This window comes from Bufo bufo, chromosome 2, assembly GCF_905171765.1.
Source record: "Bufo bufo chromosome 2, aBufBuf1.1, whole genome shotgun sequence".
NCBI lineage: Eukaryota > Metazoa > Chordata > Amphibia > Anura > Bufonidae > Bufo > Bufo bufo.
In genome coordinates this window covers 642989338-643277695 of record NC_053390.1, presented here as the reverse complement: position 1 = coordinate 643277695, position 288358 = coordinate 642989338, and the positions used below count along the sequence as shown (strand labels likewise).

General features: G+C 41.6%; 1 protein-coding gene and 1 pseudogene across 2 annotated transcripts; both read right to left on the bottom strand.

Annotated features, from left to right (window-relative positions):
- Window positions 1-57016: 57016 nt before the first annotated feature.
- Window positions 57017-178397, bottom strand: LOC120990009 (hedgehog interacting protein). Of its 2 annotated transcripts, XM_040418506.1 has the most exons (14): window positions 177987-178397; window positions 170242-170437; window positions 149597-149753; window positions 137810-138011; window positions 115731-115793; window positions 83879-84030; window positions 82075-82248; window positions 81612-81755; window positions 80650-80771; window positions 79287-79410; window positions 77514-77644; window positions 76256-76337; window positions 59062-59210; window positions 57017-57701 (listed from the first exon to the last, which is right to left on the bottom strand). In XM_040418506.1, the coding sequence occupies exons 1-14, from the start codon at window positions 178242-178244 to the stop codon at window positions 57508-57510; spliced, it is 2148 nt and encodes a 715-aa protein (XP_040274440.1). In that variant the 5' UTR covers window positions 178245-178397; the 3' UTR covers window positions 57017-57507. The 2 variants fall into 2 exon arrangements, with proteins under 2 accessions (XP_040274440.1, XP_040274441.1); XM_040418507.1 differs by lacking the exon at window positions 115731-115793.
- A 108623-nt stretch (window positions 178398-287020) lies between these two features.
- The window catches only part of LOC120990991, a 13568-nt pseudogene continuing 12230 nt past the window's right edge, over window positions 287021-288358 (bottom strand).

The following is a 288358-nucleotide window of genomic DNA, read 5'->3' as shown; positions in this document are numbered from 1 at the left end:
TTGGTAGGGATTCCCATTTTTTTTTTTCAAATTAGAATTTGCAGTGAATTCATACAGATTAGGGCGGGGTTCACATCACCGTTATCAATTCCGTTATTTTCCGTTATAACCACGTTATAACGGAAAATAATAACAGAATTCATAACGGTGATGTGAACCTGCCCATAGCTGGTGACCTGCAGTTTATCAGATGAGGGAGGACACAGAAGCCATTTGCATGTTCTTTGATGTCTTCGCTCCAACGTCCTCTGGCCAAGTAACTAATACACAAGTTCTGCCTCTCTTCGCTCCAACGTCCTCTGGCCAAGTAACTAATACACAAGTTCTGCCTCTCTCTTAGCAGGCCAATCTGTAGCGCTGCATTTAGCAGATACCTCAGTTCTGGTGCTTGTTAAAACCATTCAAAAATACTGAATGCTGTCTTTTCTACATCAGGAAACTCCTGTGAAGAGGGACTCAAAATCGCCAAGAAGGTCCATTGCAATTTCAGAGAGCATAGTCCAGATAAATAGTTTATATAAAATGTATATAGAATATTTTGACAGCCCGGAGTGGTAGGTCAGTTTTCTTTGTCCTTAAGCAAATAGTTCATGTACTCCTTCACAGTAATAATACTGTTATAATTTAACTGTCAATGACCTAAGACTCTTTCCCTAGGGGTGGGTCATATTTTGAGCTTTCCCCAGTTTTTTTACTGGTTTATTTTCCATCAGCTAATTCCAGATGTGCTCCACCTCACTCCCACCCACAGTCAACTTGACAGGTCCAGCAGGGAAATGTAGTGCTACACTGGATGCATGTCAGTTGGCTTTGTGCTCGCCATGCTGTTCATTTTTCACAGCACTGATGGGAGAGCAGGATTTGGATGACTCATGCATCTTGTTTCATACAGCTCTCTGGAATTCCTAAACTCTAAAAATCATACAAATTACACACACACACAGTCAGGGTCATAGCGGCAAATTTGTTTGCATTCATTAAGAGACTGACAATGATTATTATGACTAAAAGGTGAAGTACACACTACAGTTTGCAGCACTTGCCAAGTCTTGCTTGTCTGTAAAGTCTTCTACCAAAGCATATGTGACTAATGTTCCTGACACATGCAGTAATAATAAATGATACATCATTTTAATTGCTGTTTAATACATTTTACTCTTTAGGGATAATTCAACAGAACACTGACTATACTATTTTGATACAAGTAATTCCAACTTCTGACTCCGGTGGCATTGACAACAGGCCAGGGTCAGGTATCTGTGCTTTGGATCCCTTGCTAGGTGTCCCAAACCTCACTAGGCTCATGCAATGTTATAAAGCTGATCTATGCCTTCTTGGCTGCCGTTCCATTACACTGGCGTTGACCACATATTAGGATACTTTCGTGCTATCTTCACTTTGTTACTCTAGGAACAGCACTTATGTTATGTAAGGCCAGCATTTCATACAACGAGTTTCTTAATTCCCCTTTGTATGTATTCGCCTAATAGGGAACAGCACCACCAGGGGCGTAACTATAATGCATATGGCTCTATAGCAAAATAAGATGGGGCCCCCACCACCTAGTGTAAGAGAAATAAAACAGTGGCATAAGTAGTAATAATAAAGGGGTTGTCCAGGCTTTTTCTATTGATGACCTATCCTCAGGATAGGTCATCAATATCAGATCGGCGGGGGTCCGACACCCGGCACCCCCGCTGATCAGCTGTATGAGGAGACGGCACACGGAGTGCGTACTGCGTGCACTGTCTCCTCATACAGCTGATCAGCGGGGGTGCTTTTTTTAAAAATAAATGTACATACAGTAGGTATAGCACCTCTTTTTTTATATCAGTTTGAGAAAATAAGAGTGCCACTGCCGTATGGCACAGGCATCAGTGCTATACAATTAAGGTACAGGGATATGTACATGTAAGATGTAATATGAAATTGGGTTGTTCAACTTTTATTAAAGGGGTTTCCAGGCTTTTAATATTGATGATCTATACTAAGAATAGGTCATGAATATCAGGTCGGAGGGGGTCCGACACCTGGCACCTCCACCAATCTGCTGTATGAAGAGAAAGCACGTGCCATGCGCGCATACCGTTTTCTGTCTCTCTTCCTGCTCACTGTCAATATAGCAGAGGTGAGCAGGAAGAGAGCTATGGAGCTACACAGCTGATCGATGGAGCTACACACAAACAGATGATCAGCATGGACGCAGGGTGTCGGACCCCTGCCAAGCAGCTAGATCCCTCCACTACACCGTACTGACTTCCAGCGACGGAGGTACACGCGAACAGCTGATCAGTGGGGATGTGGGGTGTTGGAACCCCACCATTCAGCAAGTGATGGACTGTCCTGACTATAGGCCATCATTTAGTAAAAGCTGGACAACCCTTTTGATCATGGGACAACCCCTCTAGGGTCTTAAAAGCTATGGACACCTTCAGGGCAATATTGTTTTACGACTGACCTCATAAATACTAATTTAAGCTATATTCTTATAGGTTTGATAAGAGTTCAGCTTCAAGGGTTTCTGTCACCCCATTAAACCGTTTTTTTTTTTTCCTTTACTAATAATCCCTATAGTGCGATCTCATGATACATAAGCAAATTAATCATTTTGGTTCAGTAGAATTTGCTAAAAATCGATTTTTAAAATATGCTAATTACCTTGCTACCAGCAAGTAGGGCGGCTACTTGCTGGTAGCAGCCGCATCCTCCGATGGTAATGACGCCCCCTCGGCATGCTGATTGACAGGGCCAGGGAAGGGAATCGTTCTCTGCTGGCGCTGTTAGAATTTGAAATCTCGCGCCTGCGCCGTACCTGTCTTCAATCGGCGCAGGCGCACTGAGAGGCGGCCGCTCTCTCGACCGCTCCATCCTCAATGCGCCTGCGTCGATGACGTCATCAAGTACACCCGGAAGAGAAGACGCCGGCATCGCTGGAAGGAGGCGGAGAGTCTGGTGACGTCGCTGGAGGCTCGAATCAGGTAAGTATGTACATAATAAGCATGCTGCCACAAAAACCACCAACGAAATGGGAATAAATAATTTTATAAAAATGACAGTTATTAACACTATACCACCAACGATTATTAATAATAAATCTCTTCCGGGTGTACTTGATGACGTCATCGACGCAGGCGCATTGAGGATGGAGCGATCGAGAGAGCGGCCGCCTCTCAGTGCGCCTGCGCCGATTGAAGACAGGTACGGCGCAGGCGCGAGATTTCAAATTCTAACAGCGCCAGCAGAGAACGATTCCCTTCCCTGGCCCTGTCAATCAGCATGCCGAGGGGGCGTCATTACCATCGGAGGATGCGGCTGCTACCAGCAAGTAGCCGCCCTACTTGCTGGTAGCAAGGTAATTAGCATATTTTAAAAATCGATTTTTAGCAAATTCTACTGAACCAAAATGATTAATTTGCTTATGTATCATGAGATCGCACTATAGGGATTATTAGTAAAGAAAAAAAAAAAAAACGGTTTAATGGGGTGACAGAAACCCTTTAAGTAAGTGTGTATGAGGTCAGGAGATCAGAGATAAGGCTTCACATGAGCTGTCAGCTGAGGGACCTCAGGAGGGACAGCCTGCAAAAAGACTGATTTTTAACCGCAGGTATCACAAAAACTGCATAAGATTTTTAATTAAGGCCAATTGAAAAAAAGAATTTTAGCCTAAAATACAATCATAACAAAATTGCCCTGAAGGTGTCCATAGCCTTTGGCCTCTTTCACATGGGCGTCGCGGGTGAGGGTTGGATAGGATGCGGGTGCGTTCAGGGAAAATCGTTGCGTTGTTCAGTTTTTTACACGAGAGTGCAATGCGTTTTGCACGCTCGTGATAAAAAAATGCGTGTTTGGTACCAAGACCCGAACCCAAACTTCTTCACTGAAGATTTTATTATTTTCCATTATAACATGGTTAAAATGGAAAATAATAGCATTCATGAGGTGAGTAATGTTTTTATAATTTTTTAACCCTCAATTGACATTTGACTTTGCATTCTGTATTAAAGAATGCTATTATTTTCCATTATAACCATGTTAAAATGGAAAATAATAAAGTGAATGGGGTCCCGAGTCGCTCATCCCTCGTCTCCTTAGCAACCATCCGTGAAAATCGCATGGCATTTGCACTTGCTTGCGGGATGCTATACGATTTTCACGCAGCCCCATTCATTTCTATGGGGTGTGCGTTGCGTCAAAAACGCTGACTATAGAACATGCTGCGATTTTCACGCAACGCAGAAGCGATGCGTGAAAAATCCCAGTTATATTAGAAAATAGTTACATACCACTGGGGCTTTCTATCAGAACCAGCAGAACCTTGGGGGCCAGGACAGTGTAAAAAGGAGAATAACACTTTAACCAGTGAAACCAACCAATACAACAGTGGCCTATGTCACGTTACTCTATCCTATCTAACCCATATCAGAGTAATCTCATAAGCACAAGACAACTTTGCAGTCCTAAGTGGTCTCAGGGCTCCCATTATCTGGCAGTGCAAGATTGATTCATGAACCCCCACTTTAGGGTACTTTCACACTTGCGGCATTCCGGACGCAAACAGATGCATTTGTGAGACGGATCCGGATACGTCTCACAAATGCATTGCAATACTGGATCCGTCTTTACGGTTGACATCCGGAAAAACGGATCCAGTATTTATTTTTTTCTCATCTTTAAAGGTCTGCGCATGCGTTAGACTGCAAAACCGGATCCGTTTTGCCGGAACACTTGGGGCCGGAAATGGCATTAATGCATTGCAATGGAAATTAATGCCGGATCCGGCACTCCGGCAAATGTTCAGGACTTTTGGCCGGAGAGAAAACTGCATCATGCTGCGGTATTTTCTCCGGCCAAAAAACGTAAGAGGGACTGAACTGATGCATCCTGATGCATACTGAACGGAATGCTCTCTATTCAGAATGCTTTAGGATAAAACTGATTCGTTTTTCTCCGGTATTAATCCCTCAACTCAATACTGGAAAACTTTAATGCAAGTGTGAAAGTACCCTTAATTTGGCGAAAGAACGATACAAAAAGATAAGGAATATCAGGACATCAAGATGTAAAGTCACGAGACAGGGACTGGAAGATCATTTCTTAGTAAGTATTCTACCACCAAATACTTGAAAGTAGTCTCTGAGTGTAAGTGGCAATCTGATGAGTGTAAGTGACACCAGCTGCATGTAGAATTCCAATGAGGTAGATGCAATGGATACGACTTTAGGCAATTTATTGAATGTACTTTGAGAAATTATGATAGAAGTCAAAGGAAAATCCTCACTCCAGCTCTGTGATGCTTGTATGACAAAGCTGCAGGAAACGTGAGTTACAAGATGATTGACATAATAAATTATAACCATAGATAACTTAGAAAAAACAAATATAACATTGACCAATAGATGGCAGCAAAGTACACTAAGTATAGTTGATAACAAATATAACACAATACAATCATGTATTTTATATGAGAGCCATTAGCGAGTACAGCACCGTAGGCGTTCCTGGTGCCAAGGAAAAACTTGAATGCAGTTTAGAACCAGTCTTTCGAGGAAATCAGGCAATGTTTTTACCCTGCTTCTATCCAGTCCATTTTCATGATAAAAAATAACTTTTTAGAAAAACAGTTAAATGGGAAGAGGTTGTTGAAACAGGATACTCAATAATAAGAGTACGCCACAAAATAGCTGCATAATTATTAGCCCCTTAGTGACCACCAATACACCCTTTCATGGCGGTCATAGTGCAGTGGAGAACAAGGGCTTGGCTCTCACATGAAAGACGCCCTCCTACTGTAACAGCACGGACCGGCAGGAGTGCTGACCCAGGCTTGTTAACTCCTTACATACTGCGGGCAGTGGTGCCTGCCACATGTAAGAGGTGACAGAGGGAGCAGACTTTTGCACTGCAATCTGCTTCATAAATTGCCTATTATAGGAGTGTTTCTGGTTAGTAAATAACCCCCTATGTTTGCATGGGGGACTTCTTTTTGTGAATAATTCATTTTTCCCCTTTTTTCTGTTTTACTATATACTATAAATAGACATTTCAAGAAATTTGTTTAAGGTCCAATTTTAACGAATCAGTTGTCAGTTTCAATTCAGGTACCGATAAATTTTACCTGAATAGAAAAATGCTCAGATTGCCCTGAAATGTCATGTATGAAACTCTTAGGCCCCTTTCACACGGGCATTGCACCCGCACTGAATCCGGACCCATTCATTTCTATGGGGCTGTGCACATGAGCGGTGATTTTAACACATTACTTGTACGTTGCGTGAAAATCGCAGCATGCTCCTCTTTGTGCGTTTTTTACGTAACGCAGGCCCCATAGAAATGAATGGGGTTGCGTGAAAATCGCAAGCATCCGCAAGCAAGTGCAGTGCAATTTTCACGCACAGTTGATAGGTGACGATCGGGATGGGGACCCGATTATTATTATTTTCCCTTATAACATGGTTATAAGGGAAAATAATAGCATTCTGAATACAGAATGCATAGTAAAATAGGGCTGGAGGGGTTAAATATTTTAACTCACCTTAATCCACTTGTTCGCGCAGCCGGCATCTCTTCTGTCTTCTTTCTTCAGGACCTGGGTAAAGGACCTGTGGTGACATCACTGATGGATCATGTGAATGACCATGTGATGAGCATAGTGACGTCATCAAAGGTCCTTTTCCTCACAGATGAAGACAGAAGAGATGTCGGCTGCGCGAACAAGTGGATTAAGGTGAGTTAAAATATATATATATTTTTTTTAACCCCTCCAGCCCTATTTTACTATGCATTCTGTATTAAGGGAAAATAATACAATCTACACAACCTTGAACCCAAACCTGAACTTCTGTGAAGAAGTTCGGGTCTGGGTACCACAGTTGGTTATTTATCACGCGTGTGCAAAACACATTGCACCCGTGCGAAAAAAACTGAACAACGGAACGCAATCGCAGTCAAAACTGACTGCAATTGGGTACCTACTCGCGCGGGTTTGCCGCAATGCACCGGGACGCATCCGGACCTAATCCGGACACGCTCGTCTGCAAGGGACCTTAGATCTCCTAGGACTGTATCCAACCCCTTTCAATCTCTTTAAAGGGGTTATCCAGGATTTATGTATTGATGACCTCAGGATAGGTCAGCAATATCAGATTGAAAGAGGCTATGGCGCCCCATGAGCATTAAAGCCTCTTCCTAGGCCATGTGACGTCACATTCATTGGTCATATGGCTTAGGGGCAGCGCACCCCATTTAAGTGAATTTCACTGAGCTGCAATACCAAGCACAGTCACTATACTTTGTATGACACTGTGCTTGGTAAGCTGTGAGAAGGCCACAGCGCTAACGAGAGCACCGCAGACTCTTCAAACAGTTGATCGGCAGGGCTTCCAGGAGTCGGACCCCCACTGATCTCATATTGATGACCTATCCTGAAGATAGGTCAACACTATGTAAATCCCAGAGAACCCCTTTAACACCAAGACAGCACTAGTACTGTTAAAGTGACATATATTTTTAAAAAGATGCCTTCTTCTCTGCCTTCTGGCTGGTAAAATGGTGGCTGCCATTTTGAGTGTTTCATCTAAATTGAATCACAAAAGATTCAGATTTGTCTGGAATCCATATTTTTTAGAAATTCAAGATGAATTTGATATGTTTAGAACCAATTTGTTCATCTCTAGCTATAACAACATATGGGGTCATTTATCAAACTGGTGTAAAGTAGAACTGGCTTAGTTGCCCCTAGCAACCACTCAGATTCCACCTTTCATTTTCCAAAGGAGCTGCCCAAAATGAAAGGTGGAATCTGATTGGTTGCTATAGGCAACTAAGCCAGTTCTACTTTACACCAGTTTGATAAATGACCCCAATAGTGTGTATCGTAATGGCTTGTAATGGTATGTGGAGGCAATCTGAGCTCTTATGTATTGTTAGATAGCGTTATGTTGTTTACTATGCCATGTATACCATTGTTGTATATCATTTTTATATAAGCTTTCTTCTATACACCCCACAACTCTAAATGTGCAAAGGTTGATGGAACAGTATTGTAGAATGAAAATGGTGAGGGTCACATAGGTTAGCCATACTGCTGTGATGCATTGTGATGAGAGCTATAGATATCCAAATGAGAGGCCCCTTAATATTAGGAATCCAGGAGCCAGTGTCACTAAATATTCTTTCCTATCCTAATACAATGTGAACGCTTTTACTCATTTGTCAAAAAAAAAAAAAGTGGTAACTTTAGAAAAAATATGTATTTCCGATGAAAACAAGGTGTTACTTCATTTGTACATACAAGTGAAGGACAGAGGAAACCTGATAACAGGATATTCAGTTTACATCCTCTTCATTTAAGTGCTGTCCGGAGGATTTTAAAAGAAGAAGATACCCAGGGATTTGCAGTAAAACTGAAATGAACTGTAGCCATAAACGCACAAGAGGTTATTCAGTTTTGCAGATGGAAAACCACAAACCAGAAGAGCTGAATTAGATCGTGTTGAAATCTGGCATTGTCACATTCTGCTGATATCAACAAACTACTGCTCTGTTGTTGAGCAAAGACTGGATAATGAGAAGTGATGGCAAGTATGAGTGCTGCATTTAACTATTTCACTGCACCCACCGCATGAGCATCTATCAGGAAGTGCGTTGGTATAAAATGTTAAAGTTAGAATATTGCCCCACCATAATATATAGTATTTAGTTTTTTTTTAACCTATAATAAATAGGGCCAAATATTCTGTATGCCTTTTGCCCACGAACGTAAGGGCTCCGTGCCCGTGCTGCGGACTGCAAATTGCAGTCCGTAATGCACGGGCACCGACCGTGGGGAAGCCGCATGCGGATCGCAGACCCATTCACATGAATTGAGTCCACGTTACGTCCGTTCCGCAAAAACATAGAACAAGTTCTATTTTTTTGCGGAACAGAAGCACGGAACGGAAGCACTCCGTAGTGTTTCTGTGGGGTTCCGTTCCGTGCTTCCGTTCCACTCCGGATTTGCGGACCCATTCAAGTGAATGGGTCTGCATCCGTGATGCGGAATGCACACGGCCGGTGCCCCGTGTATTGCGGACCGCAATTTGCGGTCCGCAGCACGGGCACGGAGCACTTACGTTTGTGTGCAAGAGGCCTAATTCTGTGGAATAGGTTCCCAGTGCATAGACTGGAGGGAGCAGAAGACCCTACCACATGATGTATTATTATTAGGTTCACTGTGTAAACAGTATGCAGTAGGTTCCTAGGCTCCCTCTAGTGGTGGCTTCATATAGCCTGCCTGGTATTTTTTTTATTTATTTGCAGGGGTTTTGGAGCTCTGTATCAGAAATATGAAGATGCCCGCAACCCTGAATTGCACCCTCTTGCAAAGAAGTGTCTGAACTGAACTCTGTTGGAGTGTGCTCAGTGAGGTCATGGGGACCATGCTGTGCTTTACGTTCTCACCTGGTGAGGTGGATCAGCTATGCATCTTGTCTGATAGAGCAAGTCTTATGCATCATGGTACTGGTGGTACTGGTGCAGGGGGCAGAAGAATAAGTGCAGCGGAGTTGGGGAGCTGATGCCAAAAAGTGACGTAGCAGAGAAGAACTGGAGACATAGTAAAGTTGGTGGTATAACAGAACTGCGGATGTTGCAGCGTCGAGGATGTAGCAGTTGGTGTAGCAGAGCTGGTGATGGTGCAGAGCAGATGGAGTAACTGTACTGTAGATGAAGAAGATTCAGTGTTGTAACAGAGCTGATGATCTCGCAGAGCCTATGCAGTACATAACTGTATATGTTGCAGAGATGGTGCTGGAGAAGAGCTGGTAATCTAGTTGATCACAGTGGTGTAAGTAGATGTAGCAAAGATGATGGTGTAGCAGGGCTGATAATGTTGCTGAGCTGGTAGTATAGCTTTGTGATGATATTGCAGAAACAGTGTTGTTCGAGATGTAGCAGAGCTGTTGATGTTACTGAGCTGATGGAAAGGATATACGGGAGGTTGCATCAACTGTTTCATTCTCTGCAGTTTTGCCTGTGCATAACCTTCAGCATGACAGGAAGATGCGCATTAAGGAATTCAATGTATGGCTTGGTGAATGGTGTCTGAACCAAGGGTTTGGCTTTGTGTCTCATGATAGCTCTTGTTGGAATGGAAAAGAACTGTACAAGAAAGATGGTTTGCATCTTTCTCTCAAGGGAACGAATGTCCTCGGTGAACAGTTCCAAGTATTTGCTAAGAAGCATTTAAACTAGGAAAGGGGGGCAAAATAGTGATAATCCAGCAGTCCGACTGCCCCCCCGGAACAATGCCAGAAGAGGCCAGTAGCACAAAGGTTAAGAAATGACAAGCTCAGAGTCTTGTCTACAAATGCTCGCAGTCTAGGGAATAAGATAAATGAGCTTGAGGCTATAATGGCATCTGAGAATATAGATGTAGTGGCTGTTACTGAGACGTGGTTCAAGGGGAGTAATGACTGGGATATATCAATACCAGGGTTCTCTCTATACAGGAAAGACAGAGAAGGCAAGAAGGGGGGAGGGGTGGCCCTGTATGTGAAAGATAGCATAAAATCTAATTTGATACAAGTTAGCGAGAACAATTTAGAGTCAGTTTGGGTTACCTTGCAGCTTGATAATCATAAGGTAACTCGTGTAGGTGTGATATATAGACCACCTAGCCAAGTCAAAGAATTAGATGATCTACTAGTTGAGGAAATAGCTAAAATGACATTGAGGGGGGAAGTTATCATTATGGGAGACTTCAATCTTCCAGATGTAAACTGCAAAACCAAAATAGCTAGTTCTGCCAAGAGTACAGATATTCTAAATTCCCTACTGGGATTATCTCTACAGCAAGTAGTGGAGGAGCCAACCCGGAAGGAGGCCATTTTAGATTTAGTATTCACAAATGGGAATTTGGTATATGATATTACTGTAGGGGAAAGCTTGGGATCTAGTGATCACCAGTCAGTGTGGTTTACTATAAGTACAGTGACTGAGTCACACCACACAAAAACAAAAGTTTTAGATTTTAGAAAAACAGACTTTTCTAAAATTAGATAAGTGGTATACGAGTCCCTATCAGACTGGAACAGTTTAATTGGAGTCCATGAGAAATGGGACTACTTAAAAGTGGCACTATTGAAGGCAACAGAAGATTGCATTAGGCTTGTCAATAAAAGCAGAAAAAGGAAGAGACCACTGTGGTACTCAGCAGAAGTGGCCAAAATCATTAAAAACAAAAAGATAGCATTTAGGAATTATAAAAAAAAAAAACAAGGATGACAGACAAATTTATAAGATTAGGCAGAGAGAGGCCAAACAAGTTATAAGAGCTTCTAAAGCACAGGCAGAAGAGAAATTAGCTCAGTCAGGGAAAAAAGGCGATAAGGCATTCTTCAGATACATAAATGAAAAAAGGAAACTGAAACAAGGAATTACCAAATTAAAAACTAAAGAAGGAAGGTATATGGAAGAAGATAAAGAACTAGCTGACTGCCTCAATGAATACTTCTGTTCAGTTTTTACAAAGGAAAATGAAGGAGAAGGACCTCAGTTGGGAAAGAAGACTAAAGAATCTTTTGACGCATGTGTCTTTACAGAGGAAGAGGTTCTAAGTCAACTGTCTAAAATTAATACAAATAAGTCACAGGGGCCTGATGGGATACACCCAAAGATATTAAAAGAGCTCAGCGGTGAACTAGCAAAACCATTAACAGATTTATTTAACCAATCACTGGCAACAGGAGTCGTCCCAGAAGATTGGAAATTAGCAAATGTTGTGCCCATTCACAAGAAAGGTAGTAGGGAGGAATCGGGCAACTATAGGCCAGTAAGCCTGACATCAATAGTGGGGAAATTAATGGAAACCATACTTAAGGAGAGGATTGTGGACCATCTAAAATCCCATATATTGAAAGATGAAAAACAGCATGGGTTTACTTCAGGGAGATCATGTCAAACTAATCTTATTGATTTTTTTGATTGGGTGACTAAAATAATAGATGGAGGAGGTGCAGTAGACATCGCTTATCTAGACTTTAGTAAGGCTTTTGATACTGTCCCACATAAAAGGCTTATCAATAAAGTGCAGTCATTGGGTTTGGACTCCCATATTGTTGAATTGATTAGGCAGTGGCTGAGGGACAGGCAACAGAGGGTTGTAGTCAATGGAGTATATTCAGACCAAGGTCTTGTTACCAGTGGGGTACCTCAGGGATCTGTTCTGGGACCCATATTGTTTAATATCTTTATCAGCGAAATTGCAGAAGGCCTCAATGGTAAGGTGTGTCTTTTTGCTGATGACACAAAGATTTGTAACAGGGTTGATGTTCCTGGAGGAATACACCAAATGGAAAAGGACTTAGGAAAACTAGAGGAATGGTCAAAAATCTGGCAACTAAAATTTAATGTTGATAGGTGCAAGATAATGCACCTGGGACGTAAAAACCCAAGAGCAGAATATAAAATCAGTGATACAGTCCTAACCTCAGTATCTGAGGAAAGGGATTTAGGGGTCATTATTTCAGAAGACTTAAAGGTAGGCAGACAATGTCACAGAGCAGCAGGAAATGCTAGCAGAATGCTTGGGTGTATAGCAAGAGGAATTATCAGTAGAAAGAGGGAGGTGCTCATGCCGCTCTACAGAGCACTAGTGAGACCTCATTTGGAGTATTGTGCTCAGTACTGGAGACCATATCTCCAGAAGGATATTGATACTTTGGAGAGAGTTCAGAGAAGAGCTACTAAACTGGTACATGGATTGCAGGATAAAACTTACCAGGAAAGATTAAAGGACCTTAACATGTATAGCTTGGAAGAAAGACGAGACAGAGGGGATATGATAGAAACTTTTAAATACATAAAGGGAATCAACAAGGTAAAAGAGGAAAGAATATTTAAAAGAAGAAAAACTGCTACAATAGGACATAGTTTTAAATTAGAGGGGCAAAGGTTTAAAAGTAATATCAGGAAGTATTACTTTACTGAGAGAGTAGTGGATGCATGGAATAGCCTTCCTGCAGAAGTGGTAGCTGCAAATGCAGTGAAGGAGTTTAAGCATGCATGGGATAGGCATAAGGCCATCCTTCATATAAGATAGGGCCAGGGGCTATCCATAGTATTTAGTATATTGGGCAGACTAGATGGGCCAAATGGTTCTTATCTGCTGACACATTCTATGTTTCTATGTTTCTATGATGAAAGATTTGTAGCAGAGCCAATGGTGTAGCAGAGCTGGATAGGAAACTAGACTGATACAGCAGAGCTGGATATGCAACAGGACTTATACTACTGTGTAGAGTAATTGGCTGGAATGCAGGGACACCAGCAACAACCTAAATATTCAGGAGGCGTCCTGCTGCCTGAGCCAGGTCTTAATGATCCTGCAGGAAGGCATTATCACTACATGCTGGGTTGTTGTGGCAACCTGATGTGCAGAAGAAGAGCGAGAGCAAGACTGAGGATGGGAGCCCGGCAGTGAATTGTGCTGGATCTGGGACAGGTGAGTAGCATTATGTTTCCTGTGCTGTGTAGCAATGATGCTTGCTGTGCTGTGTAGGCCTTGCTCACATTTCCTTGTCCGTTTGATGTCCATGAAAAAAATCAGTCCATATTTCATCCGTGAAGATGTCTGTGATCCATGTTTGGGCTGTGTGTCAGTTTCTTGTCCTCTGGGTGTCATCCGTATTCCACAGACACTGCTCAGCTGAAAATTAATTTCAAAAGCATCTCCTATCAGTGGTCAGAAAAACTGACTAAAGACGGACGAAACAAGGATGCCATGCATGTTGTGTCTGTGTTTTTTCATGGACCCATGGACTATAATGTGCAGGCATGTTTGGTCCTCATCACTGATCAAAGTAGTGATTTTTCCACTGACCCACAGTCAGTACAAAAAATACTGATATGTGAACAGACACATTAAAACCAATGGGTATGCGTGCTGATATTGGAAAATGTGGACAGCACGTCAGTGAAAAATGGAAATGTGAACAAGGCTTTATGCAGGGACCTGCAGCTCAGTCTTATTCAAGTGTTTAGAGAATGTCAGGATCCCGAATATACTTTATTGAAAGGAGGGGTAAAGTCGCTCGCCGTATAGTGGCGAGTGGATGAGTTGATTATGGTATTTAGGCCGGTCTTATGGCTGGTCTAATCTGTGGTTTTAAAGTTATTTGGTTATTATCCATTGTATAAGCTATTCTTTAATAAAGATGGCCGTGGCCTAATTTTATCCATGCACTGATGTGTCCACGTGTCTTATTATTAGTTTATAGTTATTAGTTTAAGTTATTTAATTGGGAGGTTGTGTGATCTATAATCCCATGCACCTAGCCCAACGAGGGGGTGCTGCTTATTGGAAAAGGGATGCTGAGACTCTATCCAACAGTTCTCATCAATGCCTATCAATAGTTGTATCTAAGACTCTGAGATATAAGTGTTGTCACTTATATCTGGATTACGAGGAATTTCGTAAAAAAATCTGCAGACCCACAGGACAAGAAACTAGACTCTTACATTTTTAGTACTCAAATGTTAAATAATTAGCCCTATTATAGGAGGAAGGAAATATAATAATTACACAAATTGCAGAGCATAAATTACAAACTATTTGTTATGGAATATTTGTTTGGCATGAAATGCAATATAAAACATTGAGAAAAGCAGACATTCCGGTGACAGATGCTCTTGGAAACTGCTCTACAATTAAATTCATACTCCTTTGCTCTAAACATCAGTAGATATAATGTATTCTATTATAACCTACAGTATGCATGATAATAGTTTTATCAAATATGTTAAAGTTGAATTTCTGGGGTAATAGATTTTTTTTAATTCGCCCACAAGCCACAAGGGATTAAAAAGAAAAATAACCCATGGTCATACTCACGGATCCCCCACTGCTCCTGTTCTGATGTGGTTTCAGTCCCTGTTGCTCCTCACTTCCTGGCCCTGGCTGGTCCTGACCTGACAAATATGACCTGTGGTGCATTTTTATTTTTATTTTTATCGGAAGCATTTCAATTTATGTTGTGGAACAGTCAGGTGTTTTCCTACTGAATTCAATGGGGAAGTCAAAAAAACAAACCCCAATTACCTGTGGATCCTCAGCAAAATTCACAAGTCCTAAATACAAAAAGAACTTTACTCAAAGTTTGTACAGAAAAAACTATACTCATCTACTCTGGCAGATATAAGAACTGCAGCCAATCACAGGCTGCAGCAGGCACATGGGATATGACATCATTGCAGGAGCCCATGTGAATAGATGCTGGGGAACTCGAGGAGAGTGAAGAGGAGCATTATGGGCAGGACAGCTATACCGAGCGGATGGAGATACATAAAGTGGTCATTCATCTAAAGCTGTTGTGCTGAGCACACAACAGCTAGGAAGACATGTTAATAGTTTTATCAAATATGTTAAAGGAATTTCTGGGGTAATAGAGCACACAACAGCTAGTAGGAAGAGATGCCACAGGTATGCCTTACCTGACGAAAGGATCAGTATGATCCCAAAAAGCGTTGATTTCCACCAATAAAGTCTTCTAACTCTCCATTGGATCCTTTTTCTTTGTAGTGTCACCAGCAGTTCCCGTATTTTCTCCTGAATACAGCTATCTAGAGGCTGGAGAAGGCAGAGTTGAGTTGACATGGAAGCCCCAGGGAGGTGAATATAGTTTTTTCTGTTTTTTGGTGCTCAACTATTTTCCACAGTTGAAATCCACAAGTAAATTTGCACCAAAATCCATACTATTTGGTGCATAGTTTCCACTGTGGATTTTCTTACGAAAATATTCAGCAGCAATACTGCCACGTGTAATCATACCCTTAGTATATGGCAATATGAGCCAAAATTCATAGCAAATCCACAGAAAAATCTGCAAGTAGTCTGAAGTACCCTAGGATTGTCAGCCATTGGCTGCTAAAGATTAGAGTGTGCACACAATGGCCTTCTAAAGCGATACTGCGCGTGCGCGTGATTTCGGAGGCTAAGAGAGGAGGACGCAAGGATGGTGGGGTGAAAAAATTACATGACGTAGTGGAGGGGGCGGCGCCGTTCGGCAAGGATGTGGGAGTACATTGATTTCTTAGGAGGCGTGCTAGGCTTGGAAGAAAGGCGGGCTGGGCACTGCAGGGAGGCGTTATTGGGCACTAGAGGAGAGGAATAACGCCCCTCTGGGCACTTAGGAGCTTAATTAGCATATCAGAAAAATCGCTTTTTCATCTAAATGAAAAGTTGAATAAAAGAAAGAGGACACATGCAGGAATGAAGGTACTTAAGGCTCCATTCACACGTCCGCAAATGGGTCAGCATCCATTCCGCAATTTTGCGGAACGGGTGCCGACCCATTCATTTTCTATGGGGACGGAATAGATGCGGACAGCACACAGTGTGCTGTCAGCATCCGCATTTGCGGAGCGCGGCCCCGATCTTCAGGTCCGCAGCTCCACAAAAGATAGAACATGTCCTATTCTTGTCCGCAGCTTGCGGACAAGAATAGGCATTTCTATGGGGGTGCCGGGCGGGTGTGTTGCGGATCCGCAATATGTGGGTCCGCAACACACCACGGACGTGTGAATGGAGCCTAAGAGTCAGAGGGAGCGAACATGTCCTACAAGCAGAGGAGGGGGAGGCTGCAGTTTGCATGGAGGGACAGAGCATGCCCGGCAGCTGAACCCATCAGGAAGCTGACAGCTGGAGGCGGGTCTGGACCGCCAGGTAAGTGAAGCAGAACAGTGGCAGCTTGACTTCCCCGCTGGGGCAGTAATATTGTTAAAAGGCAGTCTTTGATTTTTAAAAATGGTAAAGATAAGGTGAAGATGATATCTTGGTTACAATAATTATCCATTGAGAAAGTCTATTAAAATATGTCTGAGTAAAAATGGCATCACTGAAGGTGAGAATAATAATAACAATTAGGAAGTTTTTGACTACAGAATAATTGTAACTCATATTCGCCTGTGGAATAAAGAAGTGACTGTTCAGTATAAGTTAGGGTGCTTGTTTAGGATATTACTCTTGGTAGTTTGTACTGCATGTGGTTTAAGCCATAAAAATTGTCTTGAATGTCCTCTGCACTCAACAATTGGCCTCTTTATAGAAAGGAAGAAGCACTTTCCAGAGGAAATGTTACTTCTCTTGGCTTCCTACAGTGAAGGATCTCATTAATTACCTTATGAATCCTTCAACTGTTGTTCAGTATTGGCTTTCGATACCAACGTCAGTCTCTTTAGAAAAGCAATGTTTGACGTTCATACTTCTTCACGACTGCTTTACGTTACATTGCGCTGGTTCTTTTAATATTAGTAAGGGTTAATGGAGTGATAGTGATTAGTGAATTTGCTCCTGCTCAGTATATTGGCAAACCCTGGGTATGAGTGGATTTTGAGATGTTGCCCATGGCTTCATGATCGTCAATGTAATACCTACTTACAAAATCCTGCTTCTACTTTTCTAGATCTGTAGACCTTTTCCGTAACCATTGACCTCTAATAGGTTATTAAAAAAGCTAAACATCTTCAAAAAAATCGATGAGATTAACCACATTTCCAAGGACTGGAAAGCTTATTTCCCTTTTCTTATTCTTCTTGCAGAAGCCTTGAAGGGTTCTCTGGGAATATAGATTTTTTAGCAAGCGCCCGCAGCCTACCTTTCTAAACAGAAGATCCATACTTAACTGCTCCCGGCCACTCCAGTCCTCCCCACTGCCTTGGCTGTGTCCATATTCTGGTCCCTGCAGTCTTGAAATCCGGTGCTGCATGGGCAAGGTCACATGCTTTGTTTCAGCCATTGACTGGCTTCAGCGATGATATGTTGCAAGTGGCCACGTCAACGCTGAAATCAGTTATTACCTGCAGTGGAGCATGTAACCATGCCCATGTTGTGCCGGATATCAACACTGCATGGACCAGAGGCGGCATGGAGGACCGAAGGTAAGTATCAATCTTCTGTCTAGGAAGGCAGGCTGTGGGCACTTGCTAAAAATTAATTATTTCTGGATGACAACTTTCAGAGAAGTCCAATTTTTCGTCATCTTTTTTTGCTACAAACCCACATACAGTAGTCAGATTTTTTTCCCTAAATGCAAAATGTAAGAATCTAGTAAACATACGGTATGCCTTTTTTTAGCACCATTTTTTTTTGCTGATTGTACTTATAGGTGCAAACACAAATAATTAGTAGATATATCATTTATTAAGGACTTTTTGGTCTTTGTTTTCCTCTACCTACATATTACAGACATTCTCATTGCTTATTGTCCCCAATGGGGCTCACAATCTAAGTTCTCTTATCAGTATTTCTTAGCAATTTGGGAGGAAACCCATGCAAACATACAAACTCCTTATCCTTGGTCAGATTCAAACCTAGGACCCCAGCACGGCAAGGCAGCGGTGCTAACCACTGAACCACCATGCTGCCCTTTCCATATCTGCTAATGCTAGCGCTATGCTCATCAGTCTGATCAGATGTCTCCCCACTTCTGCTCCTCCTCCCCTCTCACAACACTCCCGCTAAAATGGAAAACTGCAGCTGCATCTCCACATTGTCTTCTATCTAGTGTATGACTTTAGATGGATTTTTTAAGGACTTTCTGAACATTTACAGATGTGGAAAGCGGGGAAAGGTGAACTAAATACTTTTGGAAGGTGAAGAAGATGCCCTTCTCTCTATGATTACAAAAATTCACATCTTCACACGTGCTACTGAAAATTGGGACAATAACTATGCCTTAAAGTTTGTAATGAGACACCACCAATCTACACGCTGGTGGTATCTATCCCTTCTATAGCACATTCATGTTATGGCAAATGTGAGAATGTAATAGCCATTTATATATTTCCACACAATACTGGTTTTTGCTTCCTTTACGCAATTTATCATCTTTAAAAGTTCAGTTGTGTAATGTTTTTGTGGAGGGGATAAAATTACAGTTCCTATAATCTACTAGCAAATATCAGTAAATTCGTTTCCAGCTTAAATAAATGATGCTTTGGGAAATTAGTGGGTATTAAGTATGTGCTGCTGATTATGCTCTGGGGTGCTGCTCTTAAATCACTTTGGTACTTAACCCCTTTTGTATTGTAATATAGAATTGAGATTCTGGCTACATGGTGTATAACTCACACATCAATTTTAATCAGGAAACTACAATTTATCAGAGTAAGGATACAGCTTATATCATCCACTGAGTGGAAAGAGCAAAGAAAACCATCATAGAAAATATTTCCTATAATTTGCTCAAATTGCTTTTTTAAATTGCTTCCTTATCATGATGCTGATATATCTACTGGGTAATAGGTGCACCGAACATAAGGGAGGTCATTACCAATAAAGGGAAGTGTGCAATGAATAGCTGCCTATACTGTAGATCGCCTCTAAAGAAACATTTAAAGAAACATTTAAAGAAAAAAAGAAACATTTTAAAGGCGTTGTCTCATGAAGACCCTAACCTTTAATGGAAGTCGTCCCTATGATCAGCTGTGTGTGACTTCTCTAAACCCCCATTATCAGTGGTGGAACTTGCATCTGGCTGTACATTTCTCCTGGCTGTGGTTCCTGTGAAGAAAATGTGATATTACATGCCAGTCATCTAGGTAGTGCATGGGCACATGGACAAGGGTTGCCTTCATTAAGTTTGCTCAAGCAGTTTTTTATCTAGTGCCACCAAGCAAAAACATTTTCTTTTATTGAACTTGTTCCTAGTAAACATTTCGATCAAACTACTGTATATAGGCAGGGGCGTAGCTAAAGACTATGGGCCCCGGTTTAGCAAGCGTTTAGCTTGGGCCCCCCTTCCCTCAGTGCTTTGTTGCCAGGGGCAGGGAAGCACGTAGCCTTCGTTCTGCTTGAGTCAAAAATTTAAACGGCACCCCCCCATGCCAAATTCTTGACCTAACCCCTTTCCTCCAGCCAGAGGTGTAGCTTGACTAGCATGCACTTTCTATAATACTGGTGTCTTCTTATGTGGCCTCTCAGGCTCCTGGGCCCGGTAGCGACTGCTACCTCTGCACTCACTATAGCTACGCCCCTGTATATAGACCTACTAGCAACGGGAACTTCCTTCACATTCTTCCCTACTCATTAGGCTGCATGGTGAATGTATTAGAATGTATTGGCTCTTATGAGCCAAAGTTATTACTTCGCGAAGTTCAGAAATTAATTTCTACTGCTAAAAACCTTTTACTGAAGTCGGTTTCGGTTCCAAGTGGTACTGAGTTGCAATGTACTGTAGTGAAAGTGCAATCTTTGGTCACGCGACTGGGGTTGCAGCCAGGACCTCCATATCTCTAATGACAGGCAACCTGTAAACTCTCTTGACATGTCTATTTTTAGCAAATAATTGTATTCCCCATGAGAGGCAGCCCGATGTTGTAGGTGGCTCCAAACTGACAGAAGACAGGGCAACATAACTAGGCATAGACAACAGAAGTAGGCAGGGGACAGCTTCAGTACAGCACAAAATACCTCCCCAGCAGAACCAAATACCAAAGTGTAGCCTAAAATACCTCACTGGCAGAACCAAATACCAAAGTGTAGCCTAAAATACCTCACTGGCAGAACCGAATACCACAGTGCAGCACAAAATACCTCCCCGGCAGAACCAAATACCACAGTGCAGCACAAAATACCTCACTGGCAGAACCAAATACCAAAGTTCAGCACAAAATACCTCCCCAGCAGAACCAAATACCAAAGTGTAGCCTAAAATATCTCACTGGCAGAACCGAATACCACAGTGCAGCACAAAATACCTCCCCGGCAGAACCAAATACCACAGTGCAGCACAAAATACCTCACTGGCAGAACCAAATACCAAAGTGCAGCACAGAATACCTCCCCAGCAGAACCAAATACCAAAGTGTAGCCTAAAATACCTCACTGGCAGAACCGAATACCACAGTGCAGCACAAAATACCTCCCCGGCAGAACCAAATACCACAGTGCAGCATAAAATACCTCATTGGCAGAACCAAATACCACAGTGCAGCACAAAATACCTCCCCAGCAGAATAAAATACCAAAGTGTAGCATAAAATACCTCACTGGCAGAACCAAATACCACAGTGCAGCACAAAATACTGCCACCTGTGCAACAGTATGAAACTGTATCATCATCCTTAGAACAGCAATACAGTTGAATTCAGGTGGGCACCTGCGGCCGTTGGTTAGGTACATAAATATCTGATGCTCCTACATTAATTCATGCTGAGAGTCATGAGGAATCCTTCATTGGGCCCCTGCGCAGCGGCACAGTAGGAAATTTCCCTGTAGATTCTATGGCCAGTTCCCCTCTGCGGACAAATAAATTAACAACTGGGCATTATCAGCGATTTTTCAGTCGCTGTAGGATCACTCCCAGAAGGTTATCCAAAGTTGTCAATTTATTCATACATTTCTAGGAGAAATAACAGATGCATAACAGATAAGTAAAATGCACAGTGCAAAGGTCTTACAAAAAATGTCCCAGAATTGTTACAGTATGGGAAATATGAAATATTTTCTAAAATAGACATGGCCCTCTTTAATTCTAACCTGGCTCTGTTAATATACAGTATGCGCTACATCCTTCATTCATAACCCATAGTGGTGCGCCACATCTCTCATTCAATGTATCCAAACGGCACTCACTGAATTTTGCTATGTTCCATTGAGGATTTTGTTGTGTAGACAGCAATAAAAGTGATGGAAACCCTGATAAACTGCCCCCTTCACCATGGAACCCTGAACGCAGGTGTGAACATAGCCTTACAGATCACATTTGCATTGTGATGTTGACAATAATGTACAGCATTTTACTGCTAGGGGGATATTCATATTTACGTACGCTACTATGATTGCAGTTCTGCTGTTCTTTCCGAGCAACACCCAAGTTCAGCAGATGAATCAAAATTCCATAAAAGTGAGGTAAATTGTGTAAGATTGTGATGCTGAATCACACAAAAAAATACCATAATATTTTATTATGAGAATCCACACTACTTTACATTAATAAATGCACTATGAAGTCTATATGAGGCAGTCAGAAAAGCGTATATACAAAACAAGGAGTACAAAAAGAAATTTGTGTTTAGTATTCTACACATATATCTTAACTAGTGATGAGCGAAGTATTGAAAAATTTGATTCGGCTGCTTCGGAGAATTTTACAAAAAATGTCACACAGTGCTTTTCTTTGCAAGTATTGGGTGCAATGACAGGGAGAGGCACAATTGTCACTGCACCCCTCAGATGCTGCGTTCATAGCTGATTGCAGGATCTAACAGTGATTATTCAGGGACAGTTCATAAAAGTACCTTTTTTACATCTAAGGAGTCTATGGACGTAGATGGTCTGGAAGCTTAAACTCCACCCATCAAGTAGGCCATACCTTATAGGGGTTCTCTAGAAATTATTTAAAATGTACACACTGCCAACCTGTCCTACAATGTGAGTGTCACCACAGGCAGAGCTGCCTAGGTTGGTGAGGGGATCGGGCACTTACAGTGGGGGAAATAATTATTTGACCCCTCACTGATTTTGTAAGTTTGTCCAATGACAAAGAAATGAAAAGTCTCAGAACAGTATCATTTCAATGGTAGGTTTATTGTAACAGTGGCAGATAGCACATCAAAAGGAAAATCGAAAAAATAACTTTAAATAAAAGATAGCAACTGATTTGCATTTCATTGAGTGAAATAAGTATTTGAACCCTCTAACAAAAAAAGACTTAATACTTGGTGGAAAAACCCTTGTTTGCAAGCACAGAGGTCAAACGTTTCTTGTAATTGATGACCAAGTTTGCGCACATTTTAGGAGGAATGTTGGTCCACTCCTCTTTGCAGATCATCTCTAAATCCCTAAGGTTTCGAGGCTGTCTCTGTGCAACTCTGAGCTTGAGCTCCCTCCATAGGTTTTCGATTGGATTAAGGTCCGGAGACTGACTAGGCCACTCCATGACCTTAATGTGCTTCTTCTTGAGCCACTCCTTTGTTGCCTTTGCTGTATGTTTTGGGTCATTGTCGTGCTGGAACACCCATCCACGACCCATTTTCAGTTTCCTGGCAGAGGGAAGGAGGTTGTCGCTCAGGATTTCACGATACATGGCTCCGTCCATTTTCCCGTTTATGCGAATAAGTTGTCCTGTGCCCTTAGCAGAAAAACACCCCCAAAGCAAAATGTTTCCACCCCCATGCTTGACGGTGGGGACGGTGTTTTGGGGGTCATAGGCAGCATTTTTCTTCCTCCAAACACAGCGAGTTGAGTTAATGCCAAAGAGCTCTATTTTGGTCTCATCAGACCACAGCACCTTCTCCCAGTCACTCTCTGAATCATTCAGGTGTTCATTGGCAAACTTCAGACGGGCCTGCACATGTGCCTTCCTGAGCAGGGGGACCTTGCGAGCCCTGCAGGATTTTAATCCATTGCGGTGTAATGTGTTTCCAATGGTTTTCTTGGTGACTGTGGTCCCTGCTAATTTGAGGTCATTAACTAACTCCTCCCGTGTAGTTCTAGGATGCTTTTTCACCTATCTCAGAACCATTGACACCCCACGAGGTGAGATCTTGCGTGGAGCCCCAGAGCGAGGTCGATTGATGGTCATTTTGTGCTCCTTCCATTTTCGAACAATCGCACCAACAGTTGTCACCTTCTCTCCCAGCTTCTTGCTAATGGTTTTGTAGCCCATTCCAGCCTTGTGCAGGTCTACAATTTTGTCTCTGACATCCTTGGACAGCTCTTTGGTCTTTCCCATGTTGGAGAGTTTGGAGTCTGCTTGATTGATTGATTCTGTGGACAGGTGTCTTTTATACAGGTGACTAGTTAAGACAGGTGTCCTTAATGAGGGTGACTAATTGAGTAGAAGTGTCTAACCACTCTGTGGGAGCCAGAACTCTTAATGGTTGGTAGGGGTTCAAATACTTATTTCACTCAATGAAATGCAAATCAGTTGCTATCTTTTATTTAAAGTTATTTTTTCGATTTTCCTTTTGATGTGCTATCTGCCACTGTTACAATAAACCTACCATTGAAATGATACTGTTCTGAGACTTTTCATTTCTTTGTCATTGGACAAACTTACAAAATCAGTGAGGGGTCAAATAATTATTTCCCCCACTGTATATATACTACATAATGATGAGTTTTCCTGTGACAGGCTTCTCAGTCATGATGGAGAACCCTTTTAAGTTATGTAGGGCTTTATTTTATATGCTGATTGTGGTCCTCTTCTCAGATCTCATGCTCTCCACAGTTTTCCCCTTGTCCTTTCATGGGCATCCTTCTGGTTGGCAGGTATAATTATAGTCCAGAGCTGCACTCGAATTCGGCAGGCTGCAGTTCCAACCAGTTAGTGAGACTGAACTTGCAGGCAATGGGAGGGAATTTATCAAAACCGGTGTGAAGAAAACTGCCATAGCAACCAATCAGATTCCACCTTTCATCACCTCAAGGAGCACTGAAAAATTAAAGGTGGAATCTGATTGGTTGCTATGGGCAACTAAACCAGTTTTCCTTTGCACCAAATTTGATAAATCTCCCCCAATAGTTACAAAGGCCAGAGAATAAAACTACCATGTTCTTATGCAAAATCTTTAACAAGCCTCCATTGGCTCCAGGGCCCAGGTGCAACAGCAACCTCTATACCCCACCATGGTTACACTTATGTACAAAAAAGTAACAAATGAGTACCAACAAGTGTATCAACAGGACAAAAAAAAAGACATTTAGAGCATCCTTTAAATAAAAAATTGTTGACGCTGCATAACGGAAGGAAACATCTAGTAGCTTTGCGTCTATTCTTGATAAGTTTGGCGATCACAATATTATATATGCCTGCAATCTGTGCTGTGTTACACCACTGTTGTATGACCCATACTTTCATGGACAGGCTAGCCCACCAGAGTAGAAAAGAATCCTCTAATGGGCCTGGCTCTGAAACAATGATGGACCCCAAAAGTCCAGCAGAAGACTACATTTGGACTTGACTTTGGGGTCAGTCACTTTCACTGGAGCCGATTTCTTTTTGGTTGATGCACAAATACTCAATGATGAGTTATGGTGCCATTAAAAGTGGACGTGCACATGGTCTACAGATGAAGGGTGGGTCCTATACTTTTCTCTGGAGGTCCCAGGGAACACTAATCTAACATCGCATACTGCCTCCTCCCTAATTGATAACGGAAAAAATACTTCGCTTTGTACATTTTGCAATGATTTACAGCGCACTATAGACTTATTATTTCAGAAGTACATTTCTTCAGTTTACCTCAATAAAAATGTAGACAGACACAAATTGTTTAATATTCTGTGTGGTCAAAGACAAACCCTCCAGAGTGTCTGGTCCTTTCAGAGTCTCAGTGTGGTAAATGGACTTCATAATGAAAAGATCTGTCTTAGGGATGATGTCATAGAATCTGTGAATGTACGGCAATGTATTGTGTCTGTAAAATGTAAGGTTAATCTTGACAACCCATATATCCATTTCCAAAGATAAATTGCTACATTATGTGTGTCCGCTCCAAATTGATCGTAATGAAAGCTCTATATTTTGACAACATTGACGTGAGCATTCATTGCAGTACACTTTTTTTCAGCGTCAGTTACTCTATACTGTTCCTTATCATCTTCGTGCACCAATGCACACATTCTTTTTCTTTTGCAATGTATTTTAGCCTTTAACTCTATTTCCCGTCTTGTAATTTATTTCAAGCAGACTTCTGGGTTAAACCCTCAACGTGCCAGGTAAAGGCACACAGTTCCGAATGATGGTTTAGTACAAGCATGCTCAACTTGCGGCCCTCCAGCAGTTGTAAAACTACAACTCCCAGCTTGCCTTATAGCTGTAGGCTGTCCAGGCATGCTGGGAGTTGTAGTTTGCCAACAGCTGGAGGGCTGCAGGTTGGGCATCCCTGGTTTAGTATATTAAAATACTTGGGTGCAAATGGGTAAATGTAGATCGATGTGGAAAACAATATGTGGATGGCACTGCCCAAATACAGGATGCAAAATGTTAGTAAGAGAGACTATATTCTTCATAAAATAACACATTTTGGGCCAGAGTTTTTCAAGCAACTGGTACAGTGCCAAGCAACTGGCACAAGGCAAATGTGGTGTCTATTTGCCAAAAGGGCTCTAGGTCTTCCCCAGATAATTATAGACCAATAGCTTTAAAGGGAGCCTGTCACCACTAAGGCTACTTTCGCACTAGCGTTCAGAGCGGGTCCGTCTGATGTCTGCTCAGACGGATCCGCTCCTATAATGCAGACGTTTGTATCCGTTCAGAACGGATCCGTCTGCATAATAACTTAGAAAAAATTCTAAGTGTGAAAGTAGCCTGAACGGATCCGTCCAGACTTTACATTGAAAGTCAATGGGGGCGGATCCGTTTGAAGATTGAGCCATATTGTGTCATCTTCAAACGGATCCGTCCCCATTGACTTACATTGTAAGTCTGGACGGATCCGCTTGCCTGCAAGCAGCGTTCAGGTGTCCGCTTGCTGAGCGGAGGCTGAACGCTGCCAGACTGATGCATTCTGAGCGGATCCGCGTCCACTGAGAATGCATTAGAGCTGGACGGATGCGTTCGGGGCCGCTTGTGAGCCCCTTCAAACGGAGCTCACGAGCGGACACCCGAACGCAGGTGTGAAAGTAGCCTAATACACATTTTAAACTGTTCCTGGTGCCCTCTAGCTCACATACACCATATTAGACATACTTTTGTGTTCCTTTTTAGCTCTTTATTGCCCCTGGAAAATATCTTTATATTGGCAAATAAGCATAAATGAGCCCAAGGGGAAGTCCCTATTTTCAAGTGAGCCCATCCACTCCCATCTGAATTGGAGCTCCACTCCTCCTCTCTTGGCCTCCTCTCCGAATGTGATCAAGCACCTGTTGGAAAGCTCACACAGATGCACCTCACCACTGTGTTTGCACCTGCACAGTCTGGGCCCTTCTGAGGCCAGTTGTCCATGTGCCAAGAGGCATGGACTTGAGGGACAGGGATGTAATATTACCACTTTACAAAGCTTTGGTGCGGCCTCATCTGGAATATGCAGTTCAGTTCTGGGCACCAGTTTGTAGAAAGGATGCCTTGAGCAGGAAAAAGGCTGGAGAAGAAACAGTTCAGTCTCTGGAGGCGACAAAGCTTCTTTACCATAAGAACTGTAAGGCTTATTGCACACGACCGTATGGCTTTTCCAGTGTTTTGCGGTCCGTTTTTCACAGATCCGTTGTTCCGTTTTTTGTTTCCGTTGTGTTTCCGTTTCTGTTCCGTTTTTGTTCCGTTTTTCTGTTCCGTTTTTCCGTATGGCATATACAGTATACAGTAATTACATAGATAAAATTGGGCTGGGCATAACATTTTCAATAGATGGTTCAGCAAAAAACGGAACGGAAACGGAAGACATACGGATGCATTTCCGTATGTGATCCGTTTTTTTGCGGACCCATTGACTTGAATGGAGCCACGGACTGTGATTTGCGGGCAATAATAGGACATGTTCTATGTTAAAACGGAACGGAAAAACGGAAATACGGAAACGGAATGCATACGGAGTACATTCCGTTTTTTTTGCGGAACCATTGAAATGAATGGTTCCGTATACGGACCGTATACGGTACGCAAAAAACGGCCAGTAAACGGGGAAAAAAAACGTCCGTGTGCAGGAGGCCTAAATCTGTGGAACAGTCTACCTCAAGTGTAGAAATCTGGTTCTTACTCCCCTTTCCTAAAAATGATATCCCCACCCATCCAAGGTTAAAGCTGGTGGACACACTTGATCAATGGTATGTTTTGTTGTAGTCTCCATTAAGTCCAATGGGCATCTTGGCAGATATTCATGTAGGCTTATATCTAATATCTATCTATCTATCTATCTATCTATCTATCTATCTATCTATCTATCTATCTATCTATCTATCTATCTCTGTCGGAAACATGTACTTTATTACATAACTAAAAGTTATCAGTTAAGGGTATGGCTGCACATTCAGGTTTCTTGATGCAGATTTGGAAGCCAAAGCCAGAACTGAATTCAAAACAGAGAAGTTATATCTGTCCTTTATATTTTCTCTCCAAAACTGCATCAAGAAACCTATCCATGTGGCCGTACCCTAAGTTTGATAATTTGGCATTGACTAACAATGGATATTTGTACCAATGTGCTTTAGATGTTTTACTTTGTACATTAATAAGTTACATTATTCCTGCACTTGTAACTGTGTATGCAATGGGTTCAACAGTTCGAGGTCAAAGCTTAGGGGATACATTTTAGTACTTAATACTTTGTGCTAAAACTTTGGAACCCCATTAATGGTTCTCTAAAGTTTATCTGGGACGCAAATTAGAATTCACCATCTGTAAACATACTGTAGAAGGTTCACAAAATCACTGAAAAAAATGCATACAAATCATGCATTAATTTTGAAATAAATATGAAGATAAAATGGGGATCACCATTCAAAACATCTCTGAGTGACCACACTGGGCACAAAAGGTTGCTGTTAACTGTCAAATGCAGACTGGATCATTGGAAATTGGTCACACTGCTTATCCAGTGAATTGCTCCTGTGGTTAAATGGGAACACATTTTCTGAGCATGGAGGGAAGATTGGCCTTCATGCTCTTTTATTTTGTGTTCCATTTTTAAATAGGCTGTCAATGGGGTCCACATTGTGAAGCATTATGAATGCACTCTTTTATGGCAAGCATTGTTCATCAAGAGCTCAATACAGATGTCAGTGCTAATCTCCATTTTCACGTGACATATTAAGTAACTGGAGATGAATTCATCTTTAGTTGTGTGAAATATAAAAAAAACACAAATATTCCATTATAAAAGATTAAATTAACCTAGGGATGGGCAACAACCAGTGTCATACACCCTGATTATGCTCAATCTCTCGATTTTATAACCAGCTGATAAAAGTCACCATATAACATACAGAAGCATGAACGTTATTTGAAACACTTTTTATGTTTTAATGTGAACTGCACAAAACTAATTAATCTCATGTCTTCTAAGTAGATACTTGTACTAGTGCAGGTTCAACCTAAACCCATATATTATGGAAATTATTCCTATATCATTTTCAATATACTGCTTTCATCATTAGTAATACAATGAGGTCTTATGATTACTAATTCAAACTCCCTCACGGCCTCTCAGAGTGAACAGAGGATCCTCAATCTTGGTCAGCACGAGTGGACGAAAGAATAGGAGCCATAGCTTGTCTGTAAGAGCTGTTGCACACAGAAGAGCCATGTGCACAGAGCCTGTATGGTGGCACACGGAGTTTATTTGGCTTTGTAGAGCATGGTGCCTGCAAGTGGCAGAGCAACCCTTCCAGAGGAGAATATCTATGTACAAGGTGGCCCATGAAAACACAACAGATGTTGAAGTGGTCCCCGTTCAGGTCTCTGCATCTTTGGGCACGTTGGCTTATGTTGACTGATGCTGCTTGCAGCTCTTCAACAGTGATGCTGCGGATAGTATTTAAAATTTCCCCATAGATAAAAAACACATGTGAACAAGTCTGGGGAACGTGGTGGCCATAACCCCTTGCTCACAGATCGCTCCTCCGTAAAACCTGTGCCAGTGAGCTTCATGAGGTGCGGCATGTTGCTCCATCTTGTTGGAAAAAGCAGGACATTTTTTCTTCTGCAGCATCACTGTTAGGGCTCATTCACACGACCGTGTGAAGCCTGTACCCGTATCCCGGACTGCATTTACGGATCCGCAATACACGGGTCCCGTTCCGTGGCCATTCCGCACCACGGATGCGGACCTATTCATTTCAATGGGTCTGCAAATCCAGAGATGCGAAACAGTGCGGAACGAAACCACGGAACGGAACACTACGGAAGCATGACGGAGTGCTTTCTGAGGTTCCGTTCCGTGCTTCCGCACTGCAAAAAGATAGAGCTTGCTTTATCTTTTTGCGGAATGGAGAGATCGCGGACCCATTCAAGTGGCAGGTGCCCGTGCAATTTGCGGTCCACAGCACGGGCACGGGCTTCACACGGTCACGTGAACAAGCTCTTAGGCCTCATGCACACGACCGTTGTTGTGGTCCGCATCCGAGCCGCATTTTTTGCGGCTCGTGTGCGGACCCATTCACATCAATGGGGCGGCAAAAGATGCTGACAGCACTTTGTGTGCTGTCTGCATCCGTGGCTCTGTTCCGTGGCCCTGCAAAAAAAATATAGCATGAAAAATATAGCAAATTGCGGTCCGCTAAGCACGGGCACCTGCCGTGTGGCAGCCGCATAGTGATCGCGGCCCCATTCACTTGAATGGGCCCGCGATCCCTCCGTTGCGCAAAAAGATAGAGCAAGCTCTATCTTTTTGCGGTGCGGAAGCACGGAACGGAACCTCAGAAAGCACTCCGTAGTGCTTCCGTAGTGTTCCGTTTCGTGGTTACGTACCGCATCTCCGGATTTGCGGAACCATTGAAATTAATGGGTCCGCATCCGTGATGCGGAATGGCCACGGCACGGGAACCGTGTATTGCGGATCCGCAAATGCGGTTCGCAATATGGGCACGGGCTTCACACGGTCATGTGAACGAGCCCTTAAAGAGCTGCAAGCAGTGTCAGCCAACATAATCCGACGTGCCCAAAGGCGCATAGATGTGAACAGGGAACACTTTCAGCATCTTCTGTGACTTGTGGGTAATTAAAAAGAATACGGTGGAGGATGTTGGCGTGGTCCACATGCACCACAAAGGCATCCTACACAAAACGGAGCATTGTGCGGATGGAAATATAATCATATAAATCACAGAAAAAATGCACCAAACGGATATACCACTGACTATACTGGCTAGTCATAAATGCAGATATTAAAAGCTGAGACTTTCGCCAATATATTCCTGTCAGGAAAATATCGGAGCCCATCATGCACCAATATCGGAGCCCATCATGTTTGCTGCGGTCCACATGCGGTGGGGCTGCTCCCCCAATGAAAAACACGCTACAGTGTTAGGGGTTGAGCAGCTCCTCCAGATTTGCCACTATATTTCTGTGTTTTTGTCTTGTTTTATATGTAGTGTATGTGCCTTTACCTGGCATTTAAACACTCCTTTGCACCTGGTAACCTCCATCACACGGTCTGATATGGGTGTGGCTTACAGTCTGGCTTTGTTCACATTGCATTAGTTGTCCTGCTATGCGGTTGTGTGGAAGCCTGGCTGTGAGCTGGATTACATCACCTTCAGACCCTGTTCACACCATAGTTAGCGTAGTGGTAGGACCCTTTGCCATGCTGAGTGACCGTGACGTGGTGCATGATGGGCTCCGATATTTTCCTGAAAGGAATATATTGGCGAAAGTCTCAGCTTTTAATATCTGCATTTATGACTAGCCAGTATAGTCAGTGGTATATCCGTTTGGTGCATTTTTTCTGTGATTTATATAATTAAAAAGAAACAAGCCACTTGCTCTTTCCTCTTATCATACTATCGCTGGAGGCGGGCTACATTTTCGTGGGCCACTCTGTAGTACAGTTGGAACATGACACATTTATTTTCTGTTGGTTTATGCATGAATCAACCAAAAAAAGGTCTTCATAGGCAGCCAACAGAGGTACACCTCCGCTATAATCTGGCTCTGTACAAGTGAAAGGTTTAAAAGGACTGCAAAACAACCATATGCACAAAACCTAACATACAGGAGAAACGGGTTGTGTCCTAACTGTTAACAGAAATCAAATAAATAAACCAAAGTTAATGGGAACCTCACATTCGACATGTAGTCTGCTCTGCCAGCAGAATGTCACAGAGCAAGATGAGCTGACTGGGAAAAGATTCAATATCATTTGTGTTTAATCTTTTTGAAATCTCTGCTCATTATGGCCATTTTCACATGAGGGCTTATTTTTTGCAGGACAAGTTGTACTTTTTGATGGCACTTTTTACAATTTAATAAAATTTAATGGGAAGTGGGGAAAAAAAGGCCATTCTACCACAGTTTTACGTAGTTTTTTTAAGGCTTTCGGTATGCGGTAAAGTGGACCTGTTACTTTCATTCTCTAGGTCAGTACGATTACAGCGATACCACACTTGTAAAAATTTTCCTGCATTTTAATACTGAGAAAAATAAACATCTTGAAAAAAAAATATTTTTTCTTTTCACCACCATATTCTAACCCCTATAACTTTTTGTAGTTATGAGTACAGAGCTGTGTGAGGACTCATTTTTTGTACAGCGATCTGTACTTTTCAGTGATACCATTTTGAAGTGTGTGTGACATTTTGATAATTTTTTATAAAATAAAATTGGGGAGTTGAAGTGACCAAAAATGGCGAATTGGCCGCTATTATTATTTTTTTCCATTACACTATTCACTGTGTATCCCAATATTAATCCCTAATATTAATCCCAAACATTGTTATATTTTAATAGTATGGGCATATTCACAGACAGTGATGCCCATGATGTGTTTTCTTTTTTTTATTAGTTTATGTATTTTTTATTTTGGGGAAAGGGGGGTGATTTAAAGGTTTATAAATATACCGTATATTTTCTTTTATTATTTTTTTAAATATTTTTAAAACCTTTTATTTATTTTTTATTGGGTGACTATAACTGGCAATCATTAGGTTGCCCATTGTGTTCTGTGATAACTATAGCCCTCATTGAACACTTCATTTAAAATATAATAATACAGTGCTGCCACCTGCTGGCCTGTATTGGTATATTTTAGTAATAGGTATCGAAGCCTGCTTGAGGCTTCTGGCTATTACACTAATGTAACAGGTTCCCCAATCTCACCCGGGGAACTCTTTTGCGGTAGTGGGAGAGAGCAGCTTCCACTTCCGGACTGTTTGGATGCCGTGGTGACATTTGACTACAGCATCTGAAGGGTTAAATGTATGCAATGAGCCTCATGGCTGATCCCATACATCGGCCGCAGGTCTCTGCTGTTTGAAATAGCAGAAACCCAGCAGCTATGGTGCCTGCTCGCTTTAAAGTGTCGACAGCGGAGGTCGCAAAGGGGTTAAGGCAGGATTTCCAGGACTGTATTATTTATGGCGTATCCATAGGATGGCCCATTAATATTGGTTTGCTGGGGGTTGCTGGGGGTTGACTTCAGGCACTCCTGACAAGCAGCAGATTTATGGGCTGCACCACATCCCCCTCTTTGTTTACCAGGTACAGCTCCATACCTTTGCAGTGGCTGCACTGGGTGCACTGGGTGCTAACTGCAGCTTAGTTCCATTCAAGCAAATGGGATTGAGCTGTAATACCAGGCACAATCACTACAGACCTGTTCCTGGTAAACAATAAAAGGAATTTGATGCTTGTTGGGGATGCTGCAGTCCTTTAGTCAGCTGATTGGTGGGGATCCGGGAAGCCTCCCCACATGTGATATGAATGGATCATAGTGAAGATATGCCATCAATATTATGGTCTTTGAATACTCCATTAATGTGCAATTTATATTAAGGGATTCAATATCTTTATCCTAATCAATAAAACACATTCTGTATCAATTTTCAAATATTTGTAAATTGCCAAAATTAATCCAGGAGCAAAACTGGCAAAATTAAAGGGGTTACCCCATGATTGATGTAAGAAATGAAAATCCAATATCCTAAAGTACATGACAGTCTCTTTTTCACAAACTCAGAACCAGCTTTATACCTCACATGAATCCAGTGATATCCCCAGGCAGTTCAAGGGTGGAACTGAGCATGTGCTTCCATCTCAGTGAGCAAGACAGTGAAATTAGAAAAAGAACAAACAGCAGGTGGCGCCATAAATCTCAGTAAATAACTTAGTTGCTATACTACATTTATAATTACATGGCCGCTTTTATTTGTTTTTTACATGTTCTGTTTTTTTCCTTATAGTTTTTCAGTGCTTCCGTGCTACCCTCCTGTTTTAGGGTTTTATATGCTTTCTTTTTGTCATTTATTGCTTTCTTTACAGTTCTGTTTAAAAGAAACCAATGTGGATAAACAGAACTGTAAAGAAAGCAATAAATGACAAAAAGAAAGCATATAAAACCCTAAAACAGGAGGGTAGCACAGAAGCACTGAAAAACTATAAGGAAAAAAACAGAACATGTAAAAAACAAATAAAAGCGGCCAAACTAGAGACCGAGAGATTAATTGCCAAACAGAGTAAAACTAACCCTAAAATGTTCTTCAATTATATAAATGTTAAAAAGTATAAATCTGAAGGTGTCGGCCCTTTAAAGAGTAATGAGGGGGGAGTCGCAGAGAGCGACGAGGAGAAAGCAAAGCTGTTAAATATTTTTTTCTCCAGTGTATTCACTGAGGAAAATAAACTGTCAGATGAAATGCTGAATGCTGAAATAAATTCGCCATTAAAAGTGTCCTGTCTGACCCAGGAAGAAGTACAACAGCGACTTAAAAAAATCAAAATAGACAAATCGCCAGGACCGGATGGCATACACCCCCGTATCCTAAGGGAATTAAGTAATGTCATAGCCAGACCCTTATTTCTGATATTTGCGGACTCTGTACTGACAGGGAATGTCCCACAGGATTGGCGCATGGCAAATGTGGTGCCAATATTCAAAAAGGGTCCAAAAACAGAGCCTGGAAACTATAGGCCGGTAAGTTTAACATCTGTTGTGGGTAAACTGTTTGAAGGTTTTCTGAGAGATGCTATGTTAGAGCATCTTATGGGAAATAAGCAAATAACGCCATATCAGCATGGCTTCCTGAGGGATCGGTCATGTCAAACTAATTTAATCAGTTTCTATGAGGAGGTAAGTACTAGACTTGACAGCGGCGAATCAATGGATGTCGTGTATCTGGACTTCTCCAAAGCATTTGACACTGTACCTCATAAAAGGTTAGTATATAAAATGAGAATGCTCGGACTCGGAGAAAACGTCTGTAAGTGGGTAAGTAACTGGCTCAATGATAGAAAACAGAGGGTGGTTATTAACGGTACATACTCAGATTGGGTCACTGTCACTAGTGGAGTACCTCAGGGGTCAGTATTGGGCCCTATTCTCTTCAATATATTTATTAATGATCTTGTAGAAGGCTTGCATAGTAAAATATCAATTTTCGCAGATGACACTAAACTGTGTAAAGTAATTAACACTGAAGAGGACAGTATACTACTACAGAGGGATCTGGATAGATTGGAGGCTTGGGCAGATAAGTGGCAGATGAGGTTTAACACTGAGAAATGTAAAGTTATGCACATGGGAAGGAATAATGCAAGTCACCCGTACATACTAAATGGTAAAACACTCGGTAACACTGACATGGAAAAGGATCTAGGAATTTTAATAAACAGCAAACTAAGCTGCAAAAAACAGTGTCAGGCAGCGGCTGCCAAGGCCAATAAGATAATGGGTTGCATCAAAAGGGGCATAGATGCCCGTGATGAGAACATATTCCTACTACTTTACAAATCACTGGTCAGACCACACATGGAGTACTGTGTACAGTTCTGGGCTCCTGTAAACAAGGCAGACATAGCAGAGCTGGAGAGGGTCCAGAGGAGGGCAACTAAAGTAATAACTGGAATGGGGCAACTACAGTATCCTGAAAGATTATCAAAATTAGGGTTATTCACGTTAGAAAAAAGACGACTGAGGGGAGATCTAATTACTATGTATAAATATATCAGGGGGCAGTACAGAGATCTATCCCATCATCTATTTATCCCCAGGACTGTGACTGTGACGAGGGGACATCCTCTGCGTTTGGAGGAAAGAAGGTTTGTACACAAACATAGAAAAGGGTTCTTTACGGTAAGAGCAGTGAGACTATGGAACTCTCTGCCTGAGGAGGTGGTGATGGTGAGTACAATAAAGGAATTCAAGAGGGGCCTGGATGTATTTCTGGAGTGTAATAATATTACAGGCTATAGCTACTAGAGAGGGGTCGTTGATCCAGGGAGTTATTCTGATTGCCTGATTGGAGTCGGGAAGGAATTTTTTATTCCCCTAAAGTGAGGAAAATTGGCTTCTACCTCACAGGGTTTTTTTGCCTTCCTCTGGATCAACTTGTAGGATGACAGGCCGAACTGGATGGACAAATGTCTTTTTTCGGCCTTATGTACTATGTTACTATGTTACAAAAGTATTCAGATACTGGTACTGGTTTGAAAAATGTCAATTTTTTTTCATGGGACAACCCCTTTCTTTTTGTCATTAATATTATCATAACAAATATCAGTTTGCATAAATAAATGTAATTTATGTCTGCAGGATTTCAATAGTTTTATTATGTATCATACTATAGATTATTTAAGGGTTTGCTCTTTTACAGATGAAACTTTTTTTTTTAAACTCTGCAACTGGCTATGAAAGACCAGACTGGTTTAGACTTCATTTTGTATGTACAGGTTTTGGTGCTTCATTGAATAGTCTATAGCTTTCTGTGTATGATCTTGGGACTCCCATATGAACTTTATGGTGAGTTCTGCTTTTGAAATATATATGTATGCTAAAAATCACTATGCCTACTACCATGAAGTCAAAACCAATTATTGCTTTGACATGGCTGGTTAACCTATATATAACGTTCCACACTTGTACTAAGTTGCCTGCTTTTAATTATCATGTTAGATATGAATCTATAGCATTCAGCAGTATATGATCCCTGCTTCTAATTATCATGTTTGAAAGTTTTTGCGCTTAGCCATTGAGTGCCTGGGGATCTTTTTGGTAACATAATCTTTTGTAAGACCTGACCTGTAACAATATATGTATAATTAAAGGATAATTCCAATGAACACATTTCTTTAATGCTCAGTTTTCAAGTTCCCTTGACAATGGATCCATCAGAATAGAAGATCTAAGAGGAGGAAGTGCATAATATTCTATTCTAGTTATCTAACTATATCCATGTTGGGTGGGGATACCCTTGCGGCATGTGAAAGGTATCCGGTCGTATAATCTCTTCTTGCTCTATGTAATTCTATATTTCATATATTTACCAATATAGAACTGATCCAGCAGTGACAGCGGCAGTGTTTGTAAAGAAAGCTATAAATGTGGGTGCAGATGCTGCAGTTATTATACAGCTGAACTACTTATCCCAGCCCTAACCCATGTCTTTAACCAATCACCAACCACCAGTGTCTTCCTTTCTTCTTTTAAACATACCACTATCACACCCATAGTGAAGAAGCCTTCATTGGACCCCATCCTCTTTATCCAGCTTTTCCCCCATCTCGCTACTTCTATTTGCTTCACAACTCCTAGAACAAAACATCAATCTCAAACAGTCTTCCCACCTCTCATCCCACACAATTTACAATCTAGCTTCCGACCCTATCTGTCCACTGAAACCGCTCTAACCAAGTCACCCATGATCTGCTAGCTGCCAAAGATAAACATTATTACTCTGTACTCCTCCTTTTTGACCTCTCCTCTGCCTTTGACATAGTTGACCACTCTTTCCTATTGCAAACTCTCTCACCCCTCGGCAAAAGAGACCTGGCACTCTTCTGGATCTCCTCGTACCTCACCAACCGAACATTCAGTGTCTCCTTTTTACACACCACATCCTCATAATGCCCCCTCTGTTGGTGTCCCTCAAGGCTCTTTCCTGGGACCCCTACTTTTTTCCATTTCATATTTAGTCTGGGATAACACATGGAGTTCCATGGCTTTTAGTACCACCTCTTTGCTGATGACACTCAAATTTACTTCTCTGACCTAGATGTCACTTCTTTTTTATTCAGAATTGCAGTATGTCTGTCAGCTATATCTTCAATCTTCTCCTCTCGCTTCTTAAAACTCAACATGGAGAAAATAGAATTTGTCATCTTTCTCCCATGTCACTCAGCCCTCACCTATCCATAACAGTTAACAGCACCATGCTTTCTCCAGTTTCACAAGTTGTACTGCTTTGAGAAAACATTTGATTCTGACCTGCCCTTCAAGCCACACATCAAACCCTTACCACTTCCTGCCACCTACAACTGAATAACATCTGTATTCACTCCTTCCTCACCCCTGAGTCAACCAAAATGCTAGTGCATGCCCTCTTCATCTCCCGTCTGGACTACTGCAACATACTCTTCTGTGGCCTCCCATCCACACTTCTGCACACCTCCAGTCTATCCTTTATTCTACTGGCTGGTTCAGCTACCTCTCCCCTCTTTCTCCTCTGGCTCTCCCCTCTGCCAGTTCAAAATGTGTAGCATCCCAGACCTAGGGGTACTATAAATTGTTTATTGTTATGCAATGTATTTCGCTGTGTGAGTCCTGGCTATTTCTACCAGCAAGGAAGGTATGGCAAAGATTGGCAGGAACAGGATTAACAGGGTAGTTCCTCCCCTCTTGGTGGGAGTAGGATGGTCCTGCTTCCTGCCTAGAGACAGAGTGGAGAGGCCCCGACCTGCATTGCTCCTACTCCTGTTGCAGATTTCTCCGGAGAGAACCGTTACTAAATTGCCTCAAGTAAAGCCTTGGGAAGATAAGTGGAGTGAACTGCTATATTCAGCTTAGCTTCTACAGACACTGCTGTGAAGTGAGGGAATATAGCTAAGCCATCCTTCACCAAATAACCACTAGGTCAGTATCACCTAAGTGCCTCCATATCCTTGCTGGTGCCAGAGAAGAATTGCACTAGAGCCTGCTGCTGCTGTATGTATTTCATGCTCTACGTTGTACTTAGTAAAAAGGACTTTGGTACGTTGAACTTTGTCCACAAATTTGTTGATCGCGCTGCCTTCTGAGTGCAAAAGTTCCAATCCTAGACCTTCTTTTTTCTCCAATGCTCAGGTTGATTTCACTTTGTAGCCACACAAACGGCAGCGCGATCAACAAATTTGTGGACATTTCAACTGTGAAGCGACCTATACTCACGTCGCTTGGTGGATCTGCAGCGCAGATAAGTACACCAAAATTCGAGATTGTTTTTATAACGTTCAACTTTGGCCTCATTCTTCAGTGCTACAACTTTCACTGCAATGAACCCCAGGGAGCGACAGCCTGAGGCCTCATGCACACGAACGTATTTTCTTTCCGTGTCCGTTCCGTTTTTTTGTGTGGATCGTATACAGAACCATTCATTTCAATGGGTCCGCAAAAAAAACTGAAGTTACTCCGTGTGCATTCCGTTTCCGTATGTCCGTATTTTCATTCCACAAAACATGTCCTATTATTGTCCACATTGTGGACAAGGATAGGACTGTTCTATAAAGGGCCAGCTGTTCCGTTCCGCAAAATACAGAATGCACACGGACGTCATCCGTATGTTTTGTGGATCTGTTTTTTGCAGACCTCAAAATACATACGGTCCTGTGCATGAGGCCTGAGGTAGGACACCATGACATTACAACACTACATTAGGGCCACTACCAATCTTCCCATCCTCTACACCGGCTCACACGGGGGATTGCTGCAAATGATAACAACTACATTTAAGGCCATCCACAATCTGTCCCCCCCCCCCATTTCTGACCTACTTTCCCGATACATCTCCATTCTGATCTTCACATGAACTCCTCTTTTGATCTCCTCTTGTCTGTTCCTCGCTTGTGCATCTCCAATACTCTGGAACTTACTGCCCCAGCACATCTGACTATCCCTCAACATCCAAACCTTCAGAAGCAACCTGAAAACACACCTCTTCAGGTAAGCCTACCACCTACAATAAGCATGCTGCCACCACATAGCCAGATGAGCAGATTTTGCTCTCACATACTGTTTCCTTCCTTCTTCCTTGTAGATTGTCCTGCCACTGTCAATGCATTTGACTTTTATATATAGATATGGTTGAAGTACATTGCATTCATTGATTACTGATGTAATCTTATTGGTTTTAAACACAACTAGGCTTATAGACTTATTAAAAACATCATATTTTAATGCTGGTGATACATTGCTTTTCTTATTGTATTAACTTTCTCACTTAAGCTCACATGTCAACAGTCAGATATTTTTGATAAAATGGGCAATTAATTCTATTTAAGTCACTGGAAAACACATTGGCTCTGATTTATCATGCTTTCACTCCATTATTCTCCATTCAAAAAGTCACAGAATTTGTTTTTTGAGACTTTTTTGCCTCACTTGCGCAAACATTTTGCAACTTTTTGAATTTTTACACCACATTTTTGTAATATGGATGGAAAAGTGGGTATGGTTAGCTCTGTTAATGACTTTCACAAATACAATTGCAGTCGTACTCCAGGAGGAGGGTGAAGTAGGAAAACTGGAGGAGCTTTTCTAGACAGAAGTTAAGGATAAGACAAATTTATCAAACAACAAGTGACATTTGATACATGTGGCATAAAGTACTCCAACACAGACAAGCAAAACTGACTTCCAATATTCCTCTCATGATAAATTCCCCCCATATAGTATTGTTAGTTTTTATAGCAGTGTAAAGCACTAGCAAGTGCTGCAATTTCTGAAATTCAGGTATAGTACTGACATCAGAGCCCGTATGAAGCAATTCTGTGTGGTACCATCCAGCACTGAAACAATTCTTTTAGGGGAGAAAACTTTCCTACTATGGCATCTGATTGAGCTTAGTACATACAAGATACAATGGGGAGAGCACATAGACAGGACTGTAGAGACAGACTCAACGGCCAGAAAGATGCTCACCTTTGTGTGTTGCGCTGAGGACCCAGCAACCTTACAGGTGTTGTTGGTAGTAGGGAGTGCAGCTTGAGATCACCAGGTACTGTATATGCAAGGCCGTGAAATACAGGCGATAGAGGTGAGAAGGGGGACTTCAGTACGGCACAACCTCCAGACTCGGGTGGTGTGGAACTTCAATACTTTATTGGTGCAAGAGCTCTTCTGCAACAAAGTGGGGTGTCTAGGCCAATGGGATCTCGGAAGTAGATGCTGTAGGTCCCGCTGGCGCTATAAAACAGAGCGCATAAAGGGGATCACTCTGCTCAGGGTAGCTATTCTGCTCCCTAGGGAGGAATCCAATTTTTAGAGATATATTAGGGAAGGTCATGTTTTGATCCTTTTAATAGTATTAATAAAAGACCTGTTTTTGAAGGATGTTTTTCTTTTCTGTAATTTCTTTGGCTATATTCCCCTTAGCTATTATAAATTATTCCTGATAATAATGCTTCAGGTCCTATGATTAGCCTACATTGTCCCATACAATTTTATGGGTGACGTATCACAGCTCTATACAACTTGTGGGTTGTGTGGAGCTGTAATCCAGTCATATTTATGAGGTTTAACTAAAGACCATCAGAATCTGCTGTATTCTCTTATTTTTTTGTGCGTACTTCTCTTGTGCCTGCCGTAGCTGAGGGTTAAACACTGGGATCTTTTTTTTTATTTTTATTTTATTTAAAGTAATAAAACATAACAAAGTATAATAAGGTACATATAAATGCATCATATATATCAAGCATGACATATGTATAGCTGTACGTCAAGGCAGGATCCCTATGAATAGGATCATGTACATATATAGATAAACAGATGCAGGTACAATAATTCCTTTTATAGCATGTCTATCGTGTTATGGCAGTTTTCCTAATCCTTCTAATTACATAAGGTGTTTTGACCAGGTACATTCCTGTAATAGTGAAGGCTTGCATAGTTGTAGATTTAGCTATTTCGGTTGGGGAACCTATAATCCGACCACAACTTCCATTGTTTAGAGAATGTGTTATGAGTACGTGTTTCCCAAGAGGAAATCTCCTCAAAACTAAACAATTGGTCAACCTTCAATTTCCATTGTTCCAGAGATGGCGTAGAGGTTGATAACCAGAGTTTAGGCACTAATAGGCGTGCTGCTATCAATAATTGTCTGAATAGAAAGGAGGGATGGGGGGGTGTTGTATTGATATCTATATTGAGTAGAGCTAAAGACGGGGATATCTGTATATTTGAGTGACAAATCAAATTGCTTTTATCAAAAATGGATTGCCACCATTTGTTGATTATGGGACAGGACCACCATATGTGAAAGAATGATCCTCTAGGCATCTCCAACATTGGTCCGTCGCCGTGTCTGAATAACGAGAAGTCACGTCTGGTGTTCTATACCATCTGGTTAATAGTTTATACCCATTCTCCTGTATGCGCACACAGCGAGATGACCCATGTGGAGATAGCAGTATTTTTGGTAAGTTAGAAAATGTGAAATCAAGATTCAAATCTTTTTCCCAGTTTCTAATAAAAGCTGGTTTAACTAATGACGGGGAGTTATTGAGTTTTCTATATAACTGCGAGATTAACTTTTTTGGTGGATTAGGGTAGGCGAAGAGTGATTCTACCCAAACCAAGGGTCTAAGCCGATCTTTATTTGAGATGTGTAATGAAATATAAGAATGAAGATATAGGATAGCAGGTAAAAACTGTTTGCGGGGATTCAGTTTAGTTTGGATCTCTTTGACTGTGGGGAGGGTGTTTTCAGATTGATGAAAGGCAAAAATGGATATAGCAGATTCTTTAATGTCACGTGGGGTGCAGTCTCTTATTACTGGGAGGGAAGTGCCTATAACATCTCCCACCGATAGAGTTGGTGATGGAAAGGGTATTGAACAATGCGAGGATTGGAGATGTTTCCAAGCATTAATAGTAGCTTGTATTATTGGAAAGGAACAGGAGGGGATTTTATTCAGGCTGGAGTTTCCTAATAGAAGAGACCGAAAGGGTTGACCTACCAGTTCTTGTTCCATCGCAACCCAAGATTTAGGATTGGGTGTTCTAAGCCAATCTATAGCTCTGGAGAGCAAAACAGCCCTGCCATATGTTTCAGGATCTGGGAAAGCTATACCTCCTGAATGTTTAGGGTGTGTTAGTAGGGAATAGGAGAGTCTTGTTTTTTTTTGGGACCAAACGAATGAACTAAAAAGTTTTCTGAGGGAGACATAATAAGACTTGGGGACTGGGATGGGTAGAACCTGTTGGAGATAAGTAAGGCGAGGTAAAATTAGCGAGACCAAAAGGTTCTTACGACCAAACCAAGATATCGTAGGGATATTTAGTCTATTTATGTCAGTAGTGATAGATTGTAAGAGGGGCAAATAGTTAAGAGTAAATAGTTCAGACGGATTGGGGCTTATCTTGACCCCCAGAAACACTGGGATCTTGACTGACTCCCAATGCTGATGGCTGAAGTAAAGTATAGCTATGTTTAACCATTAGATTTTAGATCATGGTAAAACACAGGTAGATAAAATAGAGCTATTTGGATCACAGTATTATCTTTGCACATTGTTGGCATTGCTGTAAATGTTCCTGCACCAAATTTATAATATAATGCATACCATTTTGTTCTACATTTGTGAGCAGTAGGCATATGTAGCTCAGAAGAACCATTTCATATTTACAATGACATATAACTTATTGTTTGGTATGTCTTTCTCGTCATTTTTGGTGGCATTGCATCAGATGTGTGGTGTATATTCATACACATACTCGCCTGCCCCCCTATCTGTCCACAAGTTCTGAGCAGTATTTCAGCATTTCTTTAGTTTGTACAGTTGTGTTCAACATAATAGCAGTGTGTTTAAAAAAGTGAATAAAGCTCAAAATCCTTCTAATAGCTTTCATTTCCATACACACAAATGCATTGGGAACACTACACATTCTATTCCAAATCAATGAAGAAAAATATATCAGATTTGTGTTGTTCCTCTAAAACAATGTAAGAAAAGTGAATATTAAACTGTTCAAAAAAATAGCAGTGTTTGTATTCTTCTTTACAAACTCAGACATTCACTATATAAACTGAAAAATGTTTGAAGATTTTGCTTACCTTTGAATCACTTAACTAATATTTAGTTGTATAACCACTGTTTCTGAGAACTGCTGTACATCTGTGTTGCATGGAGTCAACCAACTTCTGGCCGCTGTGAACAGGTATTCATCCCAGGATGACTGGACTACATTCCACAGTTCTTCTCTATTTCTTGGTTTTGCCTCAGAAACAGCATTTTTAATGTCACCCCACAAGTTTTCTATTGGATTAAGATCCGGGGATTGGGCTGGCCACTCCATAACGTCAATCTTGTTGGTTTGGAACCAAGATGTTGCACAATTACTGGTGTTGTCTTGTTGGAAAACCCATTTCAAGGGCATTTCCTCTTCAGCACAAGGCAGCATGACCTCTTCAAGTATTCTGATGTATTCAAACTGATCCATGATCCCTGAACACAACTGTATATGTCTATGGAGCCAAACAGTTATGGCTGAGCCATCAAAACATATACCATTTAATTGCTCAGGTTTAGAGATCATTGCAATAAATAAAATAAAATAAATTAAAAATATATCTATAAGTATAAAAATATACATACATGAACGTGTCATCAATCCATGCATATAAAGGGCAACACAAAGAGATGGCCATGACTTTTAAACAGGAAGATACAAACCATTTTGAGCAGCAGCTTTTACTCCCTTAACTTCAATGGAGGAAAATGTAAAATACCCAGGTTGTAAATTCTTTTAGACTTTGATCAAATCACATTAAGAGCTTACTTGGATCCTTCTGAAGTATGCCACTGACAGAAGGCTGCAATATATCCTACTGTATAGTTATATAGTGACATACATCTTCAATAGGTTCTCCTACCTAAGGTTTCACAGCAACCGTTGGCACTCCAGCTGCTGTGAAACTACAACGCTCAGCTGTTCTTCAAACTCTCACAGAAGTGATTGAAGCATTCTGGGAGTTGTAGTTTATGAACAGCTGGAGTGCCGGAGGTTGCTGATCCCTTGAATAGTCTATGATGGTTTTCCATACTGCAAAAAGTATACTGACATATACTGGCCCAATGTAGGCCAAAAGGACACTCTGTTTAATGAATGGAGTCCTATGGATACACTGGAAGCTGGGAGGAAACTCTGAGTTAATAGAATGAGATCTTTGGTTCAGAATCCTCACATCTTAGAGTGGTTACAAAGAGTGTCCGTCATTCTGGAGAACCTGTCCTGAATTATACGGACAACCAACTGAGTGATTAGTACAGTGTAATGTTTAATATGCCCTGTGGTGGCACTGCCGGGAAATTGAGCAGTTACTGCCAGGATTCCCACAGATTAAGGGTCCATTCACACGTCCGTTTTTTCTTTCCTGATCTGTTCCGTTTTTTGCGGAACAGATCTGGACCAGATCTGGACCCATTCATTTTCATTGGGTCCTGGAAAAAATCGGACAGCACAATGTGTGCTGTCCGTTTCCGTTGTTCCGTTCCGTATGTCCGTTTAAATATAAAACATGTCCTATTCTTTTCCGCAAAATTCGGATCCTGGTACAATACAAAGTCAATGGATCCGCAAAAAACGGAAGACATTCGGATGTCATTACGTATGTCATCCGTTTTATGCGGATTCCGTTCCTGGAAATTACATTTTAATTTTAATTTTAATTTTTTTTAAAGAAATCCAAACAACTTTATTTGCTTATTGAAATTTATACATGTTTCCGTTTTTTGCGGATCCGCAAAAAACGGATGACATACGGAAACATTTTCAGGAACAACGGATCCGCAAAAAACGGACCGAAAATCGGGATATAGAAAAATACTGACGTGTGAATGTAGCCTAAAGCTGAACACTAGTCCCAGCAAGGGGGGACACTTTGTGGTGAATTTATTGCCATGGGGTATTTCTAACAAGTAGGGATTATCCAAAGCGGGCAACTCCTTTAATGCCAAATAAAATAACAAAATAGTTGCATTTTATAATGACCCCTTTTTGACACCACTAAATGTTCTCCAGCTAATGGCTAAAACTGTACCACAAGGATGGCCAACCTGCGGCTCTCCAGCATGCCCAGACTGCCTACAGCTATCAGCCTACAGCAGGCCTACAGGGAATTGTAGTTTTACAACAGCTTGAGAGCCGCAGGTTGGCCATCCCTGCTCTACCACTACCCCCGCATGTACTCTGCACATGAAACAGATAATAAGCTCTCTACTCAAGTCATTGTTGGCTCAAATATAAGAGAAAACACCTTAAATAGAAGATATAGTTCTCAGCATTAATGGGGTGGCATGGCAGAAGTCTGTGAGGTGAATCCAAAGCCAATAGCTGCAGAGCAGGAAGTGATATCACAGAAGGGGGCGTTGCTTTGTCAAATTCTCCCATACAGCTCAGTAATATGCAGCCATTTTGTTATTACCTGTGATACTAGTCTTAGAGTGTGCAGAGCACCTTGAAAAATTGCATTTGAGATAGAAGAGGGAAACATGAACATCCTTGGAATGCAGCAGGACTCTATCTGCTGCTTTAAGGTTTGCATAATATGTTTTTTTGCATCTGGTATACATAGATTAGAAACACAGTACTGTAATGTCGGTGATCTTCTGTAAGGACCATTAAAATGGTGAAGTTGTCACAATTAATCTCCTTTTTAGGCTTCATCTGAACCCTTCTCCATGATTGTTTCCTGTGTATTTTTTTAACTCTATCGTTGACTCATAAAATTAGCTTGCAGCTTGAAGTGGTTTTCCTAGCTTACTATACAGAAAAGTAAACCGAGACACATCTGCTTTTAATAGAAATTAATTAAGGCTTGTCAGCATACAATAGTTAATTTCATAATAGAGAAAGCTGATTCTTCCTCTTTAAGAAACACCTTAATACTGTACAAAGATTTGATAAGTTATAACATATTTTGGCCGTTAACATATAGTTCTGCTTGGTTTTGGAAGATATCTTAAAATCTGTATTTAGTAATTTCACTATGACTTTCTGTACTGCTTTGCTAAGTTTATTTTTTATTTAACGTTTTCCAAAAGCAGCGATTTTCAGTAGTTTTTTTTGCATTTTTGTTTTTTACTCCCTGCGTTCCCAGAGCCATAACTTTTTAATTTTTCCATTCACAAAGCCACTGAGGGCTTGTTTTTTACCAGACAACTTGTACCTTCTAATGGCACCATTTCATATCACATATGATGTAGTGGGAAGCTGGACTAAATGGGGTAGGACTGGAAAAAAAAAACATAATCTGCAACAGTTTTATGGGATTTGTTTTCATGGTGTTCCCTATGCAGTAAAACTGACCTGTTATCTTCATTCTCTGGGTCAGTATGATTACAGTGATAGGACAGTTGTATGGTTTTTCTTGTAGTGTAATATTTAACCCGTTCGCTACTAGCGCCGTACATGTACGGTGCAGGAGTGATAGGCAACCATGCCACCTGCTCGCACGTGCAGCGGGTGTCATAGCCGGCAGGTCTCTGCTGTTTCAAACAGCAGAGACCTGCCGCTAATTTGACTGGCAATAATGCTGATCGCAGTAATTAAAGCTTTTAGATGCAGTGATCAAGTGAGATCACAGCATCTAAATACGCAAAAACTTGCGGCCAATGGGGATGTAGGTAGTTGATTTTTAATGCTGTGAGCATATAGAGCATACCCCTACACCCACATATGTGCATGGCAAATAATACAGGCATTCACAGTGTAGAGACACTCATACACAGTACAAATGTAGAAAACAACAGGCAAAAAGGCAGTAAAACGATGGGGACAACGTTACCAACCTCCACAGTACAAATGTTTTCTACATTTTTACTGTGTATGAGTGTCTCTACACTGTGAATGCCTGTATTATTTGACACACAAATATGTGGGTGTAGGGGTATGCTCTATATGGTAGGGCAGTACAACAGGCAGTGTAACTAAATGGATGGACAGGTACATCAACCTTTGCGGACTTCCTGCCTATGTGCAGATTCACTGCCCTTTTTTAATTTTACAGATATTTTTCTGTCTGAGGGGCTGATAGTTACCTTGAGCTTTTGGGGTGGATTTTCGCCACGGTACTAGTCTGTACTGCATCTTGTATGTCATTTTATGAATTTATTGTATGTCTTTTCTATATTTAACAATAAAGTATGTATTTAGACTTTTTGTGTGGTTTTCTAATTCTGGCGAGGTGTACAGTGTACCCACACAGCATTATTTGTGGTATTTTGGGGTTATTTCCATCTACGTCTATAGTTTTTATTGATAAAAAATTAGAGTGTGCATGACTTTTTCATCACTTTTTATTCAATTTTTGTTGGGAGGTAAAATGACGAAAAAACTGCAAATCGGGCATTTTGATTTTTTCAGTTACAGCGTTCACCAAATGGGATAAATACATTTATATTTTAATAGTATGGGTTTTTGGGGATTCGGTGGTGCAAATGATCATTATTTTATATATATATATATATATATATATATATTTTTTTTTTTTTTTCAGATAATTTTTATTGAAATAAAAGCAAAAAGCAAAAACAAATGTTTTCATTAAATACAATAGCAAAACCCCCCATAACACAAACATTGAATGAGATGAGCAGCAAGTATAACATATCATCCAGATACATTAAAATATGTGCAATACAAAGATTACAATAGTGAACTCAACAACGGAGACAATAGAGACATTGGCAGACCCGTGATACCAATTCCGTGGGCCAACGAGCAAAGATGGTAAGTATGGTTTCAATAGCGAAGATAAGGAGTACAACAGCTTGTTTATTTTTATTACAGGGAAATTTTTATGTTTTTAAAAAGTTGTTTTAAACTTTTTAAAAACTTGTTTTATGTTTCAATGGGGTATTTATTGATGAAAGCATAAAAAAATATATCAATTCAGTACAGAATAATTCAGGCATTAAACTTGAATATACTTCAGATGAAATAACAGTACATGTTGACATTCCTATTGCATTACACAATTTAGCGTAGTTAGTGCAATATCTGTAGCTTACAAAGTAAAGTACAAACACAGAAGGTGAACAAACACAGAAGGGGAACTAGTGATATACATCTCGTCATGCCACTATCAATCATAAAGTAATACAGTAACGTATGTCTGAGGAGTGAGAGGAGGATAGCCAAGGTTCCCAGAATTTTTTGAAGGTGGAGAAAGTATCCATCCAGATGGCCGATAATCTTTCATATAATAAGATCCTGTTGATCCTGTCTAATACCGCTTGATAACTTAGTCCAGGTGATCTCCATTTATAAGCAATATGTATTCTAGCCGCTAATAGTATAAACTGTGATAGCTTAAAGTTGAGGTATCGAAGCCAAGTAGGTTTATCACCTAGTAGGCATAGCTGAAGGGATGTCGGATAGGTACATCCTAGAATGGAGGATAGAAGATTGCTAATCTGACTCCAAAATCCCCTGACTACTGGACAAGTCCACCAGATGTGGAGCATTGTACCAATATCTTCACATCCCCTAAAGCATCTGGGAGAGACTTCAGGGTAGATATGATGTAGTCTGGATGGGACTAGGTAGGTTCTGTGCAAAATTTTTATGGAGGTTTCTGCTAGTGTTGTTTGCCATGACCCTTTAGTGAGTGTCTGTGAACGATGGTGCCATCTGGATGTAGACTAACTCTCGTGCAGATCCTCCTCCCATGCCCTCATGTAAGGTAGCTTAACTCCTTCCTGGTGTGCGTTAAGTATTCCATAAATCTGAGATAATAAGCCCTGTTTACACATTGAGTAGGTAGCAAATCGCTCAAACTGGGTAAAATCGACAGACTGATTATTAGTACAAAGTGATTGCAAAAAGGAGAAAATCTGCCTGGCTAAAAACCGTTCCCGAACAGGGGGGGAGTATTTGCCTTCAAAGTCTGACATAGAAAGTAATTTACCCCTAGCCAGAAACCTGTAGAGGGAGCACAGCTTGTTAGAGACCCACCAATCCATGGAGAGTGTTTGGGTGCCCGGGAGGAAAGCAGGATTACCTACTAGATATGTTAGCGGTGAGATTTTGGACTGCAATGAGAACTTAAATCTAACTGACCTCCATAAAATAAGGGAATAGTGTGTTAGTATGGAATTAGTTAGAATGATACCCGGTAGTAGAAGGTTAGACCAGGTCAGAGCTCTCCAGGTGTATGGGGCTATCAAAGACTGTTCTAATGGAATCCAAAGCGGATGTGTTTTAGGGTCTAAATGAGTTAAGAACAATTGAGCCAGTCTGGCTGCCTTATAATATTTTATAAGATCTGGTACTGAAAGACCTCCGTGGGATTTGTGGCGGCACATCGTCGCCCTAGCAATTCGGGAGCGTTTGTTAGCCCAAATGAATTTCATAATGACAGCCTGGAGAGGTCTTAGGTCCCTGCTAATAACTGGAACTGGCAATGACCGAAATAGATAAAGGAGTCTAGGAAGGACCACCATTCTTATGATATTAATCCTACCGACCCAAGACACAGGTAATGTATTCCAAGACATAAGATCAGCTTTAAGCTTACGGTACAGTGGGACAAAGTTGGTTTTATAGACCAAATCAATTGAGGTGGGCAGTTGTATCCCTTAAAAACTTGTTTTAAACCCCCTTGGTGACTTAAACATGAGATCGTTAGATCACTTCTCCCATATACTGCAATTAATTACCATTGCAGCCTATGGGAGATTCCCTATGTTTCTATGGAGCCCACAGACAGAGCTCTATAGTAACATAGGTGTGGCAAGCCTCAGAGCCTTTAAAAGGGTCAAGGCTTCCACAAAGAATGAATAGTTCCCTCGCTCCAAGATCCGTCAGCACTCCCGGAGAAAAGCCTCTCGTCGCTATAGTCGCAATGTACCATGGCACCTGAGGGGTTAAATGTCCATGATCAGCATTTACCGCAAATCACAGACATTAGCTCTGGGTGTCTTCTGTGTAAAACAACAGGCCCCCAGTGGCTATGGCACCCACTAAGCTTCTGAGCGGGTGCCAGGTTCAAAAACCTTACTTCCGCTGTACATGTATGGTGCAGGTCCGTAGAGGTTAAGGCTTCACTCACACGAACGTGGTGTTTTGTGGATCCGCAAAACAAGGACACCGGCCTATGTGCGTTTCGCAATTTGTAGAACGCACATACCGCCGCTATCATATAAAATGCCTATTCTTGTCCGGAATTGCGGACAAGAATAGGACATGTTCTATTTTTTTGCTGGGCTTCGGCACAGAACTACAGATGCGGACAGCACACGGTGTGCTGTCCGCATCTTTTGCGGCCCCATAGAAATTAATAGGTCCGCACTCGTTCCGTAAAATTGCGGAACGGATGCGGACTCATTCATACAGTCGTGTGAATGTAGCCTTAAAAAGATATTTCAAGTTGCTGTCTTTTAATTACATATGCATCCTACGTTTGGAGTCAAAGTGTGGTACTTTACATTCAAAGAGTAAAGAAAAGCAAAAAAATTAAAGATTACTAGAATGCTTCACATTTATGTACTGTGAAATTAGTTCTCACTAATATTAGAGTGATTTAGGCTACTTTCACACTAGCGTTTGGGTGTCCGCTCGTGAGCTCCGTTTGAAGGCTCTCACAAGCGGCCCCGAACGCATCCGTCCAGCCCTAATGCATTCTGAGTGGATGCGGATCCGCTCAGAATGCATCAGTCTGGCGGCGTTCAGCCTCCGCTCCGCTCAGCAGGCGGACACCTGAACGCTGCTTGCAGCAGGGTGTCCGCCTGGCCGTGCGGAGGCAAGCGGATCCGTCCAGACTTACAATGTAAGTCAATAGGGACGGATCCGTTTGAAGGTGACACTATATGGCTCAATCTTCAAACGGATCCGCCCCCATTGACTTTCAATGTAAAGTCTGGACGGATCCGTTCAGGCTACTTTCACACTTAGAAATTTTTCTAAGTTATAATGCAGACGGATCCGTTCTGAACCGATACAAACGTCTGCATTATAGGAGCGGGTCCGTCTGATGAAACATCATACGGACCTGCTCTGAACGCTAGTGTGAACGTAGCCTTAATTGTATCATTTGATATATTTATTTCCAGTTAGTAACATACCGCCAATGTGTTTCACAGTGCTGTATAGAGATTACCATCAGTCCCTGTCCAAATGGGACTAACAATCTAATTTCCTTATCTCATACACATACACATTATTATGGCCAATGTCATAGGAAGCCAATTAAACAGTATGTCGTTGACTTGTGGAAGGAGATCGGATTACTTGGAGGAATCCCATGCAAACACTGGGAAAACTTGCAGGCTCAATGTAGATGTCATTGGTGGGATTCAAATCCAGGACCCCAGTGCTGAAGGGCAAGGATTCCATGCAGTTTAGAAGAGATCTTAGAAAAAAAAATACATAAAAGCAATTCTTCAAATCTTTCTTTGAGCCTTAAAGGAAATGTGTCACAGAATTTATTTTCTTCTGTTATTACTGTAAAATCAGATAGCAATACACATCCTTTTTTTTCAAATGTTTTTATTTTCTGATTACAGATTTTTTATTTCTTTATTTCTTGAACATGATTATGGGGGCTGCCATCTTGCCTGAGCTGTTCTTAACAACATTTAGAGATGTGTTACAGCAGCCACGTGGGCTATAGATACAATGATCTGCAGAGGACCTCATTGACTTCTATGGAAGGCATGCTCTGTCACCTGTGCAGAGGTCAGGAGGGAGCTGATAAGCTGTGATATCAACGATTGTGAATGGTGGATGCTGTGTTACATACAGTACATATAGGTGATATCTGCCATTCTAATCCTGCCTGTGATAAGCAGATAACTTCAGTAAAATGATCTGAACAGACAAGAAGTGGCGCCTATAAATAGGCTTAGTGGCCAGTGCAGAAACTGCAGGATATACCGGTAAAGGTTTTTGTTTAAATATAGATAGTGACATGGAAAATTTAAAATCAGATCACCCAAATTCTTTAGTAATATGTTTAACATAAAAATATTATTTAAACAATAGGCAATAGTCTGATGACACATTCCCATTAACACTATGTTCAGATGGCAGATTTTGTCTCTCAATGGCACTAAACCGCGAACGGACTCTCGCCGAGGCTTCCAGCGGCGTCCGTTCTTTGCACAGTTTTATCTTTGCATATACAAAAGAAGGAAAGGGAGCTGATGTAGGTGGTGCCAGGCCTGTAACTATGTTCAGTAATATACTAAATTGACTAACTGAAGATATACAGTCAGGTCCATAAATATTAGGACTTCGACACAATTGTAACATTTTTGCCTCTATACACCACCGCAATGGATTTGAAATGAAACGAACAAGATGTGCTTTAACTGCAGACTGCCAGCTTTAATTTGAAGGTTTTACATCCAAATCAGGTGAACGGTGTAGGAATTACAACAGTTTGCATATGTGCCTCCCACTTGTTAAGGAACCAAAAGTAATGGGACAATTGGCTTCTCAGCTGTTCCATGGCCATGGGTGTGTTATTCCCTCATTATCCCAATTACAATGAGCAGATAAAAGGTACAGAGTTCATTTCAAGTGTGCTATTTGCATTTGGAATCTGTTGCTGTCAACTCTCAAGATGAGATCCAAAGAGCTGTCACTATCAGTGAAGCAAGCCATCATTAGGCTGAAAAAACTAAACAAACCCATCAGAGAGATAGCAAAAACATTAGGCGTGGCCAAAACAACTGTTTGGAACATTCTTAGAAAGAAGAAATGCACCAGTGAGCTCAGCAACACCAAAAGACCCGGAAGACCATGGAAAACAACTGTGGTGGATGACCGAAGAATTCTTTCCCTGGTGAAGAAAACACCCTTCACAACAGTTGGCCAGATCAAGAACACTCTCCAGGAGGTAGGTGTATGTGTGTCAAAGTCAACAATCAAGAGAAGACTTCACCAGAGTGAATACAGAGGGTTCACCACAAGATGTAAACCATTGGTGAGCCTCAAAAACAGGAAGGCCAGATTAGAGTTTGCCAAAACGACATCTAAAAAAGCCTTCACAGTTATGGAACAACATCCTATGGACAGATGAGACCAAGATCAACTTGTACCAGAGTGATGGAAAGAGAAGAGTATTGAGAAGGAAAGGAACTGCTCATGATCCTAAGCATACCACCTCGTCAGTGAAGCATGGTGGTGGTAGTGTCATGGCGTGGGCATGTATGGCTGCAAATGGAACTGGTTCTCTTGTATTTATTAATGGTGTGACTACTGACAAAAGCAGCAGGATGAATTCTGAAGTGTTTCGGGCAATATTCATATTAGCCAAATGCTTCAGAACTCATTGGACGGCGCTTCACAGTGCAGATGGACAATGACCCAAAGCATACTGCAAAAGCAACCAAAGAGTTTTTTAAGGGACAGAAGTGGAATGTTATGCAATGGCCAAGTCAATCACCTGACCTGAATCTGATTGAGCATGCATTTCACTTGCTGAAGACAAAACTGAAGGGAAAATGCCCCAAGAACAAGTAGGAACTGAAGACAGTTGCAGTAGAGGCCTGGCAGAACATCACCAGGGATGAAACCCAGCGTCTGGTGATGTCTATGCATTCCAGACTTCAGGCTGTAATTGACTGCAAAGGATTTGCAACCAAGTATTAAAAGGTGAAAGTTTGATTTATGATTATTATTCTGTCCCATTACTTTTGGTCCCTTAACAAGTGGGAGGCACATATGCAAACTGTTTAATTCCTACACCGTTCACCTGATTTGGATGTAAATACCCTCAAATTAAAGCTGACAGTCTGCAGGTAAAGCACATCTTGTTGTTTCTTTTCACATCCATTGTGGTGGTGTATAGAGCCAAAAATGTTAGAATTGTGTCGATGTCCCAATATTTGTGGACCTGACTGTAATAAGTCCAAGCTAAGCTAAATAAAGTAAAAGCGAACAAGGGTCCCGGTACAGGTAGATTATACCCAATAGTTCATAAGGTCCTCAGTTCTGTTAGTGATGTGCCCCGTTTATAATTAAAATTTTATAATACACGAGTATGTCACCATAAATAATACCATAAGTGATAACCAGCATGGGTTTACCAAGAACAGAAGATGTCAGACTAACCTGATTAGTTTTCACGAAGAGGTGACTAGAAGCCTGGACAAAGGAGCAGCTGTAGATATAGTGTGGACTTGGACTATGCAAAGTCATTTGATACTGTCCCTCATAGGAGTGTAAAGGACATTTGTCCCCAGATTTGTACCTATGAAGCTGGCTGACCTGTTACATTGCGCTGTCTCAGCTGAAGGCATCCGTGTTGGTCCCATGTTCATATGTGCCAGCATTATTGAGAAAAATTATGTTTTTCATACATGCAAATAAGCCTCTAGGAGCAAAGGAGGCATTGTCTTTACACCTAGAGGTTCTGCTCTCTCTGCTACTACCGCACCCTCTCCACTTTGACTGACAGGGCCAGGTATGATGATTTTATCACTGCCTGGTCCTGTCAATCAAAGTGGAGAGGGAGTGGCAGTTGCAGAGAGAGCAGAGCCTCTAGGTGTAACAGCAACGCCCCCTTTGCTCCTAGAGGCTCATTTGCATGTATTAAACACATCATTTTTCTCAGAAATGCTGGCACATATGAACATGGGACCAACACAGATGTCTTCAGCTGACAAGCAGATATCACCTATATGTACTGTATGTAACACAGCATCCACCATTCACAATCGTTGATATCACAGCTTATCAGCTCCTTTCTGAACTCTGCACAGGTGACAGAGCATGCCTTCCATAGAAGTCAGCCAGTGTCATAGGTACAAATCTGCTGAAATATGCCCTTTAAGAGGTAAAATAAGGTCTATAGGCTAAGAAAATATAGTTTGTAGTGGCTGAAGAACCGTGTCCAGAGAGTTGTCGACAATGATTGCTGTTCTGAGTGGTCCCCGGTTGTAAGTGTCGTACCTTAAAGTTTAGTCCCCTATTATTTAACTTTTTTAAGGCCCCTTTAGAATGCCAAATAGATCTGCTGGTGTAAAGGTGCTGCTGTAATTCTCGTTAATCGGGTAATAGATTGTTGGTGCGGACACCTAAGTCATCATTTGCCGGTGTAAACAGCACTCTGACACCGGAAAACTATGATTCTGTATGAGAATGAGTGGTTGCTCCTCCCCATAGTTTGGAGGAGACTGCTGCATGTAAATGCACTCCTTTACTGACAAGCAGGTGGTTGTCTGGAAGTAATGCTTCCTTCCAACAATCGGCTGCTCAGTTGAGCAATGTAAAGGGGCTTTTATTAATGATACAGATGATGGGATTAATAGCACTGTTTCTTTTTTTGCAGATGACACCAAGCTATGTAGTACTGTGCAGTCTATGGAAGATGTCCATAAACTACAAACTGACTTAGGCACTCTAAGTGATTGGGCATCAACTTCGCAAATGAGGTTCAATGTGGATAAATGTAAAGTTCTGCATCTTGGTAGTAATAATCTCCGTGCTTCATATGTCCTAAGTAATGTATCACTGGGGGAGTCACTTGTAGAGAAGGATTTGGGTGTCCTTTTACATCATAGATTAAATAACAACATACAATGTCAATCAGCTGCTTCTAAGGCCACCAGGATATTGTCATGTATTAAACGAGGCATAGACTCGCGGGGCAGGGATGTAATATTAACACTTTACAAAGCTTTGGTGTGGCCTCATCTGGAATATGCAGTCCAGTTCTGGGCACTAGTCCATAGAAAGGATTCCCTGGAGCTTGAAAAAGTACAAAGGATATCAACTAAACTAATAAGAGCCTGGAGGGTCTTATTTATGAAGGCTTAATTAATATAATTTCATTTATTTAGTCTTGAGAAGAGGTGTCTAAGGGGAGACATGATTAACCTATACAAATATATAAATGGGCCATACAAAAAAGCATGGTGAAAAGCTGTGCCATGTAAAATGCCCTCAAAAGACAAGGGGGCACTGCCTCCGACTGTGAAAGAAAAAGTCTCCAGAGACGTCATGGCTTATTTACCGCAAGAACTGTGAATTTGTGGAATAGACTGCCTCAGGAAATGGTTTAAAAAAAGGCTTAGATGAATTATTTAAGTAACAATAATGCATATAAAAATGGGCAGAATTTTGGCGTCTCACTCTCCTTCCCTTATTTCACATCCTTTCTTATTCCTTAGTTCAACTTGATGGATTTATACCTTTTTTATTTAGAGCTCAGCTTTTAACATATACTGTATAGTGTAGTTAAAGGAGTATAGATGATCATGAATTGGTTGGTATAAGAAACAACACACATTTTTATATTTTATATTGTAGCCTTTGTAGTGATTTTCATATTTTTGCTATTCACCACCATGAACACACCCTATGTCCATTGGCATACAGTATGTACTACAATGACACTGTAGTAAATAAATCATATTTTCTGGCACTGAAAACAAAGAAACAATCAAAAAAGTAATAATAACAGGTTTATTGCAAATAATACTTTTTGCATTACTATTATAATATAGTAAAATGACCTGTGAAAGCTAAAAAAATGCAATTTACCTGAGATAATATAAAAAAAGCAAAAGTGATTCATGAAAAAGTGTCCCCTCCCATAGTAGATACAAATGAAATACTGTACACATGACAAATTTTAATCTAAATAACTATTTTAATGTTATTTTAGAGACAACCAAAAAGTATAAACTTGCTCACATGACCTTGTCGCAGCCAGTGTTTACAATACCAAAATGTTTAATAAATGAATATTGTCTATATCTTCACACATACATATACACTCAAGTATTCATAAATTACACACACAAACTCACTTTTATGGACAATATATTTAAATTAATAAAAATATTTTAAAACACAGGGATTTAGAGCAGAATTACAAAGTCCTTTTTGTTTGTTTAATTTACATGGTTTAAAAATAAATGCCCGTTCAGAAGGTATCCAAGCAGTCCGTGATAACTATACAATGTAGCTGGTGAGATCCAGCAAATATGACGTCACATCAATGATCTGGTCTAAAATACCTGCCCTGGCCACTCTTCGAATGTTTCTGTCCACTTGCTCACACTGTGGTCCCAGGTAACCTTTTTTACATAAACACTTGTTTGGCCTCACGCAGACGCCTCCATGTCGACACGCAGGATCGCATTTTGCTGTAAGGAAGACAAGAAATTCAATGTTACATTCCGGTATGCTACAAGAATATACAAATATTCAAATCTTCCAGAAAATAAAATGTTGCATTACATTGCATTAATGAAATCTCCGACAAAAAAAAGAGAAGCTCAAAATGTGCCATAATTTGAGCTTTCATTACAACACGAAGAATGAATCATGCAGCTTTTACTGGGGGCATGCAAGTCATAGAAGAAGCTGGTATTTCAAGGAAATATTTGACATGACTTAAATTCATCAGTTAATTGTCACTTGAACTGCCAAGATCCCATGCCAACTGCTGCATTATATGTATACTTGTCATAGTGCAAAGCAATAGTTAAGCACAGCTCTTTAAAAGGGTTGTCCGTCCTTGGAGCCAACAACGCCTAGGGTCCTAACTAGTAATGAGTGAATTTTTGAAAAATTCTATTCACTGCTTCGCAGATTTTCACAAAGAAGTTCGGCTCGTGGCAAATTACTTTGTCATAATGCACATTAAGGTTGGAAGATGCTGATCTTTGCACAGATATAGCTGGTGTAGGCAGTCTTAAAAGAACTGCTTAGGTGGCACTTAATCTTTTAAGCTAGCCACAGATGAGCTAAATGTTGGATGAAACTGACAGTTTCAGGTAATGGATTTGACTGTTGGCTATAAATGTGTTGACAAATTGGTTAAAAATCAGTTTGTATGTACAGCCAATTGATGGCAAAGTTGGGGGGGCCCTGGTACCCATGAGATCATTATCTGATCACCTCAAAGTCGATGGGTTCACCTGAATTTTATTTTATATGCATTGCCAGCTTAACATCTGGTAGCAGGTTTTTATCTGATGTCAATTGGCATCTTTATGTTTTGATGTGCTGATTTATAATACGAGGCAGTGTGTATTGTACAATCCCTAATTGCATACATTTTTTTAACATTTAGCGGCTTTCAGTATAAATAAAACCACTGTATTTCAGAATGAAATCTGACGTCAACTCTTTTCTTAAACAGGACACAATTATGGAAAATCCATTGGGACACCAACAGTGAATTCAAATCATGGTACAGACACAGTAATATGGCTTGTATGTCATTTAAGACTGAATCTGTCATTATATGGAGACACTGTGCCTTTCAGCATAGATCCACCACAATAAAATTACAAGGCCCTAAATTATATATTCTGAGGCGCCCAAGGAACATATAGAAGATTTACACTGGATTACTGGGTTATGTTACTAAATCCCACTAATCCTTCACTCTCCAGTTACTTCAATCTGGGTATAGTTATTGTTTTGTGGTAATGATGACAAATTAATGGAAAGCAAAAAAAAACAAAACATGGCATATGTAATAAAAAGATTACCCACCAATTCGACACAATTCTCCTTCCCATCCTTGATTACAACAGCATTTTCCTGTGGGTGTGCAATGGCCATTTTTACAGTGTCGGGAACACTCAGATGACAGGGGCTGAGGTGGTAACACTGTCCGCTTACATTCTTCAGGCATTGTTGGTCTGCATCAAATGACAAAACGGAAGATATTATAAAAGAGTACAAAATTGGCTTTAATAGGAATGTTAATATTTCATTTGTTCAGAATGCAATCAAACACATTAGCTCATAAGACATGCAATAGCCTTGTAGCTTTGTCTGTTTTCCTATGTCAGATATGTGTGTTGCCACCTAAAGTTGTCCATACACATTAGATTAAAGTGGTTGTGTAGTGTCTGGATATTGATGACCTATGACAACTTCGGGCACCCTAGCTGATCAACTGGTTCAAGAGGCCACTGTGCTCATGCGAATGCTGAGTCCTCTTCATTGTTTACCTGCAGGCTGTCTCCTTTGCAGTATAATTAGACCTTCCTCCTTCTTCTTCCGTTCAAGTTGAACAACCGTGATTACACTTCACTGCCACTACAAGCTAGACCGTGTGCAGGAACACACTAAAGAGGATGCTGCACTCGCACACAGCCTCATCCACCAGCTGGTCGGCTGGATAGGTCATCAATAGCCTGACATTGCATAACCCCTTTAATGTTAACCAAGCCTGCCAATTTTGGTGGGGGCAACCATCCATCTAATGTGAATGGGGGCCACACAACTCTTTCCTGGCGGTAGATGTCAGAAGAATGATTGGCCTTTTGGATATCAATATGCCCAACCGTTTTTTTACCTCAGATAAGCCACATGCAGAAATTATTGGCTAGCTATTGAGAACACAATTTATTGCTTATCTATGAGTTCATTAGAATTTTTTCCCAAAAATACCGCAATTAGAATATTTCAGAGGTAATGCATATTCTCTTCTACCGTCTTCTCCACTGAGGTGACCACTAAACACATATTTACTACATGTAAAAGTATTGAAAGTTATAACCTTAACTCTACTGTTAACATTCACGTAAAGCTGATCAGTAACATATTCCAATAACGTTGCATCTGTATGCACGGTATGTTTGTGGTTTATAAGGTCAGTACACATCATGCCAATGCATTTTTTCCACCCAGAATTATAGCATACTTCTTCAGCTAACAGTCATAACCACTTGCTTGTTACTACACGCTAACTAGTTGAAAAAAAAAATCTTTTTCGTCCCAGGTGCAAGCAGTTAAAACGCATAATAAATCCAGTGACAGCAATGCACTGAAAAGAGCCAATAAATGGGCACTGTAAATGCCAGTACACAGTTGTATTCTGTATTCTTAGGGAACGGAGAGAGGCATAGCACACACAGGTGTAAATCAAGTTAAGCTGTTTCTATTATTGAAAAGAACTGTGCATGCTATTTTTGAATGGCAAATATATGCTTATTAGTATAACACAATAATCTCGTATAATAGTATGACCTTTGCTGCACTGTACATATTAAGGTAATTGAACACCATTTTACACTTTACATAAACTACATAAATGTTAAGCAACTTTGTAAATACATTATTTACATAGTACTGATCTACGGTATGTATTATAGGTCAGAGTTATATTGAAAAGTCTGCAGGCTTGAGAACTGAAATATCCCAGGAAGTGAAATAAAATAAAAAATCATTATCCTGTAGAATGTCTTTATAGAGCTGAGAAGTGTCCTCGTTACACCAGGCATCGTACAGTAATCTGATGTAGGAAAACTGCACTGAAGAACTCAGGTAACTTGTTAAAGGAGTTCTGCAGGATTGTATCAAGATGGTCTCTGGCAATCCATCCAAAAATGTGACTGACAGGTTGCCTCAATTTCTACAGCTGCCTGAGGGGGCAGGGCTCTGCTATACGGCATCTGGCGCTGAAGTCACTGCACAGTAATGAGAAGTGCTGTCAGGCTGCTCAGCCTGACAGCGTATCTCATGAACTATGCTCCAGTACTAGCTATAGGAGAACAGGATTTCTGCTCTACAGTAGATAGTAATGATGCGACTCTTTGCCATAGCTGAGCTGCCTGACAGGAATGAAGAGCAGGATCGCATCCCCCCCTCCCCATTCCCCAGTCAGGCTGTTCAGCCAGTACTTCTCTTGTAGTGCAGAGTTCCTGCTCTACAAGAGGTAGTAATGGAGCAACATTACACAAGCTGCAGAAAACTTTACCTTGACTTCTGCAATGGCTTTTGGTAAGCGTCAATCTAAAGTCTGCAGTCAGAGTGTCCATTGTAAAACTAAAATAAATGCTGATGCATCTTTTCTTAGAACTATTAGAATACATTGTGGTGTTACCCTCTAATTCCTGCATATGTATCAATACCATTCCCCTTGTCAATAGGATGTGTCCTTAAAGGGAGCCTGTCAGCGACAAAAAACACTCCGAACCACAAGCAGTACCTTTAAGTAGCCAGCATAGTGTTTCTAATTATGATTTTCATCCTGCAGTCAGATGCGGTAAAAGCAGGAAAAACCGTTCTTTTATCCCCTGAGAGCGCTATTTTTGAGTCATGCTTGAAGTCAAGGGGGCAGCGGCCTCCTTGCTTCAAGTCAAGGTAATCGCTCCCCTTTCCCGACTGACAGACGGCTGTTTGGCAAAGCAAGCTGAACTCTCTGCATAAGCACGGTCAGTTAAAGACAAAGAGGCAGGGAAGGGGAGCGGTTACCTAGACTTGAAGAGGCTGCTGCCCCCTTGACTTCAAGCGTGACTGGAAAATAGCACGCTCAGGGGGATAAAAGAAAGTTTTTTTTACTGCTTTTACCGCATCTGACTGCAGGAAGAAAATCATCATTAGAAACACACTGTTGTCTACTTGAAGGTACCGCTGGCGGTTTGGGGTGGTTTTTGCCAGGTTCCCTTTAAGCCACTCTCTAATACCAGACTGTGCAGGGCACACTCGATTGACAACGACAATGATAACAACAAGTTGTCAATTTATTAATACATCTCCTGGAGGAATAAATGAGGAATGGTAGGAAGAAGTGATCCAGAATTTTTATTTCATGTGGAATGCAAGCATACTCTACAGTAGCCCTGTCAGTAGAGCTGACAGGTCCTCTATAAATGGGTTGTAGGAGATAATTAATTGAATGGGCTAAGCTGCAATACCAGACATCAGTGGCGTACATAGAGAAGTAAAGGCCCCATAGCAAGGATCAAACCAGGCCCCCCACACAGGATAGAAGGGTTTCTGCCTAAACCCTTTTCAATGACCCTTGGGCCATTTTTCCACTGCCTCATTTGCTAAAAGTTGTTCCTTTAGAGGGTAGAGTCCTTGACCAAGTTTTCACCTCCAGTAGAAAAGGAGATGATACCAACTAAGACTGGGCCCCCTCTTGCCCTGTGCCCCATAGCAGTTGCATGGTCTGCCGCTATGGTACTTACACCCCTTCCAGACTTAGCCCATGTGGACAGGAGTGGTGCTGTCTCGGGAAAAAGGCAGATCTTTTTTATGATCTCCTACAAGTTTTAATAACAAAGAAGCCTTGGATATAAATAATAGTGGCACCTACAGCCAGGTTCATAAATATTGGGACATCGACACAATTCTAACATTTTTGGCTCTATACACCACCACAATGGATTTGAAATTAAACCAACAAGATGTGCTTTAACTGCAGACTGTCAGCTTTAATTTGAGGGTATTTACATCCAAATCAGGTGAACGGTGTAGGAATGACAACAGTTTGCATATGTGCTTCCCACTTGTTAAGGAACCAAAAGTAACGGGACAGAATAATAATCATAAATCAAACTTTCACTTTTTAATACTTGGTTGCAAATCCTTTGCAGTCAATTACAGCCTGAAGTCTGGAACACATAGACATCACCAGACGCTGGTTTTCATCCCTGGTGATGCTCTGCCAGGCCTCTATGGCAACTGTCTTCAGTTCCTGCTTGTTCTTGGGGCATTTTCCCTCCAGTTTTGTCTTCAGCAAGTGAAATGCATGTTAAATCGGATTCAGGTCAGGTGATTGACTTAGCCATTGCATAACATTCCACTTCTTACCCTTCAAAAACTCTTTGGTTGCTTTTGCAGTATGCTTTGGGTCATTGTCCATCTGCATTGTGAAGCGCCGTCCAATGAGTTCTGAAGCATTTGGCTGAATATAAGCAGATAATATTGCCTGAAACATTTCAGAATTCATCCTGCTGCTTTTGTCAGCAGTTACATCATCAATAAATACAATAGAACCAGTTCCACTGGCAGCCATACATGCCCACGCCATGACACTACCACCACCATGCTTCACTGATGAGGTGGTATGCATAGGATCATGAGCAGTTCCTTTCCTTATCCATACTTTTCTCTTCCCATCACTCTGGTACAAGTTGATCTTGGTCTCATCTGTCCATAGGATGTTGTTCCAGAATTGTGAAGGCTTTTTTTAGATGTTGTTTGGCAAACTCTAATCTGGCCTTCCTGTTTTTGAGGCTCACCAATGGTTTACATCTTGTGGTGAACCCTCTGTATTCACTCTGGTGAAGTCTTCTCTTGATTGTTGACTTTGACACACATACACCTACCTCCTGGAGAGTGTTCTTGATCTGGCCAACTGTTGTGAAGGGTGTTTTCTTCACCAGGGAAAGAATTCTTCGGTCATCCACCACAGTTGTTTTCCATGGTCTTCCGGGTCTTTTGGTGTTGCTGAGCTCACCGGTGCATTTCTTCTTTTTAAGAATGTTCCAAACAGTTGTTTTGGCCATGCCTAATGTTTTTGCTATCTCTCTGTTGGGTATGTTGTGTTTTTTCAGCCTAACGATGGCTTGCTTCACTGATAGTGACAGCTCTTTGATTCTCATCTTGATAGTTGACAGCAACAGATTCCAAATGCAAATAGCACACTTGAAATGAACTCTGGACCTTTTATCTGCTCATTGTAGTTGGGAAAATAAGGGAATAACACACACCTGGCCATGGAACTGCTGAGAAGCCAATTGTCCCATTACTTTTGGTCCAGTAACAAGTGGGAGGCACATATGCAAACTGTTGTAATTCCTACACCGTTCACCTGATTTGGATGTAAATACCCTCAAATTAAAGCTGACAGTCTGCAGTTAAAGCATATATTGTTCGTTTCATTTCAAATCCATTGTGGTGGTGTATAGAGCCAAAAATTTTACAATTGTGTTGATGTCCCAATATTTATGGACCTGACTGTATACACAATCATATAGGCTACTCCTGACCCAGATTTTCATATTGGGGAAGGGGGGGATTAGTTGTCACTAGCACACAGTTCCTTGTTCCCGAGGAATAGGTAGCTCTCAATATGCTACTGAGGCCATACACTGTCAAGGGGGCGGTCCTTGGCACTGATTCTCAATGGAGAGTTAATAAGTTAAAGGATATTTAAAAGAGTTTTCTAGCTTTATGTAAATAAAGCTTAATTGTATGATGGAAATGTATGCAACCAATGAATAAGCAATTGTCTCATGTTTGTGTAGCTTAAACACAGGTAATTTAGATGCCCTGTAACAGTATATCTGCTCATTTAACCTTTTTACGGTATTTGAAAAGTTAGTAAAAACAGGAATTAACTTTCCAAAGTTATTGGACTGCAATCACAAATCATCTAAATATCTAATATAAGTTATTTATATATCTAGACAGTGAGTTATGTTTAGTGTTGGGCAGTATTAGATTCCGTCTCCCACAAATACATTACAATTCAACACATTTGTAAAAGGTATTAGCTTGTTTAATTACTAATCACACATCTCCATTCAATGTATAAAGCTGCACGTATATTTTATGTTTAACCAAATGTCTTCTAGAGAGAGCAAAGCGGTCTAAAGAAAACATTTCTAGAGCCTGAAACTAATTCAGCCAAAATAAACACTCTGTTATAGAAGGGGCATATTGAAGTTGAAGCTTACTTTATAAGCGTGCATGTTTTATAGCTATTTCAATATATATGTTGCATGCATTCACATATTTTAATAGGGCCTATAAATAATTGCACCTGTGATCCAGATCAGTTAGAAATTAAATATATAGCTATATAGCTATAGTTTTTTCCATAAACACGACTCCCCTAATGCCTTTACAATTACCAGATTTTGTGTACGTTGAGAAAAATTGTTTCACATCATAAAACTGCAAAGTAACCACCAATAATCCATCAAATAAAATGTTCTTATATCTAATATCAGCCACACCTCAATAGTATACATGTATGATCTTTAATATCAATGGCTGATATGTTTCATCATAACATACATGTCTAGAAAATATGTAGAACCTTAGAGACCTTCAAAGACATTTATGATCAGATCAGGAGAGCCTGGTTCAAGTCCAGTAAATAGATACTACATATTGACATGGGTATCAGTACCATATTGTACATTTATATACATCAAATGTGGTGTAGACGGAGAGTCGGTCTAGAACTCGAAAATCTAAATGACCCCTAACTTACTTCCTTACTGATGCCTCATTCACATAGTCAGTGTTCGGTCAGTGATATCCATCGGTAATTGTGATCCAAAACCAGGTGTGGTTCTAAGAACAGAACAGGAGCAAATCTTTTCCTTACACTTCATGTCTGTGGAGGCTGCAATCCTGGTTTTGGCTCACAATCACTGATGGAAATCACTGACCAAAACACTGATGTGTGAATGAGGCTTAATACTGTGGCATCTGTGGAAAGTACAGGTTCCCACCTCGCATGAAGAAGAAGACTCCATAGTAGCAACAGAGGCTGTTATGGTGCAGTATAAGAGATTATTCAGTTTTGAACATCTCATTCCATTTCAAGGATATTAGTATGATCTTGATCCATCCTTCAACAGCATTTAGAGTTGGCCAGGGCAGTGAAGATATTTGAAAAACTGACCTGTTGGCCAAATGTCATTCTAAAGCAGGCCATTCATTAGGAATTTAAGATGGTCATTTTCTGAATTGTTCATGGTTGGTTTGTGGTTGCCATCTTGGATGAAATCCCTGATCATTCTTTGTTTTGATCTATGGCCTGGTCTGGGCTTCTATTGATGTATTGGTTGGCATAAATGATCTTTCAACTACAGCCCCCATCAATGATGGAAAACTCCAATATGGCAGATCAAATTTTTGTCATCTGTCATGTTTGTTCTTGTTGTGAAAAAGTGCTGTCTGTACAGTAGTTAGAAAACAGTCTAAATCTGTCTTTTTGTTAATCCAAAATCTCTAGTTCATGGTCAGCTAATGGCGGTGCTGCAACAAAACTAAAAACCCTGCAAATGCGATCGAGGGGTGCCGATGTGTGTAAAGGCTGGCTGAGACCTGGTGTAGGCTCCAAGCCTGCCTTGAGTGTTTTCCAGCAGCCTGCACTGACATAAAAATGCCATGCACAATGAACTACAACATGTCCCACAAAATACAAGCCCTCATACAGCTATGTAGACAGAAAAATAAAAAAGTTATAGCTCTTTGAAGGCGTCGATGAAAAAAGGAAGAAAGACGCTTGGTCAGTAAGGCCCAAAACAGGCTGGTCACTAAGGGGTTAAGAAAAGTCAGTACATATATAAAGATATGCCACAAGCAAAGGCTATTCAACTGGATGAAATATTTGAAACACTTACGTCATATGTAATAAAGTAATTTTAATTACTATCATTTAGAGGCCTAGTAGCTGAACAACCCAATCCCCTCAAACTGTGCCCAATTAAAAAAAAGTTCCCTGCTGCAGCCCCATGAGACCATAGTACATGTGACTGCTGAGACCAGTGACTGACTGCAGCCATCACAGGATAAGGATACATTTACAATGTTCGCAAAACACAGATCTGCAAAAAAAAAAAAATGGATGATGTCCTTTTGGTGTCCGTATTGCATCCGTTTTTTTTTCAGATCCATTGTAACTATGCCTATCCTTGTCCACAAAACGGACAAGAATAGGACATGCTCTATATTTTTTGCGGGGCTATGGAACAGACATACGGATGTGGACAGCACACGGTGTGCTGTCCGCATTTTTTGCGGATCCATTGAAATAAATGGGTCCTCATCCAATCCGCAAAAAAAAATGGAACAGACACTGAAAGAAAAAAAATATGTTCGTGTGAATGTAGCCTAAAGCCACTTCTGGGCCAGTGGGGACCTGACGCAGCCAGGAACGGAGCTGCTTCCCGGGTACGGCCAGACTACAGACATGTGAGTTTTTTTTAAATTGGACACAGGCTCAAGGATTAGGTTGGTTGGCTTCTGGGCGGGACAACCCCTTTATTACCACAGATGGTTCAATTAATCAAATAAGGGAAGGTCACTTTCTAGCTATTCTGGCTCATTTTGTTCCTATGCTTTTGCATGTTGTGGCTGGTTGTGTTTTTGTTACAGTTTAGTGTGCATTTAGTGTAACTGACAAAACCGACTTATTTTGAGTACGATGATTATTATTTTTATTACTCCCCTTGTTTCTTCTGAAGAACAAGCATTCTAATTTGCAGTTTTTGATTAAACTTGCCCTTGATCTGTGTTCCTACAAAGTTATATGTGGCTTGAATGCCTTTGTATAGGCACAATGAACATTAACATGTACACTGCCACCTTGCCCAGAAAAGGGATTAAAAGCTCAGGAGTTTAGTGCAACTGCTAAACAGTTTGCACTACTATCAGGGTGGTCGCAAAAACAACACCTGCTGCCTAAGCACTTAGCAGCTGGGTCAACAGGCCCTGTAGGAGTTTATCAACTGAAGGGGCCACTTGTATTAAACTTTTCCTGTAGGACTTTAGAGAGCACATATGAAAGGAAGAAAACGAGATGAATAACATTTCATAAATGATCATTTTAGGAAAGTATCTGAATTTCTAAAGAAAGAATAGAAACATCTGGATGTAGTCTGAGAGTATTAAAAAATATAGAAAAAGGTAAAGGTTCTGGAATATTTTTGTCACCTGTTAAAAAGCGGCAGATTTCTTATTTGAATTCTCCATTGATGGGGGGAGTTGGAGAGCTGTATATAAAGTATTTTCAAACAACTCAATCTTCATACACTTCTGGAACATATACATAACCACTTAATAAAACCTTTACATTGTGAAAGGCTGAAATGTGTTTTCCAGTCAGCATGGGTGTTCTCATACTACACATCCCTCACTGACTATTTAGAAGACATTATGTAGAAAACCTCTGAAAAATTAAAAGCACAACAGATCCATTACACCTTTTAATGGCACTTTCCAACCTCCTGGGCATCTATGCGTTAGACAGGTGTTCTACTGAAAGCTGGATTGTAAAGATGACGGAACATTTAAGAAATGTTCACCAAATCCAAAAATCATTGGTGGCCAATCAACAGAGTAAGTAGACTGACTGAGAATTATGAGGTGATAATCCTCATGTTTATATGAGGTTTACTGCCATGCTGTTGCTGAGTATACATTTTATCTACTGTATCTTCCTAATCGTACCTCTGTGTTACATCGGTGGTCTGGGTCCATCGCTTCTCTGCTACTGTACTTCTATTAGGAACATTACTCAGTGAATACTCCCATTTTACCTTTATTACCACCCTCCTACTCCCCTTGCTGTGCTGCTGCATGTTTGCTTCTAATTACTCTTCAGCTTTGTGCCACAGAAATGAGTTTCCTTGTTTGCTAAGTCTCTGCTAAGGTGTTTGTTTTCTGTTGTGTATCAACCTGTGCCTGTTTACTGGATTCTGACCCTGTCCTGATCTGTGCCTGTTTACCATTGTAACCCTCTGCTGCCAGTCCTGACCTCAGACATGCATAAGGGTCCATATACACAACCGCAAATGGGTCTGCATCCGTTCCGCAATATCGGGAACAAGTGCGGACCCATTCATTCTCTAAGGGGCCGGAAGAGATGCAGAGAGCACACTATGTGCTCTCCGCATCCGCATTTCCGGAGCGCAACCCAGAACTACAAGGCTGCGGCTCCGCAAAAAAATAGAACATGTTCTATTCTTGTCCTCAATTTCGGACAAGAATAGGCAGTTCTATGGGGGGTGCCGGCCAGGTGTATTGTGGATCCGCAATTTGTGGATCCGCAATACACTATGGACGTGTGAATGGACCCTAAGAAATTTGCATGAACTTAGCCTGCCCTGCTTGCCACTGACTATGTGTTTTCCTGTTCCTCCAGTGCCTTGCACTGGTGTCTCTGGCCCCCATGAGGGGCTCTGACAACACTGAGAACACTCTAGGAGGTACCGGACTGATGGCTTCCAGCAGCGAAGTACAGATCCCTGTATAAGGGATAGAGGGTGAATACCAGGGAGCCACCAGGATAACGCCTTTAGGTTTAGCTCAAAGTCAAACTGGCACTCAAATTTGTTTGTGATTCATTATGAGTAGACAGCGAGGGAGAGGAGAGATAGAGAGATGAGAGAGAGAGAGAGTTTTCAAGGCTATTGTGGCATTTGCGATTCAGGTTGAATTTTTTCTGACCTGAATAAAATCAGACAACCAATTTGGCCCAGAGGCAGAGGAGCGCGTCACAGCTAGGGAAAACAAAAAAAACAGCTCACCTTCTACATGGCTGTGATGTGCTCCAATGAGAGACGCACATTAAGAAACGCTGGCGTGTCCTCCTCCATGTACCAATGGTGGAAATTAACATATGAGGCACCAAAAATATTGGGGGGAGCACAGCATCTTCACACAGTGGCATTTAAAAAAAAAAAAAAAAAAGCATTTACATGTGGAGGCGCACCTATCCAGTCGGAATACCAGTTTACGATACTCAAACCAATGAAAGGTCCTCTTTAACTTCCTTATCATGAGCACAGTGTAGGATTGGGGTACCTAGGGCCCACCAGTAAAATTCATTCTAGAGGCCCAATGTGAAGCTACATGCAAACACTACTTGCTCACACAGTGGCAGGCAGCAAGATGCCCAAGATGATTGATTATGGGGGTCCCTGGAGTGACTTCGAAAGAGTATACTGGCTGATCTCCCTCTGTGCCTAGAAGTCTCGAAGTCCACCACCTGACATATCTATGATTATTATGATTATAAACTCTCTTAAATAATTAACACAATTTTTTATATGGACACATAGGTTGGTTGAGATTCTGTAAGCTGCATCTTTGTAGTGCAGTCAGTCTATTGTGCCATGTATCACTTGTGCAGGGGATGTGGAACAGGGGGCCCACTTTTGTTCAGGGGCCCACCTGTTCCCGTGTGGGCCAGTCTGAACCTGCATGAGTATATCCTTCCTTATGCTCTTATTAAGAGGGGCTTTATTACAAGAATAGCTGGTAGACTGGAAAGATGATGCTGGAATCCTAAGCAACGTCATTCGTTTTTCAGGATCTAGCTATTATAAAAGTATCCATGTTTAGAAAATACTTATGTTCATTTGAGACTGAGAAGTAATCAGGACAATATTATTTTACGCAAAACCCCCCTTTGATTAGCATTATTATTTAACCCGTAGGATACCAGCACCGTATATGTATGGCGCTGGAAAATGGGACAGAAATCCCTGCGTGGTACAGCTGCAGTGGTCCGGCAGTCACTAATAGCTGGACCCCTGCTGTGTGCTGTTTTCACCGATGCCGGCGCATTAACCCTTGCACTGCTGCGATCAGTGCTGACAGCAGCACGTGCTGTATCCTGCCGTTGTGCAGGGTGGCCATCGGGTCCCCGCGCTGCTGTGACGGGGATCCGGTCGGCAGGGAAGCAGCCCAATGCCTTCCCTAGGCATCGTGGCTGCCTTCTGTGAGAGCCTGTGAGATCCAGCCCCCTGGATCTCACAGGCAGGAAGCTGCAAGTGTATTACACTGTGTAATACACTTACAGCCAATGCATTACAATATAGAAGTACAGAAGTATTGTAATGCATTGTAAAGAGGATTATATCCCCAAAAGTTGAAGTCCCAGAGTGGGACAATATAATAAAGTGAAAAAAGAAGTTAAAAAATAAAGTTTTACAAAAAACTTAAAAGTTTCATGTAAAAAAAAAGCGTCCTTTCCTCAAAATAAAGTAAAAAACGAATTGTAAAAAATAGGAAAAAAAAGAAAAGTAGACATATTAGGTATCGCCACGTCCGTATCGACCCCATCAGGTGAATGCCATAAAAAATAAAATAAAAACTGTGTCAAAAAAGCCATTTTCTGGTCACCTTGCCTCACAAAAAGTGTAATACCAAGTGATCAACAAGTCTTATGCACCCCAAAATAGTACTAATCAAACCGTCATCTCATACAGCAAAAAATTATTCCCTACATAAGACAATCGCCCCCAAAAATATAAAAATAGGGCTCTCAGAAAATGGCAACACAAAAACAAGATTTTATTCTGTTCAGAAATGATTTCACTGTGTAAAACTTAACAAAAATAAAAATTATAGATATATTAGGTATCACCGTGTCCGTACCAACCTGCTGTATAAAAATATCACATTATATGCCCCCTCAGGTGAATGCTGCAAATTATTATTTTTTGCCTCACAAAAAGTTTAATACCAAGCGATCAAAAAGTCTTATGCACCACAAAATCAAACCGTCAGTTCATCCCACAAAAAATGAGCCCCCAGATAAGACAATCACTTAAAAAAAAAAAACAATGGCACCAATAAAACTATCCATCAAAATCTGCGCTGCAATAGCCATATGGCGCTCCTTCCGTTCTGAGTCCTGCCATATGTCCCCACAGCAGTTTACCACCACATATTTAGAAGAAAATGGGTAACAAATTATGGGGTGCTTTTTCTCCTGTTGCCCCTTGTGAAAATTTTGGGTTGAAGCAACATTTTATTGGAAAAAACTAAACTTAATTTTTACAGCCAATGGGGTCAAAGCAGAAAATGCTTAGGGGGTAAAAGTACTCAGTACCCCCCTTAATATATTCCTAATCGGTGTAGTTTCCAAAATAGGGGCACTTTTTGAAGGGTTTCCACTGTAGGGGTACGTCAGGGTCTCTTCAAATACAAACTGGTGCCTAAAAACCATTCTAGCAAAATCTGCCTCCAAAATCCATATGGTGCTCCTTTCCTTCTGACCACTGCCACGTGCCCATAGAGCAGTTTACCGCCACATATGGGGTATTTCTGTAAACTGCAGAATCAGAGTAATATATATTGAGGTTTATTTTGCTGTTAACCCTTGCTGTGTTGCAAGAAAAAATTTATTAACATAAAAAATCTACCAAAAAAGTGAAATTAAAAAATTTAGACTCCATTTTCCTTTAATTCTTGTGGAACACTTCAAGGGTTGACAAAGTTTGTAACATCAGTTTTGAATAATTTGAGGGGTATAGTTTCTAAAATGAGGTCATTTATGGGTGGTTTCCATTACGTAAGCCCCTCAAAATCACTTTATAACTGAATTGGTATTTGGTTTTGGAAATTTTGTTGAAAATTAGAAAAATAGCTTCTAAACTTCTAAGACTTCTAACGTCCTAAAAAAAAAAAAATTACATTTACAAAATTATGCCAACATAAAGTTATGCCAAAATAAAGCAGACATATGGGTAATGTTCCATTTTATGAGGTATCACTATCTGTATTAAAAGTAGAGAAATTCAAATTTAGAAAATTGTGAATTTTTCAAGATTTTTGGTAAATTCTGGATTATTTTATAAATAAAGGTGAAATATATCGACTCAAATTTACCACTGTCATGAAGTACAATGTGTCACGAGAAAACGATCTCAGAATGATTTGGATAAGTAAAAGCGTTCCAAAGTTATTACCACATAAAGTGACACATGAAAAGTAGCCCGGTACTGAAAGGGTTAAGACATCTCCGTTTTTGTTATTTGAATTTTGACTTTAAACATAAATACAATAATGGTGAATAATAGAAAAAAAGATATCAGGTTTTCTTTTTACCTGGCATAATCATTATGTAAAACATGCTTCTCATGACAAGTGAAACAACACTCAGCATCTATTTCCCAAGTCGTGTATGAAAATCACATTACTGTGACAGACTGTGTATCACTTCCAATGTCTCCATCAACCCTATGGGGGTCAATGGTTTTAACATACTTGTAGTCTGCCTCCTACATATCCACTCTGATACTCAATACAAAGCATCCTTTTCACCCACACACAGAACTGCACTGTGAGGTCTGGCTTTTCAGGTATGACATTCTGGGACCACCCTACAAGTCAAGTCAAGGACAATTAAAGTGCTTTTTTGCAATCAGATGAAAACAGTTGACAGAATTTGCTTAAAGCGACAGTAACTTTCTAAGAGGAGTATTAGCAGTTACATGCAAGCAACGACTTGAACAAGCTCGACATTTACATAATTTTGTCGTAAAGGGTCATCTCCATGTCATGGGGGCTTAGTATCCACTGTGTGGGGTAAATGTCATTTATTTTCAATCATTTCACAGGTTAACAAAACTGTGTGCGTCTGGCCCTGCTTTCTAAATGAATTTGAAGCCGTTTCTTTCTGTTTACGTTCTTTTGGAAAAGAATGCTGCGCTGTCCATCCATTTCTAAACGTTTACTCCGTCTGTAAACACAGCCATTTTGGGATCTGCTTGTCTTTTGGCCATTATAATTAGCGAGAGCTCAGCTTCACTTATATATACACACAAGGTGTTTAACTGTTCTATGTAAATTGCAACAGTGCCAGAATTAGATAAGGGGAATATGTATCCATTTTAAGAAATATGGAATTGTGAACAGATTTAATTTCAATTTCCTAAATAAAGCATATTTACAACAATTTTTATAGACTTGTATTTTAAGCTGGCTAAATATGCAGTATTCTGATGCGATACAATGCGTGGGCTGACGAAAACGGCATAAAATCAGTTCTAATATCTCATTTTGTTTTTCAGATCCATTCAATTTCCCTAGGTGTCAGTGAGACGTTCGATCAAATTTCTAGTAATAAAGCCTTTGAACAACACTGTTTTGCTTGCCTTTGAGCTATACCTCTAAAAACTAGGGAGCTGAAAAGTCAGATCATACAAGTCGTGAAATATATGAAAAATGTTGTTGTAGGGTTTGTGTTCTTGTAAAATGGCATCATTACCAATAGTAATTCTGACATAAGAAATGCTGTTGCCTTGGTAAAAATCCTCTTTTACAAAAATAATAATAATACAATGTGGTGGAAAGCACGAAAACAATTCCAAATAGGGTAGAATTATAAAAAAAAAACACCATTCTGCCAGAGTTTTTATTTATTTTTTACACCATTTCCTATGCGATAAAACTGACCTGTTACTTTTGTTCTCTGAGTCAGTATGATTTTAATGATACCCCATATGTATAGTTTATCCTGCGTTTAATACTGAAAAACATAAAAAAATTTGGGGAAAAACTAACTTTTTTCTTTGCATTGCCATATTCTGATCCCTCTAACTTTTTTATTTTTATGTGTACGGAGCTGTGTGAGGGCTCATTTTTTTCTGGGGTGATCTTTACTCTTCATTCATACAATTTTGGGGTGGGTATAACTTTTTGATCAGCAGGCACCCGGAGGCTATGGCGCCCACTTGCGATTTTTAAATGCCCGACGAAAATTTATGTGGGGCTGTCAGGGAGGGGCTAAAGGGGTTGTCCAGGATCTAGATATTGATGGCCTATCCTCAGGATAGGCCATCTATTTCAGATCAACAGGTGTCTGACACACTGCACCACCGCCAATCAGCTGTTATGGTGCCAGAAGTAGGTGCCGAAACTACACAGCTCTGCCCATTCTGTAGAGGATGGAGCTGGTAACTGCAGCATCATCTCTGTCCACTACATAATGGATGGGGCTGTGCAGTTCTGGATCCTACTTCCGGTGCTAGATCAACCTAAAAGAAGCTGATTGGACACCTGCCAATCAGATATTGCATTCAATGTCAAAATCCTGACACCATTTTTAAGGCGTAGGGGGAATAAGAGACTCTGTTTTTTAAATGGAGCATTATTAATAGGGAAAGTATATACAGTAAACAAAATAATCTAAAGGACAACTAAACCTACTTAAACTAAATATACACAGTAGGGCTTGACCGATATTGATTTTTTAGAGCCGATACCGATAACCTGTGAACTTTCAGGCCGATAGCCGATAAACTTATACCGATATTCTGTGCATTTTCATTTTTTTAAAAAAATTAAAAATTTCTGTTACGCCGTTCACTACATAGGAGATTTTTTTTTTTACATTTTAATAGTTTGGACTTATCTGACGTGGCAATATGTGATATGTTTATTTATTTATTGTTTATATATTTTATATGTAAAATTGGGAAAAGGGGTGATTTATACTTACTATTTTGGTGGGGTTTTTTTTACTTTTTTTTTTTTTTACTTTTTATTTAACAGCTATTTCCCCCCTAGGGTCTAGAACCTGGGATCTTTTAATCCATTGTCCTATCACCCTAATATAGCTTTATTAGGGTGAATAGGACTTCACACTCTCCCTGCTGCCCTGTGCATAGTACACACAGCAGCAGGGAGATTACCATGGCAGCCAGGGCTTTAGTAGTGTCCTGGCTACCATGGTAACCGATCGGAGCCCTGGGATCAGAAGCTGCCACTGCCACCAATGAAGAGGAGGGGAGGGGACCCTGTGGCCACTGCCACCAATCATTTTAATTCTAGGTCGGGGTTGGGGGAGTGCACTGCGCCACCAATGATTTTAATACTGGGGGGGGAGGACGCACTGCGCCACCAATGTTTTAATACTGGGGGGGTGGGCGCGCTGGACTCATTATCGGCAAGATTAGATGCTGATACCGATAACTTAGAAAATCATGAATATCGGCTGATAATATCGGTAACTCCGATAATCGGTTGATCCCTACTACACAGCTTAACAAATGTTAAGAAAATATGAAACATCTCAAGCGTCTTTAAGGAATGACCAGATATATTTTGGGAATGATAATGTTAGCTTCTTTATTTTAGTGAGTCATGAATCACCGAACTTGGTTTAAACAATTACACCATACTAATACATTTTATAGAACGGTAATTAATACTATTGAGTTACTGCTGGGACCCTTACTAATGTCAAAAATTAAAGGGTCCTGGATTTCCCTGCCACATCAATCATAATTTGGAGGCACTTCTCCACTGTAAAAGTAGGCCCCTATTTTATTCAGTGGGGTTCTTAAGATAATATTCTAAAAATCATTTTCTGCATATAATATTTGTTTTGCCAAACATTTTTATTTGTGCATGGAGCAAAATGCGTGTAAAGGATCTTACTTCTGGACTCAAGGTAAAAAAAAAACCTTACCTTTTAGGGTCAATGATCTTGTAAAGTTTTCCACTGTGTGTCTGAGTCATACTTTTACTGCTTGACAGTATGTAGACTTCACCTGTTAAAAATGCCAATATTACATGGAGGTTACACATATTATTTCCTGGCATTACCATAGTCATCATAGCATAATATGCTCACTGTTTCCTAGTATTGCTTAAAGGGGTTATCACACAAAAAATATTCTTCATTTTTAAAACCAACAGCTGGATCGGAATACTTTTGTAACTGCATGTAATTAAAATATTCTACAGCTATTCAATAAAATTTGTTTTGCGCCACCTGCTGTTTGATCTTTTCCTTGTTTCTCTGTCCCCCTTGTTGAGGTGGACACACATGCTCAGTTCCATATTTTAACTGCCAAAAGCTATATCTACAGTTTGAAGGAGGAGACGGCGTTTTGGTATGGTAACGAATTTGTATATTAATTGCTTGGGCTGCCTTAGTATGTACATGTGAGTTGAGTTCATGCACTTGCACTTTATTTAGGTCTTTATATCATGTAGTGTGTTGTATACCTTGACCTATTAATCGTTCAGCTATATGTTGTATTTTACCATTAGTCTATACCTCCTGCTAGGGCATTGTTAGCCTTGTTTATGCTTGTACCACCAACCATTTTAATACTGTGATTCTTTTGTTATGTATCAATAAAGACTGATTTTATTGCTTTCTACTCGGATTTGTCTTTTTTGGTGTGACTACTGTTTGAGGCTGTAACAGTTACAAGGGCTGAGATTCAGTAGAACGGGCACACCTCCTGAAAAATGACCCCCCCCTTCCCCAGAAAGGACACATGCTCGCCCCATGAGCTGCCATCCTGAAATAAATTTAGTAGAGGAATTAGAGCAATAGATGGGGAGAGCTCTGTATCCATGTGAAGTACAGGTCTGGTTCTAGCTTTGATACAAAGAGATTATTAGGCACTATATGATGTCTACATTAAGTACAGTATTTAGTACTCTTTTACACTGCACAGGATACTGGGAGTATTTATCTATTAATATTCATACACACATGGTTACTGACAGCACAAACCTTTACACATTAAAAGTCAATATCAACCCAAAATGGATATTTACAAGGGGATTTACCACAGCTTCAGCTGTCACCGGACTGATTTGACTACTGACGAATTTACAGACTCAACAAATTAGATATATGGCTGCCTTAATGTAAATTTTACAATTTCTAACAACCCTACAAACATATTTACACATTCTATGTGTTGTACCTAGTTCATCTTCTCCAAAACCCAGAATGTGTCCTGTGAAGGGTCCCCTGCAGGAAGAGCCGCTGCCAAGACAGAATGGCTTCTCTTGCCACTGTTTAGTGATGGAGTTCTGCTGGAGCGTTACAAAGTTTCTGAAATTACACAGTCATTACTCGCTCATGCTTTCAAACAATCGTGAAAGAAAATTTGTTAATGGCAGATTAAATTTTAACAAAAATGTATTTTTTTCTTTAATGTAATTCATTTGACTTTCCTTCAGGATGCGCAACATACTACTCACATTCGACTTTGATATTTTCTCAACATGGTTTATGAATTTTAAAAAAATTATCAGTTTTACCATCCATTGCTAAAGAGTTAAAGGGGTTGTGCCACTAATATGAATGTATACCGCCCAATGGATATCGCTGTTATCTCACTTTCCCCAAATAAAAACTGCCGTATTCTAAAGTTTTTAGCCTACCATTGCACCCTGTGGCAAATCAGTTTTGATAATCAGTTGTAGGTTACATCCTGCATTGCAGTCTTGTAATGTAGGACACAAAAGTAAAAGTGTCATTGGTAAGAACTAGGGGCATGGTTAGTGTCACATCCTGCTGATGTCAGGACACATCTTATTGCCCTAAGATGGGACAGCAGACAAACCAAGAAGTTGGAATCAATTAAGGGGAATAAAAGAAAACTGAAGAATGGGAGCTACTGTAATCCATGAAAATTTACTTTAAACTGAAAAGTAGTTGCCCCTTTAAGCCAAGGCTGACAAGCAGTATGGGTGCACACCCTGTTGTCACTTTTGTAAAAATGGCAACCTCAAATGAATAAAGGAAAACTAATACCTCTGCAAGAAACATATACATAATAACCAAACTTTGGCTACTAGTCACAGAGCGAGAGAAAGAGAATATGCTTCTCTGGGTTTGAGGGAAATATATATGATTTGTCAGGTGGGTATTCTTTCTCATTATGAAGAGTGAGGAGCATTGTAGGCCAGGCAATGCTGCTGCTGGTTTCTGGGGAAGCTATATGCAAACTACCATCTTACTTTTGTCGGAAAGGTAATTTGCATATTTTGGGGTTTCTGGGAAAGATATTCAAATTACCTTTCCTGACAAAACAGAAAAGAAAGCTGAGTGTATCACATGTCACTAGAAGTTAGAAATGCCGATTTGCATATACTTTTGTCAGAAACAAAGAGAAGCATTGCCTGGCCTACAATACACCTCACATATACTAAGCAGTCTCCGCAAAAAAAATAGTACCCACACAGAGGCTCCCCAAGGCCTCTCAGGGAAAATATGGCAGAGAGTTATTTGTAGATGGTTTAGCTGTTCCCCTTGCAGATCAATTTAAAGGGTCAACCATGAATTTTGGATGGCTATGCTACACTGGTTGACACTCAGCATACTTTACTTTTTGCATCTCCTCTCTGTTCTTACCGCTCCAGTGATGCCATTCCGACACAACCTGTGATTGTTCCGGTGGTCACTGCTGGAAAGGAAAGAACAGAGACCTGCGGGGCACCTGGGAAGTGACAGAATGGGAGTGCCAGGGGATCGGTTAGAGGAATAGTACTTCTTTTATTGTTTTATAGCATTCTAAGCATTTTTTTTATTTAGATGACTTATCAACCCATTAAATTCCCCTTTATTTCCATGTCATGTTCACTCAACAGCCTTATTCCATTAACCTACCCCCTGGTGTTCACAAAATAAAAAGCAAAAACCTCCATTATTTAATCACTGAAATTTCTAGTAGAAAATAACTGTAACATACCCATAACGGTCTCCAAATACATAGCTTCCATACAGCCGCTCTGATTGACAGCCTCTGTAGATAAAGCCACCAACTGTTTGTCCATTGCTCAGTGGCTTGAATTCTAACAGTGGTGGATCATTTTCTGAAAAAGAAAAGGACCTGTTGTAGCATTAGGCCAAAACAGTACAAAGGTGTCTATGGTGAATCGTGGTGAATTAAGAAGATGTAGCCACTTTAAAATAGTGACATCAAGTAATATAGAAAGGTGAGCCCAATCCTGTACATTTAATGGTTCAATATACTGTACAGATTTTTTTTCCCTCCATTTCTCTGTTCATTTTCTGTCCTAAAAGTGTTCCCAAATTGGAGCTGATCAATATAGTTGTGTGAATAAATTTAGCTTATACATCATTGTATACAACTGGATTCAGATCTCAGCTCAGAGCATACCTAGGTATGGGTTAGCTGTCAATCAATGTAAAAAAGAACATTCATTCACTGACCGCAAAAATATCTTGAAAATGTTAATGAATTGAAACAAGAAGTAAAGTTGTAAACTTTTTAATTTATATTTCCAGTAGCACGTACCTACCTAACATGCATTTCACTAGTATGGTGGTAGAAATGAACAGGACGCAACTGCTGAATCCTGTGGGGTAGTATTCTCACATTAGAGGGATTATGAGTATTGATAGTTACTGGTTCTTTACCACAATGACAAAAGTGTGCCTCTGCGGGGTTAAGGTGTCTATGATTTTAAATTTTTGGGGAAATAAAATAAATCAGTAAGCACTAGTTCTGCAGTGAGAGGTCCTAGGTAAACTACTTCCTATATCTTAGTTTCTTAATATGAATTAACTGCAGTCACACTAAAAGGTAGACTATCATAGTCTGGGTATATGAGTATAAATATAGTATACTTACCTATAATTATGCTCTACATTTCTTCCCATTACCTTACTGAGAAAATTGTTTAGTCGTACATATCTGACTTATGTGGGATTTTGGACTTATTTATTATTCTGTTACATGTGTTATTGTAAGAAATCAAATAGGGTACCTGGCTAGCATCAATCTGTAAAGCCAAGTGAAGCCACAAAGGGTAATGAGGAAAAAGTCCACAGCAATCATTCACTTCATGCAATGTATATGTGCAAGACCTCAGAGACCCTGAAAGAAGCTATGCATGGGCAAAGCTATATTTCCTGCTGTATACCATATACCTCCCCTTGTATTAAAGGGTGGTTAGTAACTCTATGAGAAACACTGGTTTGCCCTCACCTAGGTGTTGTAGCCCCTGGTGTCATATATATATGCCATTAAAAATGTCTCAATATATTAACTATTGTTTGAAGAGAGATAAAATCACAATATAGCCTACCATAATCTTTTCCTTTAATGATATGTAATATTCTTGAATTAGACCTGTTCTTGATACTGGAATCTGAGCAAAGGATTGTTAAATTCATGCTGCTTTCCTTGGAATGACGATCAACAGCACATCTAAAACACGATAAAATGGGTCAAATATTTTGTATTTTACACTTTAAGGGAACTGACCACCTTTTATTAAGTATCCTCAGGATAGGCCATCACTAGCTAATCTGCGGGGGTCCTACACCCTCTGCCAATCAGCTGTTCGGTGATAGCTCTGCCTCTGGAACCAGATAGCTCAGTCAACTTTGTAGTTGACCAAGCTCATCACAGCTGTGCTGCTGCTGAAAATCTGATCAGCGGAAGTGCAGGGTGTGGAAGCCCCACAGATCAGTTTGTGAGGACCGGCCATCACTTAATAGAAGGTGGACAAGCCCTTTAAACTTAACTTACTGCCTAATCTTCAAACAGCAGTTCATAGAGCAGGATCTGAGAAGGTTTATACTTAGTTTTATGCAAATGATTCAGTATCACATGTAATTTATCACTGCTCCCTCTTGGGATATGAGTTCACTACACAACTACGTTGAGTGATTGACATCTGTCTCTGTATGTATGGTGGTCTGAGACCTCATTGTAAAGTGTCAACCCCATTTTCTAGTTTTAGATGATTAAACACCACCTTCTCCTTTCCATTCCATTTAAGGGCACAGTGCATGTTTACTTCATGAACAGAAACCCTGAGATGCTCAGCTGCCATTCTTTGTTGACAATGTTTTAATGTATGTAATAAGTGGAGCCATTCAGATGGTTGACCTGTGTTAGGACCCTGTTTCCACATGCGTAATAATCACTCACTGAAGTTGAATGGTTCCCTCAGTTCTTAATATTAAGCCTCTGCCCATTCAAGCCTATATCCTCTATGTTTCCCCACTGGCTCATAAGTGCTTAGGACAATGTGTGGCTTACCTGCCTGGGTTATGGAGTCCATGTGCAAAGATTTCAGGGGGCTGGTTTGTACTATTAAAGTGAGGATTGCTTCTTGGTATGGAGTAGAGAGCACTGCATCCATCAATGTCGACATCTAATCTTAGTACTGATCCTGTGAAATCACTAAAAAAATCAGCATGATAAGATATGTGTCAATGATGGAAGCTTTATGTGGTTTTACAAAAAATGATCTGATAACATTTTGCATAAAAAATTAAAAAAACTGACAAAGTGTCAGAGTTTAATGTTACTATATAAAACTCACTGCGGAAAACCAAATGACGCTATATGCAATGTCCCAAAGATATCAATTACATTTCATTCTATAACAAAAAAATTCAAGCAAATGCCCTATTGGCGAGAGCAATTCAAAATGTCATGAAATGCATTGCAACTTATTACTCAACTGAAAAGGTATTGTTTCACATATTTTTATTTTTACCTCAAACCATCCATTTCTTCCATATCATCAATCGTTATCATTCCATCTCCTAGAAAAATATACAAGAAGCCATCTGGACCAAACAAGAGCTGTCCTCCCAAGTGTTTTCTGTGCAGTTCTGCCACTTCAAGAAACATCCTCTCGGTTCTCACATCCACTTGACTGGGATTCTTCCTGTTTCAAAACATTCATTGAAACCACAAATTTAAGTAAATTTAAGTGTATTAAGTCTGTTTCAATATACAGTTAATTTTAAAAGTCTTCAGACCATTTTACTTTTTACAAATTCATGTTTTCCTTATCAATCTGCACTCAATCATCATTGATGAGAAAATTTTGCGTGTACATAAGCATTCAGACCCTGTACTATAACATATGAATTTTTCTGGGGACCTCCCATTTCTCTTGATCATCTTTAAGATGTTTCTACACCTTGACTGAAGTCCACCTGTGGTAAATTTAGTTTGATTGGACATGATTTTAAAAAATCTGAGTAAAAACCAAGCAATGAGGAGGAAAGAACTGCGTGTAGAACCCAGCGACAGGATTGTGTGGAGGCAAAGATCTGGATCTTGGAACAAACAGGGCTATTTCTAGAGCTGGCTGCCCCACCAAACTAAGTAATCAGGGAAATAGGGCCTTGGTAAAAGAGGTGACCAAGAAGCCAGTGGTCAATCTGGCTGAGCTCCATAGATATTATGTGCGTATGTGACAAAATTCCAGAAAGTCAATGCATCAATGCAGTATTCCACTAATATGGGCTTTATGACAGAGTAGCCAGAAAGAAGCCTCTCCTCAGTAAAAGATACATGAAAGTTTGCAAAAAAGCACCTTAAGTACTTCCAGACTTAGAGAAACTAGATTCTCTAGTCTGATGAAACCAAGATGGAACTTTTTGGCCTCAATTCTAAGCATCATGTTTTGTAGGAAACCAGGTAGTGCCCAATACTATCCCTAAAGAGGGATGTGGGGTGTCTTTCAGCAGCTACGAGGAGGATACTGGTCAGAGTTGAGGAAAAGCTGAATGGAGAAAAGTATAGAGACCTGATTCTGAGTGCTCTGGACCGCAGACTGGGCTTAAGGTTTACCTACCAACAAAACAATGACCTTAAGCACACAGCCAAGACAATACAAGAGTGGTTTAGGGACAACTCTGTGGATGTTCTTGAGTGGCCAAGCTATGGACCTAACTTGAACCCAGAGAAGAATGGCAGAACATCCCAGTTATGCAAACCTTGTGGCATCATATCCAAGACGACGGGAGGTTGTAATCACTGCCAAAGGTGCTTTAACTAAGTAATGAGTAAAGGGTCTGAATAGTTATGTCAATGCAAGACTTTAGTTTACTTTTCAATAAATTTGCAAAGATTTTAACATTTTGTTTTCACTTTCTCATTATGGGGAACTGAGTGCAGAATGATGGGGAAAAATGTGAACTTTTTTTTTTATAGCACAAGGCGGCAACATAATAAAATGTGAAAAAAGTGAAAGAGTCTGAAGACTTTCCAAATGCACTGTAGGTAGACTATCTATCTAGGTTTTAATATCTATGTTTTTAATATCTATGTCTCTATCTGTCTCTGTTTGTCTGTCTGTCTATCTAACTCGAGACTTACCTAAAGTCTGCATAAATACCTATATTTTGTTTTGTGGTAACTATATTTGTAGAATAAAAACAGTAAAAAATGATTTACGATCAGTGGGTAATACTACAACTATTACATGTTAATACTCTTATGAATGAACTTGACACTATAAATATTAATAAAATGAACAGCACCACGCTGCTTTTTAGATGCAGTACCTAGATACTGTGTACTCTACAACTCGAAGAATGTGGTCGTGAGGTCCGCTGGCCCAACGCTCTTGGTTGGTGGTGTATGACACATACAGCTTTCCATTTTTCTTATAATTGGGATGGAATGCAAGGCCTAGCAGTCCTCTTTCATCTCCTCCCTGCAGTCAAACGAGAAACACAAAGAATTGTGAAGTTAATTATGTGCTTTATTGTGTTTCAGTTGGAACCAAGAAAAAAAAATCCTTTCTTTCGAACGGATAATCTGTGCCCAAACTTCTTTCTTTCTCCTCTGACTACCGCACAAAAAACGATTATAAAACATTTCACTTTGGGAGACTATTTAAGAGTTTGGAAAAGACAATTGTCCTGCATGGTTATCTATGCTCCAGGCTCTTACACTACTTTTGTGAAGTGATTTGTGTGTGTAATCTTTTGGTAGCCATGAAGACAAGTTTAAGTGCTGTAAAGAATTCTTAGCTGGGTTACTAGGTTGCTTGTAGTTTCTTGTAGGCAAATGAAGAAAAAAAGGTTAATAACATTTAATCCAACTATGCACAGCCTAAGAAGTAGAGAAGAAGAAAAAAAACACGGCCGCGTCTGCCAAGTCCCACTGTCTTGGCAATATGTTTTGAAAACATTCAAATTGCTAGTGTAATATGTAAACCTTTGTTTTACCCTGGAGGCAGCTGCATCACTTGTCACAACTCTGGTGGTCCTCACATCAGAGCTCCCTGTAGGTACTAACCCACTATCTCTGATTCCTGCATGGAATTCAGAGCTAAGAATGCGGTCACTGTGAGGAAAGACATTTTCCTTACATAGCTGCATGCAGAAAAGCCCTTAGAAATCATTTCAGCTCAGATTTTTTCAATTGCAGACTTTTGAGTTAGCAAAGACTGACTCTCTTATACCATAAATTTCACTGGTGCACACAGTAGGCTGTAATGCAGAAAGATGCTGCGATGCTTATGTTAAACTAAACAAAATGTCATAGAAAGCCTTCCATAAAAAGGAACTAATGATGTAAAATATGCTGCTTTATATGAGTAAAGCATGGATTTCTGTTAATAATCTTTATGGATGACGGTCAAGTCTGAATAAAATGATAATTGGATGATACCATTCTCCTTATGAATGATTTGAGGGGTACTATCTCTCCTTGGGGAGAAAGCGCCGCTCACCCAGTTAAGCCAGTGCTCTCTGTTCTGCACTGATGAGGGGCAATCACTCCGAAACAGCTTTCTGTAGATGAGGTGATGGCTTATTTAATATCCGAGTCATGTCTCAAGGCTTATTTAAAGAGCTGAACACTGACTTATAGGATAGCTGCCTTACATCTGGTGGCATTGGAGGCAGAGCTTGTTAAAAGCTAGTTTGCATCCCTTTCTTCCTTATGAATGAGGCATGTCTAATTGGTAGTGACCGCGTCATGGTGTTTAGGGGCACTCCCTATTGACAAGGGGAATGGTAAAACCCAATTGTCAATTTATTCATGCATTTCCAGAAGGAATAACAATCACACAACTTTTCCAGAATTATTATTTTATGGTGAATGCAAGCAGTTATTAAAACATAAATGTCAGGGTAGCTGCCAGGCCCTTTTGAAACACATCCAATAATGTTTCCCAGACTGAGGTAGGCAAAAGGATAAAGAGATTACAGGTGTACAACATGTAGAAATGTCTTTATGTATTCACCAAAACTGATGCAAATCACGAATCGCAGCATTAGTTTTTTTCTCAAACTGTATCCCCCCCCCAAAAAAAAAAAAACTAAACAACATATAATACCAGAATTAGCACCAGTCATATAATGTTATATTGTTTGTTTAATAGCGGTCATATGTCACAAGATTAAAAGGGTAACTAACCATTTGAACAAGTATATATAAAATGTCCTAAGTGCCCTGAAATATTTTTTTCTAAAACAGTGCATTTAAAAAGTCTTCAGACCCTTCCAGTTTTTTCACATTTTGTTATGTTGCAGCTCTATGCTAAAATAAAAAAAAATCCCCCATCAATCTGCTCTCAATACCCAATAATGACAAAGTGAAAACAGAATGTTAGAAATCTTTGCAAATTTCTTGAAAAGGAAAACTACAATTTTGCATGGACATAAGTATTCAGACCCTTTGCTTAAAATTTAGTTCTGGAGGTCTCCCCTTTCTTTCGATCATCTTTGAGATGTCTCTACTTGATTTGAGTCTACCTTATGTAAATTCAATTGATGATTGGGAAATACAAACCCCTGCCTATATAAGCTTTTGCATATCAGAGCAAAAACCAAGCTATGCAGAGGAAAAAACTGACTCCAGAGCTCAGAGACAGGATTGTGTGGAAGGACAGATATGGAGAAGGGTAGAAAAATATTTCTGCTGCAATGAAAGTTCCCAAGAGCACAGTTGCCTCTGTAATTCTCAAATGGAAGAATGGAAGAAATTAGCTGGGGCTGGCAGCACCAGTAAATTAACTATTAGAGGAAGAAGAGCCTTGGTAAGAGAAGTGACCAAGAACCCAATGTTCACTGTGGCTGAGCTCCAAAGATCCTGAGTGCAGTTATGAAAAACTTCCAGAAGGTCACCCATCACTGTGGCACTCCATCAATCTGGGATTTATGGCACATGAAGCCTCAGACTGTGAGAAACAAGATTCTTTGGTCTGATGAAACCAAGACTGATTTTTTTTGGCTGCAATTCTAAGCATAATATCTGGAGGAAATAGGGCAATGCTCATCACTTGACGAATACCATCCCTACAGTGAAGCATGGTCGTGGCAACATCATGCTGTAGGGGTGTTTTTCAGAGGTTGGGACAGGGAGACTGTTTATGGTTGAGAGGGTTTAGGTAAAGCTGAATGGAGGAAAGTACAGAGATATTCTTAATGAAAACCTGATCCCGAGTGCCTTGGGGCTAAAGGTTTAACTTCCAACAAGGCAATGACCCAAAGCACACAGCCAAGACAACACAGGAGTGGCTTAGGGACAATTATGTGAATGTCCTTGAGTGACCTAGCAAAAGGCCTGACTTGAACCCAATCAAACATCTCTGGAAATACCTGAAAATGCCTGTCTACCATATGTTTTTGCTTTCGCAGTATGGGGTACTGAGTGGAGAATGAAGGGGAAAATATAATAGTTTTTTATTTTAAGACATGGCCCCAACTTCAGAGTTGAACCCGGACATACGCCCATTTTCACCCAGGCAGCCCCCCTGACTTGAGCATTGGAGCAGTTCATGCTCCGATGCTCTCCTTTGCCCTGCGCTAAATCGCGCAGGACAAAAGCATTTTCTGGAGTTCCGGTGACGAACCGTGCTCTCCATAGGGCTGCCAGGGCTGGCTTTAGCCTCAAAAACAGCTAGGGCAGTGCTAAAGCCCGCCCATCAGAGCCGGTAACGTCACCGAACACACTGCTGGGTGGAAGCCTCTGCCCGACAGTGTGTTATTGTAATTAAAAGATCGCTTGCCCTGCGTGATCCAGCGCAGGGCAAGGGAGAGCATCAGAGCATGAAATGCTCCGATGCTAACATCAGGGGGTCTGCCTGGGGAAAATTATGGGTATGTCTAGGTTCAGCCCTGAACCCGCACAACCCCTTTAACAAAATGTGAAAAAAGGGTCTGAAGACTTTTCCGAATGCACTGTATACTTAATGTTTTACTAAACAAATAAGCTCCTGAAGTTCTGGTTGTCTATCGTGTTTAGAATCAGCATGCTCATACATCGCTTACATGGCAGCAGTGTACAGGTGTACAAATTCCACTGTACTGCTGGAATAGGGGTTGCTGTTGTCAGATTTTTGCTATGAGCAATTGACCCAGTTTATTCATAGGTTCATTTATGACGTTACTTCTCTAAAAATCTCCATGCAAGAGAGACCTTGTATTACTATAAAAATTTTACAGTAGGACTCATATGGTAATTTTAGGGTCACATTCTAGTTTCCATATAATGTCCACAGGACCTAAGTTTTCAGTTTTTGTGCTCAACTACACTTGGGTCAGAATGGAACCCTATGCTGATCTAGGTCCAGTTGCCCGAATGTTATATATGTGATACAGACATTGTAGTTAAGCATTATTATGGCCAATTGAAATAGTCTTAACAATAACTGATTAAAAGAAGTAGGTTTTACTTGACTTAAGGCCTTTCACACGGACGAATGATCACTGAACGATCATTCTTACGAGAGCTCATCCCCTATTATGTCTGCTGTTCAAAATATGGTGTCTTTTATACAGACATTAAAATTGTCTGTAGCACATCGCCCCGTATAAACATGCATGTGTCTACGACAATAATGAAACTATGTGAACAAACAATTGCATTAAAGGGGTTTTAAATGAACGATCGTTAAAGGGGTTTTCTGAGTGTTTCATATTGAACAACTGTTTGAAGGGTCTGTGGCACTATGGTGAGCACCAAGGCCTCCTCGCAGCTTACCCTACGCTGGTGACATCATGTTAATCAGTCACATGGCCTAGGCAATACCAAACACATCTGCTATCCAATGGAAATCGCTGTGCTTGGTAAGCTGCGAGGAGGCCGTGTTGCTCACTGAAGCCCCGCAGCCTCTGCAAATGGCTGACTGTCGGGGGTCCAAGATGTCAGACCCCCACCAAATATTGAAAACCCCTAACGATCGTTCATTTAGATTCATAATGATTCATAATGATTGCTCGAAGTAAATGGAGCTTAACAACTGCTGATCGACTAACTAGATTGTTAATTTTCACTCATAGGGGTAAAAAAAGCTGCTTGTGTATTGCGAGCCTTACTGTTGTGGAATAATGTTAACTATATTTTATATGCAGATCATATACCGTGATCAACTCAATGTAAAGTAAAATACAGATAAAACCAATTCGACAAGTTCTTCTCACGGTCTTGTTTGGTAAATCCTTCAATTCTATGAGAATTCTGACTGCTCCAAGCTGTTTTTAACTGGGAAGTTTTAATAAATAGAAACAACTCAGTTACAGACTCTGGACACTGACTCATGTAATACGTCTCCCTAGTGACCCTGTGAGTGAAAACATTTCTGTTCTAGCTAAGCATGCCTTGAAAGCATTTCCAGAATGCATGACACTCAATCCCTTGTTAGTAGAGAGAAAAATTCCTCCTCACAAATATTAGTGCCACTCGTTCTTTGATAAGAATCTGGCACCAAGTCCCAGTGTAGATTAGAATGCCACGTTCCAGCTAATGAATGAAGGGGGAAACATCTGAAAAATCCAGAGATTTGCACTAGGAGTGACACATTTTTTGCACATCTTCGTGAATGAATGAGATTGTTCTAATATGTTCCAAGAGATTATGGGTATAGTTTTCAGCTATTAGACACGAGCCAGAGAAATGTGCTGTGATCCTTACCAACAATTATTTGCAAAAAGACAAAGCCTGCAGGAGAGGTTCCAAGTTATGGTCTCACCCAACATGTGTGGTTGAGTAATTTTTTAAGGTCATAAGCTTGTTTTTTTTTCAAAAGTTTCCAACTTATTTACTTTGTGAAATTTTGAGTAGATTTTAAATCTAGTTACAGGAAAATGTGCATATTCTTCCAATAATTGAGTGCGTTTCTTCCAGGCTACACTGCTGCCATCCACAATCTAGAAACATACTACCGTAATAGGTGTTTGGTATTCTATGATGTTGGCCTTTGAACCTTGTGGTGATCTATGTTTGCTTCAGTAGTCATATTCTGTCTTATTACATGTGAATTTGACAGAAAAAAATTGTGATATGTTAAATGTTGTATTATGAAGGTAATGTCCGTTTGCTTCTAGAGTAGAATATTTCTGAAAACAGTGCCATACGGAGGCACAACACAGCACACTGTACACACTGTAGTAGGGAGATGTAAGAACTCCATGTGTCTCTGTACAGGGTCTGAGTATGCAGTTCTGCCACATACATGAGGCATCATTCCAATTTATATAATTTTTTCAGAATAGTGAGGAGACAGAATTTAAAAAAGAAATAAGAAAACAATGGTTTAATGAGGTCCAGGTCATTCTACTAGTCCAATTTTTGACATAGTGGCGAGGTAGCACTCCCACTGTAGCAATGGATACTCTAGAAATATTAAATTCCCTGCTATTTTAACTGGAGGACCACTCTCATTGCTCTACTAAGCGGAAGACCAGGATAAACGTGACTTCATTTGTTTTTGTTTTAATTCAAACCTTTATTTGTATAAAGATTTGTTTCTGCAAACTGTGACTAATGAAACGGTCATGCAGCTAAAAGAATTATCCTCACATCATTATAATGAAACATAAATCCAGTAACCCCGACTTGTAACTTGCTAGTCTTTGGATTTGCTACTGACATTCTATATTTGCAACCATAAATCTAAATAAGAACTTACACTGACCTTCCTTAAGAACAAACATTAAACAATTTAGAAGACTAAGTACTCCCTTTCCTGAATGGCTTGTAGACCACCAAGAAACAGTCATAAATTTTAAGAAATATGAGGTTTCTATCACGTTTCTGCCCCTGCGGAGTTTAGCAACAGATTATTTTGACTCCAAGGTCAGGTTAAAAAAAATGGACTGCATACTTCTGTAATACGGGATACTCTGCTTTTAAAACATCGATGACAACAATTAAGATGTGTCACTAGAAATATAAATATGAATATAACTCATGTGACTCTTTGATGTACGCAGATACCTAGTAAAGAACAAGACAATACCATTGAAATGTTTTGAGTTGAATAAATTAAGGCTAAAATACTCTAAACATCACATGCACAAATACACACACTTACACGCCTTTGCTTACTATCAAAGTGGTTATTAGTGGCTGTCTGAAGAACGTTCAGCCACGCTGAATGCACTTGGCATGCAAATCATCAAAATCCGCTGCTAGCAGCTCCCTTTGCAATTGCGACCAATAACGTCCCAGATGACCAACTTCACCCGCACCTACTGTGTCCTGCTCCCATACCATGTAGATTGTAAGCCCTCATGGGCAGGGCCCCCTCTCTGTCTGTACCAGTTTGTAACTCGTCTTGTTTATGATTAGTGCAGTTGTCTGTATTATGTATGCATACCCCTTTTCATACGTACAGCGCTATAGAATTAATGGCGCTTTAATAATAAATAATAATAATGATTTGCCTGATGGGGCATAAGTCTGGAGGCGCTGCATGTCATGACAGTACGTTTAGGTCATGCAGGCCTGAGCAACATGTGGCCTGTCGTTATTCTGTTAAAAAAAGATTCTGGGACACTTAGGAAAAATGGTCGTACTACTGGTTCAATGGCCACATCAATGTTATTCCAGAAGTAGGACAAGTTCCCTTGTCAAGGCCTCTTCATGATGTTGCCAACAATCTCTGACTATCATCGCTGAAGAGAACAGACATCCATTCCAGCCTCCATTGCCATCTTACTGTGCACCATGATAGCTTTTGAGAGAAGTGGCATGAGGTAACTGGACATCTTCTGATGGCTTGTGTAGCCACTGTATTTCGCACTAGGCTTGGAATGTGATGTTCAACTTGCACTTGCAGTACACAATAGATCACTATGCGCCATTCTTTGAATGAGATGATCGGTTTGTGCAGAGGTTCCCTCTGTACACCTCTAACTGTCATTACAGTTCTTGGTTGTTCTCCCAACCACTGGGATACACAACATTGACCTGTGCTGACATCTTGGCCTAGGAGCATAGCAGCCTGCTGGAGTGAAAAAACAAGGTCCCTCTCAGTTCATGGATTTTGTCCCTCTCAGTTTGTGAGAAGTGGACATAATTGGCATGTCAACGAACAGGAGACAATGCACAATCATCCCACAGGACTTGATATCATTTTTGAGGTTTCATGTGGCTAAAAAAAAATTGCTTTTAATCTTTTATGCCTGTCCCACATGCCACAGATTAAAGCTAGGTGCTTGAAAATGTGTCCTTCTCGCCATTGCAATTTCAGTGTTGAGGAGTGTGTATAGCAAATATGACTTGATATTGTAATGAATAGTTAACAAAACTTTCAACCTCATATAGATCCTTATAGGATTTAGTGTCTGACATCATCGACCAATAATAACCACATAACTAATATCATATATACACTTAAAGGGATTGTCCATTTATATGTAAAAAAAAACAAGTCATGTTCTAATGAAAAGTTATGCAGTTTTGTATATGGACGGAAACATTCCTGCTTACATTCATGCCAATCTAGTCTTGCTAAACACCTGCAGTGTGTTACAACATATTAGTATAGTAAACAACTGTAAGCCAGGACTCCAGGGCAGGAGAGAAATTTACCTCACAGGGCATTTCCTACACTGTAGAACTAAGTTAGAATGGGGTATCAGTTAAGAATACAATCAACAAGCAGAGATCTTAACAATGGTGAAAACTGAAACAAAGTACAGGGTGGGCCATTTATATGGATACACCTTAATAAAATTGGAATCGTTGGTGATATTAACTTCCTGTTTGTGGCACATTAGTATATGTGAGGGGGGAAACTTTTCAAGATGGGTGGTGACCATGGCGGCCATTTTGAAGTCGGCCAGTGTGAAATTCCCAATAAGTTTGATGTGTCACATGACCCTCTTCCTATTGAAAAAACAAAAGTTGGATTCAAAATGTCCGACTTCAAAATGGCCGCTATGGTCACCACCCATCTTGAAAAGTTTCCCCCCTCACATATACTAATGTGCCACAAACAGGAAGTTAATATCACCAACCATTCCCATTTTATTAAGGTGTATCCATATAAATGGCCCACCCTCTATATTGAAAAGTTGCATAGCTTTATGCAATAATCTAGTTTCACACCATGAGGATGACCAAGCCTTTGTCTGTTTTGAATTGTCAGAGATTCAAGTTACAGGCTACCTATAAGATTAACTTTTCTTCTTCAATCTTCTCACAGGAGATCGAAAATTGAACGCAGAATTTTGAATGCATGCAATAAGGTCCAACGGCCCTAAGATAACACTGGTGTGCCAAACTACAGGAACAGGAAATGCCATGTGAAAACAGGTGGGAAATTATTATTTTTTCAAGATGATTTAAATAAAGATTTTTATATCAACAACAAAGACAGGGAGAGGGCAGTTACAGTATACAATTCCATGGATGCTGGCAGATTACGTGAAGGGTAATAGTATTATACAATCCTGCATTTGATGAAAGTAGTAGAGAAAGGAGTTTAGTTTACTGAAGCCTATGTCTATAAGGATAGTGTCCGGGATTTTATTATGTTATTTGAGAGGCTTTGTTAATACCGTATATTCTAAATTTGCATCTAAAAATTGAGGAACAATTTAAAGGGTTTCTGTCACCCCATTAAACCGTTTTTTTTTTTTTTCTTTACTAATAATCCCTACACTGCGATCTCCTCATACATAATCTAATTAATGATTTTGGTTCAGTAGAATTTCTTAAAAATCGATTTTTATAATATTTAAATTACCTTGCTACCAGCAAGTAGGGCGGCTACTTGCTGGTAGCAGCCGCATCCTCCGATGGTAATGACGCCCCCTCTGCTTGTTGATTGACAGGGCCAGCGGACGGGATCTTTCTCCGCTGGCCCTGCCTGTTTTGATTCAATATCTTGCGCCTGCGCCGCGGCCGTACCTATATTCAATCTGCGCAGGCGCACTGAGAGGCGGCCACTCACTCGGCCGCTCGCTCCTCAATGCGCCTACGCCGGGTGTAGATGTGACGTCATCGGCGCAGGCGCATTGAGGATGGAGCGGCCGAGTGAGTGGCCGCCTCTCAGTGCGCCTGCGCAGATTGAATATAGGTACGGCCGCGGCGCAGGCGCAAGATATTGAATCAAAACAGGCAGGGCCAGCGGAGAAAGATCCCGTCCGCTGGCCCTGTCAATCAACAAGCAGAGGGGCCGCATTACCATCGGAGGATGCGGCTGCTACCAGCAAGTAGCCGCCCTACTTGCTGGTAGCAAGGTAATTTACATATTATAAAAATCGATTTTTAAGAAATTCTACTGAACCAAAATCATTAATTAGATTATGTATGAGGAGATCGCAGTGTAGGGATTATTAGTAAAGAAAAAAAAAAAAAAAACGGTTTAATGGGGTGACAGAAACCCTTTAATAAAAAAGTTCCTTAACATAAATTTGTGAGGACTTTTAATATCCCACCAACTACAGTATATATCATCAAATGATTGAGAGAATCAGGAAAAATCCATGTGTGCAAGGGACAAGGCTGACGGTCAATACTGGATGCTCGTGATCTACGGGACCTCTGGTGGCACTGGCATTTAATGGAAATCATTGCATAGGCTCAGGAACACTTTCAGAAATCACTGTCTGTGAACACAGTTTGCCGTACAATCGACAAATGTAAGTTAAAGATGCATCATGCAAAGAAGAAGCCATATGTCAACACAATCCACAAACTCCCTTGTCTTCTCTGGGCCAAAGCTCATGTAAAATGGACTAAGGCAAGATGGAAAACTGATGAAACAACATTTGAATTCAATAGGAATGTTGTGACAGCACTTCAGAGAATTTTCAAGATGCAAAGAGTGATTTATTTAGAAGTGGCTACACACGTGATGTTTCAGTCCATAAAGACCTTTTTCAAACTACTGCTGTGTAGAAGAAAGAAGGTTGCAGATAAAGTGCCCAGTAATGGTGGGTCAGACAGAGAAGCGCACATGAAAATTCTCTGGACGTGCTGGATTTTTTTTTACACCGAATCAACATTTAAAAATCTTTTTGGAAACCATGGACGCCATGTTCTGTGCACTCAAGACGAAAGGGACCATCCAGCTTGTTATCAGCTCACAGTTCAAAAGCCTGCATCACTGATGGTATGGAGTTGCATTAGTGTCTATGGTGTGGGCAGCTTACACATCTGGAAAGGAACTATCAATGCTAAACAGTACAGTCGTGGCTAAAAGTTTTGAGAATGACACAAATTTTTCACAAAGTTTGCTGCTAAACTGCTTTTAGATCTTTGTTTCAGTTGTTTCTGTAATGTAGTGAAATATAATTACACGCACTTCATACGTTTCAAAGGCTTTTATCGACAATTACATGACATTTATGCAAAGAGTCAGTATTTGCAGTGTTGGCCCTTCTTTTTCAGGACCTCTGCAATTCGACTGGGCATGCTCTCAATCAACTTCTGGGCCAATTCCTGACTGATAGCAACCCATTCTTTCATAATCACTTCTTGGAGTTTGTCAGAATTAGTGGGTTTTTGTTTGTCCACCCGCCTCTTGAGGATTGACCACAAGTTCTCAATGGGATTAAGATCTGTGGAGTTTCCAGGCCATGGACCCAAAATGTCAAGGTTTTGGTCCCCGAGCCACTTAGTTATCACTTTTGCCTTATGGCACGGTGCTCCATCATGCTGGAAAATGCATTGTTCTTCACCAAACTGTTGTTGGATTGTTGGAAGAAGTTGCTGTTGGAGGGTGTTTTGGTACCATTCTTTATTCATGGCTGTGTTTTTGGGCAAAATTATGAGTGAGCCCACTCCCTTGGATCAGAAGCAACCCGACACATGAATGGTCTCAGGATGCTTTACTGTTGGCATGAAACAGGACTGAGCGCTCACCTTTTCTTCTCCGGACAAGCCTTTTTCCAGATGCCCCAAACAATCGGAAAGAGGCTTCATCGGAGAATATGACTTAGCCCCAGTCCTCAGCAGTCCATTCACCATACTTTCTGCAGAAGATCAATCTGTCCCTGATGTTTTTTTTTGGAGAGAAGTGGCTTCTTTGCTGCCCTTCTTGACACCAGGCCATCTTCCAAAAGTCTTCACCTCACTGTGCGTGCAGATGCGCTCACACCTGCCTGCTTCCATTCCTGAGCAAGATCTGCACTGGTGGCACTCCGATCCCGCAGCTGAATCCTCTTTAGGAGACGATCCTGGTGCTTGCTGGACTTTCTTGGACGCCCTGAAGCCTTCTTAACAAGAATTGAACCTCTTTCCTTGAAATTCTTGATGATCCTATAAATTGTTGATTGAGGTGCAATCTTAGTAGCCACAATATCCTTGCCTGTGAAGCCATTTTTATGCAACGCAATGATGGCTGCACGCGTTTCTTTGCAGGTCACCATGGTTAACAATGGAAGAACAATGATTTCAAGCATCACCCTCCTTTTAAAATGTCAAGTCTGCCATTTTAACCCAATCAGCCTGACATAATGATCTCCAGCCTTGTGCTCGTCAACATTCTCACCTGAGTTAACAAGATGATTACTGAAATGATCTCAGCAGGTCCTTTAATGACAGCAATGAAATGCAGTGGAAAGTTTTTTTTGGGATTAAGTTAATTTTCATGGCAAAGAAGGACTATGCAATTCATCTGATCACTCTTCATAACATTCTGGAGTATATGCAAATTGCTATTATAAAAACTTAAGCAGCAACTTTTCCAATTTCCAATATTTATGTAATTCTCAAAACTTTTGGCCACGACTGTATATAGAGGTTTTAGAACAACATATGCCCTATCCAGACGTCTCTTTCATGGAAGGCCTTGCATATTTCAGCAAGACGATGCTTAACTACATACTGTATCCATCAAAACAGCATTAATTTGTGGAAGAAGAGTTAGGTGCCGAACTGGCCTGTCTGCAGTCCAGACCTCTCACCAAAAGAAAACATTTGACTCATCAGAAAAATGAAACCCAGGACTGTTATGCAACTAAAATCCTACATCACAAAATAATTGGACAACATTCTATTTCCAAAACTCCAGCAATTGGTTTCCTCACTTTCCAGCCAGTTGATAAAAGAAGAGGGGATGCTACACAATGGTAGACATACCCCTGTCTCAACTTTTTTGAGATGCATTGCTGCTATCAAGCTCTAAATGAGTTAATTTCTTTTATGAAATAGTAAAATCTTTCACTTTCAATATATGATAGGTGTTCTATTGTAAATAAAATATGGGTTTATGAGATTTTCAAACCATTGCATTCTGTTTTTATTTTCATATTCCATTCCTGGTTCCAATATGTTTTCTTTTTTAACTAATAACAATAGAATAGAGGATGCTCACCAGTTGAACTGGAGCCCAGCCCACTGACCACCCCTCAGTGATATAAGTAAACGCTAAAAAATGTCTGTCTCACAGTAATTTGCATATAACTGTACTAATTCATGTATATAATACAATACACTAAAAAACAATACATAAATATAAATAAAAGAAGCCAGAATTCATACACCCTATTATATGATCACAGTCCCTTTAAATGCTGAGCTCTCGCATATATAATGTTCATATAAAAAATTCATATGTATAAAAAATTAAAAAACACGGTTTCCTTGTCTTGTAGTTCTTCACTTTGGCGTGCAGTTAGTAGTGTCAGTTGATATTTGGCAATTGTATCTCTTATCAGTGTTAACTGAATTGCAAGGTTCTCTTAATTGGTAACAAACTTCCTAACAGTCTGCTCCAATATTCCCTTATAGTTGAGTGGCTTATTGTATTGTTTGCCTGTTAACTCGTATGTAATGCACATATATTATATTAGTAAAGCGCTTTCTTTAATCCGTAAATTGTTTTCAGCATCCTGATACAATGAGCGCTCGTCTCCCACAAACAGACCTTGTTACATGCCGGCTTAAATATGCAGCGTCTCCTCTCGCGCTTCCCCGCACATGCGTACTGGGATCGTCAAGATGCCCATGAGCCATCCGGGGCTTTGCTGTACCGCAACACTGGTAGATATCGATGCACACCTTCAGCTTGGAAACCGCCACCTGACCCGTTTCGAAACCTACTGTTCCTTCCTCAGTGGTACAAAAATAATGAATAATGGGAATATTGGAGCAGACTATTAGGCCCCTTTCACAAGGGAGTCACAGATTTTGTCCGGATGCGTTGTGGGTGCATTGCAGGAACCCCGCGCGAGTGAGCACGGAATTTTAGTCAGTTTTGTCTGCAATTTATTTGTTCAGTTTTTTTCGCGCGAGTGCAAAGCGTTTTAATGTGTTTTGCACACGCGTGATAAAAAACTGAATGTGGTAACCAGACCTGAACCCGGACTTCTTCACTGAAGTTCGGGTTTGGGTTCGGTGTTCTGTAGATTTTTATTATTTTCTCTTATAACATGGTTATAATGGAAAATGATAGCATTCTTTAATACAAAATGCTAAGTAAAATGTCCCTTGAGGGTTAAAAAATAATACAATTACTCACCTCATCCACTTGATCGTGCAGCCGTTATCGTCTTCTTTCTTCTTCTTGCAGGACTTGCAAAAGGACCTGCGATGACGTCAACGCAGGTCCTTTCGCAGGTCCTGCAAGAAGAAGAAAGAAGACGATAACGGCTGCACGATCAAGTGGATGAGGTGAGTAATTTTTTTATTATTTTTTAACCCTCAAGGGACATTATACTTAGCATTCTGTATTAACTCCTTAAGGACACAGCCTTATTTCACCTTAAGGACCAGGCCATTTTTTGCAAATCTGACCAATGTCACTTTAAGTGGTGATAACTTTAAAATGCTTTGACTTATCCAGGCCATTCTGAGATTGTTTTTTCGTCACATATTGTACTTCATGACACTGGTAAAATTAAGTAAAAAAAAAATCATTTTTATTTATAAAAAGATACCAAATTTAGCAATTTTTTTTAAAAAATTGCAAATTTCCAAGTTTCAAATTCTCTACTTCTAAAATACATAGTAATACCTCCAAAAATAGTTATTACTTTACATTCCCCATATGTCTACTTCATGTTTGGATCATTTTGGGAATGATATTTTATTTTTTGGGGATGTTACAAGGCTTAGAAGTTTAGAAGCAAATCTTGAAATTTTTCCGAAATTTTCAAAAACCCAATTTTTAGGGACCAGTTCAGGTCTGAAGTCACTTTGTGAGGCTTACATAATAGAAACCACCCAAAAATGACCCCATTCTAGAAACTACACCCCTCAAGGTATTCAAAACTGATTTTAGAAACTTTGTTAACCCTTTAGGTGTTCCACAAGAATTAATGGAAAATAGAGATACAATTTCAAGATTTCACTTTTTGGGCAGATTTTCCATTTTAATAATTTTTTTTCAGTTACAAAGCAAGGGTTAACAGCCAAACCAAACTCAATATTTATGGCTCTGATTCAGTAGTTTACAGAAACACCCCATATGTGGTCGTAAACTACTGTACGGGCACACGGCAGGGCGCAGAAGGAAAGGAATGCCATACGGTTTTTGGAAGGCAGATTTTGCTGGACTGTTTTTTTTGACACCATGTCCCATTTGAAGCCCCCCTGATGCAACCCTAGAGTAGAAACTCCATAAAAGTGACCCCATCTAAGAAACTACACCCCTCAAGGTATTCAAAACTGATTTTACAAACGTCGTTAACCCTTTAGGTGTTCCACAAGAGTTATTTGCAAATGGAGATGAAATTTCAGAATTTAAATTTTTGGGCAAATTTTCCATTTTAATCCATTTTTTCCAGTAACAAAGCAAGGATTAACAGCCAAACAAAACTCAATATTTATGGCCCTGATTCTGTAGTTTACAGAAACCCCCCATATGTGGTCGTAAACTGCTGTACGGGCACACGGCAGGGCGCAGGAGGAAAGGAATGCCATACGGTTTTTGGAAGGCAGATTTTGCTGGACTGTTTTTCTTTACACCATGTCCCATTTGAAGCCCCCCGATGCACCCCTAGAGTAGAAACTCCAAAAAAGTGACCCCATTTTAGAAACTACGGGATAGGGTGGAAGTTTTGTTGGTACTAGTTTAGGGTACATAAGATTTTTGGTTGCTCTATATTACACTTTTTGTGAGGCAAGATAACAAGAAATAGCTGTTTTGGCACCGTTTTTATTTTTTGTCATTTACAACATTCATCTGACAGGTTAGATCATGTAGTATTTTTATAGACCAGGCTGTCACGGACGCGGCGATACCTAATATGTATACTTTTTTATTTATTTATGTAAGTTTTACACAATGATTTCATTTTTGAAGCAAAAAAAATCATGTTTTAGTGTTTCCATAATCTGGAAGCCATAATTTTTTCAGTTTTTGGGCGATTACCTTGGGTAGGGTATTATTTTTGCAGGATGATATGACGGTTTTATTGGCACTATTTTGGGGTGCGTGTGACTTTTTGATCGCTTGCTATTACACATTTTGTGATGTAAGGTGACAAAAAATGGTTTATTTAGCACAGTTTTTATTTTAAATTTTTTACGGTGTTCATCTGAGGGGTTAGGTCATGTGATATTAATATATAGACGGTCAATACGGACGCGATGATACCTAATATGTATACTTTTTTTTTTATTTATGTAAGTTTTACACAATAATATCATTTTTGAAACAAAAAAATGGTGTTTTAGTGTCTCCATATTCTGAGCCATAGTTTTTTTTATTTTTTGGGCAATTGTCTCAGGTAGGGGCTCATTTTTTGCGGGATGAGGTGACGGTTAGATTGGTACTATTTTGGTGGGCAAACGTCTTTTTGATCGCTTGCTGTTGTACTTTTTGTGATGTAAGGTGACAAGAAAATGGTTTATTTCGCACAGTTTTTATTTATTATTTTTTACGGTGTTCTTTTGAGGGGTTAGGTCATGGGATATTTTTATAGAGCCGGTCGATACGGACGCGGCGATACCTAATATGTATACTTTTTTTTTACCAATTTTTTTTAACTTTATTTGGGGAAAATGACGTTTTTGTTTATTTTACTTGAAACTTTTAATTTTTTGGGGGGAAAACTTAATTTTTTAAACTTTTTTTTCACTTAATTTTTTTTCCCACTTTGGGACTTTTGGGGGTCTAATCCTTTACAATGCATTCCAATACTTCTGTATTGGAATGCATTGGCTGTATGAGTAATACTGTGTGTATTACTCCTACGGCTTCCGGCCTGTGAGATCCAGGGGTCCCCCCTATAGCTTCATGGGGACCCAATGGCACCGCCACACGCCACCACCGCAATAGGTAAAAGCCGCAAACCGCAGGTCTGAATTGACCTGCGGTTTGCGGCGATCGCCGACATGGGGGGGTCAAGGAACCCCCCCGGGCATTTAGCCGAAGTGCCTGCTCAATGATTTGAGCAGGCACCGGCTTCCGATCACCGCCCACTGCGCGGCGGTGATCAGAAATACACAGGACGTACAGGTACGCCCTGTGTCCTTAAGTACCTGTACGCCCTGTGTCCTGAAGAGGTTAAAGAATGCTATTTATTCCCCTAAAGAATGCTATTTATTCCCCTAAAGTGAGGAAAATTGGCTACCTCACAGGTTTTTTTTTTTTGCCTTCCTCTGGATCAACTTGCAGGATGACAGGTTGAACTGGATGGACAAATGTCTTTTTTCGGCCTTATGTACTATGTTACTATGTTATTATTTTCCATTAAAATCATTTTATAATGGAAAATAATAAAGTGAATGGTCCTCCACATCATCTCCTTAGCAACCATCCGTGAAAATCGCATAGCATCCGCACTTGCTTGCGGATGCTATGCGCTTTTCACGCAGCCCCATTCACTTCTATGGGGCCTGCGTTGCGTAAAAAACGCAGAATATAGAACATGCTGCGATTTTCACGTAATATAAAGTGATGCGTGAAAAACATCGCTCATGTACACAGCCCCATTGAAATGAATGGGTCCGGATTCAGTGCGGGTGCAATGCGTTCATGCCACGCATTGCACCCGCACGGAACTCTCGCTCGTGTGAAAGGGGCCTTCGGATGTTTTATAAGTTTGTTACCAATTAAGAGAACCTTGTCATTCAGTTAACACTGAAGAGAGATACAATTGCCAAATACCAACTAACGCCTAACTGCACGCCAAAGTGAAGAACTACGAGACAAGGAAACCGTTTAATTTTTTTTATATACATATGAATTTTTATATGAACATTATATGTGCGAGAGCGCCGCATTTAAAGGGACCGTGATAATATAATAGGGGGTATGAATTCAGTTTTTTATTTTATTTATATTTATGTATTGTTTTTTTGTGTGTTGTATTATAAACATGAATTAGTAATGTTATATGCAAATTACTTTGAGACAGCCATTTGTTTGAATTATTTATGTTTTCTTTTTGCATTATTATTTCAGTTTTAAAAGGGTTTTCTTGGATTTTTTTTTAACGATGACACATAGTTTGGATAGGTAATCAGTATCTGATTGGTTGGGGTCCGACACCAAGGACCCTTGCCGATCAGCTGTTTTGAGAAGGTAGCGGCGCTGCTGTCTTCTCACAGCTCATCAAGCACAGCGCTGTACACTGTATAGCGGCTGTGCCTGGTATCGCAGTGAATGGGGCTGAGCTTCTCCTAGGCCACAGAACGATGGATATGACGTCACTGGCCTAGGAAAAGCAGAGAGAAGGCCGTCTCGAACAGCTGATCGACGGGGGGTCCTGTGTGTTGGACCCACCTAATCAGATATTGATGACCTATCCTGAGAATAGGTCATCAGTAAAACAAAATCTCTGAAAACCCCCTTTAACTATTTTGACCATTTTGAAATTCAAGCAAAAATAATGTGTGTTTCTACAGGTGATGGCAGAACTTTCTTTGGGGAGGGGTGTGGTAATGGACAAATCTTTTCATATGATTTCTGAACAATCTTTTCCCAAACAAAATAAATGTAAAAATTCTATCAGCCAATCCAAGCAGCGTAAAGCTGAAGGGAATAAAATAAAATGTGCTCATTTCCTCCTTTTAACAAGCATAAAATAAATGTATCATCTTCTAATCCACAGCTTTACATTACAAGCAAATTAAGAGCATTTGTTAACTTACTCTATAGGTCTATGGCTCTATGCTCACAGTTTTATTAAGAAAATTGCCCTAAAGAGTAGGCTGAACATGGACGGAGTTTGCATATCTTGGAACACTGGTTTTAACAGTTCCAGTCTAGAGCTTTGAAAAAAAAGCTATTAAAAGCTAGTCATATATATGATGTCATTCTCATAATGTCTTAAAAAAAGCCTGAAAGTACAAATAATATTTGTAATGTGCGACTTCATCCATGCAGCTTTCCATTTCTCAATCTTGGATAATATTTCATGGTGTTTCCTGTTTGTTAAATGAACACCTTATTGCTTGGAAAAGATTTCTTTAGTATGATGTCTGCAAGGTTGAGCCATTTTGTACATCAATGAAACAAGCCTCACATTTTTGATGGCATAATGAAAATTCCCATGGTGCTGAGCAGAATGAAACACAAAGGCACTTTTCAGTTGCTCCTGTAGATCCCCTGTTCATTCTCTTGGTGGCACGTGGATTACATAATCAACCTTTCCTTGATCCCTCCTCCTTATACAGACATCAACACACACAATCGCAAAAGTCACATGCCGGCTCCTGCAACTAATAAAAACCAGCTACAAAAATAGGGCAATCTTCAGAGAAGCATTACATAGTGCTGCAATAATTTTGTCAATTAAATCATGGCTGAGTCACACCTTTTTATTTCTGGTGGCCAACAAGTTTTATTACACACAGACTTCAAATCTAGGGAATAAGACAGCTCAGAAAAAAATGAGATATTAGAGTAACTTGGAGAACTGCGATATTAAAGAGAAATGTAATAGCTGAAAAGAAATGGGCCTAGTAAAAGCATGGACAAAAATTTATTTTCTTATTGTACCCTTACTTCTTTTACTATTAAAGGGGTTGTCCCATGAAAAAAATTCTACAGTTTTCAAACCAGCACAATACTTTTGTAATTTCACGTAATAGAAAATTTAGCATAGCCACTGAGTTATTCAATAAAATGTATCAGTATAGCGCCACCTGCTGTTTTTCTTTCTTATTTCTTTGTCCTGCTTACTGAGAAGGCCGCACATGCTCAGTTTAATCTTTCAACTGCCTCCTGAGCTGTGATAGGGAGAGCATGGACACGCCCCCTTATCTGCAGCAGAAAAGACACTCCCCCTGAGCGGTCAGCTTGATATAAATCTAGCAGAGCAATGGGGAGATCTCTGAATTCATGTGAGGTACAGGGCTGGTTCTAGCTTTGCCAGAAAGAGATTGTCATGATGTCTGATTTTCATGTTTTACATTAGTCATGGGATAACCTCTTTTACGTCTATGACTAGGTTTCCATAATGAAATACTAAAGAAAAACTAAGACCTTGAAAATGTCATAATGGAATGCAGTTGTCTTAGTTGTGCACACAGGGCTGGATTAAAGAGAGAGCAAAAAGGCAAGTACCCAAGATCCTCAACTACCTAGAGCTTCCACTTCCTAGTACACTGTAGTGTAGGGCTGCAGTAAACGAATATTTTAGTAATCAAGTATTCTATGGATTATTTTTACAATTAATCGAGTAATCTAATAAGAAAAACCTTCTTAACTCCTTAACGACCCAGGACAAGAATGTTCATCCTTAATGGCCGGTACTTTGCGACCAGGGATGAGCATTCTCGTTCTGCGGTACTTCCTCCCCCCCATGTGTGCTGCTGTGATCAGCAGCACGGATCCGGCTGTTACTGACAGCCGGATCCGTGCTGCATCCACCAGCATTGGTGATAACGCCGATACCAGTGGATTAACCCCTCATATGCCGCGGTCAGCCTGCGATGGCGGGGACCCGATGGTTGCCATTACAGCCTGACAGCTACGGAAACCCATGAGATCCAGCCTGAGGGATGGGTCTCCTAGGTAACTGTCAGTGTCTTACTGTGTAAGATGCTGACAGTTCAATTCAGTACGATACAGAATGTGACCCTGAAAAGGTGAAGTCCCACAGTAGGACAAATATAAAAAGTTAAAAAAAATAGTGAAAAAAGTGTTTTTTTATAATAAAAAAAATTTGAAGTTTCAAGTAAAAAAAAAAGCGTCCTTTTTCCAAAATAAAGTAAAAAATATGGAAAAACATATTAAGTATCGCTGCGTCCATAAAAATATCACATGACCAAACGCCTCAGATGAATTGTGCTAAAAAAAAGATTTTTGTCACCTTACATCACTAAAAGTGCAACACCAAGCGATCAAAAAAGTATATGCTCCCCCAAATAGTACCAATCTAACCGTCACCTCATCCCGCAAAAAATGAGCCCCTACCTAAGACAATCGCCCAAAAAAACAACAACTATGGCTCAGAATATGGAGACACTAAAACATGATTTATTTTTTTGTTTCAAAAATGCTTTTATTCTGTTAAATGTAAAAAAAAATTAAAGAGTAGACATATTAGGTATCACTGCGTCCGTAACAACCTGCTCTATAAAAAATACCACATGACCTAACCCCTCAGATGAACACCGTAAAAAAATAAAAAAAAAAACCGTGTAAAAAAAGCAATTTTTTGTCACCTTACATCACAAAAAGTGTAATAGCAAGCAATCAGAAAGTCATACGCACCCCAAAATAGTGCCAATCAAACTGTCAACTCATCCCGCAAAAATTATAACCTACCTACAGTACGACCACATATGGGGTGTTTCTTTAAACTACAGGATCAGGGCAATAAATATTAAGTTTTGCTTGGTTGGTGGAAGAAATTGATTAAAATGGAAAATCTGCCAAAAAAGCGAAGTTCTGAAATTCCATCTCCATTTTCCATAAATTCTTGAGGAACACCTAAAGGGTTAACAAAGTTTGTAAAATAAAATCTGTTTTGAATACCTTGAGGGGTGTAGTTTCTAAAATGGGGTCATTTTGGGTGGTTTCTATAATGTAAGCCTCACAAAGTGACTTCAGACCTGAACTGGTCCTTAAAAAGTGGGTTTTGGAAATTTTCGAAAAAAAATTCAAGATTTGCTTCTAAACTTCTAAGCCTTATAACGTCCCCAAAAAATAAAATGGCATTCACAAAATGATCCAAACATGAAGTAGACATATGGGGAATGTAAAGTTATAACTATTTTTGGAGTTATTGCTATCTATGAAAAAAGTAGAGAAATTTAAATTTGCAAATTTTTCCCAATTTTTGGTAATTTTGATATTTTTTTTATAAATAAAAATGTTTTTTTTTTTTACTTAGTTTTACCACTGTCATGAAGTACAATATGTGATGAGAAAACAACCTCAGAATGGCCTGGATAAGCAAAAGCGTTTTAAAGTTATCACCACATAAAGTGACACATGTCAGATTTGCTAAAAATCACCTGGTCCTTAAAGAGGACCTTTCACCTATTATTACACTATGAACTAACTATACAGACATGTAGAGCGGCGCCCGGGGATCTCACTGCACTTACTATTATCCCCGGGCGCCGCTCCGTTCTCCTGCTATGCCCTCCGGTATCTCCGTTCCCTAAGTTATGGTAGGCGGAGTCTGCCCTTGTTCTTCTGTAGCGCTGGCCAATCGCATTGCAGAGCTCACAGCCTGGGAGAAAATAACCTTCCAGGCTGTGAGCTCTGCGCTGCGATTGGCCAGCGCTAGAGCAGAACAAGGGCAGACTCCGCCTACCATAACTTAGTGACTGGAATCTCCGCCTACTATAACTTAGTGGCCGGAGATACCGGACGACATAGCAGGAGAACGGAGCGGCGCCAAGGGATAATAGTAAGTGCAGTAAGATCCCCGGGCGCCGCTCTACATGTCTGTATAGTTAGTTTATAGTGTAATAATCGGTGAAAGGTCCTCTTTAAGGTGAAAAATGGCTGGCTCCTTAAGGTGTTAAAATAACGTATTCCTTTATAAAAACTATATTTTTATTTATTACAATGGTATAGCAAATAATTGCACACACATAAGGCTTCTTTCACAGCTGCAATATACAGTACATTCTGTCAAAAGAACAGCCGGCCAGAATGTACTGCAGCAATTGACTGTAATGGGGTCCGGCCTTGTTACAGCATTCAAGCTGGGTTTTGTAAGGACAAAAAAAAAAAGCTTAGGACGATACCCAGCATGTATGCCGAAACATGGCCAGATGGCCTTGGCCACATTATAGTCAATGAAAGCATATAGCTGATTGTATCCGGCTATACCCAATACGGTATACTCCTGCAGTCTGTTCTTCTGCCAGGTGGAGGAATAGACTGCCGGAGTTCACTGGCTGCCATGATGTACCCCTTCCCCAGTGCCTCCATGCCATCCACCATGTCCCCCACTTCCCCAGATCAGCCCCTCCATGCCAAATCACAGGTGCCCCGATTAAACCCTGTCCCCCCCACGCCAATAACTTTAAACATGCCATTGCCAAATCACAGGTGCCCCCATTAACCCCTCCCCCGCCAATAACTTTATACATGCCATTGCCAAATCACAGGTGCCCCCATTAACCCCTCCTCCCGCCACTACCTTTATACGTACCTTTCCTGGCAGTGCGGCATGCGCTGACACATGGAGTCCGCAGGAGACGCGTTCTCATCCCAGCATGCACTGGGTCCTGACGTCACACACAGCGTCAGCCAGCGCGTTGACGATGTGTGAACGCAAGTCCCTGAAGCGCGGTGCCGAGTCGGGAGGCCACGGAGTGGTGAGTGAGAAGCTTTATTTCACTCACGATCCGTGGTCATGTGATTTAAACGTTTTTTTTTTGCCTCGATTTCATCGATTAAATCAATGAATCGTTTCAGCCCTACTCTAGTGTCATTCAAGACATGAGTTTTCCTCAAACTAAAAATTTTAAGAAGGGTAGCTTTTAATAATGGGTGGACGAAGTAATATTATCCTTGCCCAGAGCTCTGTTTTAGGCACCCTGTAGAGAACACAGGGGTTCATCTCCTGCTATCAGTTACATCTTGCTCTTAACTAATTGGCAGAGCTTTATATGTTTTGTCTGACAGTAGGGAGGCTCCTGTCCCAGCCACTTGTCTTAAAGCTTGTCACAGAACAGTGGGGAGAAGAAGGGGTGTATAGTCTGAGAACCAGAGATATTTCTTTATTTCTCAGTTTTAACTAGATTAAGAGACAAAATAAGACCAAGAGAAATTGTTAGATGAATGGAGGAAGTGCTGGGATTTTGTATATGTATTTTTGTGTTTAGTGTGTCTATGGTGTTTCTTTAAAGGGGTTTTTCAGGAACATTAAACTATCAAAGGAAGGCCTGTAGCTTGAGAAGATCATGCCCATCTCCTCCCTGACGCTCCAGTCTTGTGTGCTGGCTCCTGATCCACATCTTCTGGTCCCCTGCTTGTTTTCTTCTGGCTGGAGCATGGACACATCACTGCTGAAGCCAATCTTTGGTTGCAGTGACGCCAATGGCAATTTCTATGACCCAGCAGGAAGACAACAAACAAGAGACTGGAAAATGGAGGGAAAGGAGCCAACGCAAGGGACCAGAGTGACAGAGAGCAAGTGAATAAGAATCTTTCAAGAGGTGATGCAGGCTAGGGGCCTTCTCTTGATAATTAATATTCCTGGAAACCCCTTTAAATTAGCTACAGACTGTCACTTTTACTGTACAGAGAGCCTTCACCATATTTTTACTCAACTGTCTACACCAACATGACCTTTGTGCAATGTGTGCACAAATATTTCCTGCAATGTAGTACTGTAGATTACTAAGCATTTACAATGTGTTTGTACACTTGTAGAAACATTTATGTATGTAAAAATGTATGTTGTTACTGCTAGCACAATTAAAAAGTTGTACATCATTACCGTATGGCCACTAAATAAACCCAAGTAAATGAAGGGAGTTTCTGGGATTAGCATATTAATTGCCTATAAGTGCATTTAATGCATGGGCCAGGTTGTGCTGCAAACATGCAGGAAAGACCAGTGCATGCCCACAACAAACATGCAGCCGGATTATGTCCGGATGTGTTGCGTCTGCGATCAGGGAAAATCGTACGAGTAGGTACGCAATTACAGTCAGTTTTGACTGCGATTGCGTTCCGATGTTCAGTTTTTATCGAGCGGGAGCAACGCAGGTTCTTCTATCTCCATTCAGCAGGACCTGCGCTGACGTCACTGAAGGTCCTTTTCCAGCCAGGTCCTGCAAGAAGAAGAAGAACCCTACAATGGACCTTTTACTTAGCATTCTGAATTAAAGAATGCTATTATTTTCCATTATAACCATGTTATAATGGAAAATAATAAAATATACAGAACACCGATCTCAAACCCGAACTTCAGTGAAGAAGTCCAGGTTCGGGTCTGGGTACCACTCGCGTGATAAAAACTGAACATCGGAACGCAATTGCAGTCGTACCTACTCGCACGATTTTCCCTTATCGCAGACGCAACGCATCCAGACCTAATCCGGACACACTCGTCTGCGAGGGGCCTTATGAGACAACATTGTTCGGGCCCATTTACACGTCCTTATAGCCGCTGTGCTCATGTTGCGAACCACAAACAGCAGTCTGCAATACACAGGCACTGGGTGTGCGAACTCTGTACTGTGGTGCAGACCCATTGACTTGAATGGGTTTATGATCCGCAAGAAACAGCAAAGGATGTGACATGTCCTATTGTTTGCTGTGTGGAGGTACGGACCCGAAATCCCATGGAAGGGTTTCCATGGGCTTCTGATCTATGCCTCCACACTGCAAAAGATAGGACATGTCCTATCTTTTGCCATATCTTGTGGATTGTGGACCCATTCAAGTCAATGGGTCAGCACCACAGCACAGAGTTCACACGGCCAGTGCCCCTGTATTGCGGACATCTAAATGGAGCCAACTGTAAATGTAATGTTAACAGAATGCTCACGCACTATGTCCGGTAACTGTATAATTCATAGTGATCTGTGCTTAATCTGAGGACAGTCAAGTACGGTATTTTAATCACTCAAACATGGGAGTATTTTGTTTATTTAAATAAAATAAGTGATTCTAAGTCATATTCAATAGTGAATAGACAGAGGTGAGAGTAATAACCTCGCTATTAACACAAAGAGCACAGACTCAGCCACCAGATTGCTGTTCTGGCTGTGTCACCACATGCCACCAATGTGGCAGCACATTTAATCGGTAAGAAAATCAAGTGTTAATACCCATTGGACAGAATATATGGAGACATTAGGCTGCAGGTGTATTTATTTACCCTTTCACTAAAGAAACTGTGGAAAGCTTACAATTTCAATGAAACCGCCATCAGGGGTTTTCAATAACCCAGCTGCTTGCCATTAGTTGTAAGTGCAGTTCCAATCCAGGCTACATAACAGGCTGCAGTACGCATTATACTGCAGACACCTGCTGGCAGTGTCCGTGATGAGAGATAGCGCCGATAATCAACAATTAACCCCTCGGATGCCATGGTGAATTGCGACCACGACATCTGAAGGATCATCTACCGAGAGTGGGCTGCTCTTGGTGACTGAATGCCCCTCCCACACAAAGAGATTGTCAGAGCCATTCAGTTGCTATGAAAGCCGGGAGCCTTCTGAAGGTTCCCAGTCCTGCCATAGCAAAGTTCCTATTAATCACGTGCTCAAGTTCCTTAGAGTCATTCAACATACTAAGTCTAACAAATAATATATTTTATTTTTATAAAAAAAAAAATTTGATCACCCCCCTCTATCCCAATTTTAATTATAAAAATAAATTCATTAATTAATTAAATAAAGATAATGGAGACTGCTGCTTCAAAAAATTGTCCTTTTTTTGTCACTTCACACCTCCCCCCAAAAAAGATTTAATAAAAAGTGATAAAAAGGTCACATATAACTCAAAATTGTATAAAAAAAAGTATCCGTTACATAGCTCTGCAGATAGAATTTCATGGGGTCACAATATAGCAATTAATTTTTCTACGTTTTTTTTAAAGTATTAATTAAAACATAACAAAAACTATATAAATTTGGTATCACTGTAATCATACTGACTCACAGACTAAAGCTAACATATAATTTTTACCATCCAGTGAATGTCATAAATATGAGACCAGTAAAACAATAGCTTTTTTTTCACAATTTCACCCCATTTATAATTTCTTTCCTTCTTCTCAATAAATTGTATGGGGGTATTAACTGGTTCAAATAGACAGCACAACTTGTCCTGCAAAAAAACAAGCCCTCATACAGCTATGTAAATGGCTTTTGGAAGGCGGTGAAGTGAAAACTAAAATAAAAAAATGAAAATTGTCCCGATCCTTTCAATCGAGAATTCCGTAACAAAAGTGGAACAAAATAGAGCAGCACGCTAAGCTGCTTTGTGCGGCAAGATGCCAGGTTGCAAAACAGAAACCCAACGGACTCCATTATAGTCAATTGGGTCAATCCTGCGTTGCTCGTGTCCATCATGTGACGGATCAGATGGAAATACAGCGCGTAATCCGAAACGTGTGCAGGTAGCTTAAGGGGGTTGTCCAATTGTTCATTTTACTTTAAAAGCTCAGTGTGGCATAATGCAACTGCAGTGGTGAGCAGGTGTAATTACAACTACGCTGCCCCCTTCTGACAGCTCTGTAGTATTCACTTGAACAGGAGGGAGACGTCTCATTGAAGTGAATGGTACTGCTGAGATGTAATTACACCTGATCACCACGGCAATGAAGAGAAGGCTGCGCTTATACAAGCTCTGCGTTGTTTTCAAACAGCTGATCGGCCGGGGTGCCAGGAGTCGGACCTCCGCCGATCATCTGCGGATAGGTCATCAATATAAAAAAAAGTGGACAATCCCTTTAACTGCTGCTTATCGAACCATCGGTTAAATTCAACTCTGCTATGTCAGCATAAAGCACAAATTCATTAGAAGACTTACTTACACTATACAAGTACAAGCAGGTAAGGATATGATATCGTATCAAGCAGCCTGGTGACAGAAGAGCATACGAGGATGGGGATATGCTCACTTTCTTCATTGTGCCTGAATGTGGATCTACTGGTCTCGTCATGTAGGCCTGAAAATTCTGCTAATAACACACTGTCTAATAAAAGATAACACTGTGTCCATTCTCAAGAAAATGTTTTCATATTAAGAAGCAGCGCACATGAATATAGTTAAAACAACCACCAATGTTATTACCACAAAAACAGTCAAGTAATAACAATGAGAGTGCCTTATAACATGAGATGTCAAACATGTCTTTGGATATTAGAAAAAAAGTATTATACCTCACAGATTGCATCCTGCAAGTGCTATATTTATATGACAGCTCTCGGTTAATGCTGCTCCACATGTATAAATTGCACTTGCAGATTATACACATTCGAGCCAACTGTAAACTCTGATCTTCTGTTTTTATAGCTAGCTAATGGGGAAAACCTTCACTTATCATGTCACTAAGGCCTCCGTCTGTAGGCCGTCTGCATTTTTTGCAGACCCATTGGACTGCATTTTGTGGATCAGAATAGGATACGTTCTATCATTTGCAGAACATGGCATACGGATACGGACAGCACATACAGAGGCCATATCCATATGTCCGTTCTGCAAATTATAGTACATGTCTGGTTCTGGCCCACAAAAAGCGGTCCAATGGGCCTGAAAAAACATGCATGTCTGCATTTTGCGGATCAGCAGTCGTGTGTATGAGGCCTAATACTGGCCACATGATTCTTGTACAAATGTACAAACTTCACTTTTGGTAGGTAACCTTACTTCAGACTATAACAGGGACATATTTTAAAGAGTACTATAGGCAATTTAAAGGGCTTCTGTCACCCCACTAAAGTCTTCTTTTTTTTTTTTGGGCTAGTTAAATTACTTATACTGCGATATATGAAAATATAATGGTCTTACTTACTTTGCTTCAGCAGTTTCTTATAAAAACGAACTTTTATCATATGTAAATTAGGTCTCAACCAGCAAGTAGGGCGTCTACTTGCTAGTAGCTGCCGCAAAAAACCGAAATAGAAGACGTCATCGGCACAGGCGCACTGAGGGAGTGCTGAGGAGGCGAGCCTCCTCATCTCAGAGCGCCTGCGCCGATGACGTCTTCTATTTCGGTGATGTCATCGGCGCGGGCGCACTGAGGGAGTTCTGAGGAGGCAAGCCTCCTCATCTCAGAGCGCCTGCGCCGAATCAACACAGGCGCGCGATTTTTGAAATGCTGACAGGGCCGGCCGGAGGAGGAGATCGCGGCTGGCCCTGTCAATCAACACGGCGAAGAAACTGCTGAAGCAAAGTAAGTAAGACCATTATATTTTCATATATCGCAGTATAAGTAATTTAACTAGCCCAAAAAAAAAAAAAGACTTTAGTGGGGTGACAGAAGCCCTTTAATGTAACATAGTAACTCGGTACAATAGATTATACAGCGACTGATAATATGTACTAAATTTTAAAAAGTACTGTCCCTCTGCTTTTATTATGTCTAGGCTAAGTTAGCATTAAATACTTCTGTATAACTATGTAATTCCATATCATATTTTTTTTTTTTCTCCTTTTTCTTCAACAGTGCTATGCTGAAAAATCTCAGTGGCTACTTCTGACTGTCAGCAAGCAGCTTGACTGCTGTTGAGAGGTATCCATGTGGTGTAACAGGCAGCAACTATACTTGATATTACATTGCAACAGAACTTTATTGAATACGATCTTCTACTTCTAGTATCCCGATCACAGAAGTATTCAGAACAGAGCACGAGGAGGCAAGGGCAGATACAGCCTGTAGGGGGCTTTAGTATAGGGACAGAATTGGGCCCCTTGCTCTCCAACTTAGGGTGCATTCACACAACCGTATGAATTTTGCAGTCCGCAAAAAATACAGATGACGTCCATGTTTCATCTGTTTTTTTTTTTGCAGATCCATTGTAACAATGCCTATCCTTATCCGCAAAACGGACAAGAATACAATATGTGCTATCTTTTTTGTGGAGCTACAGAACGGACATGGACAGCACACGGTGCATTTTTTGCGGACCCATTGAAATCAATAGTCCACATCCTATCCGCAAAAAAGGCAGATCGAATGCGGACTAAAAACATGGTTGTGTGAATGGGGCCTTAATGAGAGTGAACGAACATCCCTTTTAATAGGCTTTTAAAATTCCACAGTGGTGTCAATTAGTAATTTCAGCAATGGGAATCATTAGGTAATATTGCATGCGGTCTAGTAGACTTTAGGAAGCACAATCACTGTCACGGCCTACAGGGCTTCTGTTCAGCTGCACAGATTGCACATATGTCTGACCCTGCTAGGAGGGTATTGAAAGCAACTGTAAATTTATAGTCATTAATGTCATTATCAAGGTGGTCACTGACATATGGGGTCCAGGGAATATGTCAATATGGCACCTGTCAGGGGGTGGGATATTTTAGGCAGAAATTGAATAGTCAGTTCTTGAACCAGTGTATGTGTTGCTTACCTGGGGAAGAGATGGTACCAAGATGTACTATGGGCAAAAGGCAAGCAGGTGGGTGTAGTGTGATGCTCTGGGCAATGTTCTTCTCAGAACCCCTGTGATCCCTCATGCAGGTGTTACGTGTCTCCCAAACAGCACATGACCCAGTGATGTGCCACTTGGAGGCACGTCACCGCCAGTAATTGGCTGAAGCAGCACGTGACCCCTGTCCACTCTGTAAGTTGAGAGGCAGGGAAACAAAGTGCAGCGAACCAAAGAGCAAGAACCATGCGGCAGGCACCAGATAAGCATTCTTCCCTCCACAGGCTCAGTGGATTAGGGGGCTGCCAAAATTGTCTCAAAGCTGGACAACCCCTTTAAGACTCCCCACAACTCAGTGATTGTATGGAGCAGTAATATATCCGTGTGCATACAACCCTTAAAGGGGTCATTCAACACCTATAATGCCCCCCTATATGCCCAGGCACCTCATACAGGTTATACTTACCCTGCTCCCCGACACCCACGTCGCTCCTGATGCCCACATGGCCGCCGCTGCATCTCCACATTGCACAGATCAAAACATCCGGCGACGGGGGTTCAGCCAATAGCAGGCTGTGTGGGCATCAGGAGTGATGTGGGTGGTGGGGAGCGATGCAAATATATCTTGCATGAGGTGCCCTGGCATTTTTTGGGGGGTATTATAGGGGATCGATAACCCCTTTAATCTATTTATTTTGTAGTAAGATGCAAACATGAAACGTTGCATATATTTCATATCTACACCATGATATTCATTCAAAATCATCCACTTTGTTTAAGATCATGCCGTTGCTGACTGTGACCAATTCATTTAGGACCAGCCATTTAAATGGAGTAGTATGACGCTTTTGCTGGAAGCAACCGCATTATAATTTTCATATAATTTATTTTAATGGAGTGTCTAAGGTTTAGTCTATGTTTCAGTATGCCTAAACACAGCCTGTGCGTGCTGAAGACTGTCAGCCATGTACAGCCACATCTTCTGCTAGTTATAAACAGTTAATGGAGGATGCTGCATACCACATTATAAAACAAATAACCAGTACACATCTATGATAAGTTAACCAAATTACTAAACCTACCATTTTTGTAGCCTTCACAGACATGGTTGTTACATCTAGTATATGACTAGAATTTTGTTATACATGCAAGTGCACCCAGATACAGGAATTATACTATATTTTGTATGTATTCTACATCATTTGAGTAATATTTTTTCTAAAATTTTAAATGGGATAAACTACTACCGGTATTTAAATGCAGTGGACACTTGCCTGTCATAATCGCTCGCATGCGCTGTGCGCCAGAATTTTGGCCCATGCAAAATACTGCGCTTTATTTCTGCCCGAGAGCAAATGGCTGTACTGCCCATGCCCTGAAATTCTGGCGCATGGCACAGGTGCGAGATTGGGGGTCTGATGAGAGCAGGATACAAACGCATGTTCTTGTCGATATATGCACAGGAGGGAGGAGCATAATGAGAATTTTGAGGCCCCGAGGGGCTAGGCACACCCCTAGTGACTGGGACGCCTGATCTGCATAATTCTAAAAAGCACTTTTTGCTCCACATAGTAGCCACAGATCTGCAAAGCAAAGTGTGTATACAGCACCTACATACAGTTGTGATTAGCTGACAGGCTCTCTTTCAATAAAATATATCTGGAATAATTCACACCGTTATTTTAACTAATATTAATGCAATACACCCTGCTCTCCAGTGAAATTTTCACAGTTTTTCTCTTTTTAACTCACTTTGTCTCTTCTCTTTCTGTGGGGGGCACCAGCTCCACACATCAGACAGTCGAGCACCTGCATCTGCAAAGAGTGCATAAAAGTTAGCTTTTGCTAACCCTTTCCTCCCCTGCATAATAAATAGTCTTCATATAGAGCCCCAGGGTCTCCACTGATAAATAGCAATATGGTATGTAATCCCCCCCCCCCCCTCAGTTTCCTTGTCCACTGTCTAGAAGGAGATGTGGTATATACGTAGGGACAAATGAATGGAAGGTGTCTGGGCTGCTTGACCTGCTTCACTGTGAGATAATTATGCTGGCACTGAGAGGAGGGAGCAGGGAAGCTACTGAGTACATTAGTCCACCTATGAATGTAGAAAAGGGTGGACAAGAGTTTTGGCCAAAGGACAAACTGCAGAGAGCTCTACCAGAGAGGAAAATTTAATAAACATAAAAACATAGAGGAAGATTTATCAAGACCAGCATATGGTACATTGGCACTGATATCCCCCATGCTGCTGGAGGATGAGCCTAACGTAAGGCCTCAACGTAAATTAGACACATCCTCCAGTAGTCCGTGCGCCTAAACTGAGCACTAAATTTTAGGAGGTCTTTTACTAACAGAAATACGTCTATTTTTGGCCTATTTCTGGCGCAGATTGCGGCACAAAGGTTATTCATGAGCCCATGTTAAAGGGGTTTTGCCATCTCAGACAATGGGCGCATATCGCTAGGATATGCCCCCATTGTCTGATAGGTGCGGGTCACACCTCTGGGACCTGCACCTACAATGAGAACGGAGTGGGGAAATGAACGGAGGGTGCACTTTGCATGCGCAGCCGCCCTCCATTCATTTCTATGGGGCCGCTGAAAATAGCCGAGCGCTGGCTCGGCTATTTCCGTCTGTCCCACAGAAATGAATAGGATCAGGGGCCGCCCATGACTGGTAAGCTCCCATTCACTTCTATGGGAGCAGCGCTTGGTGGTGGACGGACCCCGCTAAATCCGGGGTCCTCCAGCCACAGCTCTCCCCGCTCCATTCTCGTTGTAGGTGCGAGTCCCAGAGGTGGGAACCGCACCTATCAGACAATGGGGACATATCCTAGCGATATGCCCCCATTGTCTAAGATGGGAATACCCCTTTAAATATGTCCTTACATATAAGATTATATATCACAATTAAATATATTCTTGATATGAGATTTCTTCTTTGTCTACACTATACGATGTGTCAATTTGTTACATTCATTTCCCCCAAAAAACTCAAATGGGAAATAGCACTGAGCACCATTTAGCTGTATAAATGTCAAAAAACCACTTCTTCATACAGCACAATTCAGCCCCTGTGTAAAGAGCTTGAGCTCTGATGAGCCCAATGGCCATATTGCTTCACCTTCCGGGGCGAGTGACTTCTGCCCCTTTTAGGTCAAAGTTCAGAAGTGGAACAGACCAGGGAATGTGGCAAAACAGATGACTATACTTAAGTAATGATGTGTGGAAAGGCAGTTTTTGAGACTAGTACCTTGCACTTAATTAGGGAGAACCAGCAGAATGAATTGACACAGCTGTGTGGTACAGATATCGGGGAAGGCACATCTAGCAATAGAAATGCTTCAATTTCAAGGTATAAGAATCTAAGAATTGTAATTTGCCATCTTACTGCAGTCTTAAAAAAGTCCACCAGAGCCAATTTTTTATAGGCTTATTATAGCAGTCAGATACAACTTCACAATGATATGTAAGGGCAACATAAACACTCCCAAATCTCCTTAATTTTTGGTTTATAAAAACAGTTCCTGCTGAGTGTTATATAGTGCTGCTATAGAATCGGGTGTAATATTCATGGAAAAGCCATATAATTTGAAATGGAAAGAATCTGAGCAGAAAATACTTTAAACATGTAGGTTTTATAGCTACTAATGTGTATTATGTATGTGGATATCTGTGCGTATTCGTAGACTTTTGCTGAACACATTCTACTAATGTTAGATACTAATATGTGTTAACAACAAATCATTGTTAATTGTAACACTTATTACGTGTTTCTTGAACCTGTCTCCTCCAGCAACGGTATAAATTATTTGAGGCCCACAATAAAAATGTCATCATGGTCATTAATTGGTTAGGGATTTCAACAAATGGTTTGGGTTATAACAATGTTCTTTAACAATTTAGGCCTTCATTTTTCAATAGAATTAGTGAGAGTGGAGTGGGTGATGTATTTTGGCCCAGGAAGATGTAAACTTGGATACACGTTTAGGGTATATTCACATGTAGCAGATTTGTGCACAAATTTCTGTTTCTGATTCATGGACCAGTCTTACGGTCCTTTTACATGGACTGATAATCCAGCCAATTATCGGGAATGAGCAAACGCTCGATCTCAAAAACTGGCCTATGTAAAGGTACGGGTGATCACCCGAAGAACGACCAAAGGCTCCTACATCGGGTGATCGCATCATTAACAGTGATCTGTTGCCCAGGAACAATGATTTTCTACAGGGACAAGCTAATGCTGTATTGACTGCACTGAAGAGGTGATTGCTGCATGTAAGTGCGGCCCTAATCTTTGCTGATGATCAGGCAATTATCGAGAACATCTGGTTCATTCCCAATAATTTCCTGACACATCGGTCTGGGTATAAAGACTCTTAGTGAAACTCCTGTAGGAACAAGTTGCTCCAAATTTATTGAGAGGAACAAGCTTCTTAATGAGTTTGGCGCATGTTCTGACAGTCTGTGCGCCAGAAAATCGAATCTATCAAAGCTATGAACACAGATTTGAAGTCTAATTTATGCCAGCTTCTGGTATAAATAATAGTGAATTTTTTTTGGTACAAGGGAGGCCATTTCCCCTCCCGCTTAGCCTTGTGTGCTATATTTGGCACTTTTGAAAAATGTAAAACGTTGCAAACTATAAAAAAGTTGCGTGCCATAAAAGTGGTGTAAAAATGATCGTTTAACTTACGAACCTGTGTCTTTTTTTAAGCCATGTAACAATATAAATTTGCCCCAGTGTGTTATTCATGTATGACCAGATTTCAGCTTCCAGGTTATATTCACCTTGAGGAAACCCGATGAACTGTAATGCATAAGTTGCATCTAGGAAATTACAAATTTTTTGCTTCATCTGAACCATGTATAATATTTTGCCACTTTATGGATATGTTATATTATTTTAGTAATGAACACCCTATCCTACTACGAGTAAATCCATCAGTGAAGATATGGGATTCCAACTACTGCAATTGCAAATTTGCAAAAAAATGCACGCAACAGAAAGTAACTAGAGGACGCATAAGGACATCATAGACGGGACTCTTCTGCTCAAGTATTCCCACTATATCATAAGGGAGAGCCAAGGAAAAAAAGTCTCCTCTGGAGGCACAGCCCTTTCATTCATTACACAGATGGCTCACTGATTTTAATAGGCAGCATATAAAGCATTTTTCCTGTAGCAATGATACAGGCCATCTCCTTTCACCAATGTTAAGAACGGAACAGGAGCCCTGCAAAGAGGACAAAGGTTGACCAAACTTACACACCTACTTTAAAGAGGACCTGTTACATCTTCTGACATATGCTGGAGAGTCTTTTCTTAGTACTCTGGGGGTCATTTATCAAGGGACTTGCGACTATTGTAGTCAAAAGATAGTCACAAGTCCCCTTTTTGACTTGCGTTGTACAGTAATAGCGTACAAAAAATGGAGCGGAAAAGGTGCTGCATTGCAGATTTCAAATCTGCAGCATGTCAATTATATACAGCACATTTCTCTTGTGGATTTTACCCTTTGCAATGGAGATGGTGAAATCTGCTGGCTTTTCTGCAAAGAAAAACAAAAAACAAAAAAAACGCATGTCATACAAAATGCAGTACATTTTTCTGCTGGATTTTCATTCACTTTTGAATCCAGCCTAATAGAGGCAAGGACTGATCTGCTGGATTTTCAGTCACTTTTGAACTCAGCCTAATGGAGGTAGGGACTGATCTGTGAATTTCTGTGTACAGCATACCAGAACAGAAAACTGAAAATACAGACATAGAAATGATGTAAACTCTATAATTACTATGTTTTTCAATATAAAAAATATACAAAACAGCAGAAATAATGGTATAAAAATAGGCAGCGTGAGCCTAAAAATTTCTACTCGATGCTTCATGGCATTTAAAGGAAATCTGTCAGTAGAGTTAAGCCCAGCAAACTGCTGACAGAGCGATACAGGTTCTGTGGGATCTCCTCTAAACTTATCAACTGTATTTTTTGCTTTAAAAGAAGCACTTTCCCCCCCCCAGCCACCAGCCTGCACATCCTTGCTCTGTAGCTGGGGTCCGTCCAAGAGGAGGTGGAGAGCCATTCTCCTTCGCCACTGCACTGCCGTCCTGCATGTCTCACTGATTGGTGGACTGCTGTTCCACTGCCTCCACTAATCAGCTTACACCGGCCCAGCCACACGTGCCGCTGCTAAAAAGAAGGAGGGAGGGAGTTTTACTGGCCCTCCGCTGTGTAAGAATTGCTGTTCACTGGCCCGTCTCCACCTCAAGTCCCGGGTGAGCGGACAGCAAACTTTATTTCTTTTTTTCCCCCCTTATTGTACTATGATATAGATTATACATTTAAGGCTACTTTCACACTACCGTTCAGAGCGGATCCGTCTGGGGTCTGCCCAGACGGATCCGCTCATATAATGCAGACTTTGGATCCGTTCAGAACGGATCCGTCTGCATTATATTGTAGAAAAAATTCTAAGTGTGAAAGTAGCTTCAGACGGATCCGTCCAGACTTGACATTGAAAGTCAATGGGGGACGGAAAATTGAGCCATATAGTGTCAAATTTAAACGGATCCGTCCCCATTGACTTACATTGTAAGTCTGGACGGATCCGTTTGCGTTCAGGTGTCCGCTTGCTGAGCGGAGCGGAGGCTGAACGCTGCCAGACTGATGCATTCTGAGCGGATCCGCCTCCACTGAGAATGCATTAGGGCAGTACGGATGCGTTCGGGGCCGCTTGTGAGCCCCTTCAAACGGAGCTCACAAGCGGAGCCCCGAACAGTAGTGTGAAAGTAGCCTTAACCAGACCCACAGGACCTGTATAGCACAGTTTGTAGTTTAGTGGGCTCAAATCTACTGATATTTCATGAATACAGCGAGTGAGGTAAAACCGTTATACAATCAATCATACAATGATTACACAATCATAATATATTTAGAAAAACGTCACTGAGTTATACCTGCAAGTAAATAAAAAATAAATTTAAAGAGAAAGGACGCAGTAAATAACTGCCGAGCAAATAATTCAGCTAAAAATAATGACTAACATGCCTTTTGAAATTGCATCCCTCGGAATGCAGATCTCTAATGTAAAAATCCACTAAACTTTTCTGTATGAGTAATTTAAACAGTTTGCTGAGTCTGGGAGGGATATTTACCCTCTCAGTACATTGAAAGCTAAATTAAGAAGCATTGCAGGAATGTAAAGATGAAAGATCTTTAGTTATGGGTGAATTAGATTAGTAATGAGGGCCTCTATCAGAAGCAGGCTTATACCACTTAGCAGTTGTGATGGTCTAAGTAATATTTTGAAGTATTTAATACAAGATCATGATTTCATGAACTAAACTAACTAGTATCATCTAGATGTATGTAATCCACTCGGGTACAGTTTTTCTGATTTGCTCAAAAATGGGGTGAGGCTTATCGGAAAGGGGGGGTGGGGCGTTTCAGGAAAGTGGCCGTCAACTAAGATCTTCCACCAAAATTGCAGCAAAATCCTGGCGTAAAATTGTGTCTCAAAGTAAGCCAGCCAATAGTTGGTATAGAGTTAGACAAAAGTACCTGTGCCCAGCCTGAGCCACAGTGATAAGTCTGGTGCAGGTCTAGACAACCTAAGTTTACGCCATTTGTAGGTTTAGTAAATCTGCCCTAACGGTTTCCCATATGTGTGGCAGTGAAGCGAGAGTGGCTTAGAAACATAAAAGAAGCAATACTCACGTCCACATATCCCTAGTTGCCGCAATACAGATACTACATGGTTTCCCATTGCTTTCTACATTTAGCTCTTAACACACAGGAAATGCCTCTAAATGGTCTCTCAGTCAATCATGGCTGCAGCGGTAACAAGTCTCTGCCAGTGATAGGCTGATCCGTTCTTTCCTAGCATTTGAAACAGTAAGCAGCGGGAACTACAGGAGCATCAGAACAGCAGTGATGGTGCGGAATGCTCCTTTTTATTTTTAATATTTTCTGGACTATTTTTTTCATTTTTGAGCCCTGACTTGTCTAGTATTCAGAAACTACATAAAAACTGCATCAAAAGACATATGTGAAAGCACCCCCAATAAAGACATCATAAAAACAGAACATAAACCTGTTTTTCCTATTATGATTAAGCGAAATTAGGGTATTAAAAAAGCACTAGATAAAAGTATCTAAAGATGCACCAAATTTATTATCCAGTAAATCTGAAGCATCTCATTTTAGACTGTTTATTCTAAGTTTACGCTGTCTAAAAGTTATAGTAAATCGGCCTGTGTTAAGCTTAGGATCACAAGGGCCTAAGGCTCTGTATTCATTATGTTTGAACCTATTGTCAGACGTATGTGCTCAGGATGTATACCTCTGACGGAGGCCTATGACAGATGCCATACAGTGGCATTCATCACTAATAGTCCGTCAGCAGTTTTGACCATGCTCAACTGCTGACAGCACTAGGTAGCGGCTGGAGATTGCAGGACGCATATACCTTTTGTGGAGTTTTTCACTTCAAGGATAGTGTGGATATGAAGTTTTATTCTGGCAGATTCGGTTTCTGTAAGTGCCCAGGAGGTGGAGTTTCATTGTGAAGTGCACTCTGCTCTCTTCATTGAGCTGCACAGCCTCCTGGTTGGATGCTACAGCTACCACTCAGAGTAGATGAGAGGCACTGTAAAGGAACTCAAAGCAGAGAGCAAGAGAGTACATAACTCTTCACAGTGAAACTCTGCCTCCAGTGTACTTGCTGGAGCAGAACCTGGCTGAATTTTTTTTTATATTCACACTTGTCCTGATAATAAAAGCTCCTAAAAGATATGTTTCTCCTGATCTACCCAGTCTCTACCTAGTGCTGTCAGTAGTTTAGCATGACTTTTAAAGATACTCCTTTTTAAAACGTTTACTGAACATTTCCCTAAAGCTTAAAAAGTGGTATGCTGACACATACTGCCCAGACAGAGGACAAAAGGATGCTCCTGGTCTCCATTTGGTGAATGGGGAGACCTATGGAAACGTTAAAGATGTTTTTTAGTTCTTATTTATTGATGGCCTATCCTCAGGATAGGCTGGAGAAACTGCAGAACAACTGACTGGCAGAGGGCTCCATCCATTGTATAGTGGACGCAGCTGGCTACTGAAGCACTACTCCCATTCACTTCAATGGGAGCAGCACTGCTCAATCCACTACAGTGCTTTGTAGTTCTGGCACCAACTTCTGGCACCAAAGCTAATACACAACAGTGGATTGGTGGGGTTGCAAGGTGTTGAACTTCCACCAATTAGCTACAGATGGCTTATCGTGAGGAAAGGCCAACAAACTAAAAGGAGTGGAAATTCCCTTTAATGTATACGCTGGGAGCTTTTCCAAACATATAACTGTACAGTTGTCTGAGAGAACAGACACAGGGGGTCATTTACTAATCTGAAATATCTGAGACTTTTCCCTGCTAATGGCAGGTCTAAAATTGTTGGCGTGATGTAGGCAGGGAGGGGGAATGAGCCGGCAGGCCTGTTTTAGGTGTAGAAAAGGGTCTAAACAGCAAGGAAGCTGTCTTATATTTAGACTGGCGCTGGATGCCCCGAAGTTATGGAGAGGCTTGCGCGATCCATCACCAGCGCAAAGGGCAGTGTGTTCACTTAGCCTGAAATCTTTGGTGGACTGTCCTTTCAGGTCCTGGGCTAGGCTAAATACACGTTCCTATAGGGTGGTTTCATATAGAGTGTTTTTGGGAAAAACACCACATTTTTTGCAGCGTTATTACTGGTGCGCCAAAAATAGTGCAGCCAAAAGTTGCATCCATGCAGAAAACGCTTCTAATAAACACATGAAATTCATTGAGTTTCTTACAAACCCCCAAATTCCCTTTGTTAGACTATATGTCCACCTTGGTGGTAGCTCACAAGTGAGAATGCTGTTTTGCAGTAAAGTGATTTCAATAAAGGCTTCACTTACATAGTACAACAGTCTTCAAACTTTGCAAACTCTTGGCATACGCCAAAAACAACAAATCATCCCAATAGGATCCCTATGCTTTTACAAAGGCAATTAGTACAGCCTTAAATTTATAGTGCTTAAATTGACAAGTCTTGCAAGGAAAGAAAACTATTTCAGTATGGGGTTATGTAGAAGAAAACCAGCATTGATTTCCTCTTTAAACATGTCACACTACCGTTTTAACCAAATAAATCACTAATTAAAACATTTAAATGAAGCAATTTCTGTTTACATGGCGTTGTTCTAGATACAGATGGGATTTCTACATTTTTTAAATTACTAAACGTTCAAAAAGGATTTGTACGCCTAACAAAATCAAAACAGGGATTATCTTGCACTGTGTGTGGGATATTGCCATAATCTATACAGTGCATGAGAATGTAGCTGGCACTCTGTAGAGCACTGCACACATTTCAGTAATAACAGGGTATGAGGCATACAATTTCAAGGAACACCCACACTGAAAATTATTCTTTCCAAATAGAGAATTGTTTGGGAACACGTTAGGTTAATTGGCTCCTTGGGATTCCTCTCAAGGAAACAGAGAACATTGAAATGTACACATGTGTATGTAAACCAATGGAGTATTATCTTTTTTCCCAGATTCTGAAATCTTAGATAATAGGAACAAAACCAAAAAAGAGTGAATTTCCTAAGGCTCAACGAACAGCATTCTTGGCTAGTAGGGAAGGTGAAAGGTGCTCCCCCACAAAAATGCTGGCCTTTCAGGCTCTCTGTGCTTCTACTCTTGTCATACTCATTAGGACTTCCACAAATAACACTTGAGAGGGATATCCAATTACAAGATGAACTCATGCATGAAGTGTGAACAAACCAATCTATCTGCCATATACTGCACTCTTTCCTTATATTACAGAACGTGGTATAGTATCTTTGAATGGAAGTGGTTTAGTGAGCTCCTGGAGATCAGGCACAAGTACAGTAAGAACTAGAGGTCCAAATAGAAAGCTAGAGAGCATGACAGATCATGTCATGCAATTATGCAACATAAAGAGGTACATCCACCTATGACCGCTAAAGAGGTATAAATAATATTCTGTACTGCACTAGAAGATATGAAATTGCATCTGACTCCTTCCTTAAGCTTTAAAAGGATTGTCCAGGTTTAGGAAAAAATATAATTTTTTGCCAAGAAATGGCACCACCCTTGTCTCTAGAGTAGGATATAGTAGTTCAGCCACATTGAGGTAAAAGCTGATAAGCTAAATACCAAGCACTGTCCATGGACAAGCATGGAAATGTTTATGTAAAAGAACACCTATACGTCTTAATAGGGAATATGTCTATGGGTTGTCTTCATGAGACAATCCTTTATCTTGCATATAGCACATTATTTAAACCATCTCAATTACTGTAGGTGTTGTAGTTGGGTCAAGGTTATCTATTTCTGTTAGTGAATGTTTCAGTGTAATTTCAAATTTCCCCTAACACTGACACAGTTACTTGAAAAATAAACCTATCAGTGCATTTTTAACTATATAGTAAAACAGGACCACTGAAGGGAAAGATCATAGTGCTTAAAGAGGTTGTCTGATTTCATAACATTGATGACCTTCCTCAGGATAGATCATCAGTATCAAATGGATGGGGGTCCGACTCCTGGCACACCAGCCGATCAGTTGTTTGAAGGGGCCATGGTGCTTGTGTGAGTTCTGTGTCCTCGTAAATGTTTACCTGCACGTCGTCTAGTTTGTAGTGGTGGTACACTGTATATACAAATGTTGATCCTATGCACAAGCGTTGCAGCCCTTTCAAACAGCTGATTGGTGGGGGTGCCAGGTTTCGGACCTCCCACTGATCTGTAATTGGTGACCTATTTGTAACAACAACAGCAAGATCCAAAAACAGCATGAATGTTTCCTACTACATGTCCATAAATAATCCATGCTGGCTTCTTTAAGAGATGTGAAATAATATTTAATTTTACATGATCTCATGAACAAAATTTATATTCACAGCACAGATGGGAGTTTCCGAAACAGTTCAAAGCTGCCCACGAGGAATGAAATGACTATAGTTGCAGCCAAATGAAAATATTCTGGCAAAGGATCATAAACAAGTCTACTAAGACCCATAAAGCTTAATGGCAAAGTCTGCTGACAGATTGACTACATCACCATTTAGGCATTACCTAGTGGACAACTGTCAAGGAGGGCCAGAAGAAATGCTGGATTTCACTAGATCGGGAGTGTCCAACTGGTAGCTCATAAATGATGTGTCACTCTTGAGGCCCCTTAGCATTCGCATAGTTTTCAAAGCTTCTACTGAATGATCATGGAATCAACTAATAGATCAAGAACAACGGTTTCCTTCTTTTAAGGCCAGGGACACAAAAAAGGTCTGAGAGCCTCTGTTCTCATGAAGAAGCCATGGCATTTGTTGACCTGGGTCTTTTCAATATCTATGTAGAACCATTAGCTTGCTGCCTGTACATTTTAGAAAAGAAAAAATATCCCAAATCACTTTTCAAAGTTTGTTCCATGTTTCTGTTAAAGGTGGAAGACATTAAAACACTCTTTAAGATCAGACTTTACTTGTAAATATGCATATAGCTGCCAGTGTTAACGTCGATGGTCAATTTTCTCAACCATATCTTATTTCTGTCACAGCAAAATAAAAAATTGTATGAAAAAGTTACAAAATTGATGCATATGCATATTACCACAGGGGTGGATCCCATCCCCATCCATGTTCCAAACATAAAATTATAAGGGAATGCTCCTTATCCACCAAATATGTTCAAGAGATGTTTCAGGCACAAGCTGTTATCATGGCTTTATATGCATTAACAAGTTTTAACTATGTCTCATGGAGACAACTCCTGTCCATACATCCTACTAGGTCACAGGTTAGGGTACTTTCACACTTCACATGGCAGAGGATTCCGGCAGGCAGTTCCGTCGCCGGAACTGCCTGCCGGATCCGTCAAAACGCATGCAAACTGATGGCATTTGTTAGACGGATCAGGATCTTGATCCGTATGACAAATGCATTGAAATGCCGGATCCGTCTCTCCGGTGTCATCCGGAAAAACGGGTCTGGCAATTATTTTTTTCACATTTTTTGCGGTCTGAGCATGCGCAGACCGCAATGCCGGATCCGTTTTGCTGGAACACTCCGGGCCGGATCCGCATTGCATGTCAATGGGAAAATTTGCCGGATCTCCGTCCTGAAAAGTCAAAAAGACTGAACTGAAGACATCCTGATGCATCCTGAACGGATTACTCTCCATTCAGAATGCATTAGGATAAAACTGATCAGTTCTTTTCTGGTATTGCGCCCCTAGGACGGAACTCAATGCCGGAAAAGAATAACGCTAGTGTGAAAGTACCCTTATAGAGTAGGTCCCCACTCCTGCAGATTTGAGTCATACATGTAGCCACTCATAATAAAGGAAAATTATGGGCAAAACTGATACACTGTGTGACTTCTAGTTCGGGGCTAAAAGTGGGCAGAGCATGACACATTGATACTCACAACACAAAACAGTATCTCTGCGTCATACATACACAATGGCCCAGATTTACTAATGTGTCTATGTTAAAAGTCTGTCTAAAACGTGCTGCAAACTGGCCCAAAATGTAGGGTTTTTATACTGTTTTCCAACCTTCTTTTAACGGGTGGAAATGAGCAGAGATTTATGAAAAAGGGGGCACGGCCTAGATGCTTCATTTTGCACCAAAACTGCACCACAATTCTAGAATGAACATCTCAAAGTAAGACAACTAATAGTTGGTATGGAGCTGGTATTCTTGTGATCTGTGAGGGTCTCAGGGTAGGTGATAGGGCATAACTTAATATCATCAGAACTCCTAAACTCCGTTAAGGCATTATCATACCAGGGTCTGCTCATTTGTCAAGTGACTGGTGGCATGTTCACATCAGAAACGAGTGTTTGTCCTTGATTATCGGCCCATGTAAAAGAGCCCTTACTCATGTTAAGATGGTTTTATACTAGTACATAAAGTAATAATTGTTAAAGTAAGTGTGATCCAAGCATACGTGTTAAGGATAAGCCAAACATAGTGCAGGAGACCGCAATAAAAAGCTGTAATTTTGTCAGAACAAGGGTGTATACATATATAAAGCCAACATGATCTGCTCTATATAATTACTGTATTACAAATAGGATTTTAACAGTGTGCTAATTAAAATGGCCAAGGTGTTATGTTATAAGACACTGTGCCCTCTCTGTGAACTTCTTCCAAGGAAACAACACTTTAGGCTACTTTCATACTAGCTTTTTTTGCAGGTCCGTCATGGATCTGCAAAAACGCTTCCGTTACAATAATACAACCGCATGCATCCGTCTTGAACGGATCAGGTTGTATTATGTCTTCTATAGCCATGACAGATCCGTCTTGAACACCATTGAAAGTCAATAGGGGACAGATCCATTTTCAATTGTGCCAGATTGTGTCAGAGATAACGGATCCATCCCCATTGACTTACATTGTGTGCCAGGACGGATCCGTTTGGCTACGCTTCGTCAGGTGGACAGCAAAACGCTGCAGGCAGCGTTTTGGTGTCCGCCTCCAGAGCGGAATGGTGACAGAACGGAGGCAAACTGATGCATTCTGAGAAGATCCTTTTCCATTCAGAATGCATTAGGGCAAAACTGATCCGTTTTGGACCGCTTGTGAGAGCCCTGAATGGATCTCACAAACAGAAAGCCAAAACGCCAGTGTGAAAGTAGCCTAACATTCAACTAAAATCATGCAGTAACAATATATTGTTCATTCTAACGAAAATAGTAACAATAACAACTTCTGCATGGATTCAGATTTTGGTATTCTAGGTTTCACTTTTGTAAAAAAAAACAAAAAGATAAAACAAAGGTCATACACGTTGCAATGGTGTAATACAAAAAGCTCTTTAAGGTTCTCTATGCTATAGATCTATCTATCTATCTATCTATTATGTATATCTATCTGCAGATAAAGTACTGTTAAAACATACAGTCAGGTCCATAAATATTGGGACATCGACACAATTTTAAAAAATTTGGCTCTATACACCACTGCAATGGATTTGAAATGAAACGAACAAGATGTGCTTTAACTGCAGACTGTCAGCTTTAATTTGAAGGTATTTACATCCAAATCACGTGAACGGTGTAGGAATTACAACAGTTTGTATATGTGCCTCCCACTTGTTAAGGGACCAAAGGTAATGGGACAATTGGCTTCTCAGCTGTCCCATGGCCATGTATGTGTTATTTCCTCATTATCCCAATTACAATGAGCAGATAAAAGGTCCAGAGTTCATTTCAAGTGTGCTATTTGCATTTGGAATCTGTTGGTGTCAACAATCAAGATGCGATCCAAAGAGCTGTCACTATCAGTGAAGCAAGCCATCATTAGGCTGAAAAAACAAAACAAACCAATCAGAGAGATAGCAAAAACATTAGGCGTGGCCAAAACAAAACTGTTGGTCAGCAACACCAAAAGACCCGGAAGACCACGGAAAACAACTGTGGTGGATGACCGAAGAATTCTTTCCCTGGTGAAGAAAACACCCTTCACAACAGTTGGCCAGATCAAGAACACTTTCCAGGAGGTAGTGAATGTGTGTCAAAGTCAACAATCAAGAGAAGACTTCACCAGAGTGAATACAGAGGGTTGACCACAAGATGTAAACCATTGGTGAGCCTCAAAAACAGGAAGGCCAGATTAGAGTTTGCCAAACGACATCTAAAAAAGCCTTCACAGTTCTGGAACAACATCCTATGGACAGATAAGACCAATATCAACTTGTACCAAAGTGATGGGAAGAGAAGAGTATGCAGAAGGAAAGGAACTGCACATGATCCTAAGCATACCACCTCATCAGTGAAGCATGGTGGTGGTAGTGTCATGGCGTGGGCATGTATGGCTGCCAATGGAACTGGTTCTCTTGTATTTATTGATGAAGTAACTGCTGACAAAAGCAGCAGGATGAATTCTGAAGTGTTTCGGGCAATATTATAGAAACATAGAAACATAGAATGTGTCGGCAGATAAGAACCATTTGGCCCATCCAGTCTGCCCAATATACTAAATACTATGGATAGCCCCTGGCCCTATCTTATATGAAGGATGGCCTTATGCCTATCCCATGCATGCTTAAACTCCTCCACTGTATTTGCAGCTACCACTTCTGCAGGAAGGCTATTCCATGCATCCACTACTCTCTCAGTAAAGTAATACTTCCTGATATTACTTTTAAACCTTTGCCCCTCTAATTTAAAACTGTGTCCTCTTGTAGCAGTTTTTCTTCTTTTAAATATTCTCTCCTCTTTTACTTTGTTGATTCCCTTTATGTATTTAAAAGTTTCTATCATATCCCCTCTGTCTCGTCTTTCTTCCAAGCTATACATGTTAAGTTCCTTTAATCTTTCCTGGTAAGTTTTATCCTGCAATCCATGTACCAGTTTAGTAGCTCTTCTCTGAACTCTCTCCAAAGTATCAATATCCTTCTGGAGATATGGTCTCCAGTACTGAGCACAATACTCCAAATGAGGTCTCACTAGTGCTCTGTAGAGCGGCATGAGCACCTCCCTCTTTCTACTAGTAATGCCTCTCCCTATACACCCAAGCATTCTGCTAGCATTTCCTGCTGCTCTATGACATTGTCTGCCTGCCTTTAAGTCTTCTGAAATAATGACCCCTAAATCCCTTTCCTCAGATACTGAGGTTAGGACTGTATCACTGATTTTATATTCTGCTCTTGGGTTTTTACGGCCCAGGTGCATTATCTTGCACTTATCAACATTAAATTTTAGTTGCCATATTTTTGACCATTCCTCTAGTTTTCCTAAGTCCTTTTCCATTTGGTGTATCCCTCCAGGAACATCAACCCTGTTACAAATCTTTGTGTCATCAGCAAAAAGACACACCTTACCATCGAGGCCTTCTGCAATTTCGCTGATAAAGATATTAAACAATATGGGTCCCAGAACAGATCCCTGAGGTACCCCACTGGTAACAAGACCTTGGTCTGAATATACTCCATTGACTACAACCCTCTGTTGCCTGTCCCTCAGCCACTGCCTAATCCATTCAACAATATGGGAGTCCAAGCCCAAAGACTGCACTTTATTGATAAGCTTTCTATGTGGGACAGTATCAAAAGCCTTACTAAAGTCTAGATAAGCGATGTCTACTGCACCTCCTCCATCTATTATTTTAGTCACCCAATCGAAAAAATCAATAAGATTAGTTTGACATGATCTCCCTGAAGTAAACCCATGCTGTTTTTCATCTTTCAATCCATGGGATTTTAGATGTTCCACAATCCTCTCCTTAAGTATGGTTTCCATTAATTTCCCCACTATTGATGTCAGGCTTACTGGCCTATAGTTGCCCGATTCCTCCCTACTACCTTTCTTATGAATGGGCACAACATTTGCTAATTTCCAATCTTCTGGGACGACTCCTGTTGCCAGCGATTGGTTAAATAAATCTGTTAATGGTTTTGCTAGTTCAACGCTGAGCTCTTTTAATAGCTTTGGGTGTATCCCATCAGGCCCCTGTGACTTATTTGTATTAATTTTAGACAGCTGACTTAGAACCTCTTCCTCTGTAAAGACACATGCATCAAAAGATTCATTAGACTTCTTTCCTAACTGAGGTCCTTCTCCTTCATTTTCCTTTGTAAAAACTGAACAGAAATATTCATTGAGGCAGTCAGCTAGTTCTTTATCTTCTTCTATATACATTCCTTCTTTTGTTTTTAATTTGGTAATTCCTTGTTTTAGTTTCCTTTTTTCATTTATGTATCTGAAGAATGCCTTCTGGCCTTTTTTTCCTGACTGAGCTAATTTCTCTTCTGCCTGTGCTTTGGAAGCTCTTATAACTTGTTTGGCCTCTCTCTGCCTAATCTTATAAATTTGTCTGTCATCCTCGTTTTGTTTTTTTTTATAATTCCTAAATGCTATCTTTTTGTTTTTAATGATTTTGGCCACTTCTGCTGAGTACCACAGTGGTCTCTTCCTTTTTTTGCTTTTACTGACAAGCCTAATGCAATTTTCTGTTGCCTTCAATAGTGCCACTTTTAAGTAGTCCCATTTCTCCTGGACTCCAATGAAACTGTTCCAGTCTGATAGGGACTTGTATACCACTAATCTAATTTTAGAAAAGTCTGTTTTTCTAAAATCTAAAACTTTTGTTTTTGTGTGGTGTGACTCAGTCACTGTACTTATGCTCATATTCAGCCAAATGCTTCAGAACTCATTGGACGGCGCTTCACAGTGCAGATGGACAATAACCCAAAGCATACTGCAAAAGCAACCAAAGAGTTTTTTAAGGGAAAGAAGTGGAATGTTATGCAATGGCCAAGTCAATCACCTGACCTGAATCCGATTGAGCATGCATTTCACTTGCTGAAGACAAAACTGAAGGGAAAATGCCCCAAGAACAAGCAGGAACTGAAGACAGTTGCAGTAGAGGCCTGGCAGAGCATCACCAGGGATGAAACCCAGCGTCTGGTGATGTCTATGCGTTCCAGACTTCAGACTGTAATTGACTGCAAAGGATTTGCAACCAAGTATTAAAAAGTGAAAGTTTGATTTATGATTATTATTCTGTCCCATTACTTTTGGTCCCTTAACAAGTGGGAGGCACATATGCAAACTGTTATAATTCCTACACCGTTTACCTGATTTGGATGTAAATACCCTCAAATTAAGGCTACTTTCACACTAGCGTTCGGGTGTCCGCTCGTGCGCTCCGTTTGAAGGGGCTTACGAGCGGCCCCGAACGCATCCGTCTGGCCCCAATGCATTCTCAGTGGAGGCGGATCCACTGAGAATGCATCCGCCTGCCAGCGCTCAGCCTCCGCTCCGCTCAGTGAGCGGACACCTGAACGCTGCTTGCAGCGTTCGGGTGTCCGCCTGGCCGTGCGGAGGCAAGCGGATCCGTCCAGACTTACAATGTAAGTCAATGGGGACGGATCCGCTTGAAGATGACACCATATGGCTCAATCTTCAAGCGGATCCGTTCCCCATTGACTTACAATGTAAAGTCTGAACGGATCCGCTCAGGCTACTTTCATACTTAGAAAATTTTCTAAGTTTTAATGCAGACGGATCCGTTCTGAACGGATGCGAACGTCTGCATTATCGGAGCGGATCCGTCTGATGAAACATCAGACGGATCCGCTCTGAACGCTAGTGTGAAAGTAGCCTAAAGCTGACAGTCTGCAGTTAAAGCACATCTTGTTAATTTCATTTCAAATCCATTGTGATGGTGTATAGAGCCCAAAAATTTAGAATTGTGTCGATGTCCCAATACTTATGGACTTGACTGTATGTGTATAGATGTAGTCTCTAGTTTTTTATTAGTACACAGTTAGGCAACATGCCCACAACAACATCCGTTTTGCAGTCTGCAAATCGCGGACCTACAAGATACAGATGCGTTCCATGATGTATCCCCATTTTTTGCAGACCCAGTGACTTCATCGGATCCGCATTGGGCATTTTGCGAACAACTATAGTACATGTTCTATCTTTTTCTGGAACTGGCATATAGATGCAGAAAGCACGTCGACCATCCGTATACTTTCCGCATCCGTATGCCCGTTCCGCAAAAAGATAGGCTATGTCCGCAAAATGTGGACCTCGGACCCATTGAAAACAATGAGTTCACAAATGAAATGCAGACTGCACACAGACCGCATCCCTATTTTGTGTATCCATGATTTGCAGACCGGTCGTGTGCATGGGGCCTTATGCTGATTAAATTCAGTTTACAGTGTCTACCAGAGTATAAAGGCAGTCTTAACACCATGAATTTGACATAAACTTACTGGGAAGTCAGTCTATGGGGATTTCATTACAGCAATTAAATAATTATTATAAAATACAACAACAAAACCATTAATGAGACTTAAAGAACTATTAAAATGGTCATAAATATGCTAAGGCAATTGGGCTTATGCAAGGGATGGATGGTCCTGGTGTTCCACTTTTACTAAGGACTGTTACTATCTATGCCAAAGTAAAAGCTGTCATATCAAATCATGTGGACATCATATTTGTAAACTAGACTAATACAAATAAAGGGTAATTTATATGATGTAAGCAAAGATCGGACAATTTCATTATTCTGAATGATCTGGGATGTAATGTGGTTTGCTGTTATTGTTGAGAAATTTTTAAACACTTGCTAAATAGCACCTTGCTGGAAAAGAAATAATTATTCCACTTGTACTCTTGAAACCACATAATGAAGAACATATGTACTCAATCTGTTTGGCAGAGAGACGTGCCACACAGCGTTGAGCTATGTGAAATAATCACATCCTTGAAATACTCACTAAGACAGAGTGACTTGAATAAGATAGTGAAGTGGAAATATTTTGGCAGACATTAAAGTCAATGGCTGTGAGAAAGCTAATACCACCTCGCTGAGTTCCAGAGTAACCAGATTCTCCCACAAGGTAGCAAGTGAGTTTAACCTTTTGGAATCACTGATTCTAAAGCAATACATTTCACTTCACAGCCTGAAATACTTCTAGAACTAGATTGTCTAGAACTACTGATAATCCAGAAGAAGACACAAGGGTCTTATTGTTGGAGAAATCTCCATTCTGGCACTTGTAGCTAAAGCATAAATTCCAGGACCATTGCATCAGTGATGGGAAGCAACAGTTTACTGTCCAGTCATTCTGCTGTGAAGGCACCCTGGAAAGTCTATGGACCACTAGAATTCCAGAGGCTCAGAATTTCCAGTAATCTTCCAAAATGTTTGTCCTAAAGGTATTGTAATTTACCAGAATTACAATAATTGGGTCTATTTACAAAAACATGGAGCAGACTTAAGGCTTGTTCACCTTTTGTGCTCAGTTTGCATTACTTTGTGTCAGTTCCGTCAGACATTAATTATTTTTGACTGGAGAAAAAGTACAGCAGGTATGACTCTTCCTCAGCCTAAGGGCTCGTGCACACGGCCGTTGGAGACTGCAATTTGCGGTCCCCAATGCACGGGCAACATCCATGCAGATTCTGCAAACGGGTCCAGACCCATTCAATTTGAATGGGTCTGTGATCCGTCCACACCGCAAAAAAATAGAACACCGTAGTGCTTCCAAGGAGTTCTGTGCCTCCGTTCCACACCGCACCTTCGAGATTGCAGACCTATTTAAGTGACGTGATGCGGTGAGCTGTTGAGGGCCATGTTACGGGCACGGCAATGTTATTTGTCAAAGGAGAATCTGTCACCAGGGACCTCCCTATCCAACTGTTTGCATAGACACATAGCTGTGGTGATCAGAGGCTCTGTTCCCAAGTTCTATATGTAAATTAGGTCTTTGGTGCAAAGAGGGCATTACCGTTGCTCTTGTTACACACAAGCTTCACTCCCTTCTGTGGCCAGACCCTCTCTCGCTGCTTTAATTAACAGGACCAGGCAATGGGAAAGCTGCGATGGAGGGGATACCCACAGTAAAGAGTAGATATGTAAGACAGAAGGACCGGCACTACTACTGTAAAAATCTGTGGTGACCTCCATTGTAAACACAAAGTGTGCTCTAAGTGCACAAGAAAAAGTCCCAAATGATAACTCATAAAAGTAGAAATTTGCCTTACACGATAACTTTAAAATGCCTAATCTGCAATTAAAGGGTTTTTCCAGGTGTTTTATATTGGTAGGTCTTCAATATCAGATTGGCAGGAATCCAGCACCCTCACTGATCAGCTATTTGAGGAGGCCGTGGGACTCCAGCGAGTGCTGTGGCCTCCTTGCAGCATTCCAAGCACTGTGCCATCCATTTGGTAGTGGCTGTGCTTGGTATTGCAACTCAGGCCCTTTCACTTTCAAGCTGTGTCTAGGCCATGTAATCAATGAACGTGATGTCACTTGACTAGGTAGAGACCACGGCGAAGAGACCCATGCAAACACGGAGAGAACATAGAAACTCCACTCAGATGTTGTCCTTGGTCAGATTCTAGGACACCAGCGCAGCAAGGCACCAGTACTAATCACTGCACACTAAACTGTTCAGATCTGTATATGTAACAAAAGATAGTATAGTTGGAATTGCTTAGATTTTTAATAGTGACAAATGTCCATTTTTCATGATATGAAGTGGGAGACTATCACTGTTTCATGAACTAGAAACATAACTAAATTGCTATGTATACGATAACCCAGACCTGGTATTTCATATGCAGCATTTAATCACCCAGTTGTAGCCAACTTTTCTGCTTGTTTTTCAAAGTCTAATGGGTTACAAGGCACGATTACAAGGTCTTTCAGAATCTACTCATTTACTGTGCTGTGGATAGGTATTGTCCAGATTTCTTCTATAATTGCATATTTGTAACTATGAAAGGCTACTTATCTTTAAACAAAATATTAGACAAATGTAACCAGCCATAATTACATTTTTTAACACTTTTATACCAAATATTGTATTACTTTAATGAACACTTTCAGAAAATAGTAACTGCCACTTTCAGGAATCACCAGACCCAAGTATCCATATCACTGTAGTAAAAAAAAAATATATATATAACAAAAAAAACCTGTCCGTGAAACTTAATAAATTGTAACATTGTCTTTAGCAACAATAGTTCCCTGCAAATGCATCTTATAATTTGATTCATCATTCATCATTTTCATCATTCTACATTTATGGGATGTGTGGCCAGTAAAACAACAAAAGAGGTGGTGTATTGCGGATCCGCAATTGCGGACAAGAATAGGCAGTTCTATGGTGGGTGCCGGCCGGGTGTACTGCGGATCCGCAATTTGCGGATCCGCAATACACCACGGATGTGTAAACGGACCCTTATCCAGTGGATAAGGCATACGTTTTTGTAATAATACAACCCCTTTAAGCCCTGCCAGCAGCATGGCTTAGTAGGGATTTATTTATGGCAGGCAGGCCTGGTAGCCTTCAGAAGATTCCTAACTGCCATAGCAACTGAACAACTCCTGCAATCTCGATGCAAGGGAGCATTTGGTCACCAAGAGCATCCAGCTCCTGGTAAAGGACCGCTCAGATGCTGTGATTGCGAGATGGTACTCTGAGCGGATGCCTTCTTTAAAGACCTGACATCCACCATGCATGTACAGTGTATGTTCGGGAGGCGTTAAGATTTGGTTGGAAGAGAATCAGGATAGCTGTGCTATTAAATGTGTCATGCAGATCGCTGTATTATAGCATAATATGGCACCTATATTGATGTTAATGGGGTTCTACTTTTCCTATATATGCCTCTCATTTCATAAAGAGGTGTATACGTTTTTCTGACGGCCAGAGAAAAAATTGTAGCACCCTTAAATCACTGGGTGTATCTCTCTGCTGCCTCTTTCAAACAGCTCTTCATGCACTTGAGGCCCAAAGATAGAGAAATCATTGAGAAATAATTTAGACAAACATACAATAATAGGTGAGAGATGGAAACTGTTAGGTACTCTGTGCGTCACTGCAAAAAAAATATGCAAACCTCAAAGAGGTTTTCCAGGCTCTTGATATTGATTGCTTATTCTCAGAAGAACTGATCCCTGCAGCCTCCAGCATCGGAACTAGCTTTTGAAAGCAGCAGGAAGCACAGCGCCGTTCAAAGTGTAGTGGCCATGCCTGGTTACTGCAGCCCATCTTCCATTGAGGAGTATGGGAGCTAAGCTGCAGTAACCACTACACTTTGAACAGAGCTGTGCCTCCAGCTGCTTTCAAGAGCTAGTTCCCGAGTTCTCGAGCTTCAAGGAACATCTGACGAAGAGGTTCGGGGTGTCAGACCCTTACCAGCTGGATATTAATTACCTATACTGAGAATCAATATAACGAGCCAGGAAAACCCCTTTAAGCTCAAACAAATATTAAAGCACTGAAATCATGTCTGACCTTAATTCCACTTTGAACCAGTTTATGTATGTCCAGGAAAGGCTCCTTTACTAAATCTCCTTCCGGGGTAAAAATCTTCACATAACCTTCCTTTTCAAGGATAAAGAGTCGGTGTGATCCATCTCCACTATGCATTGCTCCAACCGGCTGCCTCATGCCTCTCATAACCTCTTGAATGCAGTAGCAATTGTGCTTGTGCTTTCTACAAGAAATAGACACTGTTATCATTGACATAGTCTCATAATGTTTCCCCACCAAGAAATATCATCCAGAATATGTACAAATTACTGTAGAGTCTTTCAGCGTTATCTGTATACTGCTTATGTAATCACTATGAAATAAAAACTTTTGCAACTTTGTAATCTACTTTGGGTTATCATTTTTCACCATTTTAAAGATCTCTGTTTGCTCCCACTGAATGAAAACATTTGATTATTGAAATCTTGTTGAAAGTTATTTTATTCAGTTTTAAAGCCCCTGTATTATTAAAGTCAATTCAAATTTCAAAGTGATTCTTCAGCATCAAAAAAAAACCCTTCATTAAACTTGAATAAAAAAAGACACGCATTGGATGACTGGATTAACCGTAAGTGCATAAGCGTCTTTTTTGCACAATTTTTCTATTCAGGTTTGACCTATGAAACTGGCTGACCTGATATGTGTTCACTTGGCAGCTGAAGGCATCTGTGTTGGTCCCATGTTCGTATGTGAATGTATTGCCGAGAGAAATGATGTTTTAATAAATGCAAATGAGCCTCTAGGAGCAACGGGGGCGTTGCCGTTACACCTAGACTGCTCTGCCCTATCTGCATCTGCCAAACCCTCTGCGCTTTGATTGACAGGGCCAGGCAGGCAGGATCACTTTTACACTGCCTAGCCCTAGTGGCGAAGGCACGCCAGTTGCAGAGAGAGCAGAGCCTCTAGGTGTAATAGCAACACCCCCATTGTTCCTAGAGGATCATTTGCATATACTAAAACATTATTTTTCTCAGCAGTGCGGGCACATATGAACATGGGACCAACACAGATGCCTTCCGCTGCCAAGCGCACATACAACAGGTCAGCTAGTTTCATAGTATATAAATCTGCTGACAGATGCCCTTTAATAAAGCATGGCTTTTATCCATGAGTGCCAAAGGATCACTTTGAACTTGGAAATTCATTATGGCAGAGCTGACACTAGCAACTTCTCCTCCTTCCTTCAGAGCACCGTGCACATGGCATCAATGAAGTGAGCATTGTCTCGTGAGCCACATTTACTTTTCTGGCTATACCTAAAGGCAAGTAAATAAAGCCAAACAAGGAGTAGAGTTTGTCTCTGTTCACATTAGCACAACGCCATAACTTCCCTTTATATCGGATCAGTTTTCCAATACATACTGGCAAATCCTGACAGATCCCATTGACTTCCCATTGTTGTTCTGATATTTTTAATGGAAAGAATAGTGCTAGAGACAAAAAAAATGGAAATCCAGGTGGAAAGTCTGACTGAACACAGAATGCAAGAGTGAACAGATCTTTGGTTTGGTAAAACCATATCTGGCATAGTCTACGCTAAAATTTCTAGATTAAAGGTCAACAATCACAAATGTTCACCTATGTAATAATGATATATCTGACCAATGCCTTGGCATCGACAAAGATACTGTATATAATCATGAAAGAAAAACCTGATGAAAGGAGTGGCAGAGGTCATTGCTTACCTCTTTTATTTTCTTATTTAGAAGGAAAGGACTAAATTAGTTTGAGACTTTTCCTATTTTCCAGACTATAAGACACATTTTTTAGCAACAAAAAAATCTTGCTATAAAAAGTGCCTGCATCTGATAGTCCACAGTCAGGGTGGTCCAGTAGTGTCAGACTGCCCTGACTGCTTCCTTAACCCCTTAAGTACCCGGCCATTTTTTGCAAATCTGACATGTGTCACTTTATGTGGTGATAACTTTAAAACACTTTTATTTATCCAGGCCGTTCTGAGATTGTTTTCTCGTCACGTATTGTACTTCATGACAGTGGTAAAATTGAGTCCCAAAAATGTATTTTTATTTATAAAAAAATTCCAAATTTACCAAAAATTTGGAAAAATTAGCAAATTTCCAAATATCAATTTCTCTACCTTTATAATAGATAGTAATACCTAAAAAAAATAGTTATTACTTTACATTCCTATATGTCTTCCTCATGTTTGGATCATGTTGTGAATGCCATTTTATTTTTTGGGGACGTTAGAAGGCTTAGAAGTTTAGAAGCAAATCTTGAAATCTTTCAGAAAATTTCTAAAACCCACTTTTTCAGGACCAGTTCAGGTCTGAAGTCACTTTGGTAGGCTTACATAATAGAAACCACCCAAAAATGACCCCATTTTACAAACTACACCCCTCGTGGTATTCAAAACTGATTTTACAAACTTTGTTAACCTTTAAGGTGTTCCACAAGAATTAATGGAAAATAGAAATAAAATTTTAAGATTTCACTTTTTTGGCAGATTTTCCATTTGAATCCATTTTTTCCAGTTACAAAGCAAGAGTTACCAGCCAAACAAAACTCAATATTTATGGCCCAGATTCTGTAGTTTACAGAAACACCCCATATGTGGTCGTAAACTGCTGTACGGGCACACGGCATTGCACAGAAGGAAAGGAATGCCATACGGTTTTTGGAAGGCAGATTTTGTTGGACTGGTTTTTTGACACCATGTCCCATTTGAAGCCACCCTGATGCACCCCTAGAGTAGAAACTCCAAAAAAGTTACCCCATTTTTGAAACTATGGGATAAGGTGGCAGTTTTGTTGTTACTATTTTAGGGTACATATGATTTTTGGTTGCTTTATATTACACTTTTTGTGAGGCAATGTAACAAGAAATAGCTGTTTTGGCACCATTTTTATTTTTTGTTATTTACAACCTTCATCTGACAGGTTAGATCATGTGGTATTTTTATAGAGCAGGTTGTCATGGACGCAAACCAAATATGACAACTTTTTTTGGCTGTTTGTTTCAGTTTTACATAACAAAGCATTTTTGAAAAAAAAAAAATTTTTTTGTGTCTCTGTAGTCTATTTTTTGGGGCGACTGTCTTATGTAGGGGCTCATTTTTTTCGGGATGAGATGACGGTTTGATTGGTTCTATTATAGGGTGCATATGACTTTTTGATTGCTTTCTATTACACTTTTTGTGATGTAAGGTGACAAAAAAATTGCTTTTTTACACCTTTTTTTTTTCTTTTACGGTATTCACCTGAGGGGTTAGGGTCATGTGATATTTTTTATAGAGCAGGTTCTTACGGACACGGCGATACCTAATATGTCTACATTTATGTAAGTTTTACACAATGATTTAATTTTTTAAACAAAACAAATCATGTTTTAGTGTCTCCATAGTTTGAGAGCCATAGTTATTTTAGTTTTGGGCGATTATCTTTGGTAGAGTACCATTTTTGCGGGATGAGGTGACGGTTAGATTGGGGTGCGTATGACTTTTTGATTGCTTGCTATTACACTTTTTGTAATTTAAGGTGACAAAAATTGCTTTTTTTACACTGTTTTTATTTTAAAAAAATTACGGTGTTCTCCTGAGGGGTTAGGTCATGTGATATTTTTATAGAGCAGGTTCTTACGGACGCGGCGATACCTAATATGTATACTTTTTTTATTTACTTAAAGGGCTTCTGTCACCCCCCAAAAGTAATTTTTTATTTTTGGGCTAATTAAAATCCTTATAGTGCGATTATTCAATATATAGTGCTCTTACCTTTTTCTGTGGCTTAATTTCTTTAAAAACCGTACTTTTATCATATGTTAATTACCTCGCTACCAGCAAGTAGGGCGGTTACTTGCTGGTAGCCGCCGCATCCTCCTTTCAAAAAAACGCCCCCTCCTCCTGTTGATTGACAGGGCCAGCGAGCACTCTCCTCCTCCGGCTGGCCCTGTCAGCATTTCATAGAAACATAGAAACATAGAATGTGTCGGCAGATAAGAACCATTCGGCCCATCCAGTCTGCCCAATATACTAAATACTATGGATAGCCCCTGGCCCTATCTTATATGAAGGATGGCCTTATGCCTATCCCATGCATGCTTAAACTCCTCCACTGTATTTGCAGCTACCACTTCTGCAGGAAGGCTATTCCATGCATCCACTACTCTCTCAGTAAAGTAATACTTCCTGATATTACTTTTAAACCTTTGCCCCTCTAATTTAAAACTATGTCCTCTTGTAGCCGTTTTTCTTCTTTTAAATATTCTCTCCTCTTTTACCTTGTTGATTCCCTTTATGTATTTAAAAGTTTCTATCATATCCCCTTGTCTTTCTTCCAAGCTATACATGTTAAGGTCCTTTAATCTTTCCTGGTAAGTTTTATCCTGCAATCCATGTACCAGTTTAGTAGCTCTTCTCTGAACTCTCTCCAAAGTATCAATATCCTTCTGGAGATATGGTCTCCAGTACTGAGCACAATACTCCAAATGAGGTCTCACTAGTGCTCTGTAGAGCGGCATGAGCACCTCCCTCTTTCTACTGGTAATTCCTCTCCCTATACACCCAAGCATTCTGCTAGCATTTCCTGCTGCTCTATGACATTGTCTGCCTACCTTTAAGTCTTCTGAAATAATGACCCCTAAATCCCTTTCCTCAGATACTGAGGTTAGGACTGTATCACTGATTTTATATTCTGCTCTTGGGTTTTTACGTCCCAGGTGCATTATCTTGCACTTATCAACATTAAATTTTAGTTGCCATATTTTTGACCATTCCTCTGGTTTTCCTAAGTCCTTTTCCATTTGGTGTATCCCTCCAGGAACATCAACCCTGTTACAAATCTTTGTGTCATCAGCAAAAAGACACACCTTACCATCGAGGCCTTCTGCAATTTCGCTGATAAAGATATTAAACAATATGGGTCCCAGAACAGATCCCTGAGGTACCCCACTGGTAACAAGACCTTGGTCTGAATATACTCCATTGACTACAACCCTCTGTTGCCTGTCCCTCAGCCACTGCCTAATCCATTCAACAATATGGGAGTCCAAGCCCAAAGACTGCACTTTATTGATAAGCTTTCTATGTGGGACAGTATCAAAAGCCTTACTAAAGTCTAGATAAGCGATGTCTACTGCACCTCCTCCATCTATTATTTTAGTCACCCAATCGAAAAAATCAATAAGATTAGTTTGACATGATCTCCCTGAAGTAAACCCATGCTGTTTTTCATCTTTCAATCCATGGGATTTTAGATGTTCCACAATCCTCTCCTTAAGTATGGTTTCCATTAATTTCCCCACTATTGATGTCAGGCTTACTGGCCTATAGTTGCCCGATTCCTCCCTACTACCTTTCTTGTGAATGGGCACAACATTTGCTAATTTCCAATCTTCTGGGACGACTCCTGTTGCCAGCGATTGGTTAAATAAATCTGTTAATGGTTTTGCTAGTTCAACGCTGAGCTCTTTTAATAGCTTTGGGTGTATCCCATCAGGCCCCTGTGACTTATTTGTATTAATTTTAGACAGCTGACTTAGAACCTCTTCCTCTGTAAAGACACATGCATCAAAAGATTCATTAGTCTTCTTTCCTAACTGAGGTCCTTCTCCTTCATTTTCCTTTGTAAAAACTGAACAGAAATATTCATTGAGGCAGTCAGCTAGTTCTTTATCTTCTTCTATATACCTTCCTTCTTTTGTTTTTAATTTGGTAATTCCTTGTTTTAGTTTCCTTTTTTCATTTATGTATCTGAAGAATGCCTTCTCGCCTTTTTTCCCTGACTGAGCTAATTTCTCTTCTGCCTGTGCTTTGGAAGCTCTTATAACTTGTTTGGCCTCTCTCTGCCTAATCTTATAAATTTGTCTGTCATCCTCGTTTTTTTTTTTTTTATAATTCCTAAATGCTATCTTTTTGTTTTTAATGATTTTGGCCACTTCTGCTGAGTACCACAGTGGTCTCTTCCTTTTTTTGCTTTTACTGACAAGCCTAATGCAATTTTCTGTTGCCTTCAATAGTGCCACTTTTAAGTAGTCCCATTTCTCCTGGACTCCAATGAAACTGTTCCAGTCTGATAGGGACTTGTATACCACTAATCTAATTTTAGAAAAGTCTGTTTTTCTAAAATCTAAAACTTTTGTTTTTGTGTGGTGTGACTCAGTCACTGTACTTATAGTAAACCACACTGACTGGTGATCACTAGATCCCAAGCTTTCCCCTACAGTAATATCAGATACCAAATTCCCATTTGTGAATACTAAATCTAAAATGGCCTCCTTCCGGGTTGGCTCCTCCACTACTTGTTGTAGAGATAATCCCAGTAGGGAATTTAGAATATCTGTACTCCTGGCAGAACTAGCTATTTTGGTTTTCCAGTTTACATCTGGAAGATTGAAGTCTCCCATAATGATAACTTCCCCCTTCAATGTCATTTTCGCTATTTCCTCAACTAGTAGATCATCTAATTCTTTGACTTGGCTAGGTGGTCTATATATCACACCTACACGAGTTACCTTATGATTATCAAGCTGCACGGTAACCCAAACTGACTCTAAATTGTTCTCGCTAACTTGTATCAAATTAGATTTTATGTTATCTTTCACATACAGGGCCACCCCTCCCCCTTCTTGCCTTCTCTGTCTTTCCTGTATAGAGAGAACCCTGGTATTGATATATCCCAGTCATTACTCCCCTTGAACCACGTCTCAGTAACAGCCACTACATCTATATTCTCAGATGCCATTATAGCCTCAAGTTCATTGATCTTATTCCCTAGACTGCGAGCATTTGTAGACAAGACTCTGAGCTTGTCATTCCTTAACCTTTGTGCTACTGGCCTCTTCTGGCATTGTTCCGGGGGGCAGTTGGACTGCTGGATTATCACTCTTTTGCCCCCCTTTCCTAGTTTAAATGCTTCTTAGCAAATACCTGGATCTGTTCACAGAGGACATTCGTTCCTTTGAGAGAAAGATGCAAACCATCTTTCTTGTACAGTTCTTTTACATTCCAACAAGAGCTAACATGAGACACAAAGCCAAACCCTTGGTTCAGACACCATTCACCAAGCCATACATTGAATTCCTTAATGCGCATCTTCCTGTCATGCTGAAGGTTATGCACAGGCAAAACTGCAGAGAATGAAACAGTTGATGCAACCTCCCGTATATCCTTTCCAAGTGTGTGAAAAGATTCTTTCACCTTTGAAACCTCATTGCAAGCCAGATCATTTGTCCCAAGATGGAGAATAACATCCACTTCCCTTTCCTGCTTTGCTTGCCTAACAATATTAAGGATCCGTCGTCTATCCCTGCTAGCGGTAGCACCAGGGAGACATCTCACAACACCATTCTCCTCAAACTTCACACCTCTTATGATGGAATCGCCCACCAACAGCTGCTTACTATCAATCCTCACCTTCTCCTTTTTGTCTTTGGCTGCAGTCTTACATACTTTAGGCATGGGAGATGATTGTTTCTCACCCACTGTGCTTGAGCCATCCTCCATGTTGCTCTTGCACTCTGAAAGTGCTGCAAATGAATTATGGAGAGCCACAGACTGTGGGACATGCCTTCTATCCACAACTCTCAGTCTACCAGAACCTACAGTAACCCATCTCCCTATTCTAGGGGGCATCTGTGGCAGTGGCATTGCAATGTTTTCAGCCTGAGTTTGTTTAGTGGTTAATTTAAAAATCTCATATTTCAAAAAGTTAATTTCCTGCTGCATTATGGAGAGCTGTCTACAGATCAGACAGTATCCAAACCTCTGAAGAGTGGAACCTGAAATAAAAGCACAACAATTCATGCACAGAACCAGGTCTGCCATTGTAATGAGGGCAAACAAATCTTACTTGTTTAGATTGTATCCACCTCCAGATTACCTCCTGAGTATCTCCTGAATATCTCAATGCTCTTGTAAATCAGCTCTTGGTAAGCAGTCTTGGAAAAGCAGCACCTGCGCCTGCGCCTTACGTGTCTTCATTCGGCGCCGGCGCTCTGAGAGAAGGACGCTCACTTCCTCAGTGCGCCTGCGCCGATGCCGTCTTCTCTTTTGGGTTTAGAGGTGACGTCATCGGCACAGGCGCACTGAGGGAGTGCTGAGGAAGCGAGCGTCCTTCTTTCAGAGCGCCTGCGCCGAATGAAGACACGTAAGGCGCAGGCGCGGTTTTTGAAATGCTGACAGGGCCAGCCGGAGGAGGAGAGCGCTCGCTGGCCCTGTCAATCAACAGGAGGAGGAGGCGTTTTTTTGAAAGGAGGATGCGGCGGCTACCAGCAAGTAACCGCCCTACTTGCTGGTAGCGAGGTAATTAACATATTATAAAAGTGTGGTTTTTAAAGAAACTAAGCCACAGAAAAAGGTAAAAGCACTATATATTGAATAATCGCACTATAAGGATTTTAATTAGCCCAAAAATGAAAAATGACTTTTGGGGGGGTGACAGAAGCCCTTTAAGTTTTACACTATAACAGCATTTTTAAAACAAAAAAAAAATATGTTTTAGTGTCTCCATATTCTGAGGCATAGTTTTTTTTTTTTTTGGTCGATTGTCTTAGGTAGGGGCTCATTTTTGCGGGATGAGGTGACGGATAGATTGGTACTATTTTGTCGGGCATACGCCTTTTTGATTGCTTGGTATTGCACTTTTAGTGATGTAAAATGGCTTTTTTTAGCACAGTTTTTATTTTATTTTTTTGACGGTGTTCTCCTGAAGGGTTAGGTCATGTGATATTTTTATAGAGCTGGTCGATACGGATGCGACGATACCTAATATGTCTTTTCCCTATTTTTTACAATTTATTTTACTTTATTTTTGGAAAAGGACGCTTTTTTTTTTTTTTTACTTGAAACTTTACATATTTTTTTTTTACTTTAATTTTATAAACTTTTTTTTTTCCACTTTATTATTTGTCCGACCCTGGGACTTCAACATTACAGGGTCTGATCCCTGTTTCAATAAAGCACGATACATCTGTATTGGGCTGTATTGGAACTGTTAGTGTCTTACACTGTAAGACACTAACAGTTGCCTAGGAGACTCAGACTGGGCGCTGGGCCTCTTAAGCCTCCGTACATGCCAGGCCCCAAGCCTTGGAATGGCTTGGGGCTGCCATGGCAACCATCGAGTCCCCGCCACAGCAGCGCGGGGACCGATGGATGAGGTGAGGGAGCGCAAACCTCCCATATGCCGCAATCAGCACTGACCGCGGCATATGAGGGGTTAATCCACGACATCGGCATCATCACCGATGTTGGTGGATGAAGCAGGGATCCGGCTGTCAGTAACAGCCGGATCTCTGCCGCTGATTGCTGCACCGCACGCGGGGGGGAGGAAGGACCGCAGGACGAGAATGCTCGTCCTCTAGCGCTAAGTGCCGGCGATTTAGGACGAGCATTCTCGTCCTGGGTCGTTAAGCTGTTAATGATCTGACACAGCACTCATACACCAATCTGTGTAATCAGTGCAGGCAGTAGAGAAGGCTGAACCATTGTTCAGCACATGCAGTGCAGCAGGTGACTGTGAAAAACCTCTGGCCAAAAGTCTCCCCAAGCTGCAGTAAGTGAGATGAAAGCTTTGTACTGCAAGGACCTTTGATGATGTCACTGGTGGGTGAGGCCAGATGGGACATGCATAAAAAGTAGTAAAGATGTACCCTATGTCTATGTGTGTGTTGCAGAGCTGTGTGTGAGTGCATGTAGCAGGGCTGTGTGTGATGTAGTGCGGCTGTGTTTGTCTACATGTGTAACACACCAGAGTGGTGTTACCACTTCTGCACCTTGCTACGGTCTTTATTGGTCTAACCTCATGTCACCTTATGCATTTATTCCAGGTCCTCCACACTGTGCATTTCTAATGTTTGCAACAGTTTATATGTAATGTGCCTGGTTCACCAGCAGGTGGCAGCAAATATGGCAGAACTGCAGTTAGATAGAATGGAACCTTCCATTCCATTCTAACCCTCCTCTGTTGAGATGTGGGCGAGTCCCACTTCCTGCAGGAAGGGTGGAGACCAGTTCTAGTTAGTCTAGCTTACACCCTGCCTGGGGAAAGGTGTCTCTGCTGGACGTGCCCATGCCAGCCAGAGCACCCTAAGCTCTGCTGGCCATGGAGGCCACAGCTTGAAGCCTCAGGAGCCAGGAGGAAAATTCCCTGGTATAACAGAGTCAGACTACAAAGTGTAGTGCAGCTGACAGAAGAAGCAGAGTATTAAGCAAGCCTGTCAGTACAGCAGAGAGAGAGAAAGCAAGCAGAGTTATTGAAGAAACCTGCCAGTTTATTTATTTATACATACAAGGTCTGGACTCAATCTTTCTTTTAAATCCCTCAATTATTCCCCCTATTTATTGCATCGTAGCCAAAGCCTGGGGTCCAGCACCATGACACACATAAAGGGACATTTTAGGCCGCACTATACCACTCGGCATTCCTACACCTGGGACGCATTATACATAGAGGGCCCCAGGGGGAGGCGCCCGTTGCACATGTAGCAAAGCAAAGCTGTGTTGTGTGCATGTAGCAGACCTATTTTTGTTGTGTGCACATAGCAAAACTGGATTTGTTGGTGCATTTAGCATACCCGTGTGTGTGCATTTAGCAGAATTTGTGTTTACATGTAGCAGGAAAATTATATACAGTACAGACCAAAAGTTTGGACACACTTTCTCATTCAAATTGTAGATTCACACTGAAGGCATCAAAACTATGAATTAACACATGTGGAATTATATACATAACAAACAAATGTGAAACAACTGAAAATATGTCATATTCTAGGTTCTTCAAAGTAGACACCTTTTGCTTTGATTACTGCTTTGCACACTCTTGGCATTCTCTTGATGACCTTCAAGAGGTAGTACCCTGAAATGGTTTTCACTTCACAGGTGTGCCCTGTCAGGTTTAATAAGTGGGATTTCTTGCCTTATAAATGGGGTTGGGACCATCAGTTGCGTTGAGGAGAAGTCAGGTGGATACACAGCTGATAGTCCTACTGAATAGACTGTTAGAATTTGTATTATGGCAAGAAATAAGCAGCTAAGTAAAGAAAAACGAGTAGCCATCATTACTTTAAGAAATGAAGGTCAGTCAGTCAGCCGAAAAATTGGGAAAACTTTGAAAGTAAGGGCTATTTGACCATGAAGGAGAGTGATGGGGTGCTGCGCCAGATGACCTGGCCTCCACAGTCACCGAACCTGAACCCAATCGAAATGGTTTGGGGTGAGCTGGGCCTCAGAGTGAAGGCAAAAGGGCCAACAAGTGCTAAGCATCTCTGGGAACTCCTTCAAGACTGTTGGAAGACTATTTCAGGGGACTACCTCTTGAAGCTCATCAAGAGAATGCCAAGAGTGTGCAAAGCAGTAATCAAAGCAAAAGGTGGCCACATGTGTTAATTCATAGTTTTGATGCCTTCATAGTCATGAAAATAAAGAAAACTCTTTGAATGAGAAGGTGTGTCCAAACTTTTGGTCTGTACTGTATATTTTTTTTACATTTTTGTTGTGTAAACCTGGGGTGCGTCTTATAGTCGGATGCGTCTTATAGTCCAGAAAATACGGTAATTACAAAAGCAAATCTATTAACATACTAGTAGGGGAGCGCTGTGGGTCGGAAATACTCTACTAACAACTGGAAAAGCATGACGAGCATCCAAAATATTAAAAAGGCATTTGTTCCCAGGCAATCACATAAACAGCAGATGAGCAAAACATCTGGAGGGCACAGCTGTGGACAATCAGGCCAGACTAAGTTAATTTACTGTCAAAACCACAAAAGCTGTCAGTGTTTCTAGGATAAAAGAAATGTTATCGATAAGAACCTGCTGATCTCTTCCACTTTGTCATACTCCTCCATTTGGTCCAAGTAGTTTGATGCTGGTCCTCTAACTTGTTTTCTTGGAAAGTCTGGAAAACACAGGCCACTGTCCCTCATTCCATGGTAGAAGCAGAATTCATCTGCAGTTGTTTGCAGTAAACCTGAAAGGAATGAAAGACAGATGTTTAACACAAGTGATTATTCCAACTACCATTAAAGAAGCAAAATTCTTCTCCAATAAGTTTAGCGGCCCATTTATTTGCCATTATGACACATGTAGCCCACCAGACGTTATTATGGTAAATGTTAACGCGTTCCTGTATATTACACGTTGAAACATCAAAATTATATTCTGGGCATGAAATTACTTAAAGGGTTATCCAAGCACAATCAGAAAATAAAAGCACTTCGAGGGGTTGTCCGGGTTCAGAGCTGAACCCGGACATATCCCCATTTTCACCCTGGCAGCCCCCCTGACTTGAGCATCGGAGTGCCTTGCACTAAATCGCGCAGGGAAAAGGCATTTTTTTTAGATCCGGTGACGTACCGGGCTCTCCATGGGGCTGCCAGGCAGCCCGGTGACGTCACCGGCACTGATGGGCGGCATTTAGCGCTGCCCTAGCCAGTAAAACAGCTAGGACAGCGCTAAAGCCCACCCATTAGAGCCGGTGACATCACCGAACACACTGCCGGGCGGAAGCTTCCGCCCGGCAGTGTGGTATGATAAAAAAAAAGAGCCTGTGCCCTGCGCGATTTAGCGCAGGGGAAGGGAGCGCATCGGAGCATGAGATGCTCCAATGCTAGCCTCAGGGGGGCTGCCTGCATGAAAATAAGGGTATGTCGGGGTTCAGCTCTGAACCCGGACATCCCCTTTAAACTTACCTCATAAATCTCCTTACCTCACCAATGTCATTCTGACAGTGGCCGGGTCCCCTTGCACTCCACTTCTTGTTTCTATTTCGACACGACAGGAATTGGATTGCTGCTCAGCCAATCACACTGAGATGGGTCTTTGCTGCAGCCAATAATTGGTTAAACAGCATTCATCGCCATTTCCTAAGCAAGAAGTTTAGCTCAGCGGGGACCCTGGCACCACTAAAACAGTGGTGGGAGATCAGTGAGGTGGGTATAATCGCTATTCTGTCCTCTTTATTTTATACCATTTACTTCCTGGGGGAAATTTATCAAGCTTTGCACTCCATAAAAGGTGTTGACCACTTTCTGGCTACTGTTGACCAATGTGTTTGCAAGATGACTGTATGGCACTTACTAATATAGTCTTTGTTGAAATTATGTGCCATTTTCTATATTTCATAAGGTATTCTCCCTTGTTTGCCAAGTCTTTTGTGCTGTCCACATAGATGACCTCTGATGGAGGGTCATGTGACCAGACACATCACTCAGCCTCCTCCAGTCAAACACACTGTACCTGCTCTAAACTCCCAACAGAACAAGTGCATTTGGCAGATGCAGTGGATATGAATGGAGGAGACATCACATGGAGGTGATCTGCCTGGTCACATGAACTCCATCAGCAGCCATTTTATGGACAAGGACCTCTGTGTGGACAGCACAAAAGACTTGGCAACTAGGGGGCATATCTTATGAAATATAGAAAATGGCACAGAATTTCAACAAAGACTATATTAGTAAGTGCGATATAATCATCTTACCAACACATTGGTCAGCAGTAACCAGAAAGTGAACCTTTAAGGGTTTGGCTACACTGTGACATGTGTCACACCCGCAACTTTTCATGTAATGGCTGTTAATGCTGCTGCAATGCAACATACTGTGACTGGAACGCGTCAGTCGCAAAAAGTGCAGACATGCTGGATTTTGTTTGGTAGATCGTATGTCGTGTGTGACTCTCATTTATTGACTTTACTGGAAGTCCTGTGTGACACGCTACTTACCTGTGACTTTGCTGTGTTTTCACAGCCAAAACACAGTTATAAACTAGCCACTCAACAGCAAGTTGCACATATTTTTGTATTGCATGACTTTTCTGCAACTTAAAGTCACTGTGTAGCAATACCCTAATTCTGGCTTCAAACAGTAACATGTAGGGCTTTTTTTTATCACTGCAAAAGTTGAAAAAAGTCACATACTCACTCCAGTAGGCATAAAACACCTGGAGTAGCAAAAGTATTATGTTTAAAGATATGCAAAAATGAATAAACAATGTGAGACCTTTGGTGAATTTGGCACAAAGCACGCCAATGCAGACACAAGCAAAACTAACTTCATATATTACCCTCATGATGAATTCTCCCCTTTCTTTTTTTTTATTTAATAATTTTTTTCCCCCCCAATAATAGTTACAAAAGATGAACAGCGCTGAAAAAGTGAAGATAAGCCAAAAACACAAAAGAGTAAACATAGCTTATATACTTATACCATAAATGTTACTATAATTTCCACATTAGCATAGATGTAAGCGTTAAATCCAACACTGTATACACAAGTATAATACCTTTAAACCCCGCTATTCCCCCCTCTTACCCTTAGCTGCTGTCGCTGGTGGCCCGGACCCCATACCACCCCCCCATACCCGTCCGTCTACTCCAACCCACAAACTAAGCTGGTCAATACACCTCACTTCTGCATAGCAGCACGATCGCCCGTACCTCACCTACTTCGCCTCTCAACCTCCTCATACAGCTTTATCTGGGACATGATCCGACGCCACTCCTCAAATACCGGGGAAATGGGGGAACCCCATCTCTTAACCATCAGAACCTTTGCGATTAAACAGCCCTTCAACCAATCTAATCGATGATCAAAGGGATTGGGATTGTCAGGTGTATGATAGCCCAAAATTACCGAGATCATATCTGGTGAGCAAGCTTGGGGAGAATCCGCCTGCATTGCTGCAAATACCTGCTCCCAAAAGCTCTTTATCACGCTGCATTCCCATAGAAGATGGATGTATCCAACATTGAGTCTGTCACACTTTCGACAGGGAAAGTCGCGTCCGTGATTTTTGAGAAACTTAGCCTGCATTTGTGGTGTATAGTATAGCCTATGTACAATCTTGAATTGAATCAATCTATAGCTGGCTGCCAATGATACCTTTTTTATGTTTTTGAAAATCTGTGGCCAGGGGAGAGGGGAGGTTTTTAATTCCTGTTCCCATTTAAGTGTACTTTTAGGGGGATACACCGTGGACAATGAATCTCGCATTTTCGAGTAAATCTGTGCCATTTTAATCCTTTTCCCTGCGTGAAAAAAAACATAATCAAAAAAGAATTGTTGTTCAGTAATCATATATGTTTTATTTAGTGTAGCATCATAGGCATGTTTTAGACGTGCATACATAAATTGATCTAAAAAGGTGTTTGTGAGATTAAAATCCCCTAAAGCTTTGAAACGATCTGCCACAAACAGATGAGCCACTCTAGTGATACCTTTAGAACTCCAATAGGTGTAATCAGTTATTTTCAAAAATTCCCCTAAATTCCGATTCTCCCACAGTGGGGTAAAATGAAAAACGTGTCGCACCTGCAAAGTCGTTTTCAATGTGTCCCACACCCTCTGTAGTGTTCTCGCAATTAAACATCTAGTATCCAAAGTAAGAAAATGTGCGGTTTCTAAATGCATAAAAATATTGTCCAGTGGCCTACCTGATACCCTATTTAAGTACTGCCCCAGTGCACTCTCACTTGCATTACAGCATCTTTGTACCTGCGCAGAGAAAAAATACCCTTGAAAAAAAGAGAGTGATAATCCCCCATCTGACTCGGCCAGCCACAGATACCTCTGCTTTATGCGGACCCTCTTCCTCCCCCAAATTAAGTCATTTATTAGAACTTCCAATCCATTAAAAAAGGCGTCTTCTATCCAGATGGGGGACGCACATATCGGATACAGAACCAACGGTAATATGATCATTTTTATTAATGCCAGACGATCAGTTTGGGATATTGCTAATTTTTGGCAGGCTCTAATTTTCCCCTTTACTTTATCTATTACCGGGGAAAGATTTAACTTATATAATCTACCGATGGGAAGACCTATCCTTGTCCCCAGATATTCCAGGGAGTCGTCCCTAGACAAGATCGGAACCCGGGAGCCTCCCTCGGGGGCCTTTCGATTTAGCGGGAGGAGTGAAGACAGCCCAGTTGATTAAATAACCGGACAGTTCACTAAACTCCTCTATCACCTGCATAACGTAGGGGACAGCTTTCCAGCCCTGGTCCAAAAAAAGGATAACGTCATCTGCATAGAGCCTGATATTATTACTCTCTCCCGCTACCCCGAACCCCCGAATCTGACCATCCACGCGGATCCTGCAAGCCAACGTCTCCATAAATAGCGCAAATAATAAGGGAGAGAGGGGGCATCGCTGTCTCATGCCGCCTTGAATCTCAAGAATGGAGGAATTAACCCCGTTAATATTAACTCTGGCGATTGGGTGGGTATATAACAATTGGGTCATTGCAATAAAGGTAGACCCCAGTCGAAGGTGTGCCATGGTCCGCCACAGGAAGAGCCACTCTAACTGTCGAATGCTTTAGCAGCGTGCAGAGACAGGATAAAGGGGTCCGGGCCCCCCCCCCCCCCTACCGATAGGTTCAAATACGTCCCATACAGATTCTCCTGAATCTGTCTCCCGGGTATAAATCCTGTTTGATTAGGATGAACGAGGGCTGCAATTACCCGTTTCAAACGATTTGCTAGAGACTTTGCGAAAATCTTACAGTCAGTATTAAGGAGTGATATGGGCCTATAAGACCCAACCTCACAATCGTCCTTATCTTTTTTTTAAATTAAGATAATGATTGCCTCCCTAAAAGATGGGGGGAGAGAGCCATATCTGTGGGATTTGGTTAACACCTGCAACAAAATAGGGAGAAGTGCTTTAGCGTGATATCTATATAGTTCGAATGGAAAACCGTCGGCACCAGGTGATGAGTTATGTTTAAACGACCGAAGAGCATCTTCCAATTCTGCCTGTTGTAGAGGGTGATCAAGCATTCCAGTTTCCTGAGGGGAAAGGAAGGGCATTTCTAGTTGGTCCAAATAGTCATCGATGTTAGAAGAGCTACATGCCGTTTCGAGTCTATATATAGTAGAGTAATAATTGACAAATTTCTGTCTAACCAGATCCGGGTCCTTCACTATCTGGCCCTGGGTATTTCTAATATACCTAATTTTGGTCGCACCCCTTTGGTTAGCAACCAATGCGGCTAACAGTTTACCTGTTTTCCCCTCCTCCCTAAAACGTCTTTGTCCTTGAAAAAAGAGTTTATGTTGGGCCTTGCTTACCACAAAAGATCTGTATTGTAAATTAGCTTCTTTTAGTTGTGTGCGAAGTGCATCCGTGCCGTATTTAGTCAGCGCTCCCTGCAACCTCCTAACTGTCTCCCTCATTGCGTTTTCCTGTTTATGGAATTCCGATCATTGTTTTTTAATTTTACTACAATAGAGGCCCCTAATATAGGCCTTCAAAGCGTCCCATACAAAATGAGTATGGGTGGAGCCCTCATTACGATGCCAAAATTCCAAGATCTCCTCATTGATCAAATCCCGCTCTCCAATAACCTTCAGCCAATAAGGATTCAGTCTAAAGGCTCTATTGGGACGCGCATTTAACCCCGCCCCCCTGAGCAGAAGCAGAACCGGAGAATGGTCAGAGATTCCGTGCAGTTCATATTTCATCTTCACAACTTGTTCGGACATAGCCGCATTAGCGAAGGCTAAGTCGATTCTAGAAATTGACCTGTACGACTGGCTAAAGCATGAATACGCTCTTTTTTTTCCCATACAAATAGCACCAGACATCAACCCAGGCTAACTTCTGAGTGATGGTGCCCAACAGAGACAGAGTCTGCCTCTGCTCAGAGGAGAGAGATATCCTATCCAGCGCCGGATCCAAAACTGAATTAAAATCACCTACCAACATCATCGGGCACGGGGGTTTACTACAAATAAACGTAGACAGCAGGGATAGAACAGTGGATGAAAAAGGGGGAGGGACATAGATGAAAGCTAAAATTGTCTCCTGTCAGTTCCACTGACCGTAAAGGAAAACATAACGACCAGCCCTATCCACTCGAACGTCCAACGGGTGAAAATCTACCCCCTGATGGATATACACACTCACACCCCTCGAATATGATGAGAGGCATGAGTGGTATTCTAATTTCGCCCAGCGCCTCTTTAATTGGGGGAGCTTCTCAACCGTTGCATGCGTCTCCAGTAAAAGCCACTATTGCCGGAAGGTGCCGGGCCATAACATCAAACACCACTGTCCTTTTAATTCTATCTCCCAACCCTCGCACATTCCAACACAAAACCCTACGCGTCATTATAAACTATCACAAAACAAAACCTTCTCGAGAACGGCAGGGGGGGAGAAAGAGATCCCCTAGGCCCAGCGACAGCAGCTAACCCCTCAACAGCCAATACCCCCTCCCCAATACCCACCTCCCACCCAATGCCATTACCTAAACCCACCTTTTGGCTCACAGAGAATATTATCCCCATCAACCTCTTCCACTATCGCCTAACCCCGCTCCCAGTCCCACCCCCGCTCCTCACACCACCACCGTATAGCCAACATGAAAAAATACGAATGGGTCAGAATATAAATTAGAGGTCCCGGGAGGGGCTATACACCGGTCAAATCAAGCCATTGTACGGCCTCTATAGGGGTAGAAAAGAATTGCACGGAATCATTATAAACAACCCTAAGTTTGGCCGGGTACAACATTGCATACTGTATATGTGCGGAGATTAACCTTTTTTTCACATCAAGAAAAGAACGCCTTTTGTTTTGTGTCTCGCGACAAAAATCCGGGTATATTTGGATATCATTCCCATCGAAGCTGGTCTTATTGATCTCTCTTTTGCGTCTGAGTACCCAATCCCGGTCCTTAGAGCAAACTAATCTAGCTAATAAAGCTCTGGGTGGAGCGCCTGGAGGGGGCTTCCTCAAGGGGATTCTATGCGCTCGCTCTACACAGAAAGAGGAAAGGTCATGATCCGATCCTAATGTTAGCACCAACCACTTTTGCACAAAATCTGCTGGGTTATCTTGTTCCACCTACTCCGGGAACCCCAACAATCTTATGTTATTCCTCCGGGATCTATCTTCCAGCTCAATCAGTTTGTTTTTTAACCCAAAACAATCTTGCTCCACCCTGACCAGGCGATTTTTTTATTGAACCCAACTCCAGCTCCAAATCTTTCATTTTTGCTCTTAGTTTTGTGATTTCATCCCTAATTATGGTGATGTCCCCCTGTAAGGCCGCCATTGTAATTGTTAATTGCGATACCATGCTATTGGTCTTGTTCACTGCTCCCAAAATTTCAGCTAATTTATTATTAACACCCTCCAGTCCCTCCCTTTTAACCTCTTTAGGGTCCGGGGAGGCCAACATTGGCGCAGCTGTCTTGTTTCCAGCCCCCTAGTTTTAGGCGTTGGTGACCGCCGAAATTTATCTAAACGTGCTTGGGGACTGGTCCCGAGACCGCCTTTTGGATTTTCGATTTCCGAATTTCGGGGGGCATAGTAACCAAGTGTATTACCACCCTATTTAACTGCGTGACCAGAGTTTACGTTTACTAATACGTGACCTAAGGGAGAGTTGGAAGTTCAATTCATGCTGAATAAATCAAAAGCATGCAACTATGACCAGATTTGTCAGAACGTAACGAACAACCGAATATTACAGAGGAAGAGAGGTTAAACTGAGAAAAAAGCGTATGTGTTGTTATAGCAGAGATATACACCACTCCTTTCATTCCAGGGAATCGACAGTTGGTATCTATTAGAACATATAGTGGGATCCGGGGTTAAATTGCTGAAAGAAAATCTGCATACATCCCACTCAAGAGCGGGGCAATCCCAGAAGATCTCACCAGCCTTCCACCCTTTTACTCTCAGCTTTCAAGGAGGGGACAGCATGAATACTGCCGAGCGGGCAGGGGAAAACACTATGGCGTGATGGTCTCTCCCTCTCTCACAAGGAGCCACTCTTCATCCCCATCAGAGGTAGTGCAGGGATCGAGACAGCCAATTAATTGCCCAGCTGGAGCAGTACGGTGGGCAGCTCGGCGGCCGTAGCCGGGCTTGGGGCACTCTTGCTCGCACCAAGTGCGCCCTTCCGCTCTCCCACCCGTGGCACCGACTCCCTCAGGGCCACAGGGGGGGGTCCTGCTCCGCACACCCACTGCCCAAACCGGTACTTAAAGGGACTGAGTGAATACGTCCAATGCCTGTGTCCTTACACCGCCAAATTAACACCGCTCTAAGGGCAGATCAACAAAAGCGCACTTCACAAGGGCACCCCAGTCTTGTGGCGAGTCACACGTGCCCCCCAAAAGACGGGAACTCCTGTGTTGCAGTAGCGCCTAAAGCGCTGATGTTACAACTCCACCACGCTTGGCGATTATCCACCATTAAGACAGCAGGGATAAATAACTGAATAAATGTCACCAGATCACAGGCGCCGACCACACTTCACCCGGACATCCGAACCACAGGCCAACCATCTGAAGGCTCACTGGCGATAGGGCGACGTCAGCTGGAGATCACCTGGTCACATAGGCATCCATCGGCGTCCGCAGGCTACAGCAGGAGCAAGGAGACAGTGGCGAGAAGCGCACCAACTTCAGCCGGCATCCGGCATCCCTCCAGGACAAGCGGTGTTCGGCGGTGGGACGATGGAGCGTCCAGCAAGGAGGCGAGGCGAGGGGGCGGGGCCGCCGCACGTCCTACGTCATGCCGCTACGCAACCCCTCCCCTTTCTGATTGCACTAGAAATATATACGGACACATTTCTAGGATTTTCTCGGGGTCATTATTGGCACAAGTAATAATGTGATTAACTGATAGGCTAAGGGTTAAGAAGTATATAACTCTTTGTACACAGGACTCATATCTAAAAGAATTGAGAAAATAGACTTGAATTTTTCATAATCATAACATGAAAAACAGAGTGTAATATAAGGTTAAACTCCCATGTGCCAGAAACAATAGAACAGGAGAAATCCTCCAAAATGTGTCTGGAGTATACGTCTCCTCAAGCATTCATTCATTCTATTGTGGAGGTGAGTCTTCTCCCTTGCTTTCATAACGGAAACTGCCAGGGAACAGAGCTGTCAGACCTCAGCCCCACTACTACTACGGCTATCACCTGCTGACAAATGACAACCTCTGTGGTTCAGAGGTTCTTGCAGAAGACAGAAAAGACTCTGTCTAGAAATGTTAGAGTTTGTGGGTGGGCTTTGGAGAGCTGTGGAAACAGAACACAATTCTGAAGCTCAAAAAGCTTTTTCTGTAAAAAGCTGTTTTTTTATGACTTTTATGGCATATACACTGGATTCTGTGATACTTCTGCTGTCATGTGGAGCAAGCACTCATTCTGTCATCAGAGAATGATGCTGTAAGGTCAGGTCAGAGCCAAGTGTCATCACCAAGAGAGTGATCGGGAAGAAGAGTCCAAGGGGTGACACATGAGCAAAGTCTGGAGTAAGCCAGGAGTCAGGTCCAGGAATAGCAGTACAAGTGACAGGTAAAGTAACTAATGGGCAAACAGGAGCATACATAGTCTTGAACAGCCATGAGTAACACAGCAAGTACTAGGCAGAGGTTTCAGTGGGAAAGGAAAGAGCACAGTGAGGTATAGCCAGGAGTCAAGACTAAAAGGAGTATTACAAGTACCAGGCAGAGTATACAATGGACAAGACAGGAGTATAGTTAGGCATCAAAGCCTGGCTTAGGAACTGGGGCAATAGAAATAGCAATCCAAATGCACAGGAACAAGAGCCAGATAACATATATCATTTTAAATAGGTCACCAGGCCAGATGCCATCCATAAGCACCCGTTGCCCTGGCCATCCAGGTGCTACTGCACAGGCAAAACAGGAGGCTGAGACATAATATGGAAGAGAGAACCAGAGGAGAAGAAGCATCTGGTTGTCTACCAATGGCCACGGTCAAGCGGCAGCTGCTCATTGTTGCACAGCACTGGAATCAGGGTCAGTAACAGTGAAAAGATAAGGGAGAATATCCAGCACCAAACTGTGGCAAACTTAAAATCCAAACTTAATGGTATGTATAAAAACATGTGGCGTGCAACCGCAGGATACAGGATGAAATCCTGTAGATTAAGATTTACAGTTTAGATCTTGTAGATTTTAAGATTTACAGTTTGGTGCTGGACATCCTCCCTTTTCTCTGCATTATTCTCCTGGGATCCTGCTCACTGTGGTTCAGGCATTAAACAACTTGGAGTACATTCAATTGCATTAGCGTGGTGAACATTGTCAGTAACAGTATACCCTGGACTTTCTGGAGTACCAAACAAGGACTTTCTGGAGTACCAAACAACCAAGTACAACCAGGAACTGCATGAAGTAACAAATAACTGGTTCTGAAAGGATAGGACACAAAGATACTGAACACCAAGCACTGGTACACTAAAATACAAATGACCAGGGATTTAACCAAAATAAACTACTTATAAGTTATAGAAGTGTATAAAAGGATCACATTGTAGCCTTTCAGTATGGCGATTTCTGTCAATCTGACAAAGCGTTTTATGTACACTGCTAATCAAATCAGTTTACAAGAAGTGAAATGTATCAGCAAAGATACGGAAGATTCTACAGAGTCCTTTAACTCTGGAACTCACTGGTTGTTTAGTATTATAAGCTTCACCAAAGAGCTCTTCCCAAATATATCTATCACATGCAAAAATGATGATCAAATTTGCTCTTGTAAAGGTGTCAAATAGAGACAATACATTAGGCTTCCACTAGATCTTGTAACAGCAGTGCTATATTATTGGTCAACAGGTATCCATTTTTGAACTTGTTACATCAACAGAGAATGCAACAAGAAGCAACAGATACAGTATATATGGATTGGACTGGAAAATCAATCCTGTTGGACTCTAATTTTTCTAAAATCACCTTTCAACAGAGGAACTGCTAAACACAATACATATAAGATTGTTGGTGGATTCTAGTTTGTTAAAATTTCAAGTTTGGGCTCAGGGTATACATACATAACCTACCCACACCCCACTGTCACTTATAAGATCTCTATTGCCAATCTTGGTTGAAGTGTCTTAATCCTCCCAGATACATGACCAATTGGGAAGACCAATGGATAATGTCAATGACTCACTGCCAGGCTCCAGCATAAGTTTTCCTTATATCATGTTATATTGCAGCTATTTTACAATTCTGTCACAAAATTAGGAAAGGAACGATGAAAAATTAAGAATAATAAAAAAATCTGTAATGAAAAATATAATGATATTGAAGACCTCCCAACTTTATGTATCTCTGCCATGGTTATCTCTTATTCTAGGCTTTTCAACTAATTATTAGCATCTGACTCTCCTTGATTGTGCAGTGTGTGACCACTTCCCTCTCTTCTTCTCATACAGAGCAGCATGGCTCTGTCCAGTGCTAAAGTTATGCTTTCATCTGGTTATCCTTCAGAGCAGCCTGGGTGGTCACAGAAAGCACTTGACATCTTGATGCACTTCAGCAGTTTTACATATACACAGCCTTTGTAGAAAAATAAATTTGTCATTCGTCACCACATATGTTGATCTGGGGAGTGAGGTTCCAGCAGCTCTGGCTCCTGTGTTTCTCCATCATTCTCTCAAGCCTTATTCCTCTGAATCACCTTAACCCCTTCAACAAAAATACTCCTGTGTGACATGGTTACTGCTGAATTTTGCGTTTTAAACAATAAGCAAGAGTACCTTTTTGGAGACATATATGCACCGCCAACTGCCATCCAACTGTTTGAGAAGCACAATGGGGCTGAATTATAAAGACAGGCGGTTTTCCTACTGCAGTCTTAAACTGAAGACCATTGGTGTGAAATGCACCAAAGTTATTAGGAGGCACACGCTTATTAATACATTTAAATCATCTTAGGGTGTCGAAAAGCAAGAGAACCGAGCTGGCATCGATTTTTCCTGCTTTTTGTGCAATCTTCAGGCATTAAATTTGTCAGGCTGTTGTTGGCCATGTCCCTCCTGCTAAACTCACTCAGTTTTCTTGCCACTCAAAAGCGTCGAAAGGAGTGAAAAGTCACAAATTAAAGCACAAGTATGGCATGTGGCATGATTTTAAACTTTTAACACCACAAGTTAAATTTTCCCTCAATATTCTAGGTCTTCACACCCTTAGACCCCTTTACAGACATCTGGACTTCGCTGCAGGAGAACCACCAGGCTGCTACCTCTTAGAATAGTCTTAGTTTGGTTTCCAGCTGACCCACGGGGCTCAAGAGAAACCAGTGTGGAGCACTGAGGGATCAGGCAAAAACCGTGGTCAGGAACAGCTGTCAGGGCAGGCAGAGTACATTCAATCCAGTATTCAGGCTGAAGGTTGAGGCAGGCGCACAGGGTCAATATGATAGTCAGGCAGAGGTCGGATCAGCAAGAGTCAAAATCCAGTAGTCAGACCGACCAAGGTTGAGCGTGAGTAGCCAGATGGAATAAAATGCACTTCTGCAAAGTCTGGCAGACTAGAAAAACTATTGCTCAGGCACCCTCCCATAGGGAAGGTGCCTAAAGTACATCAAGGTAGCCAGCCATTGGCTGGGGAAAATTAGGGTGCATGTGCACTGGCCCTTTAAAAGTAGAGGAAGCACACCCTAATGGCAGGCCAAGGAGCAGGCCCCAGCCTATGTAGAGCACTTCTCTGGTAGCTGGGCCCAGAGTAGACAGAGAGGGATGTCAGCGGATCCGAGCTGCTGAAGACCAGGTGAGGGGCGTGGGTAAGCCAAGTGGCTGCCGTACCCAGCAGGGGGAGCAGAGCAGCTGTGGGCAAGGGTCACCACCATAACAATATTGTTACACAGATAAAGCTACACCTCATAGTTTTATCTTTTATATTTTACCTCTTTATAATGGAACTAACGGTATATAAGATATTCAACATCCATGAACATGGACACAATCTCATGCCAAATGAAATAAGTCATATGGCTGTGATACTGACTGTAAAGGTGGACACAACGACCAGGGTGGAAATCATTAAGTTCACTTATACAACCAAGCATAGTCCTATTCAAGATGGTGGTTTTCTAGTCTCATGCCAACTAAGGGAACATACAAGTTGCAAATACCATAAATGCATAGTAAGCAGTCTTCAAAGGGGTTCTAATTTCCTTCTTGAGGTTCTCTGTTGTGCTTTGTATATTACTAAACCAAGGGACATGGACATAGATAATCATTGTAAAATACGGCTACAATTAGTCTTAATCTGATCAATAAATAATTTATTTAGTGGACTGATGACAGTCATTGAAGTTGGCCATGTCTGAAATTTTCTACTAAAAGTAGCATGAAAGATCTTTTGTTTCCAGAAAGATGGCTGGTCTTTCACCCAATGTCATTGAACAAGTATGACCAATGTGAATGACTGTAATGGTAAATATGGATTAGAATGTCTACGTACAACGGTGTCACAGAAGATCATTTATTCAGCCATCAACATACAGTACTTCTGTCTAATGCATATGGGCCACCTTAGGACTAATTAACTCTGGAATTAATTGGCTCTGATTTAAAATTAGAATTTGGACTATTCTCAAACAAAAGAATTAAAATTATACAGTACATCATTTGAATGGAAGAAAGCTAACAGACGGACAGCCGAAAAGTAAATCATTTACGCAAACATCTGCTCCAAATTGGTTTCCTCTGTTCTTTCCTCTGATCTCAGAACATCATGAAGATCTGTACAGGACACCAGTACTGATACCAGAATTTCTGATTTCATATGGTGGATCACTGTATTTCACTGATGTTATTCTTGTGCAATTATTAAAGTAAACTTATGAAAGTAGACTTGCTTTTGCAGGAACAACATCTAATAACAAACACAATATCGTGAATTATGCTAAAAAAAAATTCTAGTTCATTACACAATTTTAAACAAAACTATGTTCATTATTTTGTCTTTGATCTTCTTTGCACTAACACTTCAGACCAGCTTTAATCCCCTCAAAGTTGTACTACACAGCTAGGCTATGTTGCTTAAGGGTAGCAAGTCATCGATTATTGCATTAAATGGGTTGTCTAAGCCAAATGATTATTTTCTCAGGTGCAGTAAATATGATAAAATAAATAACTAAGTCATAATTACTACTTTTTTCTCCTTGCTTATGTTTGTTCTCCTATCTATGTCCTCTACATACCACTTCACCTCTGCAGCCAATCAATGGTTTCAACAGTCACATGCCATACACTGTTGAGGCCAGTGATTGGCTGCATGGTGAGAAGATGTGTACAGAACGTCGTCGCTGCAGCCAGGTAGTTGTTATCAACACTGCAGGAGCAAAGTGCAATGCTGGAAGCAGCATGGGAGAAAAGTGGTAAGTATAACTTTGTTTCTTTTTTTTATCACATTTACCTCTCCTGGGAAAATATTCATTTACATTGGACAACCCATTTAAGAATTGTAGGAGCGATTTACTTGAACCTGTCACAACTATAAAGTAAAGTACTGAAAAGCACCTGTCCAGAGGCATAAAATAAAAACCTCTCATATATTCCCCATGTTGCTCCTCTTCCCTCTCCCAGATTTAGAATGGAGCATACAGGAAAGTGACGTCACAAGCTGTGCCCACCTGCTACCTTCATTTACACTGTGTAGATATCTAATTAGAGATGTCAACACATGGAGGCATCTCAAACTACAGGGTGGGCCATTTATATGGATACACCTTAATAAAATGGGAATGGTTGGTGATATTAACTTCCTGTTTGTGGCACATTAGTATATGTGAGGGGGGAAACTTTTCAAGATGGGTGGTGACCATGGCGGCCATTTTGAAGTTGCCCATTTTGAATCCAACTTTTGTTTTTTCAATAGGAAGAGGGTCATGTGACACATCAAACTTATTGGGAATTTCACAAGAAAAACAACGGTGTGCTTGGTTTTAATGTAACTTTATTCTTTCATGAGTTATTTACAAGTTTGTGACCACTTATAAAATGTGTTCAATGTGCTGCCCATTGTGTTGGATTGTCAATGCAACCCTCTTCTCCCACTCTTCACACACTTATAGCAACACCGCAGGAGAAATGCTAGCACAGGCTTCCAGTATCCGTAGTTTCAGGTGCTGCACATCTCGTATCATCTGAAGGCAATCGTCTATGCTGTGAAGATACGAGATGTGCAGCACCTGAAACTACGGATACTGGAAGCCTGTGCTAGCATTTCTCCTGCGGTGTTGCTATCAGTGTGTGAAGAGTGGGAGAAGAGGGTTGCATTGACAATCCAACACAATGGGCAGCACATTGAACACATTTTATAAGTGGTCAGAAACTTGTAAATAACTCATGAAAGAATAAAGTTACGTTAAAACCAAGCACACCATTGTTTTTCTTGTGAAATTCCCAATAAGTTTGATGTGTCACATGACCCTCTTCCTATTGAAAAAACAAAAGTTGGATTCAAAATGGCTGACTTCAAAATGGCCGCCATGGTCACGACCCATCTTGAAAAGTTTCCCCCCTCACATATACTAATGTGCCACAAACAGGAAGTTAATATCACCAACCATTCCCATTTTATTAAGGTGTATCCATATAAATGGCCCACCCTGTACAGTTATCCCCAAGTAACAATGTAGTTTTAGTTTGAAGTCACTTTGACATTGGTTAAACTGCCTTGATTGTAGCAGTGGCTAGAACCTGCTAACGGGATCTGACTGAGGAAATAATGATATATTGAAATAAAGGAAATACAGATATATTGTTCAATAATAAGATAATAAATTTTTGTGTACCATTTCCTGTCATGTTGACAATAGTAACTATAGCAGAAGAGCTAACCAGGGAGATAACAGTTCTGTGGAACAAGTGACAGCCTCTGAGAGAGAAAAACAGAACTTAAGAGAGTGCACATCAGCTATTTGCAAGGGAGAGTGCTGAATGTTTGTCAGAGAAGGTGATGCCTCCACTGTGGGCTATAGACTTTCCTGCATCTTGGTCAGGGCGATATACCTCAGAAATCCTGGAATACCTAAGACACAGGCTGGCCGTCTATCAAACATCTAGGCTGCAGTTGGTACGCAGAAATACTTAATGAAAAAGCTCAAATAGAATTGTACATTGTAGTGCCAAATTTGTGAGCAGAAAGAAATTGAATAATTGTGAGAGAGTGAAAGACAACACCCCTTGGCCGGATTTGAGAAGACTGTACAGGTTATGCAGAGAGGAACTCAGAGGGAACTTTACTTGTCATCAGGGGCGTTGCTAGGTTAAAACATTCGGGCCTGGGCCCCTGATGTTTTGTCCCAGGCCCCAAATGGCCTGCCTGCCAGCTAGATACAACTGTATTGCCCTCCTCAGGACCGCAAGACAATTGAATCTAATGCTTTGGAAGAGCTGAAGGACCTGTGATGACATCGCAGGTCATGTGACCAAGTAAAACAGGCAGTGGTTGAGAAGGACCTGTGATGATGTCGCAGTCATATGACCAGTGCAGGAGAAGACGGCAGTGAAAAGAAGAAGTCCTGGGGGAAGAAGCTGTAGTGAGGTCTGCTACATGAGGAGAGGTAAGTGAAGGGAGAGGCAGAGCAATGCTGGGATTTGTGGTTATTTAACTGGGACTGTATGTTAGGGCTGAAGGGAGGGATGTTATTTACATGGAACTGTGTGTTGAAGATGGCTGGGGGGGGGGTCATGTTATTTACATGGGACTGTATGTTGGAGGGGGCTGGGTGAGGGATTGATGTTATTTACATGGGACTGTATGTTGGAGGGGGCTGAAGCAGGGTGATGTTATTTACATGGGACTGTATGTTAAAGGCGGCTAAAGGAGGGGATGATGTTATTTACATGGGACTGTATGTTGGAGGCGGCTGGGGGAGGGAGTGATGTTATTTACATGGAACTTAATGTTGATTGGGTGATGTTTACATGAGATTGTATGCTGGAGGCGGCTGGGGAGGGGGTGATATTATTTACATGGGACTGTATGTTGAAGGCGGCTGGGGAAGAGGTGATGTTGATTACAATGGACTGTTTTTTGGAGGGGGCTGTAGATAGAGAGGGGTGTTATTTACATGGGACTGTATATTGGAGGGGGCTGGAGAGATGGTGTGATGTTATTTACATGGGACTGTATGGTGGAGGGAGGAATATAACTAGAGGGGGCACTACAAGGGGCATTATAAATACTGGGGGCACTTCAGGCTGAGCATTATAACAGTAGGGGACAGTATAAATACTGGGGGCACTGTAGAGGTATTATAAATCCAGGGGACATTATAGGTGTTCTTATTACTAGTGGGGACTATAGGAGGGACTTATAGATCTGCCTTATTTCTACTAGGAGCACTATGGGGGCCTTATTACTACTGAGGGGTCTGTAGAGACCTTTATTACCACTGGGGGAACAATATGTGGCCTTATTTCTACTGGGGGCTCTGTGAGTGTATTATTAATACTGGAGGGCTCTTCTACTAATGGGGTCACTCTTGGGGAGCGTTATCACGGTTGGGGACACTGTAGGGGGTAGTATTACTAATGAGGGCATTCTAGAAGGGAATTACTATTGGTGGGACTATGAGGAGCACTATTACTATGGGGGGCGCTCATATTTCTTCAGGATAGTATTTGGGGGTATTGTGGAGCACAGCGAGCAGCAGAAGAACACTGTGGGGACTCCAGGTTGGGAGATGATGATAGAAATGTTAGGAAGCTAAGATGTCTGTGTGTCACACTCTGCAGAGATTAGGTGCAGCTGAAAGAAGTTGTCTGGACCAAATGGAGAAGATGATGAGAGAGAAGATCTACATCAGAGGAGACGTCACCTGGAGGCACTGGATGTGACAGGTATGTGCTGCTGTATAGCAAATACAAGAAAATGCGGTGTGCGGGGGAAGAGGATTGATTTAGAGAACTGGGCCATATTCATTGGGGCTTGGGCCCCGGATCTTTTGAGACGCTAGCAACGCCCCAGCTTGTCATACTGCATCCTATACACAACCTTGGGAAACTGCATATACTAATTGTAAAGACTATTCTTTATGCCAACTACTTAGTAAAGTGGACTTGTAGCACTAAAACCAGTCTCATTAATGCACTGCCATCAATGCCATCTGCATCACCATAGCGTGCATTACATGGCCCCTCTGCAGGATCCCTGCTTGCACTTCCAAAACTCACATACACCAAGGGAACCTCCACTACCACCAAGCAGAGGGCCACAGAGACAGAGTGTAACCTGAGAGGAAGATGGGTTGTGCCCCTTCATTCAGTGTTCGGCCCAGGGAGCAACACAGCCTGAGCTGCCACAGAGAGCACTACTACTCCCATCCTCTCCCGGGCACGCTGCATACAGCACTAATCTGAGGTTGATAAAGATATAACAGTCATAAACTTTTCAACTACCGCTTCACATGTTTTATCAATGCCGATCCAACCTACTGACAATAGCATGAAAAACAATGAATATCACTTTAATTGACATTGAGTTTCCCCGCTCTAGATTTAATATTTTCAATGCAATAGATTTAGTAGATCTGCCATGTCAACAGGGATGTGCATAATGGAACTAAGGGACAGAGTTAAATGAACCCCTACTTTTCATCTTGTAAATTTAATGAACCCCTACTTTTCATCTTGTAAGTTTGATGAACCCCTACTTTTCATCTTGTAAGTTTAATGAACCCCTACTTTTCATCTTGTAAGTTTAATGAACCCCTACTTTTAAAAATGTTGAAAAAAAAGGTGAGACACAACTGCAGTAGTGGGGTGGCATAAAAAACTGGCGTAGCATTTCTAGACAAAAGTGCTAGGTTTAAAGATGCGCCAACTGAATTCAAATATTACTCTCATGATAGATAACCCCCCATAGAATATTTTTTTCAATTCAAATGGTAGCATAACTATAAGATTTGCATTTGTGCGGCAACCACTGTTCTTATGGACTGACAATCTGTCTGCAACTAACTGAAGGCTCCTATATGGGTTGTAATTTAATATTATTAAACATTAAAGGGGTTGTCTTACTTCAGCAAATGGCATTTATCATGTACAGAAAGTTAATACATAGCACTTACTAATGTATTGTTATTATCCATATTGCCTTCTTTTGCTGGCTGGATTCAGTTTTCCATCACATTATACATGGCTCGTTTCCATGGTTATGGCCACCCTGCAATCCAGCAGCAGTGGCCATACTATCGAAAAAAGCACCAACCCATGTGTGCTCCCGCTGGCCCGGCCACCAGAGAGGCCGGCACTTTTTCCTATAGTGTGCAAGCACGGCCACCGGTAATGGATTGCAGGGTGGTTGTAACCCCTGGATATGAGCAGTGTATACTGTGATGGAAAAATAAATCAAGCCAGCAAAGGAGGCAATATGGAAAATCACAATACATTAGTAAGTGCCTTGTATTAACTTTTTCTACATGATAAATTTGCTGAAGGGAGACAACTCCTTAAACCTTTATATTTATTTCACCCCCCCGCCCCCATACATTATTATTTCTGATGTTTTGAACCCTCTTATGACAGTTTTTTTGAAGTTCTCTACGATAGTTCAGCTTAGCCATGGATCATCATCCACTATCAATAACCACATATTGATTCATGAGATGGCATTGATTCTTGGACCATAATGAGACAACGGAAGGAGGCTATTATAGTCATTTTAAAATGTATGTTCCCGAAAGATCTTTTTATTTAAGGCTACTTTCACACTTTCATCAGAGGATTACGGCAGGCAGTTCCAAATGCATTGAAATACCGGATCTGTCTCTCCGGTGTCATCCGGGAAAAACGATCCAGTATTTTTTTTTTCCACAGAATTAAAGGTCTGCGCATGAGCGGACCGGAAGAACGGATCCGCCAATCTGGCAATTTTAATGCCGGATCCGGCACTAATACATATTAATGGAAAATAATGCCGTATCCGGCATTCCGGCAAATGTTCAGGATTTTTGGCTGGAGAGAATAATGCAGCTTGCTGCGGTATTTTCTCCGGCCAAAAGACGTAAGAGGGACTGAAGTGATGCATACTGAACGCATTGCTCTCCATTAAGAATGCATTAGGATAAAACTGATCCGTTTTTTTCCGGTATTGAGCCCCTAGGATGGAACTCAATACCGGAAAAGAAAAACGCTAGTGCGAAAGTTCCCTAACACTCACACGTTTTCATTTAAAATGTTGCATTACATGAAAACCAGATCTAGTGCATAGCCCTATTATGATATGGGCGGGGCGGATTGGGAACTTAAAGTGGAAAAAATACTAAAAGTGGCCCCATATTGTAGTTGGGTTCACACTGATGGAAGGCATGGCCAGCAGTACCATATTCTGGGACATTATACTACTCCAACAGAGCCAAATACCAGAGTCCATGACAAAATACTGCCAGCAGCACAAAAAGACATCTCCAAAAACTTCCACTGGCCGCCCCCCTAGGCATCGGCCAACCGGGAAATTTCCATGTAAGGAATATGGCCAATCCGCCCCTGGATATGGGGAAGAACATAATAGGTCAACTAAATTTGGAGACATCTTGACACAGTAGCACTGATTTGCTAGTATTTCACTCTCCCACAAACTGAGGATTGCTTGAGTATATAGCAACTACAGTTCACAAATGTTTTCCTTCTCCAGCTTGGATAAAGTAATCCCATTACCTGGTATCTGTCCACGGCATGTGTAATAGAATTCCTTACAATAGTCCTTGCATAAGGTAGGGACCACCAGTTGCTTTTCAAATGTCTCGGTGCTCTCTGGAGGATGGAAGAGATTCTGGGCATGTGGTGAACAGTAGGCACATCTGATTTCCTCAAGGATTTTTGCACATTCTGTGTTGTTAGGAACTGAAAATATCTGCAAGTCACAAACCAGAGAAAAATAAGCACATGACGTATGTTTCACTTGGACAAATATTTAAATCAGTGCTAACAGAACAATAAACTCAAATGCAGTGGAACATGCTGGTTGCACATTTTTTGCAAAAATGTATCTACAGGACAAGTATGTATCTATAGAATTTGAGGAATTTTAATTTATTTTATGGTCAACTGCTGCATTTTAGTGAGGTTCTGTGGAAACAAAATTCTAAAGACAAAATGCATTAGAAAAAAAATATGTATATGCAGGTGGGTTAAATATGCATGCCTTCGAGTGTTTGATCCTATTCTTGAAATTCCTACCTTGGAATTTTCTCAATAGGGGTTCATTATTGAGGTTATTTGGTTTCTTTTAGGTCAGGTATTGTTGTTAACTCATTTGTGACTTTATTTTGAAATGTAGGAAGCACCACAATGAAACTGAATCAGGTAATATCCAACCTTTACTTTGGAGACACACAACAAAACTCTTCTCGAGCCAATCCGACATTTGTTTCATTGCCAATGTACATTTTAATAAGATTCTAAAGAATGTGGTCAACTGCGGTGTGGATTTCTTCCAAATGATCTGGTGTTGTCCATTGGTGAAGAGCATGGGATGGTTTCATTTAAGAGAATATGTAAAGGAAAATAACTTAGTAGCCTGAACTGTGCCATAAATAGTAGAATTTCTAGTATCGAAAAGTAACTATAATTGGAAAAGATAAGTCCGTTCTTGGCAGAATGCAGCCCTTTCTATTGAACTGTCAAAGGAAATTATTAATGAATGTTGCGGGCTGAAAAAAAAAATCCTTAAAATGTGAAATGTGGAATGGGGTTCCATAAATTGTCAAAATTCAACTATACTATACTTTTTTGTGTGTGTGTTTTGCTGTTCCAACACAGCAGTAGCCTAACATCTTGTTCTGTGTGAGGTCTGTGGTGGAATTACCTTTCTGGAAGATTGATAGAGCCATCATTCCAGGTTTGGTTTCAATAAACTAATACTCTCTGTGAAGTCAATTATAACGCCTTAGGGTCCTATTTAACACATGAATTGCTGGATAGGCATGTGAGACACACAATACTCCTTTAGGACATAGATCTGTCCTTCTTGCTTTCTTTTTTCTTGTCTTACCACATCAGTCTCAAAGATCAAGAACCTTCTATGATGTCAATGAACATATCCAAGGCAATGAAACCCAGAGAGGCACATGTAAGTGCTCTATCAGACACAGGCCACATTGTCTTTCTGGATGTTATTTCTCATACTGTTCTTATAAGACATGTGAATATATGTTGATATGTTTAAGCTGGTCATAAACATAATGACTATTGCCAATGATGGGATCACCTTATGATCGCTCACAATAATAGTCACATATATGATACTAAAAATGATCCTTAGGTCAGATCATCTACTGTTGCTCTTTCTATATTTTTTATATACTAGTGGCTATTATCCAATATAATAGCATATGGGACATGACAAATCTAAGGTATCTGCCACAGGAACTACTCTAAAGCCAGAAATTGTGAAAAAATAAAAGAAAATAAGCTATATTCACCTATTTGAGCCAATCACTCGCCTCGGGGATTTCATGATGTATAATTGCTAAGGCCAGTGATTAGCTTTAGTGGTCACATGGCATATAGGAGCATGTCACAAGTTATCAAAACCTGGAGGGTAGGACCGAAGTGGTGCTGCTGGAGGCGGAGGGGATGAATTGGGTTAAGTATAGCTTATTTTATTATTTTATCAGAATTCCTGGCTTTGGGGAGGTTTTTGAGCATCTTGGACCAACCCTTTAAGGCTTCCATATGAGAGCTCCAATTGGCCAAATCTTTAACTTTCAACCCAACACTTGATATTTACAATTTGCAAATCTGTACTAAAACTCATTAGCAATTATGGTAGGATTCTCTCTCTCTAGTGCAAAATAGGTAATAAAAACCAAATGTATGTTTTCAGTGCAGATGCACCTCAGAAATGTCCTAGTAAATAACTCTAATTGTCTCTGTTTGTTTACTGTCAACCTAACTGGACTGTGATCTGTTTGGACCACTGATCTGATTTAATCCTTGTCAATGTACATATTGTATTGTGTAGACTCTTACCATTAAACACTTGTAATTTCAGCCTTTTATATAACTTTTTATAGTTTTATATATATATATATATATATATATATATATATTCTGTGACAAGCCTTGTAACAAAATCTCTTGATCTACTGAAAGTTAAGACCATACTCAACATCTGGAGAAAGTGACTGTGATACCTACACACTCTTTGAACTTTCTTCATGTCATGTTTTATCAGTGTTAGCCAATCTTCATGTTTACTAGAAAAATGTTGGAACATACTCCATTGTATGCCTGGAATTTTTCGATACAAGACATTGTTTCCTCCCTAAAATATCCATGTCCTATGTACACATAGATCTGCGAACCTGAACTGTATTACTATAGAGTTCAAATTCAATTTTAAGTGAGTAGGTAAAGAAGTAATAATACCCTGGTGGCTTTTACAAAAGAGTCTAGGAGACATTGTTTGTTTAGTCATGAGAGTGACAAAAAGCTTTTGCTTCTAAAGAACTAGAGCAAACAGATGATTGTAAAAGAGCACACTTTAGGAACCATATTCAAACAACAACTACTGACACTCTGTGTATCCGTAACAGGCCTAAGGGCGAAGGTGAGTCGGTAAACGGTTTGATTTGGCAATCTAGAAATTAAACACATATGCTAATTATCAAGTTTACAGTCCATTCCTACTATCCATTCTTCCTAATCACACCTAGAATTCTACCAAATCTACCAAAGCCTTGATGCTCTATATTGCCATATTAGAGCTTCTGATTATGAGTCAACACAACAAGTTATCCAGCTTGTAATTATTCAATGTGACTGAGGGCTTTACAGGATAATTGGGCCCAATCACCTTTTTGGGCTTAGTATCAATTATATACTTTATTGACTAGCCTACAATAAATCTTAAAGGCCCATTGATTATTGTGGACACCCACCCAGAATACAAAAGAATTCTAAGCTCCAATGCAGCAAAAAATAAAAAGAGAAAGGGATTAGGGCATGAATCTACACATGCTTAAAACCATCTGTTTGCAGTACATTTCAATCATGGCCTAACCTCAGTGGTCCTGGAACACTATAAACATGGAGCTTTACCCATGCCCAGAATCATAAATTGCTCCTGGTCACTGGAGAATAATGGACAAACTGACACTAAAACCTGCAGCAAGACAGTTCTCACTCATCTGGGATAAGAAAAGGGGCCTGGCCCAAATTCTCCCTGAAAAGGCAAGAACATTTGGACAGAGCGCTGGGGCTGAAGGAGAATGATGTTCTCCAGTTTCACCCATTAGTGAACCAACTAACAAACACAATGGTGTTGTTATTCTTTTGCCATAAGCAACAAGACTCTGTGTGTGGGCAGCAGTTTAGTGAGGAGGAGGAGAAGTCGACCCCTTTTTGTCCTATTGATTTTGTTCTATTTGCATGACTTGAGCAAATTAAATGATGCAATATGGCTTTTTGTTACAAAACAAAGTGAAAGATACCACCCAGACACATATGTTGATTCGTAGAAGCTGTTTACATGAGAATAGAATGAAATCTACCGTGAACTAAGCATAAAAATTCGATTCAGCAATGGCCATTTTTCTTTACTGTGCTTGGGCCAGAAAGGCTGAAACGCAAGTTTTCCAAGAGTCTCTCAGGCCTTGACAACAACATACTTGCCAGTGAAGAATTCTTAATTAAACCAAAACCAGGGTACGGAAAAAGGGACACCTGATGGTTTACTTCACGTGCGCTGATTGTTAATGAAATAATTCCTTAACACCAATGCAGATAAATGCACAATACAAAGGGCACATTTAACACATTCACCATTTGAGAGTCAGTCCTCTATTGTCCAGTCACTGCCTTAAACTGATTCAGAACCTGACCAAAACATCATTACTCATAACCAGTTGGGTCAACATATGCAACCTGATGGTCAATGGCACATTTGCCATTCTAGGGTGAATGATGGATGAGAGTGGTAAGCTTACAACTTTAGTTACTTGAGACATTTTTCAGAATATTATTTTATTCATGTAATGTTTAGCATTTTTTTATCTTTATGGTGCTGTAGAAAGACTAAAGTTATTCTATGGGCAATAAACTCCAGAGCACAAGCACTTAGCTTTCCAACACAGCTCACTAAAGCCAATAATGGAGTGACATTAAGCTCTATGATATCACTAGCCAATAGACCTAAGGTCAGGTTTAGTCACCATGTGACTCTTCAAGTGTTGTTTAACGTACACCACAACAATGGTCTGCATAGAGGAGCAAGCTGCTAGGATTATTAGCACGCCAAATACATTACTGTCACAGCCAATTTGAAGAAAAGAAGCCTCGTTTGTTCCATAAGACTCAACAAGAACCCTTTAGAAGCTATAGACTACATTCACTTAACATATAAGGCTAGCAAACCCATGGATAAAACACTGCGATCAAACTTATATTAGCCATCAGATATCAATGACCACTCAGACGCCAGGCAGCCAAGATCTTCTAAACTTTGCAGGAGGTGTAGGAAGCTCTGAACGTGTCAAGATCAACATCTACACCAGCAATCTATCTTCTTCAACAAAATTTGGCTGGAAGTGAGATCTTTTCTGTGTGGTCTGTAACATGAGGCTTGTTTGCAAGGATGTCTCTGTCCATGGTATGGGTAAGATGTAGCGGAGGTACAATGCCTGAGCATCTGAGGTAATCGCTATAGCAACAACAAACCACAAAACAACCATCTCATTAGTACGCCAGGATCCAGTCCTGGTAAGACTACCACTCACGCCTTAGTGAGTATTTACTTTAAGTTGACATAATGTATCAAGTTCTTTTTTGTGACTGTGAAGACCCAAGTCTTTCTCCACACGGATACATGTCCACCTACTTCACACTCCTATTTATGGCTAACTAGACAAACATATACAAGTAAACCTAAACATGTGCCTACGCGTTTTATAGAATTTATTATGACACGAGGAAATTCCCACCCACTCTGTGCATAAACAGAATTCTGCTTACCTAGATGTATAGAAATCCTGTTTACACACTAACACAACATTTCCTCTGTGTGTGTATGTATATATATATAGTGTAGATTTAGCTTCAACATATGCAGTGTATATTTACCGGACCTAAATGCATACAGGCACGCATCCTTTCCCTCCAACTTATAAACACCATTAAAAGGTACACAGATGCTAACACAAACACTATAGACATGTGTATACAAACTCGCACATACCACCTCACCGTTAACCCCTTACATACAAAGGCTCCATATGTTGACATTACATCGGTGTGATGGGCAGAGGGCGGGTCGAATGGCTGACTAGCTGATAAGACTAGGTCCCCTTGCCACCTTTGGTAAGTCATACTTGGCTGTGACTACTCTGATGTATCAAGGGCAGCAAGTATTACTTTAACATAGAACTCTACCGTCCATAGACGTGGACCCCACCAGATGTGATGCTGGCTCACTTAGCGTGTCACACCTGTTCTTAATTGGGCGTTACCCTCACAAGTATCCGTCATATCCATGCCCCATTTCATATACTTGGAACCTACAGAAAGCACAACCGGTCTCAGATTCGATGTTATATATTAGAGGGTCAACAACCTTTAGCACTCCAGCTGCTGTGAAACTACAACTCCCAGCATGCACACTTGCTTAGCTGCTCTTGTAACTCCCCTAGAAGTAAATGGGGCCTTCAGGGAGTTGTAGTTTGAGAACTTCTAGAGTGCCAGAGGTTGCTGACCCCAGTTTTATGTTACATATTATCTTGAAATCTAAAAAGTAGCACCCACAAAGGTCGGATGTAGTGACACGAGGGTCTTTTTTTATATATAAATGTGACACCTTTTGAAGAACGGTGAGCAGGACAGCAGCCGATATAGTCAATTGCAATCCATTAAAAGTTTCAGGACTATAGATGAGCCCTGAGATTTCTAGAAATTTGTGATCATGTAGCATGGGATGGACTGCGTCTGCTCCCCTCACATGTGATGCTCTGGAGCCTCTTAGTGTCAAGAGCTGTTAGCACAGATGGTGCTTCTAAAAGCATAACCTACACGGAAGATCTCCTTGATCTTACAACCTGTGGCTCCCTAGTGTAGCTCTTGTGGAATGTGCTGCCTACTATGGAACTACAACTCCCAGCATAGCTCCAGCTGGCTGATACAGACTTTTATCATCTTCGGCAACTGATATTAACCAGGCAAATTGGACACTTGACACATCAGAAATACAAGCAAAAGCAGATCATTATCAGATTGCAGAGTTCAGAAGATGAGGTTTGGTAGACAACCTATGGCTCACCCCTAGCGGAAACATGTTGACCATTGTGGAACTACAACTATCAGCATTTCAGCAGGCAACTTTAATATTAATCAGGCTTGTTTGAAGTGTATCTGACCAGGCTATAAACATTTCAGATCATCCATATATTGCAGGTGAAATGACTGTATTCTGTATTATGTAAAATGACTGTATTCTGTATTATGTGAAGTGACTGTATTCTGTGAAATTACTGTATTCTGTAAAATCACTGTATAATGTAAAATGACTGTATTATGTATCATGTGAAATGACTGTATTCTGTGATGTGACTGTATTCTGTGAAATGACTGTATTATCTGAAATCACAGTATTCTGTGGTGTGACTGTATTCTGTTATGTGACTGTATTCTGTGATATGACTGTATTATCCGAAATCACAGTATTCTGTATTATGTGAAATTACTGTATTCTGTGATGTGACTGTATTCTGTGATATGACTGTATTCTGTGATGTGACTGTATTATGTGAAATCACAGTATTCTGTATTATGTGAAATGACTGTATTCTGTGATGTGACTGTATTATCTGATATCACAGTATTCTGTGATGTCACTGTATTATGTGAAATCACAGTATTCTGTATTATGTGAAATGACTGTATTCTGTGATGTGACTTTATTCTGTGAAATGACTGTATTCTGTGAAATGACTGTATTCTATGACTGTATTCTGTGATGTGACTGTATTCTGTGAAATGACTGTATTCTGTGATGTGACTGTATTCTGTGAAATGACTGTATTCTGTGATGTGACTGTATTTTGTGAAATGACTGTATTCTGTGATGTTACTGTATTCTGTGATGTGACTGTATTCTGTGAAATGACTGTATTCTGTGATGTGACTGTATTCTGTGATGTGACTGTATTCTGTGAAGTGACTGTATTCTGTGATGTGACTGTATTCTGTGATGTGACTGTATTCTGTGAAGTGACTGTATTCTGTGATGTGACTGTATTCTGTGAAGTGACTGTATTCTGTGAAGTGACTGTATCATGCATTCATATAATAACCAGCTGATAAAGCACTGCAGCCCCAGCTCTGAACACGTGTGCCCCGTGCAGCTCCCTGCCATGGTGCCAGCCTGCACTTCACCCCCATGTCTATGCCCCCAGAGGGTGACTGCTTACCTTGGGATCTATATGCATGCCCGCACTCTCAGGCTTGGGGCAGCAGGAGAGCCGGGGGTACAGTCCTCTACATCCAGCTGCCCCCAGCTCCAGGCTCTGTAACTTCCTATGCCTCTTTTTGACACGTTTGGGGGGGTTCCCATTCAGGCACCTTCTCCTCCTGACCCCAGAGTCACTCTTCTCCCCATATTTAGCTTCACACTCCAGAACGAGCAGCCCAGCAGCCCCCCAAATCAGCATCCACTGGAAGGCCAGCATCTTGTGGCCAGGTGTCCTGAGTGCAGGTAGGGCTCAGCGCCGCGGGATGTGCCCGGGAGTTTGGCACGGTGCAGGAATGCTCGGTCCTCTCCAGCTGCCTGGGCTGTGCTGCTCTCACATCTCCTCGGGGCTCTCATGTTTCGCTCCTCTTTTTGCTTCTTTTTAAGTGGAGCACAAGGAGGTGCTGCCACCCCGCGCCCCCTGACGTCACTGCCCCCTGTACACACGCCAGGCACCGGAGCGGGGCTGGAATTTGTATACAAGTCTGTGAACTCCCTCAGATGCTGGCCGCTGCCCTGTGACGGAGGATGCTGCATGATATCATAGCGCTCCGAGGGCAGGCTGCAGGCAGTCCTACCCGGGACCCTTCACAGCTTTCAGGTCTATCTGACGTATACCATTAATGTTTGTGTGAAACCTTTCTTTTTTTTACTAAAAAAATATACATTTTTTGTGTGAAACCTTTTGTGAAAGATTTGAAGAAGTGAAGCATCACCTGAAAAAAAAAAAAAAAGTATACATTTAACGGATGCGAAACATAGGGGCACATTTAAAAAAATCAAAAAGGCCGGTCTTAATAAAGCCCTAAGCTGGCGGTGGTTCCGCCAAAGTTTTGAAGAGGCGCCGGCCTGTACATAACTTTGGCGCATCCAGCGCCAGTTCTAAATGTAAGACAGCTTTCTTGCTCTCTTACATTTAAACCATTTTCTATGGCTAATACAGACGTAGACAATGATGAATGAGACGGGTCTGCCCGCCCATCCCCGCAGACCCCCCCCCCCCCCCCTCCCCACACACACACTTTTTTAGACCTGGCGAGAGCGGGGAAAAGTCGCAGATTGTGGCGCAAATGACCTTTGCGCAGCAATCTGACCTAGAAATTCACCTAATATACAGGCGAACGAAGGTGTGTACAGCCCCCTTAATATCAGTCATTTTATGAAGTGGAGCAGGTAAGGCTACTTTCACACTTGCAACAGAGTGATCCGGCAATCTGCATGCAAATGGACAGCATTTGTAGACGGATCCGGATGCGTCTCTTGCATTGCAAGAACGGATCCGTCTCTCCAGATGACGGATCCGTTATATGTTTTTTCACATTTTTACCGGATCCGGCATTGCGGTATTTTTAATGCACTAATACTTTTCAACTGATCCAAAATTTTGGACGGAGATAATACCGCAGTAAGCTGCGGTATTTCCTCTGTCCAAAATGCCGTTCAGTGACTGAACTGATGACCTCCTGATGCATCCTGAACTGATTTCTCTCCATTCAGAATTCATTTGGATAAAACTGATCAGTTCTTTTCCGGTATTGAGCCCCTAGGATGGAACTCAGTGCCGGAAAAGAAAAACGTTAGTGTGAAAGTACCCTAACATCCGCAAAACACGGATACCGGCCGTGTGCATTCCGCCGTGTGGAATGCCCACGGAGTAATTTCAGCTTTTCTCCGGCCCCATTGAAGTGAATAGTTCTGCATATAGGCCGCAAAGAAACGGACACAGACAAAAGATATGTTCGTGTGCATGAGCCCTTACTGCTAATGCCAAAATATTGGATGTGGGGATGTATCATGAGGGTTGGTTTTACACTAGCATTATGAGTTCAGGCAGAGAACAGTCTGACGGTGTCTCTCGATCTGACATTGCTGGATGTTACCGCAATCTACCCCGGCCCTATTGACTATAATAGGGTCCGGCAGAGAGCCAGCAGCTACCTGGCAAATATGCCGGGACTTGGCCAGACAAATACCACTGCGTGCTTTACGTTGGACCCCATTATAGTTATGAGACCGGCGGGCATTGCGTTAATATCTGGCAATGCCGGATCCAGAGAGCTCTGGTTGTCTGTCCTCTGCCGGAACAGCCTGCTGGAACAAATAACGCTAGTGTGAAAGAATCCTAGGTCCGCTTTGCTTGAGTCTGCAGGGGAAATTTATCACACCCCATACTCCAAAATTCTGGCTTCAAAAAGTCACAGTCTAGGGCTTTGCAGGTTTTTTGGGGTCACTTGTGCACAAAAAAAATAAGATTTTTTTAGTATTTTTACAATTTTACACTCACTTCAAAGTGGTTATGGTTAGCTATTAGGGATGAGCGAAGCAAGCTTTGGTTCCGAGATCCGAAGTCTCTTCGCTGAAAACTTCGTTTTAATGCTGTACAGAGATCCGTCTCCGCAAAGCATTAAAATGTATGGGCTCCGGGTAGGAGAAATGAGTTATCACTGAAGTCGTGTGAATAACTTCGGCATTTGATTATTAAACTTGAAAAACATTTTAAGACAGGTATCCGAAGTCGGCTTTGGTATTGGCGGGTACCTCGGTACTGAAGCCGACTTCAGAACCAAGTGGGAAAATGGTTTTCAAGTTGAAAAATCTAATCCCGAAGTTATTCACCGAAGTCCCGCAAGACTTTGGTGATAACTAATTTTGCCTTGCCGGAGCCAATACATTTGAATGCTGTATGGATGTGGCAGGCGCAGCACTATGAAGTGCCTTTTGCGCTGTGGCATTAGAAGAAATTTTAATATCTCTGACTTTTTAGTCTAACCAGACTGTCTGTTACTCTGTAATTCCTCTAGCGCCGTTCTATGGAAACAGTAGGTTTAAAGAGCACACCAAATGCTTGAAATAACTTCTTTATTAACTTCAACTTTTCTTCATATATAACACTGCCGCCTCCGCAGCAGATAGTCCATGTACATAACACGTGTTGAAAAGATATCACAAGATGGCGGTATGCATAAGATGGTGGTTCAACTGTTCAATCTTGTCATTCAACATAAAATGGTGGATATATTTCTCTCTTGAGTATCTGTACTCTGACTTTAAGTTAGTTAAGCACTTTATGATCTCTCTGAAAGGTATATCTGAGGTCTAACTAATAGTTCACTTGCTTTACTTGGTTTGCAGTTTGCCTTATACAATTGCTTATGATCTGGTATGAGCAGTTTGCATTTGTATGCAATTTGTTTGGATTGTATGATTGTATGGCTCAGTAGTTCGTTTGTATGCAATTGTGAACTTTGTAGTTTGCAATTGGTGGAACTGTAAGTAAGCACACATATAACTGGTTCAGTATACAGTTCTAATCACTATAATAACAGTAGGAACATTATATAACTGTTTTCAATACCTATTTTGGCCTCTCTGCTTCCATAAAACACAGCTCTTAGTGGAGTGAATGTCTGTTCAGCTTCTCTCTCTGGTAAATAATTTCTAGCAGCTCCTGCTACGGAATTTCCCACACAGGCTGTGTGTGAGGCTGGCTGTGATTGGCCAAGACTCCTGCTGTGTGTGAGGCTGGCTGTGATGGGTCTAGACTCCTGCCCAGCAACAACAGTTTAACTATATTCGTTCTGTTGTTTCTGCTATGTCATTGAGCTTACCTCACATCCATATAATGAATCTTAAAGGCATACTATCTTTTCTGCTTCTGTGAACACAATACACAACAGTTATATGACATCCAAACATGAAGTCACTGTAAATAACTCTGCTTTTGTCTTTAACACACAAACATAGGAACTGTATTAAGGTTATTGGCAGGTCTAGCTGTATAAACATATAAGCTATGTTAGCAACCTAGGACAGGTCTTAGCTGGCCAGCTACAATGGACACAAATCACCGTACAGCATTAAAACAAAGTTTTAGTGAAGCAACTTCGGATCTAGGATCCCTATTAGCTATGTTTATGAGCTTCGCTCCCGATGTATTACTGTCAAATTTTGAAGAAGTGAAAAAAAAAAAGCTCCCAATACCATAGTGCAGCACAAAATACTGCCGCCCTATCCACAGTATTTAAATGTATCACCATCCTGAGGACGGTAATACAGCTGAGTTCAGGAGGGCAACTGCGGCCATCAGGAGAGCTTGGGTCGCCCCTGATCATCGGCCCGCTAGGAAATTTCTCTGTAATGTGCCTCTGGAATGTTCTAATACCTCCGCCGCATCAGTTGTGATGCTGGATGCCAAATAGCTCCGGACGGAAAAATTATGCATGATCAGTTTTTCTGTCTGGCATCGGTGGATAGACGCCGGATTTGTGCACTGGAGCGCTGTTCACATACAGTACAGACCAAAAGTTTGGACACACCTTCTCATTCAAATAGTTTTCTTTATTTTCATGACTATGAAGGCATCAAAACTACGAATTAACACATGTGGAATTATATACATAACAAACAAGTGTGAAACAACAGAAAATATGTCATATTCTAGGTTCTTCAAAGTAGCCACCTTTTGCTTTGATTACTGCTTTGCACACTCTTGGCTTCTCTTGATGAGCTTCAAGAGGTAGTCCCCTGAAATGGTCTTCCAACAGTCTTGAAGGAGTTCCCAGAGATGCTTAGCACTTGTTGGCCCTTTTGCCTTCACTCTGCGGTCCAGCTCACCCCAAACCATCTCGATTGCCCTTACTTTCAAAGTTTTCCCAATTTTTCGGCTGACTGACTGACCTTCATTTCTTAAAGTAATGATGGCCACTCGTTTCTCTTTACTTAGCTGCTTTTTTCTTGCCATAATACAAATTCTAACAGTCTATTCAGTAGGACTATCAGCTGTGTATCCACCTGACTTCTCCTCAACGCAACTGATGGTCCCAACCCCATTTATAAGGCAAGAAATCCCACTTATTAAACCTGACAGGGCACACCTGTGAAGTGAAAAACATTTCAGGGGACTACCTCTTGAAGCTCATCAAGAGAATGCCAAGAGTGTGCAAAGCAGTAATCAAAGCAAAAGGTGGCTACTTTGAAGAACCTAGAATATGACATATTTTCAGTTGTTTCACACTTGTTTGTTATGTATATAATTCCACATGTGTTAATTCATAGTTTTGATGCCTTTGGTGTGAATCTACAATTTTCATAGTCATGAAAATAAAGAAAACTCTTTGAATAAGAAGGTGTGTCCAAACTTTTGGTCTGTACTGTATATCCGTTGTGTCCAGCTCCCACATAAAACCACAGGCTGGGCACAGCTGATATATGTGAAGCAGACTTTACGTTTAAATATATGCCAAATGTAACAAGCAGCGTGCAACAAATTTGGTGCAAAGTACACCAATGCAGACACTGGAGGTCATGTACTAATGTTCCATGCCAGTTCGTTGGTGTACAAAAGTCGCAAATACTGTCACAAAATGTGGGTGGGATGTGAGCAGTAGGAGATGCACCATGGTAGGGAGCTCAGTGGGCTGACTCATTTAACAATATGTGTTCCTGAAGACTGGTGCATATACAGGTGAAACTTGAAAAATTTGAATATATTGCAAAGTTCATTTACTTCAGTAATGCAACTTAAAAGGTGAAACTAATATATGAGATAAACACTCACTGAAAAAAGTGGCCTAAACGGGTGGAAATGCTCCAAACCCAGACACTGTAGCGTGTCTATATCCAGGGGAGCAATTCCTCCGCATGCGGTCCGCAGATAACGGCAATCCCCAGCAAAAAATGCGTACAATGGAGGATGCCGGGCCAGACCGCATGCACCACAAGAACATCTTACACAAAATGATACATTGTGCAGATGAAAAAATATATACATACAGAAATCACTGCGAAAAATGCACCAAAATGATACGCAACTGACAATACTAGCTAATTCCTCAGGCCGATGTTAAAAGCTGAGAACTTTGCCAATATCTTCCAGTCAGGCACATATCGGAGCCCCTCATGCACCTCGTCACGGTGTCTCAGCAAGCATGGGGTCCTACCACTAACCTGCCCGTGGTGTGTGAACAGGGTCTGAACAGTGCTAGAAACCATCTCACTGTGAGTTGGCTGTGAGTTGGCTTCTAGCACTGTTCAGACCCTGTTCACACACCATGGGTAGGTGAGTGGTAGGACCCATGCTTGCTGAGACACCGTGACGTGGTGCATGAGGGGCTCCGATATGTGCCTGACTGGAAGATATTGGCAAAGTTCTCAGCTTTTAACATCGGCTTGAGGAATTAGCTAGTATTGTCAGTTGCGTATCATTTTGGTGCATTTTTTGCAGTGATTAATATATGAGATAGACTCATTACATGCAAAGCGAGATATTTCAAGCCTTTATTTGTTATAATTTGGATGATTATGGCTTACAGCTTATGAAAACCCCAAAGTCACAATCTCAGGTACCCTTTGCTCAGGGGGTATGGATTAATTAGCTGACTAGAGTGTGACACTTTGATCCTAGAATATTGAACCTTTTCACAATATTCTAATTTTAAGTTGCATTAATGCAATTCCTTTTAATTTGCATTACTGAAATAAATGGACTTTTGCACGATATTCTAATTTTTCGAGTTTCACCTGTATAGTAATCTATTTTAGTTCCTTTCTGGAGTAGATTTCTGTTCTAGGGACACAGATGATGCAACAGATTTATTAAGAGGCTTCTGCCATCTTCCACCAGCAGGGAGTTTACCAAGTATGATGTGTGAAATGTCATCTTTAGTAAATGATCCACACTGACTTCAAATATTTCCCTGATAATAAATTTCCCCCTGCATTGACGTGCTTTGCACCAAAGTTATCAGATAGTGCATGCTGTGAGTTTCCAACTTTTTTTTTTTTTTTTTAAGTTGCCGTGAGAAATGTGAAGTGAAAATAATTATCGCGAATCACACCCACTTTCCCACCTACTTTTCAAATCTGGAGCGAGTGGGGTAAAAATTCAAAAAGTCACACTTTTTTTTAGCAAGAAATGCCAAAAACTTGCAAGCACCCTATTTTGTGATTCTGCGAAGCCAGCATTCTGCAGTGCAGGGTGTGATAAATTTCCCGCTAGATGATAGAGAAGGCTTACAACCATGTCCTTCTTTAAGGATGGAGGACCTCACATTGACGTCTGTATGCGCCCCCATCCTTAAAGGGGTTCTCTCTGTATGGGTAGGCAGCAGCCAGGGGCAGATTGGCCAAAGGCCCTACAGGGAAATTCTGCCCTGGGGGCCACTCAAGCCCTCTTGATAGCCACAGGCCAGGTACATAATGATCTGATGCTCAATGGCTGCAGGTGCCCTTCTGAACTCAACTGTATGTCCTTATGATGGTGATACAGTTGAATACTGTGACGAGGGTGGTAGTCTTTTGTGCTGTCCTGTGGTATTTGGTTTTGCTGGAGCGGTATTCTGCGCTGCACTACAGTATTGCAGACCCTCCTTACTTCGGTTGTCCACGCATACTTGTTTTGGCCTGTTTTCTGTCAGTTTGAACCCACCTACAACATGGGGCCACTTTTAGATTTTTTTCAGGGCCACTTTAAGTTCCCAATCCGCCCCTGGTAGCAGCTCCTCCTATGTGATCATCAAGCTCCTGTGTCTTCCAGTAGTACATTGTAATGACATATTGCTAACCCCCTCCTCACCTGCATGGAAAATAGTCTCTCACACACATCCCCAGCAACTCCACTAATAAATAGCACTGTGGTATGTAATGCTCCCCCCCTACTAAATTTTCTTCTCCACTGTCTAGAAAGAGAAACACCTGGAGGCATGGGTGTAGGGGGTGCAGAGGTAGCGGTCACTACCGGGCCCTGGAGCCTAAGGGGGCCTAAAGACCTTTGTGCCACATAAGAAGACACTGGTAATATAGAAAGTGCATGTTGGTCAAGTTACACCTCTGGCCGGGGGAAGGGGTTAGGTCAAGAATTTTGCATGATGGGGGGACGTTTCATTTTTTGCATCAGGCAGCACGAAGGCTATGTGCTTCCCTGCCCCTGGCCACAAAGCACTGAGGAAAGGGGGGGCCCAAGCTGAACTCTTGTACCAGGGCCTGTGAGCCTTTAGCTATGTCCCTGGCTGGAGGTGCTACTGGAGAGATAAATGTACATAAAGAACTGACATTTGCATTGTAAATATGTTGCATTAACCCATTTTTTACTCTATTTCTCCTATGCTGAGCTACATTAACTTGATGTCACCGGTCCAGATCCTGCTGCCAGATTCTGATGACACATCTTCTCTTTCTTCCTTTCAGATAAAATTATGTAATGGAGACCTTATATGAATTAATTAGCAAATAGAATAATGTGTACATCCAATTTGACTTCAGAAGTTTCATCATTATATAGCTTAAATGTGTGTTTATGAGCTGTTAGGAAAGTACAGCTAAGGACTAAAGATTAAGGAGCTCTCTGACGAATTTCAGAGAGAAGCAGAAGAACAGCGTGCTGCTGCTGTGAAACTGAAAGCTGTAAAAGACAAACTGCTGAAAAATGTTTAATGAAAACAAATGTAAATAATAGATTTTTACTCCAAAATAAGTGTTTCTCCTCCCCATACACATCTGAATATGTTGTTTATCATTTGGACTGACATTATTTTTATGAAAGGGGGATTAACTTTTCAAAAGACTTTTGAAATGTTATTAAGACAAATCAAAAGTTTACGTCGGTGGGGGTCTGAGTGCTGAGACTCTCACCAATCCCTAGAATGAGGGGAGAGAAGTGAGCGCATATTGAACTCCTCACTTCTGAGGACAGAATCGAGACAGGCCCGTAGACTTTTATAGAGCTCGTCTTGTGCAAAGAGGATAGAGGGCTAGGCTCAAGCTTCTCTCCCTTCGTTTTAGGGATCGGTGGAGGCGTGAACCCTGATATCTAATCTTTTGATGTGTCTCTATGACATATCACAAGTTTTTGGAAAAGTTTATAAGTCTTTAAGAAAGGGATTATTAGATTATTAGAAATCTCTAGCACCAGTAGATATCTATAAAAGCTGTGAAGAAGAAAAGATCTGTCTGAGTAATTTTGGTAATATTCTCTCCATTGATGTCAAGGTCAACTGGAATATGTGACCAATTGTAATCTTTGGCCAAACTGTGTCATAACATCATTTTTCATTATGCTATATACAGGGCTTTTTTTCTCAGAGAAAAGGTGGTGGAACTCACCCCCCCTCCCCTGGCCACGCCCCTACCCAACCCTAGGACCGCCCCCTACCCGCCCCTAAGACCGGCCCCTACCCACCCCTAGGACCGCCCCCTCTACCCAACCCTAGGACCGCAAGTAAAATTTGGGGGGGGGGGGGGGGATAAAAGTCCAGCCCAGCAACGAAACCCCCCAGATGGGGATGGCACTGTTAATGGGGGATCTGGGGAGGGCACTGTTAATCTGTTAATGGGGGGATCTGAGGATGGCACTGTTATGGGGTGGAGGATCTGGGGATGGCATCCACAGATCCCCATCCTATAACAGTGCCATCCACAGACCCCCCCATCCTATAACAGTGCCATCCACAGACCCCCCCACCCCATAACAGTGCCATCCACAGACCCCCGCCACCCCATAACAGTGCCATCCACAAACCCCCCCACCACATAACAGTGCCATCCACAGACCCCCGCCACCCCATAACAGTCCCATCCACAAACCCCCCCACCCCATAACAGTGCCATCCACAGACCCCCCCACCCCATAACAGTGCCATCCACAGACCCCCCCACCCCATAACAGTGCCATCCACAGACCCCCCCACCCCATAACAGTGCCATCCACAGACCCCCCACCCCATAACAGTGCCATCCACAGACACCCACCCACCCCATAACAGTGCCATCCACAGACCCCCCACCCCATAACAGTGCCATCCACAGACCCCCCCTCCTTAACAGTGCCATTCACAGACCCCCCTTAACAGTGCCATCCACAGGCCCCCCCACCCCATAACAGTGCCATCCACAGACCCCCCCCACCCCATAACAGTGCCATTCACAGACCCCCCATTGACGCTCCAGTAGAGACTTATAAAATGTGTAATTAAATGAATAATGATTCCTGCTGCCCCTCAGTAAGATAACTTTCAATATATTGTACTCACAGCCGGCTACTGTTATCGTAATGCAGGCGGCCGGGCAGACGAGCGTCAGCGTCACTGACTGACGTCACGTGCGTGCGCCGCCTACTTTATGAATGAAGCAGGCGGCCCAGGCAGGTGACGTCAGTCAGTGACGCTGCCGCTCGTCTGCCCGGCCGCCTGCATTACGATAACAGTAGCCGGCTGTGAGTACAGTACAATATATTGAAAGTTATCTTACTGAGGGGCAGCAGGAATCATTATTCATTTAATTACACATTTTATAAGTCTCTACTGGAGCTGGGGCCCGGAGCACAGTGAACGCACCGGCCCCCAGCTCCTCCTCCCAGTCCCTCCCCGCTTATACATCGCAGGCTACGATGTCAAAAGGTGGCGGAACGCCGTTCCGGTGCGTTCCGCCAGAAAAAAAGCCCTGGCTATATATAAGATTTCCTGGCACACCACTATCCACATACAGTACAAAAAGTATTCATATCCCTTAAACCTTTCCACATTTTTCACATTACACCCACAAACTTAAGTGTATTTTATTGGGATCTTATGTGATAGACCAACACAAAGTAGCAAGTAGGTGTGAAGTGAAAAGAAAATCATACATGGTTTTCAAAAATTTTAATAAATAAAAATCGGAATAGTGTGGCATGCATTTATATTCAGCCTTCTGTACTCTGATACCCCTAAATAAAATCCAGTGTGACCAACTGCCTTTGGAAATAGTAAATAGAGTTCACCTGTATGTACTGTATTCTCAGCTTCTCTGTGAAGGCCTAAGAGGTTTGATTGAAACAGCATCATGAAAACCAAGGAGCACACCAGACAGGTCAGGGATAAAGTTGTGAAGAAGAGTAAAGCAGGGCTAGGTTGAAAAAAAATATCCCAAGCTCTGAACATCTCATGAAACACTTTTCAATCCATTATCCGAAAATGGAAGGAATATGGCATTACCACAAAGCTACCAAGACATGGCTGTCCACCTAAACTGACAGTCCCGGCAAGGAGAACACAAATTAGAGAAGCCCATGGTCACTCAGGTTGGAGAATCTGTCCACTATTAGTCGTGTATTCCACAAATCTGGCCTTTATGAAAGAGTGACAAGAAGAAAGCCATTTTTGAAAGCAGGCCATAAGAAGTCCCATTTGCAGTTTGCCACAAGCCATGGAGTGGAGACAGCAAACACGTGGAAGAAGGTGCTCTGGTCAGATGAAACCAAAGTTGAACTTGTTATCCAAAATGCCATGTGGCAGGAAACTAACACTGCACATCACCCTGAACACACCATTCCCACCGTGCAACATGGTGGTGGCAGCATCATGCTTTGGGGATGCTTTTCTTCAGCAGGGACAGGGATACCCCCTGGAGGAAGCAAGAGCGAAACGTACGTCGGGGAAGCGGAGGTGGCACACCAGCATCGCGGTCTGTTTTTATCTTGTTATCTTGTTTCTTTAATCCTATATTGTTGCTTCCTGGTGTATTGTGGATCTGCTATTCCAATCATGCTGCACATGCCAGGGATTTATGTACTTATTTATATGGATGGACTTATGTCTGCCTTAATTTGTGTATGGAGGAGGGTGGGTTCCTATTTGTCTGTTGGCCCCAACGCTGTTATTATCAATGATATGTGCAGCTGTGATGAGGTTCTTATGAATAGGAAGACAACTTAGGTTATTTGGGTGTGTATTCCTGTATCACCCTCTTATGTATATGGACTGACTGGCGTTGCTGGTGACGACCTCCTGGTTGCCACATATGGGATCCAATTTTAAATTTAGAGTGATAAAGTATTGTCATATATGTTTTAATGAGACCTTAATAAAGATATTTGGTATTAATATTGAGTGGAGGTGTGGCTTAGTGGTGTTGGAGTACATGGTATTTGGTGTACCGTTTAGTGGTGGAACCATTCCCACCATGAAACATGGTGCAGGCAGCATCATGCTTTGGGGATACTTTTCTTCAGCAGGGACAGGGACGTTGGTCAGAGTTGATAGGGAAGATGGATGGAGCTAAATACTGGGCAACCCTGGAGGAAAACCTATTAGAGTCTGCAAAAGACTTGAGACTGGAAAAGAGGACCTTCCAGCAGGACAACAACCCTAAACATACAGCCAGAGCTACAATGGAATGGTTTAGATCAAAGCATGTTCATGTGTTAGAATGGCCCAGTCAAAGTTCTAACTTAAATCCCATTGAGAATCTGTGGCAAGATTTGAAAATTGCTGTTCACAGACGCTCCCTATCCACTCTGACTGAGCTTGAGCTATTTTGCAAAGAAGAATGTGCAATTTCAGCCTGTAGATGTTCAAAGCTGGGAGAGACATACCTCAAAAGACTTGTAGCTGTAATTGCAGAGAAAGTTGGTCCTACATAGTATTGACTCAGGGGGTTTGAATACAAATGCATGCCACACTTTCCAGATTTTTATTTATTAAACATTTTGAAAACCATGTATCACTTTCTTTTCACTCCACCCATACTTGCCAATTTGTGTTGGTCTATCACATAAAATCCCAATAAAATACATTTAAGTTTGTGGGTGTAACGTTAAAAAATGTTGAAAAGTTACAGGAGTATGAATACTTTTTCAAGGTATAGTATGTGGAAGAGTAAGCCATACATTGCAAAGTTCTGAAATATTTTATAACAGGGTAGGTCACAACCTTATACTTACAATTCCTGGTTACAAGTAATGCTATTTAAAATATGAACTTCATGTACATATTCATTATCTGACTAGCCTCACCCCCAATTAAACCAAGGCAACTATTATATTATCACCACACGCACTGTTTACCCTGACTCTTCACACTTGCTGTAGCACATTTTGTGTCCCTCAGTATGCTGACCTTTTCGCCGGGACTAACCCTGCCATCTTTGTGTATATTTCACTGGAATGTTTATATGCAGAATTCCCACTTTATTATTGAAAAGTTCTTATTACTACTCAGTACCATTGCAAGGATCCAAGTGCTTCTTTATTGCATTGTGTTTTGTTGCAAATGCATTTCTATTTATGGGGCTGTGTAAGAGGCATAGGAGGGTGATGGATAACACATACTGTCCCTGCTTAATGTTGCAAAGTCAAAAAGTTTTCAATTTGTTTCCCAATTTGTCATATACAGTGCTTCCTCATATCTAAGTATCTGTGCTGGTTAAATTTAGTTTAGTTAAAGACAACCAGTCACCACAAAATTAAGTGCAATCTGCGTGCAGCATGTTATAGAGCAGGAGGAGCTGAGCAGATTAATAAATATTAATATAGTTTAATTAATACAGATTAATACAGATTAATAATTAATTTAATTAATACAGATTAATAATTAATATAGTTTGCAGGAAAAGATTCAGTAAAACTTCTAATTTGTACATTGAAATCTCAGCTTTTTCTGATCTGACTTGTACATGGGTGACTGGTAGCATTCTCTCTATAAGTGTGTATAGAGAGATAGCTGTCAGTCAATGATAGCTGTGCATGAGGGAGGCCTTACGTTCACAAAGAGCAGAGATATAAATGCAGACGTTACGCATTTTACTGAATCTTTTCCCACAAAACTATATATTAATTTGCTTAGCTCCGTCTGTTCTATAACATGCTGCTTACAGATTGCATTTAGTGGTGACAGGTTCTCTTTAAGTAGTCTGAGCTCTGTTTTTGCACCTGCATAAGGCCTCTTTACATGGGCCTACCAAGCAGGCAATTATTGCAAATGAACCGTTTGTTCCCAATAACCGCCTGATCATTAGAGGAGGTGAAAACTGCATTTGCAGCATTTGCTTCACTACAGCGATCCCTATACAGATTCATTGTTTCTCAGCACCAGATACCTGTTTATACAGAACGATCTGCTGCCCAGAGACAATGATTTTGGTGTCCACATCAGCAATGCTCTCACCCCATGAACAAGCTCTTTCATCGGATGATTGGCAGTACCTTTACATGGGGCAATTATTGGGAATGAGTGTTCCTTATTGGTCTGCATAAAGGGTCCTATAGACCTAGAGTTAAAAGATACTATTTTGTACCATACTGTTTGTCTGCACTACAGCTGGGGGGCTTTGGGGCTTACTGCATTATGCTACTCTTTCTATGTATAAGGAGCATGCAGTAATCTCTTCTAGTGGCTTCTGCAGCAACCTAATAGGTATCTCTTTTCTCCTTCACGATGAACAAATTAATCAGTACAGAATTTAGGAGGTAAAAATTACATTGTGTTGAAAGGTGGAATTTATTTTAATGGCAGGGGTCCTACTGACGCTGATAGATCCCCATTAAGAATAAGTGTATTCATACTGGTATTCGCTATACAACCCCCAGCTGCTTATAGTCTTGGGGGGCTGACTCTCAATACTTTCTGTATTGTGTTCCACCATTAGGTGAACCGTGACTAAAACCTCACCATTTGCTAATGGGGAGCAGGGGGCTCACACTCTTTCTTTTATATTGTATATTACAGTACAAATAGGAAAAAGCCTGACTGCTGTTGATTTGGGTTGATAGAAGGAAATTAACCACTTCCAGACTGGACTATTTACACCCCGTCCTGACCAGTCGCATTTTCCGCTTTTCAGTACAAGCCATAGCTTTTTTTCCCATTTGGTAATGTAATTAAGTTTTGCACCTTTTTTCAGTCATACGTGAGGCTTTATTTTTATGTCATTTTTATTGTACTTTTTAGTTTTTTATAATAGGAAAGATGTAAAAAAAAAAGGGGGGAAATTGTGTTTTTCAGTTTAAAATTTTTTTGTTTAAATTTTTTAAAAAATTATGTCCACTTTCCAAAATGGTCATTTTGACATATGGAAGGTATGAGTTATGTTTGGTGGGGGTGGGGCTACAAGCTGTGGTAGATTTTATTTTTCATTATCTTTATTTCTTCTTTTTACGTTGGCTTTATTTTATTTTTAGCAAGACCTTTGAGGGATATTTAACTTTACATTTTTTTTTTATTGCAATTTTTTCCTGTAACAGGGGCTCACATAGTAGCCCCAATTAGAGGGGGAATACAACCCTCAGAGAAGTTGTACATTACTGTACAACCTCACTGCAAAGCTGATCTGGATCTGATAAGACCCATCAGCTCGCACAGACTCATGGCCCTCAGCAGTCATATGAACGTATAGTCAGAGTACGTTGATGCCGTTTTCTGATCTCTAAAAAAAACATCCCTGCCTTCTCTGAGGATCCCAGCTGTCACACCATCTCTGCATGGATGTCTTATCATTTTCTTGGAGAGATATATGCCGACTGCCTGGACATATACAGACGGTTGGCAAGTGGTTAAGAAGCAAAATTTTTTATAACATATCTATCGCTTAAGAGTATGTTCATCATAGGAAACATATGTAAGTCCCAGAAAAGTTTGTAAATCGCTGACTTTAATTTTTTTTATTTACTTTTCATACTAATTCTCTTTGTATTGCATGCAAAGCCAAACACAATATGCAGGCTTTCTATTCCTCATCACACTAACTGGTCCATCACATCAGTACTGGTCTGCAATTGTTCTTTTCATACGTTATAATAATCTGTTAAATTTGGAGTACCGCACACCGTTATTGCTGGTGCCAGCAAGGGGCACCTACTACAGGAAGCCAGCTACAGATTATAATCCGCTGAAGAAGGCCCTGACAGGCCGAAATGTCGGGTCACCACATTGATTTGTATATGACTGTCTTATATACCCTGTAATTGCACTAGATCATGATGATCATATGATGATATACGAATTAAACATAACCTAACGGCAAAGAAAAATACAGTGTGCTGCAATTTTCTACTACATTATAATAATCTGACCTAATTTAACCTGTAGTTTTGAGACAGCCTCCCCACATCTATTCAGGTGTTCATACTATGGTTTTCAGTTATTGTAGATGAGATCATTCAGTTTCTTGCTTAAGATGAATGGAATTCCATCTGATTGTATGAGGAAGCAGCATTCTTATTCTCCCAGCATTAAAATCACTATTGTACTATGGTATGGCTGCATGGCTTCAACTCCTGCTCCTTACAAGTACCTTATTATTGTACATGAAAGCCCTTTAACTGAGTAGTACATATGTCTAGCATGGCACTGTTACCAAAGGCTATGAAAGAGACATTAATAAAATCTGGAGTCAGCCCAGGTTATCTTTTCATATCAGTGTTTTTGCCTGTCATGTGTACATTTTTGTACATTTTTTCCATGTTAAACACATTCCTTTGAGATAGCGCAGTGATTGAATAGCATACAGAACATCTAGCCAGGAAAGTATATTCATCGAGTTTTAAGGTTTTCCCATTTTGTTCTATGGTAACTGATTGTTTTGCGTGCCACCCTTCCTCTTCCCAGTGGAAGGTATGAACATGCTGCGGGGACAACCTTTAATCTATAAATATCTTGTACACATCTACTGAAAAGTGAATTTGTCTCCAATTTTTGGTCCTGGATTTCTCTGATTCTGTGAATACACAATTATCGTACAAGTGAAGTGACAGATATTGGGTGTGAGAAAAATCTGTGTACTGAATATCCATAGACACCTAAAATCAGAACAAGAGTATGGTGACACTGGGCAAAATTCCAAAATTGTACCCTGTGTATTGCAAAGGGTGAAATCTGTAGTCAATAGCCGCAGCATAAATTAAAATGCTGCAGACTTAAAGGGCTTCTGTCACCCCACTAAACTCATATTTTTTTTTGTGTACTTATAATCCCTATCCTGTCATATTTCCATACATTATGTTATTAATAATTTTCGTTCAGTAGATTTAGCAAAAAACTTACTTTTATGATATGCTAATTACCTTTCTACCAGCAAGTAGGGCATCTACTTGCTGGTAGCAGCCGCAGAAAACCGCCCTCTCCTTCTGTTGATTGACAGGGCCAGCCGCGATCTCCTCCTCTGGCCAGCCCTGTCAGCATTTAAAAAATCGCGCGCCTGTGTTGATTCGGCGCAGGCGCTCTGAGATAAGGAGGCTCGCCTCCTCAGCACTCCCTCAGTGCGCCTGCGCCAATGACGTCTTCTCCTTCGGTGACGTCATCGGCGTAATTAGCATATCATAAAAGTAAGTTTTTTGCTAAATCTACTGAACGAAAATTATTAATAACATAATGTATGGCAATATGACAGGATAGGGATTATAAGTACACAAAAAAAAAAATGAGTTTAGTGGGGTGACAGAAGCCCTTTAAAGGGAAGAAAATGACCTATTGTTTAAATCACTTTTTTTTATATTAAACAAACTTTCCATGTCTATCTATATTTTAAATAAAATTCTAAAAACCTGCAGTTGTCACACCGGTCACTATGCCTAAAATATTTTAAGACCTCCTGTCTTTTGAGACTAGCTATATTGGTTATAGATACAATGAACAGGAGCCGACTCTATTAACTTCTGAGGGAGAGTTTTCTAGGCATGCTTTTTGACCTGTGCAGAGGTTTGGAGGTTTGGAGGGAGCTAATAAGCTGTGATATCACTTATTGTGAATAGTGGACTCTGTGTTATCTATATAGAGGTGTTACTTGTCATTAGTGTTGAGTGAATCAAGGCATCCGAAGTGGAATTCGATCCAAAGTTTAGGAAAAATTAAATTTGCCACAAATCGGAATTCCCTCGCGCTTCGTGGTAACAAATCAGATTTTTTCTTAAAATAGCTGTTGCATGTCTTACAAAGTAAAAGTAAGAAGCCAGGGAACGCAAGATCACCCAAAATGCTGTGCAGCCAGCCAATCAGTGAATAACCATCCCCTGTGATGTCACAGCCCTATAAAAAGCCTCATCCCACACGGTCACCACAATTTCACTGTGAGCTGAGCTTAGGGACAGACATGAAAAGCACTTATGTGCTAAGGACAGCGTTACAGAAAGCCATAAATATTGGATGGGAGAGTGCAGGGACAGTGTAGGGAGATCATAGGGAGAGTTTTTATACACTGTAGGGAGAGCATAGGGAGACTGCAGGGACAGTGCCGCTTGAGTTTAATCGCCATGTGCATCTTGTTTACCTGCTGCCACAACCCCAGTTACTCTTTTAACTTATACATAGAAGTACTATGCCTCAGTATTAAAGTGCAGTGTAAAATATTGCCGTTTGCATCTTGTTAAACCGCTGCCACATTCGCAGTTAATCTGCTTATTTATACATAGAGTTACTGTGCCTCAGTATTAAAGTGCAGTGTAATATATCCTCATCTGCATCTTGTTCACCTGCTGACACAATTCCAGTTAATTTTAAAATTTATACATAGAATTACTGTGCCTCAGTATTAAAGTGTGGTGTAATATACGCCGCCTGCATCTTGTTGAACTCCTGGCACATTCGCAGTTATTCTATTACATTACCAGGGGCGTAGCTATAGGGGGGCAGAGGTAGCAATCGCTACCGGGCCCAGGAGCCTGAGGGGGCTCAAAGACCCTTGTGCCACATAAGACACTGGCATTATAGAAAGTGCATACTGGTCAATTTACACCTCTGGCTGGAGGGAAGGGGTTAGGTTAAGAATTAGGCATGAGGGGGTGCCCTTTCAATGTTTGCCTCTGGCAGCAGGAAGCCTATGTGCTCCCCTGCCCCTTACCAACAAGCACTAAGGGAAGGGGGGCCCAAGCTGAACTCTTCCACCAGGGCCCATGAGCTTTTAGCTACGCCCCTATACATTACTGATACAATAACTGTACACTATGGCCAACAGACAGTTGCTTGGGTCCTCCAAAGGAACGGACAGTGGCAAAACAGTTGTTGTAGCTGGCACAAGTAGCAGCAGAAAAAGGGTTGGTGGTAGCAGCAGCTGCAGAAACATGCCAGAGCTGCCACTGTCATCCAGCGGTTGTGTTTTGACCAACAATTGAGCTGTACTCCGCTCTGCCCCACTTTTCAGCAAGGATGAGCTTTTTGAGGACAGTCAGCAGTTACAGGTCAGCACAGACTGTGCATCGTCATCATCAGGGTGCGAAGGTGACAGCATGCCTGTGAGACAGCAGGGTGGTAGTGTGCCCGTGCGACAGCAGGGTGGAAGCAGTGGGAGGTCTGCAGCTAAACTCGGGAGGGGTACACTGCTACTCAGGAGACTACCTGTGAGGAACCCATTGGCAGTGCACAGGTTCATAAAAGCAGTGGCAGGCAGGCATCATGCAGTGGTGGAGTGAAAATGCCATACTCGGCAGTGTGGGAATTTTTTTAGCAAGTCTCTGGGCAGAAGGTGAGGCCAGAATGCTAATGTTGCCACAATGGCCCTGTATCAACATGGAGCGTCACCATAAAGTGGCGTGGGAAAACCATGAAACTCATTTAGTGTTACAGCCTGATGCAGCAACCGCTGCATCTCCCACTGGCCCTTCAGAATTCAGGGCTCTGCAACATAAGCAGAAGGAAGCTGTCATTCCTTTCCATTGACTTCAACATCATTAATAGCTCTTGTTGCTCCTCCTACTCCTCGTCAATTGTTTCGACTGCCTCCTCATCCTCCACCTTGTCCTCACCCTCCAATGTAGGAACAGTTCACAATGGTCCTCCAGCATATCATCTATGCAAAGCTAGGTGTTGTCATGCAGTTCTGAACAAGGTCAGCCTGTGCGAACGCAGCCACACCCAGGACGAACGGCTCGGTTTCATTAATAAAGAAATCGAACACTGGCTGTCTCCTCGCCAACTAGAGATAGGAACCATGGTTACTGATAACGGAAAGAACATTTTGTCTGCCCTGCATCAGTAAGAGCTGACCCATATGTCCTGCAAGGCACACGTCTTCAATCTCATTGTCGCCCAGCTGTTAAGAATCTCTAGGAAACTGTGCATGCACTTCAGCCACTCTTACCAGGCAAAATACGCCCTCCTTGAGCTGCAAAGGCAAAATGCTCTTCAACGCTTGATATGCAACGTTCCCACCCATTGGAACTCAACGCTACATATGTTAGAGTGCCTTTACAAGCAGAGGCAGGCAGTTAATGATTTCTTAATGTATTAGACAGACAGATCTACTCCCTGGTGTAACTTTCATGTTAGCCATTGACAACTCGTGTGACACGTGCCATTTGCTTAGGCCCTTTGAGGAGAACACTTTATTTGTCAGTCGGCAGAACTTCAGGATGAATGATGCCTTTCCACTCCTATACGTCCTGGAAGGGATGCTGACAAATCTGATTGGCGAGGGAGACATGGCACCTACATCTCCAGGCTACCTGAGCCTAAGGAGGATGAGGACAAGGAGGAGGACATAAACGCTAAGGAATTCTATACACAACTATGTGGTTTATCTGCCCAAGCGACAGGAGAGGAAGAGGAGGAGTATGAGGAGCTAGAGGGTGATGATGAAGACAATGCAAGTGACCCCCACAGACTGTGGCAGTGTGCAGTGGAGATGACAGCAGGGAGGCCCAACGAGTCCCTTGCACAAATGGCCAGATGCTTTCTTGCATGCTTACTGACAGCCTCATTGTCAGGATTCCACAGAGAGATGACTACTGACCATCCACATTGTTAGACCCTCGGTACCAGTCAACAATGGGGTCATTTTTTAGACCTTCTGAGAGGAGGTAAAAATGGACTACTACAGAGACTTGCCGTGTAGTCAGTTGGTCTCCGCCTACAAGCACCATCGCCCATATTCACAAAGGTCTGACCAGGGGGATCCTCTGCGCTCACTCTCCACTGCCATGACTCAGGGGGGCAGGAGTTGCACTAGCATAGTATGCAGCAACTTCAGTCTGGAGTCTATGATGAGCAGTTTTCTTCAGCCACCTACTGAAAAAAGCACTCAGCAACAGAGCAAAGCAGGTGTTTAGTTACCCCTAAGAGAACTCCCTTCCCTTCATACTTGTATCAGGCCCATCTACCAATGTCAAGGTGGCTTTGGATGTGCTAATCTAAATTTTCTTGCAGTGTGTTTGGAGGGTACCTGCCTCATTTTAGATTAAGCACTCTCCACCCATCTGCCCAGGGCTTTTGAGAAGAGTATAAATATAGCTGGTTCCTACACCACCCTGAACATTGTAGGCTTAGGTTAGACCCATAGAGGCAGTTTTGTCAGTGTTAGGTACCCATCTGCAGTAGACACCTTGACGTTGGTAGATGAGCCTTACACAAGTTTGATCAAAAATGTGCGCAAAGAGCTTCCATTTTTCATGTTTAGTAGGTATAATAATCCAGAATAATCCCTAGTTCTATTGTTTGCATGTATAACAGTGTGCTGCCATATGTTGTTTTCTGTTTGTATGTAGCATAATGGATGTGCACCTATGACTTTAGATGTGCTCTAAATCAGGTTGCATTGGACATTTGGGGCACTGTTGTATCAGAGGACTATTATTTTGTTAGAACTTGGGCCCACCACAGTATCTTCTGATATTCTGGTATGCTTGTTCAACACTGCATCAATACAGTAATTTCAGACATGTACATAGGGTGATTTTTTTGATTACCTATTTCTCATAGTATTTTGCCAGTGATCATACATTGAGGATTTAGCCCTCTAGCTAAATTCTTTGCTGATCATAATGGTTAAAGAATTACCTGAAAGTGGTTGTCCCTAAGTAGTAGAATTTTTTTTATTTTATTTTTATAATGTATGAGTACAGCTCTGTATTAAAAACATAGATGGCAGAAAAAGATCGCCTGACCCCTCTGGCCTGCCTTATACACTGCCTGTCCAAAAAAAATTCGCCACCTGGATTTAACTAAGCAAATAGGTATGAGCCCCCTATTGGATAATTACTGCATGGGCGATTATCTTTCAGCTGGCAACAAGTTATTTAACCCCAACTGGTGCAATGAGTTGCTTCTCATTTCTGTACGCAGATTCGCGCTCCGGAGGTGGCAGCGCTGCGCACAGTCACGCATATACGCGTCATCTCGCGAGACGCGAGATTTCGCTCCAAGCCGGCCCGCGCATGCGCATCGCGGGCCGGCAAAAGTTAAAGAAGAAGTTCGTCACCAGCCTGCCAGCAATGATCATTGGCTGGCAGGCTGGCGATTTTTAAAAAATCCAATCACAAGCCATATAACAGATCATATTAGTAAATATGATCTGTTATATGGCTTCTCTGCTCCTCTGCTGGTCCTTTTCGTCGGTTGGATCCAGCAGAGAAGCAGACATCACTGTGAGTACACCAAACACTTCACTGTAGCCCCTGATCACCCCCCTGCACCCCAATTAACCCTTTGATCACCCCTTTGATCGCCCCTGTCAATCACCAGTGAAAGGAAAAAAAGTGATCAGTGTAAACTGTCACTTTTTTTTTTTCACTAGTATTGGCTGTTAGGTTTTAGGGATAGTTTAGGCCCCTTGGTTAGGTAGTTAGCGTCAGTTAGCGCCCACCCCACCGCACCGCAGTCACTTTTATTCGCTGAATAGCGTATCGCTAATCAGCATTTGTACTTTTATAGTATCTGTAAGTGATCAAAACTGATCACGGTCAGATCTATAATAGTATTAGTGTCACTTTAGTTCGCCCTCCACCCAAAACGCAGTGTTTGCCCGATCAGGCCTGATCGGTCGCCCACACGTGCGTTCACCCACGCCCGCCCCACCACAGTAACAAAAAATATATATTTTTTGATCACTGCACATTCATTTTACACGCACTGCGGCGATAAAAAAATCAGTTTTGATATTTTTTATCAACCGCAGCGGCCTCCGGTACTTCGCTAGCCTCCCCTTTGTAAGACAGGCTTGCTTTTTTTCTTGGGTAGTCTCAGGGAATACCCCTAAATTTAGTAGTCCAAAATGTCAAACAGGGGGTATTCTTCTGAAGAGGCCTACAGGATTCTGACCCAGTCGGATGAGGAGTGGGAACCCTCATCTGATGAATCTAGCGGGTCAGAATATGAACCTGTGGAAAGCAGTGGCTCTCTGACCCAAAGTTCGGACGAGGAGGTGGAGGTCCCTGGCAGCACCAGGCGTACCCGGCCCCGTGTCGCTAGACCACAGGTTATGCAGGATCCTCTTCAAGAGCAGCAGAGTGGGGCTGTCGCTGCCGGATCACGTGGTGAGGCATACACCAGCAGCGCAGCCCTCCCTGGACCTAGTACCAGCACTGCCGTACAACATGGTGACGTGGCGAGCACCAGAAGGGCAGTTGAAGCTGGTACGGTGGCACGTGCACTAGTTACCCCGTCGCAGCCACCGCACAGACAGGCCCGTAGAGCCCCTAGAATCCCTGAGGTGCTGGCAAACCCTGATTGGCAGTCACCAACTTCAGCCGCACCTGTAGTTCCCCCTTTCACCGCCCAGTCTGGAGTTCGGGTTGAGACGGCTCAAATCGGTTCGGCCCTGGGATTTTTTGAGCTGTTCTTGACTGCGGAGCTCTTGGACTTAGTCGTGGCAGAGACCAACCAGTATGCCACACAATTTATATCCGCCAACCCGGGAAGCTTTTATGCCCAGCCTTTCCGGTGGAAACCAGTCCAAGTTTCCGAAATTAAAATTTTTTTGGGCCTTCTCCTCAACATGGGCCTGACAAAAAAGCATGAATTGCGGTCATATTGGTCAACGCACCCGATTCATCACATGCCCATGTTCTCTGCTGCTATGTCCAGGGCACGATTTGAGGCCATCCTCCGTTTCCTGCATTTTAGCGACAACACCACCTCCCGTCCCAGAGGCCACCCAGCTTTTGACCGGCTCCACAAAATTCAGCCCCTCATAGACCATTTCAACCAGAAATTTGCAGATTTGTATACCCCCGAGCAAAACATCTGCGTAGACGAGTCCCTAATACATTTTACCGGGCGCCTTGGCTTCAAACAGTACATCCCAAGCAAGCGTGCCCGGTATGGGGTCAAATTGTATAAGCTCTGTGAAAGGGCCACAGGCTATACCCACAAATTTCGGATCTATGAGGGAAAAGATCAGACCCTGGAGCCGGTCGGTTGCCCTGACTACCTGGGGAGCAGTGGGAAGACAGTCTGGGACTTGGTGTCACCCTTATTCGGCAAGGGGTACCATCTTTATGTGGACAATTTTTACACAAGTGTGGCCCTCTTTAGGCATTTGTTTCTAGAACGGATTTGCGCCTGTGGCACCGCGCGAACTAGTCGCGTGGGCTTCCCCCAACGGCTTGTAACCACCCGTCTTGCAAGGGGGGAGAGGGCTGCCTTGTGTAACGAAGAACTGCTCGCGGTAAAATGGAGAGACAAGCGTGACGTTTACATGCTCTCCTCCATTCACGCAGACACGACAATCCAAATTGAGCGAGCAACCCGTGTCATTGAAAAGCCCCTCTGTGTCCACGACTATAATGCGCTCATGGGAGGGGTGGACTTCAATGACCAGATGTTGTCTCCGTATTTAGTTTCCCGCAGAACCAGACGCTGGTATAAGAAGGTGTCTGTATATTTAATTCAATTGGCGCTCTACAATAGTTTTGTTCTCTACAGTAAGGCTGGGAGAACACGATCTTTCCTCAAATTCCAGGAAGAGATCATCGAGAACCTCCTTTACCCAGGAGGTTCCGTGGCCCCATCCCCCAGTGTAGTTAGCCGTCTACACGAGCGACATTTCCCCAGTGTCGTTCCTGGTACCTCAACCCAACCGTCACCCCGAAAAAGATGTCGTGTCTGTAGCAGGAGTGGAATAAGGCGTGACACCCGCTATTTCTGTCCTGACTGTCCGGACCACCCTGCCCTATGCTATGGAGAGTGTTTCCGGAAGTACCACACACAGGTACACCTAGCATAGGGATTGCATCTCACAGGACAGGCACACAGGGCTATTAGGGCCCTTTTACTCTCAGCTGCTGCAAACCTCTCCTTTCACCTGGGATAAAGTGCATAACGTACTTCGCCACATCTTTGGGCGATTTGCGCTTTGCACATTGTCCCATGGGGAAGGAGAGGTTTGTTCTATAAAGGTAAAAAAAACTAAACAAAAAAAAAATTACCGGTAAGTAAAAAAGTTAAAAAAGTTAAAAAAAGTTAATATGTTCTGTTCTAAAGTTAATAAAGTTATTGCTTTGCGGCCTGGTTTTTTCTTTTTTGTTTTGTTTTTTTTACCTTCCAGGTGGACCAACCGATCGACCAGCTGCAGCACTGATGTGCATTCGGACAGAAGCATTGCGCTGCTGTCAGATTACACGCAAGTCGGTGTATGCGGCGCTGCAAGACGAGATTTCTCCTCTGCAGTAAAAGATACGTTTGCCGAGGCATATGAGCTGAGGAGGTGGCGGTGTTCATATACTTTGGCAAACACTTTGTATATATAAAAAAAAACAACCCGGCAATGATTTATTCATCCACATCGATTGATGTGAATGGAGAAATCGGGTTTGCCAGGGCATACGAGCTGAAGTGGGTATGGATGTTGGGCGGAGCTCCTATGTCCTGGCAGACGCCTTTCCCCTCCTTTTTCTTTTTTTGGCAGAGATTTTTTCATCCACATTGATCGATGCGAATGAAGAAATCTGTGCCGTTCATTTTTTTCTTTCAGCCCAGAGGCTGAACGGAAAAAAAAAATCTCATTACCCGTATGCTCAATATAAGGAGAATAGCAGAAACTCCTAATGCTGGGCATACATGTAATGATTGCGGAGACCCTCAAATGCCAGGGCAGTACAAACACCCCACAAATAACACCATTTTGGAAAGAAGACACCCCAAGGTATTCGCTGAGGGGCATATTGAGTCCATGAAAGATTAATATTTTTGTCCCAAGTTAGCGGAAAGGGAGACTTTGTGAGAACAAAATCCAAAAAATCAATTTCCGCTAACTTGTGCCAAAAAATTTTTTTTTCAATGAACTCGCCATGCCCCTCATTGAATACCTTGGGGTGTCTTCTTTCCAAAATGAGGTCATATGTGGGGTATTTATACTGCCCTGGCATTTTAGGGGCCCCAAAGCGTGAGAAGAAGTCTGGTATCCAAATGTCTAAAAATGCCCTCCTAAAAGGAATTTGGGCACCTTTGCCCACCTAGGCTGCAAAAAAGTGTCACACATGTGGTATCTCCGTATTCAGCAGAAGTTGGGGAATATGTTTTGGGGTGTCATTTTACATATACCCATGCTGGGTGAGATAAATATCTTGGTCAAATGCCAACTTTGTATAAAAAAAATGGGAAAAGTTGTCTTTTGCCAAGATATTTCTCTCACCCAGCATGGGTATATGTAAAATGACACCACAAAACACATTCCCCACCTTCTCCTGAGTATGGAGATACCAGATGTGTGACACTTTTTTGCAGCCTAGGTGGGCAAAGGGGCCCACATTCCAAAGAGCACCTTTCGGATTTCACAGGTCATTTACCTACTTACCACACATTAGGGCCCCTGGAAAATGCCAGGGCAGTATAACTACCCCACAAGTGACCCCATTTTGGAAAGAAGACACCCCAAGGTATTCCGTGAGGGGCATGGCAAGTTCCTAGAATTTTTTATTTTTTGTCACAAGTTAGTGGAAAATGATGATTTTTTTTTTTTTTTCATACAAAGTCTCCTATCCCACTAACTTGTGACAAAAAAAAAAAATTTCCATGAACTCACTATGCCCATCAGCGAATACCTTGGGGTCTCTTCTTTCCAAAATGGGGTCACTTGTGGTGTAGTTATACTGCCCTGGCATTCTAGGGGCCCAAATGTGTGGTAAGGAGTTTGAAATCAAAATCTGTAAAAAATGACCTGTGAAATGCGAAAGGTGCTCTTTGGAATATGGGCCCCTTTGCCCACCTAGGCTGCAAAAAAGTGTCACACATCTGGTATCTCCGTACTCAGGAGAAGGTGGGGAATCTGTTTTGGGGTGTCATTTTATATATACCCATGCTGGGTGAGAGAAATATCTTGGTCAAATGACAACTTTGTATAAAAAAATGGGAAAAGTTGTCTTTTGCCAAGATATTTCTCTCACCCAGCATGGGTATATATAAAATGACACCCCAAAACACATTCCCCACCTTCTCCTGAGTACGGAGATACCAGATGTGTGACACTTTTTTGCAGCCTAGGTGGGCAAAGGGGCCCATATTCCAAAGAGCACCTTTCGGATTTCACAGGTCATTTTTTACAGAATTTGATTTCAAACTCCTTACCACACATTTGGGCCCCTAGAATGCCAGGGCAGTATAACTACCCCACAAGTGACCCCATTTTGGAAAGAAGAGACCCCAAGGTATTCGCTGATGGGCATAGTGAGTTCATAGAACTTTTTATTTTTTGTCACAAGTTAGTGGAATATGAGACTTTGTAAGAAAAAAAATAAATAAATCATCATTTTCCGCTAACTTGTGACAAAAAATAAAAAGTTCTATGAACTCATTATGCCCATCAGCGAATACCTTAGGGTGTCTACTTTCAGAAATGGGGTCATTTGTGGGGTGTTTGTACTGTCTGGGCATTGTAGAACCTCAGGAAACATGACAGGTGCTCAGAAAGTCAGAGCTGCTTCAAAAAGCGGAAATTCACATTTTTGTACCATAGTTTGTAAACGCTATAACTTTTACCCAAACCATTTTTTTTTTACCCAAACATTTTTTTTTTATCAAAGACATGTAGAACTATAAATTTAGAGCAAAATTTCTATATGGATGTCGTTTTTTTTTGCAAAATTTTACAACTGAAAGTGAAAAATGTCATTTTTTTGCAAAAAAATCGTTAAATTTCGATTAATAACAAAAAAAGTAAAAATGTCAGCAGCAATGAAATACCACCAAATGAAAGCTCTATTAGTGAGAAGAAAAGGAGGTAAAATTCATTTGGGTGGTAAGTTGCATGACCGAGCAATAAACGGTGAAAGTAGTGTAGGTCAGAAGTGTAAAAAGTGGCCTGGTCTTTCAGGGTGTTTAAGCACTGGGGGCTGAGGTGGTTAAACAACCATGTTGAAAGACACATCTCATGGTCGTGGAAAAGATGTTAGTCTGTTTAAGAAGGGTCAAATCATTGGCATGCATCAAGCAGAGAAAACATCTATGGAGATTGCAGAAACTACTAAAATTGGGTTAAGAACTGTCCAACGCATTATTAAAAACTTGAAGGATAGCGAGGACCCATTGTATTCGAGGAAGAAATGTGGCGGGAAAAAAATCCTCAATGATTGTGATCGGCGATCACTTAAACGTTTGGTGAAATCAAATCGAAGAAAAACAACAGTAGAATTCAGGGCTATGTTTAATAGTGAAAGTAAGAGCATTTCCACACACACAATGCGAAGGGAACTCAAGGAATTGGGACTGAACAGCTGTGTAGCCATAAGAAAACCACTAAACAGTGCGGCAGACCAGAAAAAAATGCTTTAATTGGCTAGGGAGCATAAAGATTGGACTCTGGAGCAATGGAAGAAGGTCATGTGGTCTGATGAGTCCAGATTTACCCTGGGCGCATCAGGGTAAATCTACCATGGGCGCATCAGGGTAAGAAGAGAGGCAGATGAAGTGATGTACCCATCATGCCTAGTGCCTACTGTACAAGCCTGTGGGGGCAGTGCTATGGTCTGGGTTTGCTGCAGTTGGTCAGGTATAGGTGCAGCAACAGTATGTGCTCCAAAAATGAGGTCAGCTGACTACCTGAACATACTGAATGACCAGGTTATTCCATCAATGGATTTTTTCTTCCCTGATGGCAAGGGCATATTCCAAGATGATAATGCCAGGATTCATTGGGCTCAAATTGTGAAAGAGTGTTTCAGGGAGCATAAGACATCATTTTCACACATGGATTGGCCACTGCAGAGTCCAGACCTTAACCCCATTGAGAATCTTTGGGATGTGCTGGAGAAGGCTTTGCACAGCGGTCAGACTCTACCATCATCAATGCAAGATCTCGGTGAAAAATTAATGCAACACTGGATAGAAATAAATCTTGTGACATTGCAGAAGCTTATGCGTGCTATAATCAAAGCTAAAGGTGGTTCAATGAAATATTAGAGTGTGTGACCTTTTTTCTTTGGGTGGCGCCTTTTTTTTTGGACAGGCAGTGTATTATTTATTTTTATTTTTTCTCTAAGGATAGATGTATGTTTATCCCAGACATCTTTAAAAAAATTTACTGCGGATTTCCTAACAACATCTGCTGGAAGTTAATACCAAGCATCTACTACTCTTTCAGTAAAATAATATTTTCTAACATTGATTCTGATCTTTCCCCTAACTAATTTCAGATCGCGCTCCTTTTTTTAAAACTTTAAATTGGGTATCCCACACATTTAAAACTCTTTTTATTCAATTATCTAAAAAACGTTGTCCGCTTTCTTTTGGCTGGGCAGCACATGAGAAAAGCCGGTGCATACATCTCCTGGGATGCACTACAATTTTGCTCTTGTTAACCCCTTTTTCCCTTTTGTGGAAAAGAGTCCCCCACAAATAGCCCCAGAGCAGGGCCGGTGCAAGGATTTTTGCACACACAAGCGAAGCTACATTTCGGTGATGTAAAAAGGAGGGCGTGATGTGACATGGAGGGGGTTGAAATGTGACATGGGGGGGTGATGTGACATGGAGGGGGAGAAATGTGACATAGGGGGGTGATGTGACATGGAGGGGGAGAAATGTGACATTTCTCCCCCTCCATATCACATTTCTCCCCCTCCATGGCACATTTCTCCCCCCCATGTCACATCACCCCCTTTGTGTCACATTTCTCCCCCCATGTCACATTTCAACCCCCTCCATGGCACATTTATCCCCCCATGTCACATCACCCCCCCAACATGGCACATTTCCCCCCTCTATTAATGTTGTGTAAAAAATTATGCTCCTCACCTGGGCCTGTTCCCGTCTGCAGCAGCTCCCCTTCTCCTCTGTGTCCTGGTATCTTCTCTCTGTGCCCCCGACAAGACTTTGAGGACCTTTCCCACTCAGCCAATCAGTGGCTGCAGCTGTGTCATGTGTCAGAACAGTGATTGGCTCAGCGGGAAATCACTGCCCTGACACGTGACACAGCTGCGGCCACTGATTGGCAGAGTGGGAAAGGTCCTCAAACAACTTGTCAGGATTCGGGAGCCCAGAAAGAAGATATGAGGACCACCACACAGAGGAGAACAGCCGCAGGAGGCTGGCGGCATGCAAGTGATTAATGAAAAAAAAAAAAAAGTTTATTTTTTTATTATTGTGTGATAACTGTGCTAGCGCTGAGGGGCGGGCCACAATGAAACTACTGAGCATGTTTGTCCACCTCTGAATGCAAGAGAAGGTGGACCACAAGGATAAACAGCAGGGGGCGATACCAGAAAGCAAGAGCTGATCAATCTTTTATTGCATGTAAATTGCAAAATACTTAATTTGCAATGTCCTATTCTATACATAGTAATATTTCTCACGGTATAACCCCTTTAACATATTTAAAGGTTTCGATAATGTCCATCCTTTCCGACAAATACTATGTTTAGTAGCCATTCACTGCTCACATTTTCATAGAGCCTAAAAAGTGCTCACAACAATGTAAAGGAGTCACTCATTTTATCATACCATTCACAGTGTATCTAAATATATGCTTACCGTAGCTAGCAGTTTAGATTCAAGAAATTTCACATTGCTATCAACTTATTTTTTAACCTTGCTCTTAATGTAAACGGAAACAGTTAAGCCTGGGATAATAGGAGGAAGGGGTAACATTGGTTTTAATAATGGTTCACAGTTGCTTTTAGTTAAGGTTCAGTGACTCTGCCTCCAATGCAGCTTCCTACTTCATCCTAATTCCTTTCTTATTTTCATCATTCACAATACAGCACTACTTCTATGGTGAACGCTAAGGAGGCAAAATTATGACTGTAAGTGACCCATGAGTGTTTGCCACTGAACCATAATTAGGTATTTCCTTGTGCGTTACAATATCATGACTGAAAAGAATAATGTTATGCGAAAATATTCTTCAAATAGGGAATTTCCTCTTCTGTAATGAGGCGAAATTAAAGTAAATTGTTAATTCAGCTAATTGTGGTCAGTTACTTATTAGGAAAGCAAAGCAATTAATGTTTGTGTGTAGAGCGGAGTAAAATATTCCTCATCTGTAGTTAGAAATGACAGGTCTACTTAATCCTATTCAGGAAATATTTTTGTTTCTTTGCTATGGAGAAATTTTAGGTTTAATATTTTTCGCAGATTACAACTTTTTTTTGTTATAAATTCTGTTCAGCCATTTCTTCATTATATGGAAGTTTGAATTTTACTCTAGTTTAAGCAGTAAGTCTGCAGCACTGTGAGGGATTACACCACAATTCTCAAAAGGATTGAAGACAATTCCAGGACATTGATTTATATTTACATATTGTTTTTAGTATTACAGTTGTTTGTTAAAGGGGTTGTCTCACTTCAGCAAGTGGCATTTATCATGTAGACAAAGTTAATACCAAGCGCTTACTAATGTATTGTTATTATCCATATTGCTTCCTTTGCTGGCTGGATTCATTTTTCCATCATATAATGTATTACATTATACACTGCTTGTTTCCATGGTTACGACCACCCTGCAATCCATCAGCGGTGGCCATGCTTGCACACTACTGGAAAAAGGGCTGGCCTCTGTGGTAGCTGGAATGGTGGAAGTTCACATAGGCTGGTCCTTTTTCCTATATTGTGCAAGCAAAGCCACCGCTTCTGGATTGCAGGGTGGTCGTAACCATGGAAACGAGTAGTGTATAATGTGATGGAAAAATGAATCCAGCCAGTAAAGGAAGCAATATGGACAATCACAATACATTAGTAAGTGCCTTGTAATAACTTTTTCTACATGATAAATGCCATTTGATGAAGTGAAACAACCCCTTTAATGTTACTTTAGGCTACTTGAAAACGTTTGTGCGGAAAAGTGTACGAGATTAGACTATTCTCATGCTTTTTTCTTCCATGCGGAAATTTACCTGCCGTGTGGATTTTGAAGTCCGCAGCATGTCAATTGTTTGGGTGATTTTTGGTGCGGAAGGTTGAGATCTGTGGCTAAATCGAATCAAATCCGCACCAAAAACCGCAATTAACACACAGAGATTTTGATACGATTTCGTGTAGAAACACAGTAATCCGCGCAGAAATACGTGTGTAATTTCTGCACGTTTACCAGCACCCATGTACAGGTAGCCTTATTGGAAAACACCCTTCAAGCTTTGTAAGTCATGGTCCGCTTTACTTTTGTTTGGATATTGAAAATTCTAATCATTCAGGGAGTCCTTTACAGTCAAGTAATAAATAAGGTTTCTATATCTTCTAGTGTAGAAGGGTGTAAAAGGAAAAGCCACGGCCACACATTATCTTTGTTTCCTGTTAAAGATCCCATTTATTTATTTCTCTTAAATTCTGTTTTTATTGATTTTTTTTTTTAAAACATGAGGGGATAAGGGAACAAATGTGCTTACAGCGTCCTTTGTACTCAAAAAATTACATGACAAACTGATTTTGTGGGTTGGTACAATTATGAATTCTGACAGCCATTACTTTTTTAAATTTTCTATCTACAGAGCTGTATGAGGGCTCATTTTTTGTGGGGTGAGCTGTAGTTTTTATTGGTAAATTTGGGTTATTTAGGGGTACATATGACTTTCTAGTAAAAAAAATTTTTGGGGGGGGGTCCAATATTGTTACTTTTTTCACATTTTCACATGTTCTTTTTAGTCCCATTAGGGGACATGAATATACAATAATCTGATTGCTTGTACCATAGACATGTTGGACTTTTGCAGGCTGTCAGACCGTCCCTAAGGTATGGTGTTTCAGGCAGCCCTCTATGACAGGACTGGGAACGTCATAAGGTTCCAGGCTGTCATAGCAACTGATTGTAGCCCGCAATTTCACCCCTCCCTCTGTCTAACCCCACAGATTCAGCAGGCAGCTCCTTGTTCTTCTTCTCTGGGCACCTGGATGGGATGGGACATAGAGTGTGTAGGAGCACACTATGTCCTGATGCGGTGCGATGTCAGGTCACAGTGTAGAGCGTGCCTAGACACGGGTGTCTATGTACGTGGCAGAGTTTGTTGCTAAAATTTCTATTTACTGAAAATCAGATCCGTTCATAGGAACGGGGCTTGTAGAAATCCATGTGCTTGCCACCAAAGCAGGCCCATTTATATGAATGGAAATAAGTTGCAGAAATTTCAGAAATAAAATTTGCTGCATGTGAAGGCAACCAATGTGTTTTTTTTAAAAGGGAATCTGTGACTTTATTAAAAAGAACATCTATAAGATGATGATATTGCTCTTAGCTATTGCAAGCCATTTAAAAGTGCATTTTGTATGGTAATTATGGCACATCCCCTGCCTGTTTGCCATTGGCATGAGCCACCTGTGGTTCACTTCCCATGCCTGCAGGCTCTCTAAATCTTTACAAGCCTTCTTTTTCACCTCCTTCTTCACCTGCTTGGCTTTTTAGCTTAGCCGTATGAAAGGATACTGGCATATTACTAGGATATGCTATCACTTTATTAAGGATGGGATTACCATCTTTGGAAGCCCCACTTGTTTTTACCCTGCACATTGACAATCCCACCACCAGCAGTGTAGGGATGGGACTGACTGCAGTTAATGGGACTGGCCGCAGTTCCCTGCACAGCCAGGTGACCAGGAGTACAGCTATGCAGGGAAAACGGGGTGTATTGTAAAAACGATGCTGTGTCTCCTTGTTATTCACACAACAGTATTTTCCATTTGTGTGTGTGGTCCTGACTGGACACGTTAAAGTGATTTGTGCAATTCAGATGTCCATTTTTCCTTGTCCATGCATTAAATATTGCATTATGCACCATTCTTATCCCAATTCCATCCAAGATTCATTTGTTTAAATGAATGGATCCAAAGAAAAGAACAGATGCACCCGGTGCCATTTGGACGTCCAGATACGTCCATGTTTTGCGGATGGAAGTCAGAATGGCCTTCTGAATCAGGCCTTAGGATCAGGAGGGTTCTAGAATCTCAGATTTGCCATCACTTTATAGGACTGCAAGTCTATCACAGGCTCACTAGGAATCAATACTTGTATTGTTCACAGTCTATAAGAATGGATGACAACTGATAAATGCTTGCAGTTCTCTACCATAAACAAAACATAATATTCCAGACAATTCCATACTAATATGTATGCCGCATTACCGACTTTCCCCTGATGGCACAATTCAGGGGAGAAAAGGATCCAGCAGTTGGATTTCAACTGCCTTATCCTTTTGATCTCTCGGAGATAAGCTGCTGCTATAGTAGTCTGACTGTGTGGCCAGCCTAAGAGTGTCCACCAAAAAACTTAACACAAATGTATTAAACATTGCTCATGTTGCCGCTTCAACACACAATTTTTAATATGGCAGTGGTTCTGGCGACTGTTGAAGACAATGGTCTCCAGGTCAATGTTTCATGAGTCTCAGACCACAATACTCTATGCCCACAAAGTGTGAGTAGTACAACTTTCTTCAATGAGTCCGCATGCTCTCCATGTGCAGTCAGTTGGACACAAAATTACAGTTGTGTGAATAGGGCCTTATGTCCATACAAATTCCATGTAGTTGATGATGCAGTAAAAACCAGGCATTCATCTGTTTGCTTTTTTTCTTCGTTATTCAGTTGATCAATATTATTCTTCCCAGTGACTGTCCTGGTGGCTAAAACATGGATTGCTACATAAAGGTCAAAATGGAATAACTGATCCCAATAAAACTAGACATAATGAAAAATGGTAAAAACAGATTTTTAGCACATTTTAGCAATCTGTTAAAATACATATATATATTTAGGACTTGTGTACAAACTGCAGTTTTAGCTTTAACAACATTTTTTATGTTTTTTTAAAAATGGAAACAGCTATTGGATCCAACAAGAAAACAAGGTATTTTTATGATATATTCCTACTAGCTTTGGCCAAAGAAACAGAATCTAAACCAAAATACACTGAGTGCCTGGCTGTAAAATGTGAACACAGTATGAAAGCAGGTGACCCAATTATGTGAAATTAAAGGGTTTGTAGAACGTATGGGTTTGGATACCTTCATTTCCTAGCAGCTACATTGACTCTCATACACTATTTAGTTTGCATTATCCGATAGCGGGTACAGTCACCAGTAAACCATGTAAGGTTATTTTCGCATCTGTGTTTTTAAATCTGGCAGACTGCCGGAATTCACCTTATCCGGCATAGTCAGATGCACCTGGCCCTGCACAGTGGATCACCATTGACCACAATGGGATCCAGTTGCTCTCCAGGCATAAATTCCAGTTTTGGCTGGACATAACGTTGTGCACCTCTGTACAGTATTACAGAAATACATGGTTGTTATAATGTTACTGTAGTTTACGAATTAAAAATTTGATGGAGGAAAATTGTTACATGGGGAAACTAGTTTTGGTGTGCCTACTGTAGTGTAAGGGTGTGCACTGCTGAAGGGGGCACCTGTGTCCTGGTGCATGCACCCCTGATCCTACACTTGGTTCCAGGCCTATAGGTAGCTGCATTGCCTAGGTTATTAATTGGGAAGTGTTATTCAGGTAACTCCCTGGAGGTGTGCACTATTATTTTGGGCACAACATGGTACACCATAAAGAGGGCAGTGTAATGCTATGAGTATGCTTCAGTTGATTGTGGCAGCGCTAATGTGCCTTTCTATTAAATAAGCCAGTATATTACAAAGGTTTGTCATTTTTAAATTTTGAGGCCAACTTTATAGTTGATAAAATCCCAGTAATTTTTTTTTTTAATAATGAGCTTTGTTCATGTTATTTAAATTCTTTGTATGAATTAATTTGAACTTATAGTCTAATATTGTTGAATCTAATTTGACATGGATAATTTGTAAAACGTCATGCATATAGACACTTTGAATCCTGCTTCTATGTCCACAGAAACGTGTCATGACAATAGAGGGAAAAGAGAATTAGCTGAGGTGCCGCAGAATCTTTTTTCTTTCTTCTCATGAGCACGGTGGCCTTGGTGTGTGAACGCTTCTAGTTTACAGATGTTTAGCACAATGCAGGGTTAAGTTATGTGAACAAGGTCATGCAGAACACCTGGCTGAAATATCTTGCTATTTCCTAGGACAAAGAGCTGACACATAGGCGAAAAACAGTGATCCCACTGTGCAGTAAGCTAGCAAAGTTAACTAGTTAACTGCCATGCAGAGAGAATAGAAAATTTGGATTTTTAATCACCATTTATTTACGAGATATCCAATTATGTGTACAGTATCTAATTAGTAGAAGTATGGGATTCCATCACTGCATCCATATCAGCTATCCGTCATTTGACGATGTTACATTATACAGTGCATGGGAATAAAATCCCCCAATGTGCAAGGTGCAGGCATAACATAAAAGCTTCATGAATATGATGAAATGTAATTGTTTTGCTCTTTATATAAGGCTCAGTGAAGCAAGAATGCTTAACACTTAGCAATTAATGGCTTTAATTGTCCATCTGATGACGATCAGATGCAAATGTAAAGCTATCCCTGGATATTAGAGAAAAATCAGAACAGACAATTTCAACCAAAATGATCATTTTTCAGGTGAACTTTTACAACAAATGTTAGTTTTAGCTGACCAATGACTGATTCACCTGCTAAAAAGAAGAAGGCTGCGCTTGAAATTTTCATTCCATACTTGGATGAAAGATCTATTGTTCAAGGAGAGATTGGTCATGGGTAATCGTTCTTTCTTTAAAAACACAATCCCAGAAAGATTGTTTATCCTTAGTCCAGTGTCACAAAACCTATATGTCCACTTTGAATTGCTGTAATGGCCAAGATGGACTAAAAGGTGTATGACTGCATCTGCAAAATGATTGGTCATGAAACAATTGTTTGTTCACTGGTAGTGTTGGGTGAGCATGCTCAGCCGAACACCAATTTTACTCGAGCATCGCGATGCTCGGCACATCGCGGTGTTCGGCCGAATACTGCGTGTGCTCGAGCGCGATGCTCGAGTCTCCTCCCCGCACATTTGTTGGCTGCTATGCAGCCAATAAAAGTGCAGGTAAGTAGTGCAATTCACTGTAATGCTTGTTAGAGACCCAAAAGTCCTTTTAAGGACTATAATTGCATCTGGCAGCAATATATATTTTTAGCGCAACCTGTATTCCCATGCACCCCTTCCACCACTAAAAAGGGTATATGGTTCAATCTCCCTTTTCTCGCATATCAACATGCTTATTAGGCTGCCCTCGCTCCTAATGTTTTAGAGGGTCAGCTCAGCAGCGGGCCCTCACTCATAATGTTTTTCAGGGTGACCAGCAGGCCCTCAACCATAATGTTTTAGAGGGTCAGATCAGCAGCAGACCCTCACCCCTAAATTTTTAGATGGTCAGTTAGGCAGCAGGCCCTCGCCCACAAAATTTTAATGATGGTCAGCTCGGTAGCAGGCCCTCACCCACAAAATCTTTTAGATGGTCAGCTCAGCAGCAGGCCCTCGCCCACCAATATTTTTAGATGGTCAGCTCAGCAGCAGGCCCTTGCCCATAATGTTTTAGATGGTCAGCTCGGTAGCAGGCCCTCGCCCACAACATTTTTTAGATGGTCATCTCAGCAGCAGGCTCTCGCTCACAATATTTTTTAGATTGTCAGCTCGGCAGCAGGCCCTCGCCCACAATTTTTTTTTTAGATGGTCAGCTCGGCAGCAGGCCCTGGCCCACAATATTTTTTAGATGGTCAGCTCGGCAGCAGGCCCTCGTCCACAAATTTTTTTTTTTTAGATGGTCAGCTCGGCAGCAGGCCCTGGCCCACAAAATGTTTTAGATGGTCAGCTCGGCAGCAGGCCCTCACCCATAATATTTTTTAGATGGTCAGCTCGGCAGCAGGCCCTCACCCCTAATGTTTTAGATGGTCAGCTCAGCAGAAGACCCTCACCCCTAATGTTTTAGATGGTCAGCTCAGCAGAAGACCCTCACCCCTAATATTTTAGATGGTCAGATCAGCAGCAGACCCTCGCCCCTAATGTTTTAGATGGTCAGATCAGCAGCAGACCCTCGCCCCTAATGTTTTTGAGGGTCACCAGCAGGCCCTTGCTCCTAATGTTTTTGAGGGTCATTAAAATCATAATTTTTCAAGGGCGTGTATGATGCCATCCTTTATGTGTTATAAAGGGTGTATTGGAGTGCTGGTTCCTTGTCCTCAATTTCTGACCTTTTACTATGAACCAGACACCCTCCCCTCTTCAGAGCAGGGGGTGCCTGGTTTAATGCTCGGGTTCTCCCATTGACTTCCATTGTGCTCGGGTGCTCTGTAGAGCACCCGAGCATCCTGAGGTGTTCTACTCGAGCACCCGAGCACTTTGGTGCTCGACCAACACTATTCATTGGTTGTTTAGCCATCCTACTTCTATCTAATGTGTCTGACCACCTTAAGTTACTAATTAGTTTATCTGATCTGTCAGTACTGGATTACTACAAGTATGGTATGCATGCTCTTTTATCAATGGAAATTTGCTATCAACTGCAAGAGCAGTTAGTAGCCAAGAAAGAGTAGTGTTTTCAGTGGTAAGAGAGAAGAAAGCCACTGCAAGACATTGGTTTATCTCCTACTGTGATGGCTAACCACCGCCACTCCAGCTGTGGCAAAACTATGACTCCCAAGACGTACACTTGCTTGGCAGCTCTCAGAACTCCATAGAAATGAATGGAGCATGCTGGTAGTCGTAGTTTCAACACAGCTGGAGTGCCAGAGATTAGCCATCACTGCTTGGGTGAAGAAGACGATTGTTCTTTGAAATTCCAGGCACCGATCCTTTATTCCTCAAACATCATCTGTCGTGGACTCTCAATACAAATTATATTGTGGTCCAGTCCTGCTGAAAATGCCACGTTTGGCCTAACATATATGGAGCCTTTGTCCTTTCAATTGTTGGTTGATGATCTAATAATTGTTGTTAAAATACCTTCATGTTAGCTTTATGACAGTTTAAATATTCATGTGGTCATTTAAAATGCAGAAGTACAAATCTAAAGAAAACAATAAGCGCATTCCTTAATTCAAGCTTGGGAAAATAACCTTTATTATTAAGAGGGTTTTCCCCCCGAAAAATATTCTACAGTTTTCAAACCAGCACCTGGATCTGAACATTTATGTAATTGCATATAATTAAAGATTTAGCATAGCCACTAAGTTATTCAATAAAATGTATCTGTTTAGCGGCACCTGCTGTTTTTTTCTTATTTCTTTGTCCTGCTCACTGACAAGGCCACACATGCTCAGTTTCATCCTTCAGCCGCCTCCTGAGCTGTGATAGGGAGAAAGCTGCAGCAGAAAGGACACACCCTCTGATCTGCAGCAGAAAAGACAATCCCCTAAATCTAGCAGAGCAATGAATCTGGAGATCTCGGGATCTATGTGAGTTACAGGGCTGGTTCTAGCTTTGTTAGAAAGAGATTGTCATGTACTATATGATGTCAGATTTATTTATTTTTTTACATTAGTCATGACATAACCCCTATAACTGTTATAAATCCATAGTACAGTTTGAATAATGAATTCAAGGATAATTTCTAGTGCTTTACTTAAAGCGGTTGTCCCACCATAAAAACCTTTCAACTACCCACTATTGTGTTTAACGTAAGCCAACCTACTGTTATGCATGTCTTTTTATAACAGGCTAGGATTGAACAGTTGAAATGGTGCTCCAAGTATGTTCTTCTTTTCTTTTAGTCCACTGTCCAGTGCTTTCTTCATGTCTTCTAGTCATTAATGATTGACATAGCTCAGGAGAGAGGAAAAAACAACATAATTTTGCCAATATGTAGAATATACATAAATTCTGCTGGGATATTATGGAACAGACGTTGGAAAAACACATTCATGGTCATTCTAGTCTTTAAGAAACCATTTATCATAGAGCAGCGATAACGTACAGCATTAACATGCACAATCAAAGTTCATTGTGTGGCTGAAACCAAATCTTCACATCACCTGGGGGTTTCATAAGTGCATATGTAACTGAAACTTTGAGGGAAGGGTAAATTAAAACAAGTGTGGAGCAGCAGATGGATTAGAAAATGTGCAGAACTGGGAGACCAGGGTGACGACAGTTACAAAGATAAACTCTCTCTTTTCATGAGCCTGAAATGTAAATATTCAGACCACTGGGGATCCTTGTAAAACACACCCATCACACGAGGAAGGCTACAGGCTATAGCGAGATAATTTGCTACTGTACTATGCAATGTAAAAAAAAATATACGACTACCTGCAAAGATACACTAAATATAGTAAAGGTCCTTTAATTAGTTTAGCCCCTTCATGACCAGATCATTTTTTATTTTAACACATGTGCCTTTGAAAGCCATAACTTTTGTTTCCTTATGTAAATAAATTTTATGCTTTTTTTGATGGTATATGGGGCTCTATTTTTATGTCATTTTTATTTTATTTTTTATTACATTTTTTATACAAGGAAAAATACTCTGTTTTTGAGATTTCTTTAATTTCTTTTGTTAAAAGCGCAAAGTGCAACTAAAATATTCTTTAAAATGATGTCCCCTTTCAGTCATTTTGATACAGTCCTGATCAAAAGTTTAAGACCACTTGAAAAATGGCAAAAAATCATATTTTACATTGTTGGATCTTAACAAGGTTCCAAGTAGAGCTTCAACATGCAACAAGAAGAAATGAGAGTGAGACAAAACATTTTTTGAGCATTCAATTAATTGGAAATAACGATTAAATTGAAACAGGCTGTTTTTTAGCTGATCCAAATTTTAGGACCACATGCCTTTAAAAGGCCAAATCTGTGCAAAGATGTGGATTCATTGTCATTTTCTGTCAGGTAGTCACACGTTGTGATGGCAAAGGCAAAAAAACTCTCCCTTTTTGAACGTGGTCGGGTTGTTGAACTGCATAAGCAGGGTCTCTCACAGCGCGCCATCGCTGCTGAGGTGGGACGCAGTAAGACAGTCATTTGGAATTTCTTAAATGATCCTGAGGGTTATGGAACAAAAAAGTCAAGTGGAAGACCCAAAAAAATTTCATCAGCACTGAGCCGGAGGATCAAATTGGCTGTCCGTCAAGACACTGGACGATCCTCGACCCAAATTAAGGCCCTTACTGGTGCTGACTGCAGCCCCATAACCATCAGACGGCATCTGAGACTGAAGGGCTTCAAAACAAAAAACGTCTTCAAAGACCTTGTCTCCTTGAACGCCACAGAACTGCTCGTTTGGACTTTGCAAGAGAGCACCAAACATGGGACATTCAAAGGTGGAAGAAAGTTTTATTCTCTGATGAGAAAAAATGTAACCTTGATGGTCCTGATGGTTTCCAACGTTACTGGCATGACAAGCAGATCCCACCTGAGATGTTTTCTACGCGCCACAGTGGAGGGGGCGCCATAATGGTCTGGGGTGCTTTTTCCTTCAGTGGAACAATGGAGCTTAAGGAGGTGCAGGGGCGTCAAACGGCCGCTGGCTATGTCCAGATGTTGCAGAGAGCATTCCTCATGACTGATGGCCGTCGTCTGTGTGGTAACGACTGGGTTTTTCAACAGGACAACGCTACAGTACACAATGCCCGCAGGACAAGGGACTTCTTTCAGGAGAATAACATCACTCTTTTGGCCCATCCTGCGTGTTCCCCTGATCTAAATCCAACTGAGAACCTTTGGGGATGGATGGCAAGGGAAGTTTACAAAAATGTTCCAGACAGTACATGGCCTTCGTGCGGCCGTCTTCACCACTTGGAGAAATGTTCCCACTCACCTCATGGAAACGCTTGCAGCAAGCATGCCAAAACAAATTTTTGAAGTGATAAACAATAACGGCGGAGCTACTCATTACTGAGTTCATGTTTGGAAGTTGGATTTCTGTTTTGGGGGGGTTTAGTTTTTTTTTGGAGGTGTGGTCCTAAACTTTTGATCAGCTGAAAAACTGCCTGTTTCAGTTTATTCGTTGTTTTCATTAAATTGAATGCTCAAAAAATGTTTTGTCTCACTCCCATTTCTTCTTTTTGCATGTTGAAGCTCTACTTGGAACCTTGTTAAGATCCAGCCATGTTAAATATGATTTTTTGCCATTTTTCAAGTGGTCTTAAACTTTTGATCAGGACTGTATATAGGGAGTATGGGTTAGGCCTCATGCACACGACAGTATTTTTTCACGGTCCGCAAAATGGGGTTCCGTTGGTCCGTGATCCGTGACTGTTTTTTCGTCCATGGCTCTTTTTTGATTTTTGGAGGATCCACGGACATGAAAAAAAAGTCGTTTTGGTGTCCGCCTGGCCGTGCGGAGCCAAACGAATCTGTCCTGACTTACAATGCAAGTCAATGTGGACGGATCCGCTTGACGTTGACACAATATGGTGCAATTGCAAACGGATCCGTCCCCCATTGACTTTCAATGTAAAGTCAGGAGTTAATATACCATCGGATCGGAGTTTTCTCCAATCCGATGGTATATTTTAACTTGAAGCGTCCCCATCACCATGGGAACGCCTCTATGTTAGAATATACTGTCGGATATGAGTTCGATCGTGAAACTCAGATCCGACAGTATATTCTAGAGGCGTTCCCACAGAGGCGTTCCCAGAGGCGTTCCCATGGTGATGGGGACGCTTCAAGTTAGAATATATTAAGAACTGTGTACATGACTCCCCCCAGCGGAGAGTTCCGATCGGAGTCCCAGTTTAATCGCTGGGGCTCCGATCGGTAACCATGGCAACCAGGACGCTACTGCAGTTCTGGTTGCCATGGTTACTTAGCAATATTAGAAGCATCATACTTATCTGCTGCGCTGTCTGTGACCAGCTGGGAGCTCCTCCTACTGGTAAGTGACAGGTCTGTGTGGCGCATTGCTTAATGATCTGTCACTTACCAGTAGGAGGAGCTCCCGGCCGGTCACAGACAGCGCAGCAGTTAAGTATGATGCTTCTAATATTGCTAAGTAAGGGGAGGCTGCACACTGTGCCACCAATGAAAATAATACAATAGAGGGAGGGAGGGGGGCTAGGGGGGGCCGCACACTGTGCCACCAGTGAAAATAATACAATAGAGGGAGGGAGGGGGGCCGGGGGGGGGGGGCCGCACACTGTGCCACCAATGAAAATAATACAATAGAGGGAGGGAGGGGGGCCAGGGGGGGCCGCACTCTGTGCCACCAATGAAAATAATACAATAGAGGGAGGGAGGGGGGGGCCGGGGGGCCGCACTGGCCACCAATTAAATTAAAACTGGGGAGGGAGGGGGGTCTGCCCCCTGCTGCCTGGCAGCCCCTGATCTCTTATAGGGGGCTATGATATGCACAATTAACCCCTCAGGTGCAGCACCTGAGGGGTTAATTGTGCGGATCACAGCCCCCTGTAAGAGATCGGGTGCTGCCAGGCAGCAGGGGGCAGTCATGTACACAGTTCGTAGTATATTCTAACTAGAAGCGTCCCCATCACTATGGGAACACCTCTGTGTTAGAATATACTGTCGGATATGAGTTTTCACAAAGTGAAAACTCAGCTCTGAAAAAGCTTTTATGCAGACCGATCTTCGGATCCGTCTGTATGAAAGTAACCTACGGCCACGGATCACGGACGCGGATGCCAATCTTGTGTGCATCCGTGTTCTTTCACAGACCCATTGACTTGAATGGGTCCGTGAACCGTTGTCCGTCAAAAAAATCATATTTTTTTGACGGACAGGAAACACGGATCACGGATGCGGCTGCAAAACGGTGCATTTTAACTTTATTACCACATAAAGTAACACGTCAAAATTAGGCTGGATGCTAAAGGTGAAAACTGAAAGTCCTGAAAGATATTGTCTAAAGAAACTTGGATACTCATAAAAAAAAAAGACAGTGCCTCTGTTGTCATTTCCTGTCCATATTCATTCTGCGTTTATCTTTTTGTAAGGATGCATTCACACAACCGTATTTATTCACGTCTGTGTTGCATCAGTTTTTTTCTTGCGGATCCATTGTAACAATGCCTGTTCTTGTCCGCAAAATAGGAATAGGAAATGTTCTATCTTTTTTGCGGGACTACAGAACAGACATACCGATGCGGACAGCACATGGAGTGTTGTCTGCATTTTTTGCGGCCCATTGAAATTACTGGGTCCGCATCCACTCTGCAAAGAATGCAAATCAGATGCGGACCAAAGATACGGTTGTGTGAATGGGGCCTAAAGAACAGTTCCTCTTTAACCCCTCAATCAGTATAAGCAGGATACAGGGTTAATTAAGGATTAATTAAGGATACAGCAGATACTGGGTTAATTAAGAAAGAAGCTAGTAGTCAGTTCACCAGGAGGGTCAATATACAGTAATAGGATATTGCACACAGGGGCGGACACAGACAGCAGAGGGCCCCTGTGCAAAGAATGTGCCTGGGCCCCCTCCAAGCCAAGTTCTCAACATAACCAATTCCATCCTAACATTACTTATAGCAATACAAAACATACAGGTTAAGGCTACTTTCACACCTGTGGCACTACGACCACCTGATCCGGCGAAGAATGCAAGGAATTGGCCGGACATAAACTCAGGCATGCAGCGGTTTGTGTCCCGCTGATTCTCTGCATTTTTGCCAGATTGTGGCCGGATCTCTGCCACACCCTATTATAGTTAATGGGGCCGGCGGACATTCTGTCTGCCTTTAGCAATGCTGGAGCATTCCGGCAGGCTGTTCTCTGCTGGAAGAGCCTGCCAGAATCACTAACTCAGATATCAAGGTAGCCTAATACAGGTCCACATACCTCTTACCTCTTACATCCAGGGTAGTCTTCTTTGATGTAGATGTTCTCTGTCCTCATCTTCTCCTTTCAGACCACACCACCATGATGATTTTTTTCAGTCATCTATTCTCTCTGCAGGGTTTGATAGACAGACATCTTAGTTTCCTAGTTTTCCATCATCCTCCCACCTAATCAACACCCCTCTAATATTGTGCCTGCTGTGCTCCATATACTAGTTACACACAGATAGTTCCCCTTCAATAATTATTGGCACACAGTGTCCTAAAAAATAACTGCGCCTAGGAAACAGTGTCCCTGACACTAATAGTGTGAACATAATGTTCCCCAAAAATAATTGTGCTAAGCTGATACAGTGCCAGGGTGCCCACCAATGTAACAGTGCTCCTCAAAATCCATTTTGATCCATTTCAATAGAAATAATTATCTACCAGACAACACGTAGTAGTAATAGTGCCCCTACAGTAATAAAGTCCCCACTGTTTCCCAGAAGTTATTATGCTCCTATAGTGCTCATACTAGTATTTAAGTTCCTCATAGTCCCTCAACTATAAAGCCCACCATAATGCCCCCAGTAGTAATAATTCTCTTTGTAACTCTTTGTGTAACAGTAGAAAAATGCCCCCTTATAATGTGCGCCAGTACATAAAAGTGCCCTGTTGTGTGGCAGTATAAAAAATACCTCCTCTTAGTGCCCCCTGTAGAGCCAAAGTCCCCATAGTACCCTCATAATGTGTGACCAAAAAACTCTTAGTGCCCCCAGTTGAGCCAAAGTCCCCATAGTGCCCTATATTTTGCGCCAGTATAAAATACTCCTATATCGTGCACCAAAAGTGCACCTCCCCTTGTCCCTTTGGTGACTGCCAATGTGCTAGTATAAAATGCCCCTATAATGTGTGCCAGTACAGTATAATGCCCCTATATAATGACCCCAATAGTGCTCCTTTCCCCCCATTCTCCATAGTGGCCCCCATGTGTGCCGGTATATGAGATAGGGTCCCCATAGTGCTCCTCCCACTCCATAGTGCCCCCCATGTCTGCCAGTATATAAGATAGGAACAAGAAAATGGATCAGCCAGCACTCACTCAGTGCACGCCGCACGGGATAGAAGCAATCTCCACTTGTTATATAGAAGAAATCCCAGCAGTCGTGTCTTGATAATTAGTTATGATGTTTTATTGCATCAAATCAATGTGTCCTACACCCAGGACGCGTTTCGGCAAGCATGCAAATTAATGTGAACTGTAACTCATCGAATACATGGTTTAAGTGGTAGAAGAAGGCTAATAGGGTCTCACGTGGCCCCGCCCATATGCAAAAAATGTTGTCAATAAATCTTTTCCATATGAGGACATTATTCTGATACCATTCCGTATTATATACATAAGAGTCCTCAAAATTCGACATATATGCATTTGCATAGGGCGGGGCCACGTTCGACCCCATCGCGGTCCCACGTCGCTGTAGATAGAAGTTATCTTCAAACATAAAGTAGTTTTCGTACAACACAAGATGTAAAAGCTGTAGAAAAAATTCTTGTTCATTTTAAAATGAACAAGAATTTTTTCTAAAAAATTTTCTACAGCTTTTACATCTTGTGTTGTGTTGAGTTACAGTTCACATTAATTTGTGATAATCATATGGTGAGCTTTCTAGACACAGTGGTAATTAAGGACCAGGTTGGCAATTTATTAACTGATCTGTTTAGGAAAGACACAGACAGAAACAGCATTCTTCACTTCTCAAGTTCTCATCCACCATCTCTAAAGAGGGCCATTCCGAAATCCCAATATCAGAGAGTGCAACGAATTGTTACTGATCCAGATATACAATTAATTAGGATCAATGAGATGACTAGCAGGTTTGAGGAGAGGGGATACCCTCCATCCACTTTGAGGGAAACTAGAAGAGAATTGGATAACTCATTCAAAACTGTGGTCACAAAACCATCTAGATTGGCACTTGTACACAAGTATAATCCCTATAATCAGAGGTTTGACAATATCATACGTAAGCATTGGCACTTACTGGGGAAGGCATACCCCATGATTGATGAATTCAGGAATCCACCTTTGATATGTAACAAAAGAAACACCAATTATATGGATAAACTTGTACACGCTGATTTAGGGAGTACAAAAGTGGCATTAAAACAAAGGGTTTTGACAACACAACGCAAGGGCACTATTCCATGTTTGCACTGTCTCCAGTGCTCCCACATAATCAAGGGTCCCACTTTTCATCATCCACACAATGGACGACCATTTTTACCTGTTAATCCACTAATGTGGTTTATTTAATAAAATGTCCTTGTGGCCTGTTGTACATTGGGGAGACGACACAAACAATTAGAGATAGTATTGGGAAACATAAATTAACAATTAGAACAAAAAATCTAATGTTACCCATCCCGTTTCACTTTGATCAGTGCAAGCATACTATAGCCCAACTTAGATTTCAGATGCTTGAACAGATTAAAAGACCAAGCAGAGGTGGGGATATAAAGAGACTACTACTACGCCGAGAGGCCTATTGGATCCATACGTTGGACACTTTGCATCCGAGGGGCCTAAACAGGGACTATGAGATCATGCATATTTGAGATGTGATTTAATCATATGAGTTATGATTTCATTATTATGTTTTTTTTCAGACATCTACAGTTCATTGAAGGACCCCACATCTGACAATATGGTATTTTGATACATGTTTACTCAGGATACTTCAGTTCATTTGCTCTCATTGTCCTTCTGCATATATTTCTGGCTTATTTGTATTTAGTGATATTTTTGTTAGTTCCCGCCCTCCTGGGCGTGACGTCATGAGAGGCGGTACCTTATATAATTTCTATATGTACCTGCATTTCTTGAGTATATTCTTACCTGTTGATGAAGGCATGCTTGCGGAAACGCATCCTGGGTGTAGGACACATTGATTTGATGCAATAAAACATCATAACTAATTATCAAGACATGACTGCTGGGATTTCTTCTATATAGTATATAAGATAGGGCCCCCCATAGTGTTCTTTCCCCTATATAGTGCCCCCCATGTGTGCCAGTATATAAGATAGAGCCCCCATATTGCTCTTCCCCATCCATAGTGCCCCCCATGTGTGCCAGTATATAAGATAGGGCCCCAATAGTCCTGCCCCCTCCATGGTGCCCCCATGTGTGTCAGTATTAAAAATAGGGCCCCCATAGTGCTCCTCCTCCATAGTGCCCCCCATGTGTGCGAGTACATAAGATAGGGCCCCAGTAGATGCCCCCATGAGTGCCATATAGGGCCCCTAGCAAAGTGTAAATAAAAAATAAATAAACACATATACTTATTACTTACCTCCTTGCTGCTTTCCGTGATGCGATGCAGGCCTCTTACGGCCTGTGTCCCACGCTGTAGGGACAGCGCGATTATGTTATTGCGCCACCTGCGCCGGCCTCTGATAGGCTATAGGCACTAGGCTTGCAACCAATGAGAGGACTGGGGAAGGGAGACACCTCTCCCCTGCCCCGCCGCAGCATCCATCTGTATCATCTCAGCATATCATCTCCTCCTGCCGCCGGGCCCGGTAAGAAGGGGCCCCCTCCTGCTCTGGGCCCCTGTGCAACCGAACCGGCTGCACATGCGGTATGTCCGCCCCTGATTGCACAGTATGTAGCCAGGATACAATGAAATCACAATCAAGTCAGTTAGGAATCAGCAGTTTTAAGTCCATTGCCTTGCTCAAGGATTTGTGTCAGAAATATGATTGGCTTAGCTTCAAGTCATACTAACATGTTGACCAGCTAGCAACCCTCCCAGCACAGCCCTCCATTGCGATTTGGCTGGGCAAACTTCTAAGACATCATTTGCATTAAAAGGCATCTGTCAGCAGCTGTCTTTGTAATTGCTGCCTCCTCTACACTTTGACAGGGCCAGCCAGATGTGATGATGTTTTCACTGCCTAGCCCTGTCAATCAAAGTGGAGAGGGCTCGGCAGTTCCAGAGAGAGCATAGCCTCTAGATGTAACAGCAACACCCTTGTTGCTCCTAGATGCTCATTTGCATATATTAAAACATCATTTTTCTCAGCACCTATAAACATTGTACAAAATAAGATGCCTTTAGCTGCCAAGTGCACATGCAAAAGATCGGCCAGTTTCATACTGTAGGTACAAATCTGCTGACAGATGCCCTTTATGGGGTTGCTTTGAGCAGGCTCATGAGCTGAACCCACTCCATACACAGTGAGTGCTGGCAGTACAATTCAGAAGACAGCCTCTAGCAATGACTGAGATCAGAGATGACTCAGTTCTCAACAATTTAACCCCTCAGATGCCACTGTCAATAGCAACCATGATATCTGTGAGATTAGTCCAAGGAATGGGTTGGAAAGCCCACGGCAAGATCATGAGGCTCCGATCAGTTGCTATAGCAGCCTGGGGCCTTGTGAAGGCTCCCAGGCCTGCCATAGTAAGATGCCTGAGGCACAGCTTAACAGTTAGCCTGTCAAGATCCCATAGATTGCTATAGCATTCTATCGAGTCTATGGTAACAGAGGTATCAGAAGATTGCATGTTAAAGTCCATTAAGGGGGCTAAAAATTACAGTGAATAAATATTTAACAAAAATATTACAAATGTAAATCACCCCTTTTCCAATTTTACACTTAAAAATAAACAATACAAAATAAACATAATTGGAACTCTTAAAATATAAAAATATTTATTGTGCATAGTGAATGCTGTAGCAGAAACAAATTAAAATGGTCATTTTGCATGTTTAGGGTCATTGTCCTGCTGGAAGGTGAACCTCTGCCCCAGTCTCAAATCTTTTGCAGCCTCTAACAGGTTTTCCTCCAGGATTGCCCTGTATTTAGCTCCATCCACCTTCCCATCAAGTCTGACCAGCTTCCCTGTCCCTGTTGAAGAAAAGCATTCCTACAGCATGATCAGCAACCACCATGTTTCATGGTTGGCAAGGTGCGTTCAGAGTGATGTGCACTGTTAGTATTCAACCACACATAGTGTTTTGCATTTAGGCCAAAAAGTTAAACTTTAGTCTCATCTGACTAGAGCACCTTCTTCCACATATTTTCTGTGCCCCCTACATGGCCTGTGGCAAACTGCAAATGGTACTTCTTATAGTTTGTTATCATAAATGGCTTTCTTCTTGCCACTCATCCATAAAGGTCAGATTTGTGGAGTACCTGACTAAACGTTGACCTGTGGACAGATTTTCCCACCTGAGCTATGGATCTCTAACGTTTCTCCACAGAAACCATGGGCCTCTTGGCTGCTTCTCCAATTAGTGCTCTCCTTGCCTGGGCTGTCAGTTTTGGTGGACGACCATATCTTGGTAGGTTTGCAGTTGTACCTTACTGCTTCCATTTTCGGATGATAAATTGAACAGTGCTCTGTGAGATGTTTAGAGCTTGGGATATATTTTTATAACCTAAGCCTGCTTTACTCTTTTGCACAACTTTATCCCTGACCTGTCTGGTGTGTGCCCTGGTTTTCATGATGCTGGTTGTTTACTAATGTTCACTAACAAACCTCTGAAGTCTACAAGAAAATTTAGACAAGCATATTCATAGTCGCAGGTGCACATCCATAAAGCTAGCATGCAGCAAGCAAAACTAAAAAAGTATGGCAGCACAACATCTCACATACAAACAATAAAACTGGGAAATAAGGAATTATTTTCAATTAAAGTGGTATTATACCTACTATAACTGAAAAAAAATAGAAGCTCTTTGCGCACATTTTTACTTTAAATAGTTTTTTATTGTCAGAGTTATAGCTCATGTCAAGAATAATACAGCATACAAATACATGCAGTAGTATAAAACATTGAGCACAATACTCCATTTTCCATTTCAATACAAATAGGAATATACAAAAATTTTAAAATTACATAGCACAAATTATGTCCTGTAAAACATTACAAACAACATGTCTGGCAATAAGCCGAGCCGTGTCTACCATCCATTCAAAACACAAATGCATCCTAGTATAGAGACGTTCAAGAATACCTATACAGTATATAGGAACTATCAATGATCCATAATAGTTTCTCCCCTCCTCCCCCCAAACCATATTAGCCTTACCCCAATTATACCGGAACCGTTTGACCCACATCCCCCCAGGATTTCCATATAGACTCATGACGGGCAACCTGAAAGGTACGGTGAGCAATAATATATTCATATGATTTGGTGGTATTAACTGCATTAATGATCTCATGAAGATTGGGTATGGAAGTGCTTTTCCAATTTCTCGTGATAATCAATTTGGTGGCCAGTAGTAAATGTAAAACGATGGTCCTAGATTGGAAGGGTATTTTGTCTAGATCTATCAGCAACAGAGCTAGAGCTGGATTCTGAGGGATGCGGTGTCCAACAATTCAGGAAATTTTTATAAATACTTGAGACCAAAGAGAGTAGATTCCTGGACATGACCAGAGTATGTGTAGTAATGTACCCCTATGTCCACACCCCCTCCAACATTCTATGCTAGTATTTGGAAAGAATGTATGTAACTTGACCGGGGTATAGTACCACCTAAGAGTCGTCTTAAGAAAGGCTTCTACATGTGAGGAACATTTAAGAGTGGAAATAGCAAGCTTATTAGCAGCTGACCATTGAGCTGCGGTGAATGATGTTTTTAGTTCGGCTTCCCATGCTAAGAATGGGGCAGTTTTAGTGAACCGACCTTTATCTCCTAGGTACAAGTATAGGGGTTTAAGCCCTTTTTGAGCTGGACTCTGAATGGACCACTGCAGCAATAACTGGGTATGGTTCTTAAGAATGAAAGAGGTTTTTTTTGACAGGGCATGCCTAATCTTAAGATACGAAAACGCCTCCTGTTGGGGGACATTGTACGATTGATTGATAGCGCTAAAGGATTTCAGATCTGAACCCGACAGTAGGTCCGCCATTGTAGAAATTCCGCAATTTCTCCACACCCTGTGCCACTGAAACGGGGGCCACTCGACTCCTTCCATGGTACTCTTTCCAAAAAGCTAATGATGTAGAGACATAAAATGCTGGTTGAAGGCCTGCATATTCATCGTGCAGCGCAGCCATAAGAAGGGCACGTAGGTTTCTACCTGGGATTTGTGATTGTTCAATATGTACCCAATGCTTTCCTGTTTCCCCTCCCCACCACTCTTTAAGCTGATTGACCCTAGAGGCTAGATAGTAGTCATACAGGTTAGGCATACCTACACCCCCATACCTCTACACTGCGTGCAGAATTATTAGGCAAATGAGTATTTTGACCACATCATCCTCTTTATGCATGTTGTCTTACTCCAAGCTGTATAGGCTCGAAAGCCTACTACCAATTAAGCATGTTAGGTGATGTGCATCTCTGTAATGAGAAGGGGTGTGGTCTAATGACATCAACACCCTATATTAGGTGTGCATAATTATTAGGCAACTTCCTTTTTTCCTTTGGCAAAATGGGTCAAAAGAAGGACTTGACAGGCTCAGAAAAGTCAAAAATAGTGAGATATCTTGCAGAGGGATGCAGCACTCTTAAAATTGCAAAGCTTCTGAAGCGTGATCATCGAACAATCAAGCGTTTCATTCAAAATAGTCAACAGGGTCGCAAGAAGCGTGTGGAAAAACCAAGGCGCAAAATAACTGCTCATGAACTGAGAAAAGTCAAGCGTGCAGCTGCCAAGATGCCACTTGCCACCAGTTTGGCCATATTTCAGAGCTGCAACATCACTGGAGTGCCCAAAAGCACAAGGTGTGCAATACTCAGAGACATGGCCAAGGAAAGAAAGGCTGAAAGACGACCACCACTGAACAAGACACACAAGCTGAAATGTCAAGACTGGGCCAAGAAATATCTCAAGACTGATTTTTCTAAGGTTTTATGGACTGATGAAATGAGAGTGAGTCTTGATGGGCCAGATGGATGGGCCCGTGGCTGGATTGGTAAAGGGCAGAGAGCTCCAGTCCGACTCAGACGCCAGCAAGGTGGAGGTGGAGTACTGGTTTGGGCTGGTATCATCAAAGATGAGCTTGTGGGGCCTTTTCGGGTTGAGGATGGAGTCAAGCTCAACTCCCAGTCCTACTGCCAGTTTCTGGAAGACACCTTCTTCAAGCAGTGGTACAGGAAGAAGTCTGCATCCTTCAAGAAAAACATGATTTTCATGCAGGACAATGCGCCATCACACGCGTCCAAGTGCTCCACAGCGTGGCTGGCAAGAAAGGGTATAAAAGAAGAAAATCTAATGACATGGCCTCCTTGTTGACCTGATCTGAACCCCATTGAGAACCTGTGGTCCATCATCAAATGTGAGATTTACAAGGAGGGAAAACAGTACACCTCTCTGAACAGTGTCTGGGAGGCTGTGGTTGCTGCTGCACGCAATGTTGATGGTGAACAGATCAAAACACTGACAGAATCCATGGATGGCAGGCTTTTGAGTGTCCTTGCAAAGAAAGGTGGCTATATTGGTCACTGATTTGTTTTTGTTTTGTTTTTGAATGTCAGAAATGTATATTTGTGAATGTTGAGATGTTATATTGGTTTTACTGGTAAAAATAAATATTTGAAATGGGTATATATTTGTTTTTTGTTAAGTTGCCTAATAATTATGCACAGTAATAGTCACCTGCACACACAGATATCCCCCTAAAATAGCTAAAACTAAAAACAAACTAAAAACTACTTCCAAAAATATTCAGCTTTGATATTAATGAGTTTTTTGGGTTCATTGAGAACATGGTTGTTGTTCAATAATAAAATTAATCCTCAAAAATACAACTTGCCTAATAATTCTGCATTCCCTGTAATGCCTGCCCATAATGCTTTTAGCTATTCTAAGTTTGGCTTTATTCCAAATGAATAAGCTTAGCATCCTGTTAGCTAAATTAAAAAAGGATATTGGTACTGGAATAGGGATAGTGCGGAATAAGTATAAAAGTTTGGGAAGTATATGTTGCTGAAAAGCAGCGATACGGCCCAACCAAGATAACTCCGCCTTCGCCATACTATCAAACTCTGGTTGAAGTGAATGTAGAAGGGGGGGAAAGTTGGCTCTATATAATTCCTGCGGTGTAACTGTAACTTTAAACCCCAAGTACTGTACCGAAGACTCCTGCCAGTCTAGGGAAAATTCTGCTTTTAATTGGGACAATGTCCCTCCAGGGATCCCCAGCGAAAGAGCTTGCGATTTGCTTTCGTTAATTTTGTAGTATGATATAGCCCCATAAGAACGGATGATGCCCATCACCGCACTCAGCGATTTCCGAGGATTCGTTAGGGACAGAACAATATCATCTGCGTACATTGATATGCAATGTTGTCTATTTCCGATTTGTACTCCCGTCACGTCAGTCGCTTGGCGGATCGCTTGTGCCAACGGCTCTAATGATAAAATAAATATCAAAGGAGATAGAGGGCATCCCTGTCTCGTGCCATTAGATAATAAAAACGGGTCGGACAATACTCCATTCGCTAAGACACGGGCTGACGGGCTGGAATAAAGAACTTTTATAGCTTGTATTGTTGACTCTGGGAAACCCATTCTATGGAGTACCGAGAAGACAAACGACCAATTGACTCGGTTGAAAGCCTTCTCGGCGTCCAAGGTGACCATAACCATTGGTATCCTATTTCTATTCACAAAATCAACCAAGTTCAGTACCCTTCTTGAATTGTCTGTAATCTGACGCCCTTGTACAAAACCTACTTGGTCTGGGGCCACTAGGGTTGGGATGATAGCCGCTAAGCGGGATGCTAAGATCTTTGCATAAATTTTAAGGTCTGTATTAAGTAAGGAGATGGGGCGGAAATTCTGGGGGGTGGAGGGATCCTTACCAGATTTGGGTAGAGTCACGATAACCGCTTCCAACATTTCTTTGGGCATTTTACCCGTTTCCATGGCACGAGACAGCGATGCATGGAGATGTGGAAGCAAGTGGTCAGAGAAGGTCTTATAATAGGAGTTTGGAAGCCCATCAGGACCAGGACTTTTATTATGTGGTAAACCTTTTATCACCTTCAGTATTTAAGCCTGAGTGACAGTAGCACAAAGGGATTCGCTTTGCCCTTTATCTAAGGGCAACGCTAAGGATCCTAGAAAAACATCTATGTCTCCAGGGGAGGCGGGGATGAAACCAGTTTCGTCCTTCAAATTATACAGTTGAGAGTAGTATGACTTAAATCTGTTGGCAACAGCTTTCGGATCATACAATTTGAAGGATTTAGATGGGTCCCATAAAAAGGCAATCTTTGATTTTAAGGCTCCTGCTTTAACCCGGCTTGCTAACAACCTCCCTGCTCTGTTGGCTTGCGAGTAGTATGTAGCCTTAGTTCTCTTGAGCGCTAGCTCGTATGAGTGCAAAAAACTTTCTCTAAGCTGGGATCTGAGAACTTTCAATTTGTCAGAGAGCTCCAATGATGGAGAGATCTTATTCTGGGCCTCTTCGGTTTGTAACTGCTTAATAAGGTCGTTTTGGTATTTTTCTCTAGCCTTTTTGTGCATGTGACTTAGCTTCAATAGGATGCCCCTAATAAACGCCTTATGCGCTGTCCATACTATAGCAGGATCCGATACCGAGGCAGTATTAAATTTGAAGTATTCTTGTAATGCCGCAGAAACTTCAGATTGGTATTTAGTGTTAGCTAATATAAAGTCGTTAGCCCTCCATAGCGGGTTTGGTGGGGCAGAAAAGTCCTCCTTTATTTCTAAGGACACTGGGGCGTGATCAGACCAGGTGATCGTCCCAATGGAGGACTTCACCGACGCGCTCAACGAAGCTCTATCAACTAAAAACAGATCTATACGCGAGTATGACTGGTGTGCAGTGGAAAAATAAGAGAAATCTCTCTCTGAGGCATGATGGATACGCCATACATCATATAGGGAATTGGCAAGCAGTGACGGCATAAGGGAGGGAGTGCAAGCCCTGGAGATTGAGGAGGAGTCATGGGCTGGGTCGGGAGCCAAGTTGAAATCTCCGCAGATAATTACTCTGCCTTCTTTCAGGGAGCGTATTTTCTTGAAAAGTTTGTTGAGAAAACGCAAAGGGCGGACATTTGGGGCGTACACCCCTACCAGAGTGTAGACAACATTATTTATAGAGCATATATGGATGATGTAACGCCCCCCTGGGTCAATTACCGTATTCTTTGCCGTATGCGCTACTGAATTTCGTATTGCTAAGAGTACTCCCCTCTTTTTACCTACACCATGGGAATGGATCAAGATTGGGAAAGAAGGATGCTTTAGCCTCCCTACATCAGATTCTATTAAATGCGTCTCCTGTGCACAAAAGATATCACATTTCATCGAGAGTGCCTCTCTCCACATCATCCGCCTCTTATAAGGGCTGTTCAAGCCTCTTACATTTAAAGATCCGATTGTTAACACCATTTTGCCGGGTATAAAACCGCTAGATGGAGGTCGCTCGGCCGATGTGGAGGAAGGCACCCCTCAGCACAATGCGTTGTAATTAAATGCATAGTGACATACAGACACGGCTCAAGGGAAAAACAAGTATAGAAAAACATTAACAGTGTAAACCAAAACTGACCGCCCAGCAAAAGGGGCAGTAGAGAAGTAGCACAAGGGTTATGAAGCAAAACCCCTTGTGATTGTCGGTGGGGTAATACAGTCATGCCTACCACCAGGAGGATCCAAGAAGGTTAAACACATCCCTGCTCCAGCTAATTGCAGGGTAATTGACAGGACCTTTCACCGCTGTTTCTTCTGGCGTCTTCTTTCTACCTGATGCCAATCTCCCTCTTCTTCTCGGCGTAGCTGATGCTTCTCATTATGGACCTCAGCTAAAGCGATATTCCAAGCAGCTAAATCGGCTTTACCCTCCTCCACTGTGCGAATTACCACCAGGAGGTCCGTAACCAGGACCGATTCCGGTACTCCGCGCAGCTTCAGGTTATTCCTGCGGGACCTATCTTCGAGGTCCGCCACTTTCGCTTTTAGATATGCGATTTCTTCCGATTGGGCTTCATGGGAGTCTATGAGATTGTTGTGCGATTCAGCAAAATCACCCATTTTGTGCTCCACATGCTGAACTCTGTTGTCCAGATCTATAACAGATTTTTGAACCGCCGGTTTGTCATCTGTAGGGAAATTACAAAGCACCTCCGACAGTGTGCCGGTGTCTGTCGAGCCATGGCTTTCGCATGTTTCCAGGGCTTCTGTCCCAGGGTCCTGCAGCCTAGGTCTTTGTTTCGCCGGGCTTACGTTCGGAGACTGTCGCGTCGCCGGGCTGCTTGGAGGCGCCATTTTATGCCCCATCCTGCCCTCACTATTTGCAAGCTCACCCGATCGGATCTGTAATGGGGATCCACGAGGGCTCCGCTGCTGTGAACCGCCTCCATCTGAAGCTCGGGGAGAGTGAGCGCTTGCGGAGGACGTTGGGCTGGAGCTTGACTCTGCCTGCGCATCTCGTGTGCCGGCGCCATCTTTGTCCCGATCGTGAGTAAAGAAAAACTCCAGTTTCCCTTGCTTTTTCATGCTTCTTTTTCCCCTGGTCATCATCAGGGAAGGTTCTGATACCGGTCGGCACTTAAGGGAGAAATCAGGAAGCAAAAATAAGGTCTCGCTGGACTGGAACGCTATGCTGGAGCAGGAGCTCTTGAATCAAGCTGCCATTCTCCTCGGCTTCTCGGCCACGCCCCCTCTTTGCGCACATTTTTGATCAAAAGTGTGTCGGGCCCATCTACCAGTCGTCAAGGTGGCTTCTGAAGATGGGTCCCTAACACTAACAGAACTGCCTCTCCTGGGTTTGACTAAGCCTACAATATACAGGGCAGTGTAAGAACCAGCTACATATACACTCTGCTCAGAAGCCCCGGGCAGATGGGCAGAGAGTGCTCAATCTAAAAGAGGCAGCTACCCACAATATATACTACAAGAAAACCTCTGAAGCCTTCACAGAACAGCTGTAGTTTATACTACACACAGATGGACTCTATTTACTAATTAGGTGACTTCTGAAGGCAACTGGTCACACTGGATTTTATTTGGGGGTTTCAGAGTACAGGGGGCTGAATACAAACGCATGCCACATACTGTACTTGCTACTTTGTGTTGGTCTACCACATAAAATCCCAATAAAATACATTTAAGTTTATGGGTATAACGTGAAAAATGTGAAAAAGTTCAAGGGTTATGAATACTTTTCCAAGGCACTGTAAATTTGGTATGCCATAATTGTACTGACCATAGAATTAGGTTGTCATGTTATATTTAGTGCACAGTTAAAGTGTAAACACAAACCCCTAAAACAAATAGTGAATTTGCAATTTTTTACCATTCCACCCAACAAATAATTTTTTCCACATTTTTTAATAGAAGCTATGATACATTAAATCACGCCATTATAAAATAAGTCCCGCAAAAAATAAATCCTCATGTGGCCATTTGAATGGAAAGTTTAAAATGTTAGGGCTCCTGGAAGGCAAATATAAAAAAATCAAAGGGCAAAAAAATTGTTCCAGTCTTTAACCCCTTAGGCTGGGTTCAGACCTGAGCGTACTTGATATGCGCGTTTAACGCGCGTTTTTGTCGCGCGTTTTTATGCGCGTTTTTTGCAATAGTAAACGCGCGTTTGACGCGCGTTTGTGTGATTGACTGCAGTGTCCTATGGCCACAAACGCGCGTCAAAACGCCCCAAAGAAGCTCAAGAACTTGTTTGAGCTTAGGGCGTTTTTCAGCGCGTTCAAACGCGCTGTAAAACGCTCAAGTGAGAACCAGGGCCATAGGGAAGCATTGGTTTTCATGTGTTGAGCGTTTTACAGCGCGTTTGAACGCGCTGTAAAACGCTCAAGTGTGAACCCAGCCTTAGGGACCAGGCTCATTTTCACCTTAAGGACCAGGCCATTTTGTACAAATCTGACCAGTGTCACTTTATGTGGTGATAACTTTAAAACGCTTTGACTTATCCAGGCCATTCTGAGATTGTTTTTTTCATCACATATTGTACTTCATGACACTGGTAAAATGGAGTAAAAAAAAATAATTTTTATTTATAAAAAAATACCAAATTTGCCAAAAATTAGGAAAAATTAGCAAATTTCTAAGTTTCAATTTCTCAATTTCTATAATATATAGTAATACCTACAAAAATAGTTATTACTTTACATTCCCCATATGTCTACTTCATGTTAGGATCATTTTGGGAATGACATTTTATTTTTGGGGGACGTTACAAGGCTTAGAAGTTTAGAAACAAATCTTGAAATTTCCCATTTGAAGCCCCCCCTGATGCACCCCTAGAGTAGAAACTCCAAAAAAGTTACCCCATTTTAGAAACTACACCCCTCAAGGTATTCAAAACTGATTTTTACAAACTTTGTTAACCCTTTAGGTGTTCCACAAGAATTAATGGAAAATAGAGATACAATTTCAAAATTTCACATTTTTGGCAGATTTTCCATTTTAATAATTTTCTTCCAGTTACAAAGCAAGGGTTAACAGCCAAACAAAACTCAATATTTATGGCCCTGATTCTTTAGTTTACAGAAACACCCCATATGTGGTCGAAAACTGCTGTACGGGCACACGGCAGGGCGCAGAAGGAAAGAAATGCCATACGGTTTTTGGAAGGCAGATTTTGCTGGACTGGTTTTTTGACACCATGTCACATTTGAAGCCCCCTGATACACCCCTAGAGTCGAAACTCCCAAAAAGTTACCCCATTTTAGAAACTACGGGATATGGTGGCAGTTATGTTGGTACTAGTTTAGGGTACATATAATTTTTGGTTGCTCTATATTACACTTTTTTTGAGGCAAGGTAACAAGAAATAGCTGTTTTGGCACTTTTTTTTTTACGGTATTCACCTGAAGGGTTAGGTCATGTGATATTTTTATAGAGCAAGTTATTATGGACGCGGTGATACCTAATATGTATACTTTTTTTTAATTTATGTAAGTTTTACACAATGATTTCATTTTTGAAAAAAAAAAAAATCATGTTTTAGTGTCTCCATATTCTGAGAGCCATAGTTTTTTCAGTTTTTGGGCTATTATCTTAGGTAGGGTCTCATTTTTTGCAGAATGAGATGACGGTTTGATTGGCACTATTTTGGGGTGCATATTACTTTTTGATCGCTTGCTATTACACTTTTTGTGATGTAAGGTGACAAAAAATGCTTTTTTTACACCGTTTTTATTCTTATTTTTTTACGGTGTTCACCTGAGGGGTTAGGTCATGTGATATTTTTATAGAACAGGTTATTATGGACGCGGCAATGCGTAATATGTATACTTTTTTAATTTACTTAGGTTTTACACAATAACAGCTTTTTTTAAATCTCAAAAATTATGTTTTAGTGTCTCCATATTCTGAGCCATAGTTTTTTTTATTTTTTGGGCAATTGTCTTAGGTAGGGGCTAATATTTTGCGGGATGAGGTGACGGTTAGATTGGTACTATTTTGGTGGGCATACGCCTTTTTGATCGCTTGCTGTTGTACTTTTTGTGATATAAGGTGACAAAAAAATGGTTTATTTATTTTTACGGTGTTCATCTTAGGGGTTAGGTCTAAAACATGTCTACTTTTTTCCCTAATTTTTACCAATTTTTTTAACTTTATTTGGGGAAAATTAAGTTTTTGTTTATTTTTACTTGAAACTTTACATTTTTTGGGGGGAAACTTTATTTTTTAAACTTTTTTTCACTTTATTTTTTGTCCCATTTTGGGACTTCAACTTTTGGGGGTCTAATCCCCTTTACAATGCATTCCAATACTTCTGTATTGGAATGCATTGGCTGTATGAGTAATACAGTGTGTATTACTCATACAGCTTCTGGCCTGTGAGATCCAGGGGCTGGATCTCACAGGCTCTTCACCAGAAGGCAGCGCCGATGCCTAAGTAAGGCATCGCGCTGCCTTCCATGCCATCGGGTCCCCCCCTACAGCCGCCCGCCGCCTGCAACATGTAAAAGCCGCACACCGCAGGTCTGAACACAGGACCCCCCCGCGCATTGTCCCCGGGTGCCTGCTCAATGATTTGAGCAGACACCTTGTTCGAATCATCGCCCGGCCTGGCGGCGGTGATCGGAACTACACATGACGTACCGGTACGTCATGTGTCCTTAAGTACCGGGACATCATGCCGTACTGGTACGTCATGTGTCCGGAACAGGTTAAAAGGGTTTTCCAAGATTTAAATACTGAAGGCACAACATAGACTCATAAGAATAGATGCTGCAGAATTGTTATTACATGGGACATGCAAGTAATTACTAAAAAAGACATGTCAGGAGAAGTGACGGGTCCTCTTTAAACCCCAATACTATAATTCCATCTATTTAATTGAGATTGGTATATTATGCATTTCATTTTCTGGAATTGCCTGAAATATCAATTCGGGATAATACTGACTCTGGAGATAAGTCAATATGGGTGCACCAGTAAAACCACAAACAAAATATCTCTACACCCTTAAAAACCACATTCTCAAATTCCATGGCATCTATACTCCCTTGCTTTACTAACCACAGTTCCTTGGACCTGTATTATTTAAACCACATTCACACTATAGTCCATCAAAAGCCCACTTTAAAGCATCACATATCAGGGTTCTATGAAACAATCATTAAACCACCCATGATGATAACAATATCTTATTGCCTGGTTAGTACATTTTTCAGACGGAATCCAAAACAGTTGGCGATTTGCTTTTGCATGTCAGTGCAGAATTGTTTAGTGTCCCAGGCAAAACTGAACCTTGTAAATCTTTAAACATTTTCCATGTTCATTATCCAACCATTTGTTAAGATATTAATTTCATTGTTTTAGGATATTTAAAGACTATTTACAGGGATAATGGCATTAGGTAGCTCTTTTTGTAAAAAAAAGAAAAGGGGGGGGGGGGTTGCTTGCCAGGAAAAAAAATTGCAGAAGACCCAACAGAAGATAATAGGGTAAACTTGGAGGTCGCACAAAAGGATTTTGAGACTTGGGTTAAGAACAGGGCTCAGCAGAAGTTTTTTTTATGGGTCAAAGGTCCTTTTATGAAAGCGGGAAATTAGGTTAATAATTGGCAGCAATAGTGGAAAATAAGCCAGATTTGACCTATATTGCGGCAATTAAAACGAGGGAAGGGAAGATATGTCTGCATCAAGATATGATAAAAGTGGAATTCATATGTATATTTTTAAACAGGTTATATTCAGCAGAGAGGGTGATGGACCTGGTTACAGTGGAATGATATTTAAACGACATTCATCTCCCGGTTCTAGACCATAAACAAATGGAGATGTTGAGCTCCCCTATAACATTAGAAGAACTGAAAAAAGCCCTGGGGGATATGGTGGGTAATACTTCTCTAGGCACGGATGGGTTCACCTTTGAGATACAGTATATACAAGGTATGAAGGCGTCCTTCTCCTGCTCTTGCTGCAGACCTTAATGGAATCTAAAGAGGATGGTCATCTTCCGTGTTCAATAGAGGAGGCAATAATAAGGTTAATAGCAGAGAAAGAGAAGGATTTCATAGACACTGAATCTATAGATAGATCCATATCTCTATTGAACACAAACTATAAAATTCTAGCAAAGGTCTTAGCAGCAAGGTTGAGGAGGGTTATCCATACTGTGACTCAGACAGATCAGAATGGATTTATTCCAGGCAGGAATATTGTGAACAATTTGAGACGGCTGTTCGTAAGTATTCAATAGGGGGAGGGGCAGGACTGCTCCATCCTGTCATTGGATGTGTTTATTGCGTTCCTCAGGGTGGAGTGTTCCTTCCTTTGGAAGGTGATGGAGAAAATGGGATTAGGAGAGGAATATATTTACTGGGGTAAGTTGTTATATGTTAGACTCAGGGGCGTAATTACCATAGCGGCAGACCATGCGACTGCTATGGGGCCCAGGGCAAGAGGGGGCCGAGTTAGGATCATCTTGGTCAGGACTCTACCCTCTAAAGGAACAACTGTTAGAAAATGAGGCAGTGGAAGGGAACCAGGCAAGACTGTCTGCTCTCACCTTTATTATTTGCAATTTATATAGTGCCATTGGAGTGTCTTATTAGACAAAATGATGAGTTGAAGGGATTTGGATGTAATGGTAGTGGGGATAAAGTTTCACTATATGCGGATGATATCTTGATCTATTTGCAGAGTCCGGAGGAGACGTTACCAAAGGTAATGGAGATGATAGAGGGATATGGGGAGATCTTTTTATTGAGGATTAACTGGCATAAAACAGTATTATTACCCCTAGAGAAGATGGAGGCGAGGGCGGGATTGAAGGTCCTGGGCCATTTGGAAAGTATGCAATATTTGGGATAAAGTTACAGGTAATGTGTCAAAGTATAAGGAATTTAATTCAGTGCCAATGCTGAAGAGAATAAAACAGCAGGTGAGGGTGAGGGTGGCCCTTCCTTTATCTAGAGCTGATCGTATTGCCCAGGTGTCAAAGTGTGGTCACTGTTGCACAGGTTGTCGTTTTGATCACGTTTGTGCTCTGGCGTACTGGCTGCGGTGGATTTCGTGTAGGCTGGTTACCAGGGGCGATGTGTAGTAACGGCAGACTGTTTGTGTACTTCTCTGTTGATGCATGCTCCCCTGTTAAAAGGTCGGCCTGGAAATGCAAAGTCTCCTCTCCCCCTCAAACAATAAACTCATATTTTTTAATTAAAAAACTGCGGCGAGTCTTTTTTTCTGCATTCACCCTTTTAAAAATTCTAAAAGATAATAAATGATTTATACCCCTAAATTGTGCAAATTAAAACTACAGCTCAGTATAAAAATAAAGTTACAGCGCTCAGAATATGACAACGCTAAAATTAATTTTCTTACATGGGTTTGAAAAACAAATTAGAAGGCTAGCTTTTGTCTAGCTGACTTAATTAGTAAAAAGTTTTAAAACAGTTAAGACTGCTGGACTACAGAGAGATAGAAATAAACAAAATTGTTTATGGTTACCATGGCAGCCCCGATGACTTACACAGGCATCGGAGCCTGCCAGCTACAGAAGCCCAGGAGATCCAGCCTGTATTGTACTGAATTGAAACAGGGATCAAACGCTGAAAACGTGAAGTCCCACAGTGGGACAAATATAAAAAGTAAAAAATAAATAAATACATTTAAAGTTTTAAATTTAATTTTTTTTTTTAAAAAAAGCTTCCTTTTCCCAAAATAAAGTAAAAATAAAAAAATAGGGAAAACAAGAAAAGTAGACATATTAGGTATCGCCGCATCCGTATCGACCGACTCTATAAAAAATATCACATGACCTAACCCCTCAGGTGAACAACGTCAAAAAATAAAAATAAAAACTGTGCTAAAAAAAAATTTTTTTGGTCATCTTACATCAATAAAAGTGCAACACCAAGTGATCAAAAAGGCATATGCCCTTCAGAATTGTACCAATCTAACCGTTACCTCATCCCACAAAAAATGAGCCCGTACCTAAGACAGTTGCCCAAAACATAAAAAAAATATATCTCTCAGACTATGGAGACACTAAAACATGATTTATTTGGTATCGCCGTGTCCGTAACAACCTGTTCTATAGAAATACTACATGACCTAACCCCTCAGGTGAACGGTGTCAAAAAAGCCATGTTTTGCCACCTTACATCACAAAAAGTATAATAGCAAGCGATCAAAAAGTTATATGCACCCTTAAAATTGTACCAATCAAACCGTCATCTCATACCGAAAAAAAATTTGCCCCTACATAAGACAGTCGCCCAAAAAATGCTTTATTATGTAAAACTGAAACAAACAACAACAAAAAAGTCATATTTGGTATTGTTGCATATAAAAATACCACCAGATCTAACATTGTAGGTTACAAAAAATAAAAACGGTGCCAAAACAGCTATTTTTTGTTACCTTGCCTCACAAAAAGTACAATATAGAGCAACCAAAAATTATATGTACCCTAAAATAGTGCCAATAAAACTGCCACCTTATCCCGTAATTTACAAAATGGGGTCATTTTTTTTGAGTTTTTACTCTAGGGGTGCATCAATGTGACATGGCAACTTAAAATTGAAACTTGGCTTCAGAGCACTTTTGTAACATTCCTATCGACTCTTTTATAAGGTATTAGATTCTTCCATATAACTTGCTGTTTATATTGACCTTTTCTGCATAATTCATTGCGGAATACCTTATATACCACCCCCTCCCTTCCCCTTTCATCCTACCCTTTTCTAAGTACGTTATGAGTAAGTTGTTACATTTCTATGCATGTACATGTAATGCAATTGTCAAATATTTCATTTTCATGAGTATGTTATTATAATACTTAATAAAAAAATCAATGTTCATAAAAAAAACGACCACATATGGGGTGTTTCTGTAAACTGCAGAATCAGGGTAAAAAATTTTGAGTTTTGTTTGGCTGTTTGTTAGCGGGAAAAAATGGATTAAAATGCAAAATCTGCCAAAAAAGTGAAATTCTGAAATTTCACCTACATTTTCCTTTAATTCTTGTGAAACACCTAAAGGGTTAACAAAGTTTGTAAAATCAGTTTTGAATATCTTGAGGGGTGTAGTTTCTAAAATGGGGTGATTTATGGGTGGTTTCTAATATGTAAGCCCCAGAAAGTGACTTTATAACTGAACTGGTCCTAAAAATTGAGTTTTGGAAATTTTCGTAAAAATTTTAAGATTTGCTTCTAAACTTCTAAGCCTTCTAACGTCCAAAAAAATAAAATATAATTTTCAAAATGATCCAAACATGAATTAGACATATAGGGAATGTAAAGTAATAACTATTTTTGGAGGTATTACTATCTATTATAAAAGGAAAACAAAAAAGACCAAAAAAGACCAAGGGTGTCCAGATGGAGGGTAGAGAGCAGTGTCCACCTTGTGTAACCACTAAGGGCACCCGTAGTTATGACTCGGTACTAGCTCCCGAGTAAGATAAACTAAGAAGCAAGAAAGCGGAGCTCATGGTACCAGAAAAGTAAAAAATATATTTTATTAAATTATGACATAATAAAAAGACGTACATATGAAAAAAGAGGTAAATAATTTTGCCATTAAAAAGTGAATGGGAGCAGATGAAAAGCGCCACCCTGGGCTAGCACACATGTCTATAAAAAAGGTAAATATGTTGATAAATAGAAAATGCATGGTACAATAACCAACCAATGACCAAGGAAAAGTATGGTGGATGCAGTACACAGGTGAGTCAAAAGTCAAAAAAGGGACCACATGGCAAGGTTTGTGTTGCAAGTGCAAAAAGGAATGAGCAACAAACCACAATAAAAACCAGGTATAGGTAAAACCTGTATTGAATGCCGTGTGGCTGCAAAAAAGACAGAGACTCACCTGGAAAAAGACTGTGTGCTGGATCACCCAGGAAGGCCGCTACCCATGTGGTTCCTTTTTTGACTTTTGACTCACCCGTGTACTGCATCCACCACACTTCCTTGGTCATTGGTTGGTTATTGTACCATGCATATTCCATTGATCAACATATTTACCTTTTTTATAGACATGTGTGCTAGCCCAGGGTGGCGCTTTTCATCTGCTCCCATTCACTTTTTAATGGCAAATTATTTACCTTTTTTTTCATATGTACATCTTTTTATTATGTCATAATTTAATAAAATATATTTTTTACTTTTCTGGTACCATGAGCTCTGCTTTCTTGTTTCTTCGTTTATCTATTATAAAAGTAGAGAAATTGAAATTTGGAAGTTGGCAGATTGTGGTATTTTTTATAAGTAAAAATGAAATATTTTGACTCAGTTTTGCCTCTGTCATTAAGTACAATATGTGACGAGAAAACATTCTCAGAATGGCCTGTGTAAGTACGGTAAAAGCGTTTTAAAGTTATTACCACATAAAGTGACAAAGGTGAAAGTGGCTGTGTACTGAAGGGGTTAAAGGCTAATAGTTTTTAATTTTTTTTAAACATTAATGGAACCCAACAGACAGATTGTGGCAATACCTAAAGATTGATAGTGAATCACTATGAATGACAAATTAAGCTATATGAATACATTTCACAATCCTTTCAGATACATGATAATATTAAACACTTTGTGCTCTCGGACATAATGGTTCATCCAAGGTGCACAAGTGGTTTTATGGAGCAGGCTCACAAGTAGTGATGGCCTTGCAGTTCGCCCGGCAGTCAGTTTGCGGCGAACTTTGCGATGGGGATATTCTTTGCGCCGAACTTTGACCCATGACACATCTATTAGGTGGGACAGGACAGCCAATTGAGATGTTTCAGCACATGGACACACCCCCAATCCTATAACAGAACCTGATCTGGCAGCCATTTTACATTATATGTTTTGCCAGTGTAGGGAGAGGTTGCATTTCGGAGCAGGGACAGGCTGTTAGAAACTTAGGGACCCCAAACGCTAGCTAATAGGGCCACAAAAGTCCTTTTAAGGACTGGTAACGTTGTGCTATCGACAGGTGTGATACACAGAGGCATGTGATATACTTATAATATACTTTTTAACATAGAAAGTATATTATAGTGCATTTGTATGCTTCCAGAAAATATTGATTGAGGTTTTCCACATACTGTTTGAGGGTGATATACCAGCTTCAACTAACAATTGATTGAGGCCTGCCATATATCAGCTTCCACAAAATAGTGATAGAGGTTTTCCATATACCTGCGTCCACAAAATGACTGCTTGAGGGTGATATACCAGATTTAACTAACAACTGATTAATATATAACGAGTGAGAGTGAATCTGGACCGCACATCCTCAATACTATGCTTTTGATATAACAACTGTTTTTCAGCATAATAAAACATGGCTTTTCAGCACAATATTAATAAATATAACCTTATGCTATGCACTAAAAGGAGGCATTGGTATACAGTTTGATCAAAGATGATAGGCCCACTTACCGCGACAAGGTTGCCTCTCCAAGTGGGGACCTACTCTAACTTTAGCGCGGCACTGCGCATCGACCACCGGCACCTCCACGCTGCGCCAGAAGGCGACGGGACCCAGGTGGCTTTGCCGCACAGTGAGGGTGCTGTGTGGCCACTGGGTCCCGTTGGCTACTGGCGCAGTGTGGAGGCGCCGATGGTCGCTGCGCAGTGCCGCGCTAAAGTTAGAGTAGGTCCCCACTTGAAGAGGCAACCTTGTCGCGGTAAGTGGGCCTATGCTCTTTGATCAAAACAGTTGTTTTATCAAAAGCATAGTATTGTGGATGTGCGGTCCAGATTCACTCTCACTCGTTATAACAACTGATTGAGGCCTGCCATATATCAGCTTACACAAATACTGCTCTTTTATAGGGACTTTGGCACAAGGTCATTTTGAAAATGACAGGCAGAGGAAGAGACAAGCCGTTGTACATGGGTGGTAGGGGTTGGGCAGGTGCACCAGGCCGGAGCCTAAGTGGAAATTTAGAGAAGGTGCGTGCGAATATGTCAAAGGACGCACCAGAGTTGGTTAAGTGGCTCACTCAGCCTTCCGCTTCTGCACCCTCCTCATCCTCTGTATCTGCACCCTCCTCACTCTCTGCTGTGTGCACCCCCAAAGACACCACTACCACCACCATCATAGCCCCTCCACTCGATTTAGAGGAATTATTTTCCCATCCATTCCCAGACCTTACCGGTGCGCAGCCATTCTTGGCATCGGATGAGGAAGAGGAGGTAGCAACGGCCACCACCCAGCGGTCTGACGACAGTACCCAGATCAGCCCAAGGAGGGTGGTCCCCGCTGTTGCTGCCTACTCTGAGATCTCTAATGTCAGTGGTGGTGAAGGTGACAATGATGATGTGTCGATGAACGTCATGTGGGTGCCCACAAGAGAGGAAGAGGAGGGGAGTTCAGAGGGAGAGACAGAGCAGCAGATAGGGAGCAAAAGGAGGAGAAGCAGGCAGAACTTGCAGTGCACAAGAGGCAAAAAGCAAACTGCAAATGTATCTAGAGCGAGCCATCCACCATGCACAGTCACATCTTGCGCTCCCAGGACGCCAGCACATGGCTCCGCAGTGTGGGCTTTTTTTAACGTGTCAGCTGCTGACAATAGTGTAGCCATCTGCAGCCTGTGCTGTCAACGCATACATCTCAGTAAGCCCAACACTCACCTAGGGACGACCGCCTTAAGAAGGCACCTTGCCTCCCATCACCGAGCCCAGTGGGAGCAATGCTGTCAGAGCCCACAAATCCACACTCCCGGCGCTCCACGTCCTGCCTCTTCTTCTCCTTCTCCTCTCTCCTCCCATTTGTCCTCCACTCCACCTTCTACCGTACCATCGTTGTGTTCATCTGGCACAGGGCAGGCTTCCATGGCCCAAATGTTTGAGCGTAAAAAAATGATGACGCCGGATAATCCTCTTATATTATTCTTATATTTCTCTCAGAAGGGCATCCCTAAACTATATGGCCACGTTCAGCGGCAAGTTAATATATCTCTGGCACACAGTGTCGGTGCCAAGATACATCTGACCACAGACACGTGATCTAGCAAATACGGGCAGGGAAGGTACATAACTTTTACTGCCCACTGGGTGAACCTTCTGACGGCCATCAAGCATGCAACCCGTGGCACCCATGTGGATTTGGTGTTACCGCCACGGATTGAATGCAGGCAGGCCTCTTCTTCTCCTCCTCCATCCTCCTTATCCCCCTCGGCTGACTCGTCCTTTTCCACTGTTACCGCCTCTTCCGCTGCACCCCCCAAGCTCCCCAGAATCTATTCGACATGCCAGGTGAGACGTTGCCATGCTGTGCTGCGGCTGTTGTGCCTGGTAGCCAAGAGCCACACCGGTCCTGCACTCCTTTTAGCTTTGCAGTCACAGGCCGATCAGTGGCTAACCCCGCTCAATTTGACAGTTGGTAAAGTGGTGTGCAACAACGGTGCCAATCTGCTGAGCGCACTGAAATGGTGCAAAATGACACACGTGCCTTTCATGGCACATGTCCTGAACTTATTCAAGCAGCGATTCGTTGCCAAATACCGGGGTCCAGGACGTCTTGCGGCAGGCCAGGAAAATCTCTGGACATTTTAGAAGATCTTACACGGCCATGGCTCGCTCTGCTGATGTTCAGCGGCGACAACACTTGCCCGTCAGACGTCTGATTTGTGACTGCCCAAACCGCTGGAACTCCACCTTGTATATGCTTGATAGGCTGCTTCAGCAGAAACAAGCCATTAACAACTACCTGTACGAACTGTGCGGCAGGACAGGTTCTGGGGAGCTTGGTTTCTTTTCACCAAGCCAGTGCCTGCTCATGTGCGACGCATGCAGACTTCTGCGGCCATTTGATGAGATCATCAAACAGGTCAGTCGCAGCCAGTGACATCGTACCTTATGCCTTCTTTCTGGAGCGTGCATTGCGTCATGTTATTGATCAAGCCGTCGACGAGCAGGAGTCTCAAGAGGAGTCAGAGGAGGATGGTGGCTGGGGGGAGGAGGAGGAGGAGCAAGAAGAGCAGGCTTTAAACTTTTCGGAGATCCCTGGTGTTGTCCGTGGCTGGGTGTAGGAGACTGAGGATGACATTCTCCTGGGCGATGAGCAGGAGCCAGGGCGATCCACCGCTTCCAATTTAGGGAAAAAGGGGGCCTTCATGCTCCAGTGTTTGAAGAGGGACCCCCGTATAAAAAGCATAAAGGTCAATGACCTGTACTGGGTGGAAACGTACTTAGACCCCTGGTACAAAAACAAAATGGCGGACATGTTACCAGCATCACAGAGGGCTGTCAGAATGCAGGATTTCCAGGCCTTGCTTCGAGAGATGCTGCATTCTGCTGTTGCAGGCACTGGCAGAGGAATTTTCACCCACAGCGAAACAGGTGCGGGTATCAATCCTAGCGCGCCTGCAAAAAGAGGGCGGTTTGAAGATGTGTTGGTCACTTCGGATATGAGACCATTCTTGCAGCCAACCCATCGACAGCCGCCCTCCGGATCCAGCCTCAGGGAACGCCTAGACTGACAGGTTTCTGACTACATCGGGTTACCGGCCGATGTGGACGCTCTGAGAAGCAAGGAACCCCTTGACTACTGGGTGTGCAGGCTTGACCTGTGGCCAGAGCTGGCACAATTTGCCATGGAACTCTTGGCTTTCCCTTCGTGGAGTGTCCTGTCCGAAAAGATGTTCAGCGTAGCAGGGGGGATCGTGACCGATAAGCACACTCACCTAGCTCATGACAGTGTGGACTACCTCACATTTTAAAAAATAAATGAGGCATGGATCTCGGCGGAATTCAACACCTGTGATGACCATGTATAATTGAATTTCCGCATGCCAGCCCACACATATCCGCCACCACAAGAACAAAGAATGGACCTTGCCTTATGTAAATACAGCGGCATAAAAGGCCTTTTATGTCAGGTGACTGCCTAAATTTTGGGGCCTGTACTGGCTGACAGTTACATATTTATCCTGTGACCGCCTAATGTACCTCCAGCCACAGAATACAAAGTTCTTTGCTGTCAGGTGAATGCCGTTTGCCTAATTTTTGGGGCCTGTACTGGCTGACAGTTAAATTTTTTATCTCTAGCCACATAATCACACCCTTGTCTCACTCCTCTGCCTCATTATGGTGGCGTATGAACCGCATAAGGACTTTCTAATGTCACAGGGTCATGAGACTGTGCCCCCCACCACGTACTGTGCCCCTCACCCCGTACTGTGCCCCCTTATACCCTGCATTGTGCCCTCTTACCACACCCTGTGCAGTGCCCCTAGTCATTCCCTGTACTGTGCCCTCTTATACCCTTTTATCCGGTCACGGTATGGCGGTGTTATGCGGTCACTGTATAGAGGTGTTATCCGGTCAATGTATGGCGGTGGTAACCAATAACTGGATGGCCATAACTGTATCCCTTTCCCTGCCCACGCCATCCTTTTTTGGACCTGGCATGAGCGTGAAAAATATGCAGATTGCTTTGCTAAGGACCTTTGTGCCACAATCTGTTTCAGAAATACGCCTAGCATAGACATATTTCTATATAATAAATGACCACCTAATTGTATTATTATTTGGGAGTAGGGCGGCCTTGTATGTATTTGTTAGTATTTTTAACTGAATTTGCTGGGCAATGGGGAGCCAATGAACGGATTTGCAGAGGGGAGAGGCAGAGGAGTAGCAGGGTGGGAGGTGGATTAGTCGGGCAGCAGAGTTGAGGATAGATTGGAGGGGTGCAAGAGTGCTAGATGGAAGGCCACAGAGGAGAATGTTGCAGTAGTCTAGGCGGGAGATGATGAGGGCATGTACAAGCATTTTTGCAGATTAAAAGTTAAGGAAAGCGCGGATGCGGGAGATGTTATTGAGTTGGAGGTGGGAGGTGGTGGAAAGGGCTTGGACGTGCAGTCGGAAGGAGAGGGCAGAATCCAAGGTCACTCCAAGGCAGCGGACTTGGTTGACCGGGGAGAGAGTGCAGCCATTGATCGTGATAGACAGGTCTGTTGGGGGGGGTTGAGCAAGATGGGGGAAAGATGATGAACTCAGTTTTATCCATGTTAAGTTTTAGAAAACGAGAGAAGAAGAAGGAGGATATGGAATAGGATAGGCATTGTGGGATTCTGGATAGTAAGGTGGTGATGTCTGGACCAGAGAGGTAGATCTGTGTGTCATCAGCATAAGAGTGATACTGAAAGCAATGGGACTCTATGAGATGTCCCAGGCCAAAAGTGTAGATAGAGAAGAACAGGGGTCCTAGGACAGAGCCTTGCGGGACACCAACAGAGAGGGAATGAGACGAGGAGGTGGTGCGAGAGTGGGAGACGCTAAACGTCCGGTCTGTGAGGTATGATGTGATCCAGAAGAGGGCCAGGTCAGTGATGGCAAGAGATGAGAGAGTTTGCAACAGAAGAGAGTGGTCGACAGTGTCAAAGGCAGAGGACATGTCAAGGAGAAGGAGGACAGAGTAATATTTTTTGGTTTGGGCTGTTAGTAGGTCATTGGTGAATTTGGTAAGGGCAGTCTCAGTTGAGTGGTGGGGTCGGAAGCCAGATTGTAGGCGGTCAAAGAGGGAGCAGGAGGAGAGGTGAGAGGACAGTTCAGAATGGATATGTTGTTCAATAAGCTTTGAGGCATACGGGAGAAGTGATATGGGGCGATAACTGGACAAAGAAGATGGGTCAAGTGAAGGCTTTTTGAGGATGGGTGTAATGGTAGCATGTTTAAAAGCAGAGGGGAAGACACCAGAGGTTAGTGATAGGTTGAAGAGATGAGTTAGGGCTGGGATAAACACTGTGGTGAGGATAGGGATGAGGTGGGATGGGATTGGGTCAAGTGCACAGGTGGTGACATGTGATCTGGAGAGTAGAGTGGAGAGTTTTTCTTCTGTAATGGTGGAGAAGCGGGTTTTGGGAGAAGAGGACTGAGCAGTTGTGTAGAGGGTCTGTGGGAATTGAGTACTGAAGCTTTCTCTGATGTTGACTATCTTTTGTTTGAAGTATTTGGCAAAGTCCTCAGCTGAGAAGAGAGGAGAGGGTGGGGGCACTGGGGGACGGAGAAGGGAGTTAAAAGTGTTAAAAAGTTGTTTAGGGTTGTGGGCCAGGGAAGATATGAGAGATGAGAAGTAGGCCTGTTTTGAATCAGCGAGTGAGGATTTGAATATGAGGAGGGATTGCTTGTATGCGGTGAATTGATATACACCACATAGTTTGTTCAACAAGTAAGGAAATCCTTTACCACCCAGTTCACACCTCCTATAGAGAGGTTTTCTGGAACCACAATTGTATTGACAGTAATTGCATTGGTAAATTTGCACTGCACATCAATTAATGATCAATTTGACCAGTAAACAATCGGGTCATTATGTAGGCTTTGAGGAAGCGCTGATCACCCCGAAACAGATGTTCTCTGGGCACCCCTCGTCTGACTACCCTGTTTGTTTTTATATGGAGAAATAAAGGAAGAAGATTTTATACTGGTGAGTGCCATGACTATTTTCTGTATTTACTGTATTTATTTTTGTTAACCGCAGCAACCATATAACACAGACTTCATGAGCAACGCAATTGCTTTTGTTTGATTTATCCACCCTCAACAGTGCTGATCAATATCTTTTTTGTTTTTACTGACTGTAAAATTATTTATCCTGTATGGTTGAATTGGCTTAATGGCTGTTTTTGGGCACCTCACTACATAATTTTTTTTTTATAAATACTGAAAAAAGCCATAAGTACCCCAAAATCATACCAATAAAAACTTGCCCAGCAAAAAACAAGCCCTCATCTAGCTCTGTAGACTCTACAGACATTTTTAATGCACAGTGAAAACTCTAAAAACAAAACCCTGAAAAATGTTTTTCCTTTTTTTTGATGCAAAGTATTGTGAATTTCGAATATAAGAATTAGCGGCTCACCTGAGGAACTCCTATGTACTTGGTGCACTCCTCTGGAATCAACCGAATCCAAAAGGTAAAAATAAATCTATTGTATGAGGGGCACTCAAATATCTGAGAGTTCTGGACAACAGTATATACCATAAAAATAATATTTATTGTACATCACTAAAAATATAAAAAACATAATAGACTTTCGGCGCATCAACCAGTTGATTGTAGGTTGCTGATAAGAATATAACACAGAATGATATAAATCCACTGTAGGAACTTCAAATAGAGGAGGCTAAAAATGTAATACTGAAATTAAAAATGCAACTTTTCCCACAAAAAACATGCTTTCACACAGTTATGAAAATGAAAAAAAAAACTATTAAAAGGTTTATCCCATAAAGAATTTTAGAGCATATATAGTAAGATTGGTTGATTTTGCACCAGGATCTTGTGCCTGCTCTAAATGATCAGAATTTAATGCAAAGTAGTGAGAGAGTTACTGTATTTGCACTTCCACAGCAGAGAAGTTGTTGCAGATTTTGTGCTGAGGTGGACAAACCCTGCGTTGTTTCAGAGAAAATACAATTTAAAAATGTGTTGGAATCATAAGGCCGACCACAGGAAGCATGAAGCTCTTGAGTCCTGACAGATTCCCTTCAAGCAATCAAACATGTATGATACAGGCAATAGAATGACTGCTATGGTCACATTATGTTCAGGGCTGTTTTGTTTTGAATTCATTGTTACATTAATTAATAGCGACACTAAAATTATTCATTGAACAATACCCAAAACATTACTTAGAGCTTAGTTAATTTGGCTCTATGGTCCATTGATACAAGATGTACACAATCTTACTAACTATTAGCAGAAGACTGGAAATGCTAATCATTACTAATTTATTCCACAGTGGAAAGCTTTTGTGGGCAATTAACTTTCCTGACAGTAATCTGGGATAGTTTCTGCAATAGATGTAGCTGATTTTGAATATGTTCACTGGTAAAATGCAAAAACAGCAAAAAAATGCTTTTCTATTATGCTGTATATATATATATATAATCCACAAAAATCAGTCAATTGCCCACTGTGCCCATGATCACCAGATGAACATCTGGAATGTTCACACGAACAAAAGACCACAGCATCACAGGCTCCAAATGTAGCTCCAAACCGTTTATTCAGTCATGTCCACCATACAAAAATGCGACATTTCGGCAATACAAATGCCTTTTTCAAGCATAAGATCAAAGTGCACATTAGACACATATATACCTCCACCTAACACACCATTGCTTAAATCACAGATGTCCTTTATCTATAATTAAGCACAGTCATTCCTCCCTTGTTCCACACAATAGTCTTATATACATGATGAATCTGGCTTAGTGCACGAAACTTACCTTTATTGAAGTGTGCATCAGGGTTTATCTATGATGCTCCTATGAACATTGTAAAATATTCCTCTGGGTTTTGGCACTCATGCTTCTAGAAGAGCTATTTGGCCTGCCGGTGTACCATTCAAGAACTATTTCTGCAATATGTCGTTACACCGTTACACCGTTTTAGTCTCTGAACTATGGCAATGGAGTCAAGTTCACAGACACTAAGAAGAGCTCCTGTTAGATCCTTTTGGGGGCAAAAAAAAAATCTTCAAGTTGAAACCCAGCCAGAAATTTTCAGATCTTTTGACACTAGGCATATGGATGTGGAGATAAAAAAATTCTCCTTTGTATGGTTCAAAACCCAATCAGAGGGTCTCCCCAAGAATAAGAAAAATCTATGCACTAGAGTTCAGAAAATTCCCTCCAGATGTCTTTGTCCTTGACAAAAACAAGAATCCATGTCATCTTCATCTCCTCTAAGTATTTTGTAAAAGGAGGTATTAGAACAAGTAGCAACTTTAGAGAAAAGTTCCTGGTGAAGATGAAATTCAAAATGAAGACTATTCAATCAGTTAGGGTATTTTTGAAGAAGGAAGAACACAATACATCTCATGGATATCTGCCTGTACAACCCCATGTTACCCAGGCACAGGACATTTGTTAGAATCACAGTATATACGAACTTGGACGTGCCCATCAGCGTTTTATCTGCTCCCAGAGTTTTTACCAGGATCACAGGAGATCTGACAGGGTCCTTAAGGATGAAAGGTGTGTCTGACATCCCATACTTTGATGACTGGTGAGTAAAGGTATGTAGCAAAAAGACCAGGACTTCGCAGGATTTCAATCAGGAATTCGATTTATTGGTCACATATTTTTTCATAGTGACGTGTTTCAGCACCAGTGTGCTTTCTTCAGACTATGTACAAACATCTCACATGGAATCTTTAAATAGACAAATGAAATGCAGAGGAACTGACATCATCAGCAAGACTCCTCCCCCTCATTGACGGTAATAGGCCATATAATGAGAAGTATATAGTGGGATGTTATCCAATTCATTTGGTAATAAATTCCGCTAGGAAAAAAGAAAATACTTTTATAACTACATACTTAATTAGTAAAGAGACAGGATACATCAAAGAAAACAAGACACATTGTATTCACGATTGAGGCCCCTGGGTTCCATCGTTTGTAAATGATGGATCCAGTAGGCCTCTCTCTTTAGTAACAATTTATTTCTGTCACCTCCACGACGGGGTAACGAAACACTCTCGATAATTTGATACCGTAGTTGTGCAATATTATGCTTTTTTCGTGAAAGTGAAGGGGTACTGGAAGCAATAAATTACCTTTTCTGATAGTAGACTTGTGTTTACTCAGTCTGTCCTTCATTCTCATTGCGGTTTCCCCCATATAATAATCCACATGGACACTTGAGAATGTAAACCACAAATCTACTATCACATGTAAATGTGCCCCTTATCGGAATCTTTTCACCTAAATGTGGGTGGGAAAAACATGAACCCTTAATGACACTAGAGCAATTTACACAGTTGAGACAGGGAAATGTACCTTGTCTAGGGGAAGACAAGGTACTTTGTCTCATTTCTATTCTATTACTACCCACATGAGCCCGAACTATTTTATCTCTAATGTTGTCGGCATGTTTATAACACATCATAGGTGGTCTCTGAAACTCACCAATCTGTGGGTAAGATTTAGATAAAATGTGCCAATGTTGATTGACAATAGTCCTCAGGCGTTGGGTCCATGGGTGGTATTTAACCACTAAAGGGATCCTTGTTTCCTTTTTATTTTTATTTTTAGCCACCTGTGTAATATCTACCCTATCTCGCTGTGCCTTCAATAACTCCAGGGGGTAACCTCTCTCTCTAAATTTATAAGTCATATCATCTAATCTTTTCTGTCATGTATCAGTGTTACTTACAATACGTTTCACCCTTTGATATTGAGAATAGGGAATAGATTGTTTAATAGATGCTGGATGACTACTAGAGAAGGCTAGTAAACTATTTCCGTCAGTGTTTTTAGCAAATAAATCTGTCTGTACCTTACCATCTGCCCCCTTGATCACCCAAGTATCTAAAAATGAGATCCTATCCATATCATGGTGTACTGTAAATTTTAGCTCCTCCCAGATGGAATTTAAATACGTAATGAATTCCGTGAGGGATCGAACGTCGCCTCGCCACACGCAAAAAATATCATCGATGAAACAAAGCCAAAATATACAATGTTGCTGATATAATAAATTAGAATAGACGAACTGGCTCTCAAAATGCGCCATATACGTATATGCGTATGGCAGTGCGACGTTCGATCCCATCGCGGTCCCACGGCACTGCTGATAAAAGTAATCTTGAAACAAAAACTAGTTTTGCTCAAGTACTATTCTCAAGAGTTTCAGGAAAAAATCTTTTTCTTTTTCTTTATATGTGCTTGTGTCTAAGAGATCTGCGACTGCTCTAATGCCCTTCTCATGTATAATTGACGTATAAAGGCTGCACACGTCAAGAGTGACAAGTATGCAGCTTTCATCCACCTGAAGTGAGCCAATTTCTGACAGAAAGTGGCCGGTATCACATATGTATGACGGTGCTTGTTGAGTTAAAGGTGTTAATACCTTCTCGAGGAGAATGACAGGGGAGGAGAGCATGGAGTCTGTGGACGCCACAATGGGGCGACCAGGAGGGTTGGTAAGTGACTTGTGCACTTTCGGCAAAGTATAAAACACAGGAGTGATCGGGTGTTGATTAATAAGAAAGTCACCCAATTTGGCATCCACAACTCCACTCTCTTTAGCCTCTCTTTAATATGATAAACAGGGTCATTTTGTAATATTTGGTAGGTACCGTCGTTTCATCGATGATATTTTTTTGCGTATGGCAAGGCGACGTTTGATCTCTCACGGAATTCATTACGTATTTAAATTCCATCTGGGAGGAGCTGAAATTTACAGTACACCATGATATGGATAGGATCTCATTTTTAGATACTTGGGTGATCAAGGGGGCAGATGGTAAGGTACAGACAGATTTATTCACTAAAAACACTGACAGAAATAGTTTACTAGCCTTCTCTAGTAGTCATCCAGCATCTATTAAACAATCTATTCCCTATTCTCAATATCAAAGGGTGAAACGATTTGTAAGTAACACTGATACATGTCAGAAAAGATTAGATGATATGACTTATAAATTTAGAGAGAGAGGTTACCCCCTGGAGTTATTGAAGGCACAGCGAGATAGGGTAGATATTACACAGGTGGCTAAAAATAAAAATAAAAAGGAAACAAGGATCCCTTTAGTGGTTAAATACCACCCATGGACCCAACGCCTGAGGACTATTGTCAATCAACATTGGCACATTTTATCTAAATCTTACCCACAGATTGGTGAGTTTCAGAGACCACCTATGATGTGTTATAAACATGCCGACAACATTAGAGATAAAATAGTTCGGGCTGATGTGGGTAGTAATAGAATAGAAATGAGACAAAGTACCTTGTCTTCCCCTAGACAAGGTACATTTCCCTGTCTCAACTGTGTAAATTGCTCTAGTGTCATTAAGGGTTCATGTTTTTCCCACCCACATTTAGGTGAAAAGATTCCGATAAGGGGCACATTTACATGTGATAGTAGATTTGTGGTTTACATTCTCAAGTGTCCATGTGGATTATTATATGTGGGGGAAACCTCAATGAGAATGAAGGACAAACTGAGTAAACACAAGTCTACTATCAGAAAAGGTAATTTATTGCTTCCAGTACCCCTTCACTTTCACAAAAAAAAGCATAATATTGCACAACTACGGCATCAAATTATCGAGGGTGTTTCGTTACCCCGTCGTGGAGGTGACAGAAATAAATTGTTACTAAAGAGAGAGGCCTACTGGATCCAAACAATGGAACCCAGGGGCCTCAATCGTGAATACAATGTGTCTTGTTTTCTTTGATGTATCCTGTCTCTTTACTAATTAACTACCTCCGGACCGCCTAACGCAGGATCGCGTTCCGGAGGTGGCAGCCCTGCGCAGAGTCACGCATATATGCGTCATCTCGCGATGGCCGAGATTTCCTGTGAACGCGCGCACACAGGCGCGCGCGCTCACAGGAACGGAAGGTAAGAGAGTTGATCTCCAGCCTGCCAGCGGCGATCGTTCGCTGGCAGGCTGGAGATGTGTTTTTTTTAACCCCTAACAGGTATATTAGACGCTGTTTTGATAACAGCGTCTAATATACCTGCTACCTGGTCCTCTGGTGGTCCCCTTTGTTTGGATCGACCACCAGAGGACACAGGTAGCTCAGTAAAGTAGCACCAAGCACCACTACACTACACTACACCCCCCCCCCGGTCACTTATTAACCCCTTATTAGCCCCTGATCACCCCATATAGACTCCCTGATCACCCCCCTGTCATTGATTACCCCCCTGTCAATGATCAACCCCCTGTAAAGCTCCATTCAGACGTCCGCATGATTTTTACGGATCCACTGATAGATGGATCGGATCCGCAAAACGCATCCGGACGTCTGAATGAAGCCTTACAGGGGCGTGATCAATGACTGTGGTGATCACCCCATATAGACTCCCTGATCACCCCCCTGTCATTGATTACCCCCCTGTCATTGATTACCCCCCTGTAAAGCTCCATTCAGATGTCCGCATGATTTTTACGGATGCACTGATAGATGGATCGGATCCGCAAAACGCATCCGGACGTCTGAATGAAGCCTTACAGGGGCATGATCAATGACTGTGGTGATCACCCCATATAGACTCCCTGATCACCCCCCTGTCATTGATTACCCCCCTGTAAAGCTCCATTCAGATGTCCGCATGATTTTTACGGATGCACTGATAGATGGATCGGATCCGCAAAACGCATCCGGACGTCTGAATGAAGCCTTACAGGGGCATGATCAATGACTGTGGTGATCACCCCATATAGACTCCCTGATCACCCCCCCTGTAAAGCTCCATTCAGATGTCCGCATGATTTTTACGGATGCACTGATAGATGGATCCGATCCGCAAAACGCATCCGGACGTCTGAATGAAGCCTTACAGGGGCATGATCAATGACTGTGGTGATCACCCCATATAGACTCCCTGATCACCCCCCTGTAAAGCTCCATTCAGATGTCCGCATGATTTTTACGGATGCACTGATAGATGGATCGGATCCGCAAAACGCATCCGGACGTCTGAATGAAGCCTTACAGGGGCATGATCAATGACTGTGGTGATCACCCCCCTGTCATTGATTACCCCCCTGTAAAGCTCCATTCAGATGTCCGCATGATTTTTACGGATGCACTGATAGATGGATCGGATCCGCAAAACGCATCCGGACGTCTGAATGAAGCCTTACAGGGGCATGATCAATGACTGTGGTGATCACCCCATATAGACTCCCTGATCACCCCCCTGTAAAGCTCCATTCAGATGTCCGCATGATTTTTACGGATGCACTGATAGATGGATCCGATCCGCAAAACGCATCCGGACGTCTGAATGAAGCCTTACAGGGGCGTGATCAATGACTGTGGTGATCACCCCATATAGACTCCCTGATCACCCCCCTGTAAAGCTCCATTCAGATGTCCGCATGATTTTTACGGATGCACTGATAGATGGATCCGATCCGCAAAACGCATCCGGACGTCTGAATGAAGCCTTACAGGGGCATGATCAGTGACTGTGGTGATCACCCCATATAGACTCCCTGATCACCCCCCTGTCATTGATTACACCCCTGTCATTGATCAACCCCCTGTAAAGCTCCATTCAGATGTCCGCATGATTTTTACGGATGCACTGATAGATGGATCCGATCCGCAAAACGCATCCGGACGTCTGAATGAAGCCTTAGAGGGGCGTGATCAATGACTGTGGTTATCACCCCATATAGACTCCCTGATCACCCCCCTGTCATTGATTACACCCCTGTCATTGATCAACCCCCTGTAAAGCTCCATTCAGATGTCCGCATGATTTTTACGGATGCACTGATAGATGGATCCGATCCGCAAAACGCATCCGGACGTCTGAATGAAGCCTTACAGGGGCATGATCAATGACTGTGGTGATCACCCCATATAGACTCCCTGATCACCCCCCCTGTAAAGCTCCATTCAGATGTCCGCATGATTTTTACGGATGCACTGATAGATGGATCCGATCCGCAAAACGCATCCGGACGTCTGAATGAAGCCTTACAGGGGCATGATCAATGACTGTGGTGATCACCCCATATAGACTCCCTGATCACCCCCCTGTAAAGCTCCATTCAGATGTCCGCATGATTTTTACGGATGCACTGATAGATGGATCGGATCCGCAAAACGCATCCGGACGTCTGAATGAAGCCTTACAGGGGCATGATCAATGACTGTGGTGATCACCCCCCTGTCATTGATTACCCCCCTGTAAAGCTCCATTCAGATGTCCGCATGATTTTTACGGATGCACTGATAGATGGATCGGATCCGCAAAACGCATCCGGACGTCTGAATGAAGCCTTACAGGGGCATGATCAATGACTGTGGTGATCACCCCATATAGACTCCCTGATCACCCCCCTGTAAAGCTCCATTTAGATGTCCGCATGATTTTTACGGATGCACTGATAGATGGATCCGATCCGCAAAACGCATCCGGACGTCTGAATGAAGCCTTACAGGGGCATGATCAGTGACTGTGGTGATCACCCCATATAGACTCCCTGATCACCCCCCTGTCATTGATTACACCCCTGTCATTGATCAACCCCCTGTAAAGCTCCATTCAGATGTCCGCATGATTTTTACGGATGCACTGATAGATGGATCCGATCCGCAAAACGCATCCGGACGTCTGAATGAAGCCTTAGAGGGGCGTGATCAATGACTGTGGTTATCACCCCATATAGACTCCCTGATCACCCCCCTGTCATTGATTACACCCCTGTCATTGATCAACCCCCTGTAAAGCTCCATTCAGATGTCCGCATGATTTTTCCGGATGCACTGATAGATGGATCCGATCCGCAAAACGCATCCGGACGTCTGAATGAAGCCTTACAGGGGCATGATCAATGACTGTGGTGATCACCCCATATAGACTCCCTGATCACCCCCCTGTAAAGCTCCATTCAGATGTCCGCATGATTTTTACGGATGCACTGATAGATGGATCCGATCCGCAAAACGCATCCGGACGTCTGAATGAAGCCTTACAGGGGCATGATCAATGACTGTGGTGATCACCCCATATAGACTCCCTGATCACCCCCCTGTCATTGATCACTCCCCCCTGTCATTGATCACTCCCCCTGTCATTGATCACCCCCCTGTCATTGATCACCCTCTGTAAGGCTCCATTCAGACATTTTTTTGGCCCAAGTTAGCGGAATTTATATATTTTTTTCTTACAAAGTCTCATATTCCACTAACTTGTGTCAAAAAATAAAATCTCACATGAACTCACCATACCCCTCACGGAAACCAAATGCGTAAAATTTTTTAGACATTTATATTCCAGACTTCTTCTCACGCTTTAGGGCCCCTAGAATGCCAGGGCAGTATAAATACCCCACATGTGACCCCATTTCGGAAAGAAGACACCCCCAGGTATTCCGTGAGGGGCATATTGAGTCCATGAAAGATTGAAATTTTTGTCCCAAGTTAGCGGAACGGGAGACTTTTTGAGAAAAAAATTAAAAATATCAATTTCCGCTAACTTGTGCCAAAAAAAAAAAATTTCTATGAACTCGCCATGCCCCTTATTGAATACCTTGGGGTGTCTTATTTCCAAAATGGGGTCACATGTGGGGTATTTATACTGCCCTGGCATTCTAGGGGCCCCAAAGCGTGAGAAGAAGTCTGGTATCCAAATGTCTAAAAATGCCCTCCTAAAAGGAATTTGGGCACCTTTGCGCATCTAGGCTGCATAAAAGTGTCACACATCTGGTATCGCCGTACTCAGGAGAAGTTGGGGAATGTGTTTTGGGGTGTCATTTTACATATACCCATGCTGGGTGAGAGAAATATCTTGGTCAAATGCCAACTTTGTATAAAAAAATGGGAAAAGTTGTCTTTTGCCAAAATATTTCTCTCATCCAGCAAGGGTATATGTAAAATGACACCCCAAAACACATTCCCCAACTTCTCCTGAATACGGCGATACCACATGTGTGACACTTTTTTGCAGCCTAGGTGGGCAAAGGGGCCCATATTCCAAAGAGCACCTTTAGGATTTCACAGGTCATTTACCTACTTACCACACATTCCAGGGCAGTATAACTACCCCACAAGTGACCCCATTTTGGAAAGAAGACACCCCAAGGTATTCCGTGAGGGGCATGGCGAGTTCCTAGAATTTTTTACTTTTTGTCACAAGTTAGTGGAAAATGCTGATTTTTTTTTTTTTTTCATACAAAGTCTCATATTCCACTAACTTGTGACAAAAAATAAAAACTTCCATGAACTCACTATGCCCATCAGCGAATACCTTGGGGTCTCTTCTTTCCAAAATGGGGTCACTTGTGGGGTAGTTATACTGCCCTGGCATTCTAGGGGCCCAAATGTGTGGTAAGGAGTTTGAAATCAAATTCTGTAAAAAATGACCTGTGAAATCCGAAAGGTGCTCTTTGGAATATGGGCCCCTTTGCCCACCTAGGCTGCAAAAAAGTGTCACACATCTGGTATTGCCGTACTCAGGAGAAGGTGGGGAATGTGTTTTGGGGTGTCATTTTACATATACCCATGCTGGGTGAGAGAAATATCTTGGCAAAAGACAACTTTTCCCATTTTTTTATACAAAGTTGGCATTTGACCAAGATATTTCTCTCACCCAGCATGGGTATATGTAAAATGACACCCCAAAACACATTCCCCACCTTCTCCTGAGTACGGCAATACCAGATGTGTGACACTTTTTTGCAGCCTAGGTGGGCAAAGGGGCCCATATTCCAAAGAGCACCTTTCGGATTTCACAGGTCATTTTTTACAGAATTTGATTTCAAACTCCTTACCACACATTTGGGCCCCTAGAATGCCAGGGCAGTATAACTACCCCACAAGTGACCCCATTTTGGAAAGAAGAGACCCCAAGGTATTCGCTGATGGGCATAGTGAGTTCATGGAAGTTTTTATTTTTTGTCACAAGTTAGTGGAATATGAGACTTTGTATGAAAAAAAAAAAAAAAATCATCATTTTCCACTAACTTGTGACAAAAAATAAAAAATTCTAGGAACTTGCCATGCCCCTCACGGAATACCTTGGGGGGTGTCTTCTTTCCAAAATGGGGTCACTTGTGGGGTAGTTATACTGCCCTGGCATTCTAGGGGCCCAAATGTGTGGTAAGGAGTTTGAAATCAAATTCTGTAAAAAATGACCTGTGAAATCCGAAAGGTGCTCTTTGGAATATGGGCCCCTTTGCCCACCTAGGCTGCAAAAAAGTGTCACACATCTGGTATTGCCGTTCTCAGGAGAAGGTGGGGAATGTGTTTTGGGGTGTCATTTTACATATACCCATGCTGGGTGAGAGAAATATCTTGGCAAAAGACAACTTTTCCCATTTTTTTTATACAAAGTTCGCATTTGACCAAGATATTTATCTCACCCAGCATGGGTATATGTAAAAAGACACCCCAAAACACATTCCCCACCTTCTCCTGAGTACGGAGATACCAGATGTGTGACACTTTTTTGCAGCCTAGGTGGGCAAAGGGGCCCATATTCCAAAGAGCACCTTTCGGATTTCACAGGTCATTTTTTACAGAATTTGATTTCAAACTCCTTACCACACATTTGGGCCCCTAAAATGCCAGGGCAGTATAACTACCCCACAAGTGACCCCATTTTGGAAAGAAGAGACCCCAAGGTATTTCGTGACGGGCATAGTGAGTTCATAGAAATTTTTATTTTTTGTCACAAGTTAGTGGAATATGAGACTTTGTAAGAAAAAAAAAAAAAAATCATCATTTTCCGCTAACTTGTGACAAAAAATAAAAAGTTCTATGAACTCACTATGCCCATCAGCGAATACCTTAGGGTGTGTACTTTCCGAAATGGGGTCATTTGTGGGGTGTTTGTACTGTCTGGCCATTGTAGAACCTCAGGAAACATGACAGGTGCTCAGAAAGTCAGAGCTGCTTCAAAAAGCGGAAATTCACATTTTTGTACCATAGTTTGTAAACGCTATAACTTTTACCCAAACCATTTTTTTTTTTTACCCAAACATTTTTTTTTAATAAAAGACATGTAGAACTATAAATTTAGAGCAAAATTTCTATATGGATCTCGTTTTTTTTGCAAAATTTTACAACTGAAAGTGAAAAATGTCATTTTTTTGCAAAAAAATCGTTAAATTTCGATTAATAACAAAAAAAGTAAAAATGTCAGCAGCAATGAAATACCACCAAATGAAAGCTCTATTAGTGAGAAGAAAAGTAGGTAAAATTCATTTGGGTGGTAAGTTGCATGACCGAGCAATAAACGGTGAAAGTAGTGTAGGTCAGAAGTGTAAAAAGTGGCCTGGTCTTTCAGGGTGTTTAAGCACTGGGGGCTGAAGTGGTTAAGTATGTAGTTATAAAAGTATTTTCTTTTTTCCTAGCGTAATTGATTACCAAATGAATTGGATAACATCCCACTATATACTTCTCATTATATGGCCTATTACCGTCAATGAGGGGGAGGAGTCTTGCTGATGATGTCAGTTCCTCTGCATTTCATTTGTCTATTTAAAGATTCCATGGGAGATGTTTGTACATAGTCTGAAGAAAGCACACTGGTGCTGAAACGCGTCACTATGAAAAAATAATATGTGACCAATAAATCGAATTCCTGATTGAAATCCTGCAAAGTGCCGGTCTTTTTGCTACATTGTTTCACTGGATGCCAATCCATTGACACATGCACCGCAACTCTAACAAGGTAGTGCCAACCTGTTATCTATTGAAACATGGTGAGTAAAGGTGTCTTCCAAACAGCTTCTGATGGCTCTGGACACAAACATGCAGCTGTTACAAGATCATGGATTCTGGATCATTTAGAAGGCGTCAAAGCTAGTCCCAACTCAGGAGCTGCAATACATGGTTTCATCATAAACTATCATCCGCTAACAATAAATTTGTCATCAGAGAGGAGAGACACAATAATGAAGTGGGCAAGTCACCTCTTTCCTCACTCCAAAGAGTCCTTTTGCTATGACATGAAAGTGCTGGATCTCTTATCTTCATTATATAGGTATTACTATGGGACATATCTTATAGACTATATACACACTCCTTAGAACAGATGTCAGAAGAGCCTAAAGATGGGGATTTTTGGATGTATCCATCAACTGGCAAAGAGCTAAAGTGGTGGCTAAAACCCCAGCATCCACTACATGGCAAATTTCTGATTTCCTATCCTCAAAAAAGTTCCCCTACACATGACTCCACCTGTGACTCGGGTACACATGTAGACAGATTGTGGGTCCAGAAAATGTGGCATAAGAAGAAGGGATTGTCATCCAACCTGAAAGATCTCAGTTTTGTCAGAGTTGCCTTAGCTCACTTTCAACCACCAAATGTTTATTCAGTCAAGGTAATTTACAAAAAATAAACAAGCTGCAAGGAGCTTTATCCAGGGGAGGGGAGACTCAATTCAACAATTTTCTCTTGGATAGTGCAAAAGTGTGAAAAACCAACTCTATATATATATATATATATATATATATATCAAGGAAAAAAAGCGGCACTGGTCCAGAATCAGTTGAAGTTAGGGTGTACGTCCCAGGGGGAATAGGCTTCTTACCCCAATGTATAGATCCAGAAAAGCGGGCGGCACTCCAAAAGATAAAAGTAAGTGAACCTTTATTCACCCAGGGGGTGCAACGTTTCGGCTCTACACTTGAGCCTTTTTCAAGCAAAGATACAACTCAAATCACAGCATTATATACAGGTGAAATAATTAGCATATCAACATGTGATCACACTCCACCCAGTGGGTGTGTTACAAATCATAACAATCATGTATGAAAACAAATGTGAACATCGCAAAAAGACAGTAAATAAAGTACAGATCAGGTCGAAACTACATGTAACATACATGTCATATAAAAAGTGACTAGAGGCATATGCCACAAATCTCTGAAAAAAGATTGATCTGACCGATCAGTGCATTGTGGTGTGATATATTATTATACAGGAGGGAAAAAACAGAGAGGAGAGGCGATCGAGCAGACATACCAGGAAGGCGAGGTGATTCCTGTCATGCAGCTGTTCGGCTTTGTTTACCATTCAGTGCGCAGACGTAGCGCAGCACCAATCAGGGATATAGATGCCGAAAACGTCCGATGTCATCAGACCAGGCTGCAGCGTCATCTTCCTGAGTCAGGACGTCTAACCCCAGGCGCATGCTCAGTGGAGAGAAACCTGCTGACGGCGCCATCTTGCTTTAGGGAAAAAGACCACTATATCAAAGCACTCAGTGTAACGCATCAAACCCACATAGTAACGGGTATAGGCAACGCAGAAAGACAGGGGTCACCTGGTTACCAGGGTGTCCATCTGTATTGTCCAAGTGAGGCCATGTCATGACCACGGGACCCGCGGTCCATGTAAGGACATCACCAGGATTACTGAGAGCCATCCTACCCGAGAGGGATCTCCTCTTGTGGGCACCCAGATGCCACAGAATGCAGATAGCATATATATATCTCTTGTCGCCCAGGCTTCCTATCTAGATCGGCCAATCCCATGGTGCTAGTGAAATCAAAAAACGTACAGTGTAGACAGAAATATAATACAACCATCAAAGATCAATAAGGGGACAAAGCGTCCAAAATAACTCTCTCCTAGACGGTATGCTGTGATCACCCCAACCGAATCTGTCACTCCTCCTGTAGTGAAGTGTAAGTGATCTGTGTAAAAAACAGAAAAAAACATTATTATCTTAGGGTACTTTCACACTTGCGTTTTTCTTTTCCGGCGTTGAGTTCCGTCCTAGGGGCTCAAATCCGGAAAAGAACTGATCAGTTTTATCCCCATGCATTCTGAATGGAGAGTCCGTCCTTCAGGATGCATCAGGATGGCTCCGCTTCAGTCTTTTCGACGTTTCCGTCGAAATGAAAAACCGTAGCATGCATAATTTTCTTCTCCGTCTCAAAAGCCGTATCATTAGCCGTAACGCCGGATCCGTCCTTAAGTCCCATTGATTTGTATTAAGGACGGATCCGACTTTAAATCTTCCGGAGAATGACGCATCGACTGATCCGGATATCCTGTCTGCGCCTGCGTCGGATAGAGGAGGAGCAAGTTTCGCGCCATCCTGTCTGGATCCAGCCTGCGAGGGAGTCGGGTGCAAGCCATAGAAGGTGAGTATATCTTGTATTATGACAGAAATAACTCATATAAACAGCTCCTATGTACTTATTCATAGGAGCTATAAGTACATAGGAGCTGTCAGTACTGAGTGCATGTTAGGAGTAGTAGTCCTGTCTACTGCTACTCCTAGCATCCACTGTGTACTTATATTAACTGCATACCCCTATGTACTGTAGCATAGGGGTTGCAGGTAATATAACTACCCAGTGCATGTTAGGAGTAGTAGTCCTTCCTACTGCTACTCCTAGCATCCACTGTGTACTTATATTAACTGCATACCCCTATGTACTGTAGCATAGGGGTTGCAGGTAATATAACTACCAAGTGCATGTTAGGAGTAGTAGTCCTGTCTGCTGCTACTCCTAGCATCCACTGTGTACTTATATTAACTGCATACCCCTATGTACTGTAGCATAGGGGTTGCAGGTAATATAACTACCCAGTGCATGTTAGGAGTAGTAGTCCTTCCTACTGCTACTCCTAGCATCCACTGTGTACTTATATTAACTGCATACCCCTATGTACTGTAGCATAGGGGTTGCAGGTAATATAACTACCAAGTGCATGTTAGGAGTAGTAGTCCTGTCTGCTGCTACTCCTAGCATCCACTGTGTACTTATATTAACTGCATACCCCTATGTACTGTAGCATAGGGGTTGCAGGTAATATAACTACCCAGTGCATGTTAGGAGTAGTAGTCCTGTCTGCTGCTACTCCTAGCATCCACTGTGTACTTATATTAACTGCATACCCCTATGTACTGTGGCATAGGGGTCGCAGGTAATATAACTACCCAGTGCATGTTAGGAGTAGTAGTCCTTCCTACTGCTACTCCTAGCATCCACTGTGTACTTATATTAACTGCATACCCCTATGTACTGTAGCATAGGGGTTGCAGGTAATATAACTACCCAGTGCATGTTAGGAGTAGTAGTCCTGTCTGCTGCTACTCCTAGCATCCACTGTGTACTTATATTAACTGCATACCCCTATGTACTGTGGCATAGGGGTCGCAGGTAATATAACTACCCAGTGCATGTTAGGAGTAGTAGTCCTTCCTACTGCTACTCCTAGCATCCACTGTGTACTTATATTAACTGCATACCCCTATGTACTGTAGCATAGGGGTTGCAGGTAATATAACTACCCAGTGCATGTTAGGAGTAGTAGTCCTGTCTGCTGCTACTCCTAGCATCCACTGTGTACTTATATTAACTGCATACCCCTATGTACTGTGGCATAGGGGTCGCAGGTAATATAACTACCCAGTGCATGTTAGGAGTAGTAGTCCTTCCTACTGCTACTCCTAGCATCCACTGTGTACTTATATTAACTGCATGCCCCTAAGTGTACTGTAGCATAGGGGTTGCAGGTAATATAATAGGAGTAGTATTTTTACGTTCGACAATATGACAACCTGTCCAATTTTTTTTTTTGACTGATCAAAAAAAAAAATCAGCCAGCTACCCAACAAGCCAGCCATCCAGCCAGCCAGCCAGCCAGCCAGACAGCCAGACAGCTATCTAGCCAGCCAGCCAGCCAGATAGCCAGCCAGCTAGCAGCCTGCCAGCCAGCCAGCCAGCCAGCCACCCAGGCAGAAAAAAAATATGACCAGTAAGTATTTTTTTCGTCGGTATGTCTGTTTATTAAAGTTCAAATATTCACCTTTTTTTTTTTTTTTTTAAAGGCACATCTTCTTCTGCGAGCGAGGCCGGGAGCTCTCCTCCACGATCACGACACCTCCAGGATGTGGTATGTAAAGTTCATTAGCATTCCAAACTGTATATTTATTTTATTATTAAATTAATTATTTTTTTCTTTGTTTATCAGTCAGACTCTATGGAGGAGAGTTCTCCTGCTCAAGCCAGAACCAGAGGAAGAGGGGAGGAGGAAGTTGGGGGTGGAGGAGAAACGGTTTGTTAATTTTTGGTTTATATTTTTCAAAATTTTTTATGCCTGTATTTTTTTAAAATATATATATATATATATAAAATCACAAATAACGCAGCAGCACAATCAGACCACGTGCACTGGCTGAAATTCCTCACAGAGGTAGGCTTCTCCCCACGATACGTACTCAACAAATGACGAGGCAGCACTTCCCGCTTTTGTTGACAGGTTGATGACCCCAACAAATTTTTTGCAGCAATGTTTCGGCCTACTCAATGAGGCCTTTGTCAAGCTTGACAAAGGCCTCATTGAGTTGGCCGATACGTTGCTGGGCAAAAAGTTTTGGGCTCGTTACCCTGGCAACAAAAGATGGAATTTTGTGCCTCGTCATTTGTTGAGTATATATATATATATATATATATATATATATATATATATTTATTCATTTATTTATTATTATTTTTTTTTAGCCATCTCGTCCTGTTGCCAGTGAGAGAGGTCATCAAAGATCTTCCAGAGGACGCCGTGGAGCACGTGGCGGTCGTGGTCGTGTGAGTATTGTAAATTATTTTAATTTTTCTATTTTTTTTTTTTTAAATATTCCAAAAAAATGTTATTCTATTTTTTTTTCTTCTTTTAGGGATCCCAAACCTCCACCAGAAGGCATGAGGAGGACGTTGAAAGATTTTATATTGACAATGACCTCCTCATCCATATGGTGGAGGAACGTACACCGTTGTGGGACCACACCGACCGCCGCCATGCAGACCATCATCTTACACGGCTCCTCTGGAACGAGATCTGTGCGGCCATTGTCCCCAACTGGGATGACCTCCGAGAAAGGCAACAGGGCCAATGCCGTAAGTATAAATATATTTGTAGATAGCAGACATACATGTTAAAAAAATTTTTTTTCAAAAGTGGTTTACAGTATAATTTTATTATAAGCGCCACTTAATTTTTTTTAAAAAATTTTTTTTTCTTATTGTGGCTGTTTAAAGTACAATTGTAAACCAACTTTGATTAAATCACTTATTTTATAGATCCTAATTTGATTTATTTCTTTCTAGGAGACACGATCATGGTTCGGTGGCGCTCAATCAGGGACCGCTACAAGAAGGCCTTTAATGAGGAACTTCGGCGCCCGAGTGGGTCAGGAGGAGCCTCAAGACACGTATACCGCTATTCTGCCGCCTTGGGGTTCCTACGAAGGACCCTGGAGATGCGAAGGTAAGGTATTTGGTGTCTCTAAAAAAAAAAAAATATCAAACTAGGTGTATGGCCCAGACAGACTGTCATTAGGCACTTTGTCTTCGACATCCACATTGTATTTAGTGTAGTAGAGAGTAGCAATGTGTGCTTCCGATTTTTTCATTAGAAGTTGTTTTCCAAAAAAAAGGCTATACTGTACATAGACACTTCCTTGAAAAATCATTTAATTCATGGCCTCTATTTATGTACAGTATGTTTCTCTATTTTTTGGAATGTAACCTCCTATGTCGTTTCAGAAGTCTCTTTGCTAAACCTCTATCCGACTGTTTCTCCCATCCATTAAAAATTCTAAATTTATTTTTTTCTTTGCTTCACAGAACATCAAGCAGCACTCTTGCGCCCGAAGTTCCTCAGGAGGCGGTCCCTGAAGAGCAAGCCGCCGCGGGTCCCTCTCGCCCTGCTCCTACTGCTTGTCAGGAACACCATGTTCCCCTACTTGTGCCCTCTGGCGACGTAACGATGGCAACCATGGCACCACTTTTTGAGGCCCTCATGCGTCGCCAGAGGTCAGGTAGGAGCCGCCAGGCTAACTACGAAGACCTCACAAGGCTCATGTATGAGTCCTTGGCGGGGATCACAAATAGGGTTGCATCTGTGGAGGATCATTCGCGTCGTCTTCAGGAGGGGGCGGTGTTGACGACACAAATGAGTCCGATGCATCACTATCTTGTGTCGTTGTTACCTGCGCTGGAACGCTTATCACCCGACCAGCAGTATGAGGCCAGAAGACAGATGGACAGCGTTTTGTGGCAACTGGCACACCGCCCCACAACCATTCCCCCACCCCAGCCCTATCCCCCATCCTACTCCTATCCCCCATCCTTCACCTATCCCCCATCCCACACCTATCCAACTTTACAGCCCCACCAGGCTCAGCATTCCCACCCTCCCCCTCCCCCTCCCCCTCCCCACAACCCACCCCCATCCCAAACCCCCGAGCTCTTTTCTCAAAGCTTTTCTTCTCCTCCTTCTTACTATGCTCCTTCCTCTTTCACCACTCCCTCTACTCTTGCTCGGGAAACTCCTTCTCCTGCCCAATCCAGTCTTCACACTCCCTCTGTGCCACTTGCATCAACACGCACTTTGTTGTCCACAGTGGCAGAAGAACAACAGGAGAGAGTGGACCCAAACCAATCACTTTCCTCCACCCCCCACCATTTCCTCAATTTGTAACTTTGTGTTTTATTTATTTTATTGTTATTTATAATAAATGTTATTTTTTGGTTTAAAAAATCCAAGAACTGTTTTTGTTTTTTTTTTAAATTAAGATAGATATTTTAAATTTTTTGACAATTAAAATCTCCCAGCGCTGGTGTAGCGACACAACAGATTGTCGCTCCACCAGCGTTGGTAGATTGAAAGCTAGGTGTCTTATAGGCCAGACATTATCTCCCAGCACTGGCGGAGCGACACAACAGATTGTCGCTCCTCCAGCGTTGGTAGATTGGTAAGAAAGCTAGGTGTCTTATAGGCCAGACATAATCTCCCAGCACTGGCGGAGCGACACAACAGATTGTCGCTCCTCCAGCGTTGGTAGATTGTAAGAAAGCTAGGTGTCTTATAGGCCAGACATAATCTCCCAGCACTGGTGGAGCGACACAACAGATTGTCGCTCCTCCAGCGTTGGTAGATTGGTAAGAAAGCTAGGTGTCTTATAGGCCAGACATTATCTCCCAGCACTGGCTGAGCGACATAACAGATTGTCGCTCCTCCAGCGTTGGTAGATTGTAAAGCTAGGTGTCTTATAGGCCAGACAATTAAAATCTCCCAGCACTGGCGTAGCGACAAAACAGATTGTCGATCCTCCAGCGTAGGCAGACAGTCTCCTAACAGGACTGATTGGAGCGACACAAGTATGTGTCGCTACTCCAGCGTGAGCACATCAATATATTAAAATAAAATCACAATTAATATATTAAAATAAAATCACAATTACGTATAAAAAATATTTATTTAACCTAAAATGCTATTGAAATCAAATACAACACACTGTAACCATCAACCAACGGGACAACAAACATAAATTAACGGTTATTTGAAAATTAATCCAAAATAGTTTATAAAAATTGGTCCTGCCAGTCCACCCTTCCAGCTTCTGTACAAAAATAATCTGCAAACGAGTCTCTCATCCGTGCAACCGCTACAGTTGACCGATGTCGACAACTTTGAATGCTCGCGATCTCGCTGTCCTCGGGCACCTGTTCCAAATTGAGTGGTTCTTTATGAAGGAGGTAGTTATGTAACACCACAGCACACTTGACAACCTCGTCTACTGATTCAACCTTCAGGTGAATAGGTTTAGTGAAAATCCTCCATTTTGCGACCAAAATTCCAAAAGTGCATTCTACCATTCTTCGAGCCCTGGTCAAGCGGTAGTTGTATGTGCGTTTTTTTAAATCTAATCCGCGGCTGGAATATGGTTTAATTAGATTTCCACACATTTGAAATGCCTCATCACCAACCAATACAAACGGCATGGGTGGGCCATCAGTACCTGGCAGTGGTTGAGGGAGAGGAAAATCGAATTGTCCATTATATAGACTACGGCCCATATTTGAATTTTTAAACACCATTGAATCGTTTGCGCGTCCATAGGCCCCTACGTCCACTGCAACAAAACGATATTGAGCATCTGCGATGGCCATCAGTATTATAGAAAAATATTTCTTATAATTGAAAAACTCGGATCCGGTTCCGTGAGGCTTGATGATACGAATATGTTTACCGTCTACAGCCCCTATGCAGTTGGGAAACTGACAAACATCCCAAAATCTTTCAGATATTTCTTTCCAATGCTGTCGAGTTGGATGTGGGATGAATTCATCATGCAGTTGTTCCCACAAAACACGGCATGTCTCCTTTACAATTATTGAAACAGTTGATATCCCAAGGCGAAATTGAAAATGGAGTGAGCTGAAACTTTCTCCACTTGCCAAAAACCTAAAATATAAAAGAAAAAAATAAGTGTATAAAAATTATTAATAAACAAGATAATATACAAGGTACAGTATATCAATTGGACGCAATTTTAGTGCACCCCTACATATATTAGTTTGGTCAAGATTTTTTTTGTGGCCAATGTAATTTTTAAAAAAATTCAACAATAAATGTTTGTTCTCCATGGCGAACAATATTCATCACAGTTCATAAATCTTCAATGACGAGTATATTGATTCAAACTTTTCCAAAACAAGATGTATAATTACAAAAAAAATAGATGAGCATCAATTGGGCCCAAAACACTTTGTACAGTGATCCCAGAAAGTACAGTGATCCCAGAAAAAGTAGATTTGGATTAAAAAATGTATGGCTTCACACTACCAAACAGCAGCTTTTGAAAATTTAGACCAAATATTGGTATAATATGTAATAAAGTATAAACTTTACCTTATCGTCAACAATAGGCGTTCTGCTGGGGAAACACAGCGACGGAAAGTGGTGTCTTGCCTTTGAATGTGAGGTGACACACGTTGTAGAAGATCATCGAAACTTTCTACCGTCATCCGTAAATAGGTAAAGAATTTTTCTGGATAATCCCTCAATTCAGGAAATAGAGTTTCAAAAACTCCCCTTCTTACTCTTGCAGAGGTTATTGGATGCACCCAATAGCGACGCGTTTTACGTCGCCTGGCTTGAAGACGTCTTCTCCATCGTGAAACCAGAATTAAAGCCTGAAATCCAAAACGAATATGGTCCGGCATCATCTTTGCACTCTGCTGAAGGAACTTCTGAGTGGTAAGTGAACTTTGCTGGTCTTTTATAGCCAGTTGTAGTATTTGCTTTAACAGATTGCATCTTTTTGTGACCTTCTCTTATCTTTTATAGACAGTTTTAATATTTGCTTAAAAAGATAGCATCCTAATCTCTAAATTTAAACGCCGGATCCGTCTTTCCGTCTAAAAACGGAAGCAAACGGAATAGACGGATCAGCTTTTTAGACGGATCCGACGGACGGATCCGTCGAAAATTGACGACTGAAGGAAACTGAACGACGGATCCGGCTTTTCTAACAGTCGACGGAAGGACGGATCCGTTGCAGTAAAACTGTGCGGCGGTATGCGTTTTGTCGGATCCGGTGGCCAATTCCGGCGCCGGAACTGTTTGACGGATCAGTCTGCCGCAAGTGTGAAAGTAGCCTAATTAAAACAAGAGAAAAATGATAATGAAGCAAGAAAAACATATTCTTTGAGTTATATAACTCTCTTAGTGTATACATGTAACACCTAATGGCATCCGTCATGACACAGGAGGCAAGCCATCCCTACAAAACATCCCCAAAATTATACTCTACATTTAAACCATAGGGTTTCAAACTGCCCAACCTGTGAATCCAGTTGAGCTCCCTACGCCTCAATGCCCTCGATCTGTCCCCACCTCGTCTGGGTTGGGGAATATGGTCCACTATCCAGCATCTCAGGTCGCTTTCCCTATGCTTGAATTCCATAAAGTGCTTGGATACTGGTAGATCCAGACGTTTTTTCCGGATGCTCAAGCGATGGTTATTTAGGCGAGTCTTAAGTTCAGTAGTCATCTCGCCCACATATATTAGGTTGCATGGACAGGATAGTACATAGACAACATGACTGGAGTCACAGGTTAGGTGAAATAAAATTTGAAAAGATACCCCAGTACCAGGATGTATAAAATTCTTCCCCTTGCGGATGTATTTGCAGTTAACGCAATTGAGGCAGGGATAACAGCCCAAACCCGATTGCGTTAACGTGGTCTGTCTCAAGGATCCTTTTGAGCCAATATCCGCCTTGACTAACTGATCTTTTAAATTTCTGGATCGACGGTATGAGAGAAGAGGTGGACGCTGAAATTCTGGGATATCACTGAAGCATGAGCCTAATAGGCCCCAATGCTTCTTCAGGATCCTGTTGACCGAGGGGCTATGCTCACCATATACAGAGATGAACGGAATCCTGTCCGCGTTGCGGACAGTTTTTCGTTTTGTCAGTAGATCCGCTCTTTCCAAATTGTGCACTCTGTTGATATGTTCTTTTAGCAACCATTTGGGATAACCCCTATCCTGAAATTTCTGGGCCATAGAGCCCAAGGTCTCATCTAATTTGGTCTCATCCGACACTACTCGCTTGACCCTGAGGAACTGGGAGAAAGGCAATGATTGAATCATTTTCCTTGGATGGGAACTGTTGAAGCAAAGCAAGGTGTTAGTATCGGTGGGTTTCGTATACAATTCAGTATATAGCACTCCTTCCTTGAGCACCACTTTGGTGTCCAAAAACTGGATCTCAGTCGTGGAGTGAATAAGGGTGAACTGCAGATCCGGATCATGGCTATTAAAAAAGCCATGGAAATCGACCAATTCAGCCTCAGAGCCTGTCCATATGAGGAAGATGTCGTCGATGTATCGCCACCACCTCAGCACATGTCTGAAGTGGTGGGATAAATAGACGACATCCTCCTCATAACAACGCATAAAGATATTTGCGTAGGTGGGGGCCTTGTGAGACCCCATTGCCACACCACGCTGCTGCAAATAAAATGTATCTCTGAACAGAAAGTAATTGTATTGCAATACAATCTTGAGCAAATCAATGATAAAATCAGAGGCCTGTGGGGTATATGTGGACCCCATTAGCATTTTCTCTACTGCCTGGATCCCCCTCTCATGCACTATCGAGGTGTATAAGAACATATCAACAGTAAAAGAACATATCAACAGAGTGCACAATTTGGAAAGAGCGGATCTACAGACAAAATGAAAAACTGTCCGCAACGCGGACAGGATTCCGTTCATCTCTGTATATGGTGAGCATAGACCCTCGGTCAACAGGATCCTGAAGAAGCATTGGGGCCTATTAGGCTCATGCTTCAGTGATATCCCAGAATTTCAGCGTCCACCTCTTCTCTCATACCGTCGATCCAGAAATTTAAAAGATCAGTTAGTCAAGGCGGATATTGGCTCAAAAGGATCCTTGAGACAGACCATGTTAACGCAATCGGGTTTGGGCTGTTATCCCTGCCTCAATTGCGTTAACTGCAAATACATCCGCAAGGGGAAGAATTTTATACATCCTGGTACTGGGGTATCTTTTCAAATTTTATTTCACCTAACCTGTGACTCCAGTCATGTTGTCTATGTACTATCCTGTCCATGCAACCTAATATATGTGGGCGAGACGACTACTGAACTTAAGACTCGCCTAAATAACCATCGCTTGAGCATCCGGAAAAAACGTCTGGATCTACCAGTATCCAAGCACTTTACGGAATTCAAGCATAGGGAAAGCGACCTGAGATGCTGGATAGTGGACCATATTCCCCAACCCAGACGAGGTGGGGACAGATCGAGGGCATTGAGGCGTAGGGAGCTCAACTGGATTCACAGGTTGGGCAGTTTGAAACCCTATGGTTTAAATGTAGAGTATAATTTTGGGGATTGGCCGATCTAGATAGGAAGCCTGGGCGACAAGAGATATATATATGCTATCTGCATTCTGTGGCATCTGGGTGCCCACAAGAGGAGATCCCTCTTGGGTAGGATGGCTCTCAGTAATCCTGGTGATGTCCTTACATGGACCGCGGGTCCCGTGGTCATGACATGGCCTCACTTGGACAATACAGATGGACACCCTGGTAACCAGGTGACCCCTGTCTTTCTGAGTTGCCTATACCCGTTACTATGTGGGTTTGATGCACTACACTGAGTGCTTTGATATAGTGGTCTTTTTCCCTAAAGCAAGATGGCGCCGTCAGCAGGTTTCTCTCCACTGAGCATGCGCCTGGGGTTAGACGTCCTGACTCAGGAAGATGACGCTGCAGCCTGGTCTGATGACATCGGACGTTTTCGGCATCTATATCCCTGATTGGTGCTGCGCTACGTCTGCGCACTGAATGGTAAACAACGCCGAGCAGCGGCATGACAGGAATCACCTCGCCTTCCTGGTATGTCTGCTCGATCGCCCCTCCTCTCTGTTTTTTCCCTCCTGTATAATAATATATCACACCACAATGCACTGATCGGTCAGATCAATCTTTTTTCAGAGATTTGTGGCATATGCCTCTAGTCACTTTATATATGACATGTATGTTACATGTAGTTTCGACCTGATCTGCACTTTATTTACTGTCTTTTTGCGATGTTCACATTTGTTTTCATACATGATTGTTATGATTTGTAACACACCCACTGGGTGGAGTGTGATCACATGTTAATATGCTAATTATTTCACCTGTATATAATGCTGTGATTTGAGTTGTATCTTTGCTTGAAAAAGGCTCAAGTGTAGAGTCGAAACGTTGCACCACCTGGGTGAATAAAGGTTCACTTACTTTTATCTTTTGGAGTGCCGCCCGTTTTTCTGGATCTATATATATATATATATATATATATATTGTAAGGGATCGCTCTCTCCCAGGGGTCGGCAATGACATACTTCGCATCAAACAGGAGGATTAAAGTCCATACTGTGCTTTATTGTGGGCACTTCAACATAAACAGGTGAATCCTCCCCAGTAATATCATCACTGGGGAAGGTAAGACTCCAGCACCAGCATAGTAACATAGTAACATAGTATATAAGGCCAAAAAAAGACATTTGTCCATTCAGTTCGGCCTGTTATCCTGCAAGTTGATCCAGAGGAAGGCAAAAAAAAAAACTGTGAGGTAGAAGCCAATTTTCCCCAATTAACCCCTTAAGGACACATGACGTACCGGTACGGCATGTTTCCAGAGTCCTTAAGGACACATGACGTACCGGTACGTCATGTGTTGTTCCGATCACCGCCGCCCGGCGGGAGCTGATCAGAACAGGGTGCCTGACATCTGTGCTGTGATGTCAGCCGTTTAACCCTTTCCCTACCGCGTCATCTCATCCCGCAAAAATCATACCCTACCCAAGATAATCGCCCAAAAACTGAAAAAACTATGGGTCTCAGACTATGGCGACACTAAAACATGATTTTTTTTGTTTAAAAAATGAAATCATTGTGTAAAACTTACATAAATAAAAAAATTGTATACATATTAGGTATCGCCGCGTCCGTGACAACCTGCTCTATTAAAATACCACATGATCTAACCTGTCAGATGAATGTTGTAATGTGCTCGTACAGCGGTTTATGACCACATATGGGGTGTTTCTGTAAACTACAGAATCAGAGCCATAAATATTGAGTTTTGTTTAGCTGTTAACCCTTTGTAACTGGAAAAAAAATACTAAAATGGAAAATCTGCCAAAAAAGTGAAATTTTGAAATTGTATCTCTATTTTCCATTAAATCTTGTGCAACACTTAAAGGGTTAACAAAGTTTGTAAAATCAGTTTTGAATACCTTGAGGGGTTTAGTTTCTTAGATAGGGGCACTTTTATGGAGTTTCTACTCTAGGGGTGCATCAGGGGGGTATCAAATGGGACATGGTGTAAATAAACCAGTCCAGCAAAATCTGCCTTCCAAAACCATACGGCGCACCTTTCCCTCTACGCCCTACTGTGTGCCAATACAGTAGTTTACGGCCACATATGGGGTGTTTTTGCAATCTAGAGAATTGAGGCAATAAATATAGCATTTTGTTTGGCTGTTAACCCTTGCTTTGTTACTGGAAAAAATTTATTTGCCCAAAAATCTAAATTCAGAAATTTTATCACCATTTGCCATTAACTCTTGTGGAACACCTAAAGGGTTAACGACGTTTGTAAAATCAGTTTTGAATACCTTGAGGGGTGTCGTTTCTAGAATAGGGTCATTTTTGGGTGGTTTCTATTATGTTAGCCTGACAAAGTGACTTCAGACCTGAACTGGTCCCTAAAAAGTGGGTTTTTGAAAATTTCAGAAAAATTTCAAGATTTGCTTCTAAACTTCTAAGCCTTGTAACATCCCCCAAAAATAAAATATCTTTCCCAAATTGATCCAAACATGAAGTAGACATATGGGGAATGTAAAGTAATAACTATTTTTGTAGGTATTACTATGTATTATAGAAGTAGAGAAATTGAAACTTGTAAATTTGATTTTTTTTTCTAATTTTTGGTAAATTTGGTTGTTTTTTTTTAAATAAAATTTTTTTATTTTACTTAATTTTACCAGTGTCATGAAGTACAATATGTAACGAAAAAACAATCTCAGAATGGCCTGGATAAGTCAAAGTGTTTTAAAGTTATCACCTCTTAAAGTGACACTGGTCAGATTTGCAAAAAATGGCCTGGTCCTTAAGGTGAAATAGGGCTGAGTCCTTAAGGGGTTAAGGGGAAAAAAATTCCTTCCCGACTCCAATTAGGCAATAACTCCCTGGATCAACGACCCATCTGTAGTAGCTATAGTCTGTAATATTATTACACTCCATAAATACATCCAGGCCCCTCTGTTTTTTTAGTGAACTCACCATCACCATTTTCTCGGGCAGAGAGTTCCATAGTCTCACTGCTCTTACTGTAAAGAATCCTCTTCTATGTTTGCGTACAAACCTTCTTTCCTCCAGTCGCAGAGGATGTCCCCTTGTCACAGGAACAGTCCTGGGGATAAATAGATGATGGGAGAGATCTCTGTACTGACCCCTGATATATTTAAACATAGTAATTAGATCTCCCCTCAGTCGTCTTTTTTCTAAAGTGAATAACCCTAATGTTGATAATCTTTCAGGGTACTGTAGTCCCCCCATTCCAGTTATTACTTTAGTTGCCCTCCTCTGAACCCTCTCTAGCTCTGCTATGTCTGCCTTGTTCACAGAAGCCCAGAACTGTACACAGTACTCCATGTGTGGTTTGACTAATGATTTGTAAAGTGGTAGGACTATGTTCTCATCACGGGCATCTATGCCCCTTTTTATTCAACCCATTATCTTATTGGCCTTGGCAGCAGCTGCCTGACACTGGTTTTTACAGCTTAGTTTGCTGTTCACTAAAAGTCCTAGGTCCTTTTCCAGTGTTACCCAGTGTTTTATCATTTAGTATGTATGGGTGACATGCATTATTCCTTCCCATGTGCATAACCTTACATTTGTCAGTTTTAAACCTCATCTGCCACGTATCTGCCCAAGCCTCCAATCTATCCTGCTTCATCTGTAGTAGTATACTGTCCTCTTCCATGTCAATTACTTTACACAGTTTAGTGTCATCTGCAAAAATTGATATTTTACTGTGCAAGCCTTCTACAAGATCATTAATAAATATATTGAAGATAATAAGGCCCAATACTGACCCCTGAGGTACTCCACTAGTGACAGTGATCCAATAGTAGTGTGTACCGTTTATAACCACCCTCTGTTTTCTATTACTGAGCCAGTTACTTTCCCACATACAGACATTTTCTCCCAGTCCAAGCATTCTCATTTTATATACTAACCTTTTATGCGATACAGTGTCAAATGCTTTGGAGAAGTCCATATATACGACATCCATTGATACGCCGCTGTCAAGTCTAGAACTTACCTCCTCATAGAAACTGATTAAATTAGTTTGACATTACCAATCCCTCATAAAGCCATGCTGATATGGCGTTATTTGCTTATTTTCATTGAGGTACTCCAAGATAGCATCTCTTAGAAAACCTTCAAACAGTTTACCCACGAAAGATGTTAAACTTACCGGCCTATAGTTTCCGTGCTCAGTTTTTTAACCCTTTTTGAATATTGGCACCACATTTGCTATGCGCCAATCCTGTGGAACACTTCCTGTCAGTATAGAGTCCTTAAATATCAGAAATAAGGGTCGGGCTATGACATTACTTAATATACTTATATACTTAGGATACAGGGGTGTATGCCATCTAGGATACAGGGGTGTATGCCATCTGGTCCTGGCGATTTGTCTATTTTAATATTTTAAAGACGCCGCTGTACTTCTTCCTGGGTCAGACAGGGCACTTTTAATGGGGAATTTACTTTTACATTCTACATTTCATCTGACAGTTTATTTTCTTTAGTGAATATAGTGGAGAAAAAATATTTAATAACTTTGCTTTCTCCTCATCGCTCTTTGCAACTCCCCCCCCCCTCATTACTCTGTAGAGGGCCGACACCTTCAGATTTATACTTTTTACCATTTATACAATTGAAAAACATTTTAGGGTTAGTTTTGCTCTCTTTGGCAATTAATCTCTTGGTCTCTAGTTTGGCTGCTTTTATTTGTTTTTTACATATTCTATTTTTTTCCTTATAGTTTTTGAGTGCTTCCTCGCTACCCTCCTGTTTTAGTGATTTAAATGCTTTATTTTTGTCATTTATTGCTTTCTTTACAGTTCTATTTATCCACATGGTTTTTTTTTCTTGTTCCTTAACCTTTTATTCCCATAAGGTATGAACCTCTCACAAATTAGATTTTAAGATGCTTTTAAAAATATCCCATTTTGTGGCTGTATTTTTATTTTTGAGGACTTTGTCTCAGTTAGTTAGGCCTATGGCCTCTCTTAGTTGGCTAAATTTAGATTTTTTGAAGTTTGGTATTTTTGTTACTTTCTGAAGAAACACTGTTTTGAATGATAATTGGAAGGTTATTACTTTATGCTCACTATTTCCCAGGTGTCCCCCGACCTGCACATCTGTTGTTCTGTCAGGTCTATTGGTTAATACTAAGTCCAGTTTGGCCGTCCCTCTAGTCGGGTTCTGAACCAGTTGGGAAAGGTAATTGTCTTATTATGGCCATTAACCTGTTTCCTTTATGAGATATACAAGTTTCAGTTTCCCAGTCTATATCTGGGTAGTTGAAGTCCGCCATAATAACGACCTCATTATGATTTTCCGCCTCCTCTATCTCGCTTAGTGGCAGATTTTCTGTGGACTCTGGTATATTAGGTAGTTTATAATAAACTCTTATTAGTAATTTATTATTGTTTTTGCCTCCATGTATTTCTACTAGTGATGAGCGGCAGGGGTCATATTCGAATTCGCGATATTTCTCAAATATTTTGTAGAATATTCGTCGAATATTCGCAAATTCGAATTTTCGTTATATTCTAAGATTTTTTTTACTGGAAAAATCGGCAAGGTAATGATTGTGTAATATGCGAATTTTCGTAATTCGAATTTTCGGATTCAAATTTTTTATTGCGAATTTTTCAACTTACAACTATTAGACAAAGAAGATTATAGCACTATATTAGCTAAATTGCTCTATATTCAATTTTTTTTGAATATACGCTATATTGCTATAACTTAGTTTTTTCGAAAATTCATAATATTCTAAAACAAGAATATATAGCAATATAGCGAAAATTAAAAAAAAAAAATATAGAGCAATTTAGCTAATATAGTGCTATAATCTTTTTTTTTATAGTTGTAATTTTTTTCCAATCTGAACTTCAGATGAGAAAAAAATTACAACTATTAGATAAAGAAGATTATAGCACTATATTAGCTAAATTGCTCTATATTCGTTTTTTTCGAATATTCGCTATATTGCTATAACTTTGTTTTTTTGAATATTCGTAATATTCTAAAACAAGAATATATAGCAATATAGTGAATATTCGAAAAAAACTAATATAGAGCAAAATTCAAAAACACTACTACTACTAAAGTCAAGTATATTGCAGCCTTCTTATTGGCCCACAAGCTAGAAGCAGGGAGGGATCATGTGTACTGATTAAAAAAAAAAAATCGAATAAAAAAAAATAAAAAAAATAAAGGAAAAAAAAAATCGAATATTCAAAATTACGAATATATATAACTATATTCAAAATATTTGCGAATTTTCAAAGTACCTATATTCGCGATAAAAATTCGAAATTCGAATATTCGTGATCAACACTAATTTCTACCTACAGTGACTCCACATGTTTATGTCCCTCCATTGTATCTTCCCGGAGTATGTGCTTTAGACAGGACTTTACATAAAGGGAGACCCCTCCCCCTCTCCGGTTTTGGTGATCGTTTCTAAACAGACTGTAACCCTGTACATTAATCGCCCAGTCATAGCTATCATCAAGCCATGTCTCAGTTATTCCTACTATGTCATAGTCCTCCTCACTCATCACTAATTCCAGTTCCCCAGTTTTATTACAATGTAATTAGTAGAACTACAAGTAACAGCACACTGCTAGTCAATTGCACAAAGATATAAGCAAATACTAAATGAAAAATAAGCTGCTTGGTGGCCATACTTACTGCAAGGGCAGTTAGAAGCTCTTTGCGCATATAATTGATCAAAAATATGTCGGGCCCATCTACCGAACGACAAGGTGGCTTCTCATCAGATGGGGCCTACTCTAACATGCCTCTCCTGGGATTACAGCTTACAATCTGGGCAAAGTAGCACCCAGCTATATCCTACAAATGCCTCTTCTAGGCTGGTGAGTTTTGAACCATGCACCACCGCCCACTTACTATGTGCTTTTAATTAGAAAGATTATATAGCTGTATTCTACTTTGCCCATATTGCAGGCTGATAGCCTAGAAGAGGCATGTGTAGGATATAGCTGGGTGCTACTTTGCCCAGATTGTAGGCTGTAAGCCCAGGAGAGGCATGTTAGAGTAGGCCCCATCTGATGAGAAGCCACCTTCTCGTTTAGTAGATGGGCCCGACATATTTTTGATCAATTATATGCGCAAAGAGCTTCTAACTGCCCTTGCAGTAAGTATGGCCACCAAGCAGCTCATTTTTCATTTAGTATTTGCTTATATCTTTGTGCAATTGACTAGCAGTGTGCTGTTACTTGTAGTTCTACTAATCACATTGTGTTTCAGCCAAGGTAGCGTGCACCTGCGTTCTCAAATTTACTTACTATGGAGGTGCTGGTTCGTTTGTTTTTCTTCCCCAGTTTTATTAGTCAGGCTTCTTGCATTAGTATACATACAGTCCTGATCAAAAGTTTAAGACCACTTGAAAAATGGCAAAAAATCTTATTTTACATTGCTGAATCTTAACAAGGTTCCAAGTAGAGCTTCAACATACAACAAGAAGAAATGGGAGTGAGACAAAACAGTTTTTGAGCATTCAATTAATTGAAAATAACGATTAAACTGAAACATGCTGTTTTTCAGCTGATCCAAATTTTAGGACCACATGCCTTTAAAAGGCCAAATCTGTGCAAAGATGTGGATTCATTGTCATTTTCTGTCAGGTAGTCACACATTGTGATGGCAAAGGCAAAAAAACTCTCTTTTGATCGTGGTCGGGTTGTTGAACTGCATAAGCAGGGTCTCTCACAGCGTGCCATCGCTGCTGAGGTGGGACGCAGTAAGACAGTCATTTGGAATTTCTTAAATGATCCTGAGGGTTATGGAACAATAGAGTCAAGTGGAAGACCCCAAAAACTTTTATCAGCACTGAGCCGGAGGATCCAATCTGTCAAGACACTGGACGATCCTCGACCCAAATTAAGGCCCATACTGGTGCTGACTGCAGCCCCATAACCATCAGACGGCATCTGAGACTGAAGGGCTTCAAAAACAAAACGTCTTCAAAGACCTCGTATCCTTGAATGCCACAGAACTGCTCGTTTAGACTTTGCAAGAGAGCACCAAACATGGGACATTCAAAGGTGGAAGAAAGTTTTATTCTCTGATGAGAATTTTTTTTACCTTAATGGTCCTGATGGTTTCCAATGTTACTGGCATGACAAGCAGATCCCACCTGAGATGTTTTCTACGCGCCACAGTGGAGGGGGCGCCATAATGGTCTGGGGTGCTTTTTCCTTCAGTGGAACAATGGAGCTTCAGGAAGTGCAGGGGCCGCTGGCTATGTCCAGATATTGCAGAGAGCATTCCTCATGACTGAGGGCCCTCGTCTGTGTGGTAACGACTGGGTTTTTCAACAGGACAACGATACAGTACACAATGCCCTCAGGACAAGGGGCTTCTTCCAGGAGAAAAACATCCCTCTTTTGGCCCATCCTGCGTGTTCCCCTGATCTAAATCCAATTGAGAACCTTTGAGGATGGATGGCAAGGGAAGTTTACAGAAATGGACAACAGTTCCAGACAGTAGATGGCCTTCGTGCGGCCGTATTCACCACATGGAGAAATGTTCCCACTCACCTCATGGAAACGCTTGCATCAAGCATGCTGAAACAAATTTTGAAAATGAGATAAACAATAACGGCGGAGCTACTTGTAACGGACCGTTTCAGCAGACAAGGGGTTAAAATCCGTTTAGGCGATCTGCCCCTTTCTGAGAGACAGGCACAGCTACTGCAGAACACCAAACTCCCAAACTGGATACAAAATAGCACTCCAAACTGGGACCTCACGAATAGCTGCTAGCAGACGAACAGGAATCAGCTTACACTCCTGGCAATCAGTCTCTAACAGCATACAGGGGATCCCCCCAATAACGAGACAAGGCTCCGTGTTGAGGGTCAAGCAGTGGTCTGACTGTACTTCAAGTACAGCCTCTTTTATTCATAAACCATAAACATAGTACTGCCCACAGGGTTTTGAAATACAACCAATCAGTAATTTACAACACATACAATGTAAGTACAGCAACCAATCGTTCACGCCCCCAGAGGACCAGAAGGGAGACTGCGACACAGGACAGATACAACATATCCCCACAATGCATCATGGTTTCCTCCTCTCTGTCCCAGAGACAACCGAGGAGCAATCCAATTATCTCTCAGGACAAAGGGAAATCGCCAATACACATGTGGATACAACAGGACAGACATCACCATTTAAACACACAATGGGACAATGGCACAATAGAAACACACCCAGCATATTCCTCCCAAGCTGACAAGTTACACTTATTATAAATTGTTACAACTTTGTGAGTTTACATTGTCCATACATATAACTTACATTAATTTAAACAGTATTACTTGGGGACAAACCTATCCAAAATTCACTTGAATAGGTTCAGGGGTTTAAAAGTTAGTATGGGCCATAATCCTGAGGCAAGAGGCTTTTAAACAGGCCTCTCCAAAACCCAGTGGCGAGGTTGGTTTCGCCACACACACTACTCATTACTGAGTTCATGTTTCGAAGTTGGATTTCTGTTTTGGGGGGGTTTAGTTTTTTTTTGGAGGTGTAATCCTAAACTTTTGATCAGCTGAAAAACAGCCTGTTTCAGTTTATTCATTGTTTTCATTAAATTGAATGCTCAAAAAATGTTTTGTCTCACTCCCATTTCTTCTTGTTGCATGTTAAAGCTCTACTTGGAACCTTGTTAAGATCCAGCCATGCTAAATATGATTTTTTGCCATTTTTCAAGTGGTCTTAAACTTAAACTTACACTTTTCCTTCTGAGCTGTTCTAGTCTCTCCTTCCATTTCTCCCCCAGTCCCATTACCTTGCCCTCGGTCTCTATCTGTACTCTATCTTCCCATCCTATAACGTAATTACCTTCCCCCAGTCCCTAGTTTAAACACTCCTCCAACCTTCTAGCCATCTTCTCTTCCCTTTTGAGGTGCAACCCATCCCTACGATAGAGCCTGTAGCCAACAGAGAAGTCGGACCAGTTCTCCAGGAACCCAAACCCCTTCTTCCTATACCAGTTCTTGAGCCACTTGTTAACCTCCCGCTGCCTTTTGTTGTGTGGTTCGTGGTACCGGTAGTATTTCGGAAAACACTATCTTTGAGGTCCTTTCCCTAAGCTTTTGACCTAAATCCCTAAAATCACGCTTCACCTACCTCTAACTTTGTCATTGGTTCCGATATGGACCATGACCGCTGGATCTTTTCCAGACCGTCCCAGTAATTTGTCAACCCAATCCGCGATGTGTCGAACTCGAGCGCCAGGAAGACAGCACACTGTTTGACGATCCCGGTCTTTGTGACAGATTGCCCTATCTGTACCTCTAATAATTGAGTCTCCCACTACCAGCACCTGTCCGGCCTGCCCTGCTCTCCTGGTCCCCTGCTTATTAGAGCTGACATTCCCCTGACTGGCAGAGGAAGTGTCTGCTGCAGCATGACAGAACAAAACAAAATAAACACCTGCCCGTCTAGGCACTAATACATTTGTGTTTTCCCTAACTCCCCTCTAAGCGTAGTTCACACACAGGATAAGATCCGGCTTTTCTCAGCCCTAAGGTCCAGCAGCCTCCTGGCTGTGACCACACCAGTACCTTGGGGGGATATAGTCCAGAAGTCCTCCCGACTCTGACCATGCGAACCTCTTTCCGCAGGTGTCACTGGGTCCCCCAAAACTCATGCTTTCACACAGCCTCGTGGCCCCTCAGCCCTCCTGGCTGAGACCACACAGAACCTCTGCAGGCTTACGTTCCCAAGTCCTGATGAGAGAGGTCTGATACACAGTTGGTTCCCTGTACAATGTAGTCCCAACTCTTCTCTGTTGCAGCAGCAGATGTAGGAGTACCACCGTTCTCTTTGAGAAACCCAGAGGAAGTTTCATCCCGTGTCTCTTTAAGTGCTTTGTCTGTGTCTTCTGCAGTATTCTGTGCTTATTTTTCTGCCTCTTCTACCTGGCGCTTTAACTGTTTCATACGAACATTATTTTTCTCTGCCTGGTCTTTATACTGTTCAGCATTGCGCCTTTCATCTTCTAGTTGCATTAGCACATCCTTCAGCTTTTTCTCTGAGCGACGAACTTGTTTATTTGCAGCCTGTCTTTTGTTTCAGTATCAAGCTATTCCTCTAGTTGTGCGATCTTTGCTTCCAAGGCCGTGATGGATGCCTTGAATTTGGATTTAATAGAGTCTTCCAATTCTTGCAATTTTATTTTTAACTCCTTGTTTTGTCGATCCAATTGCTTACGGGCATTCTCGTTATTCTTTGCATTACTACATTCTGCAGTAGCCTTTCTCAGTCTGTCATTGGCCAGTTCAGTATTACCCTGTTCCTCCTCCAGTTTTTCCTCCAGTTGTGCAATGCGAGATTCTAAATATCTTTTCTTCTAAAGCCAGAGCACCTTTACCACTGCTATTTGCAATTTCATCTGCCAGTTCATCTTCCAGTTGGTCTTGCCTTTTGGCACGCTCTGCCACAGCAAGCTCCAGGGCCGTCTTTAACGTGGGGCAAAAGGGGCAGCTGCCCCGGGCCCAGTTGCTCCTGGGGGGCCCAAGGCAGCTGCCTCTTGAGCCCCGGCGGCCACTGGTGACGTGGGGGGGCGGCGGCAGGGCACAGGGAGATGAGCGCTTCCATTGTGGAAGCACTCATCTCCATAGTTATCTGTATCGCCGTCCTCAGGACAGCAATACAGATGGAAGTGCTTCGGCGAGGCAAGGGAGGGAGAGGCGTCTCCCTTCTCTGTTCCTCTAATAGGCTCACAGTCTGGTGCAGGCGGCACGATGACTTCATCGCGCGGCCTGAGCCGTACAGCTACTGGCACATGATTGGGGGGCATCTATGGGGGCACCTGTTACTGGGAACATGATTGGGGGGAATCTATGTGGGCACCTGTTACTGGCACATGATTGGGGGGCATCTATGGGGGCACCTGTCACTGGCACATGATTGGGGGCATCTATGGGGGCACCTGTTACTGGCACATAATTGGGGGGCATCTATGGGGGCATTTGTTACTGGAACATGATTGGGTGGCATCTATGGGGGCACTTGTTACTGGAACATGATTGGGGGCATCTATGGGGGTACTTGTTACTGGCACATAATTGGGGGGCATCTATGGGGGCACTTGTTACTGGCACATTATTGGGGTGCATCTATGGGGACACATCTTACTGGCACATTATTGGGGGGCACTGTGGGGGTATCTATGGGGGGCACTTCTTACTGGCACATTATTGGTGGCACTTTTTTCTGGCACATTATTGGGTGGC

Coding starts and splice junctions, on each gene's coding strand:
- LOC120990009 (XM_040418506.1), bottom strand. CDS start 178,244: ATGCTGGCCTTCCAGTGGATGCTGATTTGGGGGGCTGCTGGGCTGCTC. Junction 115,794..137,809: donor TGGTTCAAAGTGGAATTAAG/GTCAGACATGAT, acceptor CACTCTTTGCAG/ATGCAGGTGCTCGACTGTCT. Junction 82,249..83,878: donor GTAGAGTACACAGTATCTAG/GTACTGCATCTA, acceptor GTTTTGAAACAG/GAAGAATCCCAGTCAAGTGG.